The 288358-nt window shown below is 39.3% G+C and overlaps 6 protein-coding genes and 1 non-coding gene across 10 annotated transcripts in view; 4 read left to right on the forward strand and 3 right to left on the reverse strand.

Moving 5' to 3' along the window:
• The first annotated feature begins 1620 nt into the window (after window positions 1-1620).
• spon2b (spondin 2b, extracellular matrix protein) lies at window positions 1621-10029 on the forward strand. The gene is made up of 6 exons (XM_059345484.1): window positions 1621-1676; window positions 2975-3236; window positions 3666-3889; window positions 6156-6347; window positions 6532-6718; window positions 9024-10029. Exons 2-6 carry the CDS (start codon window positions 3002-3004, stop codon window positions 9200-9202), a joined length of 1017 nt encoding a protein of 338 aa, XP_059201467.1. The 5' UTR covers window positions 1621-1676; window positions 2975-3001; the 3' UTR covers window positions 9203-10029.
• A 3107-nt stretch (window positions 10030-13136) lies between these two features.
• Window positions 13137-15775, forward strand: si:ch211-255i20.3 (transmembrane emp24 domain-containing protein 11). The gene is made up of 5 exons (XM_059345485.1): window positions 13137-13329; window positions 13775-13866; window positions 14885-15010; window positions 15161-15307; window positions 15430-15775. Exons 1-5 carry the CDS (start codon window positions 13200-13202, stop codon window positions 15577-15579), a joined length of 645 nt encoding a protein of 214 aa, XP_059201468.1. The 5' UTR covers window positions 13137-13199; the 3' UTR covers window positions 15580-15775.
• Window positions 15776-17844: 2069 nt separating this feature from the next.
• LOC131981987 (probable E3 SUMO-protein ligase RNF212) lies at window positions 17845-24355 on the forward strand. Of its 3 annotated transcripts, none has more exons than XM_059346537.1 (13): window positions 17845-17880; window positions 18527-18643; window positions 19325-19386; window positions 19530-19604; window positions 19780-19836; window positions 20085-20143; window positions 20245-20304; window positions 20854-20918; window positions 21309-21375; window positions 22576-22618; window positions 22807-22861; window positions 23779-23848; window positions 24001-24355. In XM_059346537.1, exons 2-13 carry the CDS (start codon window positions 18535-18537, stop codon window positions 24188-24190), a joined length of 912 nt encoding a protein of 303 aa, XP_059202520.1. In that variant the 5' UTR covers window positions 17845-17880; window positions 18527-18534; the 3' UTR covers window positions 24191-24355. The 3 variants fall into 3 exon arrangements, with proteins under 3 accessions (XP_059202520.1, XP_059202519.1, XP_059202521.1); XM_059346536.1 differs by having other exon boundaries at window positions 17873-18009; XM_059346538.1 differs by lacking the exon at window positions 17845-17880 and adding an exon at window positions 18177-18201.
• Window positions 24356-35051: 10696 nt separating this feature from the next.
• fgfrl1a (fibroblast growth factor receptor like 1a) lies at window positions 35052-118496 on the reverse strand. Of its 2 annotated transcripts, none has more exons than XM_059345835.1 (8): window positions 117836-118496; window positions 116197-116294; window positions 88738-89010; window positions 49581-49658; window positions 43517-43831; window positions 40561-40733; window positions 40289-40469; window positions 35052-39485 (listed from the first exon to the last, which is right to left on the reverse strand). In XM_059345835.1, the coding sequence occupies exons 2-8, from the start codon at window positions 116255-116257 to the stop codon at window positions 39061-39063; spliced, it is 1506 nt and encodes a 501-aa protein (XP_059201818.1). In that variant the 5' UTR covers window positions 116258-116294; window positions 117836-118496; the 3' UTR covers window positions 35052-39060. The 2 variants fall into 2 exon arrangements, with proteins under 2 accessions (XP_059201818.1, XP_059201817.1); XM_059345834.1 differs by having other exon boundaries at window positions 35052-39488.
• Window positions 118497-119695: 1199 nt separating this feature from the next.
• ddias (DNA damage-induced apoptosis suppressor) lies at window positions 119696-130403 on the reverse strand. The gene is made up of 7 exons (XM_059346803.1): window positions 130248-130403; window positions 130024-130145; window positions 128236-128397; window positions 127699-127798; window positions 126896-127209; window positions 123424-126592; window positions 119696-119844 (listed from the first exon to the last, which is right to left on the reverse strand). The coding sequence occupies exons 1-6, from the start codon at window positions 130269-130271 to the stop codon at window positions 124855-124857; spliced, it is 2460 nt and encodes an 819-aa protein (XP_059202786.1). The 5' UTR covers window positions 130272-130403; the 3' UTR covers window positions 119696-119844; window positions 123424-124854.
• An 84089-nt stretch (window positions 130404-214492) lies between these two features.
• The window catches only part of slit3 (slit homolog 3 (Drosophila)), a 305681-nt gene continuing 231815 nt past the window's right edge, over window positions 214493-288358 (forward strand). The window contains exons 1-4 of the mRNA XM_059345733.1: window positions 214493-215194; window positions 240059-240130; window positions 246532-246603; window positions 250939-251010. Coding sequence (XP_059201716.1) covers window positions 215004-215194; window positions 240059-240130; window positions 246532-246603; window positions 250939-251010 — 407 coding nt within the window. The 5' untranslated portion in view covers window positions 214493-215003. The remainder of the gene's footprint in view (window positions 215195-240058; window positions 240131-246531; window positions 246604-250938; window positions 251011-288358) is intronic.
• LOC131982411 (U2 spliceosomal RNA) lies at window positions 237451-237637 on the reverse strand. Its single transcript, XR_009395397.1, has one exon. It is a non-coding gene; the product is annotated as a U2 spliceosomal RNA (small nuclear RNA).

Below are 288358 nucleotides of genomic sequence, written 5' to 3' on the forward strand. Positions count from 1 at the left end.
ATGTCCAGTAAAAACAAGTTTTTTTTCCCGCAAATGTGACAACAAACACTTCATGTTTGTAGCAAGGGTTGTTTTTGTGACTTTGTTTACACTATTTCTTGTCTTTATTTGTCAAAAATGTGTGATGAACGCTTGAAATTACAGCTAAAAAGATGAAAATCTGTTAATTAAGATTTAAATCATAATTTATTGCATTACTGCGAGCATCACTTTGAATATAATAATGAGGTTTGACATGTTGTTGTCAAAGATGTACAAAGTGAATTAAATACACCTGCCTCAACATCCTAAAATGCCAATGTCATACTTTATAGTCAGCAGCTGAAAAAAAATCACATTCATGTTTTCCAGAATATCCAATTTTAGCTAATTTTCTAACTACTGATTATGGCAGCAACTTTTAAATCTCAAATGCTGGTAGTGTCCACTGCATCACTAGTTTTCAGAAATAATTTGTTTCTGCAACTGCATTCAGATGTAGAACGGTCGCTTAATTTGCCAATCAAGAGAAAACGTATCTGAAGCTGGAGGTTTTGCTACTTTTCACTAGTTTATATCAATGTAATTTGATAATGTAGGTTTTGGACTGCTTTTCAGAAGAAGCAAGCGATTTTTAAGCCGTCACTAAATATTTGAGAAACATCATTTCTTTTTTTTCCAGACATTTTTAGACCAAATAAGCAACTGGTTAATGCAATCAATCAATAAGGAAAATAATAATGGGTTTCAGCCCTAAGTGCATTACAATGTGACTGTGTCATTTAAACAAAATAATGACAAATGAAGTGAACTGCTACCAGGATGGTAGGGAAAAAATGGTGGAGTAGTTCAGAAAATGTATGCACAATTAAAAGGTAAATGGATAAATCACTGATTTAGTCCTGTAAAAATCCAAGTTAATATTATTTAACACAACTGAAATAACTTAAAGGTGTAAGGTTTTGCTAAACCTTCACCCTTTGCCGCCAAAACATGCGCTTCTTTATATTTAAAACATTTTCATTCCTCGATATTTTGCTGGATTAATCCTCAACTCTACTGACTTTATGAGGCCCTGAAAAACACATTAAAAGGAGTTATGCAAATTGCCTGTGACACAGGCAATATAACTTCCTACATGACTTAAAAAGCTGTGCCGGGATTGGATCTAGCAGCTCAGTTGTAATTTAAAAAGCCGACCAAGAGACATTGAGAGAGTACATTATTAGCCTCATTAGTCATATTTGTAGATATAGAGACCTACAGTATCACACTGTGAAATGACACGCAACCCACAGAGCTACACAGGACCTCTGGCAGTGCATCCAGAACTGCTGAACACATTAGCCAGTTAATAGGCTATTTAAAAAGAGTAGGAGAGAGAGGAGGAGGAGGCTGGAGGAGGGAGAGCCAAAGTCAAAGGGCATGAAGGGGGCAGGGAAGTCACTGACAAGCACATAGAAAGTATTGAAAGAAAAGTGAAGAAAGCTTGACGGGGGAGTGGAGCAGGAGGGGGGGAGGAGAGAGGGGTGAACCTCCTGAAGGACATAAATAGGCGAAAGAGGACTTGGAGGCTCGCAGTCACTCTCCTCGACAGCCACATCCACCGCTCTCCTCTCCCCTTCGCCTCACTTCCAGCCCTCCTCTCAACTCATCTGCTGCAACCCTCCATTCATCTGGAACACTGGGCAAAATCAGTGAGTAGTCTCTACACCACATCTTCATCCTGTCGCCACATGGCAGCACAGATATCGGTCTATTCAAGGAAATGACAGCTGTATTATAGAAGGCTACTAAGTATGCATGTGTAATTACTGGAGATCGTTTCTGTAACTGGGGAATTGTTTGCAATATTCAGGTAAAAGTAAGCAAACACCTGACAAAGAAGTGTAGATTTTAAATGAGTGTTCTGTGTTATATTAAGGAGGAATTTGTTTTGCAGTGAAATGCAAACATCTCACATTCCGCTCTACTTCTGTGACAATCTGTAAAGTATAATAGCACCCACTTTGATTTAAAGGATAGAAAGTCTCCACATCCATTAACTCTCATAAAGCAGAATTTAATATGTCAAGTGGTCCACTTGACACAGCAATGTCACTCTATTTCATGCTATTCATGTACATACCTCTCAGAGGCAAAGATGTGCTTCATACAAAATGAATGCATGTCCCACAGGGGAACATTTAGCACGTTCATTAATCAAGGGCTTCCCACACATATGCATAAGGACTTTTTACTCATACTGTTAAATGAGAAAGATCGGACACTATGAGCTAGTCAAACCAGCCGAGAGTCATTGGAAGAGTTCAGGGAGGTTGCAGGATGAGTGCCAAGTAGCTGCTGAGTATGATATGATGAGGTATCCAAAGTTATGAAAGTCAGCTGGCATAGCCTTATCATTTAATGCAGGAATGTAGAGCTCACCAAACTGTAACTACAAACCACAAACGTTCCATATTTGCATCTAAATGAATGCAATTCTGCCTGTCCAACACTGTTTAACTGAGTTTACAAGTCAAAACAGTGGAAAAACAGTGGAGCATGTTTAATTGAGATATTTTCCCTCTGACTCACATGCCCCACTCGACACTGACGCTGCAGCCAGACGCTTTGCCCTTTCACCAGTTCTCCTTAAAAGTTTTGTCATGTATCAGATGAGACAGAAAAAGAACAAGTAAAAATGTCATAATTATTAAGACAAATGATAACTAACGAACAGAAGAAGTGAGTGTGCAAAAGAAAGAGTGAAGGAATCCTCTTAGGCAGAATAAAATCAGTTGAACACTTAGAATAAAGACATTTATGGTAACAGCTGGTAAAAGTGTCCCAAACCAAACCTCTTAAAGTGTTACATCAGAAGATCAGAAAGCATGAAAAAGTGTGCGTAATGTGGCGATTAAACCTGTATACATTTGCAGCTATATTCACGTAGCTTGATAGAAATGCTTTTACTGACTTTTCTCCATTTTTTGTTTTCCCTTTACTCCCTCAGGTCCTTATATCTACCCTAATCACCATCATGGACACCACAAGGAACATCCTCTCCATCTCTCAGGCACTCTACCACCTGATTGTCATGATGCTGACACTGGACCAAGGCGTTCATTTGATGCCAGTTCCTACTGACGTCCCCATGTGCACGGCATCAGAAACTGCCCAGTACAGGCTAACGTTTACCGGCAAGTGGACCCAGGCAGCTTTCCCTAAACAGTATCCTGTCTACCGGCCCCCTGCACAGTGGTCAAACCTCATTGGTAAGTGCACAGAGAGCTGGAGAACTGTATTCTCATTGGTCACAGTACTAGCAACAGATATATAACAGTACTGCATGAGCCACGGGTGGCTAATGTAGAAAATCACTGACAGAGAAATCTATAGTAAATACAAAAACACAATCATTTCCTGATAGGTCAGTATACAGGATGCAATTGGTTAGAAATGTATCCTATTATTAAATATTTCTTCCCATTGAATGCCTCTGATTTTCTCAAAAAATCCCCCTAAGACATGACAAAATATTAAGTTACACTACTTGACTGACATCAATAGGAAATACAACCTCATTTTTATGTACTTTTGTAGATAAATATATAAACTGGCTAATGCAGTTCATTTGGCCAATATAATATACACTAATGCCTGTTGCAACAACTGACTTTGTTTCCCCCTCTTTCCACTCTTAGGGGTGACCCACAGCTCTGACTTCCACATGTGGCAGCGTAATGAGTTTGCCAGCAATGGAGTGAGGGAGTTTGCTGAGAAAGGCGAGGCCTGGACGCTGATGAAGGAAGTCGAAGCGGCCGGCGAACGCATCCAGAGCGTTTATGGGATCCTCTCCGCTCCTGCTGTTATGGGAGGCACCGGCCAGATGAACACTGAGTTTGAGGTCTTCGCCAGACACTCATATGTAAGTCTCTCAACACCTGGTTTCCTTCAGTCTGGGTCAGGGCATGGAGTATATAAGAGGCCTTCTGCAGAGGGGTCAATATGTATAACAAGGTGCTGCGTTGCTTTTCTGAGCCGAGGTTAGGGGGCTAAAGGATCAAAATGTTACCAATCATTGCTATTGTTTTTTATCTTCATGTGTAGTTTTAGCAATTATTCTTATAAAATATAATGATATTATACTTCTAATCAAGACAGCCTCACAATCAAGTGCACAGATCATGCATATTATCAGTTTGACCATACTATAAATTCATTATTTAGAAGTGAAAATGGAAGTCTTTGTAAGAATTATTTTATTGTAGGAATATCCATTGTACCTTGCAAAGGTCCTATTTAGCACCTTTTTCCCACCTACTCACTGTAGTTGAGCAGTGCCCAATAATAATAATAATATTTTGGGTGCGATAAGTTTTGTTTAACTTCCAAATAAATGTTAAACATACCTGGGTTAAATAAGATCAGGGGCATGGTTACCCCTGTGATCTCTGTAGTGAAGCTATTTCCATTTAAGTTGTTCAGGCTGTTCTCACGGTTTGTACATAGTTATTGGTATGAAAAGAAATGCACTAAAATTTTGTAGCTATCCCACAGAATCCACTATAGTAGCATACAGACCAAAGATGCATTAAGTGCGGGCGGGAGGGGAAGTGGATAGCTCAAACAAACCCGACAATGTGACCCAAGAGACTGGTGTTTGGATCCTGTTGGAAAGCTCCTTACTCATGTTCTACATCATTGAAATAACTGCATCCAGTATTAATGTATGAAGTAGTGGTTTCATAACTTTAAAAGGGTTGCTTTGGTTCCTAAAGCCAATTCAGTTTCGGTAAAAAAAATCACACCAACCCATTGGTGAGAATACATTGAGTTGTTGTCTCAAGTAATTTCAGCCAAAACTATAAAAAGGAGAAAAAACAACAACTAAATTTTAACTTAATGCACTGAATGTCTTCTTGGTGAAGTAAAAACTTGTTACATAGATCCTAACAGTTGAATGTAAAAAGCATTAGATTATGAGAAAGACGTTGCATTGTGCCTTTTTTTACTAGGTTGATGCAGTAAAACGGTTAATGTAACTATAAAACCAGCTACAGCTGTTTTTTTCCACATATATTACACCCCAAAGAGAGCTTCCAAAAAGCAGTAAGCTTAATTTACGTCTCAATGAATTATGTAAAGCTCAGCAGGATCTGGCTGTTAAACTTCCTACTGATGAGTCTCGGGGTAGGTCATAAAGTTAGGGACACGTCTTACCAAATGCAATGTTAGGCTTGGACAAGAGACGAGACAGAGTGATGAGGAGGCAAAAGTGTGGTTTGGAGGTGGGAGAAATGAAAAAAATGCCAGTTGGAAACAAAAGATGCTCACCAACACAAAATGTACTCTGGTGCTTGCACAATACCACGTGTGTACAGAGTTATGGGTGAGTTATTGGACTACGGAAAGGGCTGAGCGCCTTTGACGATTAAAAAAAATCTGGCGGCGTTGAGTTGGAAAGTGGTGAGCTTACCAGACCTCTGATACCCGCTTCTCATCTCTGCTTCAGGCTACATTAACCGCTACTAGCATAGTACACCCAAACCAGACTGTCCGCTGTTGAATTGCATTGTGGGTAATGTAGACATTGTAGCAACTTTTGACAAGAGAGACAATTAAAAAAAATAAGAAATCTCCAGTTCTGCTGCATTGATTTCAAAACTTTTTTAAACCATCTGTCACAATTCAAACAATGTCATGGGAAAGCAAAACTAAATTCATGGTGTACTTTAATTACACAGGTAGGATGTATGGATGTTTGTATCGAAAACCAAGTTATTAAGCTAATTTTAACTTCCAAAGAAATCCAATTATTTCTATCAGTTCCTTTGCTGTAAAGGTTAAATGAATAGATAAATCAAGAGTATAAATAATGATAAAAACAATGAAGTGCATAATGGTTTTAACTTCCATTTGCAAGTAACCTAATTACATTATTTTTAACCCAAAGCACAATAGCCCACACTATAACACAATGTGCAGTTAAACAGTAACACTAAAGTCAAATAATATATGGTAGCATAAACTAACAAATCCTTTTCTATTCTCTTTTCCACCCATGTCTTTCTCCTCTGTCTCTTTATCACCATCTCAATCAAACCCACCTCCTCATTTCCTTCTCTTTCTCTTTTTCTCTCTCTACGCTCCATCTCCCTCCCCACGCTCTACTTCCTTCTCTCTATTTGCAGCTGTCGTTTATTGTGCGTCTCGTTCCAAGCCCGGACTGGTTTGTAGGCGTGGAGAGCTTCGACCTGTGTGATGGCGACCGCTGGAAAGAGAACGTGTCACTGGAGCTTTTCCCATATGATGCAGGAACTGACAGCGGGTTCACCTTCTCTTCTCCAAACTTTGAGACCATCCCACAGGACAAAATCACACAGGTGGGTCAGCCTGAGCCAAGTACAACATTGTTTTAAAGCCAAAAATAACTAATCGGGTGTACAGGGACATGAACATTTTAGTACCCTAAATGCACAGCACGTCTGCCAAGATTCATGCAACCCTTTGATATAATTAAAGGACATTGCTATAAACTGTTATTCCTTGTCCATTTCCCCTCCATAGATCACTTCTTCCTTCCCTAGCCACCCTGCCAACTCCTTTTACTATCCCCGCCTGAAGCACCTGCCGCCCATCGCCAAGTTAACGCTGACCAAGATAAAGAAGACCAATCAGATCATCAGCCTGCCTGTGGAGCCCACCCAGTCCAACCAACTGCCAACAGGAAACGAGATTGAGGACACGCTCATAAGTAAGTCTGAGGAGAATAAACACTAACATGCGGTGTGTTGATGAGCATAGGGCACTTGCATGATAACATAAATGACTGATGACAATAAAGGTCAGGATTTTACAACTCTCTAAAGTTATCGCAACAGCAACATATAACTAACACACCGATCGTGAATTAAACAGAAGAAACATGACAAAGTAAAGTAGAATTGTCACAAACATCACACTGTTTAACTACACAAGTTACCTTTAAGTACCAGGCCAAAAAAACTAAATACTAAAACTAAAATATGAATATTCTCCAAGTAAAACATTAATAATTTAAATTTCCAAAATCAAAAGCAAATCGGATATTTGACCATATGACCTTAGTGTGGCACACACCAGAAAATTACCATGTAGTCCATCTTTTGAAAGAACCGAATCTCGACTCAAGTTTAAAAATAAAAATAAAAAAATGGAATCATCACCTTAAAATCTAAACTCTAATCGAATCATGGATTTGGAGAACCGTGACACCCCTCATCAACATGTAAACAGTGTTTGCATCCACCGTTCGAATGCCGTTCTTCATTACGCTTGCACTGATCAAATAATATATACATTAAAAAGAAAATAAACATTTAATCGCTAAGTTGTGCGAAAGAACTGATGTAGGATTTTCTCACAATGCTAGGATTGGGTAGGCTTGGGTATTAGTCTTTTGCTGAATCAAATGAGAGCATTTGGGAACCATTACAGGCCACACACAAACCCAATTACTTCCAACCAGAAACCAGAGAAGCCAAGTGAGGGCAGGGCATTACAAAATGCCAGGGGCACATCTGGCATCCAGTGGAAAATTCTCAAAATGAGAGACTGAAAAAGTGATTTTCAGCATTTAAAGAAAAATCTAAGGGGAAATTCTGCACAGCAACGTTTAGGTCACGACCCAAAATAGGATGCAGACGTGTGTGATTTAACAAGATCTTGATCCATAAGGCGAAGCTGGGTTTATTTAATGTTGGTTCCCAGATTGTTAACATTTAAGACTCCCTGTTGTACAGATTAGTGGTAACAGTAAAAAAAAAAAACTGTTAGTAAGAATAGAAAGAGGGCTTGGCAAAAATGAAGACGAAGAGTGTGTCAAACCAGAAGTAAAGCCAACAATGCAGCAGTCAAACAACCTGTCTGTGTGACTGATGCTCTCCTAAGTGGGGAAAATAAGCTTTTATAAAAACATATTTCACCACAGAAAATCTAAACAAATGACTTGACCAGGAAAGTTTTTTTTTGAAGCGGGTAAAAAGAAACAGATTGTGTGTCAACCTGGCAGTAGAGATGACAGTGTGGTAATCAGATTCAGTGTTCAGGGTGACTGTAAAGGTTTGACTCAGCATCACAGACTACAAGTCCGTTCCCTTGGCTACCCATCAACAAACAACAGAGGGAGGCCAGGAATCTGTTGGGGTTTCCTGCCTTGATCCAAATGCTCCATCCTGCCCCTATGTCTGTTTATCCTACCCTTCCTCCATTAATCCCTCTGTCTGTTTTACGCCCTCTCCCCAGGGCTTGAGCAACAACTTTCATTAAAGATTAGAAAACACCTGCTCTAGAATTTACCTGTAAAATGCAAAAAAACGATAAATCGCCATTGCTTCTTACACATTGTATCATCTAATCCTTCCCTCAGAAGGTAAAGGGAGACTTGACTTGCTTGTTCCATCCAAACACCCATCCATGTAGCATCTACGTCACCTCCCATCCTTCTGCTTTTCTACTCTTTAACCAACAAGTCTGTTATACAAATAAGTTGTATGGAAGCTGACAACAAGGTTGGCTGAGGTAGCCCAGCAAGTTCACCATGCCCTACAAAGTACATGATGTAACATTAGACTTCAGTGATGAGCTCCCTTTCCCTGTATTGCAGCTGAGGTGCCTTTAAGCAAGGCTCCAAATCAGTGTCAGAACTTCAGCAGCACAACCACTGCCAAAAATCTCTGAGGAGCTACAGGTTCATAAAGAGCTGCACACACAGCATGCCACCATTTCTTGCATTCTCTATCATTCATTTATTCACTTTTCTACAGACAAATAAGTGTTGAAGAGCAGTGATTTTCCCTTGTATGACTTATTCCTCCCCTTTGCACTTAATAAAGAAAACTCTCATATTATACTATATAATACCAATAAAATGTGAATCATTACTACAATATTTTGAAAAAGGATTCCTCCTTTTTTTAAACAGGAACAAGAGCGAGAAAGCAATAACTTTCCACAATTATGAACCAAGCCACAATGTCAATGTGATTATAATCCCCGCCCCCCTCTCTCCCTCTCTGTAGATACCCCTCTGGACTGCGAGGTGTCAGTGTGGTCTCCTTGGGGTTTGTGCAAAGGCAAGTGTGGAGACTCAGGCGTGCAGCACCGCACACGCTATGTCATAATGCACTCAGCCAACAACGGATTAGCCTGCCCTCTGCTGGAGGAGGGCAGGAAGTGCTTCCCCGACAACTGTTTATGACTAAGCCAGGAGAGGAGGGAGAAGAAAGAGAGGAGGGAGAGGAGAGAGAAGAAAGACAGGAAAGACAGGAAGGGGAGGAAAGGACGAAGACGAAGAAACAACAACAAAAGGTCTGCAATGTTTTTACATGAGGCAAAAATATGATGACTTCCTTATTTCCTCCCAGGCTATGGCCTATGTTTGTGGAAACTCTTAAACTGCAGAAAGTCTCATCCTCAAGTCACAGTGATAGATCTGACAGCACTAGAGAGGTGTAGTTTGGCAAAAAAAAAATAAAAAAGCTATTAGACACCAATTCAGTTTTGACAGATTATCTAAATTGTGTGGGGATGGAACAGTGCAGTTTGAAACATAGCCATTGAGTAAAAACACATTTTCACATTGTAATTGGGCTTAATTTGTTTGGCACTGGATTATAGTTTACAGGAGCTTCTATCAAGCGGATTTGGAAATAAATCCATGTAAATGATACTCAAGATCCAATATCCAAGAAATACATGTTAAATCCAAATAATTTCAGCTCTGACACAGGGGAAAACATGATGCCTCAATCCTTCCATTAGCAGAAATACAGAATTAGAAGAGTGAGTCGGGAAATTAAATTAATGTACAATCCTCCCCCACTTTCAAAACATAATGTTATTGAGACATTATGGTTGCTCTCCTGAAGACGAAGAATATATTTATTGACAGGATTTTAACCTGTAGTGTACAGTATACCAAATGTCAAAGTAATGTGTTGTATGCCTTTTTTGTTATGGAGATATTAGTTCAAAGTTTTTTTGTACAAAAAAATGTTTGTTTTCTTTATGGTCAATAAAATGTAAATATATCTTGATGCAGTGTGGGCCTCTTTGCAACTTTTCAGAAGAAAAGATACTACATTATGTATATCTGAAGTCAAGTCAGTTCACAGTCCATGATTTTGATTTATCTTTACTGCCTCTGCTCAGTACGTTGTCTGACGTCTTTACATCCAAGGCACACATTTAGACTTACTTATATTTGAGCTCCCAAGGTCATATTACTAACACTGGGGCCGCAGGATCAAACTGAGTGTCGAGAGAAAAGCTTTTAACTGGATGACCTGAGTTCAAGCTGCGGTGTTGGCTTGGATTTGCCCTGATGAAGTGTTAGTCATAAAATTGATGAATGTGCTCACCAAGTATTTAAAACAGTTCACCAAATGTTGATTTAGCTCACATGGCCTGAAATCTCACAGCACACGTCATGCTGTGATGTCCAGTACAGCACATCCCACTATGATGAGGGAGTCCCATTTAATAGGCAGAGCAGACAACAGCTACACGTAAAGGTTTCTTGGCAGGATGAAGACAACACAATTTTAAACAGATTGAAAAATGGCTTCTTTAGTGAATGATATTGGTGGAAATATTTAAAACAGGTAAAATCACTTATGATCCCCCCTCCTTTCCACCAAGCAACATAGAAGGCATACTGCAGATGACAGATTCAACAGTAATAAGAACTTAACATCTGGTGCAAAAGGTCCTTCCAATTTGAACGACGAGGGAGAGGAAAATTACTGAGACAGAGAATCAGGAGAAACGGGACTACATCCGGTTTCTGGCTTTCTTTAACAGTAATTTCATCAACTAAGTGACAGAGAGGTGATTGTAAAGTACACGCCAAGTATACAGTATTACAGTGCCATTCAAAAGTTTGGAATCACCCGCCACAGAAGCTTAATTGGGTACATTCAGACGCTTATAAACAGATGTTATTTTGTATGAAGGGTTCATTAAAAAAGGGATGATTTGTACATGGAGAACATAACAACGTACAATGGTTCCACCAGAGACAAAGATACCTATGAGCGCAGTTCAATAGGAATAAAAGAAATCACCAGTAATTGATCAAAGAAATTGGAAGCTGGGCATTCAAATCTGTGCAGATTTAAATAGGAACAGGTTTCTTTGTAAAGTGCACTTTAAAAAGCTGGAATTAATGGCATTTTACTAAAACACTAATCCCTCAGACTTCACAATGGAAATAGACAGTTTTCTTTTGGAATTGGATCAGGGAAGATCATCCCAGCATACTATGGACTGACACAGTTTAAACCTTTCAGTCTAACCACTGAGTAGACTGCAGAGGGCTCAAAGAATAATGGCTTCCCAAAACATTTAGAGACTAATAGCATCATTGTGGTTCAATAATGATATAGGGTCACATACGCTTTTCAGAGCTGGAAAACTAATTAAAAATTGAAGGGTATTTTGGGGTTTAAAAAAAAAGAAAAAGAAAAAAGGTTGCAATAGTATTTTCCCCCATCATGCAACATTAAGGGGACATCGACAAATGAAAGTTTTAATCATTTAACTATTTTTAATTCAAATAATACATTTGGTGTCTGAATTGTACAGTTTTTTAATCTCTTTTAAAATAGCTATTATGGAAAGGAAGAAGAGCAACATCAATATAAGTTGAATCCAAACTTTTGAATGGTAAGGCGTAGAACTAATACGTGGTTCACCACGAATTGAAGATTATTATTGATAGTTTAACGTATTGATTAATATTCACACTTTCTGCTACTACTACTACTACTGAACTACTGAAGTGTGGGAGGAGAAGGGACTCTGACTCTTTGCTGACTTTGAGAAGTAACACATTTTGCAGATGCTAAATATGAGAAGGGCTTATTCTGTGTGCGGGGGTTTACTTTATAAGTGACCTCATCTAGGGTTAGCATATGGCAACTATTGTATGTAATGGTCTGGATTACGATTTCCACTCAAATCCCAAAGACATTTGAACTCTCTTTCATACTGTAGTAACAGACACTCGTAATCCTTTCTTCTTAAAAGGTTAAAAGTTGAACATTATATTTTAAAAGGAATAAAAAAAAAAAAAATACAAAAATTAAGTCAGTAGGGCAGATGAGAAACGCATTCGTCTAATTTGTCAAAATCAATCATCAATCACCAAACCACAGTACATCGTGCTCATACATATTCTTACCCTGGAGGGACAAGCAAACCAGATCAACACTTTTCTGGATATGTTATTTGCTCATCTTGCATCTTGTTGTAGCTTGTGATTTATCCCCTTAGGGCACAGTTCAGCATCTACAGTATTACTTTCGATTTAGTTTGGTAAATACAGAGCAAGCTCTTGGCAGAGGGAATAAGTCTATTGCAGTATTAACATTAACATGCTTAAAGGGATAGTTTTGATTTTTTAAGTGGGGCCGAGAATATTACCGACAGTAGCTTACAGCTGGCATGCCCCAAGCACAAACAGGGCTGTCTGACTGGAAGAAAGCAGTTCAAATATTCTAAATACAGCAAACACTTACACTGATAATTTGTATTTGTTTTGTTTTTTAACGGAGGGGCTTTTTTAAGTCGTTAAAATGTTTTTATGCTGCTGCCCCAGTTCACAGCAGTACAATGCTTAACGTCTGTGCCCTTACTCCTGCCTGCTTCTCCAAATTGGGATCATGCAGACCGCCATCTGCTGTAGGGCATACGCTGACTATTGAGAAGTACTTAAAAACCCTATTTAAAAAACAACAACTATCCCTTAAATCCCAAGTTCCAAAGCACTTACATTCTTAAATTAATTGGTAGATATTTTCTGTATCATTTTAATAGAAAATGCTGCAAGATAGTTACTCTTACTTTCATGTTTGTGTGCTATGATGACACTGTTGGATTATCTGTATCAGTCAGTCCAAGTCACTATCAGCTGCTTTGCTATTGGCTCCCAGTTGAACCAGTCACAAAAAGACCAGAATGTCTCGTCAGATAAAACAGCACCTGTGAGTTTCTCACACTCAGACGGTCTCCCTTATAGCCTCTCACTTCGAATACACGATATAGGATGTGTGTTCAGCTCTAGTTGAACAAAAATACCTCAACCTTGAGTTAGAAATTTCAGCTCTACAAAAAATAAGTCAACTAAAGCTACAGGCCAAACATTTGGTCACCGTCAATTGTATTGTAATTTAATAGCTCATTGTAAACTGAAAATGGGTTTGCGAGGCATTGGCTTCCTCCTTCAGTGTTACCTGATGTTGGCAGCAGCCATGTATTTTGATCTCGGGGAGCAGGAGGAAAAATGCATCATCGAGGAGATTCCTGAAGACATGCTGGTCAGCGGTGAGTCCTGGAGAGAGAATATTCCTCCTGAGTGTCGTTAGTGGCCTCAACAGAGGTAATGAATGTTGAATTAGATTTGGAAAACTGTATTGTGAACTGCCACGTGACTGTTGAATCACACAGTATTATTAAATGTACCTCCATGATTGTGTGTCTCTTATTTCAGCGAGTGCAAAAGCCATTTATGACTCCAAACTGGTCATTACTTGCTGTTTTTGTGAAATGGATTTGTTCTGTGCGTTTGCAACCACAAATAGTCATGGAATTATAAAGAACCTTCAATTTATAGTACAGAGAAGCACTGAACAATCCCAAAATAAAATGCATACTTTCAATCGCCTCTTCATGTTTAATCTAATCTTTACTGCAAATGTTACAAGCTTGACAATGACTTCACTGTGTGATTATATGAATGCACTCATATGAGACTGTATCTTATCTCCAGGATATTTCTTGTTGGAGCCTTGGGATATGAAGGCGTTCTCCAACTCCCCTCACTTTGGTGTCACTGTGACAGTCAGAGACCCAAACCATGAGGTACGGCACTCACAGGAGAGGTTTCTTACAGACCAGGGCCACAAAAACATGCTGAATGGTTTCCCCATTTGAACCAAACCCAAACCCAAATAAGGATGAAAAGCATTTAACACATCGTTACCACTGCACAATTTAATTGATGACAACTACGGCTGCACGATTTTGAAAAAATATATATAATTGCGTTTATTTTAACTGATATTTTAATAGTGATATCATTTATGATTTCGAAGAGAGTGATCATTTTTTGCATGTTTACTCTCAATTTAGCTGAAAAATATATTTAAATGAAATCATGGTTTGTTTGTTTTTTGCGAGAATATCCATTAACAACTTTTCTAAAGTCTAGAAAATAAGGTTTGCAGGCTGGGACACTTTGCAGCGCCACAACACTTAATTCAAGATGGTATTTTGACACATATACTTTGATAAACATTACACCTTTCTGCAATATGGATATTGCACCTGACATTGCACTTTTGCGTTTTTTTGTAAAACTTAAATCAACTGTGCAGTCCTAATGAAAACTTAGAAGACTTACAGCATAACACTTTAGTGTTGTTGTATAATAATATCAGTCTCAAACCCCCACTTCAGCTTTTTGCTTTGAATCTTACAGCTTGCTGAGGTGGATCAATTTTTTAATGGTTCATATACTTTCGTGTGGTTAAATTTACAACATAGGATCATATTTTATGTGCTGATCACAGGTTTAGTTTTTAAAATCTTAAACTTAAAAGTTAACTTCTAACAGTTGTCAAATATCTGAAATGTACAATTATCATGAATGAAAATACCAAGTAAAGTACAAGAATTTCAAATTTGCACTATGCAATTCCAAAAAGAATGGACACCGGAGATGCTACCAGCTTATATCTGATTTCATTTAAAATACTAACCCATCATTTCCACTTCAACACTCAAGCAACCAAAAAAGAACCAAAAGCAACCACATCTGAAATGTGTTGACCCACAGCTGAAGAAATGTTAGCCTAACACTGTATTATCTGGTCTCTAGGTTCTGATGTCCAAACGCTATGGTAAATATGGTAAATTCACCTTCACAGCTCATGCCTCTGGTCAGCACTACCTGTGCTTCCAAACCAACTCCACAAGGTTTGCTGTCTTTGCTGGAGAAAGACTGGTGAGACCTATGGACACAAACACAATATTAATTTAAAACAGAGGAAAACATGCACTTATACATACCACATTACGAAAATATATTGCAAGTCAAGACTTATCAGACATGAAAATATAATAACTCCTCTTTATTCTCTATCATGCTGTACAGAAGCTACACTTGGATGTCCAGATGGGAGAGCACTCGATTGACCCCAACACTGACAAGACCAAAGACAACATGGAGACTCTGGAAAACAGCCTCAGACACCTCATAGATCAGATGATGTACATCACCAGGCAGCAGGAGTACCAAAGGGTAGATACATATTTTACTGCCCAGTCGGCAAACATTGCATCACATGACAGCACATAAAAGTACATTGCTCGGAGGAAAGGGTAGATGTATCTGAATCATTTATATTCCCTCCTCTCATTCAGGAGAAAGAAGAGGTGTTTCGTCAGATCAGTGAGGACACCAACAGTAAAGTGCTACGGTGGGCCATGGTGCAGACCTCTATTCTGCTGTCTGTTGGTTTCTGGCAGATGAAACGACTCAAAGACTTCTTCATCGCTAAGAAGCTGGTCTGATGAAGAACATGTCCTACCCATACTTGTCCAAGTCAAAGTGTATACTGTAGACTGCATATTGTACAACTACAAACACGTTTCTCATTACAGCTTGTGATATATTGGATTCTTAAACTATGCATGGCTGAAAAAACCCACAAACACTTCTTTTAAAATGTTGTTTTTTTGTATAATATTGAAAATGCTGCCAAAACAACAATACTGCTAGCATTTTCTTCAAAAATCGTTTTGTGTTTCTTCTGCTATTCTTCAACTCTGCTGCCCTTGAGACAGCACTGCATTAGGCTTGCATTCACTGTCACATTTTTTGGACCAACAGAATACACTTCTGGGAAAATAAATTAACAAATATTACTGTTTGCCCCCGTTATAAGCAAGTATGCACAATGTTCATCATGACTAGACACAATTGACGATACTAAGGGAAATAATAAAAGTCATTTTAAGATGAATTGATTAGCTATTATTTCCACTTTTTAAACATCAAGCAAAATGTATTAACCCATAACAACCCATGGTGACACCTGTGTAACACTTTAAATCTTTAAGAATCATTAGAATTATTCAGCTTTATGCTTCACCTTAACTCATTAAATCCCTAAATTAGGTATACTCAACACTAGCCTGGCTAACTCAACACCCTGGTGTGGTGGTCATGTGACTGTGACAAGAAGTGACTTCTCCAAAATGTGGCTGTGACTGGAAACAGAAATGTGAAAAAGTAGCTAATTTCAAAAAGCTTATTTTTTGTTAAGAGGTTAACAATTCTAATCCATTAATGTCCTGTATTGCATTTAACTTGTTCTCACCATATTTCCAGAACAAATTAAAGTCACAATTTCGATATATGTTATGGAGATGCAAACAAAAAGGCACATGGTTATTTGTTTGTTTTTTTTTGTTTTTTTTATCTATTCGTATTTTGTTACTTAAAAACAAATCTGAAAAAATAGTTTATTGTTAAACAGCACTATTAATGTCACAATTTTGATAAATGTTGTGGAGATGCAAAGATAAAGGCAAATTTGTGTTTCTGTAAGCAGAAAATGTGTTTTAAAGATATCATAAACATAAATAATGTAACGTATATGTCACATCACAGATCTTTGACATTTAGGGGTAGTATTTAAAAAAAACAAAAAACATCATAAATGTGTTCTATGTGGTCCACTTGGTCTGTGGTATATCCCCCATAATTTTCCTTAAAGGATTATGGGTCTGGATTCTTATGGATTAAAAACAGATATTAAGTCAAACTTACCAGTTACTGATGAAAAGAGCTTTATTTGTATTGTATGACTGTAAACGAGCTAGCCAACGTTAGATGATAGCTTATATTAACGTTAACGGTTTTCTCGGTTAGCTTGCTAACGTTAACTTAGAAAACGCACGCCGTTGAATATACATATAAAATAGCCGTTTGAATATAAATAGGCTGTCGGTTATTTCAGATCACTTTACCAGCAAAGCGGCTGTAATTTGGTAACGAAGTGCAGTTTTAACATACATAAAACTACATTAAAAGTTACGTTAGCATTTTAGCCTCACTGGCAGCGGGATGCCACTGCGGTCAAATGAGTCGCCATTCGTTTCTCCTTAGTCAAACCAGCCGCCCCTATAATGTAGTATTGTGATATTTACGGTAAATTCATTGAAACTGCTCCAAGTGAGCATAAAATGCACTTGGATACTTACTGTACAGTAAAATATTCAAGTGCATTTTATTATGAATTTCCACAGTGAAAAGTCCTGTAAGTTTGTGAGAAGATACCTGAGGTCCTGTAGAATTAACCTGAAGTGGAATTTGTGACAGTCAGTTCAATTTTAATTAATTTTAATATAATACAATATTTACTGTACAGTCGATATCTAAAGGCGCTTTATTTTAAAAATCCACAGTGAACAGTTCTGTGAATAGCATGCAATTAATCTTATTTCCATATTTAATTTAAATATGGAAATAAGATCATTTAGAATAATTTAAATGATATTTGGGCCTGGTTGTGTAACACTTTATTCTGAAAACTGAAAACCGCACGTCCACACAACAAATACATTTTCGGCGCGACGCAATTTGGTTATTTCGCGTGGTGTGTTGATATAGTCAATACTTCATCTCCTCTCTGCAGGTAAGAGTTTTATACTGAAAAAAGTGAGAAAGAATGACAGTAAAGTGTTAAAGCAGGTTCAATGAATTTACCGTAAATATCACAATACGGACGCACTACATTATATAGGGACGGCTAGTTTGACTAAGGAGAAGACTGCTCACTTCACTCGCAGCGGGATGCCGTAGGCAACGTGGGTAACGTAGTAACGGAATCTGCGTGTAACGTTACATTACGTTATTATATAAAGGAGTTAGCAGCGTTACAAAGTTGTTGTAAACTTAAAAGAAATGCAGAAACTTGTTTATAGCACTCAGTGAAGGTGAGATTTGAATTGTTTTAACGTACCACTTAACGTTTGCCAAAGTCGTTCACGCCAAGTCAACAAACTTAAGTCAGTTAGCCTGTTAACTTAGCACTAGCTAATGCTAACCTTATTGGGAGCGTAGCCCAAGTAGACCTTTTATGTTTTTTGTATTCCTAGAAATTATTTTCCTTCGGTCAGATGTTCAATGTAAGGTTGTGTTTCTCTGCGTCAACATATTAAAGTCAAACCACTAACAGCTCACAAGTTACAGTTGTCTGACTTTGACAGCTCCACATTAGCTGGGCGTTTTTAACACAAACTACATTTGAAACTACATTTCTACCTCCGTTCGTGTGTTCGACATTTTGAACTCATCAGTGTCTGACGGTGTTAGTTTGTATCATTTAGACATATGCAAATATTTGTAAATGTCAACACAGGTGTACAGTGTGTTTTATATGTTATATTAAGGGAATAGAGCTGATGAACATGGGGACATCGGGATGAGCTCACCTTGCTTATCTTCTTGCAGGTCTTAAAATGTCTTACTGGATCTGCTGCAATTCCTGCTTCCTTTCCCCCAGCACTGACAGAAAACTGGCTGTCACCACCTGTGGACATGTCATCTGTAGTGTCTGTTATCAGAAAGGTAGCAACATGTCCATGATGCATATTCACTGTTAGTAAAGTTCCGGTGTGTTTAAAAGTTTAGCATCATACCTGCGCTTTAGTACCAGGCAGGTGAAAGTTGTTAAACAGGGACATCTGTTGGAATCCAAGTGATATTGCAGAACTAGTGACTGTTTTAAATAGGGGTACTAAAGCCAGGAGCTTTACCTAAACTTTTCCATGCCGAACCCTCTCAAAAGACATCAATCTTCCACAAGAAATTACAAAGACAGTACAGTACTTGATATTGTTCCCGTCAATTATAATATAACAGCAGAGGGACTGAAATATCTGATTCAGCAGCTATATCCTCAAATGAAACAAGGGTGAAATGGCACAATTCAGAATTGATATGGGATCTCTTGAAGAACTCTTCTGGAGGTCCCTTGGTCCCACTTTGTGAGCCTTTAATCATATTCACAAGCCATGGATCTTTTTCTGATGGGTCTAATCTCAGTCAGGTGTTTGATTATAGTTTAATTCGCTCTGGTTTCCAGGGTTAGACACAGAGTGCTACACTTAATTAATTTCGGGTCCCAGGCGTAAGCACTTTGACACCCCAGTTCCTGTATTCGAATTAGAGGATATATGTCCACCATTCACTATGAGCCTAGCAAGATTATGCATTTTTGTCCATATATAATTGCAACTTTTCTTTCAGGCAATCCAGGCAAGTGTTTAATATGCAATGCCAAATGCCAAGTATCACCTCTCTCTGACAAAGTAAGCATTTTTCTGTTATTTGAATGACATCCTTGGGTGGCTAAAAGGTGCCTAACATCACACATTATAACTTTAGAAACAGACTGATATCAATCAAACAAGCCTTCTATCATTACAAGGCATGTGAAACATCTTTGTTTCAGAGCAGCTCAGAGGTGAAGGCCCTGTTCTCCGACATCAACGTTGTTGCAACCAAACACTTCTCGGAAATCAGCAAAGTTTGGTCATTTTCTATCTCATGAAAAAATATTTTTAAAAACATTCTTGTTAACTGTTCTTATACCAGTTATAAAATGTGGTCTGTCTCAGTCAGTTCAAGATGGTTTGAGTTACTATATATGCCATGTATTTATATAAAGACTTCACATAACCCCTTTTCTTCCCTTCTCTCAGGTTATAATGTTCCAGGCAAGACATCAAAAGAGACTGCTGACCTATTATCAGCAACGGGTGAGATACATCTGGGTTGCTGTTGTTGTGTATGTGTATGACACTTTAAGGCTTCTTTTTTTGTATTTGGTAAGTAATGGGATGTTGTTGTTTTTTAGGTTTAGTGCTATTCCATCACAATCATTTTACAATATAAACCTGTGTTACATAACTTTTTTTCAACACATCAATCATGTTGAAAGAATGATTTAATTAGTTTCCTGTTCTATTCACTGCCTACTGATCTCCAACCATTTTATCAATTACAGAATGAGAAACTAGAAGAGGTACTAGTCAAGATGAAGCAAGAGATGCAGCAGATGGCAAAGTAAGTTAAACCATAAAGCATTTTCACACATATATTTAAACTGCAGTTTGTGAAAAGTTTGGTACCTTTTTGTTATTTATGTAAACTTTTTCCCTTTAAAGAAAGCTGAATGAACAGAGTGCCTACATCGCTAAGCTGGAAAACTCTCTTCAGCATCAGAGGTAGAGAAGATAATCTTGATGAAAGATAATCATCACAATCCTAATTTAATAAAATAAATATTAACCTAAAAGTAGACTAAATGAGGACCTATGGAGGAAATAATTAAATGTTATTCCTCACCTCTCACTAGGTGTCACTCCTGACACATCTACTCCTGCAAAGTCACAACCATTACCAAAACTGAATAACTATAGATGTTTTTGCTTTTGTTTTTTAAGGATAGAAAAGATATCTTTAAAAAAGAATATTTTGAATTGTACTAAATTGCATGTTCTGGTTTAAACATTGATATGCATCCAAAAATAATTTAAACAAATTTCACAGCCTTCATTGTTAGAAAATATTTCGGTGTTCCTCATCAAGCTCAACATTATATGCCTATAATTTAAAAGTACTTGCAAAATCAAAATTCAAACTAAAAGTAGAACTAATGTAACAAAACAGTCTGACCCCGACTCTTATTAAAGATAATTTGCCTGGCTTGTTAGAGGCAGATGCGTCTGTTTTGTTGGAGCTTATTTACCTTGTTTATTATTGTTCTCATGCAGCGCCATAGCTTCATCAGGGCCTCAGATGAGCCACAGCTCCCATAATCCACATGGACATAAATCAGGTAAATCTCATAATGTAATGCCACTGTTAGTTTGGTCATTGGACTGTATTACTGTATTACTCAAAGCGGGGCTGTAAGACCATTTAAGTCGAGTAACAAGTCCAACACAAGTCTAAGTCTGACAAGATGAAGTCAAGACCATGTTCTGATGGCAATTTCCATCCAGCATTCTTCATAGTTGCTCATAGTAAGAGTCAAATGTGATCTAACTTCTTTAATCACTCAGTGCAGTCCTTTGGATTTTGTACATTTTGTGACAGAAAAGAAAGCAATTTAAATTCCCCAAAATGCTGCATTATTTACTGAAATTATGAGTATAACTCCAACCAAAAGCAAAACACTGACTGTTATTACAATATGGTGGATGTTAAAGTTGCGTTTCTTGTTTAGTGTCAGTCCTACAGATCCCATATAACTCCCAAATGTCCCTCTCAAGACACTCCTCAACAACTAATGTGTGAGTATTGTCCCTGTTCACTGTATTTCTGAACATCTTAGCCTACCTTTTATGCTCATCTTTGATATGCAATCTCTTCACCTTCGCTGAGTCTGTTTCTTTTCACTCTGTCCTTCATTACTTTTCACCATATAAGCTAGAGAGAGAGAATGTAGGAGGTATTTCACAATGCAAACAAGCCATATCCTGAGTTCAGCCCCAATGTCTTATGTTAGCTTTAGCTGCTGTATGGCTTTGCCCTGCCCTGCGGTTATCTACACACACACACCTGAATAAGCTAAGCTTTGCTTGGGTTTAGTCAGGATTCCCTATTGGGTTTCCTAGACACCGTTGACACAGGATTGATTGTCTGCTTGAGTTTAATAGTACAAATGTTGTTTTATCTGCTGAGACTTTAGATTCTTCCACTGAGCGACTAGATGACGGACAGCGGATATTAACCCCATTTGCAGTATTACTGCCATGCCTGAAGGGTCAATACAGTTTTGATTTTCAAACTTAATTAATGCTTATAGAGAAATGTAATTTGGAACATAAAGCTGCAGGAGTTTAATAAGAATAATACAGTTTTACTATAGAGTTCTTTTCAAAATATTTAGATTTTAGTGACAAAATTTAATTAAAAATCTGAAAAGTCATGTCTTGTAAAGTCAATGAAATTCATTCACAGAAGCCCCAATCCTCTCAATATCTTGCAGTTTTGAACAAATGCATAATGTTTTCAGTCAAATAATCTCTTTAGCAGACAATTATAATATATAATATTGAATAAACAACTCAAGTCTTCTCCTAGTTTTTCCTTGAAACCAATTTATACAGAAAATAATGAAATGTTTAAACTGTTCAAATACTTCTTGAGGACTGGAAATGATGTGCATTATTATGAGTTTGTAAAGTAAAAATCAGTGTAAAAGCAAGGAATTATCTCACTCTAGTGTAGTGCATTTTTAATGATCAATTTCCGCTCTGTTCTACATCACATTTTAATAATTTACTGCAAAGTCTGTGGGGGAATTGGTTTTGCATTCTTCTCAAAGTAAAAATCAGTATTTCCTTAATTGAATATCTGTCTTTGCATTTAAACTATAAATGTTATATGCTGTAGACGTTTGGCTTGTTATGAAAAAGTTCAGGCACCACTGCAGTGCTCAGCCAACTGAACCCAACAGGACTAATGAAGCATCCTCTTATGTCTTGCAGCACTGAAAACATGGACGTGGATGAAAGGAGTCTGTTCAGGAAAGTAAGTGTTATTATTTCACCTGCAGTAACCTTCCATTTCTGCTATACAGTTTGTGTAATGTAATGTGTGAGCCTGTCAGGATCATGCAGCATCTTGACATTTACTTCAAGACTTTAAAGAAAGAAGTAGTGCAAAACAAGCAAATAGAAAGTGATGATTTGTGTTTTTTCTCTCCCTGTGTTTTTAAGCCAAACACCGTCCCCAGACTGTCATTAATCAGTCCGCCACAAGATGGACGAATGGGTAAGCACTTTACTCTACCTGTCAGAAAAAGAAAGAACTGTTCATGTCAAATTAAACTCATAAGCTTTGATCTGCTTTGGGGATTTCTCTGCGCCATAACTGTGTTAAGGCATATCAGTAAAAGCAGGGTTAGAGGTTTGACACACTTGCTTAATCTATTTACAAGCACAGCTCTAAAGGGACTTCACACATGTTATGCTACCTAGGATATAACACAATAAGTCTCTCTGCCAAATGTATTCATCTAAAGTTGCATATAAACAAGATTAACACAGACATAATTGCACTATAATCAGCTCATAAAAGCATCTTTCAACCTTCTCTGGGGATTATGGACTCCACGGTTGACCACCCACAGCGATTAAACCAATACAGATGCTGGCTGTTGTTTTGTTTAGGATTACTCCTACTGAGCTCCTTCTCTTTGATTATGTAATTTAGTCCCTTAAAGGATTTGACCTCCATTGTGGCAGATAAATCAGGTGACAGCCTTCAAATGTCATTAGGATTGTGCAGATCCTCACAAAATCTGAGCGAGTGTTTGGTTAAATAAATAGTGCATTAAAGGAAATCATAATATCTAACCACTGGCAGCAGATTTTTTGTGCACAGATAACTGAATGTATTGTTATTATAAGATAAGGATATTCTAGAGACGTGTTCATGCTGTAGGTGTATACCTCTGTTGGGTAGCAACATATAAGTTTGTGTGAAAATTGTGAGATACTAATTATTGTGGAAGATGATTCACCCATTTATCTTGTCGTCTTGGAGGATTTTCCAAATGAGGCATGCAGCACACATAAGCCTATAATGACCCAGAAATATCTCAGGCATTTTTAAAATCATTATGAGCCATTCTAACTGTATGACCGGTGTTAAAGATTAACGTTGGATCTCTACGGTGTTATGTTTAGGCACCATCCCTCACAGGTCGTCCCATCCGAACAAGATAGCCAACCATTCAACTCACTCAGCCACAGTCAGGTGACTCATTTCATTCATTAAAGACATCAGAATAAAGGCAGATTAATGCGGATTGATTCTTTTACATACTTTCAAAAGCTGGTTAATCATGTTGCTTTAAGTGTAAATATGAGGTAACTGTTCCTATTTTAAGAATTTATAATCTCTCCCAGTCGGTTTCAAGGATCTCCGGTGACGCCAGAGGTTTCTTTCGGTCAGAGTTCTGGATGGAAGTCTCCCATCTTCAGACCTCACACCACCTTCAGACACTCCATGTCCTCGCTGGTCTGCCCTCCTCCTGAACAAACACATGCTGTCATAAACTGTCATGAAGCCTTTAGAGGAAATACACCTGGCCACTGACGTGTATATGAAGGTATTTGTGTCTCACGGCCTAAGTCACCAAAGTTTGTGTGTTTTAACGACCTTGGATTCACTGGTGAAATTAAATGTATTCGTCTTGTATTTTACTGTACACCGATGACTAAACTCAAATTCTCAGATCATTAAAGTGAGGAAATAATGACATGAGTTTGTCTGCTTTTAAATGAAATCTGGTGTTCAGTAGCTGGGGTGTGGTCACAGGTCTGGGTATCCACTAGAGTTAGCGTTGTTTAGCTGTGTTGTTTTAATAGTGAATTACCTTCACTAATCCAGCAAAGAGACCTACACGCCTCAACCCACAGAGCCTCAAGCCGTTGGCACAATTTGATGTCCTGCTCACTCTGCTGTACCAGCACCTGTTCGATTTATGAAGATAAACTGGGATTATGTTTGTCCATTTACTAGATTCTACAAGACATCATGGTTGACAGACAAATGCTGCAGTAACATCAAGAAAGCCCTTTAGGCAGCAATGAAGTTAAAGCAACAGGGAACTTTAAATTGTGGTTGATTTTTGGCGCCCCCTGTGGACATTTTAAGAAACTGGAAATTCTTTCAGGGCAGACACATTTTTCAACATATTAAAAATAGGGACAGCACACAGCAAAAAAAAAAAGCACACTGTAATAAATGCATTTAAAAGTATTTGTTGCATTAGTCTCACAGACACCTGCTGTAGAAACAATGAAGTATAAGTATTTATTAAGTTTGACTGTGGGGTAAAAAGTTCAACCAACACTTTCAACATCCCAGACAAATGTGCAAATTGATTTAACTGACAAATAATTAATTATTAATCTAACACATAACTGCATATTATCTAAATTGCTCAAGATTTAAGGTGACTAAGAAAAACAACCATGTTTTCAGTTATGGCAACCAATAGCTGATGCCATTCATAGATGGACATATTTAAGAACATTTAAGATTGGTTTTTAATCCTGGTCTGCCGTGAATTGTTTTGTCTGATTTTCCAGGGAATTGGACCCAGTGACAGAATTAGGACTAACTTTATCGATATATAAAGTTAGATTATATAGATATATAGCCAATCTTCTAAACAATGGTGACATTTGCATACATAGCTCATATAGAGGCATCAGTATTCAATTGAAATTGTTTCATAACCAGTTAAAAACTCTTTGTAGTTGCTTTAACCACCGTCAACAATAGTCTCCACACTCCTGGCCCGCTGCTTGAAACTCCAGTAACATGACTCGTGATTTCACCCTCAAATCTTGTTACAAAACAGCTGCAAGTGAAGGCAAAGCAAAGTGTATCCATATAGAAACATGATATCAACTGAAGTCATCATAGGGAAAAAGCCTATGCGGTGAAGCGGGAGGCGAGGACGGCCAGATGTGTTCAGACAGGTCGAATCTCTCTTTGTCGACCTGCGTTTCTGCCTCTATTGTCCCCGCTTGTCAGGGTGTTGAATGGTGTCTATTGAAGAAGGCTCAGGTGTGACTCTGTGTGTGTGTTCTGGGTTTGTACACGCTATATTCAGGCACTTACTAGCATGTGACTGTGAGTGTGTGTGTGTGAGTGTGTGTGTGTGTGAAGTTAAAGGGTATTGTACAGAGTCAGTAGGCCTGATCCTCCTCTGCGCTCCAGTGGGATTTGAGGTCGTTTCCTGTTTTTTAAGGTCCACTTAGAGAGAAATGGCTCCCCGGGGCAGACTAAGCTGTCATGGTGTCACACTCTGACAGGGAGAAGACTAAATCAGAATAATCTCTCCCTCATGCCCACACACACACACACACACACACAGGGCCATCTCTTGTGCTTTACCTCTCACACTTACAGTAAAAATGTTTCACTTTTAAAATAAAGTCACACATACTCTCAGGACATCTCCTGCTCCTTCTTTATCTCTCTTCCCTCTCTTACTTTCTCCTCTGCACACACTCTCAAACACACACACACACCCCTGCATGCCTCCAGGCTGTACAAATGAGCCCTGCCACTTCAGAGAGCTAAAGAAAACTATTCTGATGTCAGTGGTAATTATTCAGCAGCGTGTTCCCACAGCTTGTCCACCCCTCCCTCCCTCTCTCTCTCTCTCTTTCTCTCTCTACCTCCCTGTTGGTCTCTCCATCTCTATCTCCATCTTTCTGTGTGTGAAAGAGAAGCTTCTCTCTTAATCTGATCCAGATTTCACACTTTGTCACTCAGTATTTCACTCTTGTACCTTTCTGTGCTTTAAGTGTAATCCCCTCTAGGCAAGACACGACATGAACTAAATGATTTCACACTGGAGCTATTTGTCTTCCTGAGGTGTTCCTGTGTAGTCCTACAGTGTGCAATCACCTTTAGGTTAAAAAAACAACAACTGAGAAATCTGTATTTTTATTTCTATTTATTTGTATTTTTATCTTTTTACAGTAGCTGAATTATTTTTGCCTCTTTTCATGTAGAGCTGGATTATATATACTGTATATGTATATCAATATTTACATCTCATCATCAATTTTCAGTTTTATTGTGATAATATGATCCTGTTGTGTCATTTACATGGATGGATATATCATTTTTATTTGAATAAATAGTTGTTTAAGTAGAATGTAAAACAGTAGAACAGTGTTTTATTATTTTATAGCTGGTTTTGCATACATTTTCCAAACCATAACGTACAGTAGATTGAGCTCACAAAAATCTATATTATTTATATAAATTTCAGAAAAATCTACCAGTCTTAGCTGATACTTAGCTTCATAAAGTGAAACCATTTCTTGTGCAGATGACTCATGTATAGAAAATATGTAAGTAAATTGGAGTAGCTATATGCTGCACTGACGGGACATCAAATGGATCGGCCTGTAGGTGGCACTATAGTCTATCACAGCCCTGTATATATCATGATAGCTGCACTATGCATTCCTCTGCTGTGTGTGAAGGCCTTTGGACCACAGCTGCCCCTGATAGGGATCTACAGGATGAGGAAGGGACGCTCAGGAGGTCACACACACACACACACACACACACACACACTTCTGTTCACATCTGCTGCTTTTGAAGCGGGTGGAAAGGATGACATCGAGGAATTGTTGGACACACAAGGAAAGCAGTTCTGTTGCATTTAAGCAGCGGAAGAGAGCTGAATAGGGGCGGTTTATCAGTCAAAGAGGAACAGGTGAGGATGGGCGACCTGGACCACTCGCTTTTTGTTTAATACACACACATGCACGTGTACATACACACACGCAGGCATCCCACATGTTAAGGCGGGCTGGCTGTTGCCTTTGAAGGGGCCCGGCCTCCTCCAACTGTCCTATGCATGCTTGAGTGATGTCAGCACGGCTGTGGAAAGATTCCTTTCCTGTCAGATTCACACACATACACACACACACACACACACACACACACCAAACTTCCTTATCACACAAAATCTTTCCTCACACACCAACTTGCCTTGCATTTTTTTTTTTACTAATTTCTCAAACAAATACACAAATGCACGCTGTTTCTTGCATAACACACACTGACTCTGACTTTCTTGCTCTCTTTTTTTCTCTTAGGCACTCTCTCTCACACACACACAGACACACACTTGGCAGGATGTGCGGGGAGAAAAAGGGGCCGAAAGACAACACCGAGATTAGGAGGCTTTTGTCACGGCTCTGTGGCAGACTTTAAAGGCCTTGGCTCCCTTCCCCTCTGCCAGATTTCTTTCTTTTCTCACCCTGTCTGTCCACATCCCTCTCTTTTCACGGGGGGAAGATAAACATTTGGTACAGAGGGAGAGACGGGGAAAGGGAGGAAGGGTGGAAGGGAGGGATGGGTGGAAGAAGGATGGAAGCCGCCTGTTGCCCCCTTTTAGCCTCTTTTTTGTGTTTTTGTTTTCCTAGTTTTAATGGCAGCTTTGTGGCTGTGTGGAGGATGAGTGGAGAGAGGGAGAGGTATGCAAACAGAACAGCGCTTCAATGCCAGCCAGGTGTCTGTGTTGTTACCATCTGTGTGTGTGTGTGTGTGTGTGTGTGTGTAACGCTCGCATCTGTGCTTTTGTGTGTGTGTGTCTGTGTGTGAGCATCTGTGTGCAAACCTCCATGTGTAGCTGTGTGCACATGTTGCATACACACTTTACTAAATTGTCAATCTTTCCAGACGAGTCGATGTGTGTGTGAAGGTATCTGTCAGATTTCGATGGGTAGATCTGTGTATGTTTTTTCCCCAGGTGCGTGTCAGTGTGTGAGCCCTTCATGGTCACTGACTCCATTCACCTGAGCCGTCCTTTCACAGTGAAAAGGCAGTTGCCGGTAAAAAGATCTTTGGACAGCTTCTCTTCATCACCAACCACAGCTGCTGTTGACTCAAGCTCCCAGGAATCTCCTCCATGGGTTCACACCCTTTTAAACCAGCCAACCACACACCAGGACCCTCGGAGACTGAGAAAAATGTCCTGCAAGACCTCAGGGTCTAAAGGACTAAACATTTGCTCTGGCAATGGTCAGAATTTAGTCAAAATGCAGCCATCCTATTGGCCAGAGGAAGAGGGGCTGAAATGGAGAAGAGCAAACTTTAAACCATAATTGCGATAACTTAGTTACACAAAAGTAAATTCTGGTAAAAGTATGCTCACAGACTCACTCAAACACCCAGAGAAAACATATTTACTTTGGCCTTTTGTCTATTTGCTATCCATTGCAATGACATAAGCATCAAAGTATTTCGGATAATTGAAGTCCAACTATTAAAATTAAGTTTTGAACTGGTTATAAAACAGTCTCGATATTATACTGATGCTTCTCTATGACCAGCATAAGCAAATGAGACCATAAGCAAGAAGTTTGACTATTTATGTCTGGCACCTGTGGCTGATTCAATCTGCTATCGTCAGCACGACCTGGAGCTCACCTCCCACTTCCTGGGATCCAATACCGACACCGTGCCCGTTGAAGGGAAGGAAGGCACAGGAGAACCAGAACCAGGACTGAACAGGGCCGACTTTCAGACCTTGCTGCAGTTAAATGAGAGGTTTTCCAAAGGGAGTTTGGCAGCTGCAGATCTTAGCGACACCGAAAGTGATGTTGATCAAACCACTACTGGTTTTGAACACGGGGGCCGCCAAAACCAACAAAAGAAAGAAAGTTCCATAGAGCTGCTTTAAACTGTTGTTTCTCTCTCATATTGCGAGAAAAAAAGATTTGCATCAAACAGCCACCAAACAATTTTTTTTTTACTTTCTGTATGAAACTACAAACATTGACTGAAGGTTCATGTCAAAAGAAAAACAAAACAAAACCCAACAAAGGCTCCATCCTTCATCTCAACAGCTTAGGAATGCCTTCACACCCTTCTGCTCAGTGGTACACACTGAGTCACAAAGATCTGCAAAACCACAAGCTCTAAAAGGTTAAAGGTTCATTCCACAAAAAGCTTCAGTTAAAATCTACTGCCAAAGACTTTTATCCTCTCTTTTTTTTAATAGTAAGTGTTGACTAATTAAGAAAATTTGGAGGAACCTTTTTAAGTTGTATGCTGGGATGAATTAACGTACTATAATATACTGAATTGACTGAAGTTACTTTTCGAGAAAACACACAGAAAAGATAAAAAATAATAAATTGTATGTGCTTAATGTATGCATAGCCATATATGGACTATGGAAAAGACTTGATCAAAGAGACTATAAAAAACACCTTATAATCAAACAACACACCTTTTGTAATTAGACTCAGGTATGATTGTGGAATGCTCAGCAATTCTTTGTTATTATTTCTAACAAAGAGATTATTTATTTAACAGGATAATCTCTGCTCTTTTGTAACAGGACCCATGACCTGATACCTCATGTGTTTATTGTTGTGACACTTTTAATGTATGTGGACTTCTGGGCCCTCTATGAAGCTTGTAATCTTAACCTGTTAAAATTCCAACGGCCCACTCAGCAGTTAGAAGAACAGAAGTGCTCGTCATCCAATCGTTGAAAATACAGAAATCACCAAAATGACCAAAGTTTTTGAACCCCAATCTCAGCATGGACTCTTCTATGTTGTTCCAAAGGTCTTGGCATATTGATGTTATATTCTGGAGGGTTTTTGACCATTTTTATCCATTCTCGATATGAATAAAATTGTATTTTTGATTTATTATTTAAAAATTGTTGCAACAACTTATGGAACATAGTTGAACATGGAAATGGACTTCAAAGGGACATATTTATTTATTTATTTAAACCTATTTAGGTGTATAAGGGGTCAAAAGATTAATATAAGTCAATTTATTATTGATATTTTTGACACGCATCAAATTAATCTACAGGTTCACAGCTTTCAGATGATGTCACCAATTCTATGTGGCATTTATTGTTGACCTGCTATCTCCCCCTAAACACAACCACCAATTCTCCAAAAAAAGGACCTTGAATGGAAACTGGTTAATGAGACTCTCGTGTGGTTAAAAAAAATGTTAAATAGAGAGACACAAGGTGCTGCACTGGAAATACAACTCTAAATGATTAGTTTTCACTAAGAAAATGAAAGCTATTACACCGTTAGATTTTAAGACTGTTATTAATGCATAGAAAGCATATTTTTTATCAGTAATAAAATATCAATTTGATTCAAGCATCCAGATGACAAATGAAGATGGTTATCGAGCCTCTGTGACACATTTTCCTCCCTTCCTGTCCTCCACATTTTTTCCCGTCTCAATCGACACTTCTACACTCCTCACTGATCTCCTCTCCATTTTCTCATCTCCTCTCGTCAGTTTGGAGCAGCGGTGAGCTCAACACTTCTGTCAGCAGCTCCGCTCTGTGTCATCCTCCTCCTCCCTGCCTCTCTTCATCTTTTCCTCCTCTGTCTGTCCTCCCCATCGTCTTCACCCGCAACTCTTCAAGTCAATCAAAATCACGAGAGGAAAAAAAAGAAGCAGGGAAAAGCAGGCTATAATCTCTGAGATAAGGAAAGAATGAGAGTTGAATGTCAAGGATGACAACAAGCCTGGAAAGTCACATATTTGCCTTGTAGTGTATCTGTTATCAGGCCAGTTTTTCCTGCTCTTATCTCACACTTAAAAAAATGTAGCATTTAATACGTCCTTCATAGCTTTAAATCCTACATACACTGCCTCTGCTATTTATTTATCACCAGTGAAGCTAACCAGGTGTATGGAAATCCAACACATCATGGATTTGTAAATTCCTGGGTTAGGTCATGTAGTCATGAGTAACTGTTGACTTTGCAACAATTTCAAAACCGCAGATTCCTGTGAGGGTTTTTACTTCTTGGTATATTTTCAGTGTTTCTTTTTTTTTTCTTACCCCATTGCCTGAACCCTGCCAGTCTTCGAATTTACAATACAAAAAGTTATGAAACAGTATTTGCATATTAATGAGCCTATGTTGGTCAAAACAGCCAATACACGAATGGAAAATGGGTCATGAACATTTTATGTGATGTTTGATCCAATTTTAATGGAATCTGTGGAAACAAGAAAAGCAAAACAATTACATAACATGGGTAGATTCTGGGAAATGTTTTAGTTAATGTCCTGTCGTCAAACTGACTTTTATTTGTTGCTTTATCCAGAGTGTCATGGTTCCAGTGTTGGAATGTAACTAAATACATTTACTCAAGTACTGTACTTAAGTACAAATTTCAGGTGTACATATACTTTACTTGAGTATTTCAGTTTTATACTTCTACTCCAGGGGCAAATATTATCCTTTTTACTCCACTACATACTCCAGCTTTAGTTACTTTTCAGCCTGAGATTTAACATAAAAAACATGACACATTAAAAATTATTAGATATTTTGTTTTTAAATCAAGTCACTTAACAGTATCTTAAGTCATTAAAATGAGCCCTATCTTTATAAAATTAAAAAGTTGCTTACCTAAATGCATCAATGATATTAACCCAATAATATATTTAGAAAATTTAAAGCAGTCTGAGCAGGGCCATTCTTCATAATGAGTCCTTTTTTTTGATACTTTAAGTACATTTTGATCCTGATATCTGAGTACTTTTATTTAAGTAAGTTTTGAATTCAGGACTTTTACTTGTAGTGGAGTAATTTCACAGTGTGGTTTTAAAAGTTTAATTCAACTGAAACTATAGAATTATAAACTATAATACACTCTCATATATATAAATGCCTGTTAGCTACTCATCATTTACTGGCAAAAAAAAAAAACAGTTCACTGAGCCTTCATTGTTGTGTTTTATTGTTGGGTGGAGGTCTTTTTTTATTCCTTTGAGGCCATTGTGGGTCAGATTTAGATGGTTTAAATGCCCGGGGGCTGTACGTTGCCCATTTGTGATATAATGCCTTTTCACCTGAGCAGACAAAGCGCTTCACAATTTGTCCCTCATTCACTTGTTCAAACACATACATTTATATACCAACAGTGGTGAAGCTGCCGTGCAAACGCTGGCCTGCCCATCGAGAGCAGCTTCAGGTTCGGGGTCTTGCTCCGGGGAGATGCATGTTAACTATTTTATTACATTTTGCAACATAGTAATCCAGCAGATATGTTATATATTGATATACATGTGCATCGCAATACATTAGACCCAACCAAGTATTGAGTCATATAGTGACATACTTTTCAGAGGCCAACATTTCCATAATAAATATACTTTTTAAAATTGGTCTTTTGTAATATTAAATTTCTTTGAGACACTGAATTTTAGGTCTTCATTAAATGTAAGCCATAATCATTGTAATTAGAAGAAATTAAATAAAGACATGAACTGTTTCATTCTGTGTGTAATGGATCTATATAATGTGTTATTTGCACCTTTTGAATTTAATTACTGACATAATTAAACTTTTGTCTGATATTCTAATTTATTGTGAGACACCAGTATTTCCATTGACCCTGTGCTTCTAGAAGTGGCTCCTGCAGCCATGAAGCTAATGTGTAAGGTTACCATACTGACTAAATATATTGTTAATTATTGCTAATTATTATCTACCCAAGATTTTCCTCATTGTCAGTGTTTTGGTTAATTTTGTATTAAAACAAAAAAGTTTAATGAAATCTTAAGAACAAAAGTAAAAATGAAACACTAAAGTACGGTTCACATTTTGTACTACGTTGTCATTTGACAAGTGCCTTCATCATTTCAACTGGAAAAAAATAGATGTTATAAAATAATGCCACAGATAGATCCCCAACTTCCATAGGTTTAAGGATTGAAAAGTAAAAACATACAACAACATGCTGCTTAAAATCTAAACAACATGCAGAATACTACTGTTAAGGTGTATATTATCTTATACTTCAGTCCTTATACTTCATGTCCTGCCCTATTGCTTCCTCCACTCTGCTGCAGTGCCCCATCCTTTCAACATTGTTTTCTTTCATCATCTTCTTTCCTTAGATGAGTAAGAGAGAGAGAGAGAGAGAGAGAGAGAGAGAGAGAGATGCTGGGCCTTCACACCCTCCATCTGCACGCACCGCTTGTCCGTCTGTCATCTCTCCCGACAGACTTGATGACAGATGAAACGCCGGTTGCGGCTCTCACAATCGAAGGGCTGCAACTATTTAGAGGACACTCACTTAAAGACAATCCTGTAGTACTGAGAACTATTGTTCTGGACTGCAATCTCTCTCTCCCGCCCAGATTAGATTGAACTTTAAAGAACAAAAACATAAAATACATAGATTGACCTTTTTTTAATGGCACCAATAAAATGATTACAATGGAAGAAAACAAAAAAAATTAACCTAAATGACAAGACTGCACAGGATTGTCAATACAAAGATTAGCAATAAAATTTTGTATATTCCGTCGGCACGTATAAATACAGTATCTTACAATGTCATGAACATGGTATTTGCTACATAGCTTACATTACTACTATAACACAAAATCCACTCATGCAGTATAATGCCCAATTATATGAAAAAAAAAACATGTTGAAAATAAAATAAATTAGAGTCACGCTTTGTTTTTGAGTCTTGAGACAATGTTAAGTGGGCCAATGTGTTCGCTAGAGCTACTGTATGGTCCGGAGCATCCTCACTAAATTATCTAACACTTACTATTATTTCAACACTAATGTCATTCCATGTACATGCTAGTGCTAAGTGCACATATACACAGTCTGTCTACTGGCAGTCCATTAGCTTTGACACAATAAAACATTTGGGTTTAACACGTGAAATGAGTGAAAAAGATGACAAAATGTGATTGTTTGGAAACATTTCCACTCCTCCAACATTAGAAAGCTAAACTTCACACTCCAGCTGTTCAGGGGGACAGATGTTATTAAGCAGAAAAGATGGGAGGACAAGAAAAACATGTCAGAGGGAGAGCTACCAATGCAATAATTCAAATAATTTCTTTAGTTAATGCTGTTTCTAGAGAGGGGAATAAATTAACATGTGTCTGTTTGGGACTGTAACATTATAATTTTGATATATTATTTTTCTTTGCTTTGTTTTGATGTGATTTAACTTTGTACTTTAGATGTACAGATGTTCAGAATTTCAGATTTATTTTTTATTTCTTGTGCAGGAAAGGAGAGAAGGTGAACATGGTCACAGGCTGTCTGTTTCTGTTTGATGTATGACATGCAGGTTTTCTTAATTCATTTAGTTAAAGAGATCTTTTTGCAGTTATAGAGATGTGGCTTATCTTGTCTGGGTCTTCTTATCCTTCAGAAAATGAAATAGTACACAACTTCACAGGTTTCAAACAAAATAAAAGGGATTTCAAAGAAACTGGAGGCTTGAATAGGAGCTGGTTTCCATCTTTGCAGGATAAAGATAACATACAGATGAGTCTTATAAAAAAGGTGGCATGTGACCTATCTGTTTGTATATATATATATATGTGTAGGTTTCCTGCTGAGATTTACTTGCACAAATAGAACAAATTAAACGCACCTCTTATAAACTTCTCACTGTTGTATTTTATCCTGAAGAAGGTCTGCAGAGACAAAAACCCTTCTACATGACAAGCCTCCAGTTTCTTTTTACATTCAACGTGTACATTTTTCATGTTTTAATGACTCAGCTCACTGTTTCAACCATACACATGTTGGAGTGCTGTAATGCAAAACAGCTGAAATCTAAATCTTATTTTAGCATAATCTTTTAGGTTTTTATATAGTGGTTCAGATTGAGGAGCACACATAAGACAGAGACCTGAGAGAGAGGGAACTGGTTGTGCACTGGGAAGATTTGTTGTGGCTTTCCAAAGAGGTTTGAGTGGTTTAATATGATCTGATTATGGTGTGTTGTGAGCAAATATCCACTTCTATCAACACTTACAAGGAGCACTGGAATCAAAAATGTAGTGAAACAATGAGAATAAAAGAACAACTAATGGTCATTTCAATACATGAACAAAACAAGTAAAAAAACAAAACAATATTCTACTTCTCTCGCAGATGATTATCATGCTTTAATAGTTGTTTTAAAAGTAATCTTTAGATAGTGTGATGTCAGTGATGTCAGTGTTAGTAGAAATACATGCTTTGTACTTAAAATCCTTTTTTTATTCCAGTTTGAAGATTAGGATGTTGTGGATCGCTGATGACTTTCTCCTGATGCATTGGCTCCACAGGGGTCTTATAATCCCTCACATAATGACAAATATGACCTTTTCTATCCACTCTCTCCAAAGTGAGCTTACATTGGCTTTGAAAACAGCTTATTCTAGGATCATTTATATGGTGTACTAATTGCTTTACTCCAAACAGCTGCTGGTGACCTGCGGTTAACAAATCAAAGGCTCTGAACACCCACACAGGTGTTTCCAGTTAATGGGGCTGATTAGACCTCTGCTCAGCATGAAGCCAGGAAGAGTAATGTCAGGAATTTACCTACTTTTACCAAACTTAATGCATTAATGAGAATGATAAAGGTTTCAGTTGTCACAGCCTAAAAGGTGCAACAAACCACATGAGAGTCAGAGATATATGAATCACAGCGGAAGTCGAATCAGCCGAAAGAAATGAAAACACATGGAGGCTTTCAAAGAGCATTAATATGAAACTGCATTGTAATCAAACAGCAAGTGAAAAAGTCTAAAACCCACATGTAAATGCAATTAAAACACATTTGTCGTTCTCCATTTAAAAAAGGTCTCTTAAGGTGGTCAATAAAGTTAGTGGTCAATCTGCAGAAAACATACAGAATCAAACATCCCAGACATAATCAGTCTTTGAACATGTCACAAAAGATTATAATTTAACATGTTTTTTTTCTTGCAGAACATATGTCTCTAAATGTTTGTGATACTGTATTTTGATTCTGTTTAAAGCTCCAGAGATAAAGGAACCAGAGCTGCTACGTCATATGGGTGTGGAAGAAGACACCAGATGTCCGGTCAATCTGTGTAATCATAAAGATACCCAACAAAGAGCTCTGAGTATCTGTGATGAGTGAAACTGTCATCAAAATCTTTGCGAAGGTCATCATGCAAAGACTCTAAGAAGCAGTAGACAAACAACTCAGGGGGGGAAAAAAAGCAGGTTTTCAGAAAGGATGAGGGTGAGCTGATCAGATTCTTACTTTGTGTAACTCAGAGAAAACTCCCAACACAACTCCACAACCCGCTTCATCTGATCAAGAGAGCACAGACGCCATCATCATTGGAATGAGGTGGAGACGTCACACCATGAGAACAGGTTGATCTGAACTGCCCTCCACTAGATAACAGAAGGAAGGCACACAAGCCAATAGTCTCACAGAACAGATACACTCGCAATTTATTAAATGACCCCCCCCCCATATTTTTTTACACTTCAATTCTATTTTTGTTGTGTTTAATGAAGTGTCATCTGCATAGAAAGCTGTTAAACTCACACAAACAGCCTGAAGTATATGCCCTGCAAATTATTTGGTTCTTACCAAGATAAAAAAACCCTTATATTTAAAAGTGTTGGATAATTTATCTTGTTTTAAGAAGTCATTTCATTTTTTAAGTGTTCAACATGCTTATTTCTAGATTTAACAATCTTATATAATAATTCAAGAAATCTTGTCAAGTGAAACTGTCCATGCAGCAAGATAATTTCCCTCAGATTTAGTGTTTTTATCTTGTTTTTAGACACCCCTTTTTTGCAGTGTGTGTTATGAACCACATCTGTTTCACTACAGGCAGACTCACTCGCTAGGGTGGGCAGCAAAATAAAATCAATAAATCAATACTTGCAAATACTGTTGATGCTTTACCATTAAATGATGACAAACTATTTTGGTTCAGTCAAGTTCTTCTGTCAGTCAGCTTGATGAAGGCAGGCTAGCCAGTCAGTTGGGTAGCTGTTTCAGGAATACAGAGTTGGTGTAAATCAGGTGACAAAATGCTTACATGCTGCTTACATCTCGCTTTAAATAGGGATTACAAAAGCGGACATGGAACTGTTGAAAAAGGACTTAAAGCCCTGAAGCAGACCTAAGGTGCAATCAGAAAGTTTGCCTGAAACAAACAGGAGAAGAAATCTTTTGTTGCTTCCAACATGCTGTAATGCATAAAGGGCAGAAGGTAAGAAAGTCATGCTTTAACCGATCATTTTAACTTTTTAGCATCTAGAACGTTTTTACTACAACATCTTCCATTGTCTTGATCAGTTTGACAGAATGCTCTGCAGGTGAGAAGGAAGCCCTTTATCCAACACATTTCCTCTTTAGATAAAAACATGAGACAACTTCCATTTGTCGAGAACAAAGCACATGCAAACCCTGTTCCATTATACTTGAGGTCATATTGCGAGGCGCTTTAAGAAGAAGAGTTTAATATGAAGTGCCTCTCTATAAGCCCTCCAAATCTCATAACAGATTAACAAGAATCTGCGACATATCCAATGATCCGACTGTGATCCACGAAGTCTGGAAACAATTCCTAAAAGGCACCGTTTTACAGCAAGGCATTGTTGATGATCCCTGTGCTCTGTTGGCTATATCAGGAGAACTGATATCACTCTATACTAAAGTCAATAAGGATCAAACAAAGCTGCAAAGGCCACAATGCAAAACAGGAAATACCACTTTTCTCCGGCAAGTAAAGTGGGCAGAAGCTGTCAGTAGATACTTATCAAAATTGGGACAGATGTAATGATTGATTCTGCAACTGTCGTCTGGAGGAGCTCCTTGAAGCAATAAAATAATCTACATAGAGAGATCCATGCTGTTTGATCTCTAACTCAATTTGACATCAGCTCTTTTTCACACAGTACCCAGATAGCAGCTGGACAGAAGCAAAACCCAGCAGCACTCATCCTTACACAGGGTGTGGATACAGTTCGAGTTTGCCTTGATTTACGTTTTTTTATGGCTCAGTTGGGCTGACGCCTGAGATACACTCTGAAATTAAGCTATTACATTACATACATGCTATATTGTTCTTTATAGATTACCCAGGATGAAGGAGCGTGCTAAATGCCATATAATCGTTTCCCACTATATACATGAGTAGCTATAGTTGTAGGCGAGCTATTTCTACTGTTACTGAGGAGGTTGCGGTTGTGTCCAAAATACTAAAAAGAACAGAAAAAGTAACCTTGAAGCTGAAGAGTTCATTGTTGCTTCAAAATAAAACCTTTGAACAAAAAAATAAGAGGGTTTTAAAAATCTACAGAAAAAGATTTCATATAAAAAAAGCTCTGAATAAAATATGTTTTGGGATTTTTTTTCATAGACTCCACTGGATTGCCTAAAAATAAGGATCTTCTTTCTTTACATTCTTCATTGTTTGTCTTGAAAAAGTCACAATAACGTGGCTGCAGCAGAATGAGGAAGAGTTGTGTGAATCCGCACGGCCTCTTCCGTGTGGCTTTTCCATGTTCTTTGCTCTGTTTGTCAGCAGCTTGTACGGACAGTTGTGAATGAGTCTGCATGCATGGGGACATGTTCATGTAAGAGTTGGATGTGAAACACCAAAGCGTGCTAACACTGGTAGTGAATGTGCTGATGCTGGTGCACTTTCCCGTCCACGTGTGAATGTGTGTGCGTGTGTATATCCGTGTAGATCTTTGGATAGACCTTAGGAGCTAACCCAGTGCCCCCCTGAGCCAGGAGCAGCTGCTGATGGGCGACGTAGTCCTCGTATGAAAGACAATCTTTATCCCCGGTGGCCGGCTGAGCGGGCAGCGCCGGGCAGGCTCGGTCCCGACTGGCCGCAGGTAGACGCTGTGCGGCGGGGAGAGCGGAGGACGATGAAGAAGAAGAGGAGCAGGTGCGTTTTGATTGGCAGAACCACAGGAGGGCGGTGCCTAAGATGAAGGCGATGCCTGCTGGTATTCCGATAATGACGGGCCAGGGGAGGCTAGGGGACGTAGCTGTGGGGACGGGGACGCCTTGAGGCTTCATATCTGCTAAAAAAGAAGAGACAGTTAACAACAGAAAACATTCAATTTGTTGGTTGTTGCAAGCTCGCATGTTATAAGCTTGTGATATTATTCAGAGGTGTATGTTAAGTTGTTTGCTGTGAAGTAGCCGAGGAAGATTTTGGTTTGGTAGCTCTGACAGCAGGCTAGTTAGTTTAATGTTCATGTTGGTTTGAACGTTGTTCACTTGAAATGATTAGGAGACATGACACAGACTATAACATTATGTCTATTAAAACAAGTTACAAATGTAGACTATTCACTAAAGTTAGCTGCCATTTCAGCTGTTTATCACACATTTTCTGTATTTGTAATTCTGTTTTTCTGCCAAGTCAGACAGCGTGCAGTGTGATGCTTTGAATAACTGAACAGTACATTACTAAAACGCTCAGAATTTGCCCAGAATTCAGAAACAGTTTCCCTTCAGTAATTGCATATTTCTCCTTTCTCATATGGCTTTGCCTAGAGTTGGTGGCTACCTGCCCGTCTTGAAAATTACACCTTTCTAGTGGTCAGATTTTGGTAAACTTGTTATTAAGGACATCTAATACTACAAAAATCAGCTGAGAAACCTTTTGTTAGAATATTTTTAGGGTTAGGTGTTTATTTCCATATACGCATCCACCTAGATGTGTTGCTCAGGACCTAAAGGAGCGCAGTGTTGGCTGTGAAGCTGAGAGCAACAATACTGGAGGCCAAGCAATCACCCTGTTCTGAACAGGCATGTCTTGAATGAGCACTGCTAATTAAGGCTAATAAAGGCTTGAACAACAGCAGCTTCCTCTGACCTGGTAGCACAGTCAGGTAGGCACTCCTGAAGCTGTAGCCCATAGTGTTGGCTCCCAGGCAGACGTACATGCCGGCGTCCTCCTCCTTGGCTCTGGTGATCAGCAGCTTGTTGAGGTAAGATCCATCCGGACGTGACCACACCTCCCCTGTAGGCAGGACCACAAAGCGGTGGTCTCCAACCTTTAAAATATAATCATACAATGTTTATTGATCAGTTCAGTTGATATTCCTCAGATATTCAGTTTACATGTAGCAGAGCTCGTGTTTGTACCTCTATAGTGGAGTTAAATTTCTTCTCTTCCTCAGGTTCGACTCTTTTGAGCCACTGAATAACCGGCTTGACGTCGCTGCGGACTTTACACTGGAAAGATGTGGTTCCTCCGTAGCCCACGGTCGTGTTGACGGGGTGGGTGCCAGTCAGAATGGGTTTAGAGCTGGTACGCTCTGAAGAGACAAAAGAACATGAAATTAAATGTCAGGAGAAAAAATTGGATTGTTGTATTTTGTGAACATGTCGAATTTATCCGTAATCAGGTTTAAAATCAGGTGAAAAGCACACTGAATAAAAGAGTAGATACTCTTTCCTCAGTTTATTTGAACTGAATGTAACTCCACAAGCCTGAGAGAATATAATATGGTATGAAAGCATTATTTGAACAGTATCTGCTGTATTCAGCACCACATCCTCCCTCTCTGCTGAAGATCTCTTATCTTCAGCTCCTGCCTTTTCTTTCTCAGTTTATACAGCAGAATAAACACACCTGGACGACATTCAATAGTTTCTTTTTCACTATCTGTTAATACGATCTCATGAGAATGTAACCTGAGAAAATGAAGTTGCAGGTGTATGTTTATACTTAAGAAATGTGTTTAAGACTGTGAGAACACATTGCAGTGCTGTCTTCCTTTTCTTTGTTTTTAGTTTAATTAATTCAACTTTAAAAATGGTAATGCAGTCACAGCGTGTCCGACAGACATCTGGTGAACTAGATGCCTGCAATGAAATGCAAGGTAACCACACATGCAAACACCACAGCCACAAACCCATTCAATTAGCATGTGGAAAGAAAAGTAAAAAAAAAAAAAGTTTGTGTGAAATCTTTGAACTTAAGTTTTTCAGGTAGTAACGGATGCCAACTAACATTTAATGTATCTCAAAATGATTTTAACTCTGCAAACCCAATACAAATTTCGGGATATATATTGTATATCGATATTTAGCCCATATTGCCCAGCCCTAATTATAAGTACATTCTTGAGACTTAGGGAAAGGGGGTTTGTCTTGCACTTTACTTGCAACTAGAAAATACTGCACATACATCCTCATAAATCATTGTGGCTCAAACTGATGCAATGAGGTGGTTGCTACAGGTTTATAGGTTCCCAGATGTCAGTACACTGTTTGTGTTTTCTGGTATTCCCACATATGAGGTAACTCTGAATTTTTTACCCCCAGGAAGAGCTGCTTTCGATACTCATTCAGGCTTGAAAACACAGCTGACTTGTGAATATTTGTATGTATTTGTATGTTTGATTGCTCTGAACCTTTTTGTGTGTCTGCAATAAATGTTAAAATGAAGTTAAATCACTGTGTTACAGTATCACACAGCTAACAGTAATACATGAGAGCAGTTCTCTTTGTACTTTTTTATAACTGGTTAAAGTTATGGTAGTCATAATGAGCTGTGTGACCCAGGACTCTTCTTTCAAACACTGTTGTTACTTTGGCATTGAGTTATAAACTACTATGAATGCTGAACTTATAAAACATTAAGTAAAAGTAGAGTTAAGTAAAACACTAGTAAAACACTAATGAAATGTGTTATAAGCAGCCATGCATGATAAAAAAACAAGTTTTATAAAGCCTTATACATGTATTACAATGTATTATGTTTGCGCTTATACTGCATTATAGACATAATTGTTACCGACTGATGTTCCTGATGTACTTTATCAAGTAGTTCTATTCATGGATTCTACTTTTTTTGTGAACTTTACTGGTTTTCCGTCCTGAACTCCTTTTTCTTCAAACAACTGTGAATGACTGACAGCTGAGTGAATCTCTGCTGATGGAGAAAATGTCACATTTGACATGAGTGAGCAGCAGTTTGATTTACTTCCTCTCTGTTTGTGTGTATGTGTGTGTGAGTGTCTCTCAGGAAAGACTACAGCTGTACTTAAATGTACAACAGATGTGACGGGTAAAGAGAGCGGAGCCTGTCTCCACAGAGCGATCACATTCAGTAACATACTGTTCAGTGCACAAATTCAGCTCCACCAAACAGCTTCACATTAAATCATCCAGCGTCAAAACAGCTATTGCTGCCGTCCAACACAACCTAATACATCAGAAAACACTCACAAATCATCATAACACACATTCTGCTCTCAACAGTAAAACTAGACCTTTTTTAGACTGAAACTGCAGCTGGCTCACTTTCCGAGCTGAAAAACTCGCTGAACATTCCTTGCTCGCTTGACTGGTGTTTGCTGACAGGCCTGCTGCTGATCAATAAATGCCACTGTAGTGAAAGGAGGCTTTTAAAAGCTATTTTAAACTTCTATACTTGGTGCAGCTCGATGGCCAGCACACTGGTGCGTGTGGGCACTGTGGCTCCATTTTTATCATCTTGGTTGATACTTTCCCTGTGGTTCAAATTCAAAATTCATAATCTAATGCAGTGTTAGTTAAGAGAATTCAATGACTGTAGGTTAATGTGACCCATTTGTCAGGTTTGAAACGCACATTTTCTACACCATTACACCAAATCCTAAAAATTACACAATTTTTCTGAGTTAAAAAGTGTAAAAACAAAAGTTTCATTGAATTTTCCCATTTCTGATGGTCATGGATGAGTCAATCTGTAATACTTCTACTTTAAGCTTTCTGTCTGGAAAGCTTAAAGTAGAAGTAGTGGACTGTTTTGTAAGTCTTATCCAAAAATGTTCTCAAAATAAACCGTTTGCTCTTCCCGAATCTTGTAAAAACATAAAATTCTGTGATCCACTGTGCGTCTGGGAACCTATGAATGACTCATTTAACCTTCAACTGAAAGCCTTGTATAATATATTTGAACTATTACAACTTGCTTGATCACTGCTATTCTATGGAGGATGGTGGCATGTTTTGACTTTTTAAGTGGCATTAACCTCTGCTTCTGTGTTGTGATGCTTCAACTGGGCAGATTCTTCCTGACATGAAAAACCAGGATCACGGCGTGACTCACGTATGACTTCCAGTTTGTAGGTGGCATTGATCCCTCCCGCTCTGTTGAACACGTGGCAGGTGTACTTCCCGCTGTGCTTCGGCATCAGGTTCTTCAGACTCAGAGTCCACTTCTTCTTCTTTCCTTCCCCTTGTGCTCCTGCTTCTCTTCGTTCAGCTCCAGCGTCCTCGTCCACCAGCGGCCGGCTGTCCTTCAGCCACACGATGTCGGGGCGAGGGTTGCCGCTCGCCATGCACTTCAGGCGCACGGAGCTGCCAACGGGCCGAGCGATGACCCGCTTCCTCATCTTTGACGGATGGGTGAAACGTGGACGCACTGTGAGAGGAGAGAGGGTGAAAATGTTAGAAAGAGATCGAGTACTGTTTCATGTATAGGTACTCTGGATAAAACTTTAAACTCAAACTGTAAATCTGAAGAGAAAAACAGAATCTCTTTTTCTCACTTTGAGGTGACGACAGATGGGATAAAAGGAAAGAACAGAAGAAGTTATTAGAAGAGATAAACGGTTTACAGTGCAGTTTTATATTTACAAGCAGTGTTCTTCAAACCAGTGGAAAGAGAACAGATTGTGGAAATCATCAGAGAGTCTTATATGACACTTTTATGAGACGTAAAGAGCGATCAAAGCCAAGTTATCTGGAGAGGCCACAGCACAGAGAGATGTTTTAAGCCTCATGAGCTGCAGGTTGCTATGAGAGACATAAAAATACAATAAGCATTGTCAAAACTAAGTTTTTTTGTTTTGTTTTTATTATATTTTTCTTTGTATTTTCTTTTTAAAGCTGTACAGCTAACCTACTGTCCATCTCCAGTCTTCGAGCTCTTTGGAAATTAAGCAGTGGATTAGGCTTCTGCATATTACCAACTTTCCTTTTAAAGGTATGCATTGTAACTTTTTCTGCATTAAAATGTATAAAAAAGACTATAACTACAATGTATGTTATATATTTAGTTAAGTTGTGGACTATCATATCATCCAAAAATGTTCAAATCCAGAGAAATCCTGAATTTGAATCATGTTAATGGCTTGTTTCATTCGGTGGCTTGCTGTGTCTGTGCTCTGTTTTAACCAGACACTTTTTAGATCTTGCTTGTTTTTAATGATATATTTTATTGGGTATAAAGAATTTTAGTTATTGGATGTCTGTTTCACGTTTGAATAACACTGATTTTTCAATCTGCTTTTTTTAGTGTTTTTTTTATTACCAGTTTTTAATCACTGGTTCCATTTGTTTTGGAGAGGAGAAGAACTCTGTGGATGATTCAGCTCCCAGTAAAAACCTCCTGAATATCTGGATCTCAAGTTATCAGAGAAATAATCGGAACGAACGTTAGCAGCAGCTGGGTTTGCAGCCCTTTTTGGACGTTCCTTTGTGTGCTGAGCAATGTCAGAGAAACACTGATTTTTAACAGCGTTTTTGCCGCTTTTAAACACCAGGTTCGTTTATTTTAGAGAGGAGGAGACATCTGCAGATAATTCGACTTCTGTTAAAACCTCCAGAACGATGAACACTGAAGGAATCCTAACTGAGAGAAGCGGACTTTAGCTGCTACAGGCGCCACATTTAAACTCTGTCTTTGGTTATTGTTTTGATTGAGAGACCCCTAGCTGCAGAAAATGACATATTGTGCTTTTATATGACACAAAATAAACATTGTTTTACTATTTGACAATGTAAAATACTGTTTGGTAATGATATAAATGCATTTTTGGCCAGATGTCAGGAGGGGAAAACTCTCTATAATCCTGAACTGTGTGTTGTTGTTTTCTTTATGCTCAATCTGACGTTTGATTGGTTGAACCGCTATTTACGCGTGCAGACATCTGCACTGACTAATGTGATAACAAATTCATTTTCCGCCCCACAAATATTCTGCTCTGGTCCGTAACCTTTCGGCTGCACACCATGAAATCAATTTCTTTGGAGTGAATAATAATTCGCATCTACACACAAGTTCATTCATCCCTAGTGTGAAAAGACATCTTTGTTGCAACATACAGACATGTGTTTGCACAAACTTGTAAACAAGAAAATATGAATTAGGAACAAATTTAATTATCTCAGCCTGCAGAGAGTGAGCGGATTTTAAGGACTAAACTGGGTAACTTGTTAAAAATTGACATTTTTTGCAGTGTAAAGAGTCGAACAGGCTGAGGTCATCGCCACAGGCCGTGCCAAGAATTACATGTTGTGCTGTAACAACATATGGCAGCGTGCCTCTTGGTATATACAACCTAATTTTCTGTAATAAACCTAATTGTTTGTTTAAAGAAAAATGTTTGAATCACTTCCTCTTCTCCGTGACACAAAAGGCTTACTCACATGACCGGGAAGCTGCTCACACAAACCCATACATACACACAAAGAGACACACCAGAATCCTTATTTTCCACTGATCCAGCACCTCAGGCCCTTCTCTTATAAAAAGCCACATATTTGGCCTGAAATCATGCATCCATGAGAGCCCACCATAAAAACCTGGCAGACAGCTACTTAACATCACTGTAATTATCCGCTCGTGAATGCATATCCGTGCGCACAAGTCATAAAAAGGCAGACAGTGACTTAGCATCACAACAAACATCCTTTCATTCATGCAAAACCTTTCCTTACAAAACATAATGGCCAGTTAACCCTGAACACCTATTCAAACATCTACACAGTTTTTTTTAGGATTTAACCACATCCAGCCATTCAATATTCCTCCTAAACTGAAACTCTCGCTTCTATTCATACACAAATATTCCTCTTTAGAGAGCACAACAATCAGTGAGCAATGAACAGATCAAAGAGGGAAAAAAAACTATCCAGTAGGGAGGAGAGGAAATCATTCACAGGAGCGCTTGATTTTTTATAGCCCTCATGTTCGAGCCACAGCAGATAGCCATCAACCGGGGCGATAAATCACCCTGAAACTACTGCAAGTAGCGCCTCTTTCTTTGGACACAGTTATTATTCTAGTTCTGGGTAAACAAACAAGAAAGAGAGTTATGTGACAGGTTTGCGCTCTTCAAATGTGGAGATTTCACGACGGCATCATTACTCAGTGAATATAGTTCTCTGCTGACCGGCGGGAAGCTGGGCAGGATGTCAGAAAAAACATACTAACCCCCCCGAGTCTGAGGAAAGCTACTGGACTACAGCTGAACTGTGACCAGACAGAGCCAATAGATCTAACAGAGTAGTGGATAAATACATGATGGTAATTAATAGCTTAAAGTTTTGGCAGAGTCCTACTTTGATGATTACATAAATGTAACTGCACTGGCTGAAACTAATTGAGAAGAAGGAGGAGACAGCCAAAGCAAAGTGCAGCTGAACTGGATTGACTAAAGATTAGACTAAATACAGCAAAGTGCAACTGAAACGAACTGATTTATTTTGTCTAAGCTGAACCAAACTAAACAGAAGTTAAGGAGAAAACAGATGGGGAGAGAAAGGGTGAAGTTCAAATTAAGGTTAAGATAAAGAGAACTGACAGATTGTGAGTAAAATTGGAGTGACGGTGGAGAAAATGAGAACAAAGAGAACGAGAGATGGAGTTTAAATAATAAAAAGGTAAAAGGTAAGAGAGAGGGCACGCAAAGAGGTAGAAAGAAAGAAAAACAGAGCGAGAGAGCGAGAGAGTGAGAGAGCAAGAGAGCAAAAGAGCAAGAGAGAAGGGAGAAGGTGAGAGCCAGAATGGGCGAAAAGGGCAGGCTTGTTCTGGGTCTCGGGGGCCACTTCAACGCCACACTTCACAGTGTAAAAATACTGCTGACCCTTCGACTTACTGCCTTTGATCAGACAGCGTGCCAGAGACAGAGAGAGGGGGGGGAGGTAGAGAGAGAGAGAGAGAGAGAGAGAGAGAGATTTCCAACACGGATTCTAAGATTAAGGAGATTTTTGCCAACAGAGGTAATTTTTTTAATCTGTTTTATCTTGATTTGGGATTACGCTGAATATTTTGATACATAGTACATTTTCCCCATCTAAAAGTTAGATGAGAAGATTGAAATCCCCACATTAAGTATGGAGCTAGGGGCCTGAAGCCTAGCTCAGCATAAAGGCTGAAAAACTTTGCCTGACAACACCTTTGAAATTATTTCTTGTTCCACAGCCCAGAGTTTTATTGTCACTTTGAGTTGCAACCAGCTGAGACACTGCAGTAGTTGTATTAAAACCACAAACATTTCTGTTAGTGTATGGAATAGACAAAAAAGGGTACAATTTGTTAATTTAGAGAGATTAAAAAGGTGCTGGGAGGCGGATTCACGCATGTTTCTCTCTTCTTCGTTTTCTTTTGCTAAGCTCTGTGACATTTCGCCTTCAATCTGGAGGTAGTAACAGGGACATTAAATTGGCGAGACTGGATCAATGTGAACTGGCGTAACTGGCAAGATGGAAAAATATGTGACGTATCATCAGAAACATGCCTCTCACTTGAGTCCGACAGTAATCGAAACATGACCATAGATTTCCCCAGGTTGAAGCCCCCTCTTCGGCCAGTGAATACCTGCGGGGTGGACATCGAGGTGGTGCCCAGTTATAAGTATCTAGTTTATACCTGGATAATAACTTGGACTGGTCCCTAAACACAGACGCTCTCTACAAAAAGGGGCAGAGCCGACTCTTTTTCTTAAGGAAGCTCAGATCTCTGGACATCTGTAGTAAGATGCTGCAGATGTTTTATCAGTCTGTGGTGGTAGTGTGTTGTTTTATACTGCAGTCTGCTGGGAGGCAGCATCAGACACAGAGATGAAGGCGGTTGGACAGACTGGTCTAAAGAGCTGGTTCTGTGGTTGGAGCCAGGTTGGACACACTGGAGGAGGTGGTGGAGAGATGCACTGTCAAGATGTTCGAGGCCATCTTAAAATACTCGGATCATCCGCTACACAAAACCTTTATGGACCCAAAAAACAGCAGTGGACGGCTCCTTTCTCTCCGTTGCAGGACGGAGAGATTCAAAAGATCCTTCGCTCCTACAGCCATCAGGCTGTCTCATTCTTTTTTTTAAATGATTTTTATCCCACGATTTTGTAACCAATTTTATTTATCACCCAGTTTTGTCCTATCTTGATCCTGGGCACATGCTTCCTCCGATACATGCGGAGGGGGACACAGGGAGAACATGCAAACTCCACACAGAAAGGCCCTTTTGCCGACACCGACCAGTGATACGGACTCCAGATACATGGAGCTGGGGACACGCCTCCAATGCCCACAGCGTCCTGGCGGGAATCGAACCCAGGACCTTATAGCTGTGAGGCGAGAGCAGGAGGTGCAGAAGTCTAGTTTTCTCTCAGACCACTTGAAATAAAATAAGCCGAGAGAAAATTATGGAATTTATGCCCAATGACGCAGAAAATACACAGCCTACCCGAGCTTTACACACTGCAAAAATACAGCACTCATGTTACATTATTTATTTGATTGGCCGCCACAGTGGTTTGCCGGATGACACTGTGTTAGGACGCTGCGTCGCCGGCAGGCCTCTTTCAAATAAATAACGGGGCTGTGTTTTTTTTAAATGCAGGGCTAAACCTGGTTTAAACGCGGCCTCAGGCAAAACAGTGAGTGTGTATGTTTGGGGCAAACAGATAAAGAGAAAGAATGTGTGTGAAAAAGCAAAGAGAGTAAATGCTTATTGACATTTATGTGTGAGAGTGCACGGACGTTTACGACAGAAAGAGAGAGCTGGAGAAAACAATAACAAAAAGCAAAGAAAGACGGGTTAGGTTACATGGCAGGGGGACTGGGGACACTTTGGAGGGGGGCAAAGGAAGGAATGTGTCCCACCAAATCACACCTCACACAAATAGACTGCTCTCCACTCTGTCAGAGCCAATTATCTGAGCAAACAGCCACCCTGATGTGTGGCTTTGTGTGTTTGTGTTTCTGTGTGTGGGCTTCAACTTCTGCCCTCTGACAGTGTGCAAGGTGTTTATTGCACAATCTGCTACTGTACTTTTTAAAATCTTTCACACTCTCAGCTATCTAAAGTGTCACTTCTTGGCTTCCTTTTCATTTTCAGATGTTTATATGGCTGCAGTGATGAGATGAGAGAAGTTGTGAGTGGTTACCCAGTTTCCCAGGCAGCTCTGGGGCGGGTTTGGAGTCACCATTGGCTGCCTCTGCTCCACCTCTTGAACTGGAGTCATCTGGTGACAGAAAGAGACAAGGAGCATTATTAGTGAACTGACAACTTCAGAATAATTGAGTATACGTTTAAGATCTTTGCAGGAAGCATCAGACAAATATTCACTTGTGTTTTCAATTGATGAAGCCATGATTTCTACAACCACTTGTTGCTCCAGTTGGAGTAAAATACACATTAATCATGTGCACAAACTCAGCTGGGTCTATAAAAAAAAAAAGACATGAATTCTCACAAGTGTATGGGAGTTAGGATGGATTATTTAGCAGGAGGGTTTTTTCTGTCTTCTATCAGCGTCTGACAGTTGTTTTACAAGATGCAGCTGTTTCAGCATGGGGTCATGATGTATTGAGGTTTGTTCAACATAAATTCAAGGTACCACTGATACATTGGTCTGCTCTCACAAATTAGATGCAGATTGTTACGAGTTAGGGAGGCGGGATGTAGAAACATAGCTGTTATCACTTTAACGTGAGAAAATATTTATAATACAGTTTTTGTTCCATAAAAACTCTGCAACAACAACAACATAAAAGAAAAATGTGAGTGAATAGATGTTGACATCCACTACTGCCATGCTGTTATTAGGAATTGGTTCATCAAGATAAGCAGCAAGTTGTGTCAACTGTCCACTCAGAAAACTATTATACTATTACAGGAGAGGAAAATGTAGTTAAAGAGAGACAGTCAAACCTCATATGGTGAAAAAGAAAGTTGAAAACTTGATGGAATTCATGCCTGTTTCCTATATAAATGTGAGGAAAGTCACATCAGATTTGTGTGGAGAGTAACGAGGCTGATTGAATCTGCTCCTTTAATCAATATTCCAGTTTCCACCTCAAGCAAAGCTTGATAATTTCAGAAGTAATTTTTTAAGAAGAACTTCTCAACTTTTTTTTAAATGTTTATGTGCAACACATTACATACTCATAATACACATAAAACCAGATTCCCTAAAGAAACAGGTAAAATCTGTCAAAAGGTGTTACAACCAACTGACAGGATAGAAGAAACAATTTCTGGCTTTCAAAAACACACAGTTGCTCATAAAGTTTGAATAAAACATTTGACAGTTTAAGTTTCTATCGTTTCAAAACTTTATTAATCAATACAATCCAAACATATCACAGTGAAAATGAAACCATAGTTAATAGAGGATTGTGTTTGAAAACGAAATTATTCAAACTTTATGGGCGACCGTGTACTTTCCATCCAGCAATCTGCCCTCAACATGTCGCATTATTATTATTAAGAAGAACTTTTTTTTTTTTATGTTTTCACTCAAGTTTCTCATGTGCAAATTGAAAACATTATAATCATGTAGATGGAAATGCGCCTGTAGTGGTTAGAGAAGCACACTGATGACACTGCTGGATCGCTTCTTTAAAGTAGCAGGTAAAATCTGGTTAAAATGTGAGATTGAGGTGTTACACACATGAAAGAAGACACTTCTGGCTTTCAAAAACTTTCTTTCCATCCAGCACCCTCTCTTCAACAGCCATGCATGCATTTCAAATGTCTCAGCAATGGAAACCAGGAAACCAAATGACAAATAACATGATATGTCTATCTTGCGGTGTGACTGTGCCAGAGACTTGTTGCTGCTACAAATCACTGGTGATGAAAGCTATGAAATTAATGCTACAACTCCTTTTACATGCCACTACTCTAAAATTCCCTGAAAATGACTAATTCCTGACTCATGCCACCAAGAGAGCACGATCATAAAAGAGTGCCCTCAAAAAAATGAAACTTCCTTACAGGGAAAAATGTTCAAAGAGCGAATTCTTTTTTAATACCTTCATACTGTATGTGCCTATATCATACTCCACTGTATCATATTGCTTTGACTCTCATGCTGGTGTATCAGTTTCCCTCCCTCAGCACGTCTTCCCACATTGATTATCAAAAAGATACAAACATCTGTCTGAACCTTCACGCTAGGAACCGCTTCAAGATGGAACCAATGTATCCGAGGGGCCCTTTAACAGGAGGTGGGGAGCGCTGGTACAGTGCAATATGAGGTCTGTCAAAATACGTAAAGGGTGTATGTGCGTGCGTGTGTGTGTGTGTGCGCGGTTAACTTGGCTTGAACCTGAATCTTCAACCGAAACCTGATGGTAGTTATGGAAAAGAAAGAAAGGAGAAAAAAAAGAGCAAACAGCCTTGGACCACCTGCAGGAAATACGTGAGAGTGTGTGCATAATTTTAGATGGATATGTTTATCGCGTTTGTTGGTACGTATACGGATCTGTGCGTGGATTTTAGAAGACCACCTGAAAGCTTGAGTGTTTAATGCAGCGCCAAATGTCTTTAAAGCATCACTATTTGAATGATGGCGTGAAAGACGCATTTGAAATGCAAATACGAGGCATGACCTGCATCCTCGGGGCTGGTATTAATAGCATACAGGCAGGCCGCGTGGTCCGTGTGATATGAATTCCTCTATGGGTGTGTCAGTGCATGTGCGTGCATTCTGGCGTTATTTAACTAAGTGGTAACTTGAGGTGCCAGTATTCCCGCTGCACCTCACTCCTCCTTCCCTCCCCTCTTCTCCCCCTCCCTCCCGCCACATGCACGGCGTGTTCTGAGAAAGGGCAACGCGTTTGAAGCCCAGCGGCACGGGGGTCTGATGTGAAGGGGGAACATGGTTTAGCACTCTTAACAGCCTAACTTGGCAGACCTCCTACAGACTCACTCACAGAGGGGGGTTGGACCGCTTCCACTGTCCATACAGAGCAGCCATACATCCAAAGTATCAAAGTATTCCCAAAACTCAGAACACATACATGTACAGCAGCTGTATATTGTGACACTGATGCAAATGTGTAACATTATCACTTGATCCATGACTTTAAGAGGAATTCTTCATCCAAAGATGAAACTGAATGTGTGTTCTCAACAACTAAGTACAATTATTCAAGTACTGTTCTTGAGTATTTCCATTTTATGTAATTTATAATTCTACTCCACTAGATTTTGAGGCAAATATTGTACTTTTTACTCCACTACATTGAGCTGCCAGCTTTAATTACTTTTATGGTCAAGATTTATACCTCTTAACAGTTTATGAAGTAGTTAAAATTAAAATGCTTTTTACATAAATGCATTAATACAAATAATCTTATAATAGATTTAGAATATAAAAACAATCTGAGTCGGGCCATTCTGCATAATGAGTACTTTTATTTTTCATACTTTAAGCACATTTTGATGCTGATACTTTTGTACTTTTACTTCAGTATGTTTTGAATGCAGGACTTTTACTGTAGTGGAGTAATTTCACAGTGTGGAATTAAAACTTTTACTTATATCACCATACTCCCGAATGCACAGAAGACTCCTGCTAAAAAAGCCATTCTACTCTCATATGTTAAGTTCTTTTTAACCATCTCATCCTATAGTGAGTAAAACTGTTACAGTATCTTTCAGTGTGAAACCTGCAAATCACTGGTCTGTCAGCATGTTACACATCCAGGCTTCAGGAACACCTTTCTTCAGTTCTGTTATACAAGAACAAAGTTTGGAGACTTAATGTTTCGCTGTTTGGTTCAAACTGAACTCACACAGAGTAGAAAACATATTCCCTCCCTGCTTCAGCTGTTTTCAATAAACAAAATGTTTTCTTCTGATCCTGTTCCTTCTTTTAATGTTCGGCCAGATACGTTGGCTGGTGATTACAACAAGTAATCCGCGCGCGCTCACTCTCACTCTCACTCACACTCACACTCACACTCTCACACTCACACTCTCACACACACACACACACACACACACACACACACACACACACACACACACACACACACACACACACACACACACACACACACACACACACACACACACACACACACACACACACACACACACACACACACACGCTGCATTTCCACTCCACGGAACTAGACTTGGTTTTAGTTTTCCATTAGCAGAAGTTGTGGATAGTACTTTTTTGGTACCACCTCGGTTTAGCTTCCAAGCGGAGACACAATTAGAAGGTGGAGTTAAAATGCTGCAGATCACTGATTGGTCAGAGAATCATCACTAGTGTGACATGGGACATTGTGCACAAACCAACCATTTTTAAATAGCCAAGCTACCACAACAATATATTATGTACTCGCCCCTGATTTTAAAATATGGCTGCCATGGACAAATGAGGGAGTACATATGTCCATTGTCTGTTTGATGGTCAATGAATGGATTTAGCGACTGCACATTGAAGATGAAGCAGTTTCACACAGTGTCTATATGCTTGGCTCTCTGCTGAGAATCCCACCTTCAGTGAGGGTTTACTATCTGCAGTGGAAATTTAAAAAAACAATTCGTAACAAAAGTATGTTGAGTGGAGTTGAGCATCTGTATCCGATAAAGTTAGCTGCAGTTGTTATTTCATTCTGTAAAATACACATTTAATCATTTAGATAAGTATCGCGTTGGAGCAGATATTTAACGACTCGGATCAGGATCAAAGCTTAATTAACAAACATAACAAACAGGTACGTTATAAAAAAAGAGCTTAACAACTCTGGTGAGAAAAATGACGTACAAAAAAACCCCATACACAAACAGAAACATCAAAAACTGCGAAACTCCAGTTGAGTTAGGGAAAAAATACTTTCGCCATTAGCTTTTGGACCACATGTTGTTTGATTAATGTTCTTATTGTCTTTGCATTTATCACATACGTATCACCTTGAGGGGATACATCCATTTATAAGTACTCCTATAATGTCCCCTCAGAGTCCACAATTTGCAGGTGTGAATCATTGTGTCATTACAATATAAAGACTTCAGGGGAAAATTCATAAATGGCATACTGACGTTGGTTTGAACTCTTTTATTAAATGTCTTATTTTCTCTTATTCCAACCTTTACTCCCTCTCCCTTCACTCTTTTCATTTCACTTTCTGCCTCTTTTCTTCTTTGTTTCTTTTCATTCCTCTCTCTCTCTCTCTTTACATCTGCAGGGGGGAAATGGTTCAACAGTGTGCTACATTTCACACATTCACTGGCGGGGTACCCCTGTGTGAGTGTGTGAGTGTGTGCGTGTGTTTGTATAACCCCTTCTTGTATTTACCTTTAGGTCTGTAGAGAAAAGGCAGCAATTTGACATGAGCACACTCAGAAATATGAGTCCCAAAACTCCAGTGTACATGTGTGTGTGTGTGTGTGTGTGTGTGTGTGTGTTTGTATGTGTGAGTGTGTGCAGGGGGCCAGTGTTTTCCTAAAGGGTCGTGTCCTTCCAGGTTTTAATATAGAGACACTGGATATGTGTGTGTGTGTGTGTGTGTGTTGAGGCTGGTTGTTGCAGCATCAGGGCCAAAACCAGCCTGATGTGAGTTTGTGTATCTGACAAACTCAGTAAAACCGCCGTTAGTCGTCTAAAAACTGACCACGCTCACAGTTTCAGGCTTCACACAGGCACAGCTTTGCCTCAAACTTCATCCAGACTTGATGTTTCACTTCATACTTCAGACAGGAGCTACCGCAAGAGCACGAGTTCTACATAACTCTGGAAGAAGAGGCATTGTTCAGTTAAACCTGGGTCTCAGGAGGGTTTATTTTTGCCTCAGCAACAATAGCGTGCTTTAAATATTGCGATTGCAGTTTTGACCAGAGTTGAAGGTTTACCGTGTGGTGTTCAAATGATCAGTAACCATAAAATAACCTTCAGTCTTAACATGGATTGCAATTTGGCTCTAAATTTAAACTGCTCACATGAGGCACATTTCAAACAAGCTATTGTTCAGTAAACGTTATACTTTCATTGAGGTTAAAAAGTTATTCTTGAACCTGGAAGCAGCAGTTCAGAAAACAGCCTCAGCACAAGATCTGTTTAGTAGGTGAAGCTTTTCTCTCAAATCTGAAGCTTTCAATCATGTTGCATGAACTTCATCAGCAGAAAGCATCAGTCACGTCCTGATAATTTGGTGATTCTGGACTAAAATCACAGGTATTTCTCAACACTTCATGATAAATACAATTGCAAAGTTTAATTTGATTAAGTCATCCAATGCATGAATAACACATGGATAATATATGGCAAACAGCGGCGTCTGTGATGAATTTGAGCCAATCTTGCAAGTGAAGCAAAATGGTTCCCTGATGAAAACAAAAAATCCTACATTTCTTTTGAAAATATGCTACTTCAATCTCAGAGATTTTCTTGATTTTTCTCACAAATTCATGAAATTATAATCTAAGAGAATATTAATGTTATTTTCATGTACATTTGTGAGAGTTTTTCACATAAACTTAAAAAAATAATTAAAGAAATGACATATACATATGCATTTTCCCTACAATGGCCCGAATATACTGTCGTAGGTCTTTATATAATAATAAGATACAACAATCAGAGTTGATTTATCAGTGCATGTTTAAAAAGGTTGCTCCATCTAATCAAATTTTCCCCTAAAACATAATTTTGCTGCACATGGACATTTTTCAAAAAGAAACCTGTGGCTGCATAACCTTTTTATGAGAAACGTTTTCTTGTTTAATTTAGTACGTAAGAACTGATGCGCTTAAGTTTTCATTGGAACAGTGATAGCCACCATAACTAAAAACAAAATCTCTGTTTAAATGAAAATGCAACAACACAACTGAACAGCAGTCAAGAGTGATGACATAACCAGAAACCTAAAGTCATGTTGGCTGATCAGAAACTGCAAGAAGCTATTACTGGAAATCTACCTGGCTAATAGGAAAATCCTATTTCAATCACATCATCTGGGAGTCCTAATCGGAATTGGAGAACTCCGACATTAGTCAGACTGACACGTTTACGTACATGTTTACAGTTGTCCAGTTACAGTCAGTTTAGGGCAATAATTCGTTTTTTTCAAGTGTCATGTAAATGTACTGACTGACATTACAAGTCAGGAAATCAGTTTCCTCTCAACATGTTAATAATTGAAAGTTCTTAAAGTATCTTGGCAGCAACTTTTCAAAAGGCCAGAACACAAAGAAATCTATGTTTAAGAAGTCGGAGGACCTTGTAATCCGTTTAACAAGTGACCTCCTGATGGTAGGATTATTATTTCAGGAGAGCCCGGGCAGCAGGATGACATGATAAATGTTGTATTTGGGTGTCAGACTGATGAACTTCAGAGAGACATTCTTCAGCGCAGTTTTACAACCATCTATCCTCGTCCAAACCCGTCTACTGTAACAACCAGCAGAAGAAACACCATCCGTCCTGCAGCAGTTTGTTGGCCTGTCAGAGCACTGACCCCCTACTAAAACACACTGCGCCATTAAAACTCCATCAGTTCAATGATACTCTGGAAACAATGAAACCACATGGATCTTATGTTATAAGCCTGTTATTGCTGCTGTTTGAATAACAAGAGAGATTCATTTTCTACACTGCAGGCTTTTTTTATTCGTGGGTGAAGAAAGAGACATCCAACATCTCTCGCTTTGTTTCTCTAACACACATGCTGCATTTAGACGCCACGTTCCAAACATACTTCTCTCTCCAGCCACAGTAATTTTCGGAACATTTATTTGACTTCAGCTGCCGCAAGTTGCAACATTACACACAGTGTCATTGTAATAAATGGTTAGATTTACATGCTGCGGCTCCAGATCCAAAATGTAATCCTGTAGATGTTGTGTGGAAACTTTCTGTCTGCAGTACGAGTCGTGTTTCATATGTAATTAGCAGCTCATGTAATCCTCTGAGGACAGAAGGTGTTTAACGTACCACGGAGCGAGCCAAACCACCAAACAACAGTACAAAACACAAATAAATACATGGATAAAATGATTGTTAATGATATTTCAGTGAAGCCAGGGGTCATAATACAGAATATTTATTAATAATAGGTGTAATATTTTAACAAACCAAACTAAAAACTAACTATCTTTTTTCCTTACTTTTTTTCTATAATAAAACAGCCTACATTTTACTAAAGCAACAGTAAATACAATGTTCATTTTTGTTGTTTTATAATGATAATTGTGTCGAGGATGAATATGATTATTGCAGGCCCCCAGTAATTAAAGCTTTTTTTACCCACTTGTGGGCAGCTGTGTTTAGGCCTGAAATTATTTGATCAATAAGGTGACAGATTGAATTAAATGGCAACAATTCTGATCATTTTTCGAGCAGAAATGTCAAAAATGTTTCTGGTTTTATCTGGTTTGCTGCTTCACTCTTTTTTTTTATCATTGTGAGTTAAATATCTTTGGGTTTTGGACTATTTGATGCTGCAAAAAACTGTGTGAAGACTCTCTGGATCAGGATTTTCAACATATTTTGACATTTTATAGAGTAAATGATACATCAGTTAATTTAAAAATCATACATTAATTCATAATAACACTTTCTTTTCACAATATTTAAGGTTTTTGGCCTTCTTGGACCTTAGAATTGTCAAAAGATTAATTGATAAAGAAAATATTTATCATTAGTTGAAACCACTGTACTAACTCCATATTTGTATATATTGTGTCTACTGTTGATATGTTTTCTATATTTTTTAAAATATTGTTTGAATGTTGACTTTTTCTATTCTTCATATTTTATTTTGCTGTTTTTTGACTTGAAGAACTTGTTTCCTTACTCTATATTTATATTAAGTACTTTGTTCTTTTGCAACAATACACTGCAGCAAATTCTTGGCAATAAAACGATTCTGATTAATGTGATTTTAACTGTTACTACTAACAGCAAAAAACATTTTCTTGTCACTTTTTTGTTCCTCTAGGTCATAAGATTTTCCCCTTAAAACTAATGTCACAAAAAAAATCATACATCTGTTGTTCTGACACATGTTCCAGAGGAAAAAGTCAGAATGTCTCTGCTTAAAGTTGTCGTATTCTCAGGAGAAAACAGCAAGATGTGTGTTAATGCACACAAGCGTCCACGTCTGCACACGTGTGCTACGGACCTGACGTCCACACACACACACACACACACACACACACACACACACACACACACACACACACACACACACACACACACACACACACACACACACACACACACACACACACACACACACACACACACACACACACACACACACACACACACACACACACGTCACTGTGATTTACACTCTGGCCTGTGGAGAGGCTGTGTAGCCTTATGGAAATCATTATAACTTGGGCTGCTACATGTTTCTCCATTAACAGCATGAGAGAGAGACACTGAAAGGGGCTGCGACGGAGAAAGAGAGGGAACAAGACGGGAACCGACTGACTTTTAGAGGAGGTCAAGAGGCGGCAGGAGAGAGATGAAAAAGACAAGAGCCGGAGAGAAAAAGGCGACAGTGCGGAGAGAGATGTATTAGCTGTAACCGCAGAACAGACAATCGTACACGACAAGTTAACTGCTGCTCTCTGTGAGCGACAACACAGGCAGATTAGCAGCATGTGTGTGTGTGTGTGTGTGTGTGTTTAGTTTAGTTTAGTGACGTGCATGTGCAGTGATGAAATCTCTAAACGTTAATTAAATCACAACCAATTTTTTTGTCAAAAAAACATCACAAGGTAAACATCTATTGCTGTGAAATGTTTCCAGAACATTTAATTTCATTACCCCTCATCATCTTCATCATCATCATCATCAAACACCTGACGGGGTTTTCTGCCTCCTCCCTCCTCCCCCCCAGACCAGGCCAAGACAACAACAAAACTTTTTACGAGTGCAGCTTTACGATGCTATTTACAAATGTGATTACACGTCGTGGCATTCTGGGCCCAGACTCTCTCTGAAATATGATGAACACACGTCAACGTTCGCCCGGGAATTGCTTCCAGCTTTCTGACCTATTTGTTACAAAACACACACACACACACACACACACACACACACACACACACACACACACACACACACACACACTTACTACCACAGTCAGAGGCACATTTACACAGAAACTATTCAAATAGTAAACTTGGTATGTGGTTGATTAACCATTTTTTTTACTGGCAAGAATTAAAGAGTGAATGTAGGTTTACAGTAAGGAGGCTCAGTGTGTGTGTGTGTGTGTGTGTGTGTGTGTGTGTTACATGGGTCTTATTTCTTCTTTTGCAGGTAAAGAACTAAAGAAAGAGAGAGAGAGAGAGTTTGATTCATATCACTGAATCCTCATTTGTACATATATTGACATGTGACATTCAAGTTTTGTTACCCAAGAATGAATAATGCACAATAATGATTATTATGATGCAACTGTAACAATTTGAATCAGTAGTGCACTTAATTTGAGTGTTGGAACTTGATAGTTGCCCGATTTCATTTTTTCCAGAAGTCGCTCGATCCAAAAGGTTTTTCCCCCTTCAGTCCTTAAACTTTTCTTCAGTGGAACAAAATATGCAAAGTTTAAGTCATAATTGAATTAGGTTTCAAATGAGAGTAACTGTGAAGTTTCCTGCTGGTTAGACAGAACCAGAGTTTGTTCCAAAGCTCTAACAGCCGAAGCAGGATTATATAGGAAGCACTTACAGGTCTGAAGTCGTCGTATGACTCTCTGCAGCAAAAAAATGCTTTGGATCACTGACAAGATTGAATGGAAGTCTGGAGATTTAAAACAAGTTATTCTTTGAGTCATCACAAAACAATCCACCACGCAGAATGAGAGACTTTGTTTAGATGATTTCCTAAAACCCATTTTTATTAACTTGCTTTCATGTTTTTGTCTGTTGTCTTTTTAATGAGTTTTTTTTAGGTTTTATTTATCTATATTTAAGTTTGTCTTAATAACTTTATTTATGTAAACACCTTTTAAAAACAGCAGCTTACAAAGTGCTTTGACAGAGAGCAGTTCATCACAACGAGAATGATGCCATAAGGGTAAAAACAATTCTTACAATAAGAGAAAAACGATAAGAGACAGAGGAGGAACAATCACAAGACACTCTCAGATACACAGAAAATAAAAGGGAAAAGGAGTAAAAAAAGTAAAGAAGTAAAAAAGAGTGGTGAGATAGAAAGGAATACATAAAAGCAAGTCTATAAAAGTGGGTCTTAAGGAGTGATTTAAAAGAAGTTAAATCTATATTTAAGTTGGTCTTACTTTTGTTTGGCCTGAAGTCAATAATTATCCTGCTTTTGCTTTGAGTCTCTGCTAACCACATATATGAAGTTATTATTATTATTGCATAACATTAGTTTAACAGACAAATAGACTAAAATCATATTTGACAAAGGCTGATATCTACAGCAATTAATCAACTATATAAAAAAAATGACAAGCCTGAACACACAGTTCACATTAAACTGAACACTCAGTTCTTTCTCCCCAGGATTTATTAACGAAGGATGTGACTTCATTAATAGCTGACGGGACAGCGGATGATTACAGTACAAGGTTGCTCCTCTGGTGTAGCTCTCTTTACATGCTATGTGACAGTTTAATTAAAAATGTACATATCTACAAGGTAAAAGGGATCAATGACATGCACAGCACACCCTAGTTGGCTGCAGGTGGACGACAAAACAACTAAAAATGGAGGTTTCAAGCAAAGTTTACATGCTCAAAGGGTAAAAAACCTGATGAAGACCTTGATGGTACTTAGGGCTAGGTGATATGAACCAAAAGTCATTTCCCGATATATTTAGGCTGAATATTGATATACGATATACATCCCGACATTTTTATCTCAAAGTGAGAGTAAATGTTCAGTCAAAGTCAAAGCCAAATATGACATGTCACAAGTAGTTTTATTGAAAACGTTTATTTAAGTGAATATAAATACTGTATACCAACAGGAGTACCTTTTTTTTTTTCCAATCAAAGCGCCATAAAGTGCACATTTAAATAAGAAAATATCTTAAGTAAAATAGCCTATGAAATAAAATAGGCCAATAAAAAAGGCTTTTTCTGAAATAAATATATATTTATATGAAAAAAAATAATAACGAACACTAAAAAATAACTAAATATGAAACCCTAACCCTAGTAAGGGCAGCATTTATGTATAAAGAAAAAATATATTTTCTTTCATTTCTTTTGTCTTTTAACACTTCCAATCTTAAAGTCTTGGTCTGAAAGTGAAACAGGGCGTCACACAGAGAAAGCTGCCTGGTTATCAATACGAAGAGCTGACCACTCACAGCTACAGGCTTTTCCTCCAGCAACATTATTACTGCTTTCATAACCTTGTGCCCAGCTCGTCTGGCTGCGTAAATTCTGCTTACAGCTGCGGCACTAAACCAACCGTGTATATTCTTAAGTCAGATTGGAGATGTTGAACATTTCAGGCTTATCTGACCCATAATCCTTTGCTCTCCACCTTCTCCTGCTGCAGACGTTTCTAGTAGGGTGAAGTCAAACAGAGCTCAGTTTCACTTGCAGACTAAACAAAAACAGTTTGGGGGGGAAACCTTTTGTATGCCAGCATCACGTTAGAGAGGGAACAAGAGAAATAAAGAGTGAAGGTGCATGAATATGTAGCTGTGTGTGTGTGTTTAGAACTGTGTGTGTCTAACTCTAAGCAGAGCTCTGTATTTCCTGAAGCTGAGCGGACCACAGTTTGATCTTGTGCCATGAACGGACTCAACACACTAATTACAGCCACCTGTGTTTGTGTGTGTGTGTTTGTGTGTGTGTGTGTGTGTGTGTGAGTGGCTGCATGAGGGAGGAGAGTGTATGGTCATGAAAAAAGCTGTTTCCACTCACACATACACCCATTTAGAGGAAAAAATAATGTAGCGTCATACTTTGAGGAGGCAGAGGTGCTGTTTTCCACTCTTGGGTCAACCTTCAGTGTGTGTGTGTTTGGTTTGTGTCAGTCGTGTTACCTTCACTTTGGTCTTGGTCATGTCTCACAACCAGGCAGCAGCATGTCTGAGTCTGTCTGTGCAGCTGTCAGTCACTCAGTAAAGAAGTTTTGAGTCTAAACGTACAAGAAAACTCAAATATTTTGAGCTCAGTTTCTACTTTAAAGCAGGATACAGAAACAGATTGGGTCAATTGCTTCATTGACCCATCGAACCACTGACATTGTGCTCATTACAAATTCTCTCCAACTCCTGCAGCTGCTTCCTTTGAAGCTTTGTTTCTCTTGTGTGCAACAAGGACTGATGACGCACACTTTCACCTTTTCAGTGTGTTGGACAAATCGCCCCGTTCCAGAAAATAACAACATCAAACAGACAAACGTGAAGTCTCACACTAGATGGGGCAATATTAATTATCATTAATCAGGGTTAACTAGGCACACATTTGTGCCGCATAATGATGCTAACAACAGAATCCAAATATGCAAAATAGGTGAAAACCTATCAGTGTTGAAATCACAGCCATTGATCCGAACTTCATTCAGAAAAGCTGACAAACCTGACAAAACATGAATTTAGATATTGTATACTTGGTGATTATCTCAGCATACTTTTGATCCATTTACAGCAATTAAATCACAGCGAATTCCCAGAGCTTTGTGCACCCTCCGATGTTGTTATGAACCCAGACACAATGCTGTTTGGTTTTCAGACGTACCTGGGACTTCCACAAAGGCTACAAATCAGTAATAGACGATGATGGAAATAAATGTTAGAAAGAAATGTTGTTGGTATTTACACTAGCACAACTTGCACTAATAACACAATGTGAAAATTCACTTTAAACACAGCAAAATTATGTTTTTTTTCTCTCATCTTTTTTGGGGCCTTTTACCTTTTTTTGACAGAGGACATTGTGGAAATATGGGGAAGGAGATATGACATGCAAGACCAGAATCAAACCCATGACACTGTGGTGTAACTACTCAGCTGCAAAGGCCCTCATTTTGCTCAAGTCATCACCACCAACAAATAGTATCTTTCTGTCCATTTGTCCACACTGAAGCTTCATTTTGTCTCCAGGAAAAATCTGCCAGATGTCGTTTACCAGCTTTCACTTTAAAATATCTCATGAACCCCATACAGGTTCACTCACTCCTGTGTTCCAACTTTTCTTCTTCAATCTATTGTTTTTGGTTTAATAAAAACATCTGAATAAAACCTCAGCAGATATGTGTGTCAGTCACCAAGTCAGCTTTCTCTGGGTCTGTCTCACACACACTGTCCTTGTAGGTAAAACACCCTATTTTATGGCAAAAGTAGTAAATATTAATGTGATCACAGCTCAGAACATCTGGACTTCTTGTGTTTCACTCCTCAATAATGTAACTGTTAAGTTTTTTCTGGAGCGGGCCACTGGCTTCAGATGAAGGTCAGGCAGTAGTCTGAGTGTGAAATAACAAAAAAATGAAATGCCATTGAGAACAGCAAAGCCCCCAAAGTTCCCAGTTCCTCTTGACAAAATCCTCAATAAGCTGACGCTTCCAGGTAACTAATTTAAGCCAGGGAGCAGAGCTTTGGCTAAAACTGTGAGCAATAAAATCCTGTTCCAGGAAGTAAAATGTACCACCCCTACAGGCTGAAAATAGTTCCAGACCCCTCGGCACTGAAACTTTTATAGATCCACTGTACAGCTGTATTATATTGTACCGCTTTCTCCCTTCTCACACTGTCCTTTTCCATGTGAATTCACATTATGTGTTGCAGTGCCTTGTTAGCGCTCTTATCTACACTGACAGATGAACAGCACAGTAAGCTCACACTTTTGTGGTCTATTTGTCATGTCAATGTAAAATAAACACACACTCTTAATGCTGCCTACAAACCTCTACATGGCTCAGTTGTTTCTCCAACCTTGAAAGAGACTCACTTAACGTTTGTGATGACACTCACTATTGTATTGTACAGTGCCTCACTTAGATTATGGTGGCTGGACAGGTAAGGTTTCTCTACGCATAGTGAGCAAATTCACTATTTCAGTTTTCTTCAGAAAAAAGGATGGTGATCTCATGACAGCAAAAGGAGCTGCTGTTTTATCTGCTTTTGCACTCCATTTAAGACAAATTGTAAATTGCACAGTTGGCAACCTGTACGGTCTGCACTGACACATATTTTGGTGAGATGATGAAATGTAGATCTTGTAGACACTATTGGCCACATTTATGCTGCAAGCATGAATTGGGCTTAAAAGGACAAAGTTCAGTGAGGTTTCAGTACGACAATCCATGAGAAACTGTAGAAATAACTCCATTGCACTGGTGATATTTTTCTTCTAGTAAAAGACAATATTAGTAATTTCACAGTTAATTAGTCAGCCCATACTTCTGTGATTCAGTTTTCTTTTTACTGTACTATTTCAATTGTTGTGTTTTCTATCCAAAACAATTTAAAGTTTTAAACAAATTACAGTGGCTGACAAGGGTAAACATGCTACAATGCCCCAAATGGGAGCTGAATCCCAAAGTCAAGGAAGGATCCTCAAACAGCTGAATTTGAAGGATACCACGTCATCGACATCCGCCGAAGGACTGTCCCAATGTCCAGGATCCTCCAGATGACAGAGTCCTTCTTTTGCCCAAATTCCAAGGATGCATGTGTGTATCCTCCATGCGCCCCAATTACCCATAAAGCATTGCGCATGGAAATTCTAAAATGGCGAGCGTAGAAACAGCGACGCCGGCGGCACAATATGAATTTAAATATAAGCATTTTCAGATTAAAAAAAAAAAAAATCATCTTGATTAATTGCCAGTTAAGTTAATTAATGCTGTCTCAGTCGCCAAAGTTATTCATTGTTAATTCATATATATGCATCAGATGATGATGTACTATGTGCAAAGTTAATATGCTGCTATGCCATTCAGAAAGTTATACATTTCTTAATTGTGTTTACAGGGACCGAAAGTCCGCTATTATCCATTATTGTTATTTATAAATAGCTGTTATTGTACTGTACTGTAAAAAAAAAGAAACAGAGCAGAACACATTTCCATGGTGAATTATGTGCCGCTGCTTTCATGAAACTAAGTAACGGCCAAATTCAGCCAGGATCAGTGAAATATTCAGGCTTAATCCACTTTGTAGCTTTTACTTGCTAAATCGTGGAAATTCAACCTTAAAGCATCTTCTTTCATTCCCACTAATATGTGGCAGAGTGCTGATGCCAAAGCCACATCCATGTCATGAACTGATTTTGAAATCGCGGTGCTGAATTTAAGCAGGACCCTCCAATTACGCAACAACGCACACCTGCACACTCTGAAGGCCGCTCCATTTGTGTATTACAGTGAAAGGAAGGAATCTTGCCTCGCCTAAGGAGGACCCGACACCGAAGGAAGGATCCTACCAACGGAGTATACTTGACTTTGGGATACAGCTAATGTGTAGGTTTTTTTAAGCTGCAAGAAAAATGGAGAAAAGAAGCAACACAAAAAGGTACTCATGTCTGGCCTCTCATGTGTCAAAAATCAAGCTGGTAGACTTAGTGCTCCCACTAGAGGCCTGGAGAAGCGTTTGTTTTCTGTTGCAGTTCTTTTTGGTGTTTGTGTTGTTGTTTTTTTACCTTTTGTTGTTTCTGTAATTTCTGCAGTGTGTCCTCTGCTTACGTATTTGTTTTGGCTCTCTGCAGCAAGATTTTTTATTTGCATTTTATAGTTGGATTTTCATATGTATTCCTGAATATGTGTTTTTTCTGAAGCCGCAACATGTTTCTTTGAAAGGAAATGTTTTAGACCACTGTAGCACCTTTGCCTTGGTCTGCCACTGTAGTAAAGCTTAAATGTTGACAACACTGAGCTTTATACTTCTAAAGCTATTCTGAGCATTTAGACTCCACTGTAGCTCCAAATGTCTACATCTGGCCAGTTATCCACAGGAGAAAACATTTTACCACCATAGAACAAAAGAAGCATACTATACATCCCCAATTGCTTTCCTTTTTTAACTCTGTGAAAGTGTTTCAGGCTGGATTTTCCTTCAGGTATCCTTGAGTAAGAAACTAAATCCCCATTCTTTCCTCCTGCCGACCCTGGCCCCCTGACCTCGCTGCAAAGACGGAAAAAAGAAAGGAAACTTCTCCACCAGGGATCAATAAAGTATCACATTATATTCTGATTATGACTCCAAGAAATTCAGTGAATCTTTCTGCAACCGCTGCCTCGCTGCAGCAGCGAGAGGAAGAAAGAGAGTTCAAGTGTGTCGCTTCCAGCTGACAAAGCAAAAATCTTGCCTCATTCAATCTCCATCTGATATTATCCAAATACACAATATGTGATTAACATGCCACATTTTTATGGGGCGTTAATAAGTCCAGATCCATTTTCCAGCAGGGTTAGACCTAGATTCGGCTCTGGTATATTTTCAGATGCTGTGGCCAGGCGCGGGCCATTTACCCTTGGCGGTCAGGTTTAGGTTAACAACAAGGCCTGGGTTTGGTTATGACATGAAAAATGTTGAGAAAACCAACAGTGAAAAAATACACGAAATCACCCGGGCCTCCTCCAACGGTGAACATGGACTGTGTCGGTGCGTAAAATATCAACAGAGCGATGAAATAACATACAGGCACGAGGCACAAGTGGTTCCACACACTCGCTCATAAACGTCACACAGTGACGGGGTTTATGAGTTCTGAAAACATACAGTTAGGGATCAGGTTTTCGCTTTTCTATGTGTGTGTTAATACAACAGAAGCATCTGGATAAGTTAATTTAGTTTTCGAGCCACAGAGTAAACTCCTTGTCTTCCTCTACTTTCTTTCTTTTCTTCTCTTTCCATATGCATGTGTGTGTGTGTGTGTGTGTGTGTGTGTGTGTGTGTGTGCCTGCGATGCTGCATTAATCCTTGCATGTGCAGCATGTGTGTGTGTGCTTCTCCACATAGCTGTTTTACATCACTGTTCACACTTCACTGACGGAGCAGCAGGGTCAAGTGTGGAACACAGACTGAGATTTGCCTAAAATGGAGACGATGTGGACGTCACACAGGAATCTGGCAAAACACCGCAGCTGCAGCCTGAAGCCTTGACCCTCCACCTCTGCAGATTAACGTGACGGAGGAGATCCAGGCAAGGACAGAAATGATTCAGTGGAATTATTGAATTGCTTCATGTCCGCTGCTAACAGGGGGGCGCCGGATCACAGGAGAGGAAACAGAGTGACTATGTCGACAGATTACCTATAAAGTCAAACATTAATAGACTAATACAATGCATACTAATTAAAACTATTTTTCTCAACACATTCAGGGCTGACAGAGTGCAGGAGTTCTTTTGTATGACTTCATCTCTCCATCAGACACCTGTGCACCAGGTGTGCATCACACCATGTTATCTAAAACTAGAGTCTATCACCAATGTATGCTGCATTTTTAGTCTGATTTAATCCTGTGGCCATTGTCTTCAGTATCTCTTTAGATTAAAAATAAAAACATATAGACTTTTTTATTATTTTAAATGGGTAAAATGTTGTTTCATTTAGTCACTCGGCCTCTCCTCGCCCTGCTCTCGCTCTCTCGGTTTATAAGACCACAAATTAAACAAAAATTAGGAGACTTCTTCAGACTGCGGCCGTGTATGTGTCGACTTGCACTCAGACAAGAGACAGCAGAAAATGCAGCTGGTACTGTATATCGATACTGCAAAAAATGAGAGTTGAAACTGTTTCAAATAATAAGTATTAATATATTTGTGCATATATTTCCTGCTACGGAAGGGTTAAACCAAACAAAAAAGTTGCGAATTAATTTAAAGAGGATGGGAATTAAAAGAAAAACATTTCGTAACATTTCTGTTACACAGAATTATGACTATTTTACTTTTCTTTTATAAAATAATCTGAAATTTTTTTTTTGCTTTTTAAGGCTTCTCATTTTATTTGTTGACATTTGCAACTTGTTGCGAAGGTTCATATGCATTTGCTTTGTTTTCTTTGTTGTCTTTAGGGTCATTATGATCTGTAAGCGTGCTTCATATCCTGAAGGGATGCAGAAAGGGCACAATCCATTTAAGAGGCACCAGGTCATTTATATTTAGCGATTTGCTCCAACCTCAAACCATCCTGCCTAATAAAAACTATGTCATATCCCAAAAATAGATGATGTCGCCATCGAGTGTAGCCTCTCTTCTGTGTGACGGTCCGCTGCACAACAGGAGGGAGAAACGTTCCAGTTCTTCCCCTAAATATTGAATCTATCTGTGTTAGCGTTGCGTTAACATTTGCTGTGCTAAGTTTGGAAATAACTGAAAGAGTTTTTTAAAATTTGGATTGTAGGAGGTACTAATTGAGAGTCAGTGTATTAAGGCAGTAGATGACAGAAGTGAAGCAACGTACTGTTGTGGACGGGGCAGCAGAAAAATGTAGCCACCTAACTAAACATCAGATTTAGAATGCTTTTACTGTTTTACCTTGCTGTCAGGCAGCACATTCCAAAGGGGAACTGAAGCTGTTATCTCGGCTCTCTTCAAAGCCACCAGACTCCACTGACAAAAGCAGTAAATCTATGCATGTGAACTAGGGCTGGGCAATATGGACCAAAAGTCATATCCCAATATATTTAGGCTGAATATCGATATAGGATATATATACAGATATTTTTATCGCAAAGTGAGAGCAAATATTCAGTAAAAATCAAAGCCAAATATGACATGTCACAAGTTTTATTGAAACCGTTTATTTAAGTGAACATAAATACTGTATAACAACAGGAGTACCTTTTTTAAAATCAAAGTGCACATTTAAATAAAAAATATCTTAAATAAAAATAGCCTATGAAATTAAAATCGGCCAATCTTTTTCTGAAAAAAAAAAAAATATATATATAGGAGAAAAGAATAATGAACACTACAAAATAACTAAATATGACAAACCCTAGTAAGGGCAGCATTTAAATATAAAGAAAGAAAGAAAAATGGAACTATATCGATATATCCGATATGGTCCAATTCAATATCACATTAAAAAATATATCGATATATGTTTTATATCGATATATCGCCCAGCCCTAATGTGAACACGTGTATACAATGTGTATTTTTTATTGAGCGTGTATTAGTGCATCTGCCTGCACCTATGTGTCTGAAAGTGAGGACATATGCACCATCTTTTGCATCTAAGTGTGTACTGTCATGGGGCCTATGTGAATGTATAAAAGTGAGTGCGTGCGCTCGTCCAGCTGCTGCCTGTGTAACTCTAGTAAACATCAAGGCAGCGCTTTACTTTGCTGAATTAACGAATCTCTCACATCCATCGCCACGCGCCGCCTTTGAAACACACACCACCAGCTTCGGCTCGGGACTTTGAACTCTCAATCATTCTCTCCCTCGCCCACCCTGCTCTTCCCCGTATCGAATTATACTCCAGTTAAATATCTACTCATTAGTATTTTAGTAGTTTTCTCCCCATTTGACCTTTTTCTCATCTTACATCTGAATTCATTTTCACAACTCGAGATGTGATCACAACTGCTGCAGGGCCTCAAGAGGAGGAGAAACTGAAAAGAACATTTCTACATTTGGTTTCCAACAAAGTGCAAAAGCTCTTCATCTGAAATCTCACCTACTTCACTATTCCCATCAGACTCGCCTACTATTTATTATCCAGATGGTTTCTGCAGTCAGATTCCTTTCTTATCTGATGTGTCAACTGTTAAATCACGACCATTTGTTAAAAAAAAGTACTGGATACAAAGCTTTTGACAGGTAAACCACATCAAAGTAAGTTCTACAGAGCACATGAGTTGCTATGCAAGCAGACAAAGTTAATCTGATGATTGATTTGCAGTTGTAAAGTAAATACAGACAGAATAACAAACACATGCTACAATCTACGTTTTGGTATTACTTCTGGCTCCTTAATGAATAAAGTGTTTTATGCTTGTGCATGATAGTAAAGCAGTCATATTAAGTGAACTACATGTATGCAAGTATTGGACTTTTTTCTCCCCTACATTTATTATATAACTAAAGTGATGAGTTACTTTAGACTTAACTTTGACTTTAGTTGCTTTATTTAGAAATTAATTAACTAAATATAACACCACTAATAACTTATGATGATGTATGTAAGTTAAACTTTACCATCAGTATATAAAGTAATTGAAATTGACACTTCCTCTACCAGCTGCAACATCAAATTGACAAGCACATTAATGAATTACTAACTATATAATCCAGTAATATTATAATATGATTATAAATTGGGTCATTCTGCATTCTGAATACTTTTACTTTTGGTACTTTAGAATATTTTGATGCCAATGCTTGTACTTCTAATTGAGTTAGATTTTGTATGCAGGATCTTTACTCTTTTTTTAATTATTTTACTTGAAGTATTTTTTACAACATAGTACTGCTTATTTCACTTAAAGTTAGAGTTTGGGACATTTGCCTATAAATGAACATCTGCTACATACAAGCATTTGACAACCAAGTTCACATAATGCTGATTAAGCCAATCACTGCCAGGGAAAGCTCTCAGTATTTCACAGTTGTGGTGTCTGTGGCAACTTTCCCACTCTGACACACCAGAAATTACTTACTGCTCTTGGACAGATTGGTATTTGCAAAAAAACTAGTATAGTTACCAATCAAAACATTCCTGTTTGGTATTGTATGGAAAGACTTGAAGAGATCGCTGTTGACAGAAGTCGCCAGTGTTAATTACTCTCTGTCAGAAGGAGGGAGACAAAAGTTCAGTACTGCATGTTGATCTTAATATTTTCTCACTGCTGTAATTAAGTGAATACATTTTTAAGTTGCAGAGGAAATGCATATGGATATGTTTACTTTTGATCAGATTCTCTGACTACGATACAGATCTCTCCAGATATGACTTTTCTCATGAAGCACCCTGATGCAGTAAATTCCAGCCACCCAGTTTTCTCTTGAAAATAAACACATCAATTATTAGCGACTTCTCTGTGACCTAGGTCTGCCTACTGCTGCTTTAAACTGCTGATCTGTCAGAGAGGCCTCAAACAAGTCACACTTCAAAGCAGCTACCGGACCTCTGAGGTGTGTGTACGTCATATGCATGTGTACAAGTGTGTGCATGAGCTTGTTTACTTTGCACAAACTTGCATGTAGGATTGTGCCGCTGACTGCTTGCATGCCCTGGTGTACGTGTCTTGTTCGTGTATGTGCTGAGAATGTCAAGTGTGGTTGTCTTGTTTAACTTCAAAGATGCTGGCACACTCTGCTGTGTGAGGCTACACGCTGACAGGCTGTCTTTGATGAACAACTATTTACAACAATGTAAAAGTAACCCGCTCATCAAGATGCGCCGCTGGGGGATGTTTCAGCATGACTCAACCAGATGACTGCTTTGTTCACCTCTGATTTGTGTTTCTCAGAACTCTCTGGGGATTAATAATAATGCAACTTTTTATCTGCACCCCGTGCGATGCTCTCCTGCTGCTCACTCAAATCCAATAGTACAACAGATTTCTAGAGAATTTCAGAAGGGCAGACGTTCAGTCTTGTTGTGAAGGAACATATATGTACATGCCTGCTCCGAGTTTAGACTGAAACTGGGTAAAACTGAGTAACACACTGCACCAGGCAGTCTTTAGTATGTCCATGTAGTCAGAAGTGTTCTTGTGTAAATAAGCAACACACATTGCTACTGTCATCTCTTCACCCCAAGTTCATCTGCAGGTCGGGGGAGTTTCACACCCTTCAGGCTCACAAAATTGTTCCAAATCCCTACTGGATACATTAAGATAGACACTTTTTATACTAAAAACAATGCCATAGTTCTTTTGTGACAGAGGCATTTAGGATACCACATGCTAACATGAGTGTCAGACAGAAAACCAGCAGGAGGAGAGGAGTCTGTGGCCCAACAGTGGCTTAACTCTGCGGCTTGTTCTCATCGTTTAACGACACGTCTGACAGCCTTTACACATCCTCCGCTCTCTCTCCCTCTCTTCTTTACTTCTGTTTCCACTTGTTGTGAGCGAGCTTTGGTGCTCGGGCCAAGTGGAGTTACAGCCGAGAAGAGAAAAAGGACACACTCTGCTCGTCATGCCGGCTTAAATCTGACCAAAGTTGGCATGAAGCGATCGAACCCCCCCTCAAAACAATGCTTGCATACAGAGGAATTGTCCAAGGTTGTTAGCCATGAATGAAAGTGTGGACAATCTTGTAAAAGCTTGAAATCTCTGGAGTTTCAAATTAATTTAAAGGGTGTTAAATTTAGTGTGTATGACGCAGAATGGGCCAAAACGTTTTTTCGCTGTATGACTAAGCCTGTAGTGATGTGACCTGGCTCGGATTAAACCCTTTGTAAAACATGACACATATTTACAGAGCATGAATGCCAGAGGACTTTATTTTATCATCTAGTTTGACAGCAAAGTATAACTGCAAAAGGGAACATAAATAATTACATCTAGGAATAAATAACTATTTGAATCAAACTCCTCTCTAGCACCTGCCTGACTTAATTCATAGAGACGAGACAGAAGCGAGTTATCATCGATTTTGGATGCAAACATCATTTATACAGACAGGTAGATAAATAGATAGGAACTTTATTAATCCCTTCGGGAAGGTTCCCTCAGGAAATTGCACTTCCAGCAGCAGCATAACCCAAATACAATACAATTTATTCTGGAGCTGTTGAAGGAAGTACCTTAAAAAATAAGCCATTTCACTTCTTTCTCATTTCTGTTGAGAGTGGCACATGCACAGTACTGATCAGGCAGGATGGACGGATCAGATAGCGAGTGACACATGTTGTTGCTGTTCCTGCAGCGTAAACGAGCTGATAAATTATAGAATAAAGTGACATGTGATCGGTGTATAGACTTGTGTATTTGCTGATCCCGATCCAGCGTTTTAGGTGGCATGAAGGTATTTTTCCGAAACTTGTATCGATATCAGATCAACTCGACCACAAAGGGATTAAATCAGTATTCATAAATTGAGACCAAAAAATAACAAAACAGTAAAAATTAAGTTTACATGCATATACAGAAATCCAAAAAAGAGACTGTACTGAGGAATGTAGAGAAGAGATTATACTCACAGACACATTGTGAGTGTGTGTGTGTGTGTGTGTGTGTGTGTGTGTGTATCAGTTTTCAGCATGCTGTCACACTGATCAAACTCGAGGCTGATAGCAGAGGCGCCTCAGAACTATCGTTGTGTTTGCCTAAGAACCACGGGGAAAACCACATACACACACGCACACGCACTCACACAGACATACAGACACACACACACACCTTATCCCGAGAACACAGTGAAAACACATTATGCATGCGTTTATGTGAAATATAATGCAGAGGAATGCAGCGACATTATACAAGTAAGCACATGCAGACACACACACCTGAACAAAACCAGTCTGTTAAAACCTGTCTGCTCATTACTTGTTTTATGGTGACATTGTCTGTTATAGATTACATATAATTTCATTTGATATTTCACTCAGCAGTCATTTTCTGTAATCAGTATTGTTTTCTGTCTGCCTTTCTTCACCTCAGCTATGTTAAATGTTTAAAAATACAAGCGATTACAGCATTTTTATCAAACTTCCTGGAGCTGAGATATGGCACGGTGGCAGCTTGAAAAAAAGAAAGAAAAACAATTTAGTCTACCCGCCTTCTACAAACCACATGACAAGAAAACATTGAATAGTCAACAAGGCTTTATCAAATCCAGATAAATCTCTGGCTTTGGGATACATAGCTGAAACTGTGATAAACCTTTTGATAAGTAGAACAAGTTTTTCCATGCCTGCTGCTCTGAATGTCAATGTTTTTTCCGTTGCATCCCGCCTGCTTGTTGTCAGTGAAGATTGGAAAAGCCAGATGTAACTGCTGGAATTTGAAGAGTGACAAAGGGAGAGTGAAGAAGGGGGTCGGGGGGGGGGGGGGTCTTGGAGCATAATTCGCTCTTCACGTCGTCATTAAGACATCAAAGCGGCTGCAGAAGATACAGGGCTTTTCAGCGCTGGCACAAACGCATTCTCAGGGAGAAGAGTAACGAATGAGAGAGAAGAACAGGAGAGGAAAAAGAAAGAAGAGAGAGGGGAGAGGAGGAGGAGGAGGGATATTGCGTGTTGAAGAACCAGTCTTTGGCTTTGATGGTGGCGCAAGAGCGAAGCAGCAAAGCAGACAAAAGTTTCTAAAACTTCAAAAGAAGCCTTTTTGTAGCGCAGGTCCGCTCTCTCTTTCTCCTTGATTCTTCCATTCTTTCCTCTGCCTCCTCTCTTCAAACATGTCTTTGCTAATTGCCAGACCCTCTTCTGCCCTTCGCAGGCTCTCCACTCCTCTCAGGTCTATTCAGCAGGGGGGTTGTTACAGCGGGAAGGCCTAATAACCCGCTCTGAGTGGGACAATGGAGCATGCAGAGCCAGCGACAAAATCCCAGCCCTAATGAGAAAAGACTCCTTCAGCGAACAAGCAGGTCTGTCAATAGACCGGCCTATTATTGAGTTACAAGGTGGGGGGTGGGCTGGGGGCACAACTTGTGTGTGGATGTGTGTTCCTGCATTTAAGTTTTGAGGGCATCTTTCTTCATATGTGATAGAGACATAAAGCAAAACTAGAGTATGAAATGAAGGAAAATCAAAGTAAGAAATAAGAAGAAAAGTGTGTATATGTGTATGTGTCTGCGCGTGTATGTCTGTGTGTGTGTGTGTGCTGCCACCTCCTGAGGGTAACAATAGTGAACAGGACAAATCCTCCAGACCGCATAATAGCCACTAAGCTCTCTATTCAGAAGAACATAGCTCCCCTGCTAACTGCTCTGATCAGACACGAATACCCGCACTCACCCACTCACACTCCTGTCTCTCCGTCCTTACAACGTTTTCTAAATCTATCTCATTCTTTTTCTCCTCATCCATCTACCTATATATTGGCATAGCATTAACACCCACATTTCATATCGGCATAAATGTTTGTGAGTAAGTTACAAGGTATTCCTGTATTTTTTATATCTGCTTACAAACCTGCTCACCATATCATTTTGGGTTTCAATTCTCCACAGAAATATCCAAATGTCAGGGTTTCTCAGCAAACATTTAGTTTGCTTTTATGTAAAAAAAAAAAAAAAACTGTTAGGCTAGCCAATGACACCTATGATGAAAAAAGATAAGAAAAGGTTAAAATGAGACAAAAAAAAAGGATAACAATAAAAAAACATTTTCACTCCCTGGCCACCTCCTCCCCCGAGCTAGAAAGAACCCTTGACTTTTAATAGATTAATCATTTACTTATTGTTAATTTACTTATTATTATTATTATTATGGTGTTGTTATTTAAGTTTTTCAACATAATTTTCTATTATAATTTATAGATTTATTTTCTCTCATATATGAATATGTATGAGACACATTTACACAACACACTTTCATCCCTGCACAAAAACACTTACAATACCGCCACTAACAAAAACAACTGCAAACCTGTATCATTTTTAAATGAGAAAAATCTCCAATATATTTTGTTACACCTTTGTGTAATTTTCATTTGTTTGTACTATGTAACACTGACAAAAAATATATGAATGATCAATATATGGTATATCAGAAAGTTTTTTAAATGTCAAATATTGATAACAGCCTAGAAATTGTCTCAATATGTCAATTAATCTGACTTTCTATCTTAGTGAAAACCCTAATATTACTGTGTCCCTCCATCTGTCGTGCGTTCTGCCTCTCCCTCCTCTTCTTAATCCCTCATCTCCTCTCTACTCTCCTCTCGTCTCCAACTCTTCCTCCTCCCAATCATTTCTGTAATGTGTGTGTGTGTGTGTGTGTGTGTGTTAACCTCTGTCGTGAAAATGCAGAGTCGTCGTAGCGTGTGAGGGAGCGGGAGTTATGCAGTGAAGGATGCTGAAGCACCTCGTTTGCTTTCAGTTGCAGTTTTTTTTTTGGTTGTGTGGGAGGTGCAGGACACATCTCCTGTAAGCACCACTCTGAGAGCACTGAGAGTCTCCTTGAGAGGATTTATTGATGCCTTTTACATCTGAGCTCTCCCGGCTCGATCACCACCTCGTGTTTTCTCACTCTGTCGCTTCCTTACTTACTTTACTGCTGAAATTGGTCATCCGTTAACAGTTTTTGTTGTTAATTAAGCTCAACACAGATTTACAAATCCCATGATTTTAAAGCTTTTCTTAACTTAATACAACTCTCTTTTTTTCAGGCTACAAGATGAATCTTAAGATGTTACTTTGGCTTATGGAAAACTGTGATACTGCCCAGAGAGGTCAGGTTTGGACATTTCCCAGAGTTGCCCTTTCACATATGAAGCACTGCAAAGGTGATCATCCACGTCAGACACTTTCTGACCTACTGGAAATACTCAGTTACGCTTAGACAAGGTGTTGTGCCTGTGTATAGCGTGAAGGAGGCAGGGCATGATGTAATGCCGGTTTGTAATTTGGCTGTAAACAACCAAGTCTCCTGATGTTCTTTGTTCTTGTGTGATGATTTTGGTGTTTGCCTTTAGAGACAGCTGTTTTTAAACTGTATTGTTCCTGCAGCTGGTGTCTACGTGTAAATGAACCTCCTTCTTCAACCTCAGATATTTGTATTTTTCTGGTTTTGCGCCAATCACATGATAGAAACATCATCAACACTCTCACTCACCCGCTGTGAATTGTACGGAGAATCACTTGGGCTCAATCGGACATTACACAGACTTTGTACTCTGGATCTGGCAGGATAAAGTCTCTTTAATGTCCAATCCAACGGATTCAGACATTTGGGTTCCCACAAACAAAATCCTCCAGATAATGTTGAGATAAACTTGGGACTTGGGGTTCAGTGTCTTTGAATGTGTCGATACTACATTGTTGCTCATAAAGTTGGAATAAAATATTATTCTTTTCTCTTCTCTTTCCATGAAATGATTGTGACAATGTGATTTATTCTTGACTGATAAAGTGTATATCTCCTCAAAACTGTATTAATCAATCTCTTCCAAACATATCACAATAAAAATAAAACCACAATTAACAGAGGATTGTGGCTGAAAAAAAACTTATTCCAACTTTATGGGCATAAGTGTTTCAGTATAAATTTGATACCTTGCTTTGAGAAATATGAACACTTTTTCCTACAAAACCTGTTTCTTATGAAAAGAATCCAAAGTTGTCAAATATTAAACAGCATCCAAACAGCCATGAAAAAAAAAAAAATCTTCTAAAAAACTTTTGATTTGAACAAGAAATCATGTGACCAGAAGCTTAATGTGATCTTTCAGATACTTTTTGTTATTGACACATTTCAGTCTCTAACAAAAAAAGTGTTGCAGTTCAATATCCAGCCTTACTGGAAACTATATAACATTTATATGAAGTTCGTTTTAACAGTTTACTAGCATCCAAACTTTTTTCATCATGATTAATATTTCTCCTCACCCCGTTCTGCTCCCTCCCTCCCCTGTCCTTCCATCTTTTGTTACTGTTGGACTCACATTGAGGAGCTCGGTCTTAATTACATTAAACAAACTGAGAAACTGAGATACTTAAAAGCAGCCCACATCCTCAAATATTCAGTTCCACATAGTTTAACTCGGACTTGGGGACACAGCGTGCTTCATGATGTGAGTAACAGTGCACCAAATGATCCGTGTTGAATTCTGCTACATTTGTTACTTATCATACTTACATATTTTGTACTCAGAGGATGCCCGCCATGCCAAAACACACACAGGGAAGTAAAGTTACACCTCATATTAGCTATGGGAGAGTTGCTGTGGAAACCCAGAGTGAAAACACATTTGTGTTAGACTTTGAGAAACAGCTGGCAGATGAAATTAAAGGCAAATTCCACCCTAAAACAGAATTTAAGGGCATGTAGCAGGACAAAGGGGGTGTGTACAGTCTCTATTCAATACTGATGCCTCTTTATGAGCTACAAAAACAAACAAGACCATCAGTTAGACAATTTCTATACAGTTATTCCTAATGTCTGTCACCAGGTCTGATTCCTCTCAGTATTAGACAAAAATATTTACAGACACTTGAGGAGAAGAGCCTATGTTTACATTTTCCCAGACAAAGTTTGGCAGTGTGTATACTATGTTGAAGTTAAAAGAAACCAGGAGGAGATTTTTCTTTAGATAATTATGTTTTGATGTTTTGTCTGCGGTTATGGCTGATACTGGGGTAGAATGAGCAAAGAGACAGAAAAAAACTGATGGAAGAACAAAAAAAGTGATAAGCAACATTGAAGTCTGGTCGGTCATTCAAAAGATGGAGAGAGGACTGAAAGGATTGAAAAGTGATTCTGAAGTGGCCCTCTTCCTCATAGACTGGTATGTTTCCTGTCTATTTTATTTATGGCATACGGATGAGATGTGGTTTTATTTACATCAACATGTGCATTTATATGGATGGGTTAGGGTTACAAAGTTTATTTTGTTTCACCATCCTCATACTAAAGTTTTTATCCTTACATAGCTACAAATAGATACATGACATCATCACTCTGCATCCTACAAACATCTGATTTAAAAAAAAAAAAAAATTAAAATCAGGCATGCACTAGCCAGATCAAGATTTTTATTATTCTACATTATATATATCTATTTGTGCATATCTTTATTGACTTAAGACTGGCAGTTGTATTTATATTGTTGTAAATTTAATGTAAGTTTTTTCACTTTTTTTATTACTTTTTTTTTTTACCTGTATTTGTTTACAGAATTACTTCTTCCTATTCTTATACAGCAGCAATTGTAACAAAAAGCAATTTGTCCCAGCGAATCAATAAAATATTTCTAATTCTGATTTATGACACAACTCTCATGGAAACATTACCATTTCTGTCCACAGGGGGCGCCAAATCAATGCAAAATGAAACTTCCTCATTGTTGCTTTAATGTGTTTATGTCCATATTAGTTGGTTAATTCAAAATCAACAAAAAGAGGCAGAGGTGAACAGTTTTCTCTGACCAATATGTTGAGTTTATAGTTAATCTAACTCAGTCTCTTGCAGTGGTGGAATGTAACTAAGTACATTTACTCAAGTACTGTACTATTATACTTATACTAGTATAGTTTCGCGATACTTGTACTTTATTTAGTATTTCCATTTATATAACTTGATACTTCTACTTCATTACATTTTGAGGTAATTATTGTACTTTTTATTCCATTACATTTAGCTGAGCTTTAGTTACTTTTATTAGGTCGAGATTTAGCATGAAAAACATGATTTAGGTGATTTAACATTAAAAAAATAAACCTGAGTAACCAATAGTATATTAAATAGTTTAAATGAACCCTAACACTGTTTACATAAATGCATCAATAATAAAAATCCAATAATATATTTGGAATGTAAATAACAATCTGAGTGTGGCCCTTCTGCATAATGAAAGGCCAAACTCATACTTTGTACTTTTACTGAAGTAAGTAAGTTTTGAAGGATTTGTTTTACTTGTAGTGGAGTCATTTCACACTGTGGTATTAATACTTTTACTTAAGTAAAGGATCTGAATACTTTTTCCACCACTGGTCTCTGGAGAGCTGGATGATTTGAGAGAAAGATTGCAATTGAGAGGAAGCTGAATTGGAGATTTTTCAAGCTTCAGGGGGAGACAATAGCATTTCAAATTTAATTTAAACCCTCCAAAAAACATTGTGTGCATTCCTTCTGTTTTAGGGTGGATTTCTCCTTCAGAATGACTCACTGCTGCAGAAAAAGGCCCGCTGACTGACAGATGGCATCTTGTACAGAGAATTGAAGTTAAAGCTAGCAGAGGGTATTTAAGACCCATTAGGGGTCTGTGGGAGCTTGACTTGGCATACAATCAGTAGATGCAAGCCATACTCACTTACTCACACACACACACACACACACACACACACACACACACACACACACACACACACACAAATGTAAATGGAGCATGAAGGCAAACAGAAGGTCGAAGAATGAGGAGCTGAAAGACGAGAGAGAAAAGACATCTTCAATCAGCTGGTGGAGCAGGAGGAATATGACCACAGGGGGTTGTGGATGAGAGAAGAAGAAGAAAGAGAGTTGAAGTAGGTAAGAAGGAAGACAAAGAGAGACAAAGCTAGGAGAGAGGAGGTGACCGAGTGAGGAGACAGTGAAATGTCTCAACAAGTCACAGAAAAAAAGTTGTGGATGATAAATGACAAAGACAAGTTTAATGGTGTTTTTACAGCGCATGTATCAATAATTGTGTAGATACAGCTAAGTGTTTCCTTTCTTTATGAAGTTTGAGTTTTTATAGACAGTAGGTACACCTCTCTTAGTGTTCTGGATTTAAACGTGACGTCTCAACCTGTTCGGACAAGATTTCTACAACCTCCACAGATATCCTTTTTTTTCCTCTGTACTCATTGACATCTTCAGACTGAAGCCAGGAGAAAAAAATACAGAAGCTTTTATTCTTTTCTCCCTCCATGTCTCTGTCCTGTCCATCGTCTTTCCATCTCTCTGCTGGAGGTGAAACGAGGCATAACGAGAGGATGTGGGACAGACAGCCGTGAAATGGAGGCCAGGGCCTCTGTGGAGTGTGTGATTCTGTTCACATCTGTCTGTGATGTGTGTGTGTGTGTGTGCGTGTGCGTGTGTGTGTGTGTGTGTGTGACCACATGGAAAAATATCTTAACGTTTTCCTGTCCTGTCTTGTCAATATATATACGCACAAAGATACAGAACATACATCTTTGTGCATCTGTTTGTCTCAACTGGACTCAACAACAAGGAGGAAAACAGCTTTTGAAACATGACTCCGTTCTTTCTCTCCCCCATACTCTTTCACATCATACCAGCATGTTTACATCTCCGTTTTCCACCCTGATTTCCGGAGCAGCAGCTTGGTCTACCTCACTGTGAGGGCGACATGTTGTTACAACAGGACCAACATGAGCTGAACAGATCTGATGCACGGCAGCATTAAATTATGTGATAGAGAAAACGGAAGCATTGGCACTCAACTTTCTGCAACTTAGCAAATCATTCATTCAGTTTACTCAAACTTGGAGCAGTGGTGCAGCAGCTATTTTTTTATGCATCTCTGATTGTGACTGATCTTAGATGCATATCAGATGATCACAATGTCCTGCTCTAGCTCTGGCTCTGGACATTTGATGCTATCCCTTTAATTCTCTTTCCATGTTCCTGATTCTTTATACCACTGTTTCCCAAAATGGGCACCTTAATTACAGGTCAATTGTTCTGCAAAAACCGTAACCCTAACCCATTTATTGTAGTCTTTAAAATAGATTTTTATTTAAATAAATGTCTGTTAAGTCACCTTTGCCGAATGCAATTACACAAAGAAGGCTGAGTGTACAGCTTACTGATGGAAACTCTTGCATTTGCTGTTTTATGAACTGTGCATCTTTGTGACGTTGCCGGGGAAAATCCCAATGGCGATAGCAATTTTACAATGTCATGTAGCAGACAATTTTCTACAAAGTAACAAACATTTAAGAGTTCAGCAGAGAAGATAGGCGAAGCTAACACAACAGACTGGTTATTCAACGCAGTTATTTTTGTGCTTGCGTTGTTACCATGGACGAACAAACTGCTAACTGACTAGGAGCTAAAATACAAAAACCTGCAATTAGACCTACCATTTATCGCATTAGGTGCCACCAAAGACAATGAAATGGAGATGGTAGTGGTCGCCTACTGATCGGAAGGTTGGTGGTTTGATCCCTGACTATGGCAGCCTACATGTCGAAGTATCCTTGAGCAAGATACTGAAGCCCAAATGGCTCCCGATGCCGTTCATCGGTGTGTGAAAGAATTGGTGGTAAGTGGCACCAGTGTGTCCTGGTAGCCTCGGCCACCAGTATGAATGTGTGTGTGGATGGCTGAATGAGCGTAGTGTGTAATGTAAAGCGATTTGGATAAAAGCGGTATACAAGTGCTCTCCATTTACCATTTTACCATTTAAGCATGTCGAAATGAAAGAAATAAGCAATAAAAGGGATGAAGAGTCACAGGTCGTTCCTGTCAGCTGACAACTAAAAGCAAAGTCTAACAACTACATCAACAGAAGCTTCTGCATTTACTGACTTATCCTTTTTTAATAGTTTGATGCATCCCGACAAGTACGCTGTCTTGTACATTAAACTTAAACAAAAGTAAGAAGGCAGCCTACATACTTTCAGTATATTTCATCCGAGCAGCAAGACGAGAGACACACAGGAGAGAAACTTCTACTGGGGTTGGATTCAAGGCTAGTAAAGGCAACAATATAGTTCAAGAAGAAGAAGGGGGGCGAAACCACTCGATGATTTCTTTTGCATGTTCTGTAAATCATGATTGAGACCCCCCCCCCCCAAAAAAAAATCCCCTGTGAGGCCTCAAACCCACAACTGAACACCAACTGAGTGGTTCCTGCAAAACCAGCGAGCTGCAGTTCCAGGTTCACTCCGCGCATTTTTCTGCCATTAGTGAGAAAGTGCTGTGTGTGTAACCTGAGCAGAGGAATCTGGCGGTAAAAACACTAAATCCACAACACACACACACACAGCAAGACAGACACAGCTGCCCTGGTGTGTTTCTATGTAGGTGGGTGAGGGTGTGTATGTGTGTGTGAGTGCTAGAGAGATTGGGTTATTTGAGATTGTTTTTAGGCACTGTGCAATTACACACACGCATACATTTCTTTGTGTGTGTGTGTGTGTGTGTGTGTGTATGTATGACTCATACCAATTAGGCTGCAAACCTTGGCCACCTCTACATCCTTTCCAGACTAGGCACCAGATATCTAAATTAAAAACTACGTAATGTGAGAACACAAAAACAGAGGAGGTATCAGGATGGAGGAACTGAGGGTTAGAGAGATGATGCTGGTCTGCAACCCGATCTGATGTGTTGGTTTTTGGCCGGAAGACAGCTGCAGTCTCACACATGCAACACAGTTAAACGGAGGGAGAATAAACCTGAATGAAAGGGCGTGATTTGCCTTAAAAGAGACTGCATGTAACAGCAGAGAGAAAGAACAGTTTGAAATGATTTAGACATCATGCAACACCACATTGAATTATAATTGGATTCAGGAGTGAGCCGTAAGACGTCGGGTTGTCAGTCTGAATTAAAAGACAATTGATTTTAGTTGAGTTTAGCAGTGTTAGCAAACTAATTGTGGCATGAAACTTCACAGCTTAATTTGAGAAAATGTATTACGAAGTAATTTTTCAAACACAAACCTAAGCCAAGGTCAGTTTTCTGTATATGTTCCATTTGTCACATTCAATCTCGTGCTTCCATTTTTCTTATTTCGACTTTCATTCAGTATCTGCAGCTTGACGAACATAAATCACGTACAAGCTCATTTATTCAAACATACAGCATGTCTACGTTTGATATCTTTCTCTGCCTCTCTTTTCCCTTTTTGTTCTCCAATTATGACCAGATGTCAGCTGCTACGGCTGAGCTCTTAAATCACCACAAATCATCACAGCAGTCACTTATGAATGGACCTGCATGCACACACACACACACACACACTCGCAGGGAAAAGTGTGTTGATGAACATTTTCATTAAAAGACGAAAGCCGCATTTTAACGCTCACATGCACTAAAAGCACACATGCGACTCCAAACCGCTTCCTTCCTTCTTTCTTACGCACGGCTTCCCAACTCTGCTCCAGACACGCTCCCATTGTCATCACATCTGGTTTGAACTATAAATTTTCTATCATTCACTCTTCTGGGAGTAGAAAAACAATTTCAGAATTCAATACAAGCAACTACGAAAGACGGACAGCAGAGACAAAGAAGATCAAGAGAGAGAGGGAGCAAGAAATGAGAGTTTCACCAGTTTTTTTAAAGGACATTGAGGTTTGTTGAGCAGAAAAAAATCTCTCCCAGTTTCACTTTACTGGTGGTCCCATAAATCTGCGCACACCAACGCGTGCATACACAACCCCTCGGATAAACAAGCACGTACACACACAAAGACTATTTACTCATGCAAACATTTGCCAACCTACACACAATAAAAGAACAAACACTTCAAGGAATCTTCTAATTTCCCCCGCCAACAAAAGCCTGCCTCCACAAAAACGCCTCTCCATCACTTCCAACCACTGGGCAGCAGTACAGTGGATGTTTTACTGCAATCAAATGCTATTATATCCGGGAAAAAATGGGAAACTGTGAAAATATTGATACAAATTAAAGCGTGGTCAGAGAAAAATGAGCCGGGCCGGCCGGCTGAGGGAGGAGGAATGGGGGTTGAGATTGAGTGTTAATAGGAAAAAGGTGTTAAAGATACTTTGGGTTAGAAATTGAGAGGGAAAGACAATAAGACGCAGGTGTGGGCTCATTACTGTGAAGCGGAGCGGTCATAGAATAATTACCGCAGGACCACACAGGAGAGCAGAGGAGATTAAAGCAGGGAGGAGGAGGAGGAGGAGGAGGAGGAAGAGGAGGAGGGATGAGAGGAGGCAAAGCAAAGCAGAAGAGAGAAACACTGAGCAGAGCTGCAGAAAACAAAATGAACACCACACGATGACACTTCTTAGAAAGAGATAACTGCACACATCTATTCCCCCCTCGTGCTTTGAACATTATTCCTTATGCAGATTGTTCCAGCTATGAAAACATCGACATCCACACTAACTGCCTCTCTGAGGAGATGCGGTGGCATGAATCCTGGCTAGAATTACAGGGAGGGTCATGTTTAAAGGTTAACCTGGTGGAGCACCAAGTATCTCTGGGTACCATTTGTGTAATTGGCAAAAAAGTTGTGTAAAGTGATGTAGCCTCTTATTCTTGTAGAGCATGTGAACTCTTTGCAATTTTAATGATCCCAGTTATATTGTGATGATGGAGTGATATGTAAAACTTTTAAGACCCTCACACAGGGGGGGCATCATGAATAAACAACTTGAACTTGAAAAAAAACTCACTGGTGAATTTTTCACATTAAAACTATTGCCGATACCAGCAGCAGCGACACATGAATATACTTGTGCAGTTAGAAGACCAACGACTGGGATCCCATGGACCCACAGCAGCATCTGGTAGACTGGTAAGTCGTTGTATACCCTAAATACAATTTGAGTTCCCTCTGGTAAACATATACACAGTGTATATATATCTAGGGTTTTAACAGTGAAAGGTATGAACGGAAGAAAATATTTGGTATGTCTTATTTAAGGTTAAAAAGAATAGAACTTCTCCGTTGGTTCGGACTGTGCCCCTTAAAATCCTCATAATTAAACAATACAATGGTTGTTGCCTCCTTCTGAGGCTAATAAAAAAAAATTACATCGTGTGACATTTGCATCCTGTATGAGAGAACTCATGACAAAACCAAAAGTTTGAAAAAATATAAAGAAGTGCAAATTAATTGCACAAGCTTGTTATTGCCTGAAGGCATTTTTTTTTTACAAGAATTTGTGTAAACACCACATTAAAGCCTATTAAGTAAATGCTGTGGTGAAAATTGTGGAGTCTTCTCATCTATTTTGTTGAAAAAGTTGAATTAAAGGACAAGAACTCTGTATGCTTATAAAGATTGTTAAATGCAATTGAACTCTTCAGATCAGCTCCTAGATTGACTTTACATATACAAATTCCTGTTTGAAGGCTTGGGTGGCATTACTTCAGGTGATCTTTGGTCAAAGAGTAATTCTTTGATTTTAATTATTGGTAGTACTGAGCTGATTCTGTGTGAGACCAAAATCCTACTTTGCTTATGTGTGTTCCACCCGTTGCATTGCAGTGATGCATATGTGTGTGCACGCATATATATAAGTGTTGAAAGGGACGGTGAATGAGCGTGAGCGAATGAGAGAGACAGAGAGAGAGAAACAGAGAAAGAGAGAGAGAGAGAGAGAGAGAGAGAGAGAGAGAGAGAGAGACAGGGAGAAAGTAAGAAAGAGGGAGAGAGAGATATTTACTTTACTCTTTATTTACTATTTTTACTTAATGAATTGTATATTTGCCATTGATTTGCCTGAGAGAGAGAGAGAGAGGGAGAGAGAGAGACACACAGGGAGAGAGAGAGAGAGAGAGAGAGAGGCAGCAGCTGTCTGCCTGGATGACCTCAGCAGCAGCTGCCGCCCCCCCTCCCCGTCCTGCTGCCCTCTGTGTGCCAGCTCGCCTTTGAAGTTCAGGTCAAGACCGATACAGCTTTGGATCACATACCGATAATGATTAAAATGCAAATATGGCAATTAACAAAACCAACTAGGAGACAAAAAAAAAAAGATATTCCTGCAACTACAGGTGGAATGCAAATTTGATAGAAAAAGAAAAAGTAGTTAAAGTCACAATACTATCTAAAATATTGTAGGTCTTGGTGCATATGTTAATATGTCTCCTTTTACACCTCTTGTATAATAATGAATTGGTCTAATGTAACAAATAATTAACTATCAAACTGTTTTATTGACAAAGAGTGCAGGAAAACTTTGATGTTTTCTGCCAGTCGTAGTTCTTTTAAGATTCCCACTTTGATACAAAAATCTTGTCCACAATTATTAGAATACGGAAAATATCGGCTGGTAATATCTGTATCGGAGCATTTTACTCGAGGCCGTCTTTGAAGTGCCGATGGCGGGCAGAGAGAGATGCTTTAGTCAGATTCCCTGGAACGCTGAAACACACACACACACACACACACACACACAGGATGGCATGTAGAGGAACACATGGAATTATGCACACACCCGCAGACACACACACACACACACACACACACACACACACACACACACAGACTTGCATGTGTTGATGTGCACTGACACACTGTCTTCCTCGCAGGTATTTTGTTTACATGAATGGGAGTTGAGGGAAGCAGCTATTTAAGTCCCGGTACAGAAAGAAACACACCTGTATTTGAACAGGAAGGTCGTCAGAGTCCACAGGGTCACAGACTGCAGCCACCGCATAACAACTCATACTTTGTACAACTCAGACAAACACATGAAGATAAACACACCCAAATACACTGACAACCAGCTTTCTGGAGGCCAAGCTGGAAAATTATTATGTTGAAAAAACAATGTGTCTTTTATAGAAACGTGAAATTGAGACGTAAAAATGCAGCTTTGACATTTCATACTGCAATGACACAAAGAAAAGCATCTTCTTTAACAATCGTAATCATACAGGGACACACAAGCACAACAATTGTGGTCACAAACACACACATAGCAGAAAAAAACAGACAAAGCAGAGCTTCATTGTCTGGGGAAGTACGCAGGCTTGATTACTGTATAATGGCACCAACCAACCAAACCTGGCCTAATTATATCCTAGAAACGTACAGCAGAGTCCATGGAAGCAAGCAAGCATGAAAAATAACAAAGAAAGACAAAAAAAAGAAGAAAAGACTGAAAAATCACGTGCAATGAAGAAGAGATGTGAAGCCAGATGCAAAATTAAATTAATGGGAAGAGAAGCAGGAAGGGATTAGAAAAACAAAAGAGCAAAAGAAGAGCAAAGTCTTACTCATATATAGTCTGTCATCATACAAACACACACATAAACACTCACAATATAACGGCACACTGCTTCAACCAAACACTCGTGTAGTTTTCCTGTACAAACAAGTCTTCCTCCAGAAAAGGTTTTATGTGTGTTTGATGACATTGGTTTATTGATTTTTGCCTTTGGGGCAAACGCATCTTTAGAAAAGGTGTTTGATAGTTCTGTAGGTGTGAAGCAATTTATAGGTACTCATTGTTGCATTGCTTAATGTGTGAACTGTACTGTAACATAACTTAAAAACTTAAACCTTTCAGTTTAGTTGCAGACAAATGAATCGGGCCAATTAAGGCCAGTTTGAGATAATTTATTTTTTATTTAGGTAAGTTTCCAACTTTAATCCTCTCTCAGAAACAAAAAAATTGCTGTTGTCTCAAAAATGTAATTGTAAAGTTCAATTAAAGTCTTCACAAGTTTATTTTTTTAAAGTTTAATTTTTTGATTACCTGTGGACATTCATTTAGTAAATACATGTATTATTAAAATGTAGTGCACTGCAGAAAGAATACAGTTTTACTTAAGACATGAGAGGCAATGCTGACAATAAGTGTTCAATAAATGCTGATTTAAGTTCAGCAATATTGTAAACTTTTTTGTTTTTTTTTGTCTGACACAAAAAAGAGTAAGAAATAGAAAGAAAAACATATTAATATTAGCATTATATATCAGCAATCAGTCACCCTGCTCTCCAATTATCGGCATCAGCCATAGAAAAACCCATATGGGTTGACCTTGCACACAAGCAACCCAATGAGGTGTTTTAGTGCAGGTACAGGTTAATCCAAAGGTTGGCAATAATGTTGTTTTTAATATCTACTCACCGATCACGATGAGTGTGTAGTTGATGTTGACGCTGCCGAACCCGTTGGTGGCCTTACAGATGTAGGTCCCGGCATCTTCCGTCTCCACCTCTTTGATACGCAGAGCCTGCTGCAGCACCCTGAACCGCGTCCAGCCGCTGTGGATGTTTCGTCCGTCTTTGGTCCACATGATGAGTGGCGGGGGGTCGCCCTCCACGGGGCAGGGCAGCTTCATGGTGCGGCCCAGACGGATGCTCTGCCGGTGGGCCACGGGCTCAGACACCCTGGGTGGACCTTTAAATTGGAAGAGGAAAAGAACAGATATAAGATTATAACTCTATTAAACACTGATATTTTGCTCTCTCTGTAGACTTGCTACACAAGAGTTTAATACATGAGATAACCGAAAGTTAAACAACAAGATTTCTTGAGTGCATGTAAACTGTATGAAACTTTTCACATTTGCTTCCAGAAAATTGTAGTTATCTTACTTTTTTTTAACTGTGTAGAACTGGGAATCACTGAGTAGAAGTTCCTGTAGTGTAATTAGTGTGCACATTGTTCAATTGCACAACTTATTTGCCATTATTGGTAATTTTTACTTTCGAGAAACAATATCTTCTTAGTAAGAACTATCCGTCGATACCAGATTGCTCAGGTTCAGGTTATATTAGACTGCAACCACTGATATTTTTCATTATAAGGTAAAAGAAAACAGTTAAACATGCTCATTAAAATGCCCAGAGCCCAGAATGACCTATGAATAAACAGTCCAAAACACCAAAAAGTCAGTTTTCAATCATTTATGGCAAAGAAAAACAGCAAATCCTCTATTTGGAGAGGCTGCAACCAGAAAATGTTGCCTTTTCTTAACCAATTTTTCATGAAAAATGACTGCAATGATTAATCGACTGTCAAAATAGGTGCCGTTTTGCTTTTGATTGACTAAACGATTCATCGACAGCTCAATTCAGCTCTTAGGATACATATAAGATTCTTCATTTTCAAACATATCATTGACATTACATTGAGGAATAACCTGAATGTGCCCATGATCAGATTACTGCACTGTGAAAAGCACTGTGAATGGTTTTTGCTAAGAATGGGTGACTGCAACCCTCACAGTAATAAGCATATCGAGCATAAGGATAGAGGAAATATTAAGGATGTGCGTGTGTCAACAGGTTAAGGAACAAGGTTTGGATGACCTCTTATAATGCCTACTCTCCTTTAAAAAATCCTGCCATGTTTGCATTTTCATTACAATTCTCAAACCAAAGAATGGCTCATAGGATTTATATGTTGACCCTTAAGAAGTTTATAATGGCAAAGCTAAAACATTGACATTTTAACACAGACAACAATAGTGTCCCCAGGGCTACAACACAAAGCCGAGCTAATATCAACTGGGATGTCGTGTCGAGACATAAAATCAGGCGTGACCTTGACCGCTCAGTAGCCGGTCTACTGTGAAACTGCACACTAAAAAAACAGAGGGAGGTGAAGGAGCCGGCTGATTGACTGGGAAAGGTGGGAGGAAATGGGGGTGATGGAGAGAACAAACAGAGGAGAGGAGGAGTAGAAAGAGAGGAAGGAGGTGGTAAGAAGAGATTTTAAGGGAATATGGGAGGATGGAATTTAAGGGAGTAAGTCTGAGAAAAGAAAGGGAATGAAATATTGCTGAATAGGAGAGCAGTACAAAGAAAAGCAAACAGGAAGACAGAGAGATGGAAGCAGGAGGAGGTGTAGGAGTTAGTGAGGTTCATCTCTTGTCATTACTCCTTTTGGCTTAAAACAATACCTTCTAAATATAGCATGAAAAACACAAAACAGGCCACCATGTAGCGGACAAAGTGTCCTAACAGACCACAAAAGGCGACTGTATGGAAACCATCAGAAAACAAACCACTTCAGGTCATGTCCTGGAGCCTGAGAAAGACTTAAAGGAAGGACAAAGGCTGGCGTTAACAATGTGCCTGATAAAGGCTTATCTAGAAGAGTACATATGCTCTGATAGAGGTTACGAACATATCACCTCAACTATAAACATTTGTTTCATTTATTGCCCTTTTTGTCTGATACTTTCTTATCACAGAGAATTAACAGTCTGATACCTTTAATGTGCCTTTGTGAATACAAGGGTTTAATAAACAGTTGTAGACTTGTAGACTATAGTTGTTGTTTTTTGAGTGAAAGAGAAGTTGGGATGTGATCACAGGGGAAGTCATAATAAAGGAGGAAATAAACCAAGATATTTAAGCCCAGTGAATCAGCTTATAGTGTAAATTAGAAGTAGGTGGAAGGCAAAAACACTGCAAACCCGACCTACTCTATATCCTGATCCACTTTGTGAAATATTGAAGGAAACTTCCAGTTTGCTTAACTTTCTTTACAGTTGTATTGGTCATCTGCCTATTGGTTATATCATTTATAACAAGTTTGATCAATTTAACAGCAGCCTAACCCAAGGTGAAATAAAATTGAGTGCATCCAGATGTCAGAAATTATCCCTCTTTGCACAGAAAAACCTACACAACAACAGCAGGTCCAAGTTAAATCTCAAAATTGGTCAGTAAATGTGAATGTTCGATATTTTTTCTTATCATCTAATTTTGTTTAAAACAGGAAACATATCCATTTCATGGACAGGTGCGTAAGAGAGGGATGGGTGGATCCCTGAAGATACAGAGAAGACTCCTGCACATGGTCTAACTTGCAAGTATTGCAATTATTTATAGCAACATTTTGGGTGTTAGACCTTTTTCCTAATGAAGGTCTAGTACCTGAAACATTGCAATAAATAGAAGTCTTGCAGGTTTAAAACCTGTCTTGCTCATTGTTTTTTTTCCTTTAGAAAAATTATTTCTTTTAGGTAAGGATGACTAAGTTGTAATACACCAGTTACTCTTCATTATTTCCTCTGTTTTCCAATGAAAATTCTCTGCTGCACTGATAATTCGTTGCATTATTTTTATTTGTTTAACTTGACTCCTGCCGGCTCTCAAACTTTAGAAAAAAAACTTCACGTCACTGACAGCAGTGTACGGCTGTCAACTGTCACCAAAACAAAACGATTTAATCCTCTGATGCAGCTGTAGATGTCAGAGATGAATAAGGTGAAGCAGAATCGTATACATTAAGCTGAATATATAAAAGGGGAGAACAGTTACAGTAGTCTTCTAGCATGTGCTGTCACGGCGGGCTGCTGTTTTAACAGGAGAGCAGGAGGTGGACACAATGATGGATGGATGGAGGTAAAATGTGTGAAAAAGACATTAGTCACACTGAGGTATTCACGGGAGCCTCGTCTCCTCTCTCCTCCTGGTTCTTGGACAGGGAATGTGTTCGTTCAGCTGTATGGCTTTCTCATCAGGGGCCCGACAGCTCACTGCTTCTCTTTTTCCTCCCCTCCATTTATTTCCCTTTTCTCACCCTCTTGCTCTTTTTGGCTATTTAACTTTTACACACTGTAAATCTTGCTCAATAATTCTCCTATTCTTACATGTTTATTTATTTCTCTCGCCCTAATCATCCCACTTTTCTACATATCCCTGCCTTCCCCTATATACTGTGTCCCTTTAATGTCCTATTTTTTTATTTCTCCATATTTATTTCTTCTTCTCTTTTCTTCCTCCAACAGATTGAAATCTCATTCCCCTGAACTCTCACTACTCCCCTGCTACCCCTCTCTCTCTGGCCCTTAACCCCTTGCTTCCCATAACTACCTCATCCTGTCCTCTCTTTTTTCCCTGTCATCACTCTTTTCCTCTCTCTCTCTTACTCCCTGCTCTCTCTTTTCTCTTTCATCACACTCATTCACGCCATCCTCCTGGTCCAATACTTCTTTCTCTCCCGTGTGATTTACTGGTCTCCTGCCTTTTTCGGATCCATGCGCGCACACATAACTTCCCCAGTTTCTTCCCCAGAGGATCACAGGAGCAAGACCTCGAACTGAACCTCTCAACTTTCGACAGTTAACCTCTATTTACCATCCCCTTTTTCTTCCTCACCTCCTTCTCTCCCGATGAAGGCAACACAGACCAGCAGCCTCCTTTCCCCCCTTCGCTACTCATCACGGTCCTCCTCCTTTTCTTCTTTTTGCACAGTCCATGACCGAAGTAAAGTCTTTTTAAACCTGTCTCTAGGGGTGAAACTGAAGCGAGTAAAAAATCTATTCTTCTCTTTCATGAGACACAGGGTCAGTGTGTGTGTCTGTGCGATCTTTAACATAAATAAGGTGCTGAATTTAAAAAAGGGGCTACACATATAGTATAGTCAAACATGGCTAATTACAATCTTTGTCTGGTTATTTACCGTTTAAGAAACCCGTATGTTTGTGTGTCTGCACGTGTGTGTGGGGGTGAAAAGAAAATTGCAGGCCTTTAAAACCTTGGTCTGTTTAGTCCATTTGGGGCTTTACGGCGCTCCCTTGCCTGTAACTGGCTCCCCACGACAATCTTAAAGCCCCTTGAAGATTGTTTGTTGGCCTCCAGACGCACACAAACACACACCGTGCACACCCTGCAGGGAGTGTGTAGGTAGTTTAGGCGTGCACGTCTGGTATTGTGCAGCTCTAATGACAGGAAAACACAGCCTACGTCAGACACACACTACTCCCACAGAGGCAGAGCTGCACATCCTCTGCATGGATTGTAGCTGAAGGCCAAATAAAGCAGAGCACAAATCAGTTCATACATTCTGTTCTTTTACTCCCCAAACAAATGTGAATGTGCTACTTAAAGTCCATTAAAGGAAAAGTTTGAGTTTTTGGCATATATGCATGACCTGAGAGTCGGATCACAGGATGATAGCATTATTTCTGTCCGTTCAATATGCTGCAGCCTGAAGATGGCCCCTACAAATACAGTTTAACTTGAAAAAAGTTACTATAATGCAATATTTAACTCATGTTATTCTTTGTCTAGTTTGTATTTGGGGGATAACTGTACTCTAAGTTAAGATAAGTAAGGAAAAAAGTTATGGAGTTAGAAGGACTGTATTTTATGATTTTCAAGCAGATTTATGGACATCTGAGATCATGTAACTACCTTATGTTTTCAAGAAGCAGCACATTTTGACTCAAGTTCACCTCATGCAGTATCCTTTCTTCACATTTGTCTGGCTGTTTCTCAAGTGCAGACAGACTGTTTATCTTTCTGTGGCCAACAAGTACGACTAGAACACTTTTGAATTTTCGCACGCTAACATTAGCAGATATAACCGTAGAGTTTAGCATTAACTCAGTTTAACTATGTTTTCTTTGGTTCTCTGTTTAACTTTTTTGATATTCAAGGTCATTGCCAGCTGATGTCTGAGCACAGTGCTGTTATTTTGAATCAGACTCACTAATACTTTTCACATTTGAAACAACTGACTGACAAAGGAGGATTTGTAACATATTTTACATTAGAAGGAGAACTATAAACACCGTCTCTCCATTTGCAACAGTTATGAATCCAAATACTTTGTCATTTTTCTAAATGTAAAAAAAAAAAACCCTGCTAATTTAGTCAATTTTTGCGCTGCATATTTTGGCTGTGTGTGACGGCCGGGGCTGCCCTTTATGTTTTGGTTTTGGATTGAGAGTTCGTTGGTTAATGCCCTTAACGTTCCACTGGTCTTAGAGTCAGATGGGTCTGCAGAGCCCAACACAACGTTGTTGTTGGCAGGGAAGTGAGTCTGGAGCGAGAGGGGAGAGCCGAGGAATGCTTTTGATGGAGAGCACTTAACAGCGGGACACAGCGTTGATGTACTGCACAAGGTAGAGGTGTGTGTGTACGTATGTGTGTGTGTGTGTAGGGGTGCTGAGCTATGAAAGACTGGAGCACTGCAAGACAACTGGGTCCTCAAGGGGTCATCATTATTATCGGATTAGTTATAAAAGTCACTGTTTTTCTCTCTTGTACGTTTAAATAAGCTTTGAGTTAATAAAACAGGCAATGTGCTTCAATAAGAATTTGTGTGTGCAACTCAAATTACGCAAAGTCCCGTAAGTCGGACATTTATGCAACACTTTCAGTGAAACCCTGTAATCCCCCGCTGCTATGTTTTTGAATCTGAATTCTCTTTACAAGCCTGAATCCCTTTATCACGAAAATACTCTCTAAATTGATTATGACCAGTGGGACTGTTTGTTATGTTATGTTTGTTTGTGTTATGCTACATTGGGTGGTGTGTGAATTCCAGAGAATTAGAAAAGGAGTGTTGATATCGTAGCAAAGGAGCTTTCGACTGCAGGAAGGAGGAGTTTTTAGGGCCTGGGATGGAGAAAGAACGATGGTGTAAGTGTTGTAGCCGAACTGTCAAACTAATCAATGAAAGAGCCAATCTGGCTGCAGGTTTTCTTTCCAATCAAGCAGTAGCACATCTGACTCAACATACAATCCCATGAACTGTCATCAACTGCCTCCGCTGATTTGTTGTATCAGGTGTGTTCTTGCTTGGTTGGAACAGAAACCTACAGTCACACTGGCCCTTTCATGGATCAGTTTGAGATCCCTAAAGAAGACATTAAAGGGGGAGTTGAAAATATGAAACAAAAAAGGAGAGAGTGAGCGAGCAAGAGGCCGCCAGGCAGCAGTTCATCCCAGACTAAGTTTTAGAGAGCTTTCTGAAATAAAAGGCTGCAGACAGACACCAAACTGGTCTTCTTGTTGTTGGACTAGTGAGTAATATTAGCTGGCTTGCTGTGTCTTGTGTTTCTGCATTTGCTTCATGGTTGGCTGTTAGCAAAGCTGTTGACTTGCTAGTTTTTGATCATAAATAATTTAATCGTAACAAATGCATGTGTACAGCTGTTCATATTTACGACAGTGTATGAATGCTATTCAATTTAATTTATATAACCCAGAACCATAAATTTGCCTTGAAGGGCTTTACAGTCTGTACAGAGTACGACACCATTATGTCAGAAAAGAAGCAACAGATTGTACTAATAGCAAAAAATAACAATTCTATGTAGTAGTTTTTATTTAATGAATACAATTGTTTGACTTACCAATATTAATATGAAGCAATTAAATCCTCATATCCTCTCTTTGTTTGTTCGTCACTGCTGCAAAATCTCAGTGTGTTTATATGAAAGTTTATACAGACGTTAGGAGCCACAACAGTTTCTTTAAATGGCATTGTTAAAAAGGCTCATCTGACCATCCTTCTATTTGAAGATGTCCCGTCTTTCCATAATTCTAATTAAATTGTTTTCAACATGCTGCTTAGTCTGACAGATTCAACCCAACAAAAACTGCCACTTTCCTTCTCCTACTGCAGTTAACTTCCACACACACTCTGGCCTTCCTTTGGCCCGAGGCAGCAGGCAGACTGATGGGTACACATTAAGTTGTCTTCTCCAGGTAGATACACACACTCACTTTCTCATTCTGACCCAGTCACTTCCACCTCAACAAAAGGTCAACTGCTGCTTGTTACTCTGTCTTGACAGTTAACATCAGGCCTGAGGCTGGCGAGGGATATGCCGACATCATTGAAGGGCTACATTACACACACACACACACACACACACACACACACACACACACACACACACACACCTGAGGCGTACACTTGTCTCACACTCGCACACACAAAAGAAAAACACACGGCCGCCAGAAAAACTTTGAGGAATCTGCTGAGTGGTTGGTGCTGCAACCTGATCCACACACTGGCTTTAAGGGAGCACAAACACACATATAAAAGTCTAAAACCTTCTGAAATCAGATATTTCATATTTCAGATAATTAATAACAAACGAAAAACCTTTCTTAGAAATGTGTTTTTGCTCCCTTGCTCTCCATTCCCTCCATCATCACCTGTCTTGCATCTCTTTATCTTGCTTCTTTCACTGCAGTGCTTCTAATAACGGGTTATATTGTTCCACCTTTCTTCTCTTCTGGCTGCTGCACCTGTCTGCTTTTTACAAGAGGAAAAACTTTCCACAATCAGGACTAACCTTAATCCCTCGGAGGAGGAGATTTAAGCTCAAAGATTTCCGTTAAACCTCATTTAAAAATAACACCTCACACACATACACACGGTGCCTAAAGCTTTCGCCAAGTCTTGATATAAAATAACCATATAGTCACAACGTTCCTTCCAAAACAAAGACCAGTGTTTAAATTTCATGTTAATGCTCAGAAACCAGCGGGGTAAGGTGCAAAGTCTACCACAGACCTTTTCCTGTTGGGTTTATACTTGGCAAGAGCTGTAAATCTGCTCAGTTTAAACTAAAAAAAAAGGCAATGAATCATTTTGACGACACACCCAAATGAATACTGCAGGAAAGATTTATGAAGACGATTAATTCAACTAATGGGAGGAGAAAGGAAATTATGGGAACAATCTCAACAATTTTTAAACTTTGAAATGTCTTGTGTTTGCCACTGTAGGAAAAGGTTTCAACATTTGCTATTGGAACATCAAACTTGCTGCAACTCTTTGCATAATTTATTGCAGCAGCTATGAACAACCTACAGCTAGCTTGTGGCTAATGCCCCCATTTCAATTAAATCTGGTAACTGTTAATAAGTCACTATGCATTTAAGATTTATTTTTGTGTCATTATAGAAGAATGTTTTTCATCTATATTGCATGGTCTGATAGGATTAGAATAGCCTTACTTATGATTCAGTATCTCTCTTGGGAAAACAGTAATAAAATACCATTTTATCAGTTCACTGCAGTGCAAACTCAGAAGTTTTACAGATAACTTATTGACGAAGCAGCCACTTTTAGAAAGTTCCAAAATATCCTAACAAGGCTCCACTCCAGCTATTGCTGTGGGGGCCAGTGCTCGGTGCAATTGCCCCGTGGCCCTAATAATAAATCTTCTCATTGAGGGTTTTGTTTGCTAATGTAGGTCATATAGAAGCATCAGTAATACATTCAGACTGTTTAATAGCCAGTTAAGAACCCCTTTTAGTTGCTTTACACAAATTTTTTGTAGTTTTGAAAGTCAAATTCATAAAACATGTCAATCTGTCTAACATACAGCCAAAGTTCCTAAAAATAAACCCTGCGGTAGTTTCATCTCATAAATGCAGGACGGAGGATACTCGAACATGGGAAAAGTGAGAATGAGGCTTTTCAGGAAACCGAGACCGAGAACATAAAGTTCTGCAAACCACCAAGAACCTGAGGGCGGTTTGAACCTAGAACATTCTTTTAAAGCTTATAAAGGGCTTTACAGAAACCACATCATGCACAGTATGCACTTGTGTGAGTGTGTGTGTAGTAACAACCAGGGCCCATTATATAAATGCAGATTAAGGGAAGCGAAAAAAGTACAGTAGGAGAGAAAATAATGTGTGAAAGATAGCAAAAAAAGACACGCACTTAAACAGAGAAAAGGGATGGAGTCAGAAAGGGATAAAGAGAGAGGACTTAATCCTCACAAACAAGTACCTGCTAACATCAGAGGATTTAAAGGTAAACCGAAGACTGGACAAACTGACATTATAATGACTACTTTGGATAAAAACCGTAACAGAATGTAGTCTGCTTTCTGTTCCCTCGTGTGACGTTTACATCCTGCGAGACAAAAAGAAAATAAGATTGACAGAGCGAGAGACATCCTCAACGGTCCATTAACAACTGGCAGTCATGACTTGTTGAAAACTGATCCGGCAGTCGCTCACGAAATGAAGACACAAAATAATGTTTTTACTGTTACGTCTGTTTTTCACTAACGGAGACAAAAGACACACAGATTGTCAGTGAGTATATTAAAATGCCACACCTGTCTCCTGTGATGACAGAGTGTCTCCATGTGACCTGACAAGGTTTGTTTTACATTACAGATTGTGTTATTTATCCATTTTATGTAGCTCAACTCTCGAAGCATATAACATTAGCAATAATAAGAAAGGACCACCTGATTACTTCGTTATTTAACTTAAGAGGGAATCGTTTTCGAACACTTTTAATGCTACTTTAGTTAGATAATAAATTATGATCAGGGGTTCGAACTTCCAGGGACATAGAGCATTACCTTACAGCTTGTTATCCAAGGGGACAAAAAAAAGTGAAAGGAGAAAGAAAAGGTGAGCGGGAAAAGCTGAATAAACAGGGTAAGCAGGCCAGCTTTGACCTGAAAGTAGGTCAAAGGCTACAAGAACTATTCCCGTTCAGTATGTATATTTGTGTGTGTGTGTGTGTGTGTGTGTGTGTGAGTGGCTGGTCAGTGTATGGAGGCCAGAGACTGGGTTACATTTAAGGGCAAAATAAGACCTGAGACAGACAGCGAGCAGACACTCTAATCCAGAGCCTCTTACCAAGGAGCTTCACAGTATACTCAGCACCTTCATCCTGAATCAGCAATGATTAAGTAGGGCTAGGCGATATATCGCTATAAAAGATATATTGATTGAGTTTAAAAAATGTCTTGCTTTATATATAAATGCTGCCCTTACTAGGGTTTGTCATATTTAGTTATTTGCTTAATTATCCTTTAATATATAAATATATCTTATTTCAGAAAAAGATTGGCCTATTTTATTTCATAGGCTATTTTTATTTAAGATATTTTTTTATTTAAATGTGAACTTTATGGACCTTTGATTTAAAAAAAAAAAAAAAAAGGTACTCCTGTTATTATACAGTATTTATGTTCACTTAAATAAATGTTTTCAATAAAACTACTTGTGACATGTCATGTTTGGCTTTTACTTTGACTGAACATTTGTTCTAACTTTTTATCGTATATTGATATTCAGCCTAAATATATCAGGATATGACTTTTGGTCCATATCGTTCAGCCCGATGATTAAGTATCACAATTTTATCAGAAATAAGTAACAAATGTGTATTTGTTTCAATAAATCTGCCAGCTGCAGAAGATAAATAACAAGTTGCAAGTTACAAGTTTAAAACAGCTTTTTTTCTACTTATGCACAAGCGTCAAAATATAAGACAATCATGACAAAATTATGTTTGATTCTAGTTTGGAAGACCAGATACAAGTTTTGCATTTAAGGTCTTATACAGTAGTTCGGTACTTATAGACTTGTATGTAAACAGCTTCACTGTTTCACTTTATCCAACCTTCACCAGTGCAGCAAAGTCAGGCTGCGAAGTCTCTCCCAGCAGCACAGCAGTGCAGTGTTGTGGTCGTATGTGAAGAATCTGAGGTCAGGTCAATTTACTTATTCGGTCAATGTCAGGTTGTAGTCACCAGCAGTGAACACAACTGCAGGCAGTGACCCTCTGGACCAATTAAACACACCCTTTATGGCAAAAAACTACATTTAGCTGTATTGATCTAAAGCCACAGTAAATACATCTGTTCCTAGAGTAAAGTGTACTGTGTGTGTGTGTCTGCAGAGCGACTCGTGCCTTAAAGATAAGGCAAGACATAGTTGCTGCAAGATAAGAAATAGTTAACGCTCTTGAGTGTGTGTGAATGTTTTGTGCGTGTGTGTGTGTGAAGCAAAGCAAAGCGGTGTCCTCGACCTGTTTTTTATCAGCATTTTGGAGGCAGACGCTGTTACTCATTAACAGCAGTGAACACACACACACACACACACACACACACACACACACACACACACACACACACACACACACACACACACACACACACACACACACACACACACTATTTGCTGTAAGGGAGCTTTTTATATTGACATTAGATGTATAAAAAAGGAGATAGAGTGCGATGGCGACAGAGAGAGCGAGAGAGAGAGAGACAGAGAGAGAGAGAGACAGAGAGAGAGAGACAGAGAGAGAGAGAGAGAGACTGGTTTTATAAACATCTCAGGTGGCGGATTTGACTTCCTTGCAGTTAGATAATTGCAGATAAGATAAAGAGCGTTGAATTCAAGTAGTAGAAGGTCAAGTAGGTGACCCTGGAAGGCTAAAACAGCAATTTTGCTAACTCAAATCTATCAAGTTACAAATAAGAGATATAAGTCACAAAAAATTGCAAAAAGATGGCGCACATGATGACATAAGTTAAACAGCACCGGTTGAACCATAAACAATGAAAAACAAGCTGGAAATGTTGCTATCATTGTGTTTATCAGACCACAGCTGAAACAAGAATTAGTGAGCACACTCTGCCTCACTCCCTGACACTATGAGTCTTTGCTGGGAGAGAAAAGGATACAGATACTTAAATTTAAATGTTTTCAAGTTGCTACAGTGGCTAATTTTGTTGGAAACACTGCACAGGCTTCATGTAAGTCATCATGTCGCATTTTGGTTTTATTAATTAAACAACTTTTTTGTATTATCTTCAGAATTTTTGAAATTGTGGCATTTTCCTCATATTTTTATGTGCACATTGGGAGTGTGCAAAAAAAAAAAAACAGGTAGAAGAAAATATACCCATAGTGACAGAAGTATAACCTGTTTGGTTTTCCCATATTGCAACAGGTCAATTTACACCTTTACAACAAAGATGAGGAGAATTAACTTAATTTCAAACGAACAAACAGAACCTAACCACACACTCAGGCTGCATGTGATAATTCAGTATTCATCTCTTCTTCTACCTCCTTCTTCCACCTGTGTGTGTTTTCTGCTTCACTAGGTGGAGAGTCAGACATTCCAAGCATGCACATAACACATAACACACACACACACACATTCCACACCAATCCTCAGCCGTGACTAAGTTCATTTGTTCAGCTCAGGTCACTGTCTCATTCTAGGCTCCTGTCGGTGTGTGTGTGTGTGTGTGTGTGTGTGTGTGAGAAAGAGAGAGAGCGAGAGAGAGAGAGAGAGAGAGAGGAGGGATTAGGTGTGTGTGATGCATGTTCTAACCTACATTTTTTTTTCCCAAATCTCACCATGATGATTGACATCTTAATGTCTGACAGAGTCTTAAAAGGGAATAAAACTGCCAAATAAAGAGGTCAAATAGATGAAAATGTAACAATCCTACTGACGAGAAACAGAAACATCTCTGTCATTTTCTCAGCTAACATGGCATCGAAAGTGCACTGACCATTGGACTTACACTAGGATCAAAACCTTACAATGCTTTTTGGGAAACATGGCCAAGTGTAACAAAGTAAAAATGTTTGTCCTGCTCGTATCCACGGGTTGAATCACTCCTGCAAACTAAATGTGTGAATGTGTTGTTTGCTGTGACGCACAGGGCGAGCTACGAACAGAGCCGGAGACGTGATGACTGACAGTGGACACTCTCTCTCTCTCTCTCACACACACACACACACACACACACACACACACACACACACACTCCCAGAATAACACCTGAAATCAATCAGTCATCATGTCACTTGTAGCCGTCAGTGTGGACTAATCTCTCTGTCTGCCTCTCTCGTGTTTTCTTCGTCTCTTGTTCATGTTTTCCTCTCATGAGTCCCTATGTATGTGAGTGTGTCATGAATACAGTGGGAAACACAGAACACACTACTTGATCCTCCTGTTTTTCCTCTATATACCACTGGCACACCGTTGGAGTCTAATGCTTAAGCTGCCAAGTGGTGCGTTTAGATAGAAGTCAAGTAGGAGAGTAAAAGAAACAGCAACAGAAAAAGTAAGACAGAATTGAGAATTTTCAATTATTATTAATTTATTAATTTTTATCACCAAAAAGTAGTATTATTGAGCTGAATAATGTTTATTTGTTGATCATATATTTTGACAAGCTAAAGGATAATGTATTCCTTTACAGCTGCTTCTTCAGATAAATAAATCATATTACTGTATTTTCTGAAAAATGCATTGCCACAAAGATGAAGAAAGGCCTGCTTTTGCTAGCTCAAGAAAAGCTGTACTGTAGATAAATGGATTTCACCAGGCAGTAATGAACAAATGAAAACACCCACATAAACTAAAAGTTCTTCAGACTTGTACTGAAGGACAAAACACAAAACAGTGTATATGTAAACCACTGAGAGCTGCATACACTCAGCTTCTCAACTAAAAGTTGTAACTGTGCCTAAAGCTGCAGAACTAAACTCCTAAAGCTTTCTTTCCCCCCACCACATCTCCCTGCCTTCCCTAAATCTGCGACAACACAACAGTTAAATCCCAGAAAGCAGCCCGTAAGTACCTTTGTTAATTACTTGTGGAAGAATAGGCCTGTTGTGTCCCCGTGTGATAATGGTGCCAGCACAACAGAGGGATTACCTCGGGATAATACGTACGCTGAGCTGACCAATGTGATGAAGGGCCATGTAGTGGGAAATAATTAACACAGTTAACTGGTCTGCAGGCTTTTCGGCCAGACGTCAGCACTGTGCGGTTACTGGCAGGAGATTAATGTCCAGGGTTGTTTCACTGCGGCTGTAACCAATATCTTTCTACACAGATCTGCTCAATGTTTTGCTTGTTACTTTGGGAAAAAATGCAAGAAATGCCACTGGTGCGATTCTCTGCTGCTTTTCAAATTGCTATCACCAATCAACACACTGTCTTCTTTGGCTGCATGTGAAGTCCTGAAATAGTTGTAGCACACTGTGTCAGAACACACTGTCTAAGTTTCGAGGTTATGAACTTTTGGCTTCTGTCTGTGACCACACGTTCTAGCTGCGTGTTGACATTTTTGTTGCATAAATACATTTCAAAGTCAAGTCAAATCAGTTTTATATACATAATCAAACCTTCACGAATCACAAATAATCACAAATGTGTTTCAAAAGGGCTGTTGACACTTGATTCAGATGAGTAATAACTCCCAGAACAAACCCTTTGAAACGGTGAAAGGGAATTAACTTCAGGATGAGCAACAGGGGGAATCCCTCTTCCAGGATGGACACATAAGCAACAGATGTACAAAATAATTCACAATCTTAAAAGTCAGGCACACTGTCTTCAAAACAAATTCACTATCTTCACGTCCACGTTTCATAGATTAAGTGCAGCAGTTTTGGTTATTGTTGATTTGAATCAAAACCTACAACTTTTTTAATCTAAAAACAACTGTTTTTACAGACAGATTGGACATGTTCAAGGCCAAGCCACACATTTACGGTTCCCAGCACAATTTATGTTAAGCTAAATCCAAACATAAAGACAGAAAAAAAGACTAAAATGGCCACCTCCTCACACACCTTTCCAACACTGGAAAGAGAGATGGGTCCAACAATAGCTTTAAAATCAGTTGAAACTGCAGAGTTCATGTTTTATTTGCTCTGGAAGATGCATCTGGTCACCCTCCTATTTTCAGAAGGATTCCACCCAACAGAGCACTCAATCACAATCTCATATGAAGGGAGTTTGACTTACAAAACTCAAATCAAACAGTCATGCAGCGCTGACACAACACTGATCAAATTTGAATCAATATTATTTTCTTTTTTTGCCTATTTCTCACCTCAAATGTTTTCAGAAAAACATTTAGTGACTCAGAGAAAGATTGTGACCAAACTGCCATGTTTTTCCTGCTTTAAAACAGACCGAGCACCGCCCCAACTTGCATGTGTCACTCACCGATGATGCGTCACATGCTTTACGATTGGTTGGGGGCACATTTCGGTTGTAGGTCTATTCAGAGGCATTTTTGCCTGTGCACCCCTTGGAAACTGAAAATGAACAGAGACATTCCAGATGACTAGATGCTTGTTTACAGAACCAACACACTTGCTTCATGTATTGATTGGTGAGCTGTGACGAGGTGAGGGTTTAATTTCTCTTTAAACAATTTCTGTCACTATTTAATACCTTCAGGAAAATGTGCATCTAGGGGTGTGCCATATCGTATCATTCACAATTATACCGGTATTTTTTTTTTTATGAGTAAAATGGATATCATGGTATTGGCAACATTCCTACTTCTTGAGTAGTGGCGTAAGGGTTTCCCATTAATTACCTAGACTGTGATGGTGTATCAGTGTATATGATGGAAGAATGGCATTAGAATGTGTGAGAGGCACCAAATTTGGGCTTTTATGAAAAAAACTTCTCCAGGGTGGCATGCCCCCATGACACCCCTAGCCAGCTATTCCTCCACACCGTCTTGCTGCTCCATGTCCTAGTGGAAAGCATGTTGACTGTGAAAAATGTTGTGTGAGGTGTTTGCTCACATTTAGCTCTCACAATGGACGAGATTGAGGCATTTTACTTAAAAATGTACAAAATTTTCACGCAATGCAAGTCGAATATTGGTGGCAAATGATGTCAAAACAGGGAAACCTGACGAATGCATTAATGTAAATCTTGGAAGTTTTGAACTCTATGATGTCAAACTAATTCAATGTCAAGACAAATGTATTTGTTTGGCCACCGAGTCACAGTCACCAGTGTATATATCCCCTCCAGAGTTCCCATCTTGCCGAGCCCACCCCCACATCTCTCACACTCCTCTCACATTCCCCCTGCAGTATGGATTCCACATCGACAGCTGGCACTGCAACGAGAAAGACGAGTACATTCGGGTCCCCTCAAGTGTGGTGGTTTTTTTAACTTGTGCCATGTTTGGCTGTTTTTTGTCTTCACACAAGACACGCCACAACAAAGAAAACCATCTCAGAACTGTTGTGATCCGAAAATACTACTGCTTTTATAGAAGGCAGTGAAAAAAACAATACAGACACTGATTAATTAGTGCAACATGCTAAGTGCAAAATTATGCAAAGACTGCCATGAATAAGAGCTCAACAGAACGAGCACAATATGTCATAGATGGGATCTACAGCAACAGCTTACAAAAAGTACTTCCTAAAGCCATCCGCCTTAACATCCTGCCCCTGATCAGCCTCCATTTCCTGAGGTCAAAGGTCATCTGTATGTCTGATAAACAGCAGAGGAGAGAGAGCGCAGCTGACTGCCAATAACATGTCAATCATATTTGAGACAGAGGTCATAAATAAGGGTGGTATGTTTGGTTTATGGCAGTCTTTGTGTCTATGACAGTGACACACACACACACACACACACACACACACACACACACACAGTTGCCCTGAGTGCTGTATCTGCCTGGTACAGTCTGACAACAAGACTGAAGCCAAAAGAAAACAAGAGTCTGTGTCTCCTGTCCCAGCGATCACCTTTCAACATCTCATTTGTAACGCCATCAGGACTAACAGCTGGAGACTGTGTGCATGTGTGTGTGTGTGTGTGTTCCTGGGGTAGATGGAGGTTAAAGGGGCCAGAAAAAGTCTGCTTGAAAGGTAGACAAGGGAGAGAGAAACCAGCAGAGACAAAGAAAGTGGCAGAAGAATTAAAATGTCAGAGAAGGAGATAGAAAGTGACAGAGAGAAAAGACAGATCAGAGACAGAAGACAGTAGAGACAATTAGCTGAAAGACACTCATAAAGAACTACCTGTGGAAAGTTTTTTTCACAGGTAAAATGTCAATGCTTGGTAAAGAGAACCATGGTTTCTGCACGGTTAGATAGGGTAAATGGTCATTATGTGGTCACAATTATCCTAAATTGATGAATTGAATAATTTCTTCTATCTGGCTACTACTGTCCAGACTAAATCTCATTTGGTTTAATTAGGTGTGTCTCCTTTAATTTAAATAATGCATTAGCGTTAACAACTGAAACTCCAATGTCCAAAAAATGAATGTAATGAACCATAATAAAACATCCTGCCAACGCACCACCAAATGTCATAAAACATGTTAAACATATGTAAACACACGTTTTGTGCTTTGGAAAGATATCAACTGATAAAGGGCTGTGGGCATTCGAAACTGATGTCATGGTTTTAAGATTGATCTCTGATTAAATTTAGATCAAAGACTATTGAAAAGCCAGTGATTTGAGTAAATGTACAGCTGCTTTACTGATATGAATTGTTCATTGAAAATGATTGCAAATACTGCATGTTTAAAGCTCAAAACTTTTGAAGAATATCTTAAAATCTCTGCTACATCTGGACGAAAACACAAAAATTTAAGGCAGTATCTTGATACTACTGAATGTATTATTGAATGTTTAGTAGTTCTGCTGTTGACTTACATGTCAATGAGCCTATTGAACAGAGACAGAGTGAGAGACAAAGAGGAGATAAAGGAGTGAAAGCAGAGTGTGTGTTGTCCTGTGGGGTTCCTGGTGTGTTATTACAGTCTCCTCTGGTGCTGGCATGTGCTTTCTCTGACCCTACCTCACACACACACACACACAGGCAGAAACCCACACACACACACACACACTCTCCCTGACCCCTCCCTGATCCACTGGGTGACCTTTGACCCGCAGTGCTGTAGCATTGACCAAACATACCCCAACTCCACTGAGACCACAATACAGCACTGTGGCGCCTCGGCCCACACAATACTGCACTGTGGAGGAGAGAGACAGAAGCTGGTAGAAAGAAAGAAAAGAACAGAGAGAAACTTCATCCTCCTTTATGGTACCTGCTACAACACATTTCTATGAAAATAACTGCAAAACCACATGTCGTGTTAACAAAGTTCATGATTGTTTTGTGAAAAATGTTAAGAAAGCACAAGACAAGACGAAGTGAAAAAGAGTCAAATTATTCCAAGGAACATAAATAAAAAGGTACCTGTACATGTTCTCTATCCTCTGAAAATTGGCCAGATATTGCAGAATATCATTTTTTTTTCAGCCTTATATACTTACGTCGTCATAAGGTGAAAACTGTATGCAAAGGGGTCATTGTTCTTTCACATTTATCCTTTTGTCCCTCACTATTTCTCTCCACAAAGCCTTCTTTTGCTATCTTATCTCCTCCTGTTGCTCCTCTCTCTGCAGCACCCCCCTCCATAAACACACATCACATCTTCACATCACAGCGACACGCCGTCAGCCCCCATTGAGAGCGTCCAGACAGCCCCATTACTACCCCGCCATTAGCAAAGTCAAAGCAAACATTGACTTTATCTAAATGTGGGCTAATAGCCTTTAACATTAACAGGCCCAGTAAAACTCTGACAAGGAGAGCAGTGGTTGCAGAACTGGGGAGTGGAGGCCCCTAAAGGTCATCGCAAATGGCTTCATGTCAGTGTTGGTTAATTTCATTCAAAGCACAAAATACAAACTGTGATATATGTAGCCTAAATGAAAAATGTTGTGTCTTGATTGATTTCTTACTAGAATAAAGGCTGAAATTCCCACTGAAACATCTCACTCTAGACACAAATATCTCAAAGACAGACAATATAAGAAAAAATAGGTTAGTTTGTTTTTTTTAAGTGACAATCATTCTTAAAATTTCCCACTGGGACTTTTCTCTGGCAGCCAAGAGCTCTGCTTATCCAAACAGCCAGCAAGAAGACAACATTTGGCCCCGACATTAGGATTTAACAAGAGGAACTGAAAGAGTCATTTGTGTCCTTTGAAGCTTCCCTTTGTCTCTTAATCACCATGTAATCAACAAACTCACACATGCATTCAGTGTTGCTGCTTTTCCCTTATTGAAAATACAAAATGATCACAGTGACTGATTAGAAATAATACATTAAGATGTATGATATAGTCACCAAAAAAATACTTATTTTTGGGCACCTAAAACTGGGTCGTAGACAGAAAAAAGTTCTGGTGCATTATTTTGGTCTCATGCATGAGAAAATGCACTTTAAAATGCTTATCTGTGAATGCAGATGAGGAATTTCCCCCATCTGGATCCAGAGCTTCTACTACAAACACTGAGGCTGGCAGGCAGATGCCCACCACAACCAGCAGGCCATATAATGGTTATCAGCATGTCAAATGGTATTTACGATAGTTAGCTGTGACCAAGGACGTGTTGCATGCTTAAAAAACAGGATTGGGGGGTGGAGGGGTGGATTTACTGACGTGAGTCTATAGAGTGTGTCGGTTTACAATGAGGTGAAGTTGTGTGTTTGAAGCATCTGTCTGTGGTATGCAGCTGTTTACTCTATGAGGAATCAAGATGCTCTCCTCCTCCTCCTTCTCCTCCTCCATTCTTCACATGAAGAGACAGGCAGACTAACACAACGTGTTTTATCACAAAGTGTAATAATATGGTTAATCAGTGCTGGACACATTGGCCCTCATTTATCAAACGAGCATACGTCAGAAAGTGAGCGTAAAGTGTGCGTAAGATCATTTCTACGCAAGTCTCGACATTTATCAATTCGGATGTGAACGGACGGTACGATCAGATCTCACATCTGCTCTCAGTTTGTGTACGCAAATTTGAGTCAGTGTGAAGTGCACATGTCTGAGTCGGAGAATTGATCTATATATTGACTATAGTATCGATGCCTGGAGCTGATTAAAATCTGTGGTGTTTTGATTTTTAATAGTGACAAAGCAAAACATTGTTTAGGCTACATCATTTATCATTAAAACATAATCCGAAATAAATACATCCTGCGATCGTGAAATTCTTTAACCAGAATACTAGCCGAGGCTCTTAAATGTTGTTGTCTTCTGCTGTTTACTGTTATCCAGCTCCGACAGCGGCTCGTCAGCGTCTCCTTCACCAGCGGTGCTGCCCGAATAGAAACATTTCCAATCAGCGCCGTCACACGCTCCTCTGACTAGGACATCATTCATAATAATATCTCTCCATCATAATAATAGCAATATTTGGATATTATATAGATTATTAGTCTTTATATATCACGATGTAAAAATGAATTACTCAGACCTCGCCAGGAGTTTAATGGTCCGCTACTCTGCTGACAGCACCACTGATTTCCTTCCTTTTCACTTTTTATGCTGCCAAACAAAACCAGTTTGTTGTGTTGCAGCTGTTGGACGTCAGCATTTCACTTTCTGCCTCTGAGAAATTCCTCTTCTTTTTGAATTAAAACTTACTTTAAAACATTGTTTACCTCCTTCAACCCAAAAGCTGTGGAAACTTTTAAGTCTGTGCTCCAAATGTAAAATATTCACTGAACTTGTTTGAGTTTATAACTATAAGTACTTTTATTTCATAAACCTCTGTTGCTGCGTATTTCTGTAATATGTCTATATTGCCCCTGTTGTTATTTGTAATGGTGCACTTTGCTAATAAAGTTGACTTTAGGCGGGATCCTCTTTTTGGCCGTATTGCGTCCTTTGGTGCCGTAAACTCTGAAGGCGAGTCTTCTGAATCGTGTATATATTAGGGCGTGACATTTAAATGACGCTCGTTTCGAGCCCCCACATTTATCAACAGCTGATCATTCTTACGCTGTTATTGGAGAGATACGAATGTTTGATAAATCTCACGTAACCCACAGAACCCTGTCGTGAGACGAAATATACACTCAGATCTGCACTCGTTTCTATGTTCGTTTGATAAATGAGGGCCAGTGTGTGGGAAAACACACATGTGGGTGTAGTTTAAACATAAAATGACATGATTCTTTAAAGAGTAACTCTTTTTATTCATTGGTCACCTATAACACCGTGTTAGCTGTTAGATGGTCTTTGTAACCGAGGCTCCAAACTGAAATACTGAAGGAGCAAATATTATCATCAAATCTCAATATTCAGGGATAGAGGCCTTCATAATAACTTATCAGTAGATCGCTCCTCTCTCCGCATGTAGCTGAAGTCGATATATATATTGTGATTTACTGATTTATAGAAAAACAATCTGGCACTGTTTTCCCAGCTGATTTAGGTAATTTTCTGGTTCCAACAAGGATTGGATTTTTGACAAATTTCTAACTCTATATAGATCCACTAACCAGGGAAATAAGTTGCTCATGATACAATGCTATATTCTTAACACAATTATAATTTGGCCGTCCTGTAGCTTCCCTTGGTAGAGCATGAATCCCACGTACAAAGGCTGAACTCTTGCATACTGTGGGTGCAGAAAAAGTCACTGAAAACCTAACATGCAGTAGCTGCAGTTAGCTGCCGGAGACAGCCACAAGTTGAGGCCCAGCTGATTTTCATCTGTGCAGCTTTGGGTTCAAAATCTGATTGTAGATGTGTTTGTTTTTTTAGAGCTTCAATGTTGTATAAATGTATAATCAACAAAGATTGTATAGTTTTAAATGTGTGGTGTCAAAGAAATATCTTAGTAGCCCTTCTTTTGACAACCTTAGTTGCAGAGCTTTATTATACACAAAATGTGTATATGTGTAATCACATTTATAATGCCTGCAGCACTAATATTGTCTAAAGACGAGGGGTTGTGATTTCAAAACTTAGAGAAGTCTCCTTTTGAACAAAGGGAAATTATTTCTCTGACTTTTGCCTTCGACGACACTTTCACTCCCCTCTGTCGGGTCCATAAAGCTTTTCCTTCCACCTTCCACTGAAAGATAAGAAAAATACTCCTAAATTTCCTAAACATGTGTGTGGAACATAAGTGGAAGAAAAATATCTGTCTTCATATCGAGTCGTCTCTTACTTTTCTACTAAAGTTTAAAGTCCTAGCAGTTACCCGGCGCTTGAGTCTCTGATGACTGTGTGCCTCCTTCTCCAGCCCTTCTTACCAAACCGCAATTCTCTCCTACTCATCATTGTCAGTGTTTGCATGCTAATTACATTCCTCAGTAATGAGTGTGTGGGACGGGAGGTTTTCAAGTGATTGTGGGCCGTGTGTGTGTGTGTCTGTGTGCGCTTACATGTGTAAAGTCATATTTATGGGCAGTGTCTTCTAGTTGTATACATTTTCAGCATCTGTGTATGCGGCTGTTTACACCGTCTGCAGCGACGATGCTCTCTTGTCTTTCTCTGCTGCTGCATGTGCGTCTCTGTTTTGGCAGCTTTGATACACTGAAGATGCATTTATAATGTGTTTGGGGCTCTTTACATATGGTATGACAACAAATTAACCCTCTCATCTGTGTCTTCTTCCTCTCCCTCCCTCTGGATAATGGGTGGTCTTTATGGCAAAATCACCCGGAATACATTAACTTGTTTAGACAGAACTGTGCATCAGGAAACGATGTACACAAACCCAAAGTCATCATCTAATTTCTTGGTATACCCTTAGTTTTCTGAGTGTGCTTCAAAGGATTGGGAGTGATGATGCAGACGAGTGTAATGGGACTCTGTAGGTCATTTCAACACAAAACATCACATGTTTAAGCAAATAAAGATAACATCTCTGCTGGAGTTACATCAGTAATCATATTCTCATTATCCTCCCTGTCCTGCTCCAGCTGTTTGGCCAAGAAGCATTTAACAGCTGGCTTCTGTAAATACCATCTGACATGTTGATAACCATCTGACAGACACGTGGCATTTCACATCACATGCACAATTAATGTATGTGTCTGTGTCTGTGTCTGTGTGGGGGGAGGCAAGCAGAAACACAGACATGCACTCACCAAAACACAAACGCCTGATCTTTTCATTGCATTTGTGCGTTTTTTGGTCCTTTCTTCCTTATCTGCCTTCCTGCTGCCTCATCTTCAGCCCAGAGAGAGCAACAGAGCTAACAGTTTATATAGGGTTTTCTAATAAAAATGCAACACCTGCTCTTGTGATATAGTAGTTTAGTTATTTTTTCTGATTTCAGCACAGAGTTCATCACACATCATCTGTTCAAGGACTGTCAGATGTTTGAAAATCCAACAATTATTTCTGTCTTTAGTGATTTTGGCTATCAGAAATTGTGTAATTTTGGCATTTGAAAAAGAAAAGGAGGTGCCTTTTAAACTCGCCAGCAGGTTGTGGGGTATAGAGGGCTTCAGCTTCTAGTATTGGCTCAGCTTGCTTGAAACCACAACTCCGGTGAACCAAATAAAGTACCAAATGGAAAACCAACACAGAGTGGTTCCAAACAAGTCTAGATGTTTGGTACCATGGAGTGGAAATGCAGCATACCTCCGTCTAAAGCTGCAGGTAGCCCAGAATGCATTGGCCTTCGGCTGGTCTTTGACCCCTGTATTCAAGCTCAATGTTGCAGCTAACAGGCGGAGAATGCTAATCTCTCAGCTGCTCAGTCTCATGCCCAGCCACACACACATATGGACACAGAGGCCCAGACACTGGTTCAAACAGCGTGGTTGTGTAAGCCTCTGGAGTGCAGTTTATGTGACTCTACATCTGCTGTAATAAGGGGGATAAATGTTGCGTCTTTATCTCTTTCTGTCCCTATCTCTTCATCTCTGTCTGCCTCCCGTTCTTTCTGTTAGCTACTGTTTTCCTTTCTTTTTCTCTCTTTGCCTGTCTGTATCTGTATATGTCCAACTTCTTATTTTTCGTCATTCCACCAACTCCAAGGACACCTGGAGGAAACTAACTACCAGTAACAATCTTTAAACTATTTGGCCTTCTGGTATCATTATTTCGTTCTCTGTTTTTCAGCTACAATAAGCCATACTGTACTTCGCAGTCATTTTAGTGCAGTTATCATTTCCTGCATTTATACAATAGCGTCCTAACATTAACTGTAACTAAACCTTGTGTGTGGAGGGGACTGCCCTTCCACAAAAGAGTTAATGTTTCAATTTTGCATCATGTCACAATGTGTCTTATGATATTTAGCATTTTATTGTTCATTGTTTATACAGTTGCCCGGAGTAACCCTCCTCCGGTATGCATATTTCTCTGGGACATCTCAGCAGTCACCAAGTCACTAATGAAACTGTTTCTCTGCGTCATTTCTTAGAGTGCAGCGGAGAATGCAACGAGGGTGGACCGTGAGAGGAAACATTGCCACGATTGTTTCTATTATATTTGTCAGCTGTTTAATAGAATTTTGTATTTCAAGGCTGGAAATTGGGACTAAAAGTTTATTTTTCTTTTCATTAGCCCATTTAATAAACCACAGTCATTTGCAGTGAGTGATCCAGCCCCACTTCTGGCTGGTAAAATATGATGTTATCAGCCTCGGTTTTGATTTATGCAATTAGCTTCAGTGTCTGCATATCTATATAAGGCTGTCTTATGTAGATGTTTAGTGTAAGGAGTTTAAGAGTTTATTCAGCGAGGCTAGTTCAGACTTGCTGTTGAAAGTTTCTGTTTTGTTCCTTGACACCTGTTGGTCAAGTGTCACTAGGAAATGTCCGTGACTACCATCTGCACATTAAAGTGGCTTGGACTGGTCAAAATTACAAAATATATTGTGAAAATTATATAAAAATGTCTATCATGTATACTTTTTAAATATTGTTTCTATTGCAATGTTGAAAAGCCATCAGCTGAAGTACATTACAGCAATATTTCTGATACTTAGACAACACTTTACAGTCTATGATTTGTGTGATTATTGAATTAGCAGAAACAATGCTATATTATGACATATATGATAATTGAGATATGAAATTACAAATACCGGGAAAGAGGACTTTTGCCATATTGTCCAGCCCTTTTAGTGGTGCGTGGTAGACTTCTGTGGTTGTGCTTGGTGACTGCCTCTCCAGCTAAAGGTCAAACTGTTTCATCAGGATCTTACGCATCTTTGTGTAACTGGTGGCAAAAAATGACTGTATCAAATCAAATCAAATCAAAATTACTTTATTCATCCCCGAGGGGAAATTCAGTTAGTCTGTTAGCTCTTCTGTAAAGCAGTGCTTTTTAAAAAATGCAACACAATCTTTATTATTTGTGTGAATTTTTTAAGAAAAAGCTGCAACACTTAAAAATATGTGAGGCCAAGAGGCTTTGCAATTGTTTGGTGGAAGACCATTTCAGGTGAAATCAGCTTTTAATTTGTCACAACATACCTGCAAGCATGTTTGACTGACTTGGTTTGTTTTATGTGTAAATGTCAAAACTGCCACAAACTAAATCCGGGGATAACCCTGCAAGTAAATGTTGCAAATTGGTTGAATTTGCCTCAAAAATTCCAAAATTCCAAAATCACAAGTTCATAACTCTTCTGTTGTGATAAACTTTACACTAAGATGAGATACAGACAGAAAACAGATGACATGCTGCGTTACTCAAGTTTGAAACCACAAATTCACAATTACACATGGTATGAACCTCAGACCACGAGGCCACCAAAACCCATCATCCCTCTCTCACACACACACGCACACACACATACACACGCATGCTCGCACGCACACACACACACCAGAAGTATGTAATTGTCTTTCAGTTGCCTCCTCGTAGTGTGAAATCGGCGTTTCACATGAAATAAAATAGATCACAAGTAATAAAAATAATTGGGCAAAAGTAGACACATTTTAATGTCTACAAACTCTTTCACAGCCGCTTCAGCTAGATATCTCATGTCTTAAGTCTCACAAGTTAAAGAAGAACTTCTGTTTCTGATAGGTTCATAATGGCGTTTGTCCTCTGTCCTCTCCATGCTCTCCTGTCCTCTCTCTCACACCCCCACCTATAATCTGTTTCCTTCCCTTGCCCATTTTCACTCCTCAATTCTTCCTCCCTAGCTGCTTTTCTCCTTTCCCTACTTCCCCTCTTTCCCTTTTGTCATTCATTATTACTCCAGTCTTCCTTAGGCCCCCTTTTCTCTCCTTCGCCCTATTTCTTCCCTCCCTTCCACCCCGACCCCCACCTCCTGCCTCTCTCTGCTGCCTGCCCTGGTTTCATTGACAGACTGCAGGCGGCGAGGGGGAGGAAATGCTGTAGCATTGCACAGCAAACATCCCTAATAGGCTAATCTAATCTCATCTCTTTGCGGTCTTTGGGCCTGTGTTTACTTTCGGCCCCGTGTCTGCACGCTGGCTCAGCCTCGCCTCGCTGAATGCAGCTTTGTTCCCGCTGAACTCATCATCGGTGTGATCTCAGGAACGGGCGCCAACTTCACGACCGTCTGCCCATAATGCCTGCAGGCTCCACATCTTTGTACAACTTTTTTTAGCTGCTGTTGTTGAAAGAAACAAGGTGGCATGCCAAATACTGAGGGTACTTCTGTGTATCTAACCCTGGGGTGGTTCAATTTTAATTTTAACTCTCCAAAATAAGCACCACACCACAAGTCTGAAACTCTGAGGCAAGTGCAAGATTATGACAGTCACTGAATAACTAGTGAAAGTCAAAGGTTCACTGACTATCTAAAGAGCAAAAGCATTTGTTGAGTTAAGTTCACCCAAGGACAAATGTCTGCAGATATTCCAAAGTCTGAGCAAATATATCAGCGCAAAATGAGCCAATGAACGATAACAGAGATGTTTCAAAAGCACAACATTTTTCAACAGGCACATTCGTAGTCCCAAAGTAGACGTGACAGAAAAAACTAAAAAGAGAGAGGAGTGAGTTCAATCCTGCTTCTGTCCTCTCAGCTTTATTGAGACAGTTGAAGCCTCAGTCAAAGAAGTCATAGCACCATGTTGTTTCACATAAATTGTCCTGAGGATGAAACAGCAAGGAGAGCTGCAACAACCAGTTGATTAACTATTCTGAAAATCAAAGTAGTCATGTTTGTCATTTTTCAAGCAAAAAAGCAAAATTTTTGCTGGTTTTCTGCATCCTAAATGTGAGAAATTGACTTTTTGTTGTCCTACATGAGAATAAACTGAAACTAAACTGGAAGTTTTTCACTATTTTCTGATATTTTATTGACAGGACAATTAATTGATACAAAAATGAGCAGATTAACGATAACAAAATGATCATTAGCTGCAGCCTCAGATGGCAAGGATGCAAAAAAAAGGTACTTTTTACCCACACAGCGATGTCAGCTGCAGACATTTATTGTGCGACTGGCATTGATGACTGAATCTCTGTGGAAATCTGTAGAGTTTCTGTTACTCACCTCTGGCAGCAGCGGACATTAGGACCACCTCCAGCAAAAGAAAGACCCAGAAAAGCTCCATTTAACTGTCCGGAAGAAGAACCTTCGACCTCTTTGATCTGAAAAGTAAAAGAAGAAGTTTCTCATCGAAGGATAACAGGTGATATATCTATATTAAGGAGATAGTGCGTGATTATTTCCCACCTTGAAGGTGCATTTTAATCTTTCGCATGACATCCTTGAATATAAATCAGCAATTAATCACAACTGCTGCATCGTCCACTGTCTGAGTCTGATTTATTCCAAAAATCCACCAGCCGCATTCATTATTTCACCACCTGACAGGGTTTTCTGATTAATTGCTGCCAAAATAGCTGCCAGCGGACAAGAGTTAAAACATAATTTACTACCAACTGGCTCACAGATGGTGAGCGTCCAAGTGAAAACATGCCTTGAATTTTAGACGAGACAAAAGAAGAAATAACAAGATTTTCCCTTAACAAAAGAAATAAAAGAACGCTTCTTTTAAACTAGTTTTCTCTATTTCTTACCTTTATTTCCTATGCAGATGTTTAAAACCTTCCAGGCTAAAGTTTGTAAAGGTTGACGTTCAACTTCATCTCCAAAGTTCAGTGAATTATTTTTTCTAAACCTTATTTGGATGTACAGAAGTAAAAATTAAATAAGGTATTCATCTGGACACTGTAATGTCTACAGTAATGCACAGGAGCAGAGATTTTCTGGGAAGTCAAAGTATTTTCCTCACAGATTTATTCTGTCCACCTGTCCATATGTCTCTCCTTACAGCGGTTTTCATCTTTCCGCCACATAAATTCTTCTGTGAACCTTATGAGATCTTATTTCAATACTTCACATGCTGTATCTTTGATCAGCATCTGTCAACCTCAGCGTCTCAGATCACCAGAAACAACTTTTAAAAAATTGCAGGATAATTGATTTAATTTGTGGCAATCAAGAGTAGATTTCCAGCCTAACAAAGTCAGGTCAAGTCATTTTTTTATTCCAATAAGTAGCGTACTTATCTTACAGGCAGAACAATCTTTATTCCCTGAATTTAAATCATAAAAAGCAGCTGAAAGTGACTGTAAATTAAAGAGTAAAGGTTTATTTAATAAGGAAGATGGAAGCCTGCAGTCTGGCATTGTTCAATAAAACTGGAGGTCTAATTAATTTAGATTTATCACTTGTTTAATAATAATAATTTCCATGCAAATAAATCAAGAATGTATCATTTACCTCTGTTCCCAAGCATTCATACAGTATGTAAAGTTCCCATTCCCTTAAATCATATTGTACTATACAAACGATGTGCTCTCTATAACTTCTTCATAAAAGTTTTATAAGAAAACTTTGCAAGTGCTGAAACATGTTATAAATGCTCTAACAGATATGGCAAACTTAACTTTAACTTCTGTAGATCAATGCGGTTCAAGATTATATAAGAATGTGTCATACATTTGACTCTAAATTAAACTTTTAGACTTTAGAAAGAATCAAAACTCTGTTGCCTTATAGGAAAAGAAAGACGTAAAAAAAGGTGATAATTCCCTATAAAGTGTGCGAGACAAGTATTAAGACGCGGTGGATACATTATATAAATATTACAGTGACCTTGGTTTATTAATAACGTCGGACTTACTGTAAAAAGTGATGAGATCTCCACAGTGTGTTAGGCTCTGGTGACCTGGTCCTACACCATGCCTTTCTCCAGGAAACAGTCCTTCACCTCCTCTGCGGTGGTTTTAATGATTGCGATGACTTAATCCGTGATTCAAAGCAGGAATAATTCAAAAACAGACGCGTCTGTCACCGAAACTCAAATCTGCAGTGAATGAAGTCGCGTTTAACAGAGTGTGCAAAGTCAGCAGCAACTTCGCGAAGGAAACGCATAAGAGGAAATGTAGATAAAATGTCTAAAATATATAAACTAAGGTCAAACACGTGAGGCTGTAGTATTTCTGAATGACAGTCCGCATGTAAAACGCTCGAGGGACACCCACCACTCACAGCACCGGGAAAAGAAAGGAAGAAAGAAAGAAAGACAAAAAATAGGAGACTTAATCTACATTCTCCGCCTGTTTCCGCATCTATTGACGCATCTATAAAATGAAAAACTGAATAACTGTATCCACATCGCCTCCAGCAGCGACTCGCCGTCCAAAATTTCAGCCGCAGGCGAGAAAACAAACTGCGTCGACCGACTGTCCGAGTACGGAACTTTCAGCCAATCAGAGGGCAGACCAATCAGAGCACGGACCAATCAGCGGCCAGGAACGTGCTGGACAAATTTGGAGCGGTTTAAAGGGGGAGGAGGGGGGATTATCTCAAATTAACTTAAATCATGTTATTAACAGAAATGGCCAGTGGTGGAATGTAACTAAGTACATTTACTCAAGCACTGTACTTTAGTACAATTTTGAGGTAAATGTACTTTACCAAAGTATTTCTATTTTATGTAACTCTATACTTCTACTCCACTACATTTAAAGGATTAGACATTTGTTTTAAATCATACCGCATAACAGTATATTAGGTAGTCAAAATGAGCCCTGTCTTTAGAAAAGTAAAACACTGCTTACATAAATGCATCAATAATAATAATCCTATAATATAATTAGAATATATAAACCAATCTGAGTGGGATCATTCTGCATAACGAGTAATTTTTCTTTTGATACTTTAAGTACATTTTGATTCTGATACTTTTGTACTTTTACTTCAGTAAGTTCTGAATGCAGGACTTTTACTTGTAGTGGAGTAATTTCACAGTGTTGTATTAGAACTTTTACTTAAGTAAGGGATTTGTATACTTTTTCCACTACTGGAAATGTGACACAACATTTTACATTTATAGGCATGCATTTTTTCATTTTATTATTATTATTATTATAATTATTGGGGCTACTACCAGTAGAAATACTACTACTACTGCAGCACCTAGTATTAGTAGTAGTTATAGTAGAATATGAGTTTTTTTCCCCTATTTTCTATTCTATTCACTAAGTTTAGTCAGTGCATGCACAGTAACGCACCGTTTTTTGGCTCTGTGGCCAGTGAGAGCTCGCTGCATGTAACATTATGGACAAACACTGCCACCGCCTGGCATTTATACGTTATTACAGAAACATGCTTTTATAAGATGAAGCAGTATGTGAAGTTAGTAGCAGTGGTAGAAGTATTCAGATCCCTTACTTACGTAAAAGTACTAATACCACACAGTGAAATTACTCCACTACAAGTAAAAGTCCTCCATTAAAAACATACTTAAGTAAAAGTACAAAAGTATCAGGATCAAAATGTACTAAAACTATCAAAAGTAAAAGTACAGCCTGGACCCACTCAGATTGTTATATATATTATAAATATATTAGTAGATTATTTGTATTGATGCACTATGACTACTAAGCAGTGGTGGAATGCAACTAAGTACATTTACTCAAGTTCTGTATTTAAGTATAATTTTGAGGTACTTTACTTGAGGATTTCCATTTTATGTAACTGTATTCTTCTACTCCACTACATCTTGAGGCAAATATTGTACTTTTTACTCCACTACATTTAGCTGCCAGTTATATTACTTCTCAGGTCGAGATTTAACATGAAAAATATGATTAATTTAAAGTGATTAGACATTTTTATTAATTAACCCTCAGGGCCCACTTTAATGTACTACCCTTTCGAGCCCTTTGGGCTGAAAATGTCCACCTCTAAAAAAAATGCTATAAAAACTTTACAGATTAATATTTTTTTCTACTTTTTTCTGCATAAACCTCTTAAACAACTTCTGCCCTGCTCAAAACTATTAAACATTCAAAGATTTTGAGAATTTTAACCCTTTAAATGCCAGTTTGATTGCATGATGTCACTGATGTTTTATATGAAAAAAACACAAAAATTTAGTTATTTTTCATATAATATATTTTTTTGGGTCGGGACATTGGTTTTTATCACAGCCTTGGATATGTCAAAGATTAAGAACAAAATTGATTTTGATGCATTTTTAGTTTTTGTGTAGTGTCAGATTTAAAATGTACTACCCTTTCGAGCCCTTTGGGCTGAAAATGTCCACCTCCAAAAAAAATGCTATAAAAACTTTACAGATTAATATTTTTTTCTACTTTTTTCTGCATAAACCTCTTAAACAACTTCTGCCCTGCTCAAAGCTATTAAACATTCAAAGATTTTGAGGATTTTAACCCTTTAAATGCCAGTTTGATTGCACAATGTCACTGATGTTTTATATGAAAAAAACACAAATATGTTGTTATCTTTCATACAATATATTTTTTTTGGTCGGGTCTGTGGTTTTTATCACAGCCTTGGATATGTCAAAGATTAAGAACAAAATTGATTTTGATGCATTTTTAGTTTTTGTGTAGTGTCAGATTTAAAATGTAATACCCTTTCGAGCCCTTTGGGCTGAAAATGTCCACTTCCAAAAAAAATGCTATAAAAACTTTACAGATTAATATTTTTTTCTACTTTTTTCTGCATAAATCTCTTAAACAACTTCTGCCCTGCTCAAAACTATTAAACATTCAAAGATTTTGAGGATTTTAACCCTTTAAATGCCAATTTGATTGCATGATGTCACTGATGTTTTATATGAAAAAAAACACAAAAATGTAGTTATTTTTCATATAATATATTTTTTTTGGTCCGGGCATTGGTTTTTATCACAGCCTTGGATATGTCAAAGATTAAGAACAAAATTGATTTTGGTGCATTTTTAGTTTTTGTGTAGTGTCAGATTTAAAATGTAAAACCCTTTCAGGCCCTTTGGGCTGAAAATGTCCACCTCCAAAAAAATGCTATAAAAACTTTACAGATTAATATTTTTTTTTACTTTTTTCTGCATAAACCTCTTAAACAACTTCTGCCCTGCTCAAAACTACCAAACATTCAAAGGTTTTGAGAATTTTAACCCTTTAAATGCCAGTTTGATTGCACAATGTCACTGTTTTTCAAAGAAAAAACACAAAAAAATTGAGTTATTTCCCATATAATAAATCATTTTTGGCTGGGGCATTGGTTTTTATCACAGCCTTGGGTAGGTCAAAGATTAAGAACAAAATTGATTTTGGTGCATTTTTAGTTTTTGTGTAGTGTCAGATTTAAAATGAAAAAAGCCCTTTTTGGCCACTTGATGGCAGACATGTCCACTTCTAAATAACGCTTTAAAAATATTACTGATATATATTTTTTTCCAACTTTTTTGGATTAAATCTTTCAATCAACATCAGTCCTGATAAAAACTATCAAATATTCAATTATTTTCAGGATTTTAACCCTTTAAATGCCCGTTTTGATTCCATGATGTCACTGTTTTTCAAAGAAAAAACAAACAAAAATTGAGTTATTTTCCATTTAATAGATAATTTTTGGCTGGGGCATTTATTGGGGCATTTATTTTTTATCACAGTCTTGGATATGTCAAAGATTAGCAACAAAATTGATTTTGATGCATTTATAGTTTTTTTGTGTAGTGTCAGATTTAAAAATGTACTACCCTTTTATGGCAGACATGTCCACTTCCAAAAACACTATAAAACTATTACTGATATATATATTTTTTCAACTTTTTTGGGTTAAATCTTTTGATCAACTTCAGTCCTAATCAAAACCATCAAATATTGCATAATCATCAGGATTTTAACCCTTAAAATGCCAGTTTGACTACATTATGCTAATATTTCTTATGAAGCAGATTTGCTGTGTTTTGTTAGATGTGTGTGTGTGTTTGCTGTTTTGTGTGTCTTGACCTCACTGTAAAACTTGAAAAGTTACAACTGTCATATACAGCCATATATGCACTCTTCCAAGTCAATAAAAACATGGGCACTTAAAAAAAAAAGCTCCAGACAGTTTGTGACAGGACTCCAGCCAGGTGCAGAAAATTACAAACCGTCGTTTTTGTTTTCTTCACAGTGACCTCTTTGAAGTGCAGTAAGAGAAGAGGGACCATGTTTTTATTGACTTGAAATAGTTAATATATGGCTCTGTATAACAGGAGTAACTTTATTAGACATTACAAGTTTTACAGTGAGGTCTAGAAACATGAAACAGCAAACACACACACACACATCTAACAAAACACAGCAAATCTTGTTTTCATAAGAAATATTAGCATAATGTAGTCAAACTGGCATTTTAAGGGTTAAATTCCTGATGATTATGCAATATTTGATCGTTTTGATTAGGACGGAAGTTGATCAAAAGATTTAACCCAAAAAAGTTGAAAAAAATATATATCAGTAATAGTTTTATAGTGTTTTTGGAAGTGGACATGTCTGCCATAAAAGGGTAGTACATTTTAAATCTGACACTACAGAAAAAACTATAAATGCATCAAAATCAATTTTGTTGCTAATCTTTGACATAGCCAAGGCTGTGATAAAAAATAAATGCCCCAGCCAAAAATTATTTATGAAATGAAAAATAACTCAATTTTTGTGCGTTTTTTATTTGAAAAACAGTGACATCATGGAATCAAACTGGCATTTAAAGGGTTAAAATCCTGAAAATAATTGAATATTTGATAGTTTTTATCAGGACTGAAGTTGATCAAAAGATTTAACCCCAAAAAGTTGGAAAAACATATATTTCAGTAATATTTTTAAAGCGTTATTTAGAAGTGGACATGTCTGCTATCAAGTGGCCAAAAAGGGTTTTTTTCATTTTAAATCTGACACTACACAAAAACTAAAAATGCATCAAAATCAATTTTGTTCTTAATCTTTGACCCACCCAAGGCTGTGATGAAAACCAATGCCCCAGCCAAAAATTAATTATTATATGGAAAATAACTCAATTTTTTTGTGTTTTTTCTTTGAAAAACAGTGACATTGTGCAATCAAACTGGCATTTAAAGGGTTAAAATTCTCAAAATCTTTGAATGTTTGGTAGTTTTGAGCAGGGCAGAAGTTGTTTAAGAGGTTTATGCAGAAAAAAGTAAAAAAAAATATTAATCTGTAAAGTTTTTATAGCATTTTTTTGGAGGTGGACATTTTCAGCCCGAAAGGGCTCGAAAGGGTAGTAAACTTGTACACAGTGTATTATAGAGCCATTAGAAAAAATTTAATTAGAATTTCAAAATATATCAAAAAAGAAATCCTTCTTCCAAAAAGCATGTCATTTGCAGTATCACAGCCAAAATTATTGCCAAAAATCAAGTGAAAAATTTCTGAAATGGCTGAAAATGTCCTTAGTGGGCCCTGAGGGTTAAACCACATAATCGTATTTTAAGTAGTTGAAATGAGCCTTATCTTAAAAAAAAACAAAACAGGCTGCTTACATAAATGCATCAAAAATTACAACACTATATTTGGAATATAAATAACAATCTGAGTGGGGTCATTCTGCATAACGAGTACTTTTACTTTTGATACTTAAAGTACATTTTGAATGCAGGACTTTTACTTGTAGTGGAGTAATTCTGCTGTGTGATATTAGTACTTTTACTTGAGTTAGGGATGTGAATACTTCTTCCACCACTAGCTGTTACTGATAGTGACTCAGGGGACCTTGCTGGAGCTGACTGATGGCTGGTATACTGGATGGCAAGGAGACATTGGAGACACTTCTGCCAGATGAAGCGTAGCTGCTCTACTTCAGTGACAGATGACAGGCACTGCCCCACAGGACAGATGCAGGGGTGAGGAAGAGGAGGAGGATGCACATTTTTCTTCTTCTTTTTTTTTAGGACATTTTATGTATTGTTATTGTGCAAATAAACCTCTTTCAAAGTGTTCTCATTTGTCTTGGTGCAGTTTTAACAAATTATGCATTTCAAAAAGTGGTTTTCAGTGTAAATGACACCAGATGATATCTATTCAAAAACAGTACAGACTGAAAAGAGTAATATGTTGTCAGTTGTGATGTTTAATACAGAAACAGAACAAAGTAGAGTACCAATATTTTGCTTTAAACTGTCCATAGAGTTTGTAGTGTTATCATTTTGTAGTGCAGTTCTTTCAGTATTTGAGCGTGTATTAGGGCTGGGCGATATATCGATATAAAAGATATATCGATTTATTTTTTAATGTCATATGGAATAAGACCATATTGCATATATCGATATAGTTATTTTTTTTCCCCTTTATATTTAAATGCTGCCCTTACTAGGGTTTGTCATATTTAGTTCTTTTGTAATGTTCATTATTCTTTTCTCATATAAATATATTTATTTTGGAAAAAGATTGGCCTATTTTATTTCATAGGCTATTTTTATTTAAATGCGCACTTTATGCAGCTTTGATTAAAAAAAAATGACTCCTGTTGTTACGTTATGTGTACAGTATTTATGTTCACTTAAATAAACAGTTTCATTAAAACTACTTGTGACATGTCATATTTGGCTTTGACTTTTTACTGAACATTTGCTCTGATTTTGTGATAAAAATATCGGGATAAATATTGTATATCGATATTCAGCCTAATTATATCGGGATATGACTTTTGGTCCATATCGCCCAGTCCTAGCGTGCATCATGAGGCACAAGGTGGCAGAATGCAATAAATGTAAAAACAGAGGTGGTGGCTTGTTAACTTGCTTATCATGTAACTGCAACGTCCATTGTTCACTGCCAGTTGCTGGACCTGTCATTCATGATGCACTCTCACCTCTCCACTGGCCTGGAATACATAAAAAAAACTCTCTCACATCGAGTCAGAGAACAGGTCTCTAGACAAGTCACATGCCTCGTTCTCATCATGAAGGAGGTAACGATTAGATCCATCCTGACTCCCCTCATCAACTGTCTTGCTGTCACAGTTTCCTGTTTGAGATGTGAGAGTTTGATCCAACAGAGTTCTTTTACAGTTAACATCACCTCCCTGCTGCCCTTCCCAAGAATAAGCCTGCCTTCTTCTTCTGAGCTTCATGCTCAGTTGTGTTTCAGCAGCAGGAGTCGGAGGAACAATTGCTTCTTTGTCCTCATAATCACAGACCGTCACACCACAATCGCTTGAGTCACATTTGTGGCTGATCCTTCTGGTTAACCTGGTGTTTAGAGTGCTTCTCTGGACACTTGAGAGGTTTTTATGCTTGTTTGGTTTCCAGAACCTCCTTTTAGGGGTAAATCTGTGGCTTTGCCTGCTGGATGTCGTCCTACACACCAGGTTTTCTTTTGTAAACTCTCTGCAACACTGGGAGACCTGGTTGGCACTGGCATGGTTTGATTTACAAAGAGAAGAGGTAGTACTGCCTGTCTTATTACTGCCAACATCAGGCAGATTTCTGTAAAAAGCACTAGAATCCTGACTGATTTCAGATAATGTCAAGGAGGCAGGTGACTCCATCACAGCAGCTACTTTAACAATGGGGGTGGACTGAGAGGGAGGGATAAAGTCAAAATCAGTTGGAATCAAACTGTCTCTGTTATTGCATTTTGCACTTCTCAGTTTCTTTTTGTCTGGTGGTGAATGTGTAGCCGTTTCCCTCATCTGGTGCTGTTTCTTTGATGTAGAAAACAGCCGGCAAGCATCTGTGTTCGTCCTGACAGTTTCCGCAGGTGTGTTGAACTTGTTTGAGTCCATATCGATTAAGAGTGAGCTACCGAAGAGGTCTGCTGAACAATTATAGGCATCCACTTCAAGCTGCTTTTCTTCTTCGCTTTCAAAAGACAGAGAATGAGCTCTCTGATCCTCCTGATTACACTCATGGGAACAAATGTTTCTGGCCTGATTGCTGTTTGCCGGTCTAACAGGGTTGTTATATACCTTGTCAGATAAATCATATCTGTCATCTCCATTAGGTGCAATGGTGATATCCCGTAACGTCTGTGAGTGGCAGTCTATAATCTGCATGTTACTTTGACAAACAGGAGTTGATGTACGTGACACATTTCTGTCTTGTGGTCTGATTGTGAGATTGTTTCTTGCCGTTTCTTCCTGATTTTGCACATTTAATTGTAGCTCTGTTTCACTAACAATGTCTTTATTTTCCTCTAACAAAAACTCTGAAAGACTCTCGGAGAAAGGCAAATCTTCCCAAGCCAAGGAGCTCGACAAAAAGCTCTTGGTGCATTGTCTTGTAGAAAACCTCTTGCTGTCGTGGTGAGGTGTGGGGGGACTGACAGAAGTCTTGAGGTTGGGGCTGTTTCCAACACTTTTCTCAACACATGTGCGTGGATATTTGGCAAATGATGGACTCCTGAAAGGATTGCACTCTAAAGAAAGAAAAGGTGACAGCGCTCTCTCCTCTGTGACTTTATGGTTGTCCAAGCAGCATCTCTGAGAATGATGTGGTGTGTTGTTGTTGTCTGTTTGTCTGCTGTTCTCATCTCCGCCTTCCTGGGTACTGCAGCCTTCCTCCTGCTCTGCTGATGAAGTGACGAGTCCAAGAGACTGTTGCCATGGAGGGGTGGGAGTGAGGGTGCTGTCTTGGTTTTGTGAACTAGGATGAAAACAAAATAAACTGTCAAGAGATGTTACAAAAGTGAACAAAAGATCCAGCTTTAGTATAACAATACAGATGCCTGTAAAACTATCCTGGTTATACAGAGAGGTCCAAGAGCAGACTTAAAGACGGTGTAAGAAAAGCTTGAGATCATTTCTTTGTTTCAGATTGAGTCAGTCTAATCCAAGTATTTCTATGTTGTTTCTGGCACCTACAGAGTCTGCCCTAGATATAAAATACTGACATTTTAGATTTTCATATAGAAAACAATAGGTTTCAGTAGCTTCTTCTAGTCATTACCTTTGCGGGGACTGGGAAAGAAGACCTGAGAGAGAAAGAGTGCCATTATTGAAGCTGCTGGCTGGGAAATGTTGAGGAATCGGCAGTAGGATTGTTGCTGGGGGTCTGGAGTTTTTGCTGGGATCAGTGGATCTCTGCTCATATTGTGCAGCTTTCTGAAGAAGGAGGCGATAATAGCTGACTACTGTGCAGCCTTCCAGGCCTAAGGCTATGGGGAGAATCATCTGACTGGCAATAAAGTGGGCTGCTTCTTTACAGTTTGAGCCATTCGCAACAGGCCGTCCCAACCAAGGCCCATTTTCAGTTTCACCTCCCTGAAGAACAGACAAGAAGAGAGATGGTTGTGATCAAGGCTCCTGAATACAAAAATGTTGAATAAATATAAATAAATAAATGATAAAGCACACATTTAGGATATTCCAGTCTTAATGCCTTTGGTGATCTCCTGCATTTCCTTTCCTGCCACCCATGGTTTTTTTAGGCAAAAATCTTTACAATTTGGTACAGATATCTATGTTCTCTTCAGTATAAATTCTAATCATTTTGTTGATTCATTAACCTTTCTTCTAGAACCATCATCAGGGTTTTTTTTTTTCAATTTTAAATTTCAAATCACCTTGTTAGAGCTCTGTGGTGGTAAAACTGAAATCAAATGGTGACACAATTTTTTGATGACATCAAACATAGTTTGGCATTTGTGTAGTGCAATTTTTGTTTTATTTATCAGCTGACATATAAACAGATATAGATACTACAATAAGGTAATATCGACCAAGTAAAGCTATATCTAAATGCATTTGTACCTTTATACCAAAGATGAAATGTCTGCCAATGAAACAGTCCGTGACAGCCTTCCCCAACAGTGTTGATTTGGTTGATGCGCCATCAGCCTTTTCCACCAACCTACAAAATTACAGACACAACAGACGTCAACACTGCTTTAAACTTGACTGGCGAAGAGAGATGATAGATACTGATGACAAGATGAGCTTTTTAAACATGCCTCACTAAACACTGGTAAAATACAGCATGTGTATAAAGGCCCATTATACCTGTCAATCATCACTTGTGACCCATTAAAAGTGTCTGTATCTGCAGAAGTCCTGTGCTCTGCTTATGTCTGTCTGTAAGCATGCATTCAAGATATGAAAAGGTACAACTATGGCTGAAAAAATGCAAATTTAGCGAGGCAAACGTCAAGCACACAAAGCCAGTTCTTCTCTGTTTTCAAATTCTACTCAATGTGCCCATATTAAAAGGCACTCAGGGAAGTTGACAGGGTAATCAATTGCAGACATTTGGAGATGTTTGACAGATAAGATCTTCTTTTTCTTGCTCACCTCTGCAAACCACTTGCATGAATGCCGAAGAATGGGTTCAAACAGCTTCCAAATACTGTCACTCCAAATATGGATCCATTCCGAGAAACCTTCAGTGAGAGACGATATCTGTAGTCAACCTGCTCCCTCAAACAGCTGTAACCACACTTAGAGCATCTGCATCTGTGGTGGAGAGACAGAGAAGACAGGGGACAGTGTGTCCATGTGTGACAGAGTAACATAGAGTTCAATTTCATGTTTGAAGCTCACTCATATACAAGCTTTTTATACAGTGGGTTAGCTACTGTACTTATGCCTGTCACGATAATCACTATATCAACTTATCGTTCAATATATAAAAATGGACAGTTTTTTTCTGGACTCAATATATTGTCGTTTACATGCATGACTTTGGTGCTTTTTTGTGTTGTGTTTAAAGTAATGCTGCAAATTTTTGACTGGCAGTACGAATTGCCATCGATTGATCGATTAACCATTTCAGCAGTTTATATGTTATTTTAATAATAAAATCATATAATACATAATGATTATCTCAGTGCAATGTTATGTTAACAGGGCCTGAAAGTCTATTTTATTTGTTTTGGTTGTAGTTTATTTATTTATGTTTTATTTATCTAGGATATTTTTAATATTTCTTTTCAACATTTCAATTCCAATGTTTAATATTCTCGAGATTTAAAAATTCATTGCTGTGGAAAAGGATGTACCGGTACTTATTATGCTCCAATATCCAGTTAAACTAAAACAACATCGATATAATACTATCGTTTATCGTGATAGTTTCTGGGAAAATATAACTTCCTAAAAATTGTGTTATCGTGACAGGCCTACCTGTACTTCTACATGACCTTGTTAGTGAAGTCTACTGTAGTGCTAGTATTCATAACAGTTAACTCAGTCAAATTTCAACAGTATTAAGTCCACAGCAGAGGTGGAAAAGATCTCTTATTTAAGGAAAAGTACTAATATCACACTGTGAAATCACTACACTACAAATAAAAGTCCTGCATTCAAAACTTACAAAACTTAAAAAAGTACCAGCATCAAAATGTACTGAAAGTATCAAAAGTAAAAGTACTAAAGTATACATTACTTGAGTAAATGTACTTAGTTACATTCCACCACTTGAGTCACAGTAAACACTTGAAAATATGATCTGTTTAACCCAAGGCCAGCCCTATGCTGAGGCAAGAGGGGGCCGAGCCCCCTAAAATAAATGTCTTGCCCCCTCAAATCAAAGTTTCAGAATTTGAGAAAGCACATAATATACTCACAAAATTAATATACATTACAGTTTGACAAAATGATCTGCAGTAGCGGAAAAATCCCCCGACACAATACACGATTGTTGGTTAAAATCTGGATGAAGGATGTTTTATTTTATTTTATTCATTTATTTTTCAGTTTCCCCCCCTGAGGGATTGCCACCTTATTGTGGTCAGGGGGTTTGCGTGCCTCAGTGACCTTTAGAGCTGAAGACCAGCAGGAGCTTAGTCTTCAGGTGGGACACCTGGACAGGTCTGAAGGTAGAGGACTGGCAAAGTGCAAACCACTTCGCCAGATTGGGGTTGGACACATAGACCCCTTTCAATGAAGTAAGCATCGTTACTATGAGCACAGAAAAAAGGTGCTGGAGCATGATGTGTACACATGATGCCCCCTTCACATTTCTGACTGCCCCCTCATATATGCCTGCCTAGAACTGGCCCTGGTTGAACCATTCCCATTCAATAATAAGAAGTAAATAAATAATTTTTGGTTGGTGTTGCTGGTTTGTTTATAGCTTACCTCGTCGTGTCCTGCTGCTCAACATCAACCCTTGAGAAGCAGCCTTTGCAGCACGGATAAAACACACATGCATCTTGAACAGACAGCACAACACACTCCACCAGAGCCCGTCTGCCAGACATCTATTCAGTCTGTTAGGACAGAAAAAGTTACTCTGAGGCAACTTAGTAGCAGCTAGCAGGCTAACCTTAGGCTAACTAACTTAAACTCCCCACAGCACTCACGCATGGGTGTAACAATAACTTCATTGTAACGACAGTAGCTTCAACACCGGCAGTTATTAATAAAAACAGAACCAGATGTCGATTAAAGCGGAAAAAAATCCAATTAAATGAGGTAAAATCAAAAACCTTAACGTCTAGCTGTGTGAATCACTACCTACATCTTCTTCTGCCTGTTTTGGTTTACTGACAGTTGTAGAGCTACCGTGGAGGCGCATTATCGCCCCCTACTGGACAGGACGTGGCACACTAGATTAGCAGTAAGGAAAATCAAATCAATTTAAATCAAAATTACAAAATTACTATGCAATATGTTATAATTAGAGTGATCATAGGGCTCAATAATAAATAAAATAAACTTGTTACAATGCAACATTTTGCAGTGAAAAATGTTTTTTATGGGGAAAATATGCAGAGCATCAAATCATCAATCATTCATCATGTAACTTGTTTGAAGATTTTAATTTTTTAAGACCCAGTTATCGTCTAGATGACTTCAGTTTGCAACTATTTCACATTCTATTTAAAGATGAGGGACTTTTTTTAGGATTTGAAGATTTATGGATTCAATTATCATCTTAATGACTCAAGATTGCATTTATTTCACAGTATAAAATGATTTCATCAAAGCAGTCAAAATCAAAAGTACTTCATTAATCCCCCTGATGGCTGTAGGAGTGAAGGATCTTTTGCATCTCTCCGCCCTGCAACATAGAGAGAGGAGCCGTCCGCTGTTGTTGGTCCATAAAGGTTTTGTGTAGCGGATGATCCGGGTATTTCAAGATGGCCTCGAACATCTTAACAGTGCATCTCTCCACCACCTCCTCCAGTGTGTCCAACCTGGCTCCAACCACAGAACCAGCTCTTTTGACCAGTCTGTCCAACCACCTTGCATCTCTGTGTCTGATGCTGCCTCCCAGCAGACTGCAGCATTTAACAACACACTACCACCACAGACTGATAAGACATCTGCAGGAAAATGTATTGTGTGGCAATTATGAAGGAATTTAAAAGCAAAAATATTTTCTTTTCCTTTAAAGATTTGCATTCCACTTACTTAGAAAGAGAATAATGGTTTTGTAGCACATATAAAAACACAGGACACATAAATAAAACACTAAGACCACAAAACACACAAAAATATATCAATACAGAGCAAATTATAGTCAAATAATGGTTTAACAAGTTTAAAGGACATTACTGCCTTGGTTGTGTTCCTCCTAGAGTTTGGGAAGGAGATGGCAGAGTGTACATAGGTGTTTGAATGTATTTTTGCTTGCAAAAAATGCAAAACAACTGCAACTGTTGAATCAACAAATACTTATATTAAAAGTGTTTCTTGTAAAGATCCAGCAACGTTTCCTGTGTAGAGACAGTTTTTATGCCGCAGACACAGACCTGATTGAATACATTTTCATGTCTGATCTTGAGAGGTTAATACCAGCAGATAAAAGAGAAAGTGAATACAGACGCAATAAAGGATAGCCTACAGAGCACATAGAGACTTTTCTGAGACAAAAGAAACACTACTAACTTTTACTTACGTAATATATATATAAGTATTACTCTGAAATGTCACAGAATAGGACCTGGATTTGCATCCTCCTGTTATTTCAGCCAACATAAACTTAATTTACTAACTTCCAAAAACTCGTCTAAACAAGCTTTGTGGATGATGGTTTAAACATTAATCAAAGATAACTTTAGTGGCCTTTAATACATGTTTCTTCAACCACAAATTGAAAATGTGCTCAGTTCCCACCTGTATATTTTGGCTAAAAAAAACTTCAGGTTTGTGTGAAATGGGCTAAAAGACATTTTCAGTTTAGATCAGTTAAACTGTCATTTTATACAGCCATCTTTACAGCAATGATTTGGTGTAACCATGAAACACAGCAGAGTATTTTCTATGGCTTTGCTCCAGTAACAAGGCTTTAACCACTGTGTTTTATTTCAGCGTCAGGAGACGGCAGACCAAACTCCCCGGAGCCTCACAGAGTGTCTGAGCAGCTGGGAAAATGGCTGTCTAAAAGAACTTTTAATGTTACCTGGAAATAAATATGGAATATAATTAAAAAACAGAGAAAAGAAACACATTCAAACTATCCCAGCTGAGTTTTAAAACTTTGGGAGTTTTGGGAGTCAAAAAGTTCCAATGTGTTGTATTAATATAACACTAAAATTATTTGAAATTAGGTCATTTTGAGTAACTTTGACAGTTTGTCAGTGGTGAGCAGAGGGAGATGTGGCTATAAGAGTTATGGGCTTTGTGTAAAATGTGAACCCATTCTGTAAAATCTTAACACTTAAAAACATGTTTCCTTTCCTTATACATCTTTAATCTTGCAATATATTCTTGGTTAACATAAACAGTAAAGATATGAAGAAATATTGAGAAGCAAATAAGATGAAAAAACAGCAATTGATGTATATTTTTCATTTATAGAGCGTTTTTCTACATTTGTATACAAATGAATGTATATCTTTGAAAATATATTAAAGCAGCTAGGAAGTTATTATTAAAATGGTTGTGTTACTATTAACAAAACTCTATGACTAGGGAAAAAATCTTTCTAAAATATGTCCAAAATGTCATTAAAATTTGACAGATTTTCTGCTTGGTGAGACTGTAGTTGTGACAGAGAATATGCAATTATTCACCAGTCTCTACAGCCTCAAATCTAAAATATGATTAAATTACATTACATTAAATTTACATTACATGTCATTTGGCTGATGCTTTTGTCCAAAGCGACTTACTATAAGTGCAATCAACCTGATGATACTAGCCTGAGACCACAGGAAACCAAGTAAGTACATAACTTTAACATCCATCTGTAATCGCTACAGGAATGCTAGAAGCTGAAGAAGAAAAGAGTAGAGACATTTTTTTAAAATATATAGTCAAAGTCTTGTCAATATTAAATAAATAAAACAATCAAATATACAAATAAAAATACAAATAGTGCATTATTGTAGTTTTATCCTATGTTTTGCCCACTAGATGGTGGCAGAGGACTACATCAAGAAGAAAAAATACACACGTACAATAATGCACACACACACATACACACACACACACACACACACACACACAGTATTTTATGTTTTAAGGACAGCTAGAGGTGAAAGAATCTGCTTCTCTTCTCAAATCATCATGACAGATGGTGGGAATATGGTTGGGAATGCTCCATTGAAATCCATGCACTGTGACAGACAGAAGGCCTGAACTATTTCTGGTGAAGACAAGCCTGTGTGTGTGCATGTGTGTGACAGAGAGACCGAACATGAGGTCATACCATAGACTGTATAAGGCTCATACCTGTCTGAATCTCGTATGTCTTTTCTATTTCTGAAGAGACATCATATGTGTTCCATGCATTTATTAATTCCTGCAGAGTGTAAAGGTTTCACCTCTTGCAACTCCTACTGAACACATCAGTGTCTTATGATAACAATGCTAAAATTAAAGACAATCAGACATAAAAGTGCAGCACACAGTCTTTCTGTATCCATGTGCTCGTAGTATTACTAGTAGTATTTTGTCCTGCGGGGTCAGTGGGCAGAAACCTGTGAATGTAGCCTTTGTAGCTCAGTTGAAGCTCTGGTTAGGACACAGTTGTTTTCATTATTAGGTTTTACTGGGCTTCAGCCAGTGCAAGAGGGCGTTTATATTCTGCAGGCACAGCAAAATGTCACATTCAATCTGTACACTTTGTTTTCAAAAGGTCATAATTAGCTAGCAGTTTTGAAACAATTATGGCCAAAGTGCACCAATTTCCCTCGAAGCAAAACATAGAATTACTCATAGAGAGCGAAACTGAATGGTGTGTATGTGTGAAACACTTGTGGTTTGGTGTTATTCCATTCTCACTGCTTAGTTCAGAAATATACGCTTTGTTTCTGTATTAGCTGCAAAAAGTTAAACGCATCCATGCTGGTAACTACAGAGCAGAGAATGATGTTAGAGTTAAGCAGTTTAACACGTTTACATGTAGCAGCTGAGAATGATTAGTATTAATTAGCCAGGTTGGAGAGGGTTTGCTGATAGGAGGGCACACACACAAACACACGAGGGAAATTAAACAGCAGCTGCAGAGACGTGTAATTTACTCAGCATCACCGTACCTGCCACAGCAAACCTGCCAGTTCAAAGATTTAGAAAAGAAATAGAGAGTTGACAGGTGGGCTGTTGGCAAAAACACCTTTAGATTTGATTCGTTCTTAACAAAAAAACTGATTAATGTTACTCTTGAAAGCATGATAACAGTGCTGCAAATGTCAAATGCCTTTTTAATTTTAATTTGGTTAGAAATGGTTTAAAATGGAATTTTTTTTTACTTGAATATTGCTTGCATAAATGGAAAATTAGGTAAAATTGTGTTATTGCATTGTAATTTTCAAATTTGAATGAATATGTGAATATTGTCCACTGTACAGTGGGGTACAACTTTGAAAATTTAAAGTCAAACAGCTTTTCGATTTTCATTTTAAGATGTCAACCCAGTCACCAGAATACATTTGGCATTGGCAGTGTAATTCAACAAATCACAAATAACTATAAATACGTTAATTAATATGAATGTCAATGCTTCTGAACTGCTGCAACCCGTTCTCATTGTGACAAGAACATGCAAACATGCAACAACTGCAATACATTGCAAAAATGTGCCACTTGCTGTTTCAAACAATAAAAACACTATAACCATTTTATTTAGGGTTAGGCACCAAAACCACTTGGTTAGGATTAGGGAAAGACTCACAAGTTTAGGCTTTAAAAAAACACTTATTCCAGCCATCACTTCCAACAACGGGACACAAAATCCCCTCTGTAGGTTTAAAGAAGGTTAAAGAAGTTGCTGCACTCATCCACCTCCCCTACCGTCCACCTGCAGCAGACCTACTTGGCCTTAAATATCATATTCCTTCATCAAGGAGAAAAATTGAAGAAAAAAAACTTGCTGTTTACCAATACAGTACAATGCCAAAATTTATGCTGATGATTGAATATGGTCAAAGAACGCTCTTACAACTATATGGAAATGTAAACTGGATTAGTGCCTTTTCATTTTTACTGAAATAACATCTACATATGTGGAAAATTCTCCTGCTACTGTGGAATTTTCATTTTCAAGTTTACATTTTCATTTTTATTAAAGTCCATGATGGGCCTCCATAGCTGCAGCTGTGGACACCAATACAGTTTGAAAAAAAATCTACAACTGAGCCTTAAAACTGTAAAATAAAAAATGTTTGATTATTACTTTGCCGTCACAAAGAGGTCAAATGAGTGATAATGTTGTTGTTGCTAGGGCGGTCTGACCAGTTGCTATGCGGCAGCCTCAGCTGTTGTAGGAAATGGCTCTGGTTCAAGTTTGAAAGGAGGGAAGGAAAGAGGGCGATGTAGCCACAAGGCTATTACTGTACACTGTGTGTGTGTGTGTGTGTGTGTGTGTGTGTGTGTGTTTCTGCATTAGTAAGCATGTATTTGTGTGTTATCTATTGTGTGAGCCTTTTCAGGGTTAATGTGGGCATTATACTGTATATACTGTGCAGCATTTGGTTGTGTGCTTATACATTTGGCTGCATATATACATATAATGTGTGTGTCGGTGTGTGTGTGTGTGTGTGTGTGTGTGTGTGTGTGTGTGTGTGTGTGTGTGTGTGTGTGTTGTAGTATGGCGGTCTCACCTCAAGCCTGAACCCAGCGTAGCCGCGGGGAGGGCTGGGCATTTATGAAGGAATTCTGTAATTTTCAAAACTGTGGTTTGAGTTTCACTCTTTTTAACAAGCTGGTTTGGGCACTGATAATGGAAAACGGCTGCAGGGAGAGAGAGAGAGAGAGAGAGAGAGAGAGAGAGAGAGAGAGAGAGAGAGAGAGACTTGGCAGCGGTTGGATTCACTTCCCATTTCTCAAAATATGTTTTTGACGTTCAGGGACTTTTTGCATTATTATTTCTAACTCTAACTCTGGACAACAACGAGAAAAGTTGCGGAAAATGGATGTAAAGGAGACATGAGATAAAGTAAAGGTTATAAGAGTAACCCATGAACTCCAGCGAGGCTCGACCCCACAGCAGCACCAGGATAACTCAGAGTACAATTTGAAAACTTGTCTGCTGAATTCTTCTCATTATTACTGTTGTTGCACTGGGATATTTACCTAAAAAACAGGATTCGAATGTGATTTTTTTCCCCCAACCTGGCAGCAGAAAGTTAACCTTCCTGTTGTGGTCCTGTCAAAATTGAACAATTTTCAAACTTGCTGTTTAGCAAATGTGTTTTATTCTATTTGCCTGCCATGAGATTTTTATGACATCCTTCACACTGAATTTCCATAAAAACTTAACTTGGCTGGTACTCTGAACTTAACCTGTGACATGCAGCCAAACACTCCAACTCCACCACACTTTGTTATACGTTAAAATAACAGAGGTTGCAGCAGTATACCAGTTTTAACAGTATAACGTGGTATGAAATCATCATTATCACATCGTGTACAATCTCTACAGTAATGAAAAAATGCAACCGGACAGAGAACATCACCTGCACGTGCACATCTCCATTTCTATTCCACTGCCTGTCACAGTCATCAGCTTTTATTTAGTTTATTTATTTTCAAAAAGGAAAGTTCTTAAACCTACTTCCATTTAGCACTACCACAACTACTAGTAATAATAATAATGATAATAATAATGATATTAATAATAATAATAATAATAATAATAATAAGTATAATAATAATGGTCCAAATTGATGCTATGAGGCTGTGGTTATAGCAACATGAAAATCCGTACCATTTCATTCTTAGATTCAACTGTGGAAATGTTGAAAATCACAGTTCTTTTAAAGTTTTATATGTGTATCTTAACATACATGTTTCTAACATGCAACTATGCTTGCTAAACCTTCCCCACCGACACTATTGTAACTTCACCTAGATCACCTCTATTAAAAAAACAGCAACCCTCAAACAAAAGTACAAAAGTAAAGTAAAACACACTGTTCCTCCTAAATTTGAAATACAATATATATATATATTTTTTACCTGTTTCCGTGAAATGATTGTGAAATTTGTGATGTATTATTGACAGTTAAAGTGTGTATCTTCTCAATATGGTCAACAGAGTATATAGTACATTTTTCATTTTTAATAAAAAATAACACATAAAACATAATGTAAAAAAACAAACAAAAAAAACTTTAAAAACGTGTAAAATGACAAACACTCTAATAGTTATATAACAAATACACTCATAATTTGTTAATTTTTAATGGATTATGCTAAAACCTGAAATGTGAAATGTGGTCCTTTGATGCTCGATATACAAAATACAGCTGCTCAAACTCTTTCTACTACCTCTACTACTATAATACCATTACTGTTGATACAGTACTTCTACTGTTACTAACTGTGCTGATACCTGTGTTACTGCTGTGACCATTATCACCTGTCTTCTACTGCAGCACAGTCAAAGTCCTGCTACTGCTGCAGCTGTCAGTCACACAATCTGCACAGTCTGTAGGAAACAATAGCTCTGTTTCAAGCAGAACTTCTACATCTGGATGCCAGGTAGTCTGACCCCCCGCCGCACCTAAACACACACACATTACCACACAAACATGCACTTTGCCATCGGTCCAAGCGACCACGGGGGCCTGTTAAGCTAACGGGAGATATTTAGCCCCCAGATTGGGAAAATAAAAAAGTGATATGTAATGGATCCAGCTGTAAAAGCACAGAACTGAACATGCAGGACGTTGCCTAACCTAGTGTGTGTAACCAAACCTGAGACTGATTCAGGGTCAGTGCAGCGATGATATCAGCTGTGGGATGACAGCAGGTTGTAATGGGAGTGTGTGAGACTCCCTGACGACAATGACTCAATGAGATGGTTCAGTTGAGGGCTTTTCGGGTTGCAAAATGAAAATGTTTGATGCTATTTGATGCTTTTTTTGTATTTTAAAATACTAATCTTTAGAATTTTTATTTCAATAAATCAGTATATTTTCCTGCATTTGGTAAAACAATGATGACTGAACCTATGGCCCACTGACGAAAGCCCTTGAACTATTATAAACTAGGTGGTGCACAATTTTCGATGAAATGTAGTAGAGCGATAACTACAGATGAAACTTAAAAAAAAAGGGAAAGGGAAATCCAAAAACACTCCTGCAATTAGATCCTCAAGGCTATATTCTAAGTTTACTTTGTTTATTCATTTATCATATAATAGACTACATCTTTATGTAATTAGATAAAGACTTCAGTCTGTTCATCTGACTTCAGTCATTTATATTGCATCAAAATGTGATTGTCAAGCAGACCAATGTATTCTCATGAATGGATTCATAGGACTTAATGCAAACACTTTTGCAACGCAGTTCATATGATATTTTATGCAATAACGACCAGTGTCTCAAACATATTCAGAACGTTTACATGACACTTGAAAAAAACAAATTATTGCCGATTATACCGGGACAACTGAAGTGCATGTAAACGTGGTAGTCCAACTAATTGGAGTTCTCGAACTCCGATTAAGACACGAAGATAATGTAATCGGAATACAATTTTCGCCGGTATGAATGACAAGAAAACACATGCTCCCATGCTCCACCCCCACGCTGGCGTATGACCCCGGAGCAAAAACATCCAAGAAAGCCGTTCACATTAGCCGATGCTGGTCACAGTAGCCAGTCGCATTAGCTGATCCCATTAGCCGATCACATTAGCCGCTGCCGGTCACATTTGCCGGTGGCAGTAGCCGGTGGCAGTAGCCGGTCACATTAGCCGGTCGCATTAGCCGGTCACATTAGCCGGTGACAGTAGCTGGTGGCAGTAGCCAGTCAGTAGCGATGGCACAAAGTGTGTGGTCAACCGGAAAGGGCCCCGTATTAAGCTGCTGAAACGACACATATCGCCACCCAGTGTTGAGGAGGAGGACACGTCCCCAACAGTTATTCAATTTTCTCAGTTGCATGTAAACTGGGACAAGGACAGAAGTCCGATTAGACGCCAAAATCGATTATTTAGCATAGCTCGACTAAACTGTGCATGTAAACACAACTACTCAAGGTGGAGAATAGAGACGTGACAGGTGGGGCGCGGCAATCTTTATCCAGACAACCCAACAGTTCTGGGAGTCTCCCGCATATTGAAAGCGGCTCCCTGGCGCCCACAAGACTGCGCCCTAGAGTAGAGAGTGACTGCGTGCGTGTGTGTGTGTTTGTGTGACTATAAATGCAGCATGTGTGAGAGCAAAGCGTCCTTATAGATGTCCCCCCCGGGGACACCAACTGTAAGTGAGCTTGGTTTAATTTAATGTTATTGATTTAGAATTTAGATACAACATGATGTTACTTGAAAATGTTAAGCTTGATGTATTTCATTAGCATTGAGTTGGGGCGATGGGAGCAGGTGGGACTTGAAAATTCCCCCTTGTCCAAAGTGGGGAAGGACTGAAAACGTTTGAGAACCACTGCCGTCTATCTAATGTTAGGGAAAAGAAAACATAAAATAACAAAGAACATGACTTATTGTTATTTTTTGTTATTACTACATGCACCTGACAAACTGAATGCAAACGTGGTGGGAGTACAGGTGTTTTTTTTTCAAAAAAGTTATGCAGCTCCTTAACAAAGTGAAGAATTTGCATGTAAATTAATGGTAATTTAAAATAAAATAAAACATTGCAACTCAGCACCATCTAGTGGACTGAAAAGGCAATTGATTGTATTATTCTAATACCAAAAAGTTGGTTTCGTATTTTCAATATTAATATTAATACATTATATAAACTATTGATACTTAGAGTCTGTGTATCGATAATCAAACTATTGCGATACTTGCTCTACTTTTCTCTCACACCCCTAGTTTGGACACTGCTTGGCCACAGAACACAAGCTTGTAAACATACTAATATACCCACATTGTAGCAACATTTTTATTTCAGTTGAATTATATGCTTATCATTGGGGTAGGTGTCGGCACACACTGGACAGAGACATTCAGGCGGTTGAACCTGACCTGCGTGGACTGTGGGAGGACACATGCAGTCATGGTGAGAACCTACAAACTCTGCACAGAAACGTCTTTGGCTGACCAGTTCAAGGTCCGAACCCAGGGGAGAAACAACTACTTGCCATTTATAACAGTTGGATGTGAGACCAACAAGTTGAAACAATTTCCCATTCTCCATCTCAACACTTGTAGGAACAAATATCAGTTAAATAAGTGATGAGAAAAAGAAACCAGCGCTGTGAGGAAAGCTTCCTGGCGAGCATTTAGTATTAAACTCCTCTTAAACTAACTCACAGAAGTGATTTTGTCACATTTATGATCATCTGGGGGCTGCAAAACACAATATGTACAGAGGAAGGAGAAGCTCTGACGGCATGTACAGTTAAGTATTTACATGCCAGTTGTGCCTGTGTGGGCCACTGCAGCTAAAAGTATTTAGTATCTTCAGTGTTGCTGTAAATAGTCTGTGTGTGTGTGTGTGTGTGTGTGTGTGTGTGTGTGTGTGTGTGTAGGTGTGTGTGTGTGTGTGTGTGAGCTGGTGGCTTTCTGACATTTTCTTTTATTCATTTTCCTCCACTCTCGTTCTGAGAAGTTTCATTAAAAACATTAAAAATGAAAAAGAAAAGTTTTTATAACAGCGATATTATTAACTTCATCTCTCACTCCCCCACACTCTGAGGTAATGCAGAGCAAAGAGGGGTTTTACGAGCACTTAACACTAATGTTACACTAATGCTGCAGTCATGAGCTCATGTTCTGAGCCCCCCCACCTTTCACACTCCGTCCATATATATCTCACTTTTTCTCACTCCCTCTGCACTCCTAAAGGTGCTGAACTTTGTTACAACCTTGGCTTGTATAGTTTCCTGGCGATGATATACTGTAAGTCCAATATCACTGATTGTTTTATTGTTTTTTTAAATGGCAGAAAAATATATATCCTGCAGCTGATGATTTAACCTAAGCTGTGTCAAATTTAAATGCTTTATTTGCATTCATGTTGTGGGCAAAACTTTTGCATTTAAATGCTTCAATCCGTTATCTTATATCTGTCTTGCCATCTGCTTTTAATTCCATTTGTCCTTCTCCCTCTTCCACTTATCGTCTCTCCATCTGTCCAATTCTCCCTTTTTTTTGTCACTTTGGTCTCTTTCCCTGCCTCTGTATTTCTTCACACTTAGATCTCTGCAGTGCGGTTTATGGTTCAAATATTATAGAAACTCCCCTTTGTCACCCTTGCAGGGTTTTATTGCCCAAAATGACCAGCTTCCTTCCTTTTATTAATTAAAAGCTTGTTTTATGTGGATGGAGTACGTCATCATTCTGCACTGATTCCAAAGGTAACAGTGGACACACGTTATTTTCTGTTCTGTGCTTTTTTAAAACAAACTAAACCTGTGCCTGGAGCGTTCTACCTGGTGAACTTTTGGTAAATTAAAAAATCTAGAAAAGTAGTCAATCATCATCATCATCAGCTATCAACTTTAACTTTGTTGTGTCTGAGGGGATGTTTGTCTTGCAGGCAGGTTGGATGGTCAGACACAGAACACACACGCACACACACACACACACACATCTGAAGATAAAACACAAAATATACAACACATACAACAACTAGAAGGGCTCCTGGAGAGTACAGACCTCCACTCAAGCCGTGCCCTTTCTTGTGATATTAATGAAAGCGAAAAAGGTTTCTTGCTTCCCTGGCACATGCTACCACCCGTTTTGAACATAACAGCAATATCAGAAGTGCTCCACCTTCTAGTGGGTCCAGCAGGTTGCTATAAGCCCATTCAATGGCTGGACGCTGAAAATTAAGTGGTTATGTCTTGTTCAAAGGTCGTAGTTTTGTTAGTTTAATGCTACAAAACTATTTATCTGAGGTTTGGGCAAAAAAGATCCTGGTTACGCTTGATGATTGATGATTAGCATTGCTAGCTATTTAGAATCAGCCAGAATTGTTAGCAAGCTTGCTGCAGGAAGACACAATGAAAGGCTACAAGGCTTAAAATTTATACAGTTTGCAGGCTTCTTGCCCTGGGCAGGGGACACCTTAACAAGATCTTCATTTTTGTACTATTGCAACAGAATTTTCTATTCTATAGTCTAATGTATTTTATACCAACAGACTGTTGGTTTCTGCATCATTATCATCATCCTGCACAACTCATATCAAAATATGTATTTATTTTACAGTAAATTTACTTTGTTTTTAATGTATTCCCCGTCTTACCCTGCTTATGAAATAATTTTATATTTCCAAATCAAAGCCTTAATTTTGATCATTTTAGTATCAGTTATGACAGAAATATTCTTCTTGTCTTCACATTAAATAGTGATTCAGTGGCATTTAAAAAAAAATTAATTCAATAACGGGTTCTGTAGAAAATCATTTTAATACTTTGCTATAGAATATTTTTCCATTTTTGGTTCAAAATGAAAAAAAATAGAATTACTGTTTTTCCATTTTTGGCTTTAAAACAAATAAAAGATTTACACATTTTTAATTTTGAAATAACAAATCATTTATGGATTATCGTAGGACCCAACCCTGGTTAAACTGTGAGTTATGTATGTAAGACTTTGTTCAAGTCAAAGTGAGAATCATATCCAGATTGAACCACATATTCATTATTGTACACTAATGTATGTCACTGGAGACAAGTTGAGCATTTATAGTGTCTTCTCTACAAAAAAACAAAGACCCACGGGCCAAAAACATTTGTTATTCAGCTGAGTACCATCAGGACTGCATGACTGGAATTACCTCACCTGCCTCCCTACTCCAAACAAACCTGTCACAAGTAACAAGCTGTTTCTTAAGCATTTCTCTTAATCTCCTTCTGTCCTTTTTGTTCTAACACAAAAGTCACACCGCCACGCCGAGAGCAGGAGTCAGCTCATGTTTGTCCACCTGTAAATCAGAGTCCTGGGCCGAACATATCAGCTCGGCCTAACAGTCCATATTTACTGGCTGTGAGCGCTGCTACAGGTCCACAGGAATTCCACAGAATTATTACAAGTATGACTTACCGCCTATTACTCTCTCACACACATTTAAGTTCACACATGGAAGTAAATGAATGTAGGTGAAGTCACACACGGGCCCATGCAGAGAGCCATTAATTTTTATACTGTTTACCATTCCTGCAAAGGCCTAATCAGTTGATTTACAGGGTCCTTCAGCCTCTATGTATTTCAGCATTTTCATTTTATATTAGATTCAGGTTTCTGTTACGTTTTACTTTGTTTTTATGGGCCAATTTAGAACCATTGGGCTGCCCCCCTCCCCATTAATGTCTCAACATGCCTTGTACCCCTGGTCCATAAAGATTGTTTTAATAAAAGCTTTTCTTTCCATTCTGTTGACAGAAGAACCACTTGACAGTCTGTTTACAGTTTGAGTCACTGCATTACTTTAACACTGGCATCACACAACACAGGTATTGGATATTAGGATGAGTGGAATCGATAGATAGACAACTGGACCAACTACTTCATTATTTCATATATCAGTGAATAAAGGAAGGAAGGTATTAAATTCAAACAGGGTAAATCGGTGCACCTGATTTGACTGGGCGTCATCAGCACTCTATCAGCCCATAACAAGGTGGGGAATAGGGGCCTATTCTACCTTTTAGTGGGTTTATATCTGCTTTTCGAAATAGGTATAATAGGTTTACCTGCCCATTAAATAACCGCTAGCTGTTTCGTTATATTTCACTCTCCCTTCTGTTAAAAATAAGGCTGCTACAAAATGACTTCCCTAAGGTTAGGGCTAAAATGTTTCTGATTGAAGTTATAAGACATACTTTAAAAAGTAAGAAAACTGCACATAAATGCCATGAATTAAGTAGATATGGGAACAACGGTAATACCAGAAGTAATGTAGTTACATTGGTGAGGTAAAAACGTGATGCACTGAAGTGAAGTTTCATTACTTCAAATAACATTGTTTACTTTTGGATTCACACGGGGACACAAAAACACCTCTCTCTTCTGTAAAAGTTCTGGGTTTACTCCTCTCCCGACCGCACTACAATTGTCTTATATACTGAGTTTTCTTGCATTTCCCTTCACTTTCACACTCTTACTACACACTTACTAGGTAGAGGATAGGGGGTTTATTTGAAATTGGTTTTAAATAAAAAACGGCTCACTTTCAGAGATTTATGGTAAAGAGTGTTGCGAAATCATTATGAACTGCTATAATATTCACAGTTTCATTTTCCCAGCCAAGAGTTACATGATAAAAACCAAAACAACAAAATAAAAGTCTGTACACAAAGTGCTAAAAACAACAGATTTTTGGACTGCTGTAATATGCAAACATGTGTCCTCTTTAAATTAAGCCAGAGCTGTAAAAAAGATTTCTAACAGAAACACAACCTTATTGCTTTTCATTACTTTACTACATATTCGAGGTGCAACCCGACAGCTTGACGTGTTGGCAGTATCCTCACTTTCTCAGCCTCATGGAAAGCTTTTTATTGAGTCCAACAACTTGTTTCCTTTTTTTATTTTATTAAAACCTTCTTTCATAATCAGCTGCGAGGGTGTTTTGTGTAGGAACGCATCCAAAAAATGATGAAATATCTGAGATAGTCATATTTGAAAAAGTAATCATGACAGAAGATTAACACTTCTTGTGATAAACGGTTATTATTGTTTTTCATTCAGTATGTCTTCATCTCTATTAAATTAAATACAGTTTTCAGTGATGTTTTAATATCCCAGCTTACAAATGCTTTGTCTGCTTTTAATGTGGGACTGTTATTCAAAGTGTGGGCTGGAAAGCTTAAACCATCCATCCATCCATCCATCCATCCATCCATCCATCCATCTATTCATCCATCATCCATCCATCCATCCATCCATCCATCCATCTATTCATCCATCATCCATCCATCCATCCATCCATCCATCCATCCATCCATCCATCCATCCATCCATCTACGCTTCCATCATCCATCCATCCATCTACACTTCCATCATCCATCCATCATCCATCCATCCATCCATCATCCATCCATCCATCCATCCATTCATCCATCCATCCATCCATCCATCCAGCCATCCATCCATCCATCTACACTTCAATCATCCATCCATCCATCCATCCAGCCATCCATCCTCTTTTCCATCCTCTTTTCTATTATCTCCCCAGCAACGTTTTCCAGCTCTACCTGAGGAACCCGGAGGCATTTCCCTGGAGAGACAAGATAATCTGTCCAGCGTGTTCTGGGTCTATCCTGGGGCATTTTACCAGCTGCACGTGCCCTGAAAGCCTCTAACAGCAGGCACGGACAGGGCATCCTAATTTAAGTACAATTTACAGCTTACATTTTGACAATGGTATGCTTCCAACAGTGTGGCAACATTTTGACCATGCACACAGTGACATGACATCTATTAAAAAAAATACGAGTTTGTTGTGGAGGATTTAAAATCTTACCTGAGCTCTGACCTCGACTGAACACCATCCAGACCTTATCATCCAACATGAGAGTCCAACCTCAGTAATGAATGTTATTGTGGCTGAATGGGAGCAAATCCCTGTAGCCAGGCTCTAAAATCTATTGAAAAACCTGAAACCAGAAAGGTGGAAGCTGTTATAACAGCTCAATCCACATTAATAGAGCAGCATATGGTTTTGGAATGAGAGGTTGAACCATCACATACGGATGTAATGTTGTGTACTGGCAGTTGACACTCGCATTGTGGAGGGAAGTGTAGTTTCTGTGTGTTTGTTTGTTTACTTCTTATCTATATGAAAGCCTCCTTTGTGCTGGTGACTCAGAATACAACAGGAAACCCATGAACGACCCTGCACAGCCCTGATCTCCTTTTCCACCTTTGCCCTTCATCTTTGCACACAATCACATACACAAACAAACACAGACACACACACACCCCTGCCTTTCATACTCTGTCTGAAATGCACAGTCAACAAAGACTTTCTCACTTTCTCCCCTCCACCTCGGTTGTAAACACCCACCCAAAGACCCTGCTCTGTGGTGAGATGAACATCTCTGTTCCGATATCTTCCTTATATTCCCAAAGATCAGCTTCCTTAACGCCACACCTCTCACAATGGAGCTCCTGTCTGTGCCCGCGATAGGCCGTCTCTACGGTGATAGTTGCCAGGCAACGGCAGGGAAAACATCCTCTCGCTGATGCCAGAGTGCGCTGACCCCTGAGGTACAGTAGCATGCATGTGCACAAACACATACTGTGGATGCATAAAAAAACAGCTACTGACAGATGCTGCAAGAGATGGATGCAGTCAGAATCACATGGATGGAAAGGTCGAGCAAGGATGCTCACTGCTGGCTGGATGTGCTGAACTTTTGTACAAACTTTGGATGTAATAAAGAGAATATTTAGAAAAGTGATATTACTGCAAAGATTAAAATACAACTGAACAACCAACTTATTCTCATTCCTAGAACAACTTGTTGAAGGCAGAGGTTGAGTTAGCCTTTTCCGTTTTACAGTTTCAAAAAATGTATTATTAACTGTTGATTTTCTTTTATTATAAAACATAGGTCTATTCAAGAGCATTTTTAGTTTTTATTTTAATGGAAATAAATAAAAATCTTACAGGCATTCTTACAGCGACCATGCGATCACTTCTTTCAATGTCAACACCACAATGCCAGAAAATAATAAACAGAAAAAAGGTGAAACAAACTTGTCCTTCACCACACCAATCCCTCTCTTTTTTTTATTACCTCGTTTATCAAAACCATCACAATTACTGAGCTTTTTAAAGAAAATACTGCTGCCATGACATTCAATTATTGTATACTCTATAGCTAACTAGCTAGAAGTAGTTAGCTGCAGTTTCAAAATGCAAACCGCCTTCATAAATCTCCATCATTATTTTAAAAAAATATGTCAGTGACGGAAAACATTGGGTCAATGGCTGAAGGTTAGGAAAAAGGAACAGGTTTTAGACTTTAAATAACTACTTATTTAGAGAACTGCTGGATGTAGAACATGAATAAAGACGTTTCCAACTGGACAAAAACACAGGTCTCATGGGTCAAAGTCCTGGATTTGAACCATCCATCGTTGCTCCCACCAATCCTTAATGCCTCTGCAGTCTGTAAACTGACAAAAGTAGATGCAGTTAGAATCAAAATGAGAAAATGGGAGACTGACATCACCGGCTGGCTCTGGTGAACTTTTGTGCAACCTGATGGGAACTTCTTTACCCATGTTTCAACATTTAACATCCACTAGTTTTGTAAGTGAGTAGTAATTTTAAGAAGAACCTTTTTTATTATTATTGTGTAAATAAATGGAATATTTAATGACACCATTCTTTACTGTAATGACGTCTAGATGATGTTAATGCTATTCCTTTTTTCAACACATACATTTCAAATGTCCATCCATCCATCCATTCTCGTCCACTTATCCGGGGCCGGGTCGCGGGGGCAGCAGGCTAAGCAGGGCATTCCAGGCGCCCCTCTCCCCAGCCACAACGTCCAGCTCCTCCTGGGGGACCCCGAGGCGTTCCCAGGCCAGGCGGGAGATATAATCCCTCCACCGTGTTCTGGGTCTTCCCCGGGGCCTCCTACCAGTTGGACGTGCCCGGAACACCTCTAACGGGAGGCGCCCGGGAGGCATCCTTACCAGATGCCCAAATCACCTCAACTGGCTCCTTTCGACGCGATGGAGCAGCGGCTCTACTCCGAGCTCCCTCCGGATGTCTGAGCTCCTCACCCTATCTCTAAGGCTGAGCCCAGCCACCCTACGGAGGAAGCTCATTTCGGCCGCTTGTACCCGCGATCTCATTCTTTCGGTCACTACCCAAAGCTCATGACCATAGGTGAGGGTTGGAACGTAGATGGACCGGTAAATCGAGAGCTTTGCCTTCAGGCTCAGCTCCTTCTTCACCACAACGGTCCGGTACAACGCCCGCATCACTGCTGACGCCGCACCAAACCGCCTGTCCATCTCACGTTCCATTCTACCCTCACTCGTGAACAAGACCCCGAGATACTTGAACTCCTTCGCTTGAGGCAGTACCTCTCTCCTCACCCAGAGGGGGCAGTCCACCGTTTTCCGGCAGAGAACCATGGCCTCAGACTTGGAGGTGCTGACTCTCATCCCAACCGCTTCACACTCGGCTGCAAACCGCCCCAGTGAGTGCTGGAGGTCTCGGCTTGATGAAGCCAAAAGAACCACATCGTCTGCAAAAAGCAGAGATGCAATTCTGAGGTCACCAAACCGGATCCCTTCCTCCCCCTGGCTGCGCCTTGAGATCCTGTCCATGAAGACCACAAACAGAATCGGAGACAAGGGGCAACCCTGGCGGAGGCCAACACCCACCGGGAACGTGTTTGACGTTGTGCCGAGTATGCGGACACTGCTCTCACTTTGGTTATATAGGGACCGGATAGCTCGTAGCAACGAGCCCGGTACCCCATACTCCCGCAGTACCCCCCTCAAGACTCCCCGAGGGACACGGTCATAAGCCTTCTCCAAATCCACAAAACACATGTAGACTGGATGGGCAAACTCCCATGCCCCCTCCAGAAGTCTCGCAAGGGTAAAGAGCTGGTCCGCTGTTCCACGGCCAGGACGAAAGCCGCATTGTTCCTCCTGAATCTGCGGTTCGACAATCGGCCGGAGCCTCCTTTCCAGCACCCTGGAGTAGACTTTCCCGGGGAGGCTGAGAAGTGTAATTCCACGGTAATTGGAACACACCCTCCGGTCCCCCTTTTTGAAAATGGGAACCACCACCCCGGTCTGCCAATCCACAGGCACTGTCCCAGACCTCCACGCGACACTGAAGAGGCGGGTCAACCATGACAACCCAACAATGTCCAGAGCCTTCAGCATCTCAGGGCGAATCTCATCCAACCCTGGCGCCTTGCCGCCGGGCAACTTTTTAACTACCTCGGCGACCTCCGCCAGGGATATTGATGAGTCTTCCCCTGAGTCTTCAGACTCTGCCTCCTCTACGGAGGACGTTTTGGCTGGATTAAGGAGTTCCTCAAAGTGTTCTTTCCACCGTCTAAGGACATCCCCAGGTCGGGTCAGCAGGTCTCCTCCCCCGCTGAACACAGCTTGGGCCAAGCCCTGCTTTCCCTTCCTGAGTCGCCTGACGGTTTTCCAGAACCTCTTTGAGGCCGACCGGAAGTCCTCCTCCATGGCCTCCCCGAATTCCTCCCATACCCGAGTTTTTGCTTCAGCGACTGCCGCAGCTGCAGCCCTTCTGGCCGAACGGTACCTGTCTGCTGATTCCAGAGACCCCTCGGCCAGCCAAGACCGAAAGGCCTCCTTCTTCAGCTTGACGGTCTCCCTCACCGCTGGTGTCCACCAGCGGGTTCTTGGGTTGCCGCCACGACAGGCACCGACGGCCTTCAGGCCACAGCTCCTACCAGCCGCGTCAACAATTGAGGCTTTGAACATGGCCCATTCGGACTCCATGTCCCCAGCCTCACCCGGGATGTTGGAGAAATTCTTCCGGAGGCGTGAGTTGAAGACCCTGCAGACAGGGGCCTCTGCCAGACGTTCCCAGTTCACCCTCACTACGCGTTTGGGTTTGCCAGGTCTGTCTAGCATCCTCCCCCGCCACCTGATCCAACTCACCACCAGGTGGTGATCAGTTGACAGCTCTGCTCCTCTCTTCACCCGAGTGTCCAAAACATGCGGCCGCAGATCAGACGATACGATAATAAAATCGATCATCGATCTTTGGCCTAGAGTGCTCTGGTACCAGGTACACTTATGAACAACTCTATGTTCGAACATGGTGTTCGTTATGGACAATCCATGACTAGCACAGAAGTCCAATAACAGAACACCACTCGGGTTTGGATCGGGCAGGCCGTTCCTCCCAATCACCCCCCTCCAGGTACCATCATCGTTACCCACGTGAGCGTTGAAGTCTCCCAGAAGAACAATAGAGTCCCCAGATGGTACCCCTTCCAGGACACCACCCAGAGACTCCAAGAAGGCCGGGTACTCCGAACTGCTGTTTGGTGCATAAGCACAAACAACAGTCAGAGACCTTCTCCCTGCGACTTGCAGCCGCAAGGAGGCGACCCTCTCGTTCCTCGGGGAGAACTCCAACACAGCGGCGCTCAGCCGGGGGCTTGTGAGTATCCCCACACCCGCCCGGCGCCTCTCACCCTGGGCAACTCCGGAAAAGGAGAGAGTCCAGCCTCTCTCCAGGAGTTTGGTTCCAGAGCCCAAGCTATGCGTGGAGGTGAGCCCAACTATTTCTAGTTGGTAACGCTCCACCTCCCGCACAAGCTCGGGCTCCTTCCCCGCCAGCGAGGTGACGTTCCACGTCCCCAGAGCTAGCCATTACATAACATAACATTTCAAATGTGGCTGATGAAATTTAAGAGTGGCTGACAAAAAAAACCTTGCCCGCCACTGTTGCAGGCAGAGAAAATTTCAGACCCTGCAGGTGAAAAGAAAAATGAGTGAGAAAGTCTGCTGAGGAAGGAGGACGGGGTGTCTGGAGTTCTAGCAAAACAAGGTCAACATATAGTCATTTACGTGGACTAGTTAACTTTATCAATGTTACAAAGATACATATTTCAACCCAAAGCATGATATTTTTCTCATACTTAACCAATAAGTTTTGTTACCTCAACATAATCAATTAGTTTTATTCAATTCACACCACTGACCACATGTTATAAACTGCAACTCCAGAAGTGCATCACAGTTTGACGCTGAAGAACAGCGTACATTAAAAAGTGACGCCAAGGGGTCATGACCAAAACTCCATATGTGATGAGCCGCGAATGAGAAATGGAACAAAAGTTCTGTTCAACAGAGCTGCTAAGTGAAAAGAGTTAATTCAGGTTCCAAAAGCTAAAGTCATCTTCTATTTCTGGATAGACAATATTCCTCAGTGGAAGCAAATATCACTGAGAACATTGAAACAGTCGCCAAGCCTAAACTCTGCTGCTGCATGGCTAAACGAAAGACTACACTTCATAGAAACCTGAGAAATCACTTCTTGGTCTGGATTCCTGTTTAATTTTGGATAAATTAGGCCACTATGGAACAGTGTTTTGCTCCCAGTTGCAACAACAAACCATTCTGAATTTGTTACAGCTCTCATTCATATTTCTTCACCGCAGAAATAGCAGGTTTGGCTCGTGGGCATCATAGTATTTACAGCAATTTACTGTTTCGAAACTGACATGAAAACATGATTTCTCAGAAACAAAATTGAAATAATTAAAATTGATAGCCATAACATAAACCCATAATTCAGAAGTGGGGCCTCCTCCCAATTTGCAACACTATGACATCACTGTAATAAAAGAAAACAAACCAAACCACCAAAAATTGTGTTCTCATACTTCTGAGAGCTGTAAAATGGCCTGTTGCACATTTCCAAGTGCAAAACTGATCAGGTAACTGGAGCACTGTACTGAACTGTTTGCATCATGGAACATGTCATAGAGTTGAACAGCTGTTTAAAGGACAAACAGCTTCAACCCAACAAGCACACAAACACTTTCACTCTCATCAATGCAACACAAACACACATATAAACTGATAACCTAGACAGATGGAGACAAAGAAACCAGGTACTGTAACACATTAACGCTTGTAACACTGACACGCATAATGGCCACTACTCTTTGATCCTGAACGCAGCATCTTTGTACCTTAAATAATGCGACAAAAAATTGTTACTTTTTCTTTGCTGTTGGTTGGTATAGATGCTGTTTCAAAGGCTTTTCCATCCTGATAAGTATACACTTCCACAATAAACACTGAGTGTCACATTTCTCCTTATTGGAGATTGCAGGATGTAACACATAAAGTGGGAGAACATGAACTAACCTGTGTGTGTGCTGTAGGTAAGACCGTGTGCCCACTAGACCACCTGAATTCACTCCTGGCACGGCCATCACAGAGCTTTATCGACCTCCCACTGTGAGACAGTTGGCATGTCCCTGTTCCCCTTAATCCAACTTCCAACATTTTTTCTCAAGTTCATGGTATAAATGACACTAGATATTTTGATAAACAAACAACGTGTTTAGCCTTGGAATTCACAGAAAGAAAGAAAAAATTGGAAACACAAAAATCTGAACCATGTTAACACTTGTTTTCAGCCTCACGGTTGGTACAAATGCCTGCAGAAAAACCAACTGGACTGCACCCAAGAGAGGCACTACAAACACATATTTAGCATGCATAAAACCTCAAACAGAACCATTGTTTCTGCCTCTGAGTTCCCCTTATTTCTCCTGCTGTGGTTGAAGTAACAAATAACATCAACTCTGGTTTTTGTGCACTTAGATTTTCAGAAATAAGTAGTGGTGGAAAAAGTATTCAGATCCTTTACTTTATTAAAAGTATTAATAATGTGATAATATTCCACTGCAAGTAAAAATCCTGCATTCAAAACCTGACCTTAGTGAAGGATAAAAGTATCAGCAGCAAAATATACTCAAAGTATCAAAAGTACTCTTTATGCAAAATGCCACCATTCAGATTGTTATATATTCTATAAATGTTATTATTAATGCTTTGACTTCAGCAGCAATTTAGTGTCATCAAGGTAGGACTACATTTAAAAACTTAATAATAATTAATAATACATACATTTTAAACCTATGTCATCTTTTTAAATGTATCATGTTTTTCATGTTAAATCTTAACCTGAAAAGTAAGTAGAAGTATGAAGTTAAACATAAATACTCTGGTAAAATACAAGTACCTCAAAATTGGACTTCACTTGAGTAATGTACTCAGTTTCATTCCACCACTGGACTTTTCAGGGATTATAATATGGGAATAGTTGAGTGTTGACGTGACATATGAACATATATAAAGCGCAATGCATCCCCACAAAATTGAGTCAATATTCATAAGCACAATCACTGTCTAATCTTTGGAAAACACCAACAGTTTTAATCCAAACATCTCATGTCCTATTGGATTTATTTAAACATTGACTGAAATCATACTGACACGTTTTTTTGACATTAATAGACTCATACCATTACCCACATATTAATCAAAAACATATTTAATTAATGAATCACACCAAATCAAATTAAATTGTTCTTGGCAGTGATTATTCCCATAACATTGTTGCAGACAGCCAAGAGGCCAATTACAAATAGTTTAAATGATAATAAAGAGTTTGACCAGCAGCAGATGAAGCCTCGAGAAATGAACCTATTTTTCAACCAATTGGATGGAAAGCTTCAAGGCTCTATGGGGCTTCTTCTGGCCATCACTAGTATTTTTATTCTGCTTTACTTAGGCCTTTTATACTTTTTGAAGCTTCTTTTTAAGTCCTTATATGAACAGCTACTCTATAAACAGGGAGGCCTACATTAGAGCCATGATAAACATTGTGAGAATTGAACAAAAGAAGAGAGGTAAACAAGCAGCTGCAGCAGAGAGTAAGCTGCATGACTTCAGTCTTATTACCTGAATGTCTGAAGCTGCTGGTGTGTGTGTGCTGCAGGAGGGCAAAGATCCACTGAGATGAGGCTTTGTACTCAGCTGGCGCTCCAGAAGAGACTCATGAGGTAGACTAAATGTTTACCTGGAGTGCCTGGGGGTGAAAAAAATCACAATAATGCAAATCAAATTAAATTAACGATCACATTGGTGTGCGTCATAATTATGGTCCTCAGCTTTTGTACCTCAACATAGTAAAAAAAAAACACATTTAAAAAATCGTCAATAATCCTTGATCTAAAATCCTATGGCAGGGCAATATTTATGACCAATTTATGCTTTGTCTAAAAAATGCACTATTTGGATTTACAATGTATGAAAAAAGACTTGAAAATGAATATTATCTATGCAACTTCATTATACTGTTGTCAGGTGGCACCAGTGTGCTCTGGTAGCTTCGGCCACCAGTATGTGTATCTTCTTTTCTCTTCTTTTCTTCTTTAACATATAGCACTCATTTAGCACTCAGTTGGCTCTTAAAGTTATGTACTTACTTGATTCCTGTGGTCTATGTCTAGTAGTGGTGTCAACAATAATGATTCAGCGATGCATGGCAATGCGGGCGTGCACGATTCAGCATCGATGCAGCAAAGTGCCATAATCGATTATGTTTATTTCCTGTCCTCCAGTGGAAAGTTGTGGGAGACAGGGTGGGAATTTCACACTCTGGCCTTGATGCCCTGTGAAAAAATGTTCAATTTAAGGCCAAGGTGGCCTTTGCGCCCCTGTCAAAGTTCCAGTAAACACAACGCTAACCCGACCCACTCCCCGTCCTTTGAGAGGTGTGCGCATCAACACATGGCTCATTTGAATATTCAAATGAGCCATGTGTTGATGCGCAGCACAGGTAAGATAGCGGGACAAGCTGTTTTGATATGTTGTGACTGAAGTATGTGGTAGTATTTGACAGAACTTAACATTTACGTTTTTATAGAAAGTACTATTGATAGGTAATTACCATTGTATTTGCCTATTTAAAGTTGACTCCTTAACATTACATTTTTGCGTCATGGAAACTAGTGATAGCTAGCTAGGTGGGATAGCGCTAACGTCTTCCCTACCTCAGGAACAAGGGCTCGACATTTAGCTAATGTAAATTTCACCTCAGCAGCTTCCTTTTTATGGCAGGAGGAGGCATTTCTCTTTCCTTACTTTTAGATAAACTCAGGCAGGAGATTCATTTTGCCATCTTTTCAAAATATAGCCAATAAAATCTATTGTTATTAGGCCTATCTGACTGCTTGTATTGCCTCATGACTGACGAAAAATGTCCCTTGTTGTGTGCAGTATAATTGTGATGCATCGCAATGCATCGTAGAATCGAATTGAATCGAATCGTTACCTGGTGAATCGTAATCGAATCACTATATAAGTGCACCCCATATACCATCCCACACATTTCCACAAAGTTCCCTTTGAAAGAGAATATGTGAGAAGTCCTGCAACAGCTGATTCTGAGACTAACCTGTAACCTTGATAGGGGATTTATTTCATTATGTTTATTTCTAAATGTTTATCTGCATAGGTTACAAACAGCAGCATGCATTCCTTATGTCTCTGTTTAAAATGTTCTGTAATTTACTGATGTATGCTTCATGTTTTCCTTGATTCACTGGTGCTGTTTCTCTGATAAACTTCTTGTCATCTCATTGTTCCTTTTCTCTCCACCTCCCTATTCATCTGTCTTTCACTGCATTTCTCTCTCATCCTTAACGCCCTCATTCTCTTCTCACATTGTTTAGCCTACATATTGTACAGTACAAACACGTGTTACCTTGTTCATTCACTAACTGTGTCCCACTTTCTGTCTCGTTATGTCATCAATTCTTCACATATTTCACCCAGTCACATCACTAGTTTGGCTGCTTTGATCATGGTATTTTGTGTTCTTTGATAAATGAATTTGATCTGTTTGAGCCACTTGTTTACTCATGTTGCTTCATTAGACTTCAGACTAACTGTTGTTGTGGCGGCGCTGGCAGCCGCGCAATTAAACTAGTTCATAATGTTAATTTTAATGGAGAGATACTTCATGAGCCATTTGTTTATATTACCTCACTTCTGACAAAGCATGAACTTGGCCTGCAAGATCTCCCTAACTAATTAGACTAAATGTTACCCTCAGCGGTACATTTTTGGATTAGGAGAGCCTCTGAGGGAAAACTATGACATACGCTCAGATTTATGTTATTTGTGTTTCTCTAATTGGGAGTAAATCTGTTCGAAATCTCTTAACGTGCATCCACCCTGCCTCTTGAACTCTTGAGTGCTTACATCTGGGTGTAATCTGTTGTTTTTTCTTTGATGGCGATAATCACTGAAAAGCAATGAAAGCGGAGAGGGAGAAACCAGAAAAAACAAAGGAGACAGAATAAGAGAGAGCAAAAAGTTAAAGAGATAAATATGTAACAGAGGATATAAACTGTGAGTGAGAGGATTTCAAACAGCTCAAATGTGCCTGTTGAACTTGGCAGATAGGAAAAGTATTCTGACTTTTATTCTTTATATCTGAGTTGTGTTTTTGTCACATGACAAAGCCTAAAACAGCATATCTTTACAATGAGAAAAGAGAAAATAAAGGAAATGAGGCCGTGTGTTACATGAATTCCCGTTTTTCTACGTAGGTTGTGAAGACAATTTCTGGAACTTTTTCTTCCTCTCACGGCAGCAGATCAGTCACACATAATGAAAACACAAAGTGAGAAGTAAATGAAACAGGAAAACAGGTCAAGACATGTAAAATGGACTTGTGATTATAGAAGTGATTTGAATATACAACATATGGAGAGAAGCACCTGCAGCTGCTCCTACATAATCATGTAATGTTTCACCCAGTTTTTGTTAACTATATGCGCATTTTTTGCATGTCATGCATCTGCATGGTTCTCTCCTGCAAATATAAACACATTTCTCTGACGTCCTCTTTGTGTATCCAATCATTTTGTCCATCCTTTATTTCCGTGGAAGGTTTTTCTGACTCTCTGTCTTTCATCTCTCTTTCTTGAACACATATTTTTTATTCTTACATTAAAGGTCCCCTATTGTGAAAAATGTTTTTTTTTCTGGCCAATACATATGTTTTTTAGTCATCCTTCAGCCAACCAGACCTGTGCATGTGGAAACCTGAAGCCCCTGCATTGTTTTCCCCCCTCCTCTTTGGTCTGCTGGCCCTCCTACGGGCATTTTCAATTTGCCACTCGTTGGTGCGTAGATACCAGGCGGCAACCTCCAGGTCTGAGCAGTACGGTGGCCCTGAAGTGCAAAACACACCAGCAATTCACACAACACGCCAGCAATTCACACAACACGCCAGCAATTCACACAACACACCAGCAATTCACACAGCACGCCAGCATTTCACCACAGCACGCCAGCATCTTCTCCCCCAACGTCAGCTGGGATCGGCTCCAGTCCCCCGCGGCCCGAGTCCGGATAAGCGGAGAGGCTGAATGAATGAATATACAAGGGCATTGTATTGTGAATTTCGCCGACACAACAAATACATTTTCGGCGCCACGCAATTTGATTATATCACGTGGAGTGTCCATGTAAAGTTAACACTTCATCTCCTCTCTGCAGGTAAGAGTTTTATACTGCAAAGTGAAAAAGAATGACAGTAAAGTGTTTATCCTTCATGTCAGCTCGCTCTGGACCGGCTCAATGAATTTACCATAAATATCACAATACGGGCGCACTGCATGGGCGACTGGTTTTACTATGGAGGAGTGAATGACGGCAGGAACCAATCAGGAGGAGGATCAGTGTCCAATATGTACCTACCCTTTCCGGTTTGATGAATTGCTGGCGTGCTGTGGTGAAATGCTGGCGTGCTGTGGTGAAATGCTGGCGTGCTGTGTGAATTGCTGGCGTGCTGTGTGAATTGCTGGTGTGTTGTGTGAATTGCTGGCGTGCTGTGTGAATTGCTGGCGTGCTGTGTGAATTGCTGGTGTGTTGTGTGAATTGCTGGCGTGCTGTGTGAATTGCTGGTGTGTTGTGTGAATTGCTGGCGTGTTGTGTGAATTGCTGGTGTGTTTTGCACTTCAGGGCCACCGTAGAGCAGGGAGGCAAACCAGGAAGTGCCTAAAGCTGCATTCTACCCGAAAGTTTGGCTGCAAAAAAATTCTGTCTATTCATTTCAGTGCAAAATGAGAAAACTTCTCACTTGATTTATTACCTCAGAATTTTTTTTAGGACAACACTATGGTCTCAATTGCTAGTAAAAAATCTTCTTCAAGATAATTTGATGTTAATAGTTCCAATAATGGCCCCATTTAGAAGAAAATAGAGAGAAGCAGAGCTATGCGTATCCACGGCAACATGTCAATAAAGTTATATATAACGTTATATAGATAGAAAAGAGGACGTTTACCGATTTGGTCTCATAACTTTGACCCTTTCACACTGTATTTTCACTTAATGACAGTTTATTTGAACGTTTTGTTCAGTAAAAATGTCTTGTTTAGTGTTTGGTTGGACTAACAGACACTCCAGGAGTCGCTGTTCATTTTTATGAGGTCAGTAACATACATTTTGTTTTTGTTTTTTGCTAGCCAAAACTAACATCCCAGTTAATCCTAACATGAATTAGCAGCGGCTAATGTGTAGAGAGGCGTTTAGTCGTCAGATCCCTGTCGTTCCTCCACAGTCCAAATATGGTCTGTTCCCCCTATCGGAAATAAGATGGCGACGCAAGATGGCGACGAGTGTAACGCTGAACTTGATGCTTCCAACAGGCCACAAACCAATGGGTGACGTCACGGTCACTATGTCCATTTTTTATATACAGTCTATGGAAGATACGGGTGCTATTAGCATAAACAGGTGAATAATTACTCCCAGAGCCATCAATCAAGGCTCTGATCACTCTTACCTCCCTCTGCTTCTAGTCCGTCTTAGACGCCATTGCTACTCCAGTTCCTTACTCTGCCAGAGCGATGTCAAAGCTTCAACTGAAACATGCCAAATGTTCTGTTGTCGGCTGTAACAACGAGCACAAGAGTCTATTTTATCTCCCAGCACAGGAGGAAAGAAAGAATCAATGGCTCGTTTTTATTTACGACAACCAGGTTCCTGCAGCAGCTAATGCTAATGTCTTAGTCTGTACTAACCATTTTACTCCTGACTGCTTCACCAACATGGGTCAGTTCAACGCCGGCTTTGCCTTGAAACTAATTTTTAAGGTTGGAGCCACACCCACTATACGTGGCCAAGCTAGAGCAAACATGCCATCAGTAAGTTTGTACTTACTTACTTTGTGATAATATTTACAGTAAAGAATGTGCAGTTAGCGTTACCTTGGTCTGATTGCATGTCTCACCGTGCTAACGTGTGCTAGGCTTGTTAGCGTCACTGTTATAACTTCTACTATTACTTCTACTTCTTTTATTATATGGAGCTTTGCTGATCAATCTGCTGCCTTGTGTGGTTAGAAAGAGAAAGGAACATGGTATTTAAATGGTGTTTAACCTGTTACCGTGCAAGCAGTTCTGTGTGACATACTGCTGTCTGTCTGGTCTTAGCTCAGCTCCCCGGAGCTCTGCGCAGCCGTGCCGAGGACTTTTCATAATATATACCCATATTCACGAATGTAGAGGATGTTACTGCTTCAAGCCTCTGGGTGTATCTTCTTAAACTAGTCTGCCTCAGCCCTCTTACTTTTCCTAGAATTTGTTAATGAAGACCAAGAGCCACTGGAAGAAAACAACTCACGCCACATTGGCTTAATAACTCTCTAATCTGGTCGTCCCTTTTTTTTTTAACCATTTATGGAAGTGTAATAAAAGTCCTCATTCGTACCAGTTTGGCCTCTTTTAACAACTCAACCAAACCAACCACAAAGACGTTAAGCAATCACAATCTGATAACAGGCAATTAGGGCAGTTACTGGAAGTCTGAATGTCAACATGTTCTCCAGCACCTGATCCAGAGAGGCAGAATGACGCCGGGCAGCTGCAACTTCTCTAAACATGTTGGTTATTGTGTCAAGGATATGATCAGTCCTCTGATACAGCAGATAGTTTCTTAGATAGCGGTGTAAACTAACCTCTCTCCTATCTGTGAGTCACACTGTAAACCTTTTGGCTGGGTGGTCAGGGAACTCCCAGGAGGAGCTATCAGATATTTGATAAATGGGGCAGAAATCCGATTTTGTGTCTGGTTATTTCATCTCATCACCTCCTTCTTGAAATTATAGTGCATGATTTAATGGTCTCTCCTTCATATTTTATTCCCCTATGTGTCTTTCTTTCTCAGTTGTCTCCCCAAAAGGCTCCAATAATACTATTTTTCAACTCGGTTTTCTTTCGTTGGCTCACTGACTCCCTTTGTTTCATGTATCTCTGCCAATCTGACTGCAGAACGAGATACCAGCATTAACGATTCCGGTAATGTTTCACACAGTTCCTGGTAAAAAATGTGCTGAGCAGCCTCATTTTAGTGAAGGGACCAAGTTATTGAGCACATAATGCTTAATACCCGTGACAGGAGCTGGCAGAACATCCCCTGCATGCTAGAGATATCGGTGGCTGACAACCCCTCATCAGTGCTTTGCTGTACATTTAGATTTGTGACCATATCATCTTAAATATACTTTATGAAAACATGGTTATGAGCTCAGTATAATATTGAGGTAAATACTGATAGAGTCTCAATAGAGTTATATGGTTTTTCAACTCTTGGATCAGTTCCTTCAGAGAGTGTTGACATGAAGGCCTCTCTGGGTGAGTTTATCCAAGAGTTTTACAGGGTATCTTTGGCATGATTTGCAGGATCGAGGCTTTGATAGCAGTGAAGTCGTCCCTCTGATGATCCCAAATATTGAAAGTCGTTTCACTTTCTGTGTCTCGACGGTCTTTTTTTGTCTCCATGCATCCATGTTTATGTCCTTCCCGTTCTGGCGATTGCGATATCTCACAAACGCCTGTAATGTTATGCAATTTATGCAGATTTGGCACAAACGTCCATTTGAACTCAAGGATGGACTAATTTGATTTTGGAGGACAAAGGTCAAGGTCACTGTTACCTCTCAAAATAAGTTTTTGGCCTTAACTCCATAATTCATACGACAATGATGACACAATAAAAATGTCTAAAAAGATAAATTGAACTGATGACATTTTATATCCAAAAGATCAACCTCAATGTCAAATCATGATGTTCTGCAAAACCATTTTTTCTGGCCATTATTCAACGGCATAACTCGGGCACAGAAAGGGAGATTGTGATCATATTTCACACTGGATCGGATACTGAGTTGTTGACACAAGTCTAAGGTGCCCAAATTGAAACTGTGCTGACTGTATAGACTTGATGTGTGTAAAGTCTCCACATTTTAGAATTTGTAGCTTCTTTGCCGCAAAATCAACCAGATCTCCAACCTCAACGACAGAATAGACCACAGCATCATCAATGCCACCCATTACGACACATATGAGCGTTTGTCAAAAGCAGCTCGCGGTACAGAGAAGCTTTCTAAAAATAGCAAATAAGTAAAAGTCCTGCATTCAAAAGTTACTGAAGTAAAAGTACAAAAGTATTAGCATCAAAATGTACTTAAGTATCAAAAGAAAAAGTATTCATTTTGCAGAACGGACCCACTCAGATTGTTTTATATATTCCAAATATTAGGGGGTCATGTTAGCTACTGCTTATACTGTTATGAGGTTAAATTAAAAAAAGAAATGTCTTATCACTTTAAATGTATCATGTTTTTCATGTTAAATCTTGACCTGAAAAGTAACTATCATTAACTGTCAGCTAAATGTAGTGTAAAGTACAAGTACCTAAAATTTGTACTTAAGTACAGTACTTAGTTACATTCCACCACTGGTTATTATACATACACTTATGGCTCACAATTGTAAAGAAAAACACTTACCTAGGTTTATGGCAAAAAACTTCCTGGTAAGGCGTATTAAAAGAAGTTTAAACAGTAAATAAATGTACGTAAATGTAACGAGGGTGACGTGAGCCACGTAAGTTACAGAAAAAAACGTGATCCTCAAACCGTGAGCCACGTAAGTTGTGCTAAAAGTAATTTACTTCTGTTTTCACATGGGACATGAACCCTGTCTCCTGGATGAAAGTCCATAGTTTGTTCAACCCATCCACCTCCCGTCCCCTCTCTCCCTCTCTGAGCGTGGCATCCGCCATTTAAACTCAACATCGCCTTCAATTATTACTACGTCAGCCAGAGGGTGGTGGAGGACAGTCTAAAATGTAAATATGAGTTGTATTTTGCTGCCTGTATAAAATGACCTATATTGCCTTTTTCGAGGGGAGACCAGTCTGTGCAAGATTCACATTTGAAGCATTATCCACTGTCATGGCTGGATGAGTGTGGACAGACATAAACTGACCAGCTGGTGGAGACATATAACCAAAAGGCGCTAATTCTAGATTTCTGAGGCCCTTAAAGCTTTAATTATGATTAAAGGTAATAAAAATAAACCTGATGGACTGTGAGACTCCAATATGAGAAAGATTCGTTTCAGCCCCTTTCTGTAATGATGACCTTTGAATAAAATATTGTAATGCACACAGATCAGTCATGAGGAAAATGATCAGTGTTAGTAGACTGCATTTAGAATTTTCAGTCATGGTGTAAATTATGACATCCTGCTCAGACCTGACTTAAACACTGACTCTGTTGTGCTTCACGAGCCTGAGCAGACTATCTCTGAGGAGCTGAGGTCCAACTGTCATGTTGCTGTCATGTTTTTGGCTTTAATAGTGATACTTTATCTAGATTTTTCCTTCATCCTCCAGTAGTTGCAATGCACTTCTCTCACAGCACACTCTTGACAGCATGCAAAAATATTAGGATGCCTGGCTTGCTGATTTTATATTTTCTTTTTCAGTACAAGAAGAGATCGTAATCTAAGACAGGAGTGGTTGAATTTTGGTCCAAATGACATAAACTCACGTCCTGCAGCAGCATCTGAAGAAGCTGAGTCATGCTGCACCTGTAAGCAATAAAAAAAGGCTTCTTCTGCAAATGCTGTCTTGACCAGAACAAAGAAAGTAGCTACTTTTGGAAAAATTTGCAATGGCAGAAAATGTTACCTTATCAAGGAAACTAACTGATATTAAATGTTACCTTTAGAGTAGGTGAATAACAGGATAATCACGTGTAGAGTTTGGTGACGTTTTGGAGGCTTGTAGATCTCACTATTGCCAACACGTTTGAGCATATCTGACCTCCAACCTTTGTTCATCAGGAACATCAGTTTCTACACCTGGAACAATAATGAGATCCAGAAAACAGATTAAACTGATATAAATCATGAACATTTTGTACATCATGTAGATGACGGAATTTAAAACCGGACCATAGAAAACATGATAAAATCAGAAAACACATCAGAGAAGAGTTTATTTGTTTACTTTATATGAATGAATGTGTGTAAGCAGGTGTGTGGGGGCTTTCAGTTTGACTTTTCATAATTTAAAATGGATGTAATGCAAAAAAAATTACCTTCCTCTGTGGTCTGTATCAGTCAACACAACACAACTGTCTGCACGGTGTGTGTGTGTGTGTGTGTGTGTGTGTGATATGACGTGTGCGTTTGTATATATTGCTCCTAGCTGCAGTTGTGAAAACCTCCCTTCTCTACATTCACAGAGATACAGAGTGATGATAAAGCTTTGAAACCGAGCCCACAAAAAAATGAAGCGGAAAAAAAATAAAAAATCGGCTGCGATGGAAACATCATTATTCATCCAGACATCAGTGCACATTAAATCTTACTCTGGGAGAGGAGGGCAGAGGAGCCATCATTCTTTAAAACATTTTGCTGAACAAATGTTATGACAACCGTGTCATTTTTCACATATTTTTAATACCGCAAAAAGTCTTAAATATTTCGTCCTGGGAAAGATAATCTGTTGGTCTGAGTTCTTGACAAAGTGCCAACATTTACAACAGCTTTGACCTTTCTCTCTCCATAATGCCTCTGCACCTCGAATACCCTTTCTTCACCTCTACCTCCCTGATAACTTCCTCCTTCTCTTTATTCATCCTCCAATTGTTTTCTTTAGTTTAGTTTAGTTTAGGTTTATTTGCACAGTTAGAATTACATAAAATTACACAGATAACATTTAGTGTAAAGTGCAGGGAGAGGCAGAAAACCCATATGGGCTTATTTAAAGCCTCCAGCTAAAATTTCATATTTATAAGAAAGTAATAAACTGATAATAGAAAAAAAAAACACATGTATAACATCAACAACAAGTTATAATGACAATAACAAACATAATATAAATAATATAAAAAACAAAAATGAATGTGATATAAAAGTGTATTTGTGTGTGAATTAGAATTTTAAAACAGCAGTTAAATGGGCTTTTAGACATATTTTGAAACATTTTATAGAGATGGAGTTCTTTGCCAGATGGGAAAAGGTTTTCCATAATTTAGTCCCTAAATTGAACAACAAATTGACCTCTGCATGTAAGACATCTTTGAGGATGAAGATCTAAAAATTGACATGTTGATTTACTTCCCTCCTCCCCTTGCACCTCTTCCTTTCTTCCATTTCCACACCTCTCCCTCTTCTTGCTTTCTCTTCCAGCTCTTCTTCCATCATTCCTCCTCTTCTTCTCCCTTAAATTTGAACTTGTCTTCTCTCTCCTCCTCCTACTCGCACTTCTCCTCTTGTAAAATCATAAAACTGCAATCACTTGTTTTTAACTGCAGGCCTCGGGCGGCTCAAATCAAGTAGACAAAACAGGGAGTGCATGGAGGGACAAAAGGGGAAGGATGCAGGGAGAGAAAGTCAGAGAAAGAGACTCACAGAGAGATAAATGAGGAGTTGAAATGTAGAGGAAGGAGAGGACAAGCAGGGGACATGAAGATGAGGTTGAAATTGTAGAAAGACAGAGATAGAAATGAGCGTTTTGTTGAGAAGACAGATGTGAAGATAATTTCTCCTGGGATAGAAGAAGAGAAATTGCTTGGATATGTACAGAAAGGATGAGAGAGAAGACAGTAAATATGTCTTATTCAGAGCAACACAAGCTTCAGCAAATACAGAAAGAGATGATTAAGTGAAAAGAAAAAGAACCTCCTTTTGATCCTGCCCAGGCTGAGGCAACACTCCGGTAATCCGAGGACTTGATTGAGAACGCTTCAAGTGATTGGTGTAACGTTAGCCGCTGTGACCTCCCTAAGCACTTAATGAGGAAATGATCGCCACACTCTGGGTAATTTGTGCCAATTAAGTGCCATGGCAACCACTGATGTAAGGATATCAGCTGTCCTTTAATCAGGGTACGGGCATTGTCTCAGGTAATGCTGAGAAACGTGAGAATTTATGTACACAAATTGACTCATAAAAACACACTCACACACGTTCCCATGATGACCTCATTGAAGCATTAGAAAAAAAGTATTTTTTTTAAAAGGACATGCATGCATTTTATTAAAGAAAGTCGTTTTTTTTTATAGTTTTCCAGCACAACTAACCTCAGAATTCTGAAGAAAATGATTACATCTTATTTCTAAAGTTTTCGGTAACGCTTTATAATAAGGTCCTTAATAACCATTAATTAACAAGTAATAAGGCATTGTTCTCGCTTTAGATCCGGTAGTTGCAAAAAGCATAGTTAACTTATAGTTAACTTATAATAGATGAGCAATAAAGTATATTTTAATATCAATAAGCAAACAAAATAAGATTAATAAAGGCATGGCAAAGACATAATGGGTGGGTCATGGGTGTTTGTAATGCCATTATTAACACTTATATAAGCTTATAAACACACAATAATGTTAATAAGCATCTTGTAAGGACTTACAAGGGCCTTATTACTTGTTAATTAATGGTTATTACAAGGACCTTAATATAAAGCGTTACCAAGTTTTCTTGTTGCAATAACACTGTTCGCCCCAAAGTAACATTTAAAGTTCCACAATGAACCAGAAATATTGTACTTCTTAACGGGTGTGGTCAGTCTGCCTGGGGAATTAAACTCTGCAGGCCAGTGACGGCTGCTCGGTGTCCCGCAGATCCCCTCTTGATACCTCTTCCCGGCCCTGGATTGACATTTGGGTGCATTTTCTCTGTGTCTTGGTCAGCCTGGATTAAGGTTGCTCACAGCTCTAGCCATGAGCTTTACAGCACCGCTGGCCTGGACCTTACCCCTTCCTGTGGGCATGAACTTGGTTCTTTCTGCTCCCTCTCTCGCTGCAGGGGGGACGGGCTCCCTGCTCCCTGCTCCCGGCATCTGCTGTGTAACTCACTAGGGACCCACAATTTGGAAAAAAAAATTGAATGAAAATTTCTGATGAAAAATCATGATGCGAAAAATCATGATGCGATTTTTTTCCTTTAAGTCTGCAGAATACAGTTTGCAGCACAACAATATGTTCTTCAGAATGGTATTTTGTCACATATTTTTCCTTTAAAAAAAAGTTGCTAATATTGCTAAAATATAGATCCAGCCTCTTAATGTTGCTCTCAAAACACACCAGATTGATGTATTTAAATTTAAAATGTGCAAAACTACTTTCTAGGGCAGCATGCCTGAAAATTATACGCACTATTTCTTCATAAAAGAAAACATCAAATACATCAAACATGTGACTATAAAACAACTTCAGTACACCTAATGCCAACCTAGTTTATAATGTATTTATCTAGTACAGTTTTGCCATTAACAGACAGCACCACCATGGAAATTGTCAGCCTGTCAGAACTTCTCTCTCCTGTTTTATTTTGCTGGTTTTCCTCACACCCAAAGGGAAATAGCTGTAAGGCATAAAATAGCACTGCTTTTCCATGCACAAATCACACCACGACCATTATTCAAGATGACAGTTAAAAGCTCTTGGAGTGTTTTTCTGCTGTTATCAAGCGCTGTTACTGGCTCTTGTCCTTTCTTCTTACTTTTCAGAACACACTCACATGCCACAGGAAGCTACAGGGTTTATTGGAAACGTGGTTTTAATTCTGAGGGAAAAAAATGTTACAAGTAGCACCTTTTAATATACTTTATGAGAATCAACTTAACACCATTGTTGTTACACAGTAAAGCCTGCCCATGTGGTTTGTGGCTGGACGGACTGCGGCTTGAATCCCCATACTGTGGAAGTCTGGTTCAGGAAAGAATGAGTCACTTCTTTCAACACTGTGATATTGAGATGCGCGGGGCAGGTAACCCCCAGCGGCCGCAGAGAAAAAGAGGACTCGTGGTCGTGTGATACGGAGCTTGGAAAGAGCTTGCATGATCAGCAAGTATTCCCCAAATAAATAAAGGTTAAAAAGAAAGTGCCGATGTTTCCACCCAGGCACTGAGTCATCTCTGCTGGGGTTGGTCGTCCTTGTCAGCTCGTCTGGTGGCGTGCAGACAGGGCAGACGGATGACAATTCAGCATTTTTCAGCTGCTCTGCCCTGCTCTCTTCCTCCTCACCCTCTGCTCCTCGGCTCTCCACATGGTTTTGATTTTCTGCGCAGGCCGCAATGTTAAAAATCACTACATCTTTGGAAATCACAAAAATCAGTTTTTTCATCTGTATTTAGGCTGCTTTTTGTTTTTTAATCCACTACTGACAGATATTCAATAGATAGAAAAGAGGGGAAAGAATCAGAGACCCCTAAGGTATTTCCAGTCTGTTTTTATCTCTTCTGTGCTTCTGTCCATTGTGACAGAGGGGAAGTGGTTTCTGCCGTGTGGGCCATGTTGGCTACAAACACCAGAGACAGACAGATAATTACACTGTCAGAGTGGGGAGAGCCTATTGTGCAATGTGTGTGTGTGTGTGCATGCAGACACATCCACACTAATCTGTTATTTGCTTTTTTAAGTGATACAATTTGTCTCCGTTTTATTTTATAAAAAAAAAACCCTTTTCACACTGATCGTCAGTCTGGGCCAACAACATTTTTAAACCCTTTTAACCCACTCTTGACTCCCGCCTTTGTAGTGCTTCAAACAGACATATTCTTTGGCCAAATCCCAAAAGTCTGGACTTCCCTGGGAGAGCTCCGGCTCTGAACCGCACTCTTGCTTAAACCCAGGCGAGCTGGGAGATGTCCCTTTATAAGAAACGAGCGGCTCCAGGACGGCTCTCATGAGAATTTCTGGAGCTCTACATGAATTATGTGGCTTTTCAGCACGTGACAGTCAGTGTTGGACCACACGGGTGGCACTGCAACTTTTAGAGGACAGTCGGGAGGAACATCATGGATGCTTTGATGCAACTCTGAGGAACACTTTGTTCACAGAGAATCCAGCAGTTACACATGTGGTGTGTAGAACCCCTACATAAGTGGATAATATAATAAAAAATGAAAGAATTTCCCATTAAACTGGTCGATAAATGCCTTTTTTCATACTGTATATGTAGTGATACATTATATAATAGAAATACAGTCTTTTTGTTTTTCTCCAGAGACTGCGGGTTTGAAAAGACGTTCACTAAAGCTGTCTTCCTTTGACAGTTTCACTAAAATGCCTTTATAGCTGCAAGCTGATGTAGTCGGAAAGCTCAGTGGCCAAACAGATGACTGTGCAGTGAGCTCTATAAACATGTTTGAAGATGACTCCATATAAATAACAGACGTAGTCACAGTGATGTCACACCAGACAGCAACCTCCGGGTCTGAGCAGTGAGGCAAACATGGAAGTGCCTGAAGCTGCATTCTACCGAACATTCCAGCAGGGGGGCACTGACGAAGGTTGCAGGAGGATTTCAGTCCATTCATTTCAATACAAAATGAGAAAACTTCTTTTTGGTGACACATCAACACTATGGTCTCAATCTCTAGTAAAAAATCTTGTTCAATTCATGAATCCACGAATACCAGATCCTGAAGGATGATGCATGGCACAGCCAACACAGCCTCCTCAGTTATCCTCAAGTTTTACTTTCAAATTACCTCCACTATCCTTTTTTCTTTGTTTTAACTATCCATATCTGTTGAATATATTTATATTGTAATTTTTATTATTGCTATCTTTTTTCTTTTTCATTCTCATTTACTTATTTAATTTTCTTAGATTGGGATGCACTGCCCAGGTTGTTGTAGGGTGGGGGGATTTGTATTTGTATGTGTGTTCTGTAAAAAATCACAAAGTATTATCTGTGTATATGACTGTGACTTGTGACTATATGACTTGTTCTCAATAAAAAGATAGTTGGAAAAAAAATCTTGTTCAAGACAATTTGATGTTAATAGTTCAAATAATGACCCCATTTAGAAGAAAATAGGATAAAGAATCGAATTTTGAGAATTGATTTTGGGCATGGCTACCTTTGAGAAGCAAAACAATGTGTATCCACGGCAACGTGTCAATAAAGTTATATTAAAGGACGTTTACCAGTTCGATGTCATAACTTTGACCCATTTACTGTTTGTTCACTTAATGACAGTTTATTTGAACGTTTTGTTCATTATTAATGTCTTGTTCAGCATTTGGTTGGGCTAACAGACACTCCAAGGAGTCTCTGTTCATTTCTCTTAGGTCTTAGGTAAGTAACTGACATTTAGTTTATGTTTTTGATAAAAATTAACATCCCAGTTATTGCTCCAGTTCAGTGAATAACATGGATTAGCAGCGGCTTCTCTCAGTTGAGGTTGTTGAGGTGTAGAGAGGCGTGTAGTCAGTGTCGTCAGATCCCTTTCGCTCCTCCACAGTCCAAATATGGTCTGCTCTCCGTATCGGAAACAAGATGGCGATGCAAGATGGTGTAACGCTGAACTCTATGCCTCAAACGGGCCACAAAGCAATGGGTCACGTCACGGTGACTACGTCTATTATTATACAGTCTGTGTGTCACACATTAGTTTGTAGACTGCCCATTTGAAGCATCAAGTTCTGCGTTACGGCTGTCGCAATCTTGCTCTACATCAGTCACCGTCTTTGTTTTTTGAAACCGGAATAGACTGTATTTGGACTGGGGAGGAGCGAGGAGTGGATCATGGATGGATCTGCCTGACAACCGAGGACAGTGCACTGCGCGCCCATCTCCATGTTAGTCAATCACAACCTGTCAATCACAAGGTAGCCACACCCAAAAAGCAAACCCTGCTTTTTCATTTATTTTTTTCTGAATGGGATCATTATTCACACAGTTAACATCATTTTGTATTGAAGAAGACTTGATTTGCGACGAGACCATAATCTTGCAACAAGCATTTTTATTGAGGTAATAAAATCAAGTGAGAAGTAGTCTCATTTTGTATTGTGATAGACCGGACTTCTTTCGCAACCGATAGTGGCCACCCCTGCTGGACTTTTTGAAAGAATGCAGCCTCATGGCACTTCCACATTTGCTTCACTGCTCAAACCGGAATAAGTTTGATTTTCCTGAGCTGTGAATTAAGGCATCAATTAATCACATTCTACAGAACTGACATCCAAAACGAGCTGAGGGTTATATACTAATGAGAATAATAAAACAACAACACAGAGACTCGTAGTCTAAACCATTCTTATCTTTCATGTTGAAAGAGACAAACAGACTGTGTAACCACTTAAAGGAAACTCAATAAAATAGTTAACAGTAGCTGTACAACAACTTTCCTCGGACAGACTGCCAGACCAAAATGCCCTATCTTTCAAAGTTAACGTAACTGAAAAATAATCAGTGCATCTGCCACGTTCCACCAAGCTTCATGAAAATTGGGCCAGTGGTTTCCTCTAATCCTGCTGATAAACAGACAAATGAATGGAGTGGAAAACATAACTCCTTGGCAGAGGTAATAGTCTTTTTAATCATCAGTCTTGGCAAGAATGACTCTATCAATAACTTGGGGAAAAAGGAGTAAATTAAAGAAAATAAAAATTTCTCAGGGCATTTTGTTGACATGTTTTATGTCACGTTTTCATCTTCTCATTTTTGCTACAGTGGGTTTCCCCAATCATAATAAGGAGCATGTTTAGGAGCACTAAAAAAGTAAAAACCTACGGATAGGCAAGTATTATTGCTGTCCTGGTTTCTTACATCATTCCTTGAGGCCTAAAATATGTCCCGGGCACCACGAGAATGCTTTGGTGTAGGTCCCTGAATAACAGCAGCAGTATTATTATTGTTATCCTGGCTAACGGGGTCAGTGACTTGTCTTGCTCAGGTCATGGAATGAAAAATGTTGAAAGACCCAATCTAAGCCATCATTTGTGTATCTAACGCTCAGAAATGCAATTTTTCTGCCAAGCGGCACTCGGTCACAAAGGTTTAACCAGCCGGCTCTAAACAATGGTCTCCTGTCAGCCTGATCAAACACTGGTAGAAAAACACAGAGTGGGTGCTTTCAGGCCTTACAGCCAGGCTCAGACCAGGCACACACACACACACACACACACACACACAATATGCAACCACAAAGACGCACACAATACATTACCCCATATGCATCACAACATATGCATGCATGTTTTCAATCCATGACACAGCAGGCATGCACACTCACATGCATGGGTACACACATGTACTCCAGCAGCCCCGGTCGCTGTTTCTCCTCTAATCCTTGTTTCGCTGGAGTAGAAATGACTTCACAGGTTAGCCCGACCCCTGATCGAGGCGCTCTGGGTTGTTTGGGGAGCTTTAGATCAGCCCAGAGCACATAGTTCACATTAGGGTGAGGAAAATCTGGGTCAGAGGACAAACAAAAAGCAGTGAATTCCAGGCCTGACCACGAGTTTCTAACTAAAAAAGATCATACAAGACATTGTGTGGATGCACTGCAGGCATGGTTTTACTCTTTATGTCCCCCACAAGGTCACTCACGCAAACTGCAAACCGGGCACTGAGCTTAACGTTGATTTCCAGTTCATTTATTAGAATAAATAAGTACAGAGCAGTGGTGGAAGATGTATTCAGATCCCTTACTTAAGTAAAAGTACTAATACCACACTGTGAAATTACTCAAGTCCTGCGTTCAAAACTTACTGAAGTAAAAGTACAAAAGTATTGGCATCAAAATGTACTTGTTATGCAGAATGACGCCACTCAGAATGTTATATGTTATATGTTATATGTTATATATATATATATATATATATATATATATATATATATATATGTGTATATGTATATATATATGTATATATATGTATATTCCATACATTTTTTAATTATTGTTATTGATGCTTTTATGTAAGCAGTACTGTTGTCAAGATAGGGCTGATTTTAACTACGTAATATACCTGTATGTGCTTTAATTTATTAAAAAAATGTTTTTAATTTCATTTTAAATTGATCTTAAATCTCAACCTGAAAAGTAACTAAAGCTAAATGTTATAAAAAAGTATAATATTTGCCTCTAAAATGTAGTGGAGTAGAAGTATAAAGTTACATGAATGGAAAAACTCAAGATTCGTACGTTAAAGTAGTACTTAAGTCCAGTACTTGAGTAAATGTACTTAGTTACATACCACCACTGGTACAGACAGATACTAATCCAAAAAGATGGTTTCTGCTGTTTTACCCAAGATGCCCTGCTTTGCTCTGAGCAGCAGATGCACAACACAAAGAATATTATTGTAAACTTATGAATGGGTCTGACTAATATAATAAAGGCTAATGGCTAACCAAAGCAGGACTGAAATCAGATATTTTTTTAGGCACAGAAAGCGAACAACGTGTACTGTACAGGCCGAGCAGCAAGGACTTTTGAGGTTAATACAAGGAAAGCTACAAACTACTGAGTGGGTAAAACATATATACAAAAACATTGCAAAGTAACATGCACTTACACATGTGTGGTCTGTAGGATAAATAATGGGCCAACATGACACAGGATTTATGTATCATATATTATTTGTCAGGTTAGCATAGTCTAGCAAATTGAAGGGATTTACTTGTTAGTCAGCAGCTTTCTCGCTCCAGCTGGCATCTCTCTCTCTCACCACTTCATCTCGCTGGTTGCAGAGTAGAAAGTGAGCATTGAAACTTTGATACTGAGTGACACTGTGATCCCTGTTCCTCAGCATCTGCCAACAGTCTGAGCAGCAAACTGTGACCCTCTAATTCATTGTAACATAAACTCTCACACTCTGTGAAAATGCTTGTGCAATAACTTACAACTGATTTTGTTCGTCTGTGAGACATCCACCGCTGTGGTTAATAACGAGAGAGAGGCTAAAGTGTGAAAAATTAAATATGATTTGAAATGTTGGGATCGATCATGTTAGACAGCGGTGTTCTTCTGTGCAGCTACAACTGTTTCAGCTTTTGAAAATGATCAGATTTCTGACTGGCTGGATGGCTCGTTTGGCACAGTTAAACTGAAAATATGTGTTTCCTGTGCTGTAAAGTTGAATTTGCAGATAATGAACACAGCTTGGCTCAATTAGATATACTAGGCCCAAACATCAGTTGGTCTGCTATGACCAGCAGCTTGTGGTGGCTAATTGTAGCAAATGGTAGCAAACTTCAGATAGATGTTGCTGTTTGAAGGCCTTCGGCAGTTACACACTTGATTTTCAGTAGCATCATATGGCTCCGGACTAACTTTTTCATTTAGGTGCTCCAAAAATGTTTTACCACACCCTTTAGTGCTGCAGTAATACATTTTAAGCATTACCTATTTTTTGCCAGTTCCCATTCACATGGATCATTTCCTAAAATGAGGTTAACATGAGTAAACATGCAGATTAATGTTTTTTGAGTTACATGAAACCATCTCAGCCGAAGACGTTGGGTTAGAAGGGCCCAGAGTACAATTTGCCCCCTGGATCGCCTACTCGCCTAAGATGTAAGTGCCACCCACATGTTTACATATGATGTTGGTATAAGAGTAGCATAATGTGGGCTGAGAGACATCGTCGCCTGGTCAGAAACTTTCTCAAATTACAGCTAAACAGTGCACTTAAATGTGTTTTTGAAAACATTTAAAGGCGAGAACGCAGTACCACAATCTTCACTATTTGACAGTTTGATCCAAGTTTCGTGAGGCGCACTTGACGTCGGTCAGACATTCTATCAATTCTCTCATTCTGTCTAATGGGCTGATCGGCCCAGCGGGGAACACCGTTGCTGGAAATCAGTCTGAAGCTCGGCATATTCGTCTGGTTTCCAGCCTATATATTACAGTAAAGTTATCTAAATACACAGTGGACACGCACACACTTTTTTGCTCCCCCACATCTAAAATGACTCGGGCTTGGCATCTCTGCCATGGGAGGCAGGTGGGGAAAGTGGTTGACTTTGCTTATATGTCAGGTCTGGTCTGGACCTTCCAGGGCCACAGACAAGTGTAACCTGCACTGAAGGATCTGTCTTGACCAAAAAACAATAATAGTACTCTTTGATTTGAAGTACCTGTATTTTTTAGGGATGTAATGTTTGGGGAGTACAGGGTGCAGTGACACACCTGCTTAATGTCAGGTGCACTAGTGCGACCAAGGAAAATGTTAAGTTGCACTTGACAGATTTCTGGTTGCACCCTCTGCATGGCATCCAGATTGACATGAAACAATGATAGTGGCCTCACTCGAAAATGCCGATCCCCTCTGACTTCAGATGTCAGATGAAGCACCCCGCCGTCCATTATCATCCGTGGTTAGGAGGCCTTTGCCTAACTCGTGTGCTATGCACGGCTCTGGCGCAGCTTATCTCGTGTATTTATCCAGCGCTGATCCACTGTAGCTCTGCCTGGAAGCTGTAGCCCGGTCAGGAATTCAGAGTTGTGACAAGGTTTACGTTGGCCGAACCGCCTGAAACTGGAGCTGAGCGCTGCAATGCAGTCAAATAAATCATCTAAAGAGAGATGGCGCAGAGAAAGACAAACAAATAGCTTTTTACAAAACACTGTTTCCAGCAATGGTTTTTCTGGCAAGAGACAGCGAGAGGCAGAGTGAAAGAGAGAAGTGCAGAGGAAGGTACGGACACAAACACTACATACATGTCAGGTACTCTTTAAGTGAATTTATAGTAAAGACTTTAGTTAAAGATTGCGTTCCTCGGTGTCATTATGTGGTCAGCGGTTTCATTCATACCCCCAAGCTGTGTAGCACCAGTCAGACAGCCAGTCTTCCACTGTGTTTAAACAATGGCTGATTTTCTAAGAATCGTCAGCTGAATGTGGTCCAGGGAAAGAGAGAGAGAGACAAACTCACAGACAGAGAAAAAGAGTAATGACGAGAGGGATAAACAGAAGATAAAAGATGGGAAAGATGCTGATGTGGAACTTCAGATTTTTTTTGTGCAACAGACGGGAAAAAAGAGAGAAAGAGAAGTGAAGAAAGACTGATGAAGAAGAGAAAAAGCAAAGGATTGTGAATGACACAGCAGAACCCATGAGGCTGTTGCAACAACACCCGGTCTGATTGGAGCAAATGACTCCTCTCTTTCCCAATCAGTTTCAGCTTGAATGAATCTGTTCCCTCTGGACATCTGCCGCCAGAGGCTCAATGCAGAATTTAGAATTGTTCTCCCTCTGCTCAACAGTTGTTGATGTGTATAAATCCTGATTATTTCAGTGAAGCTGCTGAATGGCAAATAACAAGTCAAGGCTGTGTTTGCTCTACAGAGGTAACAGCTGTATATACAGTACGCCAACCGTGTCCTCTACAAAGGACATTTGCATACTGCTAATTTGCTTTGCCAAATGCGATTTAGAGGGAGTTTAATTGCTGAGTGCAAGCCTTTTTTTCCAATTCAACAAGTGTGACATGATTATACAGCACTGAAATCACAAGGAGGAGTTCAGCTGATGAAAGGGTTGACACATTTCAGCATTCAAGCAACCTGGATTTGCTTTGTTCCTCCCATGTGCTGTTAGATTTGGATTAGTGAATGATTTAATTCCAGTTTGGTTTCGGTTAAACCATAAAAAGGTGCTTTGAGCTGCTTAAAGAGAACCATAAAAACATACTTTAGTAGGAGGGAATATTGGTTTGGAGAGAAAATATGTTGACGGTGAACATTTTTAATTTGGCTGTTTGCAACATGAATGTTTCCTTGTCATGTCGATTAAAAATAGTGCTTCAAAAGATATTTGATGCAATTTAGTTGCAAATGAGCGTCATTTTTAGGACACGGGCTGTGCAGATGTGGCATCGTGAATACTCTTTTTTTTTAATCCAGTGAAAGACATTTTTTAAGGGAAAACTGGAAATAATTATGGTCTTGATTAAAAATCTATAAATCACATTTTCCAAAGTATAAAGTTCCACGATGGGTTTTATACTTAATTTTTTACACTTGTTGGTGAATTATGAAATCAACTTGCACATATTTGATACTTACAGCCTTTTAAATTCAACCAATATTGCCTTGTTTCGACACTGTAAAGTAACTGTATGCTGCAACTCCACTCATTTAAAAGACTTTTAGAAAGTAAAGATAAGTGTTGACTGCTGCTATTGTGATCTGTGTTTTCAGAAGACAAACGATAATAAGAAGAATAATGTGGTAAAAAAAACTTTTTCTTGCATTGGAAGGTTAGAGTTTGGCAGCTGAATGGCTCTGAAATTCTGAAATTGCTGAAGCCTCCATGAGTGTTTTCAAAACATCACCTGTTAGCAACTGTCAGGATGCACAATGAATTGCCAGCAAAATGTGCCATTTAGTGTCAATACATCCTGAGCAGTTTCATTCATGCCTCGAGGCTGCAAAGCACCGTCCAGTTCCTTCTCCTCAGTGTTTAAACAAAGCCTGATTTTTCTTATTTTTTAGGAAACGTCCGCTGATGAGGGTCCAGAGAGACACAGATAGATGGCCTGACTTTTCTGCAAACATGGTTCACTCCACACCCAATTTTGAACTTCTCGTACTGATATAATCCAGACACGACGTGCACTGACCCATTCTAAATAAAGTTAGAGCCGGAAAAAGTGATGTGGTCACATAATTAAATAAATACAGCCAAACGAAACAGTGAACAGGTGTTCTCAGGCCACGATTGGATACGCAGGGATGTGAACTTTCCTTCTTGAAATTGAAAGTTGAAAACAGTCTTGTTTTTTAATTCACCAAATATAAATGTAGAAATGTGGGTTTAAGATTGAATGTGTGTTTCCTCTGAGCTGGTAATCTACTGTTACAGATTCATGAAACTGAGACTAAACGTGTGTGTGTGTGTGTGTGTGTGTGTGTGTGTGTGCTTGCGTGTGTGTCCTGGTTAATGTGAATGTGTAAGTGTTATGATGGAGACTAATTTTACAATTACAGACTTGCTCATGTTACACTTCCTCTCTCTGTTTCTGTTTTGTTCTTGCCCTCCTCATTAATCTTTTCTTAACCTTAAACAACTTATTTCTCCTCTTCTGTTCTGTTCTTTCTCTTTTCTACTTGATTTTGTCTTTTCTTTTTGATTTCTTCTTGTTGTTTTGGGGCACGTCCAGTCTGAAAACTGTGTGCACTGTTTTGCTCTTTGAGTTAATTTTGGTCTCATTTTGTGGGAGTGTCAAAGGTGTTACCCAATTAGCAGTGATGTTTTTGTAAACACAGCATATTAAAAAACCAGTGCCTTTAATTTTGCAACAGGTTCGACGCACCACCATTACTTCTCTTTTAAATAAATGTTTTGCCCTGTGTGTCTGGGCTGAACGCACCTCAAGAGCAACAAGAACAACCTCAGGAATTTTGTCTTTAACCCAGATTGGCTCATTTTTTTACCTCTCTGACCAATAGGAAGGAGTATAACAATCCAAGATAATGAGTTTAAAGGTTAATCTTGCTTTTACTTGACTTATCAGAAGGCTCCCCACATTTTTGTCCATTTATCATACCTTGTCAGAACTGTAGTGTCTGAGTACAATGGGATGTATTGAATAGTTTGAAAATTCAAAGCTTCATTCATAACAATGACATTCAAATTCACAATCAACATATGTAGCTTTTTCTTTTACATTTTTGAATGTCTATTTATTCTGTTAAACTCATTATTTATGCACAGTTGCAGATGAAGATTAGGCTACACCAATATTACCAGTATTACACCATTCGTAGCATTAGACTCCAGTGGGCCGTGTCGGAATATTGTCAAAATGTATTTAAAAAAAGTAAATGCAATCATTTCCAAAATATAACACATGTATTAATCTAATTTAAAAAATCTCCTTCATTCCATATTAGCAGGAATTTAGCACTAGTTACTACTGGGTTAAAGTGTGTGTGTGTGTGTGTGTGTGTGTGTGTGTGTGTGTATTTGTGTGTGTGTTGTATGTGTGTGTGGCTCCATTCATATTGTTTTCACCACATTGGTAGCAGGCCACAATGGACACAATCCAAAGCAGCTTAGAAAAATAGCCTTAAACTCTGTACATTCTACTCAATTAAACGTCATTACATGTGTGTAACCAATAAAAGTTAATAGAAAGTGTGATTAACTCAGTGTGCAGCAGTACACTGACTGTGGTTGGAGTCTGACTGTGCTCCCACTGCAGTAAACTCCAGTCAAGGTCACGGCTTGCAGGCGGCGTTCGGAGGAATCTGGATGTGGGCGAAGAATCGGAGCTGCAACTGAAACCAAGATTGATTTGAAATCGCTGATCTTTCTCTTAAGATTGATTGATAGTCAATTAATCAAACAAATTACCCTTTTCTGGATCACAGGTTGCTTTGGTCTTTGGCTGCTAATGGTAATTTTTCTTCTCTTTACTGCCTCCAAACCAAGTTTAAGATTGTTTCTGCTTTTTACCCTCTGAACTCTGTATTGTCACCACTATGTAAAGACACTAAATTCAACATTTTTCTTACTGCATTAATAATAAGAGCCATGAATACTTCTGTGCTCCATCTAGTTTTAATATACTGTAAGTAAAGCAAAGTTCAAGTAGGTGAAGCAAAAAAAAAATCGACTTTATTCCACAAGTGTTGCATTAAATTCAGTGAGTAAGCCGGGTGGAAATGAGGCTTACAAGCGCTTTAGCCTCTGCTGTCACAGGAGACGACCATGGAGCCAGAGTGCATTTAGCCTTTCTCTCTCTCTCGTTTTTTTTTTTTTTTTAAGCTTTCTTTTCACGCCATTTCTCCCCCCTAACTAGAACCATTCCACCTTGGCTGCCGGCTACCAGAGAACAGAGGTCGTTAATTGTGCTCTAGACTCACATGCACTGATGGAGGACTGCTGTGCGCATGCACACACACACACACACACACACACAGAATGATAGTAATTGAAATCCTAAGTGTTGGGTATCCAGGAGTGAAAGCAGGAAGAAAGTCTTAAAACTCTGCTCTCCTGAGCATCCTAAAACACTTTTATTGACTTTTATTGTGTGTTTGTCTTTGTGTATGTGTATGTGTGTGCATGTACACATTAAACATGCATATGTAGTTTTTTATTTTTTCCTGCACAATGTGTTCTGGCATTGTTGCGTGCCTATGACACCATTCGGTTGTAAAATATGTACCAGAAGGGCTCGGTATTGTTTGAGGGCTAAGGAGAATGTTTCCCTGAGGATCATGGGATTGACGGAGGAGGCTGGCAGAGCGGCAAAATTACAGAGAACACTCCACAGACCTCATCTCGGGGTGTAAAATCACTCAAAACAAATGATGTAGCAACATTTTACATTTTATAAACCCACAAGCTTATGGCTACAGCCTTTAGGAAGTGGCCTCGAGTTCATTTATTGAATATGAAGAATGTTTTTTCCTGCACAAGGCTGTCTCTTTCCACTTTCCATGAGGAGAAAAACAAATTAAAACAGCATTTAGGGATTTTAGAGCGGCACTCGGATCATATCGATACTAAATATCCATACATACTCATGCAACACTTTCACAGATTCACAGCATCACACTCATGAACCCAACAGTCTCAAATGCTCAGCTCCACCAATCACAGCACAGAGGTTTTAGCTCTCACAGTGGAGCAGGCCGATTAGACAGACCGGTAATGCGGCCCATATGAGCAGGGGCTTCTGGGTAGTCCCAGCAGGTGTCGCGTTGATTATGATCTGACACTCTTGTCGGCTGCTAACTAGAAGCACGCCTGACACAAAGGAGTGCAAAAACAATCTCTTGATGTGATGCATTAAGTGATATTGTCTATTTAATCACATCGGATATTATAAATGATAGATTCTGGGACCACACAAGGCTTAATTAACAGCAGCTTAAAACTGTTGTGCATCTAGATAAAACACTTATGCAACACTTATTGTTCTCACATATCAAAAGGCGATAAAAGTCACAAAATAAAGCATAAGGATTAAAAAAATACTAAAAATATGTATTATCTTAGCCCTTTACTACATGTGTTTTTTAGCAGCCATATTTAGTTAATATAGTGTTAAAGCATCTATACTTCCACCCTGCTGTCAATGTGACGTTTAAGATCCGATCTTGAAGACATTATGACATCTAACTCTGTCTCATGATGTTTTATGTTCATCTCCCGTGGCTGCATTTAATTAAATGTGCTGCCACATCGCTCCTTCCTGCGCCGCGTCTCCCTGTTTACATTTTGTGTCCTACATGGTGTCTGTAAACATTGCTTGCTCTGTTTTTCATGGAGGAGAAAACAAATGTCTGCTATCACTTCCATGCAGCCGCAGTGATAACACGCATTGCTCTGGAGTTTATTTGCAAGAATATGAATTGTGTTTTTTTGTTGTTTTTTTCCTTCTCACATGGGTTTCTACATTACATGCGCTTTCCATTATACACAAAGCAAAATAATATGTTCCTACCCGGTGGTTTGTGCCACACATGAGACGAGGACATAATGAGTTTTTGTTTAGATACAGTTTTCCATCCTTTCCCACACTATTGCAAAACTGTAAAAAAAAAAAAAACAACAACATTTGAACCTCATATGTCCTTATCTTTGAGCTTCAGTTTAGGTGAATTTATTCACCCACACCATGGAAACATTGTCATTAAAATAAAAATAAAAAATGCTATTTTTGTTTTACTTTTTGAAAACAAGGCCAGAAATACAAAACAGATTCATGTTCAGCAAACAAATGTTTTTATTTCTTGTGTGAGACAGTCAGGAGAAACAGGAGAGTGTAAAATGATCATCAGGTCACCATGCAATTAAAACCAATGTTTCAACAGAGGATGCCACAAACTGATATACACCAGCATGGCTTCAAAGGAAACACAATAATTTGGGGTTTTTTTGCCAAGTGTTATAGAAAAGGTCGATACCTCCTCTCTTGTTTGTAGGTATGAGCTTACCTTAGCATATAAATTAGAAACAGAGGAAAGCAGTATCTGTAAATCTCCCTAATTAACATGTTTGTTTTATCTGAACAAAACCAAAATTGTAAACACAGATAAACGTTGGGGTTTTACAGGAGGCTATGTGCGGGACTATTTCTTGCCCCATGCGGTGACTTCATCGTGATGAAACAATTGATCTCCTGGGTCACAGACGTAGGTTTGTGTGATCCATTCAACCCTGACCTTCTAACCAGAGACAGTTTAGAAACTAGACGGTTCTCTATAGTTCATCTATCTGTGGGTTTAGAGTCTTTTAAGTTCCCAAAGTAAATATTGGACCCATTTTTCATAGGACACGTCTTCTGAACAGTCTGACACAAAAATGGCATTTCTCTGACGGACAAATCAGGAGAATTTTTTTAGCTGTGTCTGTCTCAGCAACTTACTCTCACAAGAACTTGCAACAGAGATAACATTACAGTTACCAAACGTCTTGACTTTTGGTTTCACATTGGACATGAACAGTGTCCAATGTGGTTAAATACAGGTCTCCTGGTTCAAAGTCGTGTGTTTTCGTCCCATCGATCCCTTGACCCTGACCTCTATTCACAGACTTTCTCGCTCTTTACACTACATTACCCAACTTCCCCCTTTGCTTCCGTCATAATTACTACGGCCACTAGAGGTCGCCATCTAACAACACACATAAATAGGGGTCGTTAAAAGCTTTGAGTACAAATTATTTATTGTGTTTATTTTTGAAAGATGACTATATTAATCAAAGTTTTAATATTCATTTTATCATTATTCATTAATATTCACTAAAACACTACATTTTTTAATTGACATTATTGAAATATGTTGACTGTGATCTTGCTAAACTGTTGCAGCCTTTATGTCTCCATCTTCAATTTGACTTGTTTACTACCTTTTTCAGCTGTCTGAATTTCTCAGAATTGCTCAGAAGAGATACCACACTGTAAGAAAAGTTTTTTTTCCTCCATGTAGCATGATGAAGATTTGTCCAGGAAAAACAAGCTCCTCTTCTATGATTACCAATCCACACATTATCAGATATTTCTATCTCACTGAGTTATATGTAAGCAGTATTTAACACACATAAACACGACTGTTTTCCCCATGCTTCTCTGATTTGTGTGGACATGGAAATGTCATCACTTACACTCCGTTCCTGCAAACATCAAAAGTAAAGATGTTATCCTGCGGCTGCCCTCCGACGGCACAGATAACCAAAAAAAAATAACCTGCTGCATTGTAAACTGTATTTTTAGTAGTTTAGAACGGATAAACACCTTTTTAAAAGTCTTTAACCTGGACTATATGATGCAAAGTTTATGTGAACATTTGTTGGTGGGGATTTATAGACTGAGAAAGATGTAAAACTATATTTCATGACCCTTTCCTTTTTCTTTTGGCTTTGTCATTGCCCAGAAAGCTTTTTTTCTGAAAGAAGTTTTTCTGAATAACGCTCAGGTGTATATCGTATGGGAGCATCAAATGATGACTAGAATATTTGTTGACTTGTAGCGAAAAGAAAACAGACAAACTGCAGTTACATTTCCCTTAACAGCTTGTGATCCATCGATAGACAACCCCACATGACGCTAAAAATGGCCCTTATCTCTAACCAAGGCCATATGATGCCACAGGGGGAGGTACATTTCTACTGCCTGGTGGTTTCATCTGAGGGAAGTTTGTTAAAGTCATCTATCCATGACATGACAGTCAGACCTCTAGCTGTGGTCGAAATCAAACACCCCCATCTTATCTCCACTTAAAGACCCCCTCCCAGAACCTCTTTGCTTTGATCCTGTTTGATGTAAAGGGAAAGTAAAAGGGGGAAGCCGAGGTGAATGAGAGGATGAGGGCACCTTCAGCTGAACATGATAGTAGAAATGAAATAAAGCGGATTGAAATGGTGCATGGTTTTTTATTGTCAATCTAAACTCTGTGTACATCTGTAACACCTGTGTGGCAGCTTGAGACAGACAGACAGACGGGTCCCTCTGTTGGATATTAACAGCTTTCATTCCCATGTTTCCAGAGATCCAGAGACACTTGAGGAGCACACTAAACCTGATACCACCCACTCATTAGAAATCACTCTGTATTTGACCAACAGTTAAATCCCTGCAGTGTAAAGGTTAATGTCTGTGGATCAGTACAGGACAGCATTTTTTTTATTTTATTTTCAGTTATGCACCACAGATTGTTAAAACAGAATAACAGTGCTGCTGCTGCAGGCCAGGGACTCTTAAATACAAGATTTTAAAAACCTATGTTATTTCCTTCAACCTGGGTTCGTTTTCTTTTGTTGTCTCATTTCTGTGCAGAAATGCCACTGAAATTTCTCCATTCTTTGGTTGGCAGGTGTTTCATTTAATATTGGTGGTAATAGTTTTTGCATTGTTTGAATTTGCATGAAGAGACTGTTTAATGCTGCAGGGAGAATGAGTTGTTCTTTCCTACTCTCCTCCTCACACTGACGCCGCCGTGATGTCTTCATAAATGAGCCATCATATTAAACATATCGCTTTTAGCAAAATAAAAGTCACACAGTTTAAAGCCGTTTTATCCACCAAGTTTCATTGCCATAGCTAACACTAAATCTGTAATGCTCCTATACATCAGGCAGTAATGATTTAGAGTATTTGTCATGCCCTTTTTGACTGAAATCTGTACGATACAAACATTTTTTAATAGAATTGATCCATCCCTAATATACATTTCACAATTCTTGTGAAATATGACTGTTCTACCTAACTTTGTGAAAGGGTTAGTTCATGTTGTGAAATGGCATTATTTGGTGAGTTTTAGCAACAAAACTACTTTGTTGAGTTCCACCAAAAGATATTATGATTTGGGTTAAAAGAACTTCTTCTGTATGTAGCCAGAAGACGTAGTTACAGACTTAGAACATGATGTAGCTACAAGTTAACTTGCATAATGACTAAAAATACAATGTTGACTTTTGGTGTCATTTTGGACATGAACAGCAGTCTCCTTGGTCAAAGTACTGTGTTTTTTTAGTTGTTCTTTGATCCATCTGTCCATCGACTACTGCTATCCTTTCGCAGACTTTCTCGCTCACTTTATACCACATCACTTGACTTCCTCCTTTTCTCCACTCATAATTACTACAGCCACTAGAGGTCTCAGCATAACAACAAACATATGACTCATAATAAAATGTGCCTCCTGGCTCACAGTTGCGTGAGTTATATATGAATTACAGTGCATTTTTGTTCCGTAGGTATAACTATCAAGAGCTAATGAAAACAGACTGCTCAGATCAGAACAGCAGAAATACTTTATCAAACTGGCTTCACAGGCTGAGTAATGCTTCTGTTGGTGAGCAATCTGAACTTCATGAGTAAATTTTAGCAGAATGACCTTTTAAAATAACTCCAGGAATGCTTAGAATATCATAAATTGACGATCTAATAGTTAAAAAGTATCCAGGGGAGTAGGAGGTCTGTAAATTTTAAATGAAGTAGCAAAGGGTACGGAACATAGCTGCATGGTACAGTTAGTACAATCTGATTTAGCTAAGTGGTAGGTGAAATAATACAGAAATGAAACTATTCTTCATTTTTATTGGGGAACCGCAGGGTTTCCGTCAAGGACCTCTGATGGGTCCCCAGCCTCCACTCTGACAGTCACTACGGCAGAGGGATGAAACACATCCACCAGATGTGGCAGGAACACACTCCACTGGCAGTTTTATCCACGCAGACGAATCTAACAGCCATAAAAGGGTCAGTCTTTTGTGTAAGGTTATCAACACATTGAGTAGGACTGGTGGTTTAGTTCTACCAGGACCCTGCATTAGACTGTAACTGAATACAGGTGGGGTTTCAGCGCACAGACACATGTGACAGCAAGATAAACACACGTTTAAATACTAAAATGAGGAGCTACACACACACACATAGGCCGCAGAGGGTGAGGTGGCATTTTAAGCACACACCTACCTTTGCTTTCACCCCACATCTGAAAGTAATTCTGGGTCTGTGTGTGTGTGTGTGTGTGTGTGTGTGTGTGTGTGTGTGTGTGTGTGTGTGTGTGTGTGTGTGGTGGGAGGCCTGCCGGATTCCAGGGCGACCCCCCTCGCCAGGATGGCGGAGGAAGGAATGGAGGGCGGCGGTGGTGGAGGGTAGAGGTAGGTAAGCGTTTTGGGAAACGTAGAGGGAACAGCAATTAAAATCCCCTTTTCTCCGTCCTTTTGATGGAATTCCCGGCGGAGTCGAGTCAAAGCGGGATTAATCACCAGCCCTCATCCCCCTGAAACCTACATCCCTCACTCCCTCCTTTTCTCCTTCTTCCCTCTCTTTCTTCCTTTCTTTCTTTCTTTACAAGTGTGTGTCATTTCCTCATTAATATCCTGGGAAAGGAAATCGAGGGCCCGGGCAAGGCAATGTAAACTTTTTTTTCTTTTTCTCCCTTCTCTGCTATGAGCTTAAATAATTCCAACAAATGTTTAGTTCTCTCTCTGCTGGCTTCAGTAAACTAATCTAAAGATTATCACTAGATCTGACCTTAATAGACTTTCGCAGCAAAGTTTACAGTGCCGACTTGAACCTGACAGTGATTTGTGTGTGTGAGGGTGTGTGTGTATATGTGATAATGACTTGTGTGCAAGTCGCACATGTGCAGGGGCCAGCTCCTCTGACTCTTTCCCTTGTAGCCGAATGGCCTTGTTATCAATGTAAGCCATGCATTGTATTACAACCCATAATTTAGTTTACATTGTGCTTGGGAAAGTGGTAAATTACACGGGTCTCTGCTCAAAATGAATAGCCGGCCGCTCCGCAGTTGAGACAAATGTCTTTGCTTTTGCTACTCGAGGCAGAATTTTTTGCTAACACTGCTCTCAAACATATAATTTTGTCCCAAACTTCTGGCTTTTAAAAGCAAAGTACAGTGAAATCTAATAAGCCACTCTCAAAAGAGCTTTTCTCCTGCTCTGTCAAATGAATGCTCGTTATTTAGCTTTTCCCACTCACTCTTGGATAACATTTCTGCTTTTCTGCGCCTCTCGCACTCATTCCTCTCCATCTGTCTTTCACTCTCTTCCTCTAAAGCAAACATCCCAACAACCCTCAGGAAAACAGCGTTTGGATGTGCAAGCATTTCATCACGTCAATTAATTGAGTCTGTGACTCACAGACTTCTATTGATGTTTAATGGTATCAGTCATCTAGTTCTGGCACGAGAAGAAGAGACTCTGTTATTACGCAGCTTTAGTTTCTTAATAACTTACACATTGAGAAACAACATTTTCATTCCGGGAACACAAAGGAGTGTTTACACATTTTTAGATATTCTAAACTCCTGAGATATTCATCATTATTACAACTACAAGCACAATCAATGTCGTTTGTGTTGCCAGCAAAGATTTACATCAATGTCAGAGTATTCCAGTAGCGTGAATGATTCTGGGATTAAACTCAGGATTTTCTGGGAAGTGAGATTCAATGATCAGACCTTCATCACCAACCAATAAAAACAAGCCTTTCCTTCCTGTGACCTCGTTAAAAGAGGTAAAATCCAAGTGTGTGACTGTGTGTCTCCTCTCTGGTGTTAATTTGATAGATTGTTAAAGGGACCTGGAAAGTTTTTAATCCAGCTTTTAAATCAACAAGGTGATACTGATTTAAAATGTATGACAATATTTTAGTATAGGAACAAGAAATACTTTGAAAATGAACTATAACAGATCCATGAAGGACATAAGACCATAAGGTAGGACACGTTACCCCTGAATCTCGACACCGCTGTAAAAAAATCATAATAAAGACAGAAGGCAACAAGTTTAACCTCTCATTTGAATAGTTTTGATGGGGAAGAGTGAGTTGCACATAAGTCTAAAGAAAGAATTACAAGTTTACAAGCATTAAAAGGGCAACAACAAAGTTATTGCTTCATGCCCAAAATGATGATTGGCTAGAAATGATGCTCTGATAGTGTGGGAAGGCAGAAAAGATGAGGGGCTGGACAGGATGGATGAATTTATGGTCCTTTGATCACTGAAAGGAACTCTTTTTAGCATTTTTTTAAAAAACCCAAAAAAACCAACAAAAAACAGTTTTATTTCCATCAACTAATTTCTATGTGCATTTTGAAGATTGGCATGAAAAAAGCTTGATGGAAACACCAAAATTCTGTGAAACTTTTGAAAAACATTTATGCTCACTTGAGGTGATTTTTGTCTATTTGGAAAAATAATCAACCTGCTCTAAAGGAAAACCCAAAAGAAGAAGAAGAAACTGTTCCCACTGTTGGCATCTTTTCATTTTCTATCGTGGGTGACCAGGGTTTTTCAAAGATTAGCACCAACTCGTTGATGGAAATGTCTCTAATTCACATTTTCTTTAATGCGACATTTCAAAAATTTGCTTCAAATTTTGAAAAACAGCTGCTATAAAGGCAATTCTTGCAATAATCACTTAGGACCCACTAAACTTTGTCTTCTCTTTTCTGGGCATCAGCCAGGCGCGTGATGCAGAAGGAAGTTATGAAAATGGCCGACATAGCACCAAAAACAATGGAAATATAGCAAGCTGAAACACATACTGAATCTTGGGTCGGATTTCACTTTCGTTATGGAAGAGTTAGCCTGTCAGTTCTATTTTGATTTCCAAGGGGTGTTATCAACAAACGCAGGCCAAAATGCCTCTACATAGACGTACAACCAATCAAAGCAACAAAGCATTCATCTGGCTGAGCGACACATGTAAGTAAGACACATGTAAGTTGTAAATTGGTGCTTGGTTCGTTTTTACGGAAGAAAAACACGGCAGTCTGGTCCCAGTCTCACTGTCTAATGGATAGATTACCAAAATATTAAGACGTTTATAGTTTTCCCAGAGACTCTTTTGCCTGTTTTGTTCATAAAATGATCATGTCTTTAGCACCTGCTTACGCTGTTATACCAAACTTGTGCATGAAAAACAGAGCCCTTCTCTCTTTTATGGAGTAAGATAGCTATCATAAAGATGTGTGCATAATTCCAACCATTGGTATTCGTAATGTTAAACATTTTTATGTCAATAAAATAGTTGTACACAAAATTTGGCTTTCATATACGTGAGTCTGAGAAATTGTTTGGGTTAGGATTGTTTTTATGTGAGTATGAATCTCAAAGCATTAAGCATCACAGGTAAAGTCAGTGTATATCCAATATTTATTTTTCATAAAATTGTATTGTAGCTGAGCTGGCAGCTCCACCCGGTCCACTGCTGTCAGTCATCTTTGGCTTTGATGCATGCACCTTTGGAGAAATCGTGGTTCGATTATTTTCCCCTGTGACCTGCCTGTGACCTATGTGACGTCATTTCAACAATTTTCTACTCGTACCCTCAAACTTGAATTTGTGTTCACAGTGAAGACTTCGTAGTCGTAGAAATTAGACATTGCACTCACAACTTTTAGATTAATACTCACATAAAAACAATCCTAACCCAAACTATTTCTCAGACTCACGTTTATGAAAGCAGAATTTTGTGTACAACTATTTTATTGACATACAAATGTTTAACATTATGAATACGAATGGTTAGAATCATGCACACATCTTTATGATAGCTATCTTATTCCATACTCTTTGAGCTGTAAAGCAACTGATGCACATTTCCACCAAAATATGACAAATACTAGATACTGTCAATCTTCCAGTGATGGCCTGTTTATGGTTAGCACACTAACACCCCATGGAGAATTAAGTGTCTATTGAGGCTCACTGTGTTTTGGCACATCCCATATGTAGACTTAACCTTTGGCACAACACTAACTCTCTCTGCCCCCCATATTTCCTGTCTATATCCACTGTAAAATAAAGCTAAATCTCTTAAAAAAGAATAACAAATGAGAATGGAAGCGTGTATCCATACTCCTCAGACTCTTTCAAACTGCTCCAAAACCCCTTTAAATCTCCCGTCATGAGAACTTACGGCATCTAAAATTTGCCTCGCCTGCTTCCTCAATTGTCTCATTTACTTTTCTCCACTGTGCTCTATCCTCCTCATCCTCCCCTCCATCCCTTCATCCATCTCCCAGGCTTGTGCATGTATGATCCCCTCAGATGCTTGAAATCCTCTCTTCCTTGTTTTTTTCCTCCCATGTTCTATATTTTCATCTTTATTTTGCTTTATCTGATCACCGCTATCCCTCTTTCAATCTCCTTTATCCCCTTCTCCTCACTCGTTCCATCCCTCCATCCACGTTTCCAATCCTACTTTAGCCTTTCTGCCTCTCCCATTCAGTCCAATTCATCTCAACCCCCCTTGCTTCCCCATACGCCCGTGTCTCTTTTTTATCCACCCTTCCATCTTCTTTATCAAGTAAAGTCTAATGTCATTATTTCTAAAGCTGTTTTGTGAAAACTGTCGTACGGATGAAACAAAGTACGTATTTTCATTCCTTCAATCTCACCATCCGTCCATTCATCCATCCACGTCTCCTCATTGTTTCACACAAAATATTTCCCCGCCTCAACGAGTGCAGGTGCTTTCCATTACGTCCACACACACATATGCACATACAGTAGATGCACACACACACAAACTTTGAAGTGCAGGGCTTCATCAGATCCAAACCGCAGGAAGAGAGATGGCGGATCAGAGATAAGCTAGCAGCGTGGAGCCGTGCATGTTCACCCTTGTGTGTGTGTGTGTGTGTGTGTGTGTGTATGTGTGTGTGTGTCCTGCAATGGGAGCCCGACTCCTGGTGAGTTGGTGTTGCCTCTTACCAGCAGGCTGGTGGCTTTGATGTTTTTTGACTTCAGTGTCTCGGGTAAAAAACAGTGGAAATTACACCGCAGCTAGATTTATTTCATTATAGCTCAGTCAGTTTCATATCTTCTAACAGAAAATGAATTTTCAGAGGTCTAACAACCCAGAAAAAATTTAAACCTTGTGTGATTCGACAAAGCTGCACCATTTGTGGCTCCAATCAAACCCTAAATCCTGCAGATATTAGTTTCTCTTCCTTTTGCCCTCACAGACCGTTTGCAGACGGGGTGATTACACCAAAATGGAGTATCGCATTTAACAATGTCACAACCTCCAATCTAAGAGGTTTTTTGAAGTGGAGCTGTCTTTAAGGCTTTTGGGACAGGTCCAAGTCTTGTAATAACATGTCTCAAGTCCTTAATGTCGGGTAACATGTTGAGTCTCTCAGGTAGCTGAACATTAAAATAGCATTGCATTTAAATGTTTATATATAATAATTTAAAGTGATCACAGTTAACAATGATCAGCTGTTTGGATCAAAAAGTTTGGGACAGAATCATTCCTGTACAAATGCTGAAAACAAAATCTGCAGATACAGACACTTTCCTGTTTAGCCCATTAACTATTTTTCAAGTGTAAAAACTTATAAAACTTGTATGCACATCTTTTAAAGTTTTATCAAATTTTGGTGTTTCCATCAAGCTTTTCTCATGTATATCATCAGAATACGTAGAGAAATTCGTTGATGGAAACACAACTTTTTGGTCCTTTCACACATGACAACATATATTGTATATATATATTTACATTCATTTGGCTCTTGTTAATGTCTGCTTGGCTACCTGAGGCTGGGGCTGCATGCACATCGAAATCATGACAGGAAAAAGTAATTTTCTTGTGAAGTTATTTGGCATAAAAGTACAACATAAACGTAGTCCATTTACCAAGTCTCATGTCTGTTGGATAGCGATGGACATATTATATTTGAAAAAATTATAAAAATGATATACATTTTATGCAAAGTGGCAAGAGATTGTTGTGCCAAGACCATTATTATTAATGCATTTTCAATAATTTATCATCTTTTCCTAATGCAGATTTTAAAATAACTAATGCAGCTCCTGGTACTCTGACTGCCCAGTTGGATTAACACAAAGGTTGTAAATGTGCTTGATAAATGCCTGGCGGTGAAGCAGAAACTGACCCTGGCACTGCCCCCGATCTCTTCTACAGGAGCTGCTTGGTGGGGGGGGGGTTGGTCACAGTGGAACAAGGGGTCACACATCAAACACCCTCACACACACACAAACACACACGCCTGGGAGCTGCCCAGTTCAACTGTAATCTTGTAGTGTTGACCACAGAGCAGCTCCCCTGGAGCAGCTGGAGGTTCAGTGTTTTGCTTCAGGGCAATGAGTTTTTGTTGAGGGAGAGGAGGAGGGCAGTGCTTGATGTTATGAAAGAGGAGAGATTCCAACTGTTTCTTTTCTTTTACCTGACTGCTTGTGCTTAGAGCTTTATAGCCAGTTACGGGATACAAAATGACAGCTCTGCTTTTATACTTTTAACTCTCTCTCTGGACTTTGTGCTTTCCCTCTCTGTCAATTATACTTCATCTTTGTTTCCTTTTGGAAATATGTTGTACAGTGGCAGGAAAAAAGTATGTGAAATTAAATTACATTAAATTACCTAGTTTTCTGCTAGCCTGGCTAACACCAGACTATTCTCAAATGAGATCTAGTCTGGCAACGAGCAATGGATTTCTCCGTAGAGGAGGTGAGGTTTACGATCCTCCAGAGCCGTTTATTGGACGCTTAGAATGTCTATCAAAGCGTCTAGGTAGCTCTTAGCCAATCAGATCAGTTATACCAGATGACGTAGTAGAGCAACAGAAATGGATGTTTGTTGTGTGTGTGTCTGTGAGAGAGTGTTGCTTGCTGCTTTGCTCCTCCAGTTCTCGCTTTCTGCAAGATTATTTATTTTCACGCTTTATTCCCCCTCATGTCATTCAGCCAAACACATCCACTGATTTTATGGGCAATAAACAAGCTGCTGCGGGCCTCTCGGCGGCTCCGCTGTCCGCGGTAGCGGGGCTATTAGCCGCTAGCGGCGCTAATAGCCGCTAGCGACGCTAATAGCCCCGCTACCATAACGCCGGTGATCTCAGCGGAGCCGCCGAGAGACCTTTCGCCTTTCAACTTTCGCTCTAAACGAGAAACGAGCACAGATTCGAGTGTATATTTGGTCTTACGACAGGGTCCACGTGTGATTTATCAAACGATCGTATCTCTCCAATCACAGCGTAAGAATGATCGGCTGTTGATAAATGTGGCGGATCGAAACATGCGTAATTTAAATACCACGCCCTAATGTATACCCGATTCAGAAGACTCGCCTTCAGAGTTTTTACGACACCGAAGGGCGCAATACGGCCAAAAAGAGGATTTTTTCACCCTCTAAAGTCAGCTTTATTAGCTAAGTGCACCGTTACAATTAACAATAGGGGTAATATAGACATATTAAAGAAATACGCAGTGACGGAGGTTTATGAAATAAAAGTAGCCTACTTATAGTTATAAACTCAAACAAGTTCACTGAATATTTTACATTTGGAGCACAGACTTAAAAGTTTTCAGCTTTTTGGTTGAAGGAGGTAAACAATGTTTTAAAGTAAGTTTTAATTCTAAAAGAAGAGGAATTTCTCAGTCAGAAAGTGAAACGTTGACGTCCAACAGCTGCAACACAACAAACTGGTTTTGTTTGGCAGCATAAAAAGTGAAAAAGAAGGAAATCAGTGGTGCCGTCAGCAGAGTAGCGGACCATTAAACTCCTGGCGAGGTTTGAGTAATTACATCGTGATATATAAAGCCTAATAATCTATATAATATCCGAATATTGCTATTATTATGATGGAGATATATTATTCACCTCTTTACATTTACTAATAATGATGTCCTAGTCAGAGGAGCGTGTGACGGCGCTGATTGGAAATGTTTCTGTTCGGGCAGCACCGCTGGTGAAGGAGATGCTGACGATCCGCTGTCGGAGCTGGATAATAATAATAATAATAATAATAATAACAGTAAACAGCAGAAGACAACAACATTTAATATCCTCGGCTGGTATTCTGTTTAAAGAATTTCACGATCGCAGGGTGTATTTATTTCGGATTATGTTTTAATAATAAATGATGTAGTCTAAACATGTTTTGCTTTGTCACTATTAAAAATCAAAACACAACAGAGTTTTATCAGCTCCAGGCATCGATACTATAGTCTAAGATCAATTCTCCGACTCAGACATGTGGACTTCACGCTGACTCAAATTTGCGTACACGAGCTGAGAGCAGACGTGAGATCTGATCGTACCGTCCGCTCACGTCCATATTGATAAATGCCGAGGCTTGCGTAGAAATCATCTTACGCACACTTTACGCTCACTTTCTGACGTACGCTCGTTTGATAAATGAGGGCCAATGTGCTTAACCTTATACCACACAAACAATTATAATATTTCATGTCTTTATTGAACACATCCATTAAACATTCAAAGTGATGGTGGAAAAAGTAAGTTAACCCTTAAATTTAATAACTGGTCAAACCTCCTTTGGCAGCAATAACCTCAACCAAACACTTCTGATAGCTGCTGATGGTAAATGGACCTGCACTTATATAGCGCTTTTCTAGTCGCTTTGCAACGACTCAAATCGCTTTACACTACAGACTGCGCTCATTTACACACATTCATAATGGTGGCAGAGGCTACCCTAAACGGTGCCACCTGCTACCATTGGGAATTCATTCACACACCGATGAACGCAGCATCGGGAGCAATTTGGGGTTCAGTATCTTGCTCAAGGATACTTTGACATGCTGCCATGGTCAGGGATCGAACCACCAACCCTTTGGTTGGGGGGCAACCCGCTCTACCGACTGAGCCACAGCCACCCTAACCTAATCAGAGCTGAACAACGTTCAGGAAGAATTTTGGACAATTCTTGCTTACAGAACTGCTTCTGCTCAGCCATATGGATAGGGTGTCTGGTGTGAACGGCTCTCTTGAGGTTATTCCACAGCATCTCTATTGGACAGAGGTCTGGGCTCCGACTGGGACACTCCAAAAGGCAGATTCACTTTGATATTTAAGGTCATTGTCCTGCTGCATCACCCAACTTCTACTGATCTTCAGCTGGCAGACAGACACCCTGACATTAACCTGTAGAATACCTTGATATAATTGGGAATACATTTTCCCCTCAATGATAGTAATTCATCCAGCCCAAAACAGCCCCAAGTCATGATGCTCCCTCCATCATACTTCAATGTTGGGATGACGTTCTCCTATTGGAAAGCAGGGCCCTTTTTACGTAACACCTATGCTGCATGTTCTTCATGAACAATTCCACCATAGTTTCATCAGTCCACAAAACATTTTCCGAGTAGTGTTGTGGAGTGTCAGGGGCTCTTTGGCAAACTTCAGGCATGCAGTGATGTTTCTTTGGAAAGCAGCAGCCTTCTCCGTGGTGTCCTGCCATGGACACAATATCTGTTAAATCAAAGTATGTGGTAGACTCATGGCTAGAGTCTTTACTTGTTACTCTGGAGTTCTTTTTTAAAAACATCTCACTGAGCTTTCTGCGTTGGGCCTTTGGAATAAACACTGCTGGGCACCCACTTCTCGGGAGAGTAGCCACAGTACTAAATCATTCTCTATTTACTATGTACCATTTGTCTAACTGTGGACTGGTGAATACCTAAAGTCTTTGAGATTACTTTGTTACCCCTTGCAGTCTGATGCAAATCAACAATTCTTGATCGCAGGTCTTCAGAGATCTCTTTTTTTGCGAGGCATGGTTCACATGAGTAGATGCGTCCTGTGAATAGCAAAAAGTTTGTTTTTTACATGTCAAAGTATCTCTACACATAACTCAAATCCCATTTCATTGTGAGGACTCTAAGTTTGCTAATTCCTTACTCCAATTAGCTCTTTAGCCAAAGGGTTCACTATTTTTTTCCACCATCAATTTGAATGTTTAATGGATGTGTTCAATAAAGACATGAAATATTATATGTGTCTATTATTATTGTCTGTGTGGTATTAGGTTAAGCACATTGTGTTTGTCTATACTTGGGACTTAGATGCAGATCAGATCACATTTTATGACAAATTAATGCAGAAAACTAGGTAATTTCAAAGGATTCACATACTTTTTCTTGCCACTGTATATCTCTTTCATCTTGTTTGTCCATCCAGTCCTTCATGTCTTCCATATACCTACTGAATTATCCTGTTTAACGTGTGTTTAGTGCGGTAATCCTGGCATCAATGCAACAACTAAAGTGGAAGCTATTGAGCATGGTGGTTAAGTTATCCGCTGCCTTATAAACCTGTTAATAATGTAACATTTTGGCAGTGCTTTAACAGTAGGGTCCTACCAATATTGTTTTAAATTACTTCTGATACTGATTCCTTTGTTCTGAACCTGCTGATTGACAATATTTTACACAATGTTCACTGTGTTTTAATGTGACCACAATAAGTATTCTTTGTTTTCAGAGAACATTATTCTGGTTAGGGTGGAAAAGCCTCTGAGGCAACATATTAATTTACTTTACTCTTCTTGGAAAGCCAGACACTCTGTGTCCACTTCTTTGCTTTTGGGCGGGACATTTTCAGTGGCAGTGCATGAACAGTAATCTATACTTGACAGTGCTGTAACATGCAGCCTGTATGCAGTGGTCGAATGTAACTAAGTACATTTACTCAAGTACTGTACTGTAGTTGGAACCCAACTACATATAGTAGTCCACTTTCATGCATTTAGTGATTATTCCTAGTGTGTTGGTTCTTGAGTTTGAGTTTATTCATTTAAAACAGGGACAATACATACATATTAATGAACATATACATGTAAATATGCAAGATTATAGCCAACGGTTAATTTCCATCTTTAGTCCCTTTGGCACGTTGATGTCAATACCATAATCATGACAATAAAATCAATAAAACAACGGTAACAACAAGTAGAAGAGTTGGCCTTCATGGCCAGAATGAGCAGGAGGAGTAAGAGGTTCTTTGCCCAGGGTAGTTATCAAACCCAGCTCTTTGTGTTATTTAGAGCTTTCTTGACAATTTTATACCTCCTGAGTTCATTTCAGCCTCTCGGCCGTGGTGGTTTAGTTTTCCCCTTTATCCTTTTATTGAAAGGAGCTTGCTATTTCTTTTCATATTGCCCTAATTAAATATTTTCCCCTCTCCCATTCAATCGCTTGCAATTTTTGTGGTTATCTCTCTGGGATAACTTTAAGATACCCCCAGTCCGCAACTGTGTCCCACATCTCACCTACCTGACAGAACCTGACAACTGCTATCATAAATGCATCACTACAAATGATCTAATTGTATATTTAGAATATATATAAATTTCTAAGTGGGTCCATTCTGCATAATGAGTACTGTTACTGTTGATACTTTAAGTACATTTTGATGCTGATACTTTTGTACATTTACATGCTTAGAATGCAGGACTTTTACTTGTAGTGGAGTATTTCTACAGTGTGGTAATAGTACTTTTACTAAAGTAAGGAATCTGAATACTTTTTCCAGCACTGCCTGTATGTAAGCATGTGTGATCTACAGTAGTGTATCCACCAGAGGGCCTGATACTCTTATTAGGACAGCATGACCCACAATGAACTAACAGGAATGGGCGTGTATTGGACTGTTAATTGATATTACTGACTTGCAATTTCATCCACGGGGCCAGATTGGACCCTTTGTGGGGCCAGTTCTGGCCTATGCGCCACATGTTTGACAACCCTGCTTTAAGTACTCTGATGGTACAGAAATGTATTAAGGTAAAAACTGCACTAAATGGTGCTCTTAGCAACAGTTCCATTCGTGCGTTTTAAAATAGATTTTCAATAACTGATCCGAGAAATGTTTTGTCATCTGCTTTCCTCATGTTTACAAAGATCATATGTTCGGGGTCAAGGGGTATGATAAAGCATGATTAATGCTTAATTAATCAAAATTAACAAGTCAAAGGGAATCCTCAAGTATCTTAAGTACCTCAGAAATATCAGTAAAGGACAGCACTTGAGTGAATGTACTGGTACCAGTACATCACTGGTTTTTAAGTGATAAAATAGAAATAACAAAAAGTTTAAGAAAAACAAACAAGCGTTCAGCTCTGCACGTCTCACCAGGTTGAAGAGCTGCATGTTTGTAATCATATCTTCATAAATGGAGCAGATAGCATCGCAGGCAGAGAAGAACAGGGGGTGGAAATAAGATGCTGATAGGGTAATAGCATTACCCATAGATCCTGTAACACACACACACACACACACACACACACACACACACACACACACACACACCTGTGATAGTATTCCCCTGGTGGATCAGGTAACATGCTGTAAATTAGCCAGTGATGCATGCTGGCAGTTAAACAGGACAGAGTCAGCCCAAATTTATGTCAAAGCGTTTCACAAGTGCCCAGTTTCATTAAAGGTTTCTCCACAGCAAAACGTTTTTCTCCATTGCAACACAATTCTACACTGATTTAGATCTTAACCTTTAAATATAAAATGTACATCGTGCAACATAAATATCTAATTTTCCATGATGGAATTTGAACCTAACAGAATCATTTTTGTGACTTATTTATCAGAGTCTTATGAGAACAATCTGATATTTCTGAGACTGTGAGATTGATATTAATACCAAACTAAATGCTTTGGCAGCACTTTCCTAAACTGAAATCCTAATTTTAGCTTTTGCCGCTAAATTAAGTTGAAACACAAGAATATTTTTCCTCCTTACACACCCACATATACGTGCACAAAACACACACAAAACATGCACGCACAAACACACAGTCCTTTGCTTTGGCATGGCTTTTATATCCGGCCGCGATTTACGTCTGTTTTGATTGGCCCTCAGAGCAGAGGCAGCCGGGTTTGGAGGTGGCGAAGAGGAATGTATCCACACCATGCACACAAGCACACACACACACACACACACACACACACACACACACACAGGCATATGCCGATTTATTTTCACATCACTCTCATATCTCTAAAAACACATACACCCGCACCTCACAAAAACAGACCCTGTCTTTCTCTTTCCCCGCGACACACTCAGGCTAAAACACATCCGTTAACTTTACTTTCATATCTGAAAGTCAAACACACATGTGCACAGACACACACACACACACATAGCAGGCAGGAATGTGTTGTTGTTACGGTGGAGCTGTGGAGCTGCTCAGTGCTCAGCACCTCCACACCGATAAGACTTCAGCTATCTGATGGAGAAGAATGCAGACAGACAGACAGACAAGGAGGGAAAGTGCAGAGATGGATGGAGGGAGGACAGACAGGGGGAGAGAGAGAGACAGGAAGTTAAAAGACAGGACAGGGCAGCACAGAGGAGGCAGATATGCTTATTCAGATTTCACACTTTGATCCCATCGATCAGTTTACCTCCAGTCTAACATTTCCCAAATCACAATTTTAATCATGATACAATATTTTATAGATTATATGAACATCAATATGATTGATTTGCAGGTATCACAAAACAGGTGAAATCCTACATCTATTTAACACCATCTCACATTTCTATCATCAGACAAAAAGCAACTAATATATGATTTGACATTTTTTTTATTAAGCTCTTACAGACATGCAAATGATACCAATACTTTCTTTATAATAATAAACAAATACAACATGTGGATTTCTAAATAATGGCGTACCTTAAAGATGATGATATGTACCGTACGATGAAATGCAGCATTAATTGTGTTGCAACTTTAGCTTGTATTTTATTAATATAAATATTATAGTTTTATGGCAGAAACACACATTTTAATATTCTGTCATATGCAAAAACGCACTACCTCATATTCAAAACATTGGTGAATTCATATTTTTGTCAAATTTTGTAAGTCATATATTTGATTGATATATTGCAATATGATTCACAATATTGAAATGATGAATGAATAAGCATTCCCATTTTCACTGACAAGTATATTAAAATGAACATAGTGTAATTTGTGTGTGTGAAGTCTGTTGAATGCAATTTGAAGGCCATGAAATCACTGCAGCACCACAACATTTAATACAAAATGGTATACTGACACATATTTGGCCTTTAAATTCATCAAAATCAATTGTGTGTGCATGAGTGATGGGTGTCTTTTTTTATAGCAGCTTTTATTTGTATGTTTTATTGATTGATGTTGCACAGATGAGATGGCACTTTTAAATCTTGTTGTACTTGTTACAATGACAATAAAGATATTCTATTTTATTCTAAAATATATTTAGCTTCCTGTGATTTGGATATTGTGCTGATCCATATTGCAGTTTTAATAAAATTTTGATTAATTCTGCAGCCCTCTTCAAAAGTCAAACTTGTGAAGTAGACATGATTGACTACGCTTCATACAGACTTTGTAATTGTTTCTTTTAGTACAAAAAAGGAACACTGCCTATTAAATCAGACTCCTTGTGTATAATTGTGAAACTTTTACTCACTCTTATGTTGCAAAAGAATGTACTTGGATGTGTCACAAGCTCACAGGGGTTCGGGAGTTACCAAATCATTTTTGCAGAAATATCGATTCTGGCTGCCTTGAACACATGACCTTGAGTAGAAAACGTACTTGAAGCTCTACGTGTGAGAATTGTCTCGAAAGAAAAACAAACATTATGGACGAAGACAAAGACAGGAGACAAGAGATGTGAAAACTGGCGTTAGGACTTTGTTTTGGAAGCTGGCAGCTCCGTGTTTCTCTGTCAGCCGTCACCTGGTTATTTATAGACCTTATTAGACATCTGGCTTCCAATCAGGCTCCAGTCTCCTTCCCTGCCTCCTTTTACAATTTATCCTTTCATCCCTCTTTCCTCCTCTGCCTCCATTTGTATCACGACCTTTGACCTTTCCTTGTTAGGGAGGAAAAGGAAGAGGTTAACCTCTGCACTGAATACACACTCACACACACACACACACACACACACACACACACACGCTATTTCAGCGTCTTCCAGCCTTTAACCAAGACTCCCCGTGGACTGAAGGTCTACAAATCTACATCTAGATAATTAGCCTTCACTTCAAATTAACAGAAGACGACATAGAATACAAATGGACTCTCTTCTAATTAAACTATGTTGGGTTAATTGAGGGCAGTGGACACTTATATATATATATCACTGGCTTTAACAGAAGTTACGTTAAAGCATTGCTGGTATATTTTATTCTAGTTATCATCTTGGGTTTGGTGCATAAATGTTGAAACTGGTTTGATATTAAGCAAACACCAGACTGGATTGGGACACCGAATTTGATTACTTTGTGTTGCATTTCAGCAGTTGTTTGAATTAGCATGTGCCAACTCCAATCCACTTGGTAGTGGTAAAGTAGCTCTTAGATGGTTTGCCAGAGAGTGAGGCTCACCTCTTTCGGTCAAAATGTTTCAATACAGTTGTAGTTGCAGTTTTCTTTGCTCCTTCTCTGCAATATGTTGTCTCATCACTCCAAACACATGAACTTTTGAGTAAACCAACACAACTTGCTCCATGTGTATCTTCCCATCTTTGTGCATCTTTGTTGGTTTTGACATCTCAGTCTTAAAAACAAAAAAAATGGTCAGGCTTTGCTTTAAGATAACTGGTGTTTGCTTTAATAATCTTCAGCAGCTGTACGAAGAAAGGCTCTAAGGCTTGGACCATGCATGCTGAGTTCAAGTCTAAGCTGGTGTCCCAACTGACAATAAATAGAAGAAGTCCAGAATGTTTCCATATTGGTTGTTTTAGTTTTTTTTAAAATAGAATGTTTACTAGAATGTGTCATAATGACAAACGTCAGTTTAAATAAGCCGGTTTAAGCTTGTAAACTGGTTCAGACAGGCAAAACCAGAAATCAACCCAACTCTATTATCATCATCACATTATCATTAAATCTTAAGGATTAATTTGAGTATATTCAAGAATATTTGAAGGAGAGTAAACTGTCAGGGTGAGGTGATACACACACATACACACTGTTGTTTTAAATAGAGTGTTACTTCAGCATGTTCGCTGCCTTTCTCGCCGTTTTGGACACACAGTTTTGTTTACTCAGCTCTGTTGTTTTCCTGTCAGACAAAGGATTGTAAATGCAGTTATCAGGAACATTGTGTGTGTGTGTGTGTGTGTGTATGTGTGCATGTGCGTGCGTGTCTGTCTGTCTGTCTCTGCGTGTGTTTAGCAGGTTTTTCTAGCGATTATGGCTACCACTGTTTGTGTGAAGAGAAATATTTTACTTGGGTATCTGCCACTGAGAAAAACCTTAAAATATCTATCTTTTTCTCTTTCTTTTTGACTCTCTGTCTCTCTTCTACCTCCCTCTAACTCTGAACCACTCAATGAAACTATATTTTAAGATATTCTATTGACTGTCACAACATTAACAAAACTGCCACAATTGAAGACAAAATGACTTTTTTTTCTATCCTTGGGCAGCATTTTGTTTCAGTGATTCAGCCAACAATGATGTGAGGAAACAAAAAAGAGAAAATATCCAGAAATTACTTGTAATTACATATAGTTAATGTTCAAACTGGCACACATAAACACACACACACACCCTGAACTGTTTCCTGTCTTACTGTCTGTAGATAAATGCTGCTGTGTCTATCAGTAAATAGCTTAGAGCTGTGGTACAAAACACGCCTGAAAACACTCACACTCACACACACACACACACACAAAGGGTCAGCCGTGCAGTTGTGCTGCTGCTCAATCAGTGGTTTAATCACAGAGGTTAGAGTTTAATGAGTTATTATTACTGAACCCTAAATCACACAAACACAGGCTGCACGGCCATTAATACACAGTGTGTACTGTATATGTGTTCAAGACCTGAAGCAAGTTACAAATAGCTCTACAGAACTACATTGCGAGGCTTTCTGAATTGTTTCCAGGTTTTTAAAACTGCGTTTGACGGGACGGACAAAGGGTCAGTTCACACAGATTACATGTGGCATATGCAAGAATTTCTAATTTTTCATATGATTGAGACTTTTGCCTGGCATTTAAGGTGCTAAAAATTACATTTACAGTAAAAGAATAGTGAAAAATTGTCTAAAAACAGCCCTGAGTAACTGAAAGAAAAAAAGAAAGAAAAAAGAGAATAAAGATCTTTCCACGTGCATCTTTGTAATTCATCTTGCTCTGTAAAGAGATGATTTTAGTAGGTTTTCTTTCAGTCTTTTTGAAAACATAAGAGTATCACTAACTGGGCCTGTCCACAGACATTTGGATCTGCCTGTACAGAAATCAGCCTTCTAACACACCACCAGCCTCTCGGTTCGGTGTGTGTATGACAGTGTGATATTCTAGTAAATTAGACCATCAATCAAACACAACGTGGGAAGCAGCAAGAGGAAAAAAAATATCCCTGTAATGAAACAAAGGCGCTGGAGCAACATGTGGGATTATTTAACTGCCCATTCAGAGACACAAGTGTGTGTGTGTGTGTGTGTGTGTGTGTGTGTGTGTGTGTGTGTGTGTGTGTGTGTGTTTGTGTTTGTGTGCACTCGTATTACTGTACTGCGCTGCTCTGAGAAAAGCACTGTGTATTATCTAAGTCTGAGCTGTGGAGTTTCAGGGGACTTGGGTTTATTAGAGACCTGAGGACTTTTTTGACCTGTCATTATAATGTAAAGAGTCCATTCATGAAAAATTATTACAGTTACTACCAACTGAAATTGGGCTAATTGGACCATAGAGTTAAGATTAGGACTTTAAATTGGTGGGATTAATATTAACATTATGATTGCAGGTCCTGTGGTACAGCAGGCTTGGCACAAGCTCCTGATTTCTTAATTTGCTGGTGTTTTTTTAGGTGAGCAGAAAGTCTCAAAAGTCAAAGATTAGTTGGAAGTGAACATGCCTGGATATGAGCACCTACTTAGACTACTTATTCCAGAATTAAAGAGACAATGTGAAGCAATTTACATGTATTTTTTCTGTAGTTTACCAGTTGTGTTCCTTATGTATTCCAATCCAAATGTAATATTTGGTTGAATTATGTATGTTTTAGCATAAAAATGCCACTTTTTCAACCCCTACTGAAATGTTGTTTCTGTGTGACTTGGTGTAGGTTTCTGGATGTTGACATACTGTACATATATAACCTCATCCAAGGCCAGTGTGTATTGTTGACCATGGTTGGTACGCTCCTTGTTTGGAGAAGCAGCCTAGAGTCTCTACGACCTCCCGTTAAGGGGATGCCAGATTCCCTCACCCCGTCCACTTTAAACTTTTGTTAATATTTCACGAACCCAATGGGGCAGAGACTTGAAACTTTCCGAACATGTCAAGGGACAGAGTTCACATAGCCCAGTAGTCCACATAGTCCAGGTGGAAGTTATTATCAAAAAACAATTCTGGTTCCCGGTTTCTACCATTTCCCAACGTCATAGAAAGTCGAGCCATTGGAAAGCTTGTATACCCACAAACACCCAGGCGGAAGCTGGACCTTTCCTTCATGAGATAGGGCTTGAGAGTGATATTTAAAAACAATCACAATTTAACGGGTAAGAAATACTCCACCAGACTCCATTGACAAAAACAGCAATTTCACTTCACTGAACACAGGACTGGCTGGTCTAACTTTAATGCCACCTTGTTTTTGTTAGTTGGTGCCATTGTTGGACTTTTGTTACATATTATATATACTATGATTGTTACTAGACATTACACCTGTCGGTCTATAATGACAGCTAAATTCAGAACAACAGCTGGACTTAAATATGTTCTAAACTAGGAAAAGAGCTGAAAGATGAACTCCCTATGACAGTTTAAATAAGGACTAAAGTTTGACATGAGAAGGAGGATAAAGTAAAGGGTGTACTGGTCAGAGGTTTTCCCCTAAAATACTTCAAATGTGGTCAGTTGTCATTACAAATAAGTATAATTATGTGTGTATGAGTGTGTGTGTCCAAAGCGACATGGGGATGTTATGATAGCCCCATTTAAAAGTTGTCTTTCTCTTCTCTCACTCTGTCTCTGTCTGTTTCTCACACACACACACACACACACACACACACACACACACACACAGGGAAAGTGTGTACACAGTGTATGGGGAGATAATAGCTTTGCAGGGGCTGCAGCAGAAGCTTAGCCAAAGATCTGTCTGGCTAAAGGATCCATTAAACCACACACACATATGAGGACATACTTCATCACTGACATACAAGAAATACAAAATTAGGCGAACAGACACCTACACTAATACCAGAACAAAGCCTCAAGAGCACACAACACACACACACACACACACACACACACACATACACAGTTGCCAGCATACGCACACAGCTGTGTAGCGTGAACCATTAATGTGCCATCAGATATTAGACCATTTAAATGCATGAGGCCCAGTGTGAAGAGAAGTCCAAACTTTCCACCAATTATTCTCTAATCTGTCCATTGTTGGGAAGGAGGAAAGAAGTGGAGGATGAAGACAGAGAGAAAAGCAGAGGGAAATATAAAAGGAAAAGAGAGTTGAGAGGTATGAACTGAAAGGAAAACCAAGATAAAGTCCTCTGAAACGGCAACATAAGTAAAATTATTCTGCAACTTGTTCAAATTAAGTTGATCCCAACCCATGAAGTGTAATCATGAAATTAACGTTGCTTTCTTACATTAACCTTTTTGTCCATTAATCCACATTTCCACTGCTTCTTCACATGATTTCTCTTGTTTGGTTTAAGACTTTCCTTCATGATCATGGTTTTGTATGTGACATAAGATGAGTATCATGTAAATAAAAAAAAAACTGGTTTCACATGGGACACAAACAGTAGTTTCCAACAAGATCTCCAATCTAAATGACAGATTAGTGGTGGGCGAACCAATCTAAAATATTGTTAGTATTGATACCTACGTTGGTATTGGTATTGATTGATACTTGCCTGATTAGATCAACATTTAAGTTTCAGTTTCTCTTCTCTACATTCAATACACAACTCCTGTACAGCACAGTGGTTGCGAACGTGCAAACACCGCTCCTCTCACTCATCTCGCTCATGCTCATGTAAACAGGGTTAATTAAACCCCAGGTTGTTTATAGTCAATTACCTGTATATTATGTAATAATGTTCTAAGTGTTCTTTCAAATATCAGTTCATTAGTATTTTTCGATGAGAGGGGCGCAGTAAAAATATATTCTCCGATAAACAAACTCGTATATGTGTTCCTGTCTCTTTAAATTAGGTGGCAGTTGTTAGGCGCGGTTTTCGGTGAGCGAAAAGCTGACAAGAGTTTGCAACTCATCTTTGTGCCAATCTCTGCGAGTCCCCCCTCGACCGATACCTGTGAGTAGCTGGAAGAGAAGAAAGAAAAACTTAGAGTTGAACTGATAAAGACTAACAGTTAGAAGTCAGAAAACTGAAGAGAAGAGACAGAGAGATAGAAGAGACCATCGGTGTGCCGCGAGTTCGACGACGTGAATGGTTGTAAACAATAGATATCCCGGTGAGCCACGGCCAATGTTACATTAGCATGCTAACTCACTATCAGAGTGCTAAATACTGAAAATAACTTGAAATCTAGCCTTGAATTCTCTCTAAAACCAGTCGGGATAAACTCGAAACGGGTCTGAATAATTTATTAATGTCCGAAGCCTGTGTTCATGTGCTTTAAGAATCTTGTGCTGCTAGTTCATTGCTGTGTGTAAAACTCTTGGTAGCCGCTCGGTGCAGGCTAATGTGGTGCTAAGCCAGTGCTAGGCCCCTGTAAAAAAAAAATTCATGCAGCTAAGCTGATGAGAGTGTTGAGTTAAAAAAAGAAAGTGTTTTTCATTGTGTGAACTGTAAAATTAAAATAATTTATGTAAACACTGCGAGCTGTATGCTAAAACGTAAATTCAAATGTAAATTCATGTTTTGTTTACTTAGCTATGATGAATATTACAAGTTCATGGGGAAAAGTTATATTAAAAAAATCATTAAAAAAATGGTAGTAGTAACAAAGTAAAATGGACACTGAAAAGCAGTAACTTTATTTAAATAAATTCAAATTGACTTTTATTATGGACTGAATGAGTAATTATTCCTGCATGGTTGTGTCGTTTGTTTTTTTTCTCCAGAGTCCTTCACTTCGGTCCGCAGTCCATCTTCACATCTATCTCCATCCTGGTTGCTACCCCTTCACCCACACCTCCATCCCCTTGCAATACTCACCATTGGACATTCATTGTTAAGGAGGGCGGTAGGACTTGAGTGCACTCATTTTATTTTATTTTTTTCCTATTCATTTGAACTTTTTTGACAATTTACTTTTTATTACCTGAGATCTCAGGGGGTTTTGTCATTTTTATTTTAATTTATCTGGTAACAACAAAGGTACTTGAAACAATTGTATAAAAAAAAAAGGTATGTTGAATGAGGTATGGGACCCAGTTTCGGACTTGGGGTATCTTAAACTATCTCAGAGAGATAACCACAAAAATCGCAAGAGAAAACAAACTCAGGAGGCCTAAAATAGTCCTTATAAACAAAAACACAAAAATGCTTTCAAGGAAGCCTTTAAATAACACAAAGAGCTGGGTTTGATAACTAAAACGAGCAAAGAACCAGCACCGTAAAAGATTCGAGTAAACTCTGAAAGGGGAAGAGGAGATGCTCTCACTGCCTCTGAAGGTGAGACAATAAGTCAGCCATAGACTGTATATGAATAATGGACAGAGTCACTGTGACATCACCCATTGGTTTGTGGCCCATTGGAAGCATCGAGTTCAGCGTTACACTCGTCGCCATCTTGTCTCCGATACGGGGAGCAGACCATATTTGGACTGGAGGTGCGAGAGGGATCTGATCACTGACTACACACCTCTCTACACCTCAACCTGACTGAGACAAGCCACTGCTAATTCATGTTAGCATTAACTGGAGCATTAACTGGGATGTTAGTTTTAGCTAGCAAAAAACAAAAACAAAATGTTGAAAGATGTTGAAATAAACTGTCATTAAGTGAAAATACAATGTGAAAGGGTTAAAGTTATGAGACAGAACCAGTAAATGTCCCATTATTTATATATGTATATATATATATATATTTATATATATATATACACACACACACACACACACTTATATTAAAAGTAATATAAAATATACCACTTGTAACACAAAATATACTACAATATATAAACTTTATTAATAAGTTGCCGTGGATACCCATTACTTTGCTACTTTGCTTCTCCTGATGACGGCTTGCTAGTTAGTGACCTGTCAATCAAAGGTAGCCAAGCCCCAAATCATACGATTCTTCATCTTCTATTTTCTTCTAAATGGGGCCATTATTTACACTATTAACATCAGATTGTCTTGAAGAAGATTTTTTACTTGCGATTGAGACCATAGTGTTGTCCTAAAAAAAAATTCTCAGGTAAAAAAATCAAGTGAGAAGTTTTCTCATTTTGTATTGAATTGAATGGACTGAAATATCATATGGGTCGTATGGGTGGTACTCACAAACAAACTATTCTGTTGTTTAGGTAGGATAACTTGTTGGTAATGACACTTGACAGGAAAATAAGTGCCACAACCTATAATAATTGCACAAGAGTAGTAAAATGGAAACAAACAATAATTTATACTTTGCTGATTTTCTGCTCATCTGGTTTAAATTGCACTACATTTGGACAGAAACGTAACAAATGTTGTGTTCAAAATTTTATGTCTGCTGCTCCAGAGCTCCAGAAAATGTCTGCGTCATGGTTAAATATCTTATAAAACCATCAACCTTAAATTTAGTTTTAATTTTAGATAAATGCTTAGCCACAAAACAAGCACTGCGCTGGCAGGACTGGAATATGTCTTTGTCTTATGCAGAGAGAGCGCCTTGGTCAACAGAGAGGAAATTCTGTGTGACAGCATGATATTAATGGGTGCCTTGTTGCCTGTGTGTGTGTGTGTGTGTGTGTGTGTGTGTGTGTGTGAGAGAGAGAGAGCAGTGAAGCGTGAAGCTGTTACTCCGGTCACTAGCCTGGCCAGAAAGATGCTAATTAGTAGCACACTGTCTCTCAGCTCATAAACATACAGAGAGTGGAACAAGAGAAATACGGAGAGACGGTTACATAGAGAAAAACATGATGGGATAATGGGAAGGAAGAGAGGAATAAAAGGAGAATGTGTCGATGAGAGGCAGAATGACAGGAAGAGGGAGAAAGGAAGTTTGAGAGACTAAAAACAGAGAGAATGAGATGGAGTTGAAAAGGGCACCCGAGGGAAGGCAAGAGAACGAGTGAGGAAAGAAAGAAAAAAGTGGCAGTAGTTATTTGGTGTGAGAAGTTCAACATTAGCCAACTCTGTTCACTTCACAAATGTTTAAAGTTCTTTTGTTTTTCTGCTCAATTCACTAAAATACAGTGGAGACTCCAGGAGAAAATGCTCAGGAAGGGATCGTCTTGCGACATGCATCTTCTCCCAAAGAGGCCAAACAAACCCATCAGAGAGCGGTTTCATACAATCATGAGCAGCGGTTTGTCGAACGAAAAAGGATCATCACTCCTTCATTCTGAGTGTTTCAATGTGTTGTCTCGTGGTGATGCCATTTTTAAAAAAAAAAATTTTATTTGTTTGCCCAAACTGTCATTGCTTTCACAGAAGGGACTTTTCCAACTGACCGCTTCTTTTTTTCTCTCCTAACCTCATGTAAGGAAAAGTTAGTCAGCATTTAATTTTCTCAATTATAGCCAATTTGTTAGTCGTGTTTGCTGTATTTGAAATCACCCAATTATATAAAAATGACATGGATACATGATTGTTTCTTCCGATAATCAGATTAGACTTTCCTTCCAGGCTCAGTTATCCCACTGAGGGGAAACCTGCGTACGTAAACAGAACCGACATGCACTTATTTTTGTCAGAATGACTGACAGTAAACTGAAGGCTCCTCTGGTGAAAACATGATAATTTGAAGTGAAATCCAAAGTGAAAAATGTAGGTCAAAGTCAAGCCCTTCCGAACTGCACTGCCCAGGAGGTGAGTCACAGTAAAAAAAGAAAGAAAAGCGCAGGTTTATTTAATTGCATTAATGATGGCTGAATTTCACTTAGTGTAAGTCCTGGTATCGCGAATGCTTTTTCACTGGAATAGCTGACTGGCAAACATAATGGAACTGAGCCATCATACATTATCAGTTTCACCTGTGCTTCTGCTACAATGGCAAGTCAAAATATTTGCTATGAAAAAAAGTCTATCATAGAAACTGTCCTACCACAAAATACAACCCCATGTGTCATTTGTACAACACTTTATTATGACCATGTCATAATAAAGTGTTGGCACCTCCTAAACCGCTTAAGAGTTTTTTTAATTAAGAAAGTCTTGAGTAATTAAAGTGTGGAGTGGACAATTTTACCGCTTAATTGTAACAGTATTATCTATGGTTGTAACATGGCTAAACAATACAAGTAAACAAAAAGTTTTCATGGCAAATCAACAATATTTCAGTCAAGCAATTGTTATACGTTAATTTCATACCAAGGATGTGATCCGATTTTAGCTCCACAGCATATAAACATAACACTCTGGATCCTCATTTTTACTGGTTTTGTGTTAAACCTGATTTTCAGCTACCATTTCCTGCAGAGGACAAATCCTGTTGATATTCATCACGGATGTATAGTACCACACTGGCCACATGCCAATGTGATGGGGTCATGATGGCATTTACATAGGACGACAAAACTTGCATGTTACAACTGTAACGTGTTACAAATAAGTTGACTCTCCCATAGAAGATGCATTCTGTTTGCTGTACACAATCAATAGGAGAGGTACAGTGGTGAAACACTAAGTACACTTCTGTGAGGGTCAAAAACTTCCCCTAATAATCCTTGTAACATCAGAATTTGATCCATAAGGTCAAATAAAATTTGACAAGTCTGGGTTTCATACGTGGAGAAGCCGTATGAGTCAACAGAGAGTCAGCTGGATGTGCCAGAGGAAATATCCCCTTTTCTTAATCCATCTATCCGTCTATGTGTCAATACAGAGTAACTGATACACACAAGTTTCTTGGGCATTGATTTTCTGGTAAAAGGACCTGATGAGTGATGGAAATGTATAATCATCCCATGTGTATCAGTCGACATTTGTGAACCACCACCAAAAAGAAGAGGGACAGTGAAGGGCAAAACAATAAAACTGTTACCACATTGTTGCTGAGTGCTGAAAATCACATCAGTCTGACTTGTGTGTGACTGTTTCTACAGTGTCTTACTTTTATTTTTTACTGTTTCCTTCCCTCTCCATCTTTACATCTTACATACAATATGTTGGCTATGCTGTCTCTCCTTTGTTCATTTAGTGGATATGCAACACATGGAGACAAAGCAACACCAGATGTTTCCACAACCATTATTTTCTCTGCTGTATAGATTTTTCTTCGTAGTTGTTCTCTGCTCAAGCTCATTAAATCCTTTTCACATTTGAACCTGGAGTTAAATGCTGTTTGGTTGACTCATAGGACCGTGACCTCTGAGTACAACGTTGCTTTACTGTATGTGACATGATCCTCATTGCATCATTGTTAGCAACTCTATTTTGTAACAGAACCATAGATGAGTAATATACAGAGGCATCAGTAAGATATGAACTTGACATAAATTTGTCAAGTGGATTTGATCAACAAGTATGTTGGTAGAACATAGACTGCATAAATAATGGACGTAGTTACCGTGACGTCACCCATTGGTTTGTGGACTGCCTGTTTGAGGCATGAAATTCAGCGTTACACTCGTCGCCATCTTGTGTCGCCACTTTTTACAGAAAAAGCAAGCAGAACATATTTGGACTTCGGAGGAGCGAAAGGGATCTGACGACACTGACTACACGCCTCTCTACACCTCAACCTGACTGAGAGAAGCCGCTGCTACTTCATTTTAGCATTAACTGGGATGTTAGTTCTGGCAAAAAACAAACTGACCTCAGAAAACTGAACAGCGACTCCTTGGAGTGTATATCTGTACAACCAAATGCTGAACAAGACATTTTGAATGAAAAAAATGTTGAAATACATAAAGTGAAAATACAGTGTGAAAGGGTCAAATTTATGAGACCAAACCAGTAAATGTTATTTTATATATATATATATATATACCGTATTTCCTCAATTTAAAGCCGGGCCCCTAATAATGACCGGCCTCATTTAGTAACCGGGTGTAAAAACAATTTTTTTTTCAAGCCTGGTGTCTTACCCCCCTGTCGATATGTGTATCCCTTACCTTAACCTAATTTTGAAGTTTCGCCACACGAGTTAGTACTGTAGGTAAATTTCGTTGTTTCTTCTGCTGTCCTAGTCATTCTCTGTAAAGTCGAGCCGTTCTTCTGGGCTTTTTGGTAGTTTAGACATTTTAAATCTGCGCTTAAAATGAACATTCAGCGTGCTGTTCATTGTTTGTTTACATCCGAGTACTTCTAATATGGCTGACATCCGGGTAACTGGCTACAATGCGCTGTGTAAAACACTCTAAAAAGTGCCAGTCAGAGCTGCCCTGATTTTCTTTTTTTGATAAAAGCCTCCTTCAAATAATAGCCTGCCCCTGTTATTAGCCGGGTCCATAGCCGGTACATAGTTGTTTAATTGTGATTGAGACCAGAGATTATCAATATAAAGCGACATGATGTTCTGTTAAATACACAAATTGAGTGAAATGCCAAAGCAATTGTTAGATGTCAAATCAAATCAAACTTTATTTATATAGCACTTTTCATACATATAAATGCAACACAAAGTGCTTTACAAAAAATAAGAATAAAAACAGACAATAAAAATGACAAAACCCACCCCTCCCATCCCCACATACACATCTGTACACATACATGCACACACGCACATAGCAGGCACACACACAAACACACACTCAGACTCACACACAGCACATATTGATGTTTCACCTTAGCTTAGCGAGCCTGGGATGTTAGCCTAAAAGTGGCATAGAACTTGCATCTTTCAAAAAAACTGAAAAAAGCTGACATGTAAGAACATTAATTATTCCTACATTTTACAAACTTCTACAAACTATATTTAGAAAAAATAAAATCACAGAAATAAGTAATTTCTTCCTTCCATCTGTAGGCCTAAATCACAAATAAAAAAGAAAGACAGAAGCTACACGAAAAAACCTAACTAACGCTAGCATGGAAACAAGCAACAATGCTCTAAAGTTAACATGCAACTAACATTAGAATGTATACAAATATTTTAGTTAACTTTAGCAAGCCTTGGGGATGGTAGCTCAACAGCAGCATACAACGTTTTTAAAACATATTTAACCATGCAAGCAGCAAACATCTTACAACAAAATGGAAAACTTTTTGAAAAAAAACCTTCAAATGATTCTTGTGTCTCATAGATGCAGCATGAGAAGTTGTGTAAATGACTTGTGAATTTTGAGCTTTCAGAAAATTTACCATAAGATGAGCTATTAACTATTAGCAGTGTTTTGGTGTCACATCTTATTCACACAGACTTGCTGGTGTCCTTAGGTTTGCTGTACTCATTTGCAAAGTGTGTATTTAAATGTGGTCAAAATAGAGAGCATCCAAAAATCCAGAAATGATCTGATATGGACAAAATTTATGCTTTAGAAAATGAGCAAAGCTTTCAAATGGTTAGCATTAATGAAATGCCTTTGGCACATTGTGTAGTACATTGTGGTAGCCACTTAGCACTAGCTGGCTATCCCTGAATGTTAATGCTTTTGGATTAGTTTGTCTGTTTCACTGCTGCACCCCTGCAATGTAAGCTGCTGCTGGTGATAACAACAAGCTGCAAGTGCGGGCGGCTGAAATGGGTTTACTCCACAGAGACAACAGGCTTGCTTTCTTTGACAGGCTGCTCGCTGCCGGGCCTCCCCGGGCATGCCCAGCAGGGAGGAAACCTCGGGGCAGACCCATGAAACTCTGAAGGGATTTAATTTCCCTGTATGCCAGGGGGCACCTGGGGGATCCCCCAGGAGGAGCTGGAGTTTAGCGGCTGTGAAAAAGAACCGAGCTGCTCTGCTGCAGACATCAATCTGACACGAAACAGAAAATAGTCTTAGATGAGCTTAATTGTTTTCTGTCTGTTGAACAGTATGAGAGATCTTCAATAAGCCAACATCTGATGAATTTCCCTCCCAAAAAGAAGAAGGGGGAAATTAGATGAAAATTGGAGGTTGGAGTGCATATCCAAAAAGTAGACAGGGGATTAAGGAAAGACTCACACATTTCCCCAAAGCTGTCTTGAAACATATGATACACTGACATTTACACATGCACTTATAGCTCACAGTGTGTGCATCTGTGTTTAACAAACAGACACCTACTTTTACAATTAAGAACGTAACATTTAAACGGTTATGGCCAGACAGTTCAGTCCCTTAAGGCTTGAAAAAAAAATTAAAACTTCCTGCTGTCGTTACTGATAAGTAATGTTTTCCCCCTCTGCAGCCACGACCATCAATGTGCACTGAACATGTTAACTTATCCAGCTGCACAGACACATAGACTGACAACCCTCAGGTAGACTGGCTGATTGAGCACAAATCAAACTTCACCTGAAAATGAGCGCAGATATCCGCAGACACCATTTAAACATATTTAATTAGAGGGTTTTTTTCCATCGTTAATATTACAATACATTTGTTTACAAGGATATCTACTCCAGAGTTTATGAAATTTTAAACCGGCACAGAGTTTGTCTCTGGTGGGTTTCCAGCTGACAGGAAAACTGATGTTTTAATTAAGCTTGAGTCCCAAAACGAGACACTAAATTACTCAGTTTGGATTCCAGGCGTTACAATATTTATGAACTCCCCCCACTGTTCATTATACTCTGCAGAGGAGAAGGCTTTTCTTTCCTTTTTGACATTTGCAGGAAAATTCCCCAAATGAATTGGATTAATTTAGAGGACAGTGTATTAATGAGAAGTGAAATTATCTTATTACTGTAACTGTGAATAGATGAGTCTCCACTCCAAGTTTGTGAAAGTCCTCCAATCTGCCAATAGAGGGCAGCAGAAGGGTGCATCCCCACTGAAAAAATGACTTTTTCTTCACTGCTGCAAGGAAGAAACGTGTGGAAATCATTGTAGTGACTAAGAATAGTTGCAGGATGCGCAGAAACGTAAACAGTGGTCATTACAGGATAATCTGGCAACTAAAATCCATGTTTTTGTAGAATATTTGAGAGTGGTCATGTATTCTTATCACTTTAAATCTTTTATCAATTAAAGTTAAACCAGAAACTTCCAAGTTATAGTGTGGTTTCATGTTATTAAGGACTCAATAGTATTTTCCAACACAATAGAAGATAAATTAAGTGTAATGACAGACTCTGAGTGATCATTCAGTCATGAATTCATCAGTGAAGTTGACACACAAAGACTTCCAAAAGATGATGCATGAGAGATGGCTCATAAAAGGCATGGCTCAAAACCAACTATATGATCACAAAGTAAATCGTTAAGATGATATATGGGCCATGATAAAAGAGGACGAGTTGCTGGGAAATGAGCTCAAATATGCACACTTGCTGCCACGGACTGAGTTTGGAGTTTCATTTCTCTGTGTGGGAAAATATCCAAAAGAGTTTATACAGCAGAGTGTTTCTGTGTAGAAGATAAGGGACGAGTTGAAGTTTGTAGAGCCGTGTCTCTCTTTTCTAGTGACATCAACATAGAGAGAGAGAGAGAGAGAGAGAGAGAGAGAGAGAGAGAGAGAGAGAGAGAGAGAGAGAGAGAGGGAGGGAGGGAGGGAAGGAGAGAGAGGATTTTGGGAGACCTAAGTCTGTGTGCCTCTCTCATTCTCACAACCTCCAGGCGTACCAGTCTGTGTTGCGCCTCTGCTCTCTCAACTTTTTTTTTCTTTTACTGATTAGCCTACAACTCCTCTGCAACTCTCACTTTTTATTCCCTGGCAGCGGAGGGATGTTCCCTGGAAGGAGGTTACAGCCCAGCTGAACATTTTTTTTTTACCTTGGAAAAGTTTAGGAGTCAGGCTGATAACTTCTTCTTCTTCTCGGAGAGTTTGTGAATGGGGAGCATTTGGGGAGACTTTTACGCATCGAGTTTGAGTGACGCGCGGGTTGAGATGTTATAAAAGAAAAACTTCTTCTTTGACATCCAAAAAACTCACTTTCTAATCTTTTTCTTCAATGGCAAGGCAGCGTTTTAAGGAGATTCTCACTGATCGACTCTCTTGAGAGAAACTTTGCTGAACTTTTGCAACAGCGTATTTCGGCTTCCATCACTTCTTATTTTTTTTAATTCTATCATACAGTGACCTTTCTTCGGGATCATTACTTCCACAGCTTCTACTTCTTCCCCCCGCGGATTTTCAATTAACTTCGCTTTGGAAGTAAATTAAGTGGATATCATGCCTCCGATCGGGCCGGAGAGGCGCGCTGCGCTCTGCCGGGTTTGGGCTCTGGTTTTGGCGCTGCTGGTGTGCGCTGCCTCGGTGACTGGATGCCCACACAAGTGCAGCTGCTCCGGGTCGCATGTGGACTGCCAGGGTCTGGGTTTGAAGACTGTGCCTAAAGGAATACCGAGGAATGCCGAGCGCCTGTAAGTGGCATTTAATGACAAGTTTAATTAAATCTTACTGTCTGTCAGCATCTTTCTTAAATATCATAGTGGACGCATAGTGCGCGTTTCTTCCTTGTATTTTTTTTACACGTTAATACTCTCAAATGCCAGATTTTGTTACTTGGAAGCATACTTTTAATGACAAGAACAACTTGTAGGATTCAGGACTAAGTTTTTAGAGGTGATGGAGAAAGATTAAAACATGGAAAACCTTTAAACTTAAAACTATGTTTTGATCCTGAAAACTTTGTGCGTTTTCATAGCTGAACTGTTACTCAACTAATACATATTTGAGCCATTTTCTCGTGAATATTGTAACATCCACGTCCATCATAGTGCTTCTCAGTGAAAAGTTTAAACGTATTTAAACTCTGACCCTTATTCATGTATAATGCTGCCTTAAATTGCTCAATGACAATAAATTAGCCTTTTCTTCTGTTTATATCAGCTCATGCGACTCAGTAACTTTAACTAATTTTGTTGCTGTGATTTAGAGAATCTACAAACTTTTTCTACAAAAGTTGATGAAATGAATTGGGCTTGTTGCTGGCTTTTCAAACTTTTAGAGGTGTTTCAGCCTGACAAATGGAAAAAAATAATAACTATTACAAGTATTAGGCTACCAATATATTTATGAAAACAAGGGGTATAGTAGTTTCTTCCAGGGAAAGGTTACAAGTACACCTCCTGAGTGAAAGCATATTCTACAGTCCCTTTGGTTATACATGTTATAGATGGTGCACATGAAACTGCCCTGAAATTCACCAGTGACCCCAGTGAAAGGAGGCAGTAAAGAAAACAGTCCTGAAGCAGCTTCAGAGCGAGTAATTACGTTTTTAAACAGGTCAAAACGAAAGGTGAGAAGACGCTGTGAGCTCCTTAAATTTCTTTATATTCCTCTGCGCTCCCTTTGCGGTAAGACTTTCCACAGTTTGTCACAGGTTGCTAGAGTAGAGCCTCAGTGATTTGTGTGAAATCCCAAACAATGATTTTATTCTTAAAGAATTAGTTTCAGTGCTTTTCCTCCTCCCCAAAACCTGGTGACAGTAAGATCCAAATGATATTCATTCCTGAGGCAGAGACAGGCCCCTGACAGCAGCTGCTGCCACCTCCAGCCTGATCCTGACACATGTACACCCCCGCAGCCACACACATGCATTCACAAACACACACCTATGCTGTTAAGGTATGGAAGCGATTATGCATGATAACGGAGCAGCCAAAAGCCCCGCGGGGGATCAACAACAGACCTAACCCTGAGACAACAAACACAATCAGTAGGCTGCAGAGGGAAGTGGGGGGCCGTGTTTGTGGATGCGTGTGTGTGGATGTGGGGGGTATTGGTGGAAGTGAACATGTGATTAGCATGTGTGCGAGCATTTTTACATGTGTTTGTTTAAATATGTTTGTGTCTGCATGTTTGCGCTGGCTCGTGTGATTGCGTGTGTGTGAGTGTGAAGGACGAAGCCCATACCTCTCCCGTCCCACAGGACTGTTGTGACCTCCCAGGACCTGTTGGCTTTTACACAGCAATCCCCCGAAGACATTTACACCCTAGGAAAATAAATAATTAGAGCGGGCTGTGATGGGGAGGTGGGATAAGGGGGTCTCTGCCTCTCGCTGGGGTCCCCAGGGTGGGATATTCGGGGTAGCAGCGCCCCCTCCCTCCCCTTTCACTCCAGAAACTATGTGTTTATGTTTCCCTGATTTATCCAGGTCAGTGTTTCAGCTGTGACTTTGGCCCAGAGTTGCTCTTTTCCTCCTCTTTCTCTCCCTCTCCGCCTCCCTTCATCCTCTCCTCTCTCTGCAGATATATTTTAGGGAGTCTTAGATGGGAAACATTAAAATGGATGAGATTCCAGTTCTAAAGGTTACGGCAGATGGGAAACTTTTTAGGAAAGAGAGATGAGTGTTATTGCCCTGAGCAGGGATTTGGGTTTGACAACTGGGATGTGGTCCATGTGGACAACAGATTCTAACAAGAAAAGTGCCAAGTTTGTTAAGTTGTGTGTAAAAATGCTCATTTACATCAAAATAAAGTTTCCAAAATTCTTGAATAACCTTAACTTTACCATCTAGAAATACTGATAAAGCCACATGATGAATTATTATAAGATCCCGTTTCACCTTTTTATTTTTAAAATACCACATATTTTAAACTGTTAAGTATATGTAGTAGCCAAAGGGAGAAAAAGGGATGAAAAACCCTGCAATGGAGCTACATATCATTTCAAATACATTCATAAATGTATTACTTGTTACTCTGTTTGTTTATGTTGATCATAAAGGGAAAACAGGACAAGACACTTGACATGTTTGTTTGCGCTTGGAAGCAAAATTTAAATAATATGCATTTACTTTCTGATTCTGTCTTTTAATTGTGTCTCATCAACTATTTGTTAATCTACAACCTAAGAATGGCAAATACTTCTTTATAAGCTCGCCGTTTTGCTGACATGTCCAAGCGGTTACATAAGGAGAAATCCATAGAGAAGTGGAAACACAGTTTTCTCAACCAATAGTCGTCTCACCCCACCAAAATACTACGCTCCGAGACCACAAGACATGTGGCGTTTGAGTAAGAGACATGACTCTCGCCTTATCTTGAGGGGAAAATCTTTTTCTGCTACAACTCTACTGCTCACTTTATCGCTCCCTCTCGAGCCACATGTACTGAATAAAACAAATTCAGACTCCACGGAGCTTACTGAAAACAAATGTAGAAAGTCAGTGTTAAATGAAGAAGGAGAGCATGACACGGAAGGGTTACGCTTAAGGCTTCCTGATGAAATAACTCAAGGATATACCGATAAAACACAAAAAAATACATACAATTACAGATTATTTTCTTTGAAGGCAAATGGCAGAAGTCAAAATGGAAAATGTTTGGGACTGTAAAGTTTGAAAAATCACCAGTGTAGCCTTTTAAACTGTAAAATAAATCCCCACTTAATCCAGTTCACCTCCACAAGTTAAGAGTGAGCAACAGTCAGTCCACCTGTCATAACCACAGAACGAAGCTCTGTAAAAGCCCTGTTTCTTCACTATTGTAAACAAAGCATTTGGAAAGGTTAACGAGAAAAAAACAGCGTCGGCCTCAGCTGTTCATTCAACACACACACACACACACACACACACACACACACACACACACACACACACACACATGCACTCACAGGCAGCCTCACAGATTACCTCAGGCCAGTCAATTCCGTAATGTCCTCCTTGGGAAGCCACTTGAGACCTCATTTGCATCTAATTTGAGTGGAGGGTTTTGGGGGGAGGCTTAACAGGCTTAACGACGCTGGGTAAAATGAATTGGAAAACAGGGACCGCTTTTCTCTCCGGGGTCCAATTCGCACCTGCCCTACAGGGACCACATACACACACACACACACACACACACACACACACACACACACACACACACACACACATACACACACATCCTAAAGTGTTGATTTTTGGAGCTGCAAATTCCAAACTGTTGCCCCAACTGCTGTGAAACGTGGGGAAATTGAAGGCTGTGAACTCCAGAGGGGGCATTCAAATGGACCAAGCTACAATCAGGACTTCTTTTTTTTGTTTAAGTGTGTGTGCGATTCAGGGTTTTTACTGGAAAAGTTGAGCAAGCTGTGCAACATTCGGAGCAGCAGCTTGTCACCAAAAGTTGTCATTAACTTCAGGGCTAACCCCTTTCACTCTGATCAGCAAGCAAGACACTGGAACTTTGCTTGGGTCACTTATTCATCAACAAGCAACCTAAACTGTTCACTCACAGCACTGCCTCAGTAAAAGCTCTGACATACTGCAAACTTAATGCTGTCGTCACACTCTCTCTTTCTCTCCACTGCACGTTCGCTAATGTTATGCACACAACATGCAAACTGAGTATTCCTTAAATTAGTTCAACACTTGTAGAATACATTTTCGTTTTGAAATCATCAAAAAAAATATGTTTTATTTTTAATATTATATTTATGATTTAAACCCCAAGCAGGGTGTTTTTTTTTGCTCCTGTCACATTTTACCCACTTTGGCCTCATTATTCATTGCAACATAAGTCTTGCACCTCTAAGGAAATGGCAGAGTCATGACTTGAATAGAGAGAAGTAAATATTGCAGTATAACATAGCTATATTGTTAAATTTCTTTGAAAATTAAAAAAAAATAATATATGTAATAAAGGGGGCTCCACATGCGAAACTATTACATTTTTACAACCTGCTACCTCTCTTGTCCTCTCCTCTCTGCTCTGTGTAAACTCTCTGATGACGCTCTGTGTAGCTTGCAGTTCAGGCTTGATTTTCACTTAAGTCTTGTCATGTGACTGTCGGTTATTTATAGCTTCACAGGTGCGCTGATGATTGTGGAATTTAATGGTAAAATACATTTTCAGTCAATGATAAATTGTGTGATTTTGGCTTTTTTTTTAAGAACTCGCTGGCGGGTTTCAGGTTTCAGAGGGTTAAATAAAATCCCCTGATGCTTAACCCTGGCAGGGAGTCAACTCAGGCCTGGCGGGCCCCTTGGCTTGCAATACACTGGCGGGAACCCTGCGATTATGTGTCTATAATGTTTGTGTTTGCTTTTTTAAATCTTCTCATAAGTATGTAGTTTGTATGATTACATCTGTATGTATGTGTTCTGTACGTCAGACAGAGTATGTGTGTGCTGATGTGTGTGTTTTCAGTTGAGTGAGTTCACTGCTGGAAGCGACGAGCCAACTTTACACAAACTAATTCTGATTTTAACTGCATATTTTTCTTTTCCCTCGCTAACGGCACTTTGAGGAAGTTTTGGCAAGTTTTTTACGAGCAACACCTTCTCTACTTTCTCCAGCCTCATCTGGCACAAGACAGGCCTTTGGTTTTATTTCGCTTCCCAGCTCTTCATCTTTACCCCAGCTTTGTTTCTCTTTCCTACATCTCTTTTTTCCCCTTCCCTTTAAAGGTACCTTCCTTTTTCTTCCTCAGTGTTTCTTTCCTCTCTTTTTCCCACCCTTGTCTCACTCCACTTTCTTTTCATGCTCCATCTCCCTCTCCCTTGCCTCTCTCTTCACCAGTCTCTCTCTGACCTCCACCTCTCCATCATACACACCTTCAGATTGCCAGCAGCATCTCTCCAGTAGAGTTTTCACAGCTCCCATTTCCCCTCAGCGTGCCAACCTACCACGGAGTACACAACAAAAAGATCCTGCTGTGTGTGCGAGCAAGCATCAGTGTGTGTGTGTGTGTTGCTGTGTGTAGAATGGACACACACACACACACACACACGTTCCAGCCTCTGCTTCTGGCTCTTATCAAAGCTTGGTGTTGATTGGCCAATGGACGCTGTAACCACCACACCCACAGCTATGAAACAGCATTCCTTGGTGGGAGTGTGTGTGTGTGTGTGTGTGTGTGTGTGTGTGTGATCATTGAATACTTCAACCTGTGCATCAGGCCGACCAGCTTATTTGTGCTGACACACAGTTCCTGTCCCCTAAATATAGAATAATCTGATTGGATCAAGAACAATCTGTAATCACTAGAATAATGTGGTGTTCACTTCAGTTTTTGGCCCGAGCATTTGCTGGAAGTCACTGCAAATAATACTGCGTTGTTTTACACAACTTAGAAGTCTGTTAAGTCAAAGAAGCATTCCCATGGATCTCTGCTAACCACGCTGTGTTGGTACTTTGCCAATTTTTGTGGAAACCAAGGAGTTAATTAGTGATGTATTTTGTTTATGCAGTATTTCTGTATATGCAGACTACTTTGAGGGGTGCTTAAGTCAGCACACATGCTTTGGTTATTTAAATAAAAGCCATCGTTCAGTGAAGACTGTTCTTTACTGTTATCGTGGGTATGACGGTGATGTAATACATCTGAGGAGCAGCCGAGTGTTATTGCTATAGCAGACAAGTCTAAACTAAGAAGCAAAAACCACAATGAGCTTGCTGTTCTCAAACAGCCTCTTAATGTCACGCCTATCATCTGTGGCCATCTCGTGGTAACCATTTTGTGCCCTTCCAACTATGTTGGATTCACTTTTGGTATGCCAAATGGCACAAGTGAGGGTAACCAATATTTAGTCTGCAGTTCTAGGTCAGTGGGTGATATTCTCTTCCCCAAGTTTCTCCAGCATGCGGGCACTTGACCTTTCTATATAATGACTTTCAGTCCGCCAGGGAGGCAGCCAGCTGGCACTGACAGTGGGCACTGCCCTTCTGGGAAACAGAGCAAGCTGGCAGTATTAAAACAGACACCCATACACTGTATTCACATGTACTTTACACACAAACAATACACACATGTACTGGCATATGTACAGGCAAATATATGCAGACATATGAATGCCTCAATGTACTGCAGTGCAGTTATGTGTACATGACATAATGCATTCCTAGACCCTCTCCCGAACATTTACCATCACAGCTGTGCCAAACCTCAATCCAAGCTAATTCTAAACCTAAAGGAAAAGTACAGTTCATTACAATTTGAGGATTATTTTTGTAGTTTGGGCTTTTCTTTCCATTGTACTCATTACATTTACATGCTGAGATGTCTGAGGATCAGACAGGCTGTAAACAAGTCAACTATGAACAAGGTTATTTAAACTACTTAGATACATATAGAGACATATAGAGGATACAATGGAAGCTAGCGAACCTGAAATCACCCTTTGTACAGGAAAATCACCTATTGATCCTAAAAACTTGAATTACTTCGTAAAAAGTTTCAGGAGAGCCTTTAGGGGTAAGGGGTAGGAGGTCATGTACACATGCATGCACAAGGTACGCCCGCCTACGTGCAAAAATATGCAATCAATACGCTTCAATTCATACAGACAATATTTAGCCTGGGACAATATAACAAGATGCATTGAGTGGCTGAAGGAATAGACGGCATTGTGTTTATTAAACACAAATATCGGACAATATTATGCAAGACTAAACCTGCATGTTATGTGCTTTACTATTAGCCTTATTAGTTATTCTTATTTATTTATCATTATTTATTTCAGGAACCTAAATATATAAGAAAAAAACAAAACAATGGCACCAAAAGTAGGGTATGATACTTTAAAGCCTGAGCAATCGGGCTCTTATTGGGAATTTGTTTCTCTTTCAGCTACCCACATTTCCAACCCTGTGTGTGTGTGTGTGTGTGTCTGTGTGTGTGTGTGTGTGTGTGTACTGAAAGTATGGTGGGTCAAAGTTGAACCACAAAGAAGGTCTTTTAACTGTGATGGATGTTCCCAGTTAACAATTTGGGTGATTATTTCACAGTTTGCCTTCATTTTCTCTTCAAAGTAAGTTTTGCTAACCTGGGTTTGGTTTAAAATCTGTCTAATTGTCTGACGGTTTGTGGTTGTTGCTTTTTCTTTTACTTGGTTTGCAGAGTGATGCTATTACAGTTAGGAATGATGATTAAGACCCCGGTTTTTTATTTTTAACCCTCTGAAGTAGCCAAAATGTCCTCACTCTCCAAAAATATCTGAACTCTCAGGGTTTAAAAAAATGCACTGACACATGGATTCTCATGTGAAAAAGGTGCATTTGTATTTCAAATTTAAATACATACCCAGGAGAATTTGCACATGCAGCCAGTGACACACACGCAGTGCTTACTCATCATTAGGCAAGTGCAGCCACTAGCACACACACACACACACACACACACACACACACACACACGCTGTCATGCTTTCACGGATTAAACATGCAATTGGTTGTAGTTTGGAAACTTTGACATATAACAAGAAAGAGAGAAAGAGAGACTGTCACATAGAAACTACCCCGAGTCACGAATGACCTTCTGCGACTTTCTGCTGAAACAGAAGTCCTCAGACCGGAGGACTTCAGAGTGTGTGTCATACTATAACGCTAGTCTGGGTTTGTGTGTGTGTGTGTGTGTGTGTGTGTGTGTGTGTGTGTGTGCGCGTGCAGTATGCTCGCAGTCGTTTGATGTTAACAAGCTTTGCCACTGTTTTGTTAGGCCACTGTCACCAAAGCAACACATTATATCCCTTCTGCAGGGAGTTCTTTTTTCTCAGTGTGTCTTTCTGTGTGTTCCTCTTCACCATGTGTGTGTTTGTGTTTATTTGTGTGCATGCAGTACGTGTGTACACTATGAGAGTGTGACTTGCACCATAATTTTCCCTTTTCAGTCCAATGTTCAGCAAAGTGACAGACTGTTTATGTTAGCTTGGAAGCTCATGAAGAAGCTGGTCACTGCACTTTGCATGTGTGTCTCCGTCTCTCTCAAACTTTGCCTCTATCCTTCACTTTCTCTCTCACTCCCTCATCCATCTCAACCTCTCTCGTCCTCCTATCCTCTCGTTCACTCACTCTTATTTTTTTCTGACTTGGCCTCTGTTGAGGAAGCAGCAGCAGCAGTCCTTGTTCTTGTCAAGTGGCCTCTCAGCAGCCAAATTACCCCCCCACCCCCACCCCATTCACTTACAGTACAGTGGTAGTAAATCTAGACAAAAGCAATGCAGCCCCATAAACTCCTGCAAAAGAAAAGAGCTAACCAAATACAGCGCTGGTTTATGGCCCCTTTGGCTCACGACTCCAAAAGAAAGGGATGCTTGCAGGCGACTCCCTAATGTGGTCAAGCCTGCGTGGTTAACAGTGACACCAAACTATGAGTTTCGTTAGATTGAGTGGTATTGACATTGAATGCAGATGAGGAGGGAGAGAGAGAGAGAGAGAAATGTATTGTGACAGACAGAAAACAAAGCAACAGATGATGTATCCCAGAGAAGAGACACATCACTCCCTCATATTTCAACACAGTTCGATCAGTCTCGGATATTGAAGGCGATGGATGCATTAGCAAGTGATTTAAACGACAAGGACGTAAGCAGGAGAAGGAGTGATGGGATGACGATGGATTTTAAGCTAAAGGATGGACAGTAGAGAGGGAAAAACGTGGTACAAATTGAAATATAATAATGGGAAATACTAACATGAGAATATAATTGAGACAGAGTTAAGGTGCAGATGAGATGAAGGGAGCTGTGTTGTACATCATTCAGACAGGATTCCCCTTTATGGAGTTAAAGTGAGTGTTCTTCAGTCTGCTGAAGGGAGAATATTTTACTGACTAATGGCTCCTTTATCATCCGTCTCTCTTATCCTCTTTCTATCCTCTCTTTGTTTTTGGAAAATAAGTTCTCCCACCTAGACCTCACAAACATCTAGATGTTTGCGCAATTGAGCTAATTTGGACTAACAGAGAAACATTTCTACCCATTATAATAAATGTGTGGTGAGGAACATTGGCCAGATAAAATGCTAAATGTCAAAGTGTCAGAATGTTAATGAGAAGCATGCATAGCCTACACGAGAAACAATCTCCAACAGTGGGATGAGTGTCCTGCTGCAGTGGCTGTAAACCAATCCCAGCAGGCCATCCTTTGTCTTCCAGACAGATTTCCCTCTGTGCTGTTACCAAATGTTTGCTTTTGCTGTGTAAATTCTACTGTGGCTGAATTTGATGGCTGTCCGTGAACATGCGACATGCTTTTACATACAGGTGGTTGGTTTAGTGTTTTCAGGTGGTGTTATTGCCAGATTATTTTCTGGGCAGACTGGTGTTCAGCCTGACTGGATCGATGCACTTGTTCTCACAGTATTAGTTAATAGCAACATATCTACAGCTTGCAGCCTACAGTCCAAAGCAAGCAATTGTTACTTAATTGATATACGTTTTTATCACTCTCCCCCTTTACCATCTTTGCATCCTTCATCAACGGGACTCTGTCTTTTGCTGGACAGAGTTTCCACAGTTCCGATGAACGCCATTGCAGCTACTTGTTCTGTAAGTTATTTTATTGAGTTTTAAGCTATTTTGTTGAGTTTCCTTTTGCAAAATTATTTCTGGTAAACAGTGATGCAGTGTATATGTCCAAGGCTTTTATTGCGAAAGGTAAGTCTAAAGCCGTATAATACGATCTAGTTGACAATGTGGGACGTAACAGTTTGCCGTCTTTTTTCAGACAACAGAAGCTGCCGTGTCAGTACTTGAATACTTTCAGGAATAATGGTGCAAATCAAGCACTAACCTCTACCTGGCTTGTGCTGGAAAATGAGCCTTAATTTTCTGGGGAGATTGGACCCGGTAGGAGAAATTGCATTGTGCAAGTGAGGCTTATAGGGAATCAATCTAAAAGCCAGTGGTGTCATTATTCTATAGTCATTACATTGTGCAATCAACAAAAAATTGTTTTTTCCGTCTCTTGCAACTTTATTTAGGTGCTGGCAATGTTACATTTTATCAGATTATTTATATCTTCATGTGTGTACAACCACATCACCAGATGGTTGATATAAAGACGGCGAGTTTGGGTTTAAAACCAGTGCCACATATGACTTTGAGAAGGTAGAATTTATTTATTGTTGGCCTGAAACAATAATATTATTGGCTACTGAGTCTATATCATGATTGTATGAGCCTTTAAATAACCTGTGATCTTAAAAAGGATGAGGTGTCCTTAAAGGAATTTTCTGCCTTGGACCTCTTCTATGAGTCTGTCTTGCTTGTTCTCATGTGCCTTTTTCCATGTAAGTGTGCGTATGCTGGTGGTAGTGATGATTGCTGTGTATCCCAGAGAGCAGCTCTGTAATAGGAGAGAGTTCACTTCTTATTACCATCACTATGACGGAGATTCAAAACAGCAGTAAACGGTGGCACAGGAGACCGAATGTTCCACAAAACCCCCAAATTTTCCAAAACTTGTAGATTCTTTTAAACTCTTGTAGACAATACATGGTGTGCAAGCAGAGACAGAGAATCAACATGTCAGTCTTATGAATGCTTTCCATGATTACATCTTTCAATTTCATAACTGGCGTTTTATATTTGAAATAGTCTTTTTGTTTCTTTATACAGTAATAGAGAATTCATTCCACTTGACTCAGTCTATGTTTCTTCTAAACATGAGTTCTTACTAGTCATTTTTATATTGAAATATGTGAACTACATTAATTTATAAATGTTTAATATGTTCGTTCTGCCAGCGTTCTGTCAGATCTGTGCCTCAGTCTGGGCATTTCCTGTAGGTTTCCTTTTGTTAGAGATGTTTTTTTCGTCTTAGGAATCAGTTTACTGCTAACCAAGCTGTTCATTATGCTAGCTGCCAGAAGCTAATGTGTTTCTAATAAAATTAGCAGTGGGCTAACTATAATGTAGCGTCCTTATTACACTTGTTTTATTTTTACTGTTGTGGATACACAGTTTATGTTTACTAGTTTAATTCATGTGTTGCACTTCCAATGGGAACTCAATGTTGATTATCTTTCACTTTCATTTTAGCCTACATTTCAATGTTTACATTACTTTAGCTCTAACTTGTGTATGGTATAATGTAAATGTTTTGGCCCAATATTGTTGTAAATATTTGCTTTTAGTAGAAACTAAGACTCCTTGTTTTCAAGCCTTTATTGGGAGTGTGTTGGCCTCGCTCCATAGATGCATCTACATCAGGGGTGCGCAATTAATTTCCCTAAGGGGCCACATGACCAATACCACGAAGGTTATGGGGGCCTGACCAAAACTCTGAACTAAATTCTGCTTAATATTAATTTAATCGCTTTATAAAACACAGTAAATTATCTGGTTTTGAGCTGCTACTGATAAGAATACATGTTATGATAAGACTGTTAATGTGGAGTAAATCAAATATAGCAGTAAAAAGTAGTAAATACTCCAATCACTATATCACTTTTCCATTTATTTTAAACACAATTGTAAATTACCTTTAGCAAGGTTCCTATTAGTGTATTTGTATTATATAGCTTGTTTTTTCATGTTTGTAAATGTTCTAGGTATTTTACAATGTTGTGATGCTTTTATTTTGAAAAGGCGCCGTCCAGTGTGAAACGGGTGCTTTTATTTTGAAAGGTAGTGACAGGATATAACAGGTAGAACGGTAAAAATTAAAAACGAACGGTAAATAATAACGAGTGCGTCGTAATTCATGTAAAGTTGATATAAAGTATCAAAAGGCTTCTATAGTGGCTGGCTGACTGGACACAAGGTTTGTTAAAGTTTATTTTCTTCTGTCATAATATATTAGTGGCTATATTTGTTGTCTTAACTATAGTAAAAGTGCTTGTTTGCTCAAGTGCTAATGCTAATGTTTGTTAGCTCATACGGTGGATTCACAAGGTGACCAAGGAATGTCATATTTTTATGTTCATGGAGCTACGATTTTAAATATATCTTGTGAACTATCAGTAAAGAGTCGAGTCTTTGCAGGTGGGTACCTATATATATATATATATATATATATATATTTTGGCATGCCGTTCAGGAAATTAATCTTTGAATATATTGAATGAATTCTTGAATATATGGAATGAACTCTTGAATATATATAATGAATTCTTGAATATATGGAATGAATTCTCGAATATATGGAATGAACCTTGAATATATATAATGAATTCTCGAATATATGGAATGAACCTTGAATATATATAATGAATTCTCGAATATATGGAATGAACCTTGAATATATATAATGAAACTTGACTGACGTCATCAAGGCTAGGAATGGGTACCTTTCACATTTGAATCGATACGGTACCGATACCCGGTACCTGGGAATCGGTACCGGTACTCAACGGTACCAATTTTCGGTACTTTTGCGTAACATATTTATTTCTCAAAATATAAACTTTAAAAAATATATCAAAACAATTTAAAATCCAGGATGAGCAGTGCTTTATTGTTGAGTGAACGTGCATTTTGTAACATGAAGGTTGCAGTGTTATTAAAGAATGCAGAGGAGCGCTCTCAGGTGGCAAGTGCACGGAGGAGAAAAAAAAAAAGTTGCAAGTGCACGTGTGATTTGTTGTGATGACGTCGTAGCTGTGCGGCGCAGCACCGGTCAGACAGTATTGTGGGCATAGCATGATGGAATAAACAAAGTTGAGTCGGGCTGCTCAGTGCACATATCGAGGATGACGCAGGAGTCCGAGGGATTTAATTTCAGCGAGGCAGTTTGGAGTAAAGTGGCAGGTAATATTCCTGAGTTAAAGAGCGGAGTATTAGCGGAGGACCAGAGATGCAGCAGCTAGCTGCTAGCTGCTAATGAAAAGTCTACGGATGAATGGAGAGAGCAAACGGAGTAAGGAAGGTCCAATCTGGAGGCAGACGAAGGCCAAGCCCGGGTAGAGACATTGGAGAGATAGTAGCTGGCGGCTAGAAGACCTAGAGCCGGCTGTTGGTCTCTGTTCCGCGGTGGAAGAGGGCAGCAGTTAGCGGCCGCAGTGAGCAGACAGGACCAGACGAGCAGGTAAATACATTTTAAAAAATAGTGCGATCGTCAGCATGCTTGTTAATCAAAGACGTCAAATGAAAACGGGTTGAAATCAATGATCAGTTTAAAGTTAACGCCGTTTAGGTACCGAAACATGGTACCGTTTGATTTTACATGAATCGGTACTCGGTAGTACCGACGGAATTCGGTCGGTACCTATAAAAGTACCGAATTCGGTACCCATCCCTAATCAAGGCACTGCCATCTTGTATTTTGCTGCCGCAATAAGTGAGCATGAGTCAGTCTGGGAACCTTGTGGCAGCAACACTGACCAATGAGGACATTATCAACTTATTGTCAAGTGCTTGTATGGGCCACAATCCTCCCGATAGTACCCGTGCCCAATACAGTTCTCCTGACGAAGAAGTTCGCTCCCTTTTTAATCTTTTTAATTAGTTCCTCACTCATTAATATGACGGCAGACAGACGGGAAAATAAAAGTCCCGTCAAAATAAAAGTAGCGTGCTAACTTATTATCAAGCACAATAAAGAAAAGAAAAAAAAACACTTATCATCATGCACTAGTATAGGCTACTGTTCTCTTTCTACACCCAGGCATGGTTCACATTTATTTTAGTCAGTCAGTTTAGTCATACATAATTATTATTGATTATTAATTATAATCATAACTAATGCCATGGAAGCTATCGCTATGAAAGAGTTTGTTTACTTAACTTTTTTTTTTTTCCAATATAAATGAAGTAGGACATCAAAAGATTCCCTTTGATTAGATAGGCTAAAGCACACTCAGAACATTGTCATATCATTTAATTACAGCAATAGGCGGCGGGTGAGCCTGACGTTTGGGAAAGCTATCTGACCACGTTAAACAGAGCAACGGGTTGCTGGTGCTGCTGATCGCTTCTGAAGTACTTTTACGTTGTTTATCTCATCACCGTGGCAACGCAGCAGCTGCATCATAATAAATCCGTGGAGCATGGGGGAAGCTTGCTCGCGGTCGCAGCTCCTTTGATGAGAAGGTACACAGAGCACAAAGCTCAGAGCCGGACAATAACCGGACAATAAGACCAGTTAACTCCGACCGGGGCAAAAGGTTTTGTTGAGCCAGAACATGAACAAAGAGCCTGGTTGAGTCTCCTCCGATCAACTTTTCATGTAATAACTGCGCCAGCCTGTGGCTAAACATCAGCACTGAAGCGATAACTTCACAAATTCTCATTTTCAATTAATATTAACAGTAACACTATTATTATGATTTGAAGCCTTGTCAGTTGACTGTGCGTGATGGGGACCTCTGCTTGTGTCTGCTTGTTATTGATTATAATCATAGCCATGAAAGCTATCGCTATGAAAGAGTTTGTTTATTAATTTTTTTTTTCAATATAAATGAAGTAGGACATCAAAAGATTCCCTTTGATTAGATAGGCTATAGCACACTCAGAACATTGTCATATCATTTAATTACAGCAATAGGCGGCGGGTGAGCCTGACGTTTGGGAAGGCGATCTGACCACATATTATACAGAGCAACGGGTCGCCGGTGCTGCTGAACGCTTCTGAAGTACTTTTACGTTGTTTATCTAATCACCATGGCAACGCGTTGTCACTAGCACAATGTGCATTCACACACTAAGATAATAATAGCCTAATTATGTATCACGTTCTCCCAAAGAACCAGCTCTTATAGTTTCACTTGATTAAAATAAACTTCCACTTGAATTACGTTCCCTGCCTAAATAAAGAGCATCTATAAAGTCACAAGCAGAGGTCCCCATCACGCACAGTCAAAACTGACACGGCTTCAAATCATAATAATAGTGTTACTGTTAATATTAATTGAAAATGAGAACTTGTGAAGTTATCGCTTCAGTGCTGATGTTTAGCCACAGGCTGGCGCAGTTATTACATGAAAAGTTGATCGGAGGAGACTCAACCAGGCTCTGTGTTCATGTTCTGGCTCAACAAAACCTTTTGCCCCGGTCGGAGTTAACTGGTCTTATTGTCCGGTTATTGTCCGGCTCTGAGCTTTGTGCTCTGTGTACCTTCTCATCAAAGGAGCTGCGATCGCGAGCAAGCTTCCCCCATGCTCCACGGATTTATTATGATGCAGCTGCTGCGTTGCCATGGTGATGAGATAAGCAACGTAAAAGTACTTCAGAAGCGATCAGCAGCACCGGCGACCCATTGCTCTGTATAATATGTGGTCAGATAGCTTTCCCAAACGTCAGGCTCACCCGCCGCCTATTGCTGTAATTAAATGATATGACAATGTTCTGAGTGTGCTTTAGCCTATCTAATCAAAGGGAGTCTTTTGATGTCCTACTTCATTTATATTGAAAAAAAAAAAGTTAAGTAAACAAACTCTTTCATAGAGATAGCTTCCATGGCATTAGTTATGATTATAATTAATAATCAATAATAATTATGTATGACTAAACTGACTGACTAAAATAAATGTGAACCATGCCTGGGTGTAGAAAGAGAACAGTAGCCTATACTAGTGCATGATGATAAGTGTTTTTTTTTCTTTTCTTTATTGTGCTTGATAATAAGTTAGCTCGCTACTTTTATTTTGACGGGACTTTTATTTTCCCGTCTGTCCGCCGTCATATTAATGAGTGAGGAACTAATTAAAAAGATTAAAAAGGGAGCGAACTTCTTCGTCAGGAACTGTATTGGGCACGGGTACTATCGGGAGGATTGTGGCCCATACAAGCACTTGACAATAAGTTGATAATGTCCTCATTGGTCAGTGTTGCTGCCACAAGGTTCCCAGACTGACTCATGCTCACTTATTGCGGCAGCAAAATACAAGATGGCAGTGCCTTGATGACGTCAGTCAAGTTTCATTATATATATTCAAGGTTCATTCCATATATTCGAGAATTCATTCAATATATTCAAAGTTTCATTCCATATATTCAAGGTTCATTCCATATATTCAAGAATTCATTATATATATTCAAGGTTCATTCCATATATTCGAGAATTCATTATATATATTCAAGGTTCATTCCATATATTCAAGAATTCATTATATATATTCAAGGTTCATTCCATATATTCGAGAATTCATTATATATATTCAAGATTCATTCCATATATTCGAGAGTTCATTCCATATATTCAAGAGTTCATTCCATATATTCAAGAGTTCATTCCATATATTCAAGAATTCATTCAATATATTCAAAGATTAATTTCCTGAACGGCATGCCATAATATATATATATATATATATATATATATATAAGCTCATTTCAGCCGCTTGTATCCGCGATCTTGCTCTTTCGGTCACTAGCCAAAGCTCATGACCATAGGTGAGGGTTGGAAGGTAGATGGACCGGTAAATCGAGAGCTACTTGAACTCCTTCGCTTGAGGCAGTACCTCTCTCCCCACCCAGAGGGGGCAGAGAATTGTTGTTCTGTTGTTCCTGTCTAAATAATTTATTATTGGCAATAACCCAGTATTGTCTTAACTCTTAAAGTAAAAAGTATGGCCAGGAAAACATACCAAACAGTGACCAAAATCTGAGCACAAACCGAATTGTACATTTGTGTACTGTCATTTCATTGCTATCAATTTTTATCTGGAAAATATGATATACCTTCTCCTTCCGTCCTGATTTAAAAAACAGCTTGCTTTTGAAGCTTCATATCAAGCAAGGTTACAGTTAGTAATTATATCAAAAACGTCTGAGCAGGTGTTGTAAAAATGTCATATCCAAACATTTGAACTAGATGGATCGCAGCTGCAACGAAGGCTAATTCTGAAGCAGCTTGACGCCTGCCCTCTGCTTCTGGTGACAGACGTGCAGCAGAACGTGGAGCTCTGAGGAAAAGGAAGACGGCAATTAGGATTCCTTGCGTAAATGGGAGATTTAGAGAGCGAAATGGAGCATACCTATCTTAGAGAGTGAGCGAGGGAAGGAGGGATGGAGAGCAAGAAAGGAGGAATGAGAAGCGGTACAAGAGCTTTGTGGAAAATAACAGGAGATTAGGACAGGAAGCGAGCACATTCGGAAATGAAGCGTTTGGACGGAGAACAACAAAGGATGAAAGGGAAAGGATGGAGGGATGGAGAGATAAGGTGGCTGATACAGTGAGAGACAAAGTGGAACGAGGAAATGTTGCAGTGTCAGAGACAGAACAGAGAGAGGAAACTGTTAGCAGCAGTTAATCGTTATTCCTCACTTTTTTCCCAGATAGGGAATAAAGAGGGTAAAGGTTAAGAAAACAAAAACAGGACAGATTGAGATAGGGTGGACAAAACTGACCGGCCAGCAACCTGACATGTCGAACATTTTTACTCACATATTCTCTAAATATTTCACGGTTTACCACAGTGGCAACTCCTGGGAGTCTTTGTCACCTGATCTGTCATTTGTTTACATTCCTTCCTAATAGTTATTTCTCTGCGTCTTCTCTGTGGTGTAGCCAACCAATAAAGCTGTGCTGTAAGTGAATCAGCCCCCCACACACCAAACGTGTGTGTGTGTAAAGTTAACCAGTGTGCCGGCCCAAGCAGCCAGACTGTAAGGTTCACTGGTTTCAGTGGTCTGGAGTGAGATGTGGTGGGGAGCTGTCTGTGCCTTTGTGTGTGCTGTATAGTACATTAATTCCCCCAACACCTGCTGTTTGCATTCTTGTCTTATCCCATTGTCGCAAACACACACACATGCGCGCCTTACCTTACCTTTCTGCCTGTAATGGAAACAAACAGCGGTTAGAGCTTTTGTGCTAAAGCCTCTTGTTAGTTGTCTGACTGCCAGCTGGTCAGTTAAATTTAAAGCCGAGTTAAGGTTTACTGCTGGGTGGGGTGGACACCCACACTTCAGCAGACCAGGTGCATGAATGAATGGCCGCCTCCTGTAAATCCTCTGGAGTCATTGTTGTTTTGCTGAGTTTTTTAATCATTTAAATTGGCTCTGACCTGCTTCAACCACTGTTCCACTCGATCTGATGGGGAAAAAACAATGGCTACTTCTGAGGCCTGAAAAAGGTAGAACATAAAGGGGAGAATTAGAAAAAAACAAACAGGTGAACTAAAGTTTAAGCAATGTGTCAACCCTCTGAACCCCACCAACCCGCCAGCTTTGAAAAGTATGCTTTCTTTAACAAGTCGCCAAAAATGCACAATTTATTGTAGAAAGCAAAACAGGCATCATCGCCAGAATGTAAACTTTTTAACAGTCCTTGAATGGATTATAGGTGAGGATAGTTTCTGTTATCAAAAGTAACCAAAACAAAGCTTAAAATTGTGATATTTCTGTCAAAAACACTTTATTCTGATCTTCTTTATTCTGTCTTGTCCTTGAAAACTATTTAAAGTTTGCCAAAAATACACCATTGGCAACTAGATACTGTTGATCATGCGCCCATTATATTCCAATTTTTATCTTGTTTTATGATGCATGTCATTTTAACTGTGTTATTCTGCATAAAATACATTTTTGAGTTGTTCACACTTAAAATAGATATAGAAGGCCACAGTGAGTAAAATGTAAGACGGTTAAACCGTTTTGAGTAGGTATTGCCATGCAGTTACAGTGTGCAAACAGACTTCTTTATGTTTCTCAGCCAGGACACAGGTTTTTAAGAACATTTAACAAGACCTCTCGGAATGTTTGACCTAGTAGATAGTCCTCTAGACTGTAATATGCTTTCATCTGGTTCCCTGTGTAGTTGGAAGTCTGGAGAACGAGGTCATTTTTAAAATGATTGCCTCACCACCAGGCAAGTCGGTCAAGTTGTGTGAAAACTCGCTTTTCTTCATTTTTTATTGATCACATCCAATATGAGTTTCAGTTTCTTGATAGCTGCAGCGTGAAGGTTCATCTAACCCTTTCATTTAGTCACTTTCCTTTATTTCCAACTCGCTTTGAAACGGTTTATCCTTTGCCTTCCCCATATGTGAATCTTGTGCATCATAATAGTGATGATTGTAAGGTTGCAGGTCTCTGATTGAAACAAAGTTGGAAGATTGGTGGTAACACCCTGTAGTGGCATCGGCAAATTAGCTAAAATTATCTTAGTATGTAGAATTTAATATAGGTATAGTAGTAATAAACATGTAAGACGGTTCTTAGATGGATTTTTTTTTTTACTTGGCTACTTTATAGGACTGATGTTACAGGATGTTTACCACATGAACAATGACTAGACATCATACTTTTCACCTTTTTATTTCTGAATACATCACTTTGTATTGCTGTTCTTTTTATTTGACAAGGTTATCATTTAATTTCACACCTCGGCTCGTTTTGCTCCAGCGGCGGCGACGGCCTTGATTTCTCAGCTGTTAGGTGGCAACGTTAGATAGGGCGATCCCATCGCACTCCACCTGGCCCTCAATCCTTACTGTTTGTTTGAGTCGAGAGCGGTTTCCCTGGTGAGAGCAGAAGTTTCCACTGTGAACAAGAGAGAGATGGAGATAAGGATGGAGAGATTAGGGGGAAAAGGCAGAGGGAAAAAACAGAAGGGTAGGAAAATGTAGCCAACTGTTAAAGAGTGAAAGATTGAGATAAAAGAGGGGAGATTACGGGGGGAGAGAAAAACAGAGGAAGGCGAAGAAAAAGTGTTTAGTCAACTGTGAAACAGTAAAAGATAAGACATGAGAGATTGAGACACTGTAAAGGGGGAGATTAGAGAGGAAAAGAAAAAGTGGAGAGAAAGGCTGGGAACATGGGGTGAAGCTGGCTGTGAAGGACTGACAGTCTGACATTAAAGAGCAGCGACTGGGTGAAGGAGGGAGGGAGAAAAGAAAGATGGAAAGAAAGTGAAAAGATAAGGTGAAGCAGATAGCAGAGGGGTAAGACAGGGAGGAGAAGATGGATAGAGGTGGAGAGATGAGGAACAGAAGCGTCAGATTGGAGGCTGCTTCAGAGTCACTCAGAAGTGAGTGGATACATGAAATTACAAATCAGCAAGGGAGCAAAAAACTGTTTCTTTCATCATGGAAGCAGCTCTTTCCTCAAGTTGAAAATGATAAATCAATGCTGTATTGAGTTTTTCACCACGTCCAAGAAGGCTTATCAAGCTGCCTCGCTTTCCAAGGAACTGGCAATTACACACATACTGAAAGCCAGTGACAAGAACCAGCAGCATCGGGGCTGGATGACGGGGAAATGGCTCGCTGTCAGAAACTTATCTGGTCTCTTGAATGCTCTGGCAAGATGGATGAGGCTCAAAAACATCATGAGTTTCCTCTCTGGGTTTTGTATTTTTCATGTTGTGGCTTCTTCCAAATGCCTGGATCAGTTGTTGATGTGGATTTATCTGTGATTACAGTGAATGCAACATTATTTTTCAGTTTATTGACAGATTGCAAAACTAATTTTACTCAATATTTAGCATTTTATGCATTTGTTAGGTAGAGAAATTAGGAAGTTAGGGGATGGTTAAGATTACATTGTCAACACGTATGTCCAGGGCCAGGGATCCCCGACAGGTTGTTCAATTACAAATTACCTTCGCCAAAAAGGTTGATCTGTTTTAGTGACATGCAGATACACAAAATATCTTACACTTTTGTTAACATTGGAAGATCGGTCATTACCTTGGTAGGTAATCTAGGTACCCTTAGATTAAAAATTAGTTTATATTTTGTTGCAAAATATGCACAAGTGTCGGAAATGTGATTAGCTGTGTAAAAAAATATTAAGAACAAGTGGAACTCACTCAATTGACTCAATATTTGACTGCTTTCAGAGCAGCAAAAAAATAAATAAACAACACTGACATATAATCATCTATAAAATTGTCACGATGAACAGATGCCCATTTACACAATCCATGGACACGGCATGGTTTGAGACCTGCAGCGTCCTGTCTCCTGGACACGATAGAAAATATGAGATCTTCTCTGGGTGTCAGGAGGATGAGGTATGGGATATGTAATTGTGGTATCTTAACGTTTTCCCAGGGAGAGAACCACAAAAATTGCAGGCAAGGGGGAAATATGTAAATGAGGCAAAATGAAAAGAAATAACAAGCTCCTTTAAATAAAAAGGCTTGGATAAGGAGAAGGTGAGCAGCTGACTTTAGAAACAAACTCAGCCCTTATAAACAAAAACTGAAAAATGGCTGTCAAGGAATCTCTAAATAACACAAAGAACTGGGTTTGATAACTACCAAGGGCAAAGAACCAGCGAACTCCACAAATAATCACTGAATGCATTAAAGGGGAAGAGGTCTCACTGCCTCTGAAGGTGAGACAATGGCTGTGTCCCAAAGTCAAGGAAGGATGCTCAAACGGCTGGATTTGAAGGACACCACGTCATCGACATCCGCCGAAGGACTGTCCCAATGTCGAGGATGCTCCGGAGGACAGAGTCCTTCTTTTGCCCAAATTCCGAGGATGCATGTGTGTATCCTCCGTGCGCTCCGACTACCCATAAAGCATTGCGCACACCGGTCTACCGGGAGATTTAAAAATGGCGAGTGTAGAAACAGCGACGCCGGCGGCGCAATATGCATTTAAATATGTAGATATTTTCAGTTTACACTGAATGTTATCACATAACTTACAAAACCTGTGTTCAAAGTCAAGCAAAAACATATAAGCATATGCCAGAATATTAAGCTTAAAGATAATAAACGTCATCTTGATACATTGCCGGTTAAGTTAATTAATGCCGTCTCAGTCGCTAAAGTTATTGTTAATTAATTTATATGCGTCCATGATGATGTACTATGTGCAACTATGCCATTCAGAAAGTTATACATTTCTTTATTGTGTTTACAGGGACCGAAAGTCCGCCATTATCCGTTATTGTTTTTTATAAATAACTGTTATTTTACTGTACTGTAAAATAAAAAATAAAAAATAACAGAACATATTTCCATGATGAATTATGCGCCGCTGCATTCATGGCACTAAGTAGCGGCCGAATTCAGCCAGGATCAGTTAAATATTCAGGTTTAATCCACTTTATGGTTTTTACTTGATAAATCGTGGAGATTCAACCTTAAAGCATCTTCTTCCATTTTCACAAATATGTGTCAGAGTGCTGATGCCAGAGACACACTCATGTCGTGAACTGATTTTGAAATTGCGGCGCTGAATTTATTTTTTATTTTTTTATTAAACTGATAAGAACAGATACTACACTTGATCTTAGCCAAAGAGCCGAGAGCGGCGCTGAAGTTAAGCAGGACGTCCAATTACGCAATGATGCACAGCTGCACACTCCGAAGGCTGTCCCATTTGTGCATTACACCAGTCAAAGGAAGGACTCTTGCCTTGCCTTCGGAGGACCCGACTCTGAAGGAAGGATCCTACCAAGGAAGGATCCTTGACATTGGGACACAGCCAATGAGTCAGCACAGACCAATGGAGCCAGCTACATAGGCCTCCCACACCTGGTCCAAATCAGGGGCAATTACTGACACACACACCTGACCCTTCACTGAGCTGATCACAGATCACACTCAATAGCTGTGTTTCCACTACAGTCGAATACCCAGTATGAGGCGGGTCTCACTCACCGAAACGCCCCTGATTTGAATATGAGCCGTCTCGAGCGGACGTTACATCACTTTCGGATGTATGTATAAATGACTATTACTTAGCAAATGACAAACTGAACTGAGCACTGATGACAACACATTATATCTTCTCACACTGTCACTGTAGTTAATGTTGCTGACTGGCGATATATCAGTCCATCTGTCTGTCAGTCACAATGTTGTTCATAACTAAGATTGAGAGAGAACGGAATAAATATGCCACTTAAAACTAACAACTTTAACTATCCCTCTGCCTCTGCTAGGAGACTGTTTCACTGTGATGACAGCAAACGTCAGCATCAGAGACGAACTGCATGGTTGTCACCATAAAAACTAACAACAATTGCCATTTGGTTATTTGCGAGCCAAATAACTGTCATCAACAGTGCACTGACTCTTTTCTATTTCTATGGAAACTACATTTTGATAATGGCACGGTTTACATTCAGTTCAGGGCAGCATTATCAGAAATATATTCATATTTGAACTTCTCTTTTCAGTTCTCCACCAACTCGTGAGTAAGATATCTGACTCCTCAGCTGCTAAAAGTTCTTCTTTGTTCTTTAGCCAGACACAAACTTCTGACCGTCAATTGTTACTGGCAGTGTTGGATGAAAACAAACTCTTCTTTTTCTCTCATATCAACAAACTTCAAATAGGAAACTTACTTGACCTCATTTGGATAACATATTTATTGTTGCTATACATCAGTGTACTGTAGTGATCTTTGATCAGCATTCAATTTATGTGACCTCCCATTACATTAGATGAGATTTTGAGAGTAATTATTAGTTTCCAGGACCCCTGGTGGACTCCTGGACTCAGTTTTGGTCTTTGGGAAGTTGTGTCCTCGCCCGCAGCAGCCCTCCCTGTCTCAGGCTGGGGTATGGCTCTTATTAGTGGTCCTCCATGGCAGTTTAGAGAAGCCTTTTGAAACCTAATATGGTCTTAAATCAGATTTATAAATGTTTAGGTGTATTATGAAAAACACACACGCAGGCCGCCTTGGCAAAACCAGACTCTGTTTATGTGTGTGTGTGTGTGTGTGTGTGTGTGTGTGTGTGAGGGAGAGTGAAAGCTTACAAAGCGAGGGAAGGAGTCATGTATGTGAAATAGGAGAGAAAATTGTGTGTGTTGTTTGTCTGTGCTCTCTTGTGTGTGTGTTTTCTTTCCTTGCCCTAATTCCTCCAGTACGACAGCGTTTCAATAAACAGCATACCCGTATAAAAGGAACCAGTCTATACACACACACTCAGCCAGTCAGTTCATATTGCAGTGTGCATACATTGTGCACCCGTAGTTAAAACAGATTGAATGACAGCCAGGAAACACGATAAGCTTTTAAACTCTGATGATGGAAAGAGAAAATAATTTCATCCCACTTTTTTTTTTCTTTTTGCTGGAAAATTTCTCAATAAGGCAGAGCAGCAGGAGTTCTGTGTGTGTGTGCATAATTTTCCTGGAGTGTTTGTGTGTTTTGGTTTGTGTTTGTTTGTGTTTGTAAGTGTGTGTGTGTGTGTGTGTATGTGTGTGTGTGGGCTCATATGCTGTGGGGCATTCTCACGCTCCGTCATACTGCCACATTCACTAATTTCACTGAGTGAGAACACACACACAGATGCAAATGCACACATGCATTCAGTTGCTCCTCACTGATTTTCATTTGCTTTTAAACATTTTTAGCACTTTCAAGATGTGTTATCTGTCTGTGTGTTAGATTAAGTTAATGTGTTAAAGGTATGCTATCCAGGATTTTCTCTCAAATGTAATGTACAATGACATTTCTGGGCTTCATCCTTTGGGCACAAAGCTTCGAATTAGAAAAAATGCAAATACAGCAAGGCGGAACATCAAGCAGACAAAGCTTACTCCAAAACGAGACTGAATCGTGGGTTTAATTTCTCTTGAGCTGAAACGGGGAGAAGGAGCCAACTTTGAATGCTGTGTTTACTAAAAGCCACATTTCCTGCATAGTGTGCCTTTAATCAAAACTAGATTTGATTATCAATCAGGTTGGATCAATCAGATCTGTAACCTTTGTGTTTCTCTCCGTAGGGATTTGAACAGAAACAACATCACCAGAATCACCAAGGTGGACTTCTCTGGCCTCAAGAACCTCAGGATTCTGTAAGTTTCTTTCTTTCTTTGTGTCTGTCAATATTTTGTGGTGATGAACTGCTCAGTTCAGCTGAGATGAGTCATAGGTGGTGACGCCTGGTTGTTCAAATTACATTGAATGTTTCAGTCCTTCTTTCAGTTTTGTCCTTCATGTCCAAAGACAGTGGGCAGCATGGAAAACTCTGTATTGTTATCATTAACATCCCCTTCTTTTTTCTGTGAAGTTTCCTCGTTTGAGCTTGTGTCCAATTCAGAGAAACTTCTGGGTAAATGAGAAATCCTATGAAATCGCCCGTCCGTGCCACTAGAGAACAAGTGATAATCTTCAAATGATTGTTTTAGCATGAGACCCAGTAACTTTAATCTCTGTAGCTAGTAGGGCTACTGCAGGATTTACAAAAAAATTATCTTTGATCACTTAAGAAATAAAGTAATAATCAAGCATATCCATCACTTGAATAACAAGCTCTTGCAAAAAGTTTGATAGCGTCAAATAGCTTAAAACAGATGTGTTGACTTAATGGATGCAGATAACCTGAAGCTACATGGAGTCTTTTATCCTGTGGCTCTTACTGAACTTTGAAATGACGTTGTTATGTTGCAGTAAAAAGAAATCTGGCTCCAAGTCGATGTTTTATCATATAAAGCTTGTGACTTTACATCCCATCTCCAGCAGCCTAACCACAAAGGTGATCTTTCCCTCACTTCAGCCTTTTAGCTTTAGTTGTGTGAACATAATCAAACCTCAACCGTGCAATTGGCGGTTTAGAAAACACTCATATGGGATTTAATCAACGACCAGTTTAATCATTAAGGTATGAGAACTTCAAGTTGGATCCACCAGGTAACAGCAGGTCTATTATGATGTCTTGCTTTTTTCCTCATTGTGACTCTGTGTTCATTTCTTTACAAGGAATCCCATTAACAAAAACCTTCCATGCTGGAACGATTAGGCAAATGCTATATTTACCTAATAGGCCTGTATATGGCTATAGGGGAAACAAGTCTCTATAAAATAAAGTTTCCCAACCTAATGAGGGATTTGAGGGCAGGAGAGAATGCAAGTGTCTTATCCAAGGAGTTGAATTCCGTAATTACTGAATATTTACAAGGTTAAATAATAGAGTAATCGTGGGCTGACATGCCAGGAACAAGCAGCAAGACTCTCCATTTGTTAAACAAGCAACAAGATGTTAAACTGGTGTGGCTATGATGGTACGCAGAGATTAAACTGCTTACGAAATGTTCCAATTCTAAGATTGTAGCAGGAATTGTGAGTCATTTTTACCAATGAAACAGTAAAAGAAAAGATAATGTAACTCAAAGTTCACTTTTATTTCTCAAGCCTCTGAAAAACAGTTTGGGAATTTAGGGAGTTTGGAAATATTGGGACATCAAGATATGAGAGAATGACTTTGAAAATGAGAAATAAGAAACAAACATAGACAAGATGAAAAGACAAGACACTTGACATCATGTAAAACAGGAATTTAAAAGAAAGCCGGGTTGCATTACAGTATCAAGGTGTGAGGGTCACATCTTAAAGGTCCTTAAAGTCCCTGATTCTAAATCCTGAAAAATTCAAAGCAAGCTTATCCACTCATTCATAAGCTTCAGTCCATTCTGTAGGTTTTAATATAGAAGGAAATAAAACAAAGTTCTCAAAGCATAACGCATAAAATAAATATAAAGGAATCAATTTACATTTAAATAAGATTTCCCATTTAGGATTCCTTAAAGATGCACAAAGATATTTGTATAAAGGTCTGTACATGTGATTAAACTGCGAAAGTACAACCTGAAGACACTTTATTTCTGAAAAAGAAAATAAATTACTTTTCACTTCCACACAGTGTTGCCAGTGTGGAAGGAAACTTCAAACAAGTGCAGAGAACAGAATCCATAGCTATCATGCAATGTTTTTTCTGTGTACTTCCTGGCCACAAAGAGACCCTCTCTGAAAGCAGAGGGCCTGAACTAACTTTACGTGTCATGACTGATAATTCCAACCATTGTGATATACTATCTATTCAGACATTGTTTTATTTTGGAGGGCCTCAAAGGGGCTAACTCCACTTTCAAGACAAACTTACTTCCAATGAAGATTTCCTGACTACAGACTAAACATGTAACTGTCAGTAAACATGTCAAATTGACTTCTTCCCCCCCAAAGTATAAACTTTCTTTATTCTATTGTGTTCTTTGATCCACTGGAGAAAGAAAACCCGTGCTAGAGTCGGCGATGATATTCCCCGTGCTTGTCTAACTCATTATATCTAAACTGCTGCACTCAGTAGAGTGTAACTCCTCTTCTCCTCTCAGCTGTCCTAATTGCCTCAAGTGGCTCAAATGTGTGTGTGTGTGTTTGTGTGTGTGTGTGTCTCCCCTTTCTCTCTCTCTCTCTCTCTGTGTTAGGCCTATAATAACTATAATCACCGTTGGCTGCATGCAGCTTCCCTCCTCACTCTGTTTAAACCAGAAACGGTAGATAAAAATACACTCCCAGCACAAACTACGCTGAAGAGTGGAAATAAGTTTATGCATGTGTGTGTTTGTGAGTGCATTTGTTTTACTCTAATCAGACTTGTCAGGACTTATATGGATTTTGGAACATGTCAGCTTCAGATTTGATCTATATGTTTGTGTGAGTTTCAGCAAAACTGAGAAAGAGAGTGACCTTTAATTGTGTGCATCCTGCATCCTGTGCACTTTAGACAGGGTGAGAAGAAACAAGAAGGAAGTAGAGTGTGTGTGTGTGTGTGTGTGTGTGTGTGTGTGTGTGTTTGTGTGTGAGTGAGTGAGAGAGTGTGTGTGTGTGTGTTTGTGTGTGGTGGGCCAGCAGCTTGTTTCATGTGGTTGGTGATAAACTGCTGTGACATTTCCCCACTCTAAATCTCTTAAAGAAATGGGGAGGAGATGGCTTGGGAAAGGGAAGATAGCCTGAGAAAGTACACACACGCTCACACTCTCTGTGTAACAACCACACACACACACAATGTTGCATATGATATCGAGGGATGAACAAAAGCCTACATGGCCTTTTCCCTTATCTGTAGGTATTACTGTTACTTACCAGACCTCCATCTCTCTCTCTCCCTCCACACACACACACACACACACACACACACACACACACACACACACACACACACACACACACTTGCACACACATGTAAATGCCTAGTTCTGGGATTCCTGGTCACTTATACATCCCATGGGAAAAGTTTGCATGTAGTTAAATGCTTTTAACTTTCTTCCCAGGGAAGACTAATAGCTGCAGAAACAGTATTCCTCATTGCTCATGCTTACATACAGGCCAGTAATTATTCATGATTGGTCGTGTGAAAATACTTGACTACCATTACATGTAATTTGACTTTTATTAAACACTTGAACTAAACTAAACTGCATTATGTCAGATTTATTTTTAGCTGTTAAAGGATCTGAATGTAAATAATGATGATTATTATTAATAATGATAGATTTAGGGCTACAAGATATGGAAAAAATATCTCATTATAATTATTTTGACCTATACAAGGTAGCTTATAAAGTTGAAATAAAATATTTTTTCCTCTGTCCATGAAATTATTGTGACAATGTGATTTATTCTTGACAGATAATATTACCTTAATGATATATTCTCTTTTCAAAACTTTATTAATCAATCTCATCCAAACATATCACAATGAAAATGAAACCACAATTAACAGAGGATTGTGGCTGAAAACAAACTTTATGGGTGACCGTGTAGTACAGAGCTGATACGAATCACAGTATTAAAGGGAATGATGTTTTTTACATAACTATTCTCATTTTCATTGGAAAAAAAATACATTAAAATGATCACAGTTGGATTTTGTATTTTGACACATAATATGCTTTTGACAAATATTGCCCCTCCTGTGATCTGGATATTGCACGAGCCCATAATGCAATTTTGATACAATTTCAAATAAAGCGCACCCCTGCTGTTAACCGAACGTATTTGTTGATTTTTTAAATCCTCAGATTTAGTCTCTGACCTCATTAAAGCACCCTAATCACACACCCTGCTGCATTGGATTAAAGTTATAACATAATTTTGTGCTCATTCAAAAACATGTAATCTAATCCAGCAGTCTGAATATTCTTTACTCTCAGCGGTCGGACCGTTGCTGTAATCACAGACACAGCTTGTCTCGGCATGCATGCTGCATGCGCAACACTTAGCGTAATATCTTTGGCAGCCTTGCATCACGAGATTTCTTCCAGACTGTGGCGAAATTGAGTAATTCCAAACAAATTTAGATGTAGGTGAAAACTTGTGCTTGATATTGAACATTTGGCCGGGGAACGTTAATGTGGTTTCACCCGTTGTGTGTAAACAACAAGTGAAGTTAATATCCCCTGAAGTATTTCCTTATTTCCTTCAGACGCCAAGTGCTCTGAGTTTGCCATAAGGTAGCGTGACATCATTGTGCTTTTCTTAATGGTTGCTAAGACTCTCTAATATGGTTGAATGAAAGAGTTATTAGACACACCAGGCCCCACACACATGAAATCAATACGTTTTCTCTCTTTTCCCCATCTCCCTGTTTATGACTAATGCCTGATACAGACCAATATAAAAACAATACCTCATCCGAACAATATGCCAGCACCATGTGTTTGGCTTGTGATCCCCTGCCTTTCTAAACTTCATTCAATAAATCAGCATGCGGTTGATCCCTCATTTGGACAAATAAACTCTGATAGTTACTCAAAGTTATGTCTTGATCGAGCTTACTCTGGAGTTTACGAGATATGCTTTTCTATCAGAGAAAAAACATGCTGGACTGATGAGCTGCAGTCAGGACTGTGCATTTGTTTACATGTGTGTTTGGGTTTGCTTGCTACCAGTGCAGAACTCTGTACCTTTAATTACTCTTTACATGTTTACACACATATCTGACTGTGCTGAGTGTGTATGGATAATGCATTTGATATGTATGTGTGCCTGTCAGTGTGTATTTGCCTCTGTTAGCGAAGAGTTCAGACTTTTTTCGGCAACACTCATTACTTTATTTTAGCATAATTTGACTGTTTCTGTGTTCATCCTTCCTTCCTTCCATCCATCCGTTTTCATTTTTCACTAAATATCTGGTGATTTAAAAAAAAAAATATGATAAGATTCAGACCAATTTCCAAGCAAACTGAAGAGAAACAGTGGCTATGTTAGATATAAAAATAAAATGAAAATAAAGTTTTCACCAAAATGTTTCAATCATTGATCTTTTTCTTTTTAACTTCTCAGAATAAACACTGGGGGGAAAATGTGGGGGGTGAGAAAGAGGGACTAAGATTCTCTCCTGTTATCATTTCCTCTAACTGCATACTTCAGTCAGAAGCTGTATGACAGTCCATTGATTAATGGCTGTAATACAGCTGCATGTCTAACATTTTCTTTGAAAGGATATTTAAAGGAAGGTTGTGCCAAAACAATCCAGTCCACATGGAGGTCCAGACGTCGTCTCTTTTGATACAGCTACTTTAGTCCGTCTTGGCGTTCTGTCTTTTTTAAATATCTCTCTCACTCAATCCATTTTGTCAATCTGAGTCTCTGCTTCCTGCTTTCTCTCCTCTCCCTTTACTTCTTCCCTCCTCTCTTCCTCTGCCTCTTACATCAGACACTTTTTCCTTCTGCCTCCCCGGTCCCCTCCTCTCTCTCAGGAGATGTCACTCCTAACATCGTCAGACAGAAAATATAAACATGCATATCTGAGGAGATGTTCTCTTTGCTTTACTCCGTCCCATCTGGAAAACCTTAGATTGCCCCAAAACATGACAACACGCACAGAGAGAAGGGAAGAGAAAAATAGGAATATGCATTACACTGGGAGCAGCTCTGGAAAGAGCATTGAGAAATGGAGACGATATCCACTGAGGGGTGGAAGAGGGATGGGTTGTTAATTGTTTGTTTTGGCTCACTAGATTGTGACATTTGTGAAATGCTACGTGTCTTAAACTTTTCAAACTTCAGCTTGGTGCCAGATGAATTTGTTCTGTGCGCTGATTCCTTGTTTATACAACCATTTTTTTAAAAGTGCAAACTTCTATCTTAATGTTTGAAATGTCTGTATTTCTCTCTGGCAAGCGGCTGATGTTTGCACTGTTCAGAAAATTAGATTTATCGTGTATTTCTTCCTTTGGCTTAAACCTTCAGGTCAGCTTGAAAAAGCTGGCTGTGGATATACTCCCAACGTCATAGCTGGCCCGAGTTTGATTTTTGCATCAAGACATTTTTAAGACATGCCTACTACAGCTATGTAAGGTTTCTGATCATTTTATCACCTGCTTTGCTATGATTGTCATTTGCTGTTGTCACATTTGTTTAATTGTGATAATAACTGAAACTTTTTTTCTCTGTGTCTTTATTTTCATCGCTGCAGTCATCTGGAAGACAACCAAATCAGTGTTGTAGAGAGAGGAGCCTTCCAAGACCTCAGACTGCTGGAGAGACTGTAAGTACACCTTCTTTATGCCGCCTGTTGTGTGTGAGAGAACGGAGCATCGCAGGTTGAACAGCTGATTAACTTAAAGTATTTTAGGCATGTAAGAAACACACCATGCTGCAAATAGCACACAGATGCACATCCCAAAATATGCATATATTTAAACAGCTTCAAACATGACTACACACAATTGACTTCTGATTTTCCTTTTTTGCCGAACATGCACACACTTTCTGACTTGCCAGTGTCAATTATGTAAAGCACACATACACAAAGACACACAAGGAGTGTACATGGATGATACCCAAGTCCATCCACTTCACATACAACCTTGGAATGTCTCATAGATATTGCCTTATTCAGTGTGTGTGTGTGTGTGTGTGTGTGTGTGTGTGTGTGTGTGTGTCCATCAGCTCACACCAAGGCTCTAGTCAACAGAATCAAGGTGTCAGTGCACAACACAACACTTCCCACACACACACCTGCATGTTTATGACTCTGTGCTGGAGGGATGACAGACAGACAGCTCTGCAGCAGGACATGTTTCTGTGTTTATGATGCTGCAGCACGAAATGAAAATAGAGAGTAACACTGTGCATTGTCACTATATTACTATGGCTGTTTTTAAGGGTGCTTTCAGGTCTTGTAACATACCTTCTGGGTATCATATTGGAGATCTTCAACGAATGAGGACAGCATTTCTAAACTTAGGAACTGGCTGTCTCAACACTGTTGAATTCACATTGCAGTGCTTGGACGGGAGAAGAGAATTTCTTCACTGGTATGATAATGTGGTTTTCTTAGCTACTCGAGCACAGTAGGCTGTTTGATTTGCCACTGTCTTTCCACAATGTACTTCCACAGTATCACAATGCCAGTAACTTTGAAGGTCCCATATTGTAAAAAGTGACATTTCCATGTTGTAATAAAGCAGGTGTAGGTGCACTCAGCCTGCATTCAGAAACTGTGCCTTTATGTCTTTTGTGTGGTTGTGATGTCGCAACCACACCATATAGGTATAAAGAGCTGCTACTGTGCTGTTCCTTGGCTGCAATGACTGTGCAGAGATGCAGAGAGAGCAGATGAGTTAGACTGGGAAAATTAACCAATGATGGCAGACTTTGCTTTTATATGTGGTGCACTTAAAGAGACGGGCAACAAAATGAGTTTCAGACACAGAGGGTGAAAACAGGTATTTTCAGAGAGACACTATGAGAGAATAACATGTTTTTGCATGTTAAAACATGCCAGAAACCCCAAATACAAGTATGAACCTAAAATGAGCATAGTGTCATAATATGTCTCTTGCAAAAACTAAAAGAAACGATAAGATTTGTCCAATTCACTGGACATAATTGCTTAAAAGACTATGTCTGAGGTGAAGAGGAGACTTTATACTTTATAAAAATAAGAGGGAATACATGGTTGTCGCATATATTTGAGACATACAGAGAAAGAGACAGCACTTAATTCAGTTCAGGTGACAGCAAATGTTGAGTGGCAGCAACATGTGTATCTTGTCTCTAAATGGAGATCACACATTCAATAGTGAAAGTGAGAGGTGATGGGCTGCTCTAATGTTAAAAGGCTCTTTAATGCGCTGTGGCAGGCAGGGTCAGAGGTGAGGGGTGAGCGGGGGGGAGAGGTTAGGAGACAACATAGTGTGTGTCAAAACTCACATAAGACATGGAATTTCTTTCATCAAAGGTCCTGTGCACTTTTATTGTATTTTTAACTTACTAACTGCAAGTAAAGGCTTTTATTGTATATGTTACATACTGTATGGACAACATCTTGTACAAAAGTCAATCTACGGGACAAACAACAGTTCATCTTCCCAGTTTTTGGTTAAAACCACAACTGTTAAAATGTCCTGAGTTCTATCTTTCACTTCAGTGACAGTGAAATGCTTTTTAAAATGCTTCCCTGACAGGGTCTCTGATGTTGTAGCTGTCAGGGTGAAAGTTTAGGGGTGAGAGGTCGCGGTGCTGAGTCTGTGTGATTTATGGCGTCACAATGTGAAAAACATGCAGTTTAGGTATTATCTCCTAAGGAGGATCTTCATGTATGTCAACACATGAATTATAACGTTATGTGTATGGTCATTTCACCTCGCGGTCAATTCAAAGAGACAACCAATGACACAAGGTCTAAAATGGCAAAATGTAGTGGTTTCAGTTTCGATCGATGGATATTTTCTGCAAAAAGAACATTTGAGTTGTTATTTTCATTTTAGTTACAAAAATATATCAAACTTCTGGATTTTGACGTACTGGCCCTGTGAGATTCGTTCCCTTCAGTTTCCAAACCATTTCTGCTGGACTTTACTGAGATTCTGACTAATATGGATAATTTTCCAAATTTTAAAAATATAGTGCCCATGGACTTGTGGTCTGGTAATATTTCAAAGCAGAAGAAACTCGTCATTATGATTTGAGAACACACAAAGGATTCTTGTCTTAAAAAACCGTGACTGTTTTGTGAGCGAACATCTTAAAATGACTCATAAGTGTAATAGTAGCCGATCATGCGCTTGTACCAGCAGTTATTTTCTGGGAGCAAGGGTCAATTATTTCAAATGGTGGGTATCTCTTCTTGGACTGGAGCTGTCTTTCCATTGGTGCACAGAGAAGTGAAAGTCAGGGTCTTATTATCATTATCACAGGGGTTAAAAGGTTGGTGTCTGTGTCTTCTCCGGCACAGATTCTGCTTCGTGACCCCGTGACCTCCCACCCTCCTTCTCTTTTCTTTTTCCCCTCCACGCCTTGTTTCTCAGCCAAATGCTTTGGTAGCCTGATAACACTTTCACTCCCTCTCCTCACGCTGTCCTCATCTATCTTTGCTGTAGCCAACCACAGAGCAGACACATCCTTCAACCTTAAACGCTCACTTTACCCTCTCACACACACACAAACACACACACACACACACACACACACACACACACACACACACACACACACACACACACACGTGTCTACTTGTTGGTCAACACCATTCTGTCACTCTCTCCATCTTCCTCTGCCTCTCATTCCTCTGGAAATAACTGCCATATGTTCTTTTTATGCCCACTTTAACTTTAACATGTACTTACTACTTGAGTACTATAATTACGTGTACCTTTAAGTTACTGTATTGAGTATTTTCATTTTATTATTATTTTGCAACTTTATACTTCTACTCCTCTGCATTTTGAGGCAAATATTCTACTTTTTACTACCTTTACCTGCCAGCTTTTTGTTGTAGTGGAGTATTTTAACAGTGAGGTATTTCTACTTTTACTGAAGTAACAGATCTTAGAACTCCTTCCACACTGGTTGAGAAACAGTCCCATATCATTGGAAAAAAATAGCCCCAAAAGTCCATTGGAACCTGGAAATAATACCAAGATTACAAATAGCCTAAATGTGATGATTGAACATAAAACTATTAGACTGGATTTGTTTTCTTCAACTTGTATAACTTAAATAATTTACTGTTATCCATCTGGCTTTTGATGAAATCCTACTCATGGGTGTCAGTAAACACAAAGTCGTATTGTCAGTGTGTTTATTCTTATATCCTGTTGGTATAACAACTAGCTAATGACTTTAATCACAAGACCATTTGGCTCTTTTGATTGGCCATTGCTGTTCAGTCTAATAGCCTATTCAAGAATTAAATGGTCTTTAATTTGTACTGGTAATGGTCCATTTGACCCAAATATAAATGTTTTATCACTTTTTTTTGTAAGTGTGCAGCCTTTTTTGTTTTACTATGATTTGGGAATTTTTTATATGTTGGCTACACGCACCTGACACAATTTATTGAAGAGCGCAAAACCTCTTACCTATAACAAATTTTATTAGAGGATATATGTATGGTCATGACCATATATCTACAATAAGTTAATATTGTATCATGACAGGTCTACCTAAACACTGCAATGCTACTTTATAAGAAAGAGTGCATCTTTCAACTTGGTCCAGATGACTGGAAGCGACAGAAACCAAAAAATGTTCCTCATCTCACTCCGGGGTCAAAGCACATACAGGGATGATAGTGATAACTGGCCTTTGAGAGCTTACAGCACGATAACCTGGAACTGACACACACACACACACACACACACACACAGAGTGCAGAATGATAACCTGCAGGTCATGATCACAGGAAACAACACAGACTTTCCCATGAGTTTCACCTTTGAACCTCGAACCTGCTGACATTCATGGGGATCCAGTTGCCTGGTGGTTCACTGAGCACAAATTCATGAATCGGAGTGATTTATGAGTGTGTCTTTTAACCCTTTTCTCTATTTATTTGACTGTACTAAACTATATTTCCTTTCTTTTTTTCCCCCAGTCGCCTGAACAGAAACAAACTCCAGTTCCTCCCAGAGCTTCTCTTCCAGTCCAACCCCAAACTAGGACGACTGTGAGTACACCTTTCTTGTTTTTCCACCTCTCCATCTGACTTTCCTCCAATCTCCCATCTCTCTCTATCTCCCTCCCTCCGTCACTCTCTGCTCCTTTTTGTCTTCTTTTGATGTGTTACGTGATCCATTTGAAAACACGACCGTGGTGCAATGTCAGAACTTTTATCCGGGGTTGAGGGTTCAAGTCCCGCACCAGGTGACACAGTGCCGCTCTGTGCTCCTGTAGAGAGGTGAAAAAGAGTGTGTGCATGTGTGTGTGCGCACAATTTTAAGAGGTGAAAGTGTGCCTGGAGCGAATGTTTTGGTTGGACCTGTAAGGAATTTTTATTCGGGAATATGGAGTTTTCCCAGAGCATTCAGAGTGTAGGAGCAGGTCATACTGATGCAGAGAAGCCTCCCACTTGCCCTCCTTCTCTCCCTTTTTCATCTCACATTCCCAGACATACTCTCGTTCTCTCTTTCTCTCTGTTTGTGTGATTCAGTCCCACTGGTGCACCCACCCTGTCTCCTTTTCATCCCCTGTGCTCCCTCTGTCTGCACTCCTTCTTTCCACTCAGGTTTTCTATTTGTCTTATCCTCAGAGAGTCTCCGTCAGCTTAGGTTGAAGGTTGAAACACCTTCTAAACTTTATGGCTGTTTATATTGGGCTGGCTTCAAGTAGACCCAGTGTGTGTGTGTGTGTGTGTGTGTGCGCACATGCTTGCTTTACATGTCTGCAGTCATTTTTCTTGAGTTTATATATCACACATGTGCAAATCTGTGCATACATGCCCCATATTAATATACTGTATCTGCATATTAGTGTGTGTGTGTGTGTGTGTGTGTGTGTGATGGGAGGTGTTGGGATAGGGAATACCAGCGTTGGGACATTAAACTTCTCACTTCTCTCATTCTCTTTTATAATGTTTCCATGAGGTGGAACGCCTTGGAAGCTACTGTACTGTAACTTTTTCTTTGTCAAACAAATAATATTCTTCTGTGAACGGTCTTTATTGAAGGTTTTTAGCTGTTTAAGGAGATCAAAAAGCAAATTAGACCAATAAGAATTAAAGGAATACTTCTGTAAAAAGCTTTTGAGTATCAATATTATTATATAATATATATGTCTTTACCCTTGAAATGTGCATCGGAAAAGTTTATTGCTTACTTCTTCATCGAAAATGGCATTTGTAGTTAGCCGAGGTTGACAACAGTGTAACCAGAAGAAGAAGAGTCACTTGTGTTAATGTATTAGAATCCAAAGAAATGTTTTAAATGTCTTCTATATCATAATTTGCTTGTATGCCGTTGATCCGCATGTTCAGTGTGGTCCCAACAGTAATAGTTTTGCCACAACGTAACTACATACTCTATTCAGGTGTTGCATCATCGTTGGAAGTAACAGATTTAGTGTCAGAAGTTTATGGAGACATTTTTTTCGACACTGTTTTGCCACAAACCTTGACCCTTTATAAAGGAGCAAGTTAAAAACTTTCACAGCCAGTTGTCAAGCCTGCAGGCAGACTATATGTTAATTAAAAACATATTCCTTAATTTGACAGCTCTTTGAAGACATTCAGTCAAAAGCTACTTCACAGTATGTTTAACTAGGATAACTTTTTCTTTTAAATGAACCATGAAATCTACAGTACATCACCTCTTCTGACCCAGTTTATCTTCTCAAACATTAACACAGGTCTCATTTACAGTGTTAGGTCAGCACTGTCCAATCAGAACTGGTATGTTGAAGTTTTTAAGTTTTTTCATAATCTGAATAATGAAATGCAGTTTTGTGGGTTCAGACAAGTCTCCTATATCCTTGATGGATATAACTCTAAAAAGTGCACCGTTTTTCTTCTATTATGAAAAGTGGATATATTGTTCTGTAATACACAGTTCTCTTTGGACCAATACAGTATGCTCTTTAGACTTGCAATCCAGTGAAAGAACATAATAATAGTGAATTTCAAAACATTGCTGTTGTCGCAGCTGAACTTTTATTTTGAAAGAGTAAGAGAACAAAACAACAAACCCAGTAATAATAATGGAGGTTTATGATTATGACAATAAATTGTGTTTTCTGCAGTGCTTTCTCAATCTGATCTCTTGTGTTGGCAGAAAAGCCGCAGAGAGATGAAATCTTCTCTGCGGGGTGCCAACTGTGAAACCTCTATTTAAAACCCCGAACAGACGATCGTGTGTTTCATATATCTGTGGTGATGCGTGATGTATTGCTGAAGACAGCAGAGTAGACTGTCAGGGCTGAAAGCAAATTGTCATTTACGTCAACTGTGGCTTCAAGGATCACACACAGTCAAACCCCCTCATGTGAACTTCAGGGACACACAGTCATGAATACAAACACACATACTCCATCATTCTCTCTGTGTTTACCTCTTATTTCCAAACTGTTTCTCTTGTTCTTCATGAGTGACAGTCTTATTTCCTCCACCGCCTGGATCACTATTCTATAAAACCTGTAATTGGTCTCGATAGCTCTTATTTATCGCCGGTCGAATATGGATCCCTATAGAGCTCTTGACTCAGTACGAGAGTGGAAAGGGTGAACGTGTTCCAAACTTAACATTATAAATCTCATGTTCTTTATATCCCTACTTTGCCATCAGCACAATCTAAATTACAGTGTCTGGAGTTTCCTCCTGCTCTTTATTTTTTTCTTCTTTCCACTTTTCTCATCTTTCTCATCCGTTTCTTTTTATTCCATCCATCCACGCTGTGTTTTTCTGCGACTTAAGGAAGTGGCAGTAATGTAAATAGCCAGGTATAGATGGGAGAGCGTGTGAGAGGGAGAGACAGAAGAGGAAATGCAGAAAAAGTTAGAGGGACGGAGATGGAGAGTGAATAACAACAGGAGGGTAAGAAGGAGGAGACAGGGAGGTTTGCTGGTGGGTTTCTGGTTTGGGTTCGTAACCTTCCTCTCTGTCAGCCTCGGTTAGATATTAAATGATGGCAGTGTGATAGGAATTACCTCTTAACCCTCCTATTAAAGCCCTGTGGTCTGAGGTTTGGAGACGGGAGGGGAGGGAAGGAGCTGGACTAGCATTAAGGGGAAATAGACATGGGTTGGAGGTTTAGCTCTCGAGGAGGGTGGGAGGTAAGGGTAAGAGGTATCAGGCTGGATAATAGTTTTCACCAGAGTCTTGGATCCCGCCGAGCTGAACGAAGCGTATGATTCGAAGCTAGCATCGAAGAGGGTTGGCTTCGCGTCTTATTGGAAAATGTTCTAATTGAGCAGTGAGTGCCTGACAAAGACAGATGAACGATTGGTATTGGGGCGGTCATGTGCAGGAGGGAGATTGATGGTTGAAAGGATGCTAGTAGAGGATGAAGGGAGCGAGTAGATGGATAGAGGGATTGGAGCCCCAGTGACCCCACTAGGTGCTCGGTAGGGGGGAGAGAAAACAAAGATAGGGATGGCGAGATAGATGGATCGTGGACTGGAGTCTGTGGGTTTCAGTGTGTGCAGTCTGTGGTCGTTTCCCCCCACAGTTTGCAGAGACTGTGGTGTCTCAGCACATGCATCCAGACACACACAAGATGAAGCTCTGAGTAGAATACATTTACTAGAAAGGCAATGAACTTCTGGTTTGAAAAGCAACAATCATGATGGCTCGGATGGAAAAATGCACGCAAGTGGGTTAGAAGCCTTATGCACCAATGCACATCACATTGTATCAGCGAGGTTTACTTTGCTAAGTGACTCGATGGCTGTCGGTCTCCTGTCTAATAACACCGACCCAGACTGAGCCTCATCCTGTTACCTTCACTTTCTGCTCTGCTAGTTTGTGCATGTTTTTATGTGTGCACGTCCGTGAAAGTGTGTGAGTGTATGTTGCGTGCAGTCTGTGCATGTGCACCAGCGCTGGTTTACTGCCAGTGATACTCATGAAGCAGCATCATTCTCCCCCATTAAAACAGTTCAGGTTACAGTTGATTGGTTTGCATGAGAGGAGAAGGGTTCAGTGAAGAAGAAAAATGAGAGTAACGCTGGACTCGAGAGATATTTCCCCTTATCCTTCACCACCAGGGCCTCAGAAGCTGAGTATTACATAATGCAGGAGGTGATTTTTGACAGCGTTTCAACTTTAATGGACACTGAAATAAAAGCACTGTCTGGCTGTAAAGATGCAGAACTTTTGTGTATTTTATATCATGTTATTGCAAACAAGAATGCAGATTTATAACAGGCAATTCATGCTTTTACAGTATGTTGAACTCTGTTTTAAAAAAAATTTAAAAAGACAATTCAATACAATTTTTGTCTCTCACTTTCAAATGAAAAGTTGAATTCATAAGCAACTAAAAGGGGACTTGCAAAGTAAACAAAAATGAAACTAATGTGTTCATCGTCACCATGATTCAGATCCAAACCAAAATTCATTGGGTTCTTTCTTAGCCCATGTGTCACCGTTACTCCAAGTTTCATGAAAATCGGACCAGAAGTTCTTCTGTTATCCTGCTGACAAACAGACAAACAAACAAATAAACTGAACCGACCAACATAACGTCCTTTTTGGAGATAATAAAACACACCCTGCTCAATTAGATACTGTCAGAGGTTTTGATGTTGCAGCCTTGGCCACTAGCCGAGGGTGGCTTATATTAGCTAATATAAGCAAACTGGACATTACTGACTCAGTTATCTGACTTTATGGCTCTTTCTATTTTACATTTAAAAAATGTTTTAAAATTCATATTTATTGTGAATTAGCAAATGCAACATTTACAAAAAATATGTTCAAAAAACTATCAAACTAACCTGTTACCTAATAATCTTTCCATCAGATTATGACCTAGAGTAGAAAAGCCTGCAAACTTGTGTGTTTTTTTTAGTTTTCAGCTTCTTCCTATTCTTTAACACTGCTGTGCTCATGCGATGTCCCAATTGCAGCCACATAAAATACAACACAGCAGGCAGACCACCAGCCTAAAAGGTTTTTTTTTTGCAGGCTTAATGGACAGAGAAGTGAGTTCCTGTCCAGGGGGATGCTGGTGAAGGATTTTATCCAATCAAAGTGTCCTTGAGAATGATGGTTAATCACTATATGTTCACTCACGATGGTCAAGTCTGGATAATAGTGTTAGATAAATTCCAAAAAGTGTAGCTAAAGGCATGTAAAAAAGAAAAGAAAAGGGAGAGCTGTGGGGAAGTGAAACTGGATGAAACAGGAGTAAAAGAGCAATGGTCGGCAAGAGTCAAACAAATCAGGACCTGGAAGGTTGCCAGTCTAAACCCCCATATTGATAAGTGGACGGTAATGAGACATGCTCTTCGGCACCATTAGGTTACCCTTGAGCAAGGCACTTAACCTCCAAACACTTGAGTGGAGCTCCCAGATGTGAAAGTGTGGACCCTCCTCAGTTACTGTAAACACAAGTTTGCTGCTGAAGTCAGGGGGAAAAGAAGCTGGATGGAGAAAGAGGAATGAGGGAGGGAGGGACGGCTGCAGGGAGCGGGGGGTCATTTGAGATGTCTTTTCCTCCTAATTAAGTTAATGGAGAAAGACGAGGAGGTTGCCTTTAATCTTGGCTAATTGTCCATTTAGAGGCGACTGCCATAGTTTACCTGCTGGAATGTTACGGTTAGTGTTACAGGAAGTGGGTGTACTCTGAGCGTGCGGTGATTGGCTGTGACAGACGGGGCCTCGGCGCCGATTGGTTGGAATGGTCTGGAAGGGTGAGGGGTGAGGATAAACTGTCTGAACTCATGTGTGTGTCTCATCTTTTTCATCATGGGCTGGTTCACTCATTTACTTTCCCTCCTTTTTTTCTTCTCTCTTTATATGTGCCTTTTTCTGTTAAACACAAACAGAGCAAACGGACTGTTGTTTGTGTTGCTGTCAGGAATTGTAAGATTGTTTTCATGTCACTAGGCTCCGGGCCCCTTGTTTGGTTTTCACGCCACTGGCGGCTGGCGAGAAACAAATAAGTCTAAAGCACACACACACACAGACACAGAAGCACACACAAGTAGATCTCTCTCTCTCACGCCACCTCTCCTGCTAATTTAACAGCACAGGTTGGATACAGAAATGTGACTCTGTGTGTGTGGGTCAGTGTGTGTGTGTGTTGGTGCATGGCAGACTTTGTACTAAACCACACACCCACGACAGAACTTCCTAATAATTAAACATGACTCAGACGTACAAACCATGGTATGCAGCTGCACCACAAGGCTTGTAGGACCTGACATGCAGCTGCACCACAGGGTCCATGCACAGCGCTATCCTGTGTGTGTGTGTGTTTAGTTTATTAATCTTACTTACATTCAATCGTTAAATCTTACTCAGCGTAATTGCTTTCTAAAATGAAGGGAAAGCATGCCAGTGGGTTGAAATGGCAGTCGGTGTTCTGGCATTAAAAGCTGCACCAGGAGGCCCAAAGGCCCCAGGATGGAGCTGCGCCACAGGGCCCACACTGTGATTCCCTGGTATTCAGGCAAGGGAAGACTTTTACAGAGGGAACCTGACCAGAGCTGCTCTAAAAAAAGGCTGCTCTTAGCGGCTTGTGTGTGTGTGTGTGTGTGTGTGTTTCCCACAGCCCAGACGGCAGTGCGATTTTGTCCCAAGACATATTTAGATAAATACACACTGCAGAGATACCGAAAACCGAGAGAGAGAGAGAGAGAGAGAGAGAGAGAGAGAGAGAGAGAGAGAGAGAGAGAGAGAGAGGCAGACTGAGAGAGAGAACAAGAAAGAGGGAGAAAGCAAATGATATTGACATAATTTGAGAGATTTGGAAAAGCCGGGAGAAGTTTCATTCAAAAAGTTTCATACATTCCTTCATGCTCTCCTTAAAATATGGTCTAACATCAGATAATTTGATACTCGCTGCCTTTATATACACTTAATTAAAAGGGTTACTGCATTTGTTGTAACCTGATTTCTACAAAATGATCCAGGTCAGAAACATTGTTTCTGTAATGAGACTGGAGGATTAAAGAAACCTGATTTCCCAGTAAGATTCCTCATGTTAAAAAAGTCAATTTCCTGGCCATTTATGCACAAAACTGTAATTTGTAATTTGTAATTGGCCTTTTGCACGTATTCACATGCAGCACAAACCCTTCAGATGGGGAATTATTACTGTGAAGGCAGTTCAGACACACACAGCACTACTTATGTGTGCCTTATTGTTGAAATGGCTTTATGCTGACATTTGGATGGCCACAATGGCTCCTTTAGGTCTCTGACTTCTTTCTTCACAAACATTGTTCTTTTACATTTGAATAAAACCATTTCTATACATTGAACAACGTGCTGTTAAATTGACCTCCTTTTATATTTGAATGCTGTTAATGTTTAGTTTTGTATGTCCACATTTGTATGTCGCACAAGTGTTTGTGTGTATATTCAACCTCACACGCACTCATTCTTAAAAACTGCAAAGTTTGTGAATAAGAATACGTAGTTAATTTTGGCTCTCCTGCTGTGAAATCACTCAACAGGCCAACAGTTACTGAGTTTGTGAGTGTGTAGGTCTCGTGTGTGAATAAAACAAGCCAAAGTGTTTTTGAGCAGAGTGAATCCACCAACCATGCACGCTTAAAGTCTTAAAGTTCACGGCAGCAACACCTTTCCCTTTCAGCTGCCTACTTTAGCAGCTAGCTAGCTAGCGCTGCAGGGCCAGAACCTATGAAATGTTCGTGGGAGGCTGGGGGCCTTTAGATTTTTTTTTTCATGGCAAAGAATTTTTATGTGCTTACACTGAAATAGCACAGAGGCTGCATGTGGTAGTAATTTAACCTCGCAAATAAAGGTGAGTTGGATGGGGAAGTAGCCACGGAGCTGCTATTACAGTTAAAACTCCCCTTGACCTGTTTACTTTAACGGGTGGTAGAGATGAATGTACTGCATATGCATGTGTGTGTGTCTTTGTGTGCCTATGTTCATGATTATAATTGAGATTGCATGTCTCAGTGTGTGCAATTAGGATATATATGAATATGGATATACAGCATGTGTGTATTATGCATGCTCTTCTACGTGTATACATAGTTTAGTAATTTGTGTCTGCTTGCGTCTGCATGTTTGCTTCTATGTTTGTATACGTTGTGCATTTGTTTGTACATGTCTACTTATATTCATGTCTCTGGCTTTGCTTGTATGTGCGTCTGTTTCTACATATATTTAAGAGAGGGCCAAACTTGACACGGGGCCAGATGCACTCACACAGTGTTTGTTTAATCACAATTTAGGTTTACATGAGAACGCTAATCGAAAACAGACTTGGCTCCCTGGAAAGCTAGAGGAGGAGGAGGAGGAGGAAGAGGAGGAGGAGAAAGAGAGGGATGGAGATGAGAAGTGAGGGAATAGGAGGAGATGGATTGGGAGGCACAGGGGAAATGGGAGAATGAGAGCAGGAGGAGAGGAGAGAAAACAAGCCTGGGTGACAGGTGAGGACAGGAAAAGGAGGGAGAGGAAAAGACGGAATAAAATGAAAAATGGGCGATGAGAGGAGGCTGGAGGAGAAAAAAGTGTTGTAGATACTCTCCCTGAGTAGGAGCTTTAGGAGAATAGAAGCCTTTGTTGATTGTTGACCTTTTTTTCCTTCTTACAGATCGGACTAATGATCTGGCTCTGATTTGAGATGCTTTATTCTCCCTAAAGGATGTTTTAAAAAAACCTGGCAACCGGCATCGCTCCTGCTTGTGTGTGTGTTTTTTGTGTGTATGTGTTGACAGGCTGGGTTTCAGTAGTAAAAGCACAATGGAGTCGTATACGCACTCCACTCCATCACTGACAAACGTGAAACCACTAAACAAATATAATGTCCCCCATAATTACATTCATGTGTATAAGATGACAGAAAAGTCAGATTCTCTCCTCAACAAAAGCTTTCACTTTTATGTCTGTTGTACGTTTTATAGTGAAACTCCAGACTGCTTGTTTCATACCATTTTTTCATAGTTTCCTTGGCAGCACTGTGAATGGGGAGAAAGACTTGTAATAGAAAAGGGTCAAACTGAAAGTCAGTGATGATCACTGCAGAGGAAAGACAAAATGCAACCAGTCAGTGTTGCTATGATATTCCCTGGATGCCATTTTCCCCCTATATTGACCATATTATTATTAAATGGATGATTCTTTATATTTAATCATAAGTGTCATGATGTCAGCTAGTGTTTTAAATATATCAGTTTGATGTAATTTCATGCTGTAAGAACGTCTCATGTTCAAAGTGGAAGCTATCTGATATCTAAATAAATCTCTGAAAGTGTTGAAGCAGCTGAAACCTGACCTACAGACTAACTGCTGCTGCAGAGTTATGGTGATGTCATCTGCTGGTCTTCAGTCTCCTCCTGAATTCTGAAACAAAGTTTCCAGGTTATTTACTGTAAGGTGACATGTGGGCCCACAACCAGTATAAATCGAAGCTCCGGCTCAGTGTGGGGTCAAAAAAGTGCTGAAACCTCTCTCTGTCTGTATGCGTGTGTCTGCAACAAGTTACATATTTTACAGGACTCCCACACGGCCTCATGGTGTTTTTAATGCTGCACTGTACACATGGGGAAGTCCTGGGAATCTACAAACTTGACATGTTCATCCATGCATCAAATTCAGAATGATTGTATACATTTACAGAAAATACAAGTTTATCAGTTTAATATTTTGTCTTTGTACTGGATTTGCAAATAATCACATTCTGTTTTTATTTTATTTTTTCAACATGGTTGTTAAATAGCCCACTATCCTCAGGATTTACATATATACTAGACAATTATGTACCCTACAGTTTACGTTTAGTGCAAAGCCTTTCGTGTCACTGCAGATGGTAATGTGCCTTTCATATGGCAAAGTGTAAAGTAACATTGTGGTGGACTTAATGCAGATGACCAGAGATTTTAACCTCTTCTGTAACCTAAAGAAAAGCACAAAAATGTTTACATTGATAAAATCATTAAAAACTTGAGTGAGTATAATTCTTGGATTTTCTAGAGTAATCTAGAATGTAATACTGATGTTTTAATCCAGGGATAGGGCTGACAGAAAACACTTTTTGGGCGAAACAATCATCCTTTTACATTAACTGTCATAATGGTCATAAGGCTGTTAAATTTGTAATCAGTTGATTATGCAAGATTGAATTTTGGCCATACTACAGAAATGTAAATTTTAGCTGTGTAGAGGTAATTAAAATGTTGTTTTTGTTTTTTTATTTGATTTTAAGAAATCACCTGATAAGGACTTAAAGTTGAAGTTAATTTCTAGCTTCAAGCTCATCACCTTTTGTCTTTGAATTTAAACAGCATTAGTCTCTTGGTTGTCAGAAGTGACCTGCACATGTCCTGGAAACTTTGAGTGAAGTGCAGTATGTGTGCAACGTGGATCACCAATAAACAAATCACACACATGAAACACTTGTTGCATTATGTGATAACGTTTTTTTTAGGGTTTGGTAGATGAAAGTCAATGTGCTCATGTGTGAGCAGCTTTGTGGGAGGTCGCCTTAGCTACTGCATTCATTGTTGCCCATTATTATGGCTACCGACTACATGGGTAGAACTGGCTAATGTCACACACACATACACACACACACACACACACTTGTTCAGACACATGTTGGTGTCTCGAAAGTCATATTTTCTGTGTTTGGCCGACGGGTGAACATATGCGTGTCAGAAGTTAGACTTGTGATTTATGCTGTTTAAGTAAAGTCTGATTGTTACAAATGAACTCAAACTGTTATTATTGCTGTGGTGCAAACAGAGTCACACACACTTGCACCGGCACATGGACACTGTCTGTATCTAAGTGTCACACACACGCACGCACACACTAACAGAAACACTACAGATATACACATCGGCCCACGCGCTGTGGAGAGACACAAACAAACATGAAGCAGTTCTGTCGCTCTTTCCGTCTCTCCTCATCTGTCTCGCTGTCATGCAAACACATACATGCAGAGGACGGCCTCTCACATGTGGTGCAACTGTTTCTCAACTGATCTAAGAGTTAAAAAACTAGTAGCAGTAATATTTCCCTCAGTCCTTTTCCATATATGCCTCTTGTTTAGACACTAAGAGTACGCAGTGCAGCCTTTATAAACATGCTTTTAACTTATGCATCACAAGTTGGATTAAGCGCTGTGCTGCTGTCGACACAGAATTAGAGCTGTGCATGCTCTGTGTAGCTAGCAGCTAACTTTCTGTACAGAGTTGTGTACACAAGATCGAGTTTTGATGTGTGCACGGAGGAGTGAATGTTCACAGATGGGTTTGTTGGAGAGACAAGAATAAGAACAGGCTGAGTGAATCAATACACTGCACAGCTTGATTGCAGCATGGTGTTGTTCTCTCAGATTGATAAAAAGTAAAATAAAAACGGGTAAAATGTGACATCAAATATACCTGGGCAGCCGTCAGGATACCTGGGAGGCCTGCTCAAATGAAGTCTATGTGTGTAAATTCAAATCAAATTTGAATCATTCTAAAATAAATGTAAAAAATCTAAATGCTGTTAAACCAAGAATTGTGACATCCTTACATTGTATACAGGAATGAACGAATGCATGAATTAATGAAAGCAACATCCATATTTGCTCCTCACATATTTGCTCTTTTTAACATACATGGCCATAAAGTTGAAATCATTTTGTTTTCAGACACAATCCTCTGTTAATTGTGGTTTCATTTTCATTGTGATATGTTTGGAAGAGATTGATTAATAACATTTCGAGAAGATATACACTTTATCTGTCAATAATAAATCACATTGTCACAAACATTTCATGAAAAGAGGTAAAATATATTTTATTCCCACCATGGGCAACCATCTATTGACATATCATACCTGTGTGCATACATGTGTCGAAACAAAACTCAACATGGTCTACGCTGTCAAAATGTTGTACAGATGCTGGCGCCAAGAGTGGAAACTGAGTTAGGTAAGAAAGCTTTTAGTTACGCCCCTTTATCATGGAACAATTTGCAAAAGGACTTGAAACTGTCTGAGCTGATTACAATCAATGAATTCAAATCGATTCGAAAGGACAAAGAAACCTCTTCCCTTGGTCAGTGTGACTGCTCCTTATAAGTCGCTACTGAGGCTCCTTCAGTGTTGTTGTGATGGCTGTATTTGTATTTAATTGTTCATGATAACTGTGTTTAAATTGCGGTTTCAGAAGCATTAACTCCTAAATTGTTTTCTTCTCCTCTGTGACGATTGGTTAAAATAATGGCGTTAGAGTTCCACAAGGTTCCGTTCTCGGATCTCTTCTGTTTAACGTGTACATGCACAAATGATAGAATATCTATTAATATCAACGTCTAACCATAAATATGCAGATGACACACATATTTACAAAATTATGTCACCAGGTGACTATTGTCCCGTACAAGAGCAATTAATATTATTTAAAAATGATGTATATATCTGGAAAAAAATAAAAAAGTGGGTGTGCTCAAACTCTCAGGTGTCTCTCAGGGCTTAAGATGGTTTTATTCTACTTTAGCCTTAAAAAAATATTTTCCATTTTGTTTTGCTCTTTGAAATCCCATTTAAACATGTCTTTTTATATTGCCTTGTGATTCCTCAATGTCTCTAAAGTACTTTGAATTGCCTTCCCTTTAGCTCCTGTCCTCAATAATTTGAACAGATTACAGATTCTATTTAGGATAAAATCATAGTCAGATATTCACTAAAATACAAAACATTATGGAAATAAATTCTTGCTCAACTGCAGTGTCATGCAGCAAAAAGCATCGTGTGACTAAATTACAGTTATTCTGTTTGTCATTATGTTACTATGGTGTATCATGCTGGCTATAAAGAACTAACTAACTCTGGAAACTGGAAGCTTTTACATCATCCACGTACTGCTGCATGAGTCAAGAGCAGAAATAGCTAAAATAAGCTTCTACATGCAACATTTTAACATCCCTAAATCATATTCATATTGAGGCTGAAACATTAGAATAAACACTGTAAACAAAAAAGCTCACCACCAAGAAGATTGGCAGCTTCAACCCGGTCTCTAAACTGATTCAACATTGTGTGCCACCTTGTCGATTTGGCTGGTAATCTGCTGGATTCCTTAACAGTAAAAAAAAAAAACTATAGAGGGGGTGCAGCTGCTCTTCCAACACAAATGGAGCTAAAGTTTCTGATGGCAATGGAAGAACATTTGATAACTCACTTCCAAAATTGTTATTCCATTAAGAGAAAACCTTAGAGAAAGAACAGCCAGAGATCCTCTTTGTGGATCTGAGGAGTGGGGTTAATGGGAAATGTGGTCTTTATTTTAGAAATATATCCTCAAACAATACCACAGACGCAGGACAGAGGCCACGAATCATCTGGACTTCCATAGTAACAAAGCTATAGTGCAGTAAATGTGACAGTTAGGCCCACATTATATTGATATTTACGGTACACATACTGCTTCTTTCTTCTCCAGCTGTTGGTTCGTGGCCTTCTCCAACTTGAGTTGCTACCATATTCTTCCACTTCTTCTCCTTCATGGACAGTTCTTTTTTTGTCGGCCTCTAACTGTTGGACTTTGACTTCCCAGATCTGCTGTATCTCAGCCGGTTTGTCTCTGTATATGTCCTCCAGTTCTTTTTTCTCAACCTCCAACCGACTGACTCTCCTCTCCAGCGCTTCTTTCTTGTTCAGCGCCTTTTTGAATTTCGTGCTCAGAATTCTGTGGGGGGACTTCAAAAGGAATTCCTCCTCTTTTTCGGCCAGTCCTTCCAGAGCTTGTGGATAGCAGTGTCATTTTTCTGCCAAGGTCTGTCGTTCTTGAGGAGTTTGGTCTCTGTTTTCTCCAGCAGGATTCCGGTCTCTGTGATCTTCTGACGGAGTCCCTCGTTTTCCTCGCTGAGGTCCAGGATCTCAGCGTCCTTGTGACGGATCTTGTCCTCCAACTGGGTCACCTTCTTCTGGACTAGTTGTTTCTCTTTTTCGTATTTTGCAACCGCAATGTCACATTCCTGGATGCTCCCTCTTCTTCTGCTCCTGCTGGAGACTCTTTTTGAGCTGGGACATTTCTGCCTCTAGCTTTGAGATTACCTCAGAGGTGTTTTTTTGCGGGGACCAGGGTGCTCCCTTTTCTTTAGGGATCATCTGTCACCGTCCTCCAGGATGCATATCTAAAGAGCATCTTCACCGTCGTCTCGACGAGGTGCTGAGTGGCCCTGAGGACCGCCAACTGTGCGACTTCTGTCCATTTCTGCAATAGACTTTAGCTTTGTGGAGAAGACTTGAGTTTGTCTGTACTAGACTTTAGTTGTCTTTAAAAGACTTGTATAGTCAGCAGTAGATGCAGTCTTGTCTGTAAAACACTTGAGTTTTGCGTAGAGAAAGGTATATGTAAACATGACTTGAACCTCTGTGTTTTATTATTATTATTATTTTTGTATTTTATTTACTCATTTTTATTATTGTTATTATTATTATTATTATTATTTTGTGTGTTCAGAAAAAAACCCACTTCCACTAGTAGTAGTTTGTCCCACATCACCACTCTATAAGTTATAAACCTAAATTTGATGGTTACATTAGCCATATAGCCATATAGGACTGACCTATGCAGCTTGCAATGTCATCAGAAAAACATTGCAAATCAACATGTGAGGTTTGCAAAATATTGCAATGTCAGCCTTTCTTGCTGGCGAATGGGCTGGCACCCTTGACCAGCATCATCAAAACACCAAATAATGCCTTTTGGAAGAATGGTGTTCATCCCTCCAGTAGAGTTGCAAACACATGATGAATCTCTGCCAAAGAGAACCAAAGCGAGGCTTGTGGTGAAACAACACCTTGCAATTTGTGTTGGTTTTTTCCCTTTAAATTGTCGCCCATTTGTTCAGTGTTTATGGTGATTGCAACAAAGAAGAAAATTTATTTTGAGAGACCCTGAAAGCTGTACATTCAGTAGTGGTATAGTGGTAATGATGGCTGTCATGAAATACACAGAGGGGAAAGAAATGACAGTAAATCACTTTTAAAGCCAACCTACGCAGATACACAACAAAAGGAAGTACATCAAAATACATACATTGTCAGAAGACCATCACAACCTACTTTACGTTCTTTTTCATTATCTTGAAGCACCTAATGTAGATATCATACAGCCGTGTAAGAAAGAAAAAAAAGATGATGGGTGATAGAGATATGGATTTACAGATGTGTGATAGAGAGACAGACAGAGTGAGGAGAATGACGATAGAGGAAATGAAAGACTCAGCAGAAGGAGAGAGAGAGGGAGAGAGTCCGCCACATGAATGGGGTGAGAGGAGATTTAACCAGGCCTCCTCTAAATACAGAGCACCGCAAAGCCACTTTAAAACCTGTCGAGATATATTTATACATCACACACAAATACACAAAAAACACACACAGTGAGTGCAGTTTGTTTCCTTCTCTCTCTCTTTCTGCCTCTTAAACAGAAACGCACACTAAAACACAATTATGTAACAGGGCTCCACCTGTTGAACTCAAACACAAAGCTTTGATCTTGATCTTAGTTTTTAATCTACATTCAGAGACCATTTACTGTTCTTTCAAGTATAAATCTTGCCTACAAATGTCACATGTTATCAGTAACGTTGCATAAAAAAATGTTTATAGCTCAATCTGTACCTGCCCAAATAAGGCAAACTGCAATGGAAAAAAGGACAAATATTGTTAGGAAAATAAATGAAAAGATAACTGAGTGGGAGATGGTTATTTTTAGGTTGAGAGGGATAATTAAAGATCCTAAAAAGCCATGACAGTTTGTGTATGTTGTTCAAATGAAGTTACAAACATGAGGGTTTATCTTGTTTAGGTTAAGAATTCTTTTCACGGCTGGAAACGCGTCCAAACGTCACTCCGTGTGTGTGTGTGTGTAAGCGAGACGTAGTATTAGCTGATGTGTTTGTGCGAGTGTGAACTAAACAAGTGGAGCAGGAATGTGCATTTTTTGTTCAAACAAAGAAATATGAAACCATGAAAAAAAGCCTCTACCCTCCTTCACTCTTGCCTCTCATCTCTTCTTTTCTTTTCTTTTCTTTTCTTTTCTTTTCTTTTCTTTTCTTTTCAACCTTGATTTTGAGCTCATTTGTAAGCAGGAGCAGGCTAATGTTATGCAGACATCCAATAACTGTGTGATTGTGTGCGTGTTAATTACTTTATACATGTGCGAGTGTGTTTGCATATATTAGTGGTGTTTTTTCAGCTGAGCATCTGTTTTTTCATTCTGATTGGACTATAATAGTTTATGTATGTGCATGCCTTGAGTGAGCATGTGTCAGTGTGCTGCTCTAACCATCATCAGAAGCTAAACAGCCCTGTGTCTTCTCAGGCTGCACAAGAAATCGTTTCAGCATCAACACTGCAATGTTAAAATGCACAATAGTCGCATCATAAGGAGTGCAATGTCGAGTAAGTCATACTAATTCAAACACGTCATGCTGTTGCTGCCTCATACAAAAGGAAAACTTGCATGGTTCTCATCTTCCATGACTAATCCAGTGTTTCCCATTACCTAGAGACGAGGTAGGCAGGTAGTAATTCTTCTTTTACACTTCTCAACGGGTGGAGTCTGCAGAGTCTGCCAGGTGGATTTAAGTTGGCACGTCAGGGACGTCCGGTTGCTGTGGGCGGATTTGCTCTTATAGTGCACCAGGTGTATTTCACTTTAAAATGTACAACACTTTCTTCCTGGAGAGGTTAAAATTTCTGTAGGCTATTTTTTATATGGCAATACATATTTCATAAAACAAAATTGCAATGCAAGTTTTTTCCAATATCATGCAGCCCTCGTGTCTCCCACAGTTCAGATATTCCCCTGCTGCATTTAAAAACCCTATTCTTCTTGCAGGTGTGCATCCATCCCTGTAAGCTCAATGCAGCTTTAAAACTCATAAACTCTTACAAGTTTTCAGCAATGACAAATGTAAAAGTTAAAAGACTGATAAAAGAAGTTAAATGAATATTTAGAAGTAAGAGTAAATACATTGAAACACACATACACACTCGGAGGCAAAAGCAGAAAGTTTGAGTGTCAGCCGCACACATTGTTTTTTGTTAACTTGTCATCCTGAAGTTTGGTCACTTTTACAAGCGCAGCGTCACGCTCGTGGTATAACCCCATGGCCTTCTGTGTGTCTCGGCCTGCTTGTGATAGCTTTCTGCTCCAGGCAAAGACAATAGGCTCCAGTGGCCTGCCCGCTAATTAGTAGCTTCGCTTTATAAGGCCACCAAGTCACCACAGCCTCTGCAGTATAAAACAATAGAACTGTTGCACATCCAGCTATCAAAGATTATCCACACATTACTTTACTTTTCTAGTACTGCTGCTCCAGTTTGACATAATCTGTATCTTACGGTTAATGTTGGGACTATATTTCCCACAGAACGATACTGTTACATTAACACAGTTAAACCTAAAACTCTCCTCTGAAACCTGTACTTTAAGGCCTAGGCTTAACGGTAAACAAATCTGTCAGCATGTTTTTAGCTATAACAAAGGCATCTCCTTCAGGTTAAATTGTATAATTTTGGAAACGCTAAGAGGCCGTGGCGAGCTGCATTGCTCATCCAAGTTTTGCAAAAATCTGGCGATGAGTGTCTAAGATTTGGTTCATGGTGGAGAGATTGAAGAATGATACAATAAACAAATATGTGACAGAAATAAAAAGACATCTGGGAGAGGGTTTGGACTCCACAGCGGGTTTTATTTTCAGCTCAAAGTCGAATTATTCTGTTTTTGCTATGACCACATACCACATTGTTCATTATATTTTGGATTCAATAGAAACCTTGTGTTGGCACTAAGTGAAATAAACACTAATTTACTGCTCCATTAGTTCGTAGAAGCTGCTGCCTTGTTACAGCCAAAATAAGTAGTGATGTATGTGTGTATGGATATGCATAATAATTTAAAAAGATGATGAGGCCTGTATGTTCAAACCCAGACATGCTATAAATTACACACACAAATGAATAAATCCATAGCACACTTGTGATTATTTTGTATTAAACAGTTGGTTATACAGTATTCATGATATTCCTTCTGGTCTCAGTAAATGGATATTTCTATAGGTAGTTGGCCCAAAAAGCAAAAGGAGACAGAATCATTGAGGGAGAGAAAGAAAAACAAATTTCAAGTGCCAGCAGGAGATGATGATTATGGCAGAGGGATGTTTGATGTGTGGAAAAGTTTGTCTCCACCACTGAACATCAATAAACAGCCGGCTGCAGTTACCAACACTGACAAAAGAGAAATAAACCTTGGAGATAGAGACGCATACCGAGACAGGAAGAAAGAGGAGAAATGATCACAACAGATGCAAAGACATGAAGGGAGGGGAAAAGAGAGGAAGAAAGAAAAGAGAGATGAGATGAAAGAGAGAGGTTTCAGCAATAATTAAGATCGTGAGAAAGAGAGTAAGACTACAGCTTCATGACGGAAATCAGGTTATGAAGAAAATCAGAAAATGCATTACAGAGAATTGTAACCAAGTTACTGTAAAGTCAATGTTTCGACCCAGAAGTCAGAAATTCAATTCTGGTTGAACAGACATTGGACTTTCACCCAGGAGAACGGGGTTCATGTATCACGTGCCTCAAGTTTTGTGCGTCATGTTTTCACATAACTATGTCACTTCCTGTAGTTGTCCTCTTAGGTACTTCAATTCCAGCATTTACGTAAATGTATTTACTGTTTAAATTATCTTTTAAAACGCCTTACCAGGAAGTTCTTGGCCCTAAACCTAGATCAGTGGTTTTGTAGCCTAAATTCAACGAAAGCTGATACTGACAAACGGTCTATTCTGTTGTTTTGGTTGGTATCTTTCTTGGTCTAAGTGATACAGACTTGTTGTCAAAGACATTTTCACTGGCTGCAGTATTTGTTGTATACATAAAAAGCTGATTAGAAACCTGCTTACACATGAACATGGCCAAGCAAGAGACTTTCACCAGGAGAAATCTAGCTGAGGAAATCTGGTTTCCACAATCCCCCACCTTGATCACAACCATCTGATTTCCTGTTTACATGTCATTGAATAAATCAGATAACTTCAGAATGAATAAAGCCTGGAGTAACCTCAGTGTTTCCCACACATAGACCATTCTGTGGCGCACCCCCACATAATGGAGACCGACCGCCACAAAATGATTCTGTTATTTTTTTCCCCTCTCTAGGACATTAAAAAAACGGTAACGTCCGTTACGTTAGCCTACGCACAGAAGACACCGCATTCACATCAATAAATAAATGTTTTTGGCCGACCTCAGAGCTGCCAAGACTCTCCGGTAACGTTAAGGCATGTTGAATGGCTGCCGCTAATGCCGTTAACAGGACGAGAGCCGTCAAAACGGCTGCTTCAAGCTAGCTACATCGAGGGTAGGTTCGCTTCCTGTTTTCAAAGTAAAAGCACAAATTATATCGTTATGAAGGGCAACGGGCGTTTTATTTTTGTGAATGTAACCGGAAGTGCGTTGCTCACGACGGCTAGCTTGAGTAGCGCCAAATTCGTCCGAACAAAAGTGTAAACAGCTGGTATTTAGACAAGTTAACGACGCACTGGGGATCTAAGTGGCTACTTTCTCGCCCAAAAATGTTTGAAATATAAATAAAGTGATATATTTAAAGAATTTAGGACTTTACCGGTGTCAGTGGAGCACCACAAATTGCTATCTGGTCTGTGGGAAACACTGAACCTGGTAACTTAGTCCATGTAAATGCACTCATACAGTCGATATAAACACAGCGTAAACGAAGAGCAGTCTTTGGGGTGAAAACAAGAGTGACAGGTTGACAGAAAATAACACAGAAAGAGACTGTGTAATAGCTAGAAACACACAGACCAGAACAAATAAACATATTTTTGGTCGTATGAGATGGAGAATGTCCTGAAGGGAGGGACCCATGTTGTAGCAGAGCACGGAGGAAATGACAGAGCGAGCTCCTGAAACACAGACGAGCAGAGAAGGAGAGAGATAGAGGGGGGAAATCACGAAGCGAAGAGAAGGAGAGCAAATAAATGCCGGCATCAGTTAGTATCAGCGATAGACCAAGCTAAATAAACGGCCACAGGCATCAAGTGGTGCCGAGTGCTACTGAAGTCCATGCCACCCACTGCCTGGTGGCCACTTTCAAGTGGTCACTTAAAGGATGATGTCACCGGCCGCTCCTTGGCTGCGTTTCCACTGCCCTGCTGCAACTGCTTTAGCTCCTCCAGTTCTGCGAGAGGATTAACGTGTTGATTCACACCAGATTTGTCCAACCAAAGAGATCTAGTAGCACTTTAAGGGACTATGTGTAGCGTCTTACCAGTCATTTTCCGCTCATTAGAACATTCATTTTGCGCCATTTATTTACAGTAAACATATGTGACCATCATTGATTTTCCATGTTGTCTTTTTAAATTACAACATAATCTTTTTTTCTCTCTCCTTTTTTCTGGAAGGTATTGGTTACATCCAGATTCATGACGTAACCGTGATAGTTCAGTGGTACTCTAGAGGGAAATGAAATGAATCAAACCCATATACCACGACTGTTTGGGATCAAGTTGTCAGTCATGTTACAGTTTTTACGACACTGTTTGGGGAAAAAAAAGAGACAATTTTCTTGAAAGAAAGAAAAAATCTGCGTCTCTCTTTGTGCGCAGACACAGCGTCTGTTCTTTACAAGGTGTCGGACACACTGCTGAGGAGCTGTCGGCTGACAAGAGCATGAACATGTCTACCCACACGCACACATGTATTCAGAAATACACAAATGCATATAAACACATTAATGCCACCTCACTGACAAGGTGCTCTCTGATCCTGCCATCACATATGTACATATGTGTGTCTGTGTGTATGTGTTGAAGTGTGTTTCTTACACCACAATGCCACAGACGGATCAGACATGTGTGTCAGTTTGTCTGGTAGATTGCATTCATAGCCAATGAAATCACCCCACAAAGTCGGGTTGCATTTGAAAAGTACACTGGTGGCAAACCTATTAAATAATCCTGTTAAATAAAAATGTGTTTAAAGCATAAAACTAGTTTAGTTAGGGTATTTATGCATTTAAGATCTGCTATCGACCATTAGGGTTGCAGAATGGTAACTTTTTGTTTTCTCTCTTTCATTCCTTGTCTCTCATTCTGGTCCTCTCTCTTGCATATTTGGCATTTCTTCCATATTTGCTGTGAGTGAATCAAGCCTGAGTCACACAGACATGTGGTTTCCATTAGACTAGTCTTTTGTAGTGTTATTAAGATGAACAAATGCACACACGCGTGCACAAATAACACAAACACAGACAGGGGAACATGTGTACGTACACCGTCAGGAATCTGCAGCGCATGTGGTCACTTTGTTGTAATGAAAGGTGTCCTGGCACTGTTGGAGAGGATAAACTTTATGTGCGAGGAGTCATTTTCTCCCCAGTGAGTAAACAACACAACATTAGAGTAAACACGTATAACTGTGCAGCGAGCTCACTGTGGACAACATGATGTCAGAACTTCCTTTTCAAATTTTTCCTTTCTATTAAAAAAAAATAACAAGGACACACCTGAATGAAATGTTACTGCATGTTTAGCTGCAGTACCCAGCAGCATTTAAGATGTTTGTGGCATAAATGGAACAGAAAAGTAACTTTTTTAGTTTAGGAACATAGGCATTATGTTGTATAAATAAACATCTTCTTTCTGTCTGTTGGAGCTTGAGATGTTCATCCTTGGGGAGTTTTTGTTCGATCTTGCTCTTACAGTTTGTAATTATAAATACATGACAACCCACTCAGCGGAAATCTATTAGTTTTGTACTTATGGTGGCAGTTGTTTCGTGGCTTATATTGTAAGTGATAATTGAGGGAAACAGTAAATGTAAATATGGACAGATAAAGACAGAGATCAGACCATTCAGCCACCAAAAATGCCTCATGAATGATACTGAATGTGCCAAAACATGATGTTTAATCATTTGAAGTTGTACTGAACCATGTCACCTCTTTCTTCTGTCTCCTCCATAATGATTTAATTGAAGTAGACAAAAACATTCTGTTTACCAGTTGGAAATGTGAACATTCACAATTCAAAGACATTTTTCCCTGACTACTTTAAAGACTTCAAATACCAAAATTCTTGTTCAAGTTCTTCATATATAGCCGTGTTTTCATTCACATATTTCTGTGCCTGTAAGTATTCAGTAACAGCAAGATTAGATAAAACGTCCATGAATGCACATACAAGTTTTAAGGCTCACGTGAAGTGATTCAAGTGAGTTGGTGCTTTAAATGGAATTAGTTTTGACGTAGCAAACATTAAAATCAACAGTTAGTCTTTGTCTGTGAAAAGAACAGTTTAAACTTTCCCAATCCTACCAAATTCCTGAAGACTCTCATGATTTTATGGATGTATGTGGCTAAGATGGCCATGGTGACTTGTTTTGTTTCCAATCTGCAACCTCTATTTCTTCAACTCTGTTTACTGGCAGATTACAGGCACATGTAGCCGATAGTGCCAACTTCTGATGAAACTACGCTGTATTTGCTCCAAACCAGGTGATGGAAACTTGCCTTAATTCACATTTGAAAAAGTCTGCCTAAAATTGACGATTGAATGCTAGTTAGTTTCAACCAAGGTTAAATTTAACCCAGCCTGCCAGCGGGTTTGTAAAGTATGTTTTCTTTAAAAACGCCCAAAATATGTTCTATCTTAGAAAGAAACTGTGAAAACAGCCATTATTTTCTGAATTTGAACCTTCTGACAGTCCTTGAATGGATCATAGCTTACGAAATTTTCTGTTGAAAATGTGACTAAAAAGTTGAAATTGTAATTTTTCCGTCAAAATCATTTTATGTCTCTTTTAACACGTAGCCAAAAATATACAGTTTAAAATAACTAGATACTGTTAAAAACAACAAATCTAGAAAGCCATGATAGATTGACATCTTCATTCAATCACAACTTGGCAGCATCTTTCTGGACCTTGAGGAACTATTGTATTTTTTTTTCCAAGGTCAAGACTGAACTGTGGAGCTCAGCAAAAATGCAGCTCTACACTGACATCGCCTCGACCCAATCAGAGGCTGAAATCAAAGAGCTGCTCGCCACAGATTGTTATTGTTGTTTGATAGATGACAACAATCGGAGGACAGACTATCAGGAGGCGTCACTGACGTCACCACCTCGCAAACACAAAGGATTGTGGGAAGCATAGAGGCGGGAAGAATTTAACACTGTTGGCTTGGAGAGACCACAGAGATGCCAGAGATCTGTGTGTATGCGTTTGTGCATATCTAATTTTTAGTGAGGCTTTGTGTGTGCGCTTGCCTTTGCTCGTATTTTACCATTTTATGTGTGCATGTGTGATGACATGCAATAATGTCATGGATGGAGAACATAGCTGTGCTCTGAGGCTGTTCTGATTTTAATTAGCACTGTCTCGTTAACACACACACACACACAGTTACACACTCCTTCCTGGAACACTGTGGACCTACCACACACATATATGGATTATGTTTTAGATGACGGGAATAAGGCTTTGAACACACACACTCATACACACACAGATGCTTACTTTGGGGCCCCGATGCCCACTTTCTTTGGAAAAGTTGCCAAGTCTGGAGTGGCAGACATTATGTGTGTGTGTGTGTGTGTGTGTGTGTGTGTGTGTGTGTGTGTGTGCAATATGTTTTGTGTGTGTGAGCTCCACTCTCATCATCTAAAACATATCAGTGTGTATAATTACAGGCCTCCGGTTGGCCAGAAACATCTTCTGGAGTCAATTGGACTGTCTAAGTACCCAATTTAGAAAACGCAACAGCGTTTTTCAGCACAACAGTCATCATCATCGTCGTCATCATCCGTGACTTTTTTCATCATCAACATTTGTTTTCCCTTTTGTTTTTTCCCCCTGAAGCTAAATGATCCTGTCTTTATATTCTCTGTAGGTATTTTCTTAACTGCTTGTGCTTTCTGTTCTTCTTCTCTTGGGTCTTTATGAATCAACTGCTTTTGTGTCATGCTTTTCTTTTCTCAGCAAAAAGCTTTTAGACTACAAGCCATTCACACACACACGAGGCACAGCCATGACTTCAGTATCTTGTTCAAGGATACATCAACACGTAGAGTGCCCTGGCCAGGGATTGGACCACTGACTGTACAATCAGTAGACCGGAGCCACGTCTGTTACAAAATATATATTTTGCTATTAAAAAAACATTTATTTAACTCCTTAAATGTCAAAGATGATTCTTCAGTTGGGACTTAAATATGCAGACCAGCATTACTTTTTATTTTACCTTCAAATTTGCGTTTACATGCTAGATCTCAAATTTGGTCACTGATTTGAAAATGTAAACAACCATGTTTTGCGATTATGACTCAACAAGATCTCCAACCTTAACGTCACAATAGGTCGTTTGTCAATACCATGTCCCATAAAGGCACATATTAGTGTTCACAGTACAGAGCGGAGCGTTCTAAAAATAGCACACACGTCATTAAACATCCACATATGGTTCCCTATTGTAAAAAAAAGGCTGCAGTTTGTTTGAATTTAGGCTACAAAACCAGTGATCTATATTTAGGGCAAAAAAGTTTCTGGTAAGGTGTTGTAGTCAAGTAGTTACAAGGACTTTTGTTCCAACCCTAACCCATTAATGTATGAATTTATGTGTAAATGGGAAATGAGAGACACATTTTAAAGGATTTTTTTTTTTTTTGCCTGGTAAGGGAGAAAACCACTATATGAATGCAGCCCCATTTACCATTTGATAATGAGAATAATTATATTGTATGTAATAGGGATTCTAGGGATTTCAAATCCTCCTTTGGCTCGGTACTCTGTAGAGAGGTCAGAGGTCAAAACCAACAGCAGAGCAGCAGACATTAAGCTTTCAGGCTTCTGGTGGAGAAAATCTGATATTGGAAAACACTATTTGTTTTTTGCCCATAACGCTTTAAGTTTTAATACCAATTTAGAAAATTTAGATTAATATAATCAAAAGAAAAATGAATTGTGATTTAATTAACGTCGTCTTAAACGGTCTACAACCTTTTCTCATTTTCCTTTCCATTTAAGGGCTGAGTGGCAGTTTGTCCGTGCGTGCTGACAAACTTTAATTCACAGGGGGACGTTTGTGTGAGCGTAGAAGAAAGCCAAAACGAGAGCAGCAGACAATGAGAGACAAGAGAAAAGAGTGGACTGAAATATAAATGGCAGAATGCGGGGAGGGAAGAGAGAAATGAGAGCGAGAGACAGCGAGAGTAAGTCAACAATCAACACCAACATAAATCACATCCTGCATGTCTTTCTCCTGTTTTTCCTCTCCTGCTCTTTGTCTCCATAGACATTTGTTGCCAAGGGCTGACATGCAGGAGCGGTACAGGTCACCTCCTACACCGTGTTTGTCCTGACATTTCACAAGATATAGGAAATACTCTCACTCTCACAAAAACATGTGGCTTGTAATATATCACCTTACGAGAGACGTTATTCTTCATGTGGTATTTGTCCTGCAGAAGAGTCGTCACTTTCACCAAGAAATATTGCGTGTACATACTTATTTTCTCTTCAGTCTTAACAAATCAACAATAACATGGTGAAATCTCTCAGAGCTTTTATTTGAGAGCACTCCAGTCCTCTCAGTTGCCTCCTCTGGGATGTTTGGGATTATTGGAGTTCCTTCCAGTCCATTGTCTTTCTGTCCAGTTGAAGAGATTGCCACTCTGTCCGAGATCTTTACAAGTGCTTGTCTTGTTCATAAACCTTCCTGTTTCACTTTGTGTGTTACAAAATGTAAGTGAGGGTAAAAAAAAAAAAAAAAAAAAAACATGCTTTTCTGTCAGCTGAAAATATTGGCCATTGCTTTCTGGCTAATGAGCTCCTGACTGTAAACAGTGTGTCTCTCACAGCTAAGTACCATACACTTGTACAGAGAGCCCATTAGTGACTAATATAAACACAGTGAGTGGTTTTTGGGATTCACAAATTGGAGTGCTTTTTTTATAATGTCGTAAAGTGGCTCGTTGATAGAAAATTCCACTTATCAAAAACACCAGCTCTTCCTGTGTGTCCTCAGAGCAAATACAGTCTAAAACACAGATAATAAACAACTGATTAATCTATCTTTTGGCCCAATTTCAACGACCTATAGAGCACGGTCTAAAGTGTATGGTGCAGGTTTAGGGCGTTTCCAACTCCACTTTTACGAATAAAATAGTGCATAATCTGGGCGCAGATTAAGTCAGAAGCAGCAAAGAGTTTGTTTTTTGTCTCTTAATTTAATCATAGCTGTGTCTTGGAAATAACATGAATTTAACCAATTAGAGAATCATCTCCTCTTTCCTTTGAAAGCCAGGTGTGGCTACACATGACATTTCTATTTAAATGGCAGATTTAGCAAATTGAAGAAATGAGAGGTTTACTGCCTCTGAGGTCTCCTTATCCTTTGTCCTGTAAACACCTGATAACCTGTTTAACAGAGTAAATGCACATGGAGAACCCGCCTATGTAGGTGCCTTTTACTATCTGAATACTGTGTCCTCTAAATAGCAAGTGCGCCATTGACTTTAGACCAGGTTTTTTTGTTTTTCAATGGTGCAATCATTTTCTGACATGTCAAGATAGCAATGCACCAACAACTGACCACACATCATTTTAAAATCAACACGCACACAGATGTGCACAAGTACATTTGCTTATTAAACTCTGGGCGTGAAAGGACAATTGCATCAGTCTGAAACAACGACAGTTATGCTGTGTTGGTACTGCCTTGCGGTGGGTGTAAGATAGGCCCCTAAAAATCAGAATTGTGTCATGATTTGCTTTAGGATTATTGTAATACTTCTGCTTGTTTAGGTTATAGACATGACTATTAATGGCCTTAATCTTGAGCTGTCCTACAAATTATGCCTTCTGTTTTAAGTACTGAGATAACTGCAGTGACAAATGCTCAAAAACTATCTGTGGATTTTTACAAAGAGAGACTAAATGCTTTGCTTTGAGGTTTAAAATACTTAATGGGCAATAAAACAGACGTCTCTCTTCCCCTCTTATAATCCCTCCTCTCTAAAGTGTTTCCTTCTCTTTGTTCTACTTTCAGTTACTTCCGCCACACACACACACACACACACACACACACACACACACACACACACACACACACACACACACACACACACACACACACACACACACACACACACACACAAACTGTAGGTGCATTACACACACATACAGACCCTCTATTAATCACCAGTCTAATTCTGGAGGTAGATGTAGTAATAATAGCAGTTTGAGGCTTTTTGGCCGAGCTCCGCTGGTAAATAGACCATTCTACCTTTCCGGAAAGCCAGTGAGATGAAAGACTCCTCGAGGAGCCACGTTAATGAAATCTGCTGAGTGAAAGCTGAACAGGGAGGAAGGGCCCTCTACCTGGAAACACACACACACACACACACACACACACACACACACACACACACACACACACAAGCTTGTAGGTAGGGAGGCAGATGTGGACACAGGACATACACACAGGAATATAGAGCCAGACACACACACACATACACCTGAATGCAGTGCTGAGGGAGTTCCCTCCTGTCCTCAATGGGTCAGTGACCAGCAGCCATGCAAAGACAACTACAGGCTTCCTGTTCATTCTGTGTGTGTGTGTGTGTGTGTGTGTGTGTGTGTGTGTGTGTGTGTGTGTGTGTGTGTGTGTGTTTGTGTGTGTGTGTATCACCTCCAAGTTAGTTAGTTAGTGCAGCCATTCATTTGCACAACTTTAAATACATCCCATAATTAGTCTTCAGCCTAATTGGCCTAATCACAACTCTGGCAGTCTCTGCTGTGGAAACTGTTGCGATGACAACACAGTCCACTTTTTATGACAGTAGCTGCTTTTTTATTTATTTAATTGTTTGCTTCTCGGTGGAAACTTTTTATTTTTGTGATTCAGAGAAACTTAAAGTTAAAAAAAAATGTTTACATGCGTCAAAACTGAGATGAAAATGGAAAAAATCGTTGCTTTTCTCTTTTGTCTAAACACCTGTTTTATGTTTCTTCTGTAGTTAAGGTTGTGTATTATTAAAGAATCAGATTCCACCACTAATTGTATAGTATGTTAGAGGACTCGTTTAATCATTCCCCAAGTTTTCCATGCTATCACTATGATTTACTTAAAATACTTTCCCTAAACAGGTACACTGATATTTGAGGTTTTTAGGCTTAATCTGTCTTTTAAAGGGTTTCGGTTTGACCATAAATGTGTCCGTGCAGGTGTGTTGTCATTTTCTCTCACTTTAAAGTTCTCTTCAGATTTCTGTTATTTTCTAGCGCCGGGGTTTGACCTTTTCAGCAAGTAGTCTTGGATTCTGTGTCTTGGTGGATTTCTGTGTGAGATGACTCTGTCAAGTTCAATTCTTTCTCGGTTCACTGAGAGAAAGGTCAGAACAATGACCTTCTCACTGATTCACACACGTTCCAGTGTTCTTCTGTGCAAAATAACTTTGCCCAAACTTCCCGCTGATCCTGCTCCATGTTGCACAGAGATGTGTTGTTGAAAATTGGTCATGGTCTGTGGGGTTAAATGTCAAGAGCAGGCAGCAGTGCAGACGCCAGGAAGGTAACATATGACTCCCATGATGCCTTGCTCTCAGTGCTGACCCAAAAAGCCATTAAGTGGCGTCTGCCTGTGTACCTGACAGGGCGGGAAGCACAGACGTGTGTGTGTGTACGTGATGGGTCAAGGCTGCTGTAAGTTGTTGCTGTTCCAGCATTTTGTCTGAGTGCTATTCCAGACCCATCAGGTTGTTTACCTTTAACATGCATGTGCACATACGTGTGCACCTGAGTCCCTAATAGACTTAACTGCTCGGGCAGCTCTGTGTGTCGAGGCTGGGGTCGCTGCACAGTTTCTGAACCCTGAAACAAGTGTTCTTCAGACCTTTTTTTGCTCTTTTCCACCCATCATTTTCTCCCTTTACTTGTACTCTTCCTGATATTCCTTCATATAGCACTACAGAAGCACTGCAGACTTTTTGAAGCATAAAATGAGAAAGCAAAGCCTATAATCGCATGAGAAAGTGATCTCTGGGAAGTGTAGTTCAGAAACATTTCTCAGAGTTATCTAATGCACATTATATATATATATATATATATATATATATATATATATATATATATATATATATATATATTTCTCTCCTCTCCTCCACTCTCCACAGACAGCCCAAGAGGGATTTCTACTGACATTTGTTTCCAATCCAAAGCTGCATCCTTACTTTTTCCACTCAGCAGACTTGCAATAATAAAATTAACCTATGTACCGGTGTAGACCACAAGAGAATATTCCTTCTGTCTGTTTTGTGTCCTCCTCTTTTTGACTCTGTTCCTCTCCCTCGCACTTCTCTGTCTGTCTGCCTGTCTCACTTTTTTTCAGTCAAGTTTTTAATGCCACAGAAAAGCCAAAATGCAGCTTTATATTTCTATCAGATTTATTAACATTGTTGTTCTGTGAGCATAGAAATACTTTACATATGGGGCGTCCTGGTGGCTCACACTGGGTGAGCAGGTACCATTAAGGCTGAGTCCTTGCTGCGGCGAACCTGGGTTCGAATCCAGCCTGAGATCTCTTTGCCGCCTGTCCTCCCCCTGTCTCCTCCTTTCTATCTGTCACTTTCAATAAAAGCTTGAAAAACGCTTAAAAAAAAAGGAAAAAAAAAGAAAAGAAAAACTTTACATATAAATTAAAAATTTCAACAACAACATAAACAAAGTTGACCCGAGTGGATATTAAACCATCTTGGTGATACTGAAGGACTTTTATCAACATTAACTATTCTTGTACAAGTTATCGAATCAAGATGCTTTAAAAATTCTTCTATTTGAGACTGTCCTCTCTAAAAATTATCTAATAGGTTGTTTGTTCAAGCAGCTTATCATGACTCATATTTATGTTTATTTTGGCTGCAACCTCTAGTGGCTGTAATAATTATGTTGGGAGCACAGGATGGTGATGTAGAGAGGGACATTGGGAGGAAGGCGGGGTGGATGGATGGGTCAAACAAACAGCAAACAGGACTCTGACCCAGGAACTTGTTTTAATTTGACTTTCATTTTTACTTATGTAACTTTTTATGCCATGTAATTATAAACGCACTTATCTTAACCCAAGCCATGATTTGTACCTACACCCAACCAGGTAGTTTTGTTTCTTAAACCCAACTAAACTTTTTAAACCACCTGTTTTAAATTTGGACTGTTCCATTTAGAGAATGTGTTCATCTCTTGCCACCGATTGCGGCACTAATTTAGGAAACTAGTCATTTTAGAGGTTAGGAACAAATGAGCTACGTGGTCATATGAGATGGAGACTTGTCCTAGAAGATGAACTGCAGTCTGAAGTATGTTTTTCCTCCTGACCGTCTCCCTGTGCCTCTCTCTGAGCCCTCAGTATTAACTGCAAAGGGCAAAGCTTTGGTGTCTTCCTTTACTTTTATCTTTTTATTTCCTCCTTTCTTTTTGTCTGCCTCCGTTTCCTCTTTGTCCTTTCTTTGGAAGGAGACACATGCAGAAGTCAGGCAGGTATAATATAGTACCAAAAACAATAATTATAGCACTTTTCAACAACTTTAGCAATTAAATGTGAGATTTTTAGAAGACCAGAAACATAGGTGATACTTTCTTCTGCTGATATGGACTCCTTTTTGATCCAGATGATCCCAATTTAACAAAACCACTAAGTTAAAGATTATATCCCTGGATATTTTTACCCTATCCAGCCATTGGTTGCTCGTGAAGCAGCCCCAGCTCATACTGTGGTGAGATTATCAAGACAGTTGTGGCCTCTCTTGCCACCACCTCGAGCAGAGACTAGTTCCTGCTCCCAAATCTCAAGTCAACTGTCCATCGACATAACAGATGTGCAATCTGCTTTATGGCTGAAGAGGCTCCAGCACAGAAATATCATCAATTATCCTCCAGTCTTTCATCAGATGACCTCTCTCTCATTTCTGCGGTGCCTGACAGCGCAGCGTTTGTGGTCACTGCGTACGTGTCTGTCTGTGCATGCATTCAAGTTTGCAATCAAGTCTTTTTTTGTGTTTGTAGACACATGCTTTTTTCTCTGCATCTGTGCACTACGTGTATTTAATGCAATAAAACCCCCTTCTATTAGTTTTCTCCCTGGTTTGATCCTGTCATCAGAGATTAATTTGTCATTTCTTCAAGTCATTTAAAACCGTAAGAGAGAAATAAGCACTTTTCCCTGTGGCTGACCAGTACATTAACAGCACAGCAGGAGACTCTTAGCCCCTCGAACAGAACACGTCTGGTAAGCTCATTTACAAGGTCCAGTATTAGCATATGCATGCAGCTGATTGAGTAATGCACCAGACATGCGGACCAATGTCAAAACCCTGGTCTAGGTAGGATTTTATTTTTTAAACATATTTAAAGTTAATTGAAATATTTCCCTAGGCTATTTCAGGCAGTCAAAAGTTAAGATTATCAAGCAGAGAAGACACAAGAGTCAGTTTTGCTAGTGTAAAAAAGTGCAATTTTGCGGGGGGGGGGGGTAACTTTGCACAGCTATCAGTAATTGTAAAGAAACACGACCACAGTTAACAAGGCATCGACCAGGCAGACCTCCTCCAGGCCAAGCGCTATCAAAAGTCTTTTTGTCTCTGACTGTAACTCGCATTTCTCACAGTGATGGAAAACAATGGTTTAATCATTTTGATCCATATTTTCCAAAGCTTCATTAAAATCCTGTCAGCAGCGTTTCAGATATCGCTAGTGACAGATGGAAAAATAAACAACAGCTTCGGCCAGTCATTGTTACAGGAAATTTGACTTTTAGTGATGAGATGTGTTTTACCCCCACGTGGAAATATATGGCATCAGCAACAGCCAGGGGGAGAAAATGGAAAAAATATTGAAATTTGCCAGTGACATGAAAAGGTATGCTTTGTCAAGAAAAAGTCCTGGTCATTACTTTATAAAAATAAAAGGAATTATGACCTTTAACTATGCATGTTTGGTTATTGCATCAGTACAATATTCAGAGCTGCACTTGTGAAAGTTACTTTACATTTTTGAATATTTTATCCAGGAAGTCCCTCGAAGTACAGTGACTGTTTGACAATAAAGACCTGGTGAAACTGGCAACATAACTAACTTGCTTATTAACAATACAGTTTAATGTGCTGTGAATTTTCCCAGTTGTGAACAAATTTTTCCAATTATTTCAACACTATGAATGCAGGACAATTGCTGCATCTCGCAAAGTTAACAAAGATGAAAATCCACTCCAAATTTTAATGGGCTTTTGCTTCACCCATGCTACACCCTTTTATTAAATTTCATGAAAATCAAGTCATTATTTTTTCTGTAATCCTGCTGACAGTCTCTTGCCATGTCTCTACACTGTCAATCAATATGTACTGTGTGTGAGTCTGAGTGTGTGTTTGTGTGTGTTTTTGTGTGCGTATGTGTCTATGTGCGTGTGTGCATGTATGTGTACGTACAGATGTGTATGTGGGGATGGGAGGGGTGGGTTTTGTCTTTTTTATTGTCTGTTTTTATTCTTATTTTTTGTAAAGCACTTTGTGCTACATTTATATGTATGAAAAGCGCTATATAAATAAAGTTTGATTTGACAAACAGACAAACCAAGCTGAAAACATGACTTTCTTAGCAGAGATAAATATTGAAATAATGGATGAAAAGCTGTAACCTTATCTATTCAAAACATTGACATTGCTCATAAAACATTTATTAAACATGATACGTTTCGGTTATTACAAGCCCAGGGTGCATTATATTAAAAAACTGTTCTTCCATGTTCATTAAAGACTTTCCACCTTCATTATCTGCTGTCTACAATTTCCATGGAGGGGCATTTTCCCTCTGCTCAGGTAGATGTTCTGTTTGATTCAATAAAGGACGCAGACTGATGAATTGACCTTCTGCAGCACCGATATCTGTCTGACTGCAGCAGAAGAGAGGTCGTCTTTATTAGAGGAAAGGAAAAGACTCTTTGTGGCCAGGAAAAGAGGGTTTAGAAACCAGTGCAGTGATTAAGTCGGTATTAAGTTTGTAATAGGACCATGAAAGTGTGTGTATGTGTGTGTGTTACCCAATCCCTAAACCCAACAACATTGTGGGTTTTTTGGGTTGGGGGTTTCTTATTTGGAGGCCCTTAAATTCAAAAGCCACTGTGGGTGATTTAGGGGGAGACACTGTCTGTCTGTCTGTCGAGCTGTCTGTCTCACACTTTCACATGTGTGTGTGTGAGGGTGTGTGTGCGCGCCTAAGGTCACATCCGTGTATGTGTGTGTGTCAGGATGTTGGTTCGTGAGGTATTGTTTATGACTCTGGAATGAGAATAGAACAAAACAAGAAAATAACACTGTTTGTAACGGTGTGTTTGTGCCTCTGCATGTGTATGTGTGTGGTGTGTGTGTATGTGTGCGTGTTCTGGCAGGCTTACCACTGGGCCAGATGGAGAGAGTTTTCTGTCTGCCCCCTCTCTCCCTCTGTCTCTTTCTTTCTCTCTCTCCTTTCTCTCTAATCACAGTTTTCCTTTAGCTGTAAATAGGCGGGTTGGGAAATCTATATGCACACACACACACACACACACACACACACACACACGCACACATATGCACATATTTTGGCCTGTGCTGCTGGCTTGATGTAGCATTTTTAAACCTCCCACGCTCATATGATCTGAAGGCAAAGGAAATGTGCATGCACAGTCAATACACACACACACACACACACACACACACACACACACACACACACAGAGCGGGCTCATCATACAGCTTGCCCTTCTACTCACCCATGATCAGAGCAAGACACACACTCACACAGACCCAAACCACATAGAGAGTACAGAGAGGAGCCGATCGCCCACAGCTTCCTCTTTTTACTGTCCGCTAAACTGAAAGCACATCACACACACACACACACACACACACCACGGGCGACTGGGACTTTTGTTTGTGATAAAAAATAATAATTATGCATCTACGTTTTTATAGTCTGCAGATGAGATGCAAAGTTTCCTTGCACTGGAAGTAATTCTTCATAGAAAATACATTTTAAGGCGTATCCGGCAGCAGCGCTTTCCTTTTTGGTGGAGGGCATTTATCATGCAAAAATATTCCTACCATGCTGCACCAAAGCCCCATGTTCAAACCAAAAAATGAAAAATACTGCTGAACGAATTCAGCAGAAGGAGGTGAACACAGTGAGAGATGGATGTAACTGGGAGGAGTAGGCAGTGATTTGTTGATTTAAAGATAAATGGTGCAGCCAGAAGATGAAAACTAAAAAAACTTAGATTTAGAAGTGTTAGATCATCTATCTTGTTTTAACAGTTAATTTCTTATTTTAAGTGTTCAACATGCTTATTTCTAGATTTACCAATCTTTATTCAAGAAATATTGTCAAGTGAAATTATCTGTCCATGCAGCAAGATAACTTCCCTCAGATTTAGTGTTTTTATTTTGTTTTTAGACACCCCTTTTTTGAGGTGTAAGTTTTTTAGATGTCTGTCTTACACATAAGTGTTACTTAAGAAGCATATAATGAAGATATTTTATTATGTAGTTAGGGACAAAATACTCTCTTTGAAGTGATAAATAAAACTGCTATAAAGATTTTCTTCCTGAAACTTCATATCCAAACAGAAGGCTTCTGCAGAGACGGAGGGCATTTTTCACTAAAGTCCTTAAAGCTTGAAAACTAAGTCAGAATAAAATTAACTTTGTTTTTCAATTTCATCCAAATGGCTTAACAAACAAAGTCTTTCCTCTTCAGATAGACCATTAAACCGGCCTGTTTTCCAGGCTCATGGTAATGTACCTGAACGTAATTGTGCACATAGAGATCTTTGACTCCACTAATCATAATGGCGAGGACTGTTTGCCCCGGCTGTGCTCCGTCAGGTCGGTCTCTGACATCAAACTGAATTGCCTATCATCATTTGCTGCTGTTTTTCCACGTTAACTGATGCAAGTTAACTTTGAAATTCTTTGAATGGTCCTCCTGGCCTCTCGACTCCTGGGAAAAGAAAGCGTCTGACTTTATTTGGACATATCTGTCTGTTTATCCGTCTGTCTCTCTAGATATTGAGTCCAGCCCTGCATAGAAAATGTCTCGTTCTCGTTTGTTTAAAAGCTTTCAGCCCTTCACACAGAGAGTCCATTTCATTTAGCCTGAAGGGCCTCTGTATGTCTGTGTACACACACTCATTTTCATTTGACTCTTCCTTTTTCTGTCTTTCACACCCTGCAAACCCACATCCCTCCATCCATAGACGGCCCTTTGTCACCAGCCTTCCTCCTCACTCTAACCAAAGAGCTTCAGTCCCACACTCACAATCGGATGATTCAAACAATGTCTGACTGTAAGTGTGTGTGTGTGTGTGTGTGTGTGTGTAATACAGTAAGACACAGGAAACAGGTCAGAGTTGGTTGTGTGCAGAAGAGTGTGTGTACAGTATGTAACTCCCTGCGTTTGCTGTGTCCAACTTGTGAATGAACTTTGGGCAGTTTTTTACTGTTCAAAGACATTTTTTCATGCAATTAATTTGTCATGTCAAGGTATTTATTAACTGTTGTTTTTGTCATGCGTACTCTCACAGAGAATGCAAATATTGCAAATTTTTTCTTAGCCTCGACACAAATTATGGCATCAAGGAAGCATATTGTGCAGAATGGACGTCAATTTGTGTCATTAATATGTCTCGGCCTGGTGTCTTAAGGCCTTAAATGTCACCAAAAAACTAGACACGACTTTGGTGTGATTGATTGTGCAAATTTGTATTGTTCCTCAGAGCCTGAGGAGAACAGAAACAAAAAAAAAATGTTAAAGGTTAGAAAGTTTTAAGGACTTTTGTTTCAAGTTTTGATCAATCAATTGATTTTACATTTTAAACCTCAATATGCACTTTTAAGCTGTGGCACAATGTATTTCTGTGTCTGCCAAGTGTATTATCCTGTTTGTGTTTGTGTTTATTTAATATTTTCTTTGTTGACAAAATTCTTTATTCAGCTCCTATAAAAAAGGAAACTTTATTTTCTTTTGCTGTTCAGCTTTAGAGCTGTGTGCTGTAGCTGTGTGTCTGTATGTGTGTCTTTATCCTGGCTCGCATCCCTGTGTGCATGTGTGACAGCATGATTGTGTGTGTTTGTCTCAGTATGTGTATGTGTGTGCTTGGGTAGCAGCTGCGTCCGCCTGCCCCGGAGTGAATGGCTGTCCTCTCTAAGCTTCTCTAAAGACTGACAACAACACGACTGCTAAACGACTGGGAAAACTAAGTACCTCCATTCTCTGTCATTCTTCTTTTCTCTTCGCCTCCCATTCGCTCCTTCGCTCTGTTTGGTTTTTCAGCAGAAGGACTGCAAGCTGCCACCAGCTCTGTTTGAGTTCCCTCAACTTTTAATGAGCAACGAGGGAAGCTGCTTTCTTTTTTACTCACTAGCTCCTAATCGCGTCTTACTCTGTCTGTCTTTCACCTTCTTTCGTCCTGCTCCTTTCGGTCTTTCCTTCCTTTCCCGCTCTCTCGTTCCCTCCCTCTCTGCCCCTCTCTATCTACCAATTTCATTGCCTCCTCTTCTCCCTTCCGTTTTCTGGCTGCCAGCTGAAAGCCTTGCTGTATTTACCAGCTTAGTTTCCTAATCCCAGTACAAACTACTATATCTAATGACTTTCTCACTGGTTACGCTCTGGGTGGCTTCAAAGAAAGAAAGGAAGAAGGGATAGAAATCAATAAAGGAGGAGGAAAGAAAAAAGCAATGCATATAAGAGTGCATGCAATCTTTTCACTTCTCACTCCTTTCTGCTACAGTTTAAAAAGAGAAGGTATATTTCTATCAGCTCTGCACGGTGCAGGTAGAGAAAAAAGAGAGCAACAGGTAGTTGGTGCCCAGTCATGCATGTCCCACAAAGTGTGTCTCTGCATGCGTGTGTGTGTGTGTGTGTGTGTGTGTGTGACCCCGTGACCTCAGGTGCCCTGCAGGTGTGCTCCTTCTGCATAACAGGGGGGCAGGAATGTTTTATCCACGTGCACACACTTGCATGCACGCTCTCCCTCTCTCTCTCTCACACACACACACACACACACACACACACACGCAAACTGGGAAATCCTCGTCAACTGCATTCCTTACTGGTTTAGCTGGGGGAGGGACACAAAGTGGACAAAGACATGGTCTGTAAAAGACAGAGAGGAAGTTTAAGAGAAAGAAAGGAAGACATTGTAATGCATTAAAAAGATTTTGTTTCCCCAATATTTCTGGGGAGTTTGCTTAGTTATTTAAGAAATTACACAATTTTCATTTTCTCCACCATTCCATTGTTTTGCAGCCATGAGTTTGTGCTTTGC

This window comes from Centropristis striata, chromosome 12, assembly GCF_030273125.1.
Source record: "Centropristis striata isolate RG_2023a ecotype Rhode Island chromosome 12, C.striata_1.0, whole genome shotgun sequence".
In the NCBI taxonomy this organism is placed as follows: Eukaryota; Metazoa; Chordata; class Actinopteri; order Perciformes; family Serranidae; genus Centropristis; species Centropristis striata.

What these genes read in the sequence shown, in the direction of transcription:
- ddias (XM_059346803.1), bottom strand. Translation starts at nt 130,271, where the DNA reads ATGAAGTTATTGTTACACCCATGC. An exon ending in AGTTATTGTTACACCCATGC is followed by an intron (nt 130,146 to 130,247) that starts GTGAGTGCTGTG and finishes CAGACTGAATAG; the next exon opens with ATGTCTGGCAGACGGGCTCT. An exon ending in CTTTCCCAGTCCCCGCAAAG is followed by an intron (nt 126,593 to 126,895) that starts GTAATGACTAGA and finishes TTTTCATCCTAG; the next exon opens with TTCACAAAACCAAGACAGCA.
- LOC131981987 (XM_059346537.1), top strand. Translation starts at nt 18,535, where the DNA reads ATGTCTTACTGGATCTGCTGCAATTCCTGCTTCCTTTCCCCCAGCACT. An exon ending in CACTCCTCAACAACTAATGT is followed by an intron (nt 21,376 to 22,575) that starts GTGAGTATTGTC and finishes TATGTCTTGCAG; the next exon opens with CACTGAAAACATGGACGTGG. An exon ending in GCCACAAGATGGACGAATGG is followed by an intron (nt 22,862 to 23,778) that starts GTAAGCACTTTA and finishes TGTTATGTTTAG; the next exon opens with GCACCATCCCTCACAGGTCG.
- spon2b (XM_059345484.1), top strand. Translation starts at nt 3,002, where the DNA reads ATGGACACCACAAGGAACATCCTCTCCATCTCTCAGGCACTCTACCAC. An exon ending in ACAGTGGTCAAACCTCATTG is followed by an intron (nt 3,237 to 3,665) that starts GTAAGTGCACAG and finishes TTCCACTCTTAG; the next exon opens with GGGTGACCCACAGCTCTGAC. An exon ending in TCTTCGCCAGACACTCATAT is followed by an intron (nt 3,890 to 6,155) that starts GTAAGTCTCTCA and finishes CTCTATTTGCAG; the next exon opens with CTGTCGTTTATTGTGCGTCT.
- fgfrl1a (XM_059345834.1), bottom strand. Translation starts at nt 116,257, where the DNA reads ATGGAGCTTTTCTGGGTCTTTCTTTTGCTGGAGGTGGTCCTAATGTCC. An exon ending in CTACAAACTGGAAGTCATAC is followed by an intron (nt 40,734 to 43,516) that starts GTGAGTCACGCC and finishes TTGTCTCTTCAG; the next exon opens with AGCGTACCAGCTCTAAACCC. An exon ending in AATTTAACTCCACTATAGAG is followed by an intron (nt 40,470 to 40,560) that starts GTACAAACACGA and finishes TATATTTTAAAG; the next exon opens with GTTGGAGACCACCGCTTTGT.
- si:ch211-255i20.3 (XM_059345485.1), top strand. Translation starts at nt 13,200, where the DNA reads ATGGGTTTGCGAGGCATTGGCTTCCTCCTTCAGTGTTACCTGATGTTG. An exon ending in TCAGAGACCCAAACCATGAG is followed by an intron (nt 13,867 to 14,884) that starts GTACGGCACTCA and finishes TCTGGTCTCTAG; the next exon opens with GTTCTGATGTCCAAACGCTA. An exon ending in TCTTTGCTGGAGAAAGACTG is followed by an intron (nt 15,011 to 15,160) that starts GTGAGACCTATG and finishes CATGCTGTACAG; the next exon opens with AAGCTACACTTGGATGTCCA.